The following is a 288,358-nucleotide window of genomic DNA, read 5'->3' as shown; positions in this document are numbered from 1 at the left end:
TGACACAGTGTCCATGGAGGCAAACTACATGTTGGGGAATCAGGTCTGCTATCTCAGTGCCTGATGGACGTTTGAGGAGAGCAATGAAGTGAAATGCCTTAATAAACCAGTCCATCACTCTCATGAAGACTGTGGCTTCATTGGCAAGTGGCAGACTACCCCATGATGAAATACATGGCAATGTGGGACTATGGGTGTTGAGGGACTTGTAGAGGTCTCAGAAGCCTAGAGGGCCATTGGTTGGAGGAATAGGACTGGGGTCATACAGGGCAGCCACTGATAAACTGCCGTACTTCGACAATCACGAGCCGGCATCACAGAAAATCCAGGGTCTGTCGTGCCACTAGATGAATATGGAGAGGGGTGAGGAGAGGGTCTGATGAAGTGCCGCACAGCACATGGCTGCCTGCACGTACGTGTGGTTGTCATGTGTGTTAACTGGAACAATCTCATGCTGTAGGGTCTGGCTGATCTGGTTCTCAAGGTCCCAGACGAATAGCGTGAGGATCTGGCAGGATGGAATGATAGGCAGAGGGTCGATCTCTTTCAGCTGGGTCAAACTGTCATGCTAGGATGTCTGCCTTAGCATCCTTGGAGAAGAGTTGGTAGGAAATGGTGAAGTTGAATTGCTCGAAGAAGAGGGCCCCGAGAGCCTGAGGTTGTTGAATGGATATAAGATTCTTGTGGTCAGTCTAGATCAGGAAGGGCTCAGCGTATCCCAATGTCTCCACTCCTCCAATGCCCATTTAATAGTGAAAAGCTCCCCTTCTCCCACTCCATAACAGCACTGTGTAGAGTTAAACTCGCACAAGGGTGTGTCTTCCCATCCTGTCCTCACTGGGAGAGGATGGCCCCAGTGCCCACGTCAGATGTGCCCACCTCTACCACGGAAGGTCCAGAGGGTTTCATCTGGCAGAGATTGGGAGCAGTGGCGAAGCGTCTGTTGAGTTCTTCGAAAGTGTAGTCCGCAGTAGCAGATCAGTTATCCATGAAGTTGGTGCTTTGGTGAGGGAGGTGGGAGGAGCGTCAGTTCAGCTGTATTCCTGATGAACCAGTGGTAGAAGTTGGAGAAGCCCAGAAAGTGCTGCAGCTGTTTGAGGGAGCGCAGTCAGGGCCACTCAACGACAGTGCGCACTTCCTCTAGCTCCATGATTATGCCTTTGTGTGAAAGGACGTAACCCAGGTAGGAAATGGCGCAGTGTGGAACTGGCATTTTGCCAACTTGCAGTACAGTTGATTTTTGAGGAGAAACAGCAGGACTGAACAGACATGACATGGGGGGTCTTTGATGAAGATGAGGATGTTGTCAACATAGCCAAACACTTACTTGTGTAGCTTGTCTCAGAGGATCTCATTGAAGAAGGTTTGGAAAATGGCTGGACTGTTGGAAACTCTGAAAGGCATCACCAAGTATTCGTAGTGGCCAGTGGGTGTTATTTACGACATTTTCCATTCATCCCCCTGATGGATGTGGTCCAAGTTGTATGTGCTCCATAGATCCTGTTTGGTGAAAATCTGTTTTGGTGACTGGTTTGGAAAGGTTTGGTGACTGGAATCTGCTGTCCATCAAGGGGAGAGGGTAGCAATTCTTAATGGTAATTTTGTTGAGTCTAGAGTAGTTGATGTAGGGACAGGGACCCACATCTTACTTTTTGACAAAGAAGAATCCTGCACCAGCTGGGGACTCGGATGGTTGAATGAAACTGTGCTGTAGAGCTTCAATGATGTAGTCATTCATGGTTTAGTTCTCAGGAAGGGAAAGGAAGAACAGACATCCTCAGGGAGCAGTTGTGCCCAGGAGGAGGTCAATCATGCAGTCATGTGGTCTGTGAGGCAGCAGGGTGCTGGTTTCCCTTTTACTGAAGGCAATGGCTCAGTCGTGGCCCTCACAGGGGGTTTGATAAGGTTGAGGGTTTCCTCCGTCTCCATGGATATACAGGGTAAAGTCACCTGGGGTTGTAGGCAGATGGACCCCAGGAGGGTCCCCAACTCAGCAGTGAACTGGATGGCCAGGCAACGTGAGGTTCATGAGTGGAGAGCCAGAGGTAACCCAAGATGAGAGGAGTGCTGGGTGAGTTAGTCAGAAAGAACTGGATGGACTCATGGTGCCCACCAATGCTCATGTACACAAGCTGTGTGCATGCTTTGACTATCCTAGACCACAAGGGATGTCCATCAATGGCCATGATGCAGAAGAGGTGAGAGATAGGCTCAATAGGTTGTCCAGGTTACACACACACAGAGTCTGATACAAAAAGTTGATGCTGCTTTGGGATCTACCAAAGCCTCCTGTGCACATAGAGCTTTCGGGATGTGGAGAAGTACAGGGAGAGTGAGTCAGACTATGATGCTGGGATGCAAGGCCAGGGAGAGCTTACCAGATAGGAGGCTCCTAATCGTGTCATTTTCCTGGACATTTGGGTCATTGGCTGCTCCACAGCAAGTGCACAAGTTGTGTCTCTACTGACACTCATACTCTTGGCGAATCACGTTTCCTCTCCCAGTTTAGAGCACAAAGAAATTTAAACTGCGCCAAAAGGCTGTCACCCTCTACCTCATTGGAATGTTAATTATTTTCCATGATCATACACAATCACATTTCTCTGGAAAAGGACATATGATTGTGTACGATGATGAAATATTTTTAACACGCCAAGGAGGTAGGTGGTGACAACCTTTTGTGTGCAGTTTAAGTTATTTTGAGCACTAGTAGCGAAAGGTGTGTGCTCGTGCACATGCGCACACCTTAAAGGAAACATTGGCCATCAGGCTCCTGGACTGGCTTCACTCGACGGAGCTCTGAACTGTTCTGTGTGTTATTTGTTTATATTTTTTATTGTTTGCATGATTTGTTCTTTCTTTGCACATTGGATGTTTATTGGTCTTTGTTGTTTATGATTTTTCAATGATTCTATTGTGTTTTTTTGGTGGCTGCCTCCAACAAGATAAATCTCAAGGTTGTATGTAGTATACATACTTTGATAATAAATTTATTTGTATTTTGAACTTTGAAGGAGTCCACACTGGTTCAGGAGCCAGATGGTTGAAGAGTAATAACTTGTCCTGAATCCGGTCATGTGAGACCTAAGGCTCCTGTACCTCCTTCCCGATGGCAAGACTGAAAAGATAGCATGGCCTGGATGGTCATGATAATGGATGCAGCTTTCTCGTGGAAATGCTGCTTGTAGATGTGCTCAATGGTGCGGAGGGTTTTTTCATGTGATTGACTGGGCTGTATCCACAACTTTCTGTACCTGCCTTAATTACTTCCTCTGGCAGCTTGCTCCATGTATGCACCAGCCTCTGCATGAAAAAGTTGCCCCATCATCTCTCTTTTAAACCTTTCCATTCTGAATTATTCCTTGTAGTTTTCAATTCCCTTCCCTACAAAGGTACTTATATTTTTTCAACTCTTAATAAAGTAAACTATCTTCCCACTACATAAGCTAATTACTTGGCAGATAAAATATAGTGATTAAAATCTCACCTGTGTTTGTTTATTATAGATGACTGAAGGACTTCGTTCATTCTGACAATGTAATCGGAACTGGATGAATGTGAATAGATTTGAATTGTGTACTAAATAAAAGAGCAAACTTATTTGCATGGAACGTGAATCATGCAGCATCCAAATCATAATTGTCAAGTCTATCCTTTTAGTTCTTTCCTTCCCACTGTCCAGAGACACAAACAATCTTTCCAGCTGCAGTGTGATTCACTAGCACTTTTCCATTCTTGTGCACTGCATTCAGTATTCACAATGTTAGTTCTTGTATATTGGAGAAACCAATTGCAGACTAGGTAACCACTTTACAAAGTACCTGTCTTCAGTCTGCGGGAGTGTAGTGACCCAGAGCTTTCTGTTGCCTGTAACTTTAATTCTCCACCCCACTCCCACTTTGACTGAGGATGCCCAACGCAAAGCTTGGATGACAGAACTTTACCTTACACCTGGGCCTGTGACCGCCTCCCGATCTTAGAACTGAACTCTACAACTTCAGGTAACTTGACTTCTCCATCTGTGTCCCCTGTATATCTGTGACATTGGCTCAGCTTGATTCTTTTTCTTTTCTCCTCCCTGACCTGCTGGGCATTCCTGCTCTGCATATTGCAACCCCTGGATTTGTCTGCCCATGTTTTCACTCTCGAACTGTTCCCATTCACTCTTTGACCAGATAACCTTGTTTACAGCTCACCCCCAGGTTCTCCCTGGTCTAACCCCTTCAGGAACATCCTCCCTTCCTCCTCTCCACCCCACCTCTGCAGTGTAATGAGCTACTGTTTGCTCCTTCCCAGTTCTCCTGAAACCTTAACTTACAGGACAGAGTTAGATTGATCTTAGAGTAGGTTAAAATGTTAGCACAACATCGTGGGCTGAAGGGCCTGTACTGAACTCTACTGTTCTATGTTCTCTGTTTTTCTTTCCTCAGACACAGCCTAACTTGCTAAATATTTCCAGGATTTTCTGTTTTCATTTTAAATCAAAATATTCAGCTAGAGGCAACTGCAATTTTTCTTATTAGGTTATTGAAGGAACAATACTGAAATTGCATACAATGCCAGAAAGAAGAAGAGAATTCACAGCTCTGATTGCAGATGTGATGGGACTTCACTTCAGAATACACTAATAGCTAATGAAAATCAAAAACACCACAGATGCTGGAAATACTCAAAGTAAATTTATTATCAGAGTACTTATATATCATCTTAGACAAACCTGAAACTTCTTTTCTTGCGTATAATCACAGGAAATACAAGAAACACAACAGAATCAATAGAAGAGCACACTCAACAATCAATGTACAAAAAACCCACCACAATGTGCAAATTCAAAAAGAAAGAGAAAAATAAGAAATTAAAAATAAATAAAATGATTAAATAAATGAATAAATAAGTAATTAGATAAATAAAATAGATAGATAAACAGATAGACCAAATAAATAAATAAATAAATAAATAACAAGAACATGAGACGAAGAATCCTTGAAAGTGAGTCCAGTTCAGTGGGAACAGTTCAATGATGGGACGAGTGAACTTGAGTGAAGTTCAAAAGCCTGATGGTTGAGGGGTAACAACTGTTCCTGAACCTGGTCGTACACCTTCTTCCTGATGACAGCAGCAAAAAAAGAGCATGCCCTGGATGGTGGGGGTTCCTGATGATGGATGCTGCTTTCTAGCAATGGGTCTCTGTGTAGATGTACTTAGTGGTGGAGAGGGCTTTACTCGTGAGGGATTGAGCCATATCCCCTACTTCTTGTAGACTTTTCTGTACATGGCCATTGGTGTTTCCGTACCAGGCTCTGATGCAACCAGTCAATATACTCTCCACCACACCTCTACAGAAGTTTGTCAAAGTTTTAGATGACATGCCAAATCTTTGCAAGCTTCTAAGAAAGCAGAGGTGCTGCCGTGCTTTCTTCATAATGACACTTACATGCTGGGGTCAGGACAGGTCCTCTGAAATAATAACACCAAGGAATTTAAAGTCGCTGACCCTCTCCGTCTCTGATCACCTGATGAGGATTGGCTCATGAGGTCAGGCCAGGTCTGGTGTTGGTTACAAGGCTTGTTCCCACAGCAGTCTGTTATTAAAGTCCCTCTGTCTTTTAGATGAGTTCAGGTTTTTTTTGAATCATCTGCAGCATTAGGCTAAATCACAGTTGAGTGAAAGAAAAGCAAATATTATCTAGAATGGTGGTTTTGAGTTTCTCATTGCTATCAGTGGAATCATTTTTGGATGGACTAGAGGCACCATTTAACCTCATTGTACATGTAAGTAAACGTGATGCTCAGAGGAAAGGCAGTGTACACATGTGCTAAACCAACAGACAACAATCTAGAAACAAACTGATAATCACAAGAGATTCTGCGATGTTGTAAATCCAAAGCAACACACAAACAATGCTGGAGGAACTCAACGGGTCAGGCATCATCTATGGAAATGAACGAACAGTCGACATTTCATGCCGAGACCCTTCTTCAGGACTGGAAAGGAAGGGGGAGGGCGCCAGAATAAAATGTGGGTGAGGGGAAGGATAGGTAGAAGGTGAATGGTGAAGCCAGGTGGGTAGGAAAGATAAAGAGCCAGAAAAGAAGGAATCTGACAGGAGCAGAGTGTGGACCATGGCAGAAAAGGGAAGCAGAAGGGGTACCGGGGGAGGTCATAGGCAGGTGAGGAGAAGAGATAAGAGGCCAGAATGGAGAATAGAAAAGAGAAGGGGAATGAAAAAATAAATTCGGTAGGAGAAACCGATGTTCGTGCCATCAAGTTGGAGGTTACATAAGCAGAATAGGAGGTGTTACCTGGGGATACCCATATACCTGGGGATACGAATTGACAATAAACTGGACTGGTCAAACAACACTAAGGCTGTCTACAAGAAGGGCCAGAGCCATCTCTACTTCCTGAGGAGACTGAGGTCCTTTAACATCTGCTGGACAAAGCTGAGGATGTTCTACGAGTCTGTGGTGGCCAGTGCTATCATGTTTGCTATTGTGTGCTGGGGCAGCAGGCTGAGGGTAGCAGACACCAACAGAATCAACAAACTCATTCGTAAGGCCAGTGATGTTGTGGCGGTGGAACTGGACTCTCTGACGGCGGTGTCTGAAAAGAGGATGCTGTCCAAGTTGCATGCCATCTTGGACAATGACTCCCATCCACTCCATAATGTATTGGTTAGGCATAGGAGTACGTTCAGCCAGAGACTCATTCCACCGAGATGCAACACTGAGCATCTTAGGAAGTCATTCCTACCTGTGGCCATCAAACTTTACAACTCCTCCCTCGGAGTGTCAGACACCCTGAGCCAATAGGCTGGTCCTGGACTTATTTCCACTTGGCATAGTTTACCTATTATTATTTAATTATTTATGGTTTTATATTGCTATATTTCTACACTATTCTTGGACTGTAACAAAACCCAATTTCCCTCAGGATCAATAAAGTATGTCTGTCTGTCTGTGTTGCTCCTCCACCTCGAGAATGGCCTCATGATGACAAAAGAGGAGGCCGTGGATCAACACAAAGGAACTGGAATGGGGAGAGAAATTAAAATAGTTGATCACCAGAATTGTATAAGGACTGGATGTCCATGGTAAAAATGAGACAGGAATTGAAAGTTGTTGAGGAAATCAAGAGCATGGGACATGTCATGGATATAGGTGAGAAGGGACTGAACCACGTAGGATAGAATTGAGTCAAGGTATGTGGACACAAGTTCAGTGGCACGGGAGCAGGCAGAGAAAATGGGCCTACCTGTACAGTCAGGTTGGTGGATCTTGGGTAAGTGGGTAGGAGGTAGAAAGCAGCAATGCAGGGTGAGAGAACTGATGTTGGTGGCAGTGGATAAGAGTTTTCCAGCATCGATGAGGTTAGAATGGTGTAGGAGACAATTTTCTGATGGTCCAGAATGGGGTCCTCTTCACGTGATAAGTAAGAAGATATGTCTGAGAATTGCTTCCTGGCCTCAGAAAGATAGACGTCAGTCCGCCACACTACAATAACACCCACTTTGTCTGCAGATTTGATGGTAAGGTTCAGATTTGTGCAGAGAGAGTGGAGGGCATAGTATTCTGAGGGGCAGAAGTTTGAGGAGAAACAAGTGCTGAAATTGAGCCAGTTGATATCTCATCAACAATTTGAGATAAAAAGATTCAGGACAGGCAGAGAACCAGAGCTGGGTGTCCAAAAAGAGGAAGAGGGCTGGAGACAAGAGACGGGTCATCTGTGTGAGGTGGAGAACACTTGCCAAAGAAGTGGACTTGGAGATGGAGGGGACAGAAGAAGAACTCATTGTTGTGGTGGGTGTGGAACTCACTGAGGTGAGGACGAAGGGGGAAAGGTAAGGCCATTGCTGAGGATAGAACATTCTGGTTCAAAGAGGGGAATGTCAGAGGGACTGGTGAAAACATGGCAGTGATTAGAGCTGGGATCAGAGGGGGGAGGAGAGTTGGTGGTGTCTGAGGTGGGATGAGGGTTGGGGTGTTCATGGAACGTAGGGTGGGGGGAAGATGGAGGCTCTGTGGACCCAAGAGGTGATGGAGAAGCCTCAGAGACCCAGGGTTGGAGAGTGATGGTGGAGGAAGGGGAGCCCAGTGGCAACAAGGAAGCTCTCGTCCTTGAGGTGGTGATGGCTGAGGTCTGGGCAGGCACCAGAGTCAGAGGTCACATGTTTTGTGGTCTGCTGACCTGGGGTCATTAGAACTGGAGATGGTGGCAGTAGGAACCGTGGTCTGGAGCTTCTCATAAATTCATAATGCCAAGTATTAAATAGTATCTCAATAATAGTAGATGAGGAAGTCTCACCTTAAAGGTGTGAAATTTCAATATATTCTCATATATTCCCAAGATTTTTCCTGCCTTACTCTTACTGGAACTTTATTCTATACACTGATCAACCTTAGTTTGAAGAATTTCAGATGTAAATATTCTATTAGTTCAAACTGTTGATTCTTGGTTATACATCTTCTGTTCAACTTAAAACGTTTTTAAATGTAATTTCACTTTTAATCATTGATAAAGCTTATATAGGAACATCTCTCAGATAATTCTTCTCAAAGCTTAAAATCCCAAGAGATAATTTTTACCCTCTAACTGGGACCAATTAAAATCAGCAGCCATCTTCATAAGCTTTGGCCTGATGTAGGGCAGGCAGAAGTTCAGAATATTTGTTTTCCATATTCTGTCTTGTTTCAATTGGTAATACATTGGAATAGGTACCAAAATGTAAAACTAACATAATTCTCATGTGCTGAAGGTTTTAGAAGATGAATGTGGGTCACTCCAGGTGATCATTTATGCTCTGTGATCAGCTTTCCATCTAGACCTAGAGCCCAGAGACACTTTGCAAATGTCAGGCATCCAGGTGTCAATTATACTGCATATCGGCAATGGCCTTGTGATAAGACTTGGCACTCAAAATAAGCAGTGCTATATTAGATGTCCAATGGTGAGTTTTACAGCCAGATTGGTTTGGCTGTAAATGAGCACTATAATGTCCACTAAAACACTTAGTTCTCAAGTATCAAGTATGAAATCAATAGTAAAGGAAAATTCTGCAGATGCTGTAAATCTGAAATAAAAGCAGAAAATGTGGAAATACTCGGCAGGTCAGATAGCATCTGTGGAAAGAGCAAGATCCTTTGTCATAAAATTTTGAAAGACTTGCAGTTTTTTATAAAATCTAGAAAGATTAGTAATACTGTTACAATGAACAAATCTTGTTCTTAGTTATCAATTACAAACATTTGGGTAAGTACCCACATGTATTTTTCAAGAATCATTAAGTTGGTTAAGTTTTGCTTTTCTAGCTCTCTTATACCATCTTAAGTTCCCAATATTCTCCAACTATTCAAAATAAGAGCTGCATGTTTCACAGCAATCACATTTTATTCTGGGAATGTCAACATGGAGAACCAATTTTAAATGCCTACATAATAGGGGCACGGCACAAGAAATACAATACTAATGTGGTTGGCTTTCAGTGAAGCACTTGCTACATTTAAGATCAATAAAACCTAATTACACTATTACAGGTCATTAGAAAATGCACAGATTGCATAGTTTCAGAGTTAGGGGTTAGAAGTTTGGAAGGAATTTGAGGAAGTTCAATATATTCAGTTTCACAATATTTTATAGGGGTGATTAAAATAATTTATTGTATCAAGACTGAATGACATATTACGTGAATTTAGATTGGCATGGAGTTCCTTGTCTAATCTTATTCAGTTAAAATTAAGGTATCAAAACAAGTTTATTGCATTTCTGTGCAATAAACCCAGCATAGTTTGCTTGCCTAAAGAAACTCATCTGTCAACATGAACGCATGATCCAGAAGTGGTAGTAGAAAACCATTGACCATCTGCTCACCACTCTCAACCAACCCTCCGTCTCAATGCTGCAACCCTGGTCTAGTAAAACTCCTCTAACTTTCTAGCCATCTCTGTATTTTACAGACTGAACAGAGATTGCCATCATCATCTCTTGACTCTCTTGACTGGGCAAGCTCTGACGTGGGCCACCACTAACTGGGACAATAAGACTCCCATTTGCAACAGATATGAGGATTTCACTGCTGAGATGTGCTGAGTTTTTGACAATCCAGGAAGTGGAAGGAAGACAGTGGATCCGATACTTTATCTGCGTCAAGGCTCACACTTGTTGCTGGATTACACTGTGGAATTCAGGACCCTCGGGGTGGAGTGCAGCTAGAATACGGAAACACTGCTGGCCCATTACCATCACAGCCTCTCAGAGCACTTGAAAGATGAGCTGACTACCCAGGAAATGACCAACTTCAAAAGCCTCATCACTATGGTCCTCCGTATTGACAAGCGCTTTATAAAATGACCCCCCGATTATCAGCCAGAACCCCAGTTCCACTCCCAGAACCATTTAAGGCTGCAGGACCCTCCTTAGCAATGCCTCCAGAAGCCAAGCAGCTAGGAAGAGCTCCCTTAATACCCCAAAAGCATGAATGCTGGTAGATAAACAACTTGTGCACATACTGTGGAGCAGCCAACTACACAATGCATCAAATTCCCACCAGGCAGAGACAAGTGCCCTTCTATCTGGTTAGTTTCCCTCAGCCCCTTGCTCTAGCACCATAGCCTGATTCACTCTCTCTGTCCTCCTCCACTCTCCAACTGCTCTATGTGCTCTGGAGATCCTGGTTGATTCTGACGCAGCAAGCAACGTTCTGGACTCTGTGTGTGTGTGTAAATGGGACAACTTAAGGAGCCTATCTCTCACCTCTTTTACGTCACAGCCATTGACGGACATTCATTGGTATCTGGGAAGGTCAGAGCATGCCCGTAGCCTGTACACATGAGCATTGGAGAACACCACAAATCGGTCCAATTCCTCCTGATCCAGTCACCAAACACTCCTCTCATCTTGGTTACCCCTGGCTCTTCACTTACAGCCCTCACTTTGCCTCGTCATCCAGTTGGGGACCCACTTGCCTGCATCATCAGGTGACTCCACCCCATAAATCCATGAAATAGAGGAAATCCTCAACCTCACCAAACTCCCACAAGAATACCATAATTTACCCATTTCCTTCAGTGAGAGGGAAGTCAGAACCCTGCTGCCTTGCAGAACACATGACTACATGATCAACCTCCTGGTGGGCACCACCCCCCTCCTCAAAGCTGTCCCCTGGGGGTTTTTTCACTACATTGACTATTGTGGACCCAACAAAATCACCACTAAGAACCGCTACCCTGTCCCCTTGATGGATAGTGCATTTGAAACACTCCAGATCTTCACCAAACTGGATCTATAGAGCATGTACAACCTGATCCACATACACCAGGGAGGTGAGAGGAAGAAGAAGTTTATAACACTCAATGGCCACTATCAATACTTGGTGATGCCGTTTGGACTTTCCAATAGTCCAGCTGTTTCCCAAGTCTTCATTAATGAGACATGCCATAAGGTATGTGTTCATCTACGTCAATGACATGCTCATCTTCTCCAAGGACCTCCATGATCACATCTGCCACATTCATTCAGTCCTTCAGCATCTCTTCGAAAACCAACTGTACTGCAAGTTAGAAAATGTCACTTCGACACCCAAGTCATTTCCTTTCTGGGTTACATCCTTTCACCCCAAGGCATAACCATGGACTCAGAGAAAGTGTGCACCATTATTGTACGGCTTTGACAAGTTCCCTCAAAGAGCTATGGAACTTTTTGGGCTTCTCCAACTTCTACCACCATTTCATCCAAAACTACAGCAAATCACTGCTCCTCTCACCTCCCTCACCAAGTCACCGACCTCATGGATAACCAAATCAGCTGCTGTGAACTACACTTGCAAGGAGCTCAAGAGAAACTTCACCACTGCTCCCATTCTCCACCATCTGATCCCCTCCGAATCTTCTGTGGTAGAGGGGAACACACCTGAATGGGTGCTGGGGTCATCCTCTCCCAGCAAGGACCAGACGGAAAGAGACACTCTTGTGCCTTCTTCTCATGTATATTTAACTTTACACAGAGCTGTTATGGAGTAGGAGACAGGGAACTGCTCGTTATTAAATGGGCCTTCGAGTAATAGAGATCTTGGCTGAAGGGAGGCAGCAAGCTCTTCCTGATCTGGACTGACCACCAGGACCTCATATCCATACAACAGACCTACGTCAGGCTTGCTAGGCCCTTTTCATCAAGCAATTCAACTTCACCATCTCCTACTGACCTGAATCCAAGAACATTAAGGCGGATGCCCTGTCATGACAGTTTGACCAAGCTGAAACAGAGATCAACCATCAGCCCATCATTCTATCTTCCTGGATCCAATCCCCAATTGTTTGGGACTTTGAGAACCAGATCTGCCAGGCCCACGTGACAACTGCAAGTACATGCTGGCAGCCGTGTGCTCTGAGGCTCCCCAGTAGGCACACTCCTCACCCCTCTCCGGCCATCCAGATGCATGATGGTCTCTGAATTTTCTGGGATGCTGGTTCTGGTGGCAAACCATGATTGCAGATGTTCGTCAATTCATTGCAGCCTGCCCGTAATGTGCCCAGTCCAATTCCTCCAACCAACAGCCCTCTGGATTGCTGAGGCCCCTACTAATCCCTCAATACCTGTGGTCCCACATCACCATGTATTTCATCACAGGTTTGCCACCTTCTGATGAGGCCACAGTGAGTGGAGAATTTTCTGTGATGCTTTGTTGCATCTAACCTTTCCACATGGAGGAATTATCTTCTCTGGGTCAAGCTGTCCTGCAATCTACACACCTCCTTTGCCAAAGGTTTGTCACCCTTTGAAGTGCTTCATGGCTACCAATCCCCGTTGTTTCTCATGGAGGAACCAATGGTGGAGGTCCTGTCCACCAGGGTCCTGCTTTGCCACTGCCAGAATGCTTGGAAGAGGGCACAGAGGGCTGTACTAGCTGCCAGGTACACCTACTGCTGCCAAGGCCCACCGCTAGCAGCACCCTGGCCTGGAGACCATGTCTGGCTGTCCACCTGCGATCTGCCCCTGCACACTGACTCCTGCAAACTCTCACCTCAGTTCATTAGTCCCTTCAGGATCATCCATTGCATCAATCCAGTCACTTACTCTCTTCAGCTGCCATATCCCTCAGGATCATACCTACCTTCCACATGTCCTACCTTAAATCTGTAATCCATGGACTTCTCAACACACCTGAGCCTGCACCTCCAGAACCTAGGATGGTAGAAGGTGATGCAGTGTATGCAGTTCGCCATTTGGTAGATTCATGTTGTCATGGATGGGGTGCACAGTACCTGGCTGACTGGGAAATGTATGTCCTGGAGGAGAAGTCTTGGGTACAACCCAGTTCCATCTTTTATCTGTCTCTCCACTGGACTCATCCAGATTGTCCTGGGCCGCCAGATGCCAGCCGTAGGAGTGGGGTCCTGTCAGATCTGCGTAGGCAGGCACTGCCCAGTTCACCCAGCTAACAGGAATCCCTTGCCACTCAATTCCAACTCATCTCATCACTTACTACCTATTTAAACCCAACACTTATCCGTAGACCTCGTTCACTCATCTAACCAGCCAGTCTTGATCAGTTGCTCCTCGCCTTCAGTTACATTGTGCCAGTTGTGGTTAGTATCTGTTTCTTCTTGCTTTGTGGCCCCTTGTGGCTAGTTATTTTTACAGTCTATTATTAAGGTAATCATTCATCATTGAATCATCTCTGCTGCTCTGCTTTTGGGTCAAGCCTCCTCTACATTTCCTGACAATGAGAAAACTTGTTTCATGTTTGTACCTGCTAACTAAAAATAGTTTTATAAAATGAGGCAGCAAGTCACTATTATCTGTGTAAAGAAATTCCTTATTAGTTACATATTTAGTTTGTTAATGGGTAAGGTGGCCTTCCCTCTTAGTTCTGGACTCACTCACGATTGGGACATTATTACTCCTCAGATTTTAAGGGACAATATTCTCGATTCTGGTAAATTGATGTAACTTTATTCTGCAATATCTCATTGTTTCAATTTTTTGTGGAATAGAGATTCAGATAAAATCAGATCTGGGTCTATGTAACTTTTAAATGGCCTCCCTGTTTTTGTATTTTAATTTTCATGAGGTGAATGCTGGTACTTATTCTACACAATTGTGATTTTAGCACCTTGACTTGCTACTTATAGCAAATTAAATACTTTTACTCAAAGATTATTTTGTCTTTCTTCTTGTTTAATATATTATTTTTGAGGTAATATGCAATTTACTTAGGTCTCTCTAATAAACTACCTTGTATTTCATTATATTGAATTTTGCTTGTCTCTAAACTGTTCTTTCTGTACGTCCATGTTCTCTTCCATTCCTACTTCGCACTCACCTAAATGGATGCCATCTGCAAATTTCAATACAATTCAACTTGAGCTCAATTCATTTCTGTCTGGTCTATAGTTATCACATCCACTTCTGCCCTTGTTTATTCTTCCTTGTACTTCTTCAAAATGTTCTATGCATTTGACAAATAAATTAGAAATGTTTACTCTCCAGTGGTACACTTACCAGATTTATTAAATGTTTTTAAAAAGATTAGTTCAACTGGAGCATGTTCCTCTGCACCGTATGGATTTCAAAAATATTTTTTTAATGAGAAGTCAACATCAGGGCTAAAGAGTGAGACAGAACACAGTATGAATCAAATAACTAGTTAGGTGATGGCAAGCTTATTTTTAGATCAGTATAGCTGGGAAAGTGCTCCACAGAGAAAGAGTAAATTTGTGACGAAGGACAACATGGGCAGTTTGCAGGGATGGAGAAGAATGCACAGATGGCAAATTGGGCGAGACTTGGTCTGTCACCAAAGGCTCTTACAGAGCAGAATGCACAAGATCACATAAGGGGGCACAGACTCAGCCAGTTCCATCACGGGCACAACCTTCCCTATGACTGAAGACATATAACCATATAACATATAACAATCACAGCACGGAAACAGGCCATTCCGGCCCTCCTAGTCCATGCCGAACTCTTAATCTCACCTAGTCCCACCTACCCGCACTCAGCCCATAACCCTCCACTCCTTTCCTATCCATATACCTATCCAATTTTACCTTAAATGACACAACTGAACTGGCCTCTACTACTTCTACAGGAAGCTCATTCCACACAGCTATCACTCTCTGAGTAAAGAAATACCCCCTCGTGTTTCCCTTAAACTTTTGCCCCCTAACTCTCAAATCATGTCCTCTCGTTTGAATCTCCCCTACTCTCAATGGAAACAGCCTATTCACGTCAACTCTATCTATCCCTCTCAACATTTTAAATACCTCGATCAAATCCCCCCTCAACCTTCTACGCTCCAATGAATAGAGACCTAACTTGTTCAACCTTTCTCTGTAACTTAAGTGCTGAAACCCAGGTAACATCCTAGTAAATCGTCTCTGCACTCTCTCTAATTTATTGATATCTTTCCTATAATTCGGTGACCAGAACTGTACACAATATTCCAAATTTGGCCTTACCAATGCCTTGTACAATTTTAACATTACATCCCAACTTCTGTACTCAATGCTCTGATTTATAAAGGCCAGCGTTCCAAAAGCCTTCTTCACCACCCTATCTACATGAGACTCCACCTTCAGGGAACTATGCACTTTGCCTCAAGAGGCTTTGCCTCAGGAAGACGGCATCCATCACAAAGAGTCCTTAACATCCAAGATATATCCTCTTCTCATAGCTTCCTTCCCTCTGCCATTAGATTTCTGAATAGTCCATGAACCCATGAACACTATCTTGTTATTTCCCCTTTTTGTCCTGTTTATTTATTTTGGTAATTTATGGTAATTTCATGTCTGCACCATTGCTTCAAAATAAATTCAAAGATAATAATAAATCTGATCTGATTCTGAATCTGTAGTCTTAGCAATAATAATAAATAGAATAATATTAACTAATCATAAAGTATAGAATAATAATATACACAATAATAATTTACCAATGTTCAGTAATGTGCAATACTGTGCAATAACAATGCATGAAATAATAAAACAGAGCCAAAGGGCCCTCCAAATCAAAATAAATGAGATGCAAGGAAGCTTGCAATGATGAGAGATTAACAGAATGTTTCATTCAAATAAATCTCATCTTCACCAATGAACCATCCTCAAAACAATTCTCTCTTTAATTTGAAACAAAAATATTGCTCTTCTTAAAACCTGTTCTTGTTCATTGTATACTCATCTGGTCAGAAACTTAACTACTCACTCATAAGTTTCTCCATTTCCTTCTCATTATCTCTTTTAAACTTTACATGAATACCGCAACATCTCTAATAAAAACATACAGTTCAGCTTCCAAAGACTATTATATGTTACTGCTCTTATCTCAAAACTTGGATAGTGCAATCTTTTTAGCAAAGGATTACAATACGTATCTATCATAATACTTACTTGCATTTCACATATTTAAAACTGACTGGGGATTGATTGTATTTACTATTAGAGTAATTGTGTTGTACAGTTAAAAAAAAGGGAGCTTTTTCAGCCTACCATATCCATGCCAAATATTACTTATTTGATTTTTGAAGGAAACATTTGTAACTGTTAAAAAAAAACTTAATTTTATCTATCACCTCATAATTTTTCTTTGATATTTCTATAAATGAAGATTAAAAATATAGTGACTGCATTATGTAGGGAAACAAAGTGCAAGACCTCATAAGCAGCTCTGGAATGAACGCTGAGTTAATTTGTTTTGGGTGATAGTAATGCTGACTGGGTTATCTGGGTTAACAGCTGCTCCTCTTTATATTAGTACAGTCAGACCATTAGAAGAACAAGGAACAGACCCTTCAGCCCATTGCGTCTATGCTGACCATGAATCCAATCCAAACTAGTCTGCACCTGGTCTATATCCCCGTATTCTCTACCAGTTCATGTACCTGCCTCAATGCCACTCTGACATTGCTGCTGTATCTGCTTCCACCACTATCCCTGGCAACGTGTCCAGCCACCTACCCTTTTCTGGCTAAAAAACTTGTCATGTAAATCTCCTTCCTCATGCTTACTCTTATCTTAAAATTATGCTCCCTAATATTTGACATTAATAATAATAATAATAATAATAATAATAATAATGTGCTTTACTGATCCTGAGTGGGAAATTATTTCATTACAGTGGCAACATTTAAAAACATGCTTAGCATGTCATGGTCCGGTCCGTGAAATCCTCATTCCGGTTCGTGGTCCGGTCGATGTTCCTTATTCCAGGTTTTCCGGGTTTCCCCAGTTTCTGTTGAGGCAGCTGATTCTTGTTTGGGCTGGCCTCATAAATAGCTTCAGGGTTCAGCCTTGGGCTGCTGGATTGTTCCTGTTCAAACCCTCCTGTCTGTATCCCTTCCCTTCACCTCACCTTCCTGTCTGGAGCCTCGCTCTGTTTGGAACTGTCTGTCCATGTCCATGCCTTTGCTCGGTAGGTCTGGCTGTTTTGCTGCTACCTAGTGTTGGGAACTGCCTCTCCATGTCCATGGCTTTGCTAGGAAGGTCTGGCCATTTTGCCGCTACCTAGCGTTGGGAACTGGCTTGTCGTGTTTGGTGTTCTGTGTAATGAGTCCTGGCCCTATGTCCTGTATCCAAGAGGGATCCTGGCTTGGTGTTCCATGTCCCTGTCTCTCCATAGGCTCCGTGTCCTTGTCAGGTCCATGTGCCTTGCCCGGCCCTGTGCTGGGATTCCCTTGTCCTGTGCTGAGGTTCCCTTGTCCTGCCCAGGAGTCTCTTGTCCCGTCCTGTGCCTCTCCTCGTCCTGTAGCCTTGTCTTGTCTTCACCTAGTTCTGGAGTCTGAGTCCGAGTCAAGATCCAGGTTCTGGGTCCTTGTCCAGTCTCTGGCTTGGAGTCCAAGCCCAGGCTTCGAGTTCCCAGTTCCATGTCCTGGTTCTGCTGTCCTTGTCAAGTCCCAGCTCAGGGCAGGAATCCTTGTCTCATCTGGGGCCTGTGTCATGTCCGGTGTCCTTTCTTCCCCATTTTCCTTGCTTCCTTCTCACACCTAGTCCTGTTCCTGGTACTTCAGTGTCTGTGTCTTACATTTGGGTCTGTTCTCAATGCCCCCTATTGACATAGCAATAATAATAATGATAAATACTGTACAGAATAATAATAATTTACCAATGTGCAATAATAACACACAAAATAATAAAACAAAGACTACTGTACTATGATGTGTGTTCTCCTGTCACACAGAGATGAACTGTTCTATATGCTTATTACATTTGGTAGGAAAGATGTTCTGTAATGATTTTGTGACAGTGGAGCTGAATGAACCTGTTTGAAAGGGTGGTCCACTGCTTATTCAGTAGATCATGGAGAGGTATTGCCTGATTATTCATAATGGATAACAGTTTTTTTAGTGACCTCCTTTCCACCACTGACTCAAAAGACATTTCCACCCTGACTATCTACCCTGCCAACATCTCTCATAATTTTGTATACTACTTTCAGGTATAACCCTTCAGCCTGTAATGCTCCAGGGAAAACAATCTAACTTCATACAACTTCTTAGAGCTAATCAGAATCAGGTTTACTATCACCAGCTTATGTCATGAAATGTGTTAACTTTGTGGCAGCATTAAAATGTAATACGTAATAATAGAGAGGGAAAAAAGAAAATTAAATATATATGTATAATAGTTAAATTAAATAAGTAGTACAAAAAATTAGAAAATAAAAAGTAGTGAGGTAGTGTACATGGGTTTGATGTCCATTCAGAAATTGGATGACAGAGGGGAAGTAGCTGTTCCTGAATCGTTGAGGCTTCAGGGTTCTGTACCTTCTTCCTGATTGGTAGCAATGAGAAGAGGGCATGTTCTGGGTGGTGGGGGTTCGGAATGATGGATGCCCTAATCCAGGCAACATCCTGGTGAGCCTTTTATGTTACCTCTCCAAAGCTTCTACATCTTTCCTGTAATGTGGCAACCAGAATTGCACACAATACTCTCAATGTGATCTAGGTTTGATGAACACCCACTGATGCTATGCAGATAACGAATAATCTAATATTGACCAAGACAATACCTTCACTGTTTGGGTTATTGCTATAAAAATTTCAGAAGTCATTTTGCAATATACAACTTTTATTACCTTTTTTGCTGACTTGACCAAAAACTGGAATACAATAGTAATAAATTCCTGTTGCTATTTTATAATTAATATAGTCCACAGTGTGTTCATTGACATACTGATTTGCTGGTGATCCTAATATTGTTTCCTGGTGCTTTGTAATAGAAAGAAAGTGCCAATTAACAATTGTTGTCATTCTAAGAGACCAATATACTGTGCTCAAATTATGTTGGATGCAATAACATATTCTAATCTAGTATAAAAGAGAATGTACACAGCAGGGGACTAATTGTTATCTTAAGAGGTGGGATACTGAATACAGTGGTCAAATTGTGTTGGGAACTGGAACAGATTCTAATCTGATATAAAAGAGAATTCAAGCAGCAGGGGATTAAATTCTATTACGCATTACATAGCAATTTTAACAGTGATTGTTGAGATTGCAATTAATCCTATTAATTTGTAGTTACATTTCTAAATTGCTTTTATCAAAGGATAATTCAATCTCTTCAAAAATAGTTGTACATCGGGTCCTTGACTATAGCTGTCACGGGTAGATTTTAAATTACAATTTCACCAATTTTAGCAATGATTTGGCTGTGCATTATAATTGTATATTTTGTTATGATTCTAACCGAGCTTTCCATCATGGAATCGTAGAATGGGCTAGAGCGCAGAATAAACCCCGTCAACCTCCAGTGTTGATGCTGGCTCATGACCGGAGCATCTAACTGGTCCACTACATCCACAAATGCCGCTCTCTTTACCTTTCTCCATTGCCTCACATACTTATCTAATTCCCTCTTAAAGTTCTTCAATGGAGTCTGCCTCCACAATACCTGCATTCAATGCATTCCAAGTAGTAGGCCTCCGTTAGTCTCGATAGACCATGGATTTGAGCCTTGGAAAGTTTCCAGGGCACAAGCCTGGGCAAGGTTTTTTTTCTGGAAGACCGGCAGTTGCCCAAGTCTCCCCTCTCCACACCACCAATGTTGTCCAAGGGAAGGACATTAGTACCCATCCAGCTTGGTACCAGTGTTGTCGCAGAGCAATGTGTGATTAAGTGCCTTGCTCAAGGACACACACGCAACCTCAGCCAAGGCTCGAACCAACGACCTTCAGATAACTAGACGAACACCTTAACCACTTGGCCACACGCCAACACGCATTCCAAGTATACACAACATTTTAAAAAATCTCCACATCACTCTTAATTCTCTTCCACTTTATTTTATACCTGTGATGTCTAGTTCTTGACCCCAAAGGTAACAGCTTCCCACTATTCATTCTGCCCAGATCCCTCATTATGTTGTGTATTTCTATTTGATCTTGTTATGTATTTCTATTAGCTCTCTCCTTACTTTCTCTTAAAAGGTAACAATTCTAGCTTCTAATCTAACCCTGTAACCTTTAGTTTCTCATATTTAACATACTTATTTTTTTTCTTGGCCCTCGCTAATGCCTTCATATTTTTCCCATAAGATGGTCACCAGAATTGAAGACAATACTTCATTGTACTTTATTAAAGCCAGTGCTTTATAAAGGCTCATCATGACTTTCCTACTTTATACTCTATTAATAAAACCCACACATTCCTCAGTCCATAGATCGACATCCAGAAATGATGTCATATTGCGAAATTATCAGCATTGCGTAAGTATTTGGCAGTAACGTGATCCAGCTTGTTTTTTGTGAACTAAATCCTTTCCCTTTAAAGAGCAAGATCAGGACATGAATTCAGCTCATAATGAGTTCTAGTCATTCAATATTTAAATTTAATACAACTTCAAGTCACATAGAAACTTCATTAAAAATAATCAAATAGAATAGCAATGGGTGCTGTTTCTGCAGTGGGCTCTGTTTAGATCTTCTCCTCCTGCTACTCATAGATGTGGGTACAAAGCATCATTGATCATGCTCACAAGGGAATAAAATCAGGATAAAAAGGGGCCATTGTGCTGACAGGTCCCCACCCTGGCCTTTGGCATCACTGGTGGGTTCACTTCATATGAAGGAAAATTATTGTTAGAAATTTTTAATTTTAAAGTATAGAAGTGAATTCAAATTGGTAGCTAAAATAAGAATTATGGACTTAATTTCCCTTTTCAGATTCTGATGTGTTGTCCCGCATGGACTCGACGTTATATTTCATTGATTTGAACTGCAGTAAATTTTCTATTGAATTGAAACACAGGGAGCTCGTGGACTTTCAAAGTGAATGGTGAAACTCATTAACTGACTCAGGGAGTTTCATTGTTCAACTATCTTTAGAAAATCTGAATACTTGGTGATTATACTTTCCCAGGCCCACAGTGACGAGAATTGTTGTTCTAGTAAGCGACTGGCAGGAAACTTGAAGCTGAATAGCCAAGAATCCTTGGATATTTTGAATGTTAACCAAGACAAGGCCTACAGTGCTGCCAGCTACTGTTGTTGTATTTTCCCTGTAGTTCAATCCATTTACAAAATATCTTTCTTCAAAGTCCTCATGATCTGAAGAATTTGGCTCCAGTAACACTTGGAGAAAATCTGATAGTTTTTCCATTGGTCTTGGGCCAGTCAAAAACAAGTAACATTGATGACATTCACTTATAAAGTGGGAACTTTTTAATCAGCAGCAAAAAGACCAACATGTATCGTATACCCAGCTGAAGAGAAAAAAAACAATGTCTCTTCTCAGAATAATTGGCTGCCCTCAGGACACATTAAATATAGGATAAGAAATATCCACAGGCTTTTTCAAGACAATATTTCAAACAAATAACCTACTATTTATACTATTATTAGGTTTCTCAGATTAATTTCATCTGGAGGGAGAACAATTATTGGCAGAGGTTTCTAAGAAACAATTCTGAGAAAATGCAATTACTTTCCTAATTTTCCTTGTTAGTATTCACAGAAAAATGCAGCTTCCATAACCAAACTGTATAGATCCTATTCCATAACATGTATAGATTCTTTAACCCTTAGCAATAAATCTTCCCAACTAATATTTAGTCCATTGAAAGTTGGACAAGGTACATGGTGTAACTATTAACACGTGCAATCCTAACCCTACAAAAGACATAAAATAACTAGCTGTCAGTTTATATATTTTTAGGTTACAATGATCAAAATTATTTGCGAAGAACAGCAGCTAATTCCCAATTGAAATGCTTCACAAATACCGACTTATCAAAAGTGCTTTCAATGCCAAAATCAATGTTCTCCATCTATCAATCATTCCCAATCAATTTCTCAATCCATAAAATTGTGTCCTTCCATTGTCTACAATCAATTGTACTTGTTCAGCTATAGTTCATAATCAATTTTTATTATCCTTTCCTTGTCCATTGTCAATAGTCTTTGGAACAAATCCTGCTGTCTACAAATGCAGAATTGTTGGTGTTTAGCCAGTAAACATAGGACTTGTATATTCTCGCTGTGAACTTACTGATAGACCCTGGGGTGGCTGAGAATCTGTCAGTTCTGGCAGTTATAGGTGGGCAAGAAGAGAATCGAGATCAATTCACAATACCTCTCAACCTAAGACTTCCGGATACTGGTTCAGATACTGACATTTCACATAATGTAACCATTACCTCAGAGGGAGATGGCATGATTGGTTAAAACCAAATCAATTAGGAAGAAGAGCAGAAGTAGACTTTGTGCAGAGTTTGGGGATAATTATTTCCAGCCTGGCAATAGTAGGAGAGACTACACTCTCATAGGCCTCACCATAACAGGGTATTCATGACTATCGTCTCAGCCTCCCGTGCAGCACAAGCAAAAGCTACACCATGTCTGAGTAGGACTGCAGAAACACAAGTCATACAATCTCAGCTTGCTACTGTTTCATGTTGCAGACGCGGCCAGCTACTTTGTTGACCCCAGCATTTAAAGGAGCATGCAGAGAGTTAGAGCAGTCCAGTAACCTGTTCGCATCTGCATGCTGATTGAGCGCCCGTGTCACAAAGGAAGTGTCAGCTTGAAAGGGTGTCCGTAATGAACAACAGACGAACGACCCTGGTGGCTGAATCCCACAGTGTTCACAGACCTCTGATGTCCCATTGTGCTGGCACTGTTGAAGCTGCATGGCGGTTGGCACTTATTGGTGAGCGTGCCGAAGTGTGCGTGATAAAAACAGACCGCCATTGTCTGGTTCTGAGCCATGGGCCTGAGTCCGCTGGAGGCTCTGCTGACAGGGCTTATTGAGACAGGGAAAGGAGGAGGAACGATGCATCTCTACCTGGACAAGTGTAGACTATGGGCCATTTTAACAAGCCTCCTATAATCCTTCACAGTTCTATTAGCAAAGGTTTTGTGATCAGTCATTTGTTGTATAAAGAGTTCTTTAAAAATAAGACAAGGATGGTGATTGCCCAGGAGAGACAGCATGTGGTCCATTAGTTCTGAAGGCCTACTGTCACCCAGGACGGGCAAGCAAAGCAACTGTTTGGTGCGTGCAGACTCTGACAATCCGAAGGTCTGTAATAAGTGAGTTTTCAGAGTGACATTTATCGTGTGCATATGGGTCTCCTAGTAGGCTCACCACTCTGGCTCCAGTGAAACTACTCAGCGGTGCTATGATGTAGTAAAATCTGGTATTGTCCATGGTGATTTCTCACAGTCACAAACCAGGCTACTGCCTGTGCAAACCATGTGGTACTGTGCTGCTCCCAAAACTCCGGCAGCTTGAAAGCATCTGTGCTGTTTGACGTGTTGTTGAGTTACTCTGGAATTGCCTGAGAGCACTGGGGTCACCAATGTCGGATTTTGTGAATAAAACATATGAGAGTCATTCTATGCGCTTAAAAAAAGCCACAGCCCTTCACTTCCATTTCTGAACAAAACAAAAGCAGTCACCTTACACTGACGTTATTATGTCTGATGCTGTCTCTTAAAGTGACCACAACAACTCAATGACAGTGTTTGTGAATTATGCAGAACAGTTTCTATTATGAACAATGTGTCCTCTGTCACCCATCACAGCACCCTACAAAAGTATTGCCTCTTGTAGAATGGGATCAAGATGTAAGTACTGTGTGTCCAGATATCAACAGGAAGGTACTATAGCTTTAAAAAATATTCCTAAGATCAGAGGCATTGCTAATCACAATTTGCACACAAGCTTTAAATACAACAAACTTTCTGTATAATTTTCTGAATGTTGTGCAATATTTTTCAATGCAGTTTTGTTATATTTTAAAATCAGTCCTTCTACACTGAGGTTCAAATAATTGTAAAAGTACCATGTAACATAAACCCAAAGTAAAATAAGTTGATTGTTACTCTGATAATTGAACTGAAATATTAAAGTCAAGACACTGAACCATTACAGAACACAAGCTCTGACTTAGCTGACTTCAACTGGGCTTGCTTCACAGATGATAAAATTTGCTTCAATACCTTTGGACAACAGTGCAGAAGATAAGCCAAGTATACAGCTTCTGGTTTTTTTCCCCAATGATTCTTGTGGAAACCAGGAAGCACATTTGAATTTGGTGAATCTATTTTCTAAAAGTGAATTGCTTGTCTCAATTTGCACTTGAAGAATTTTCCTACTTGTGAACTACTGAAGAATGCGAAGACCTTACAACAGCATAATCTAATGCAGTGAATAAGACATCAGATTGTGCTGTTTCACCCACACTCATTCTTATCACAAGTTATCTATTTGGTCCTATTTCCCTTTTCTTCTGCTATAAACCTGGAGTTTTTCCTTTACATACACCATTTAGCTACTTAACTAGTTACTAACGAAGTAGTTCAATCTTTGCAGAATTGTTGAGCTTGTTGTTTAAGCATAGCAGAATACTTTTGAGAAAGGAAGGAAAAAATTGGAGTGGCAGAGGGCTTTTTTTAAAGTATGTTAAGAATTATGCCCTAGGGGTTAACTGTAGTTCTAATGTAAGCAATTCCCATGCTGTCCCCATGGAGTCCTTTATCTAAATGACTGCTGGGTGCTTTATATTTTAATGATACATATAATGAACAGAAACAGCTGGCGATTTATACTTTATTTAGAGATACAGTGTGGACCAGACCTTTCTAGCTTAATGAGCTGCACCACCCAGCAATGAATCTATTTACCTCTAGCCTAATAACAGCACAATTTCCAATGACCAATTAACCTACTAACCAGTACATCATTGGACTGTGGGAGGAAGCTAGAGCACCCAAAGAAAACCCAGGCATTCTTGTGAAAAACGTACAAACTTCTTACAGAGGATGCTGGAATTGAACTCCAAACTCCAATGCCCCAAGCTGTAATAGTGTCTCACTAATCACTACACTGCAGTAGTGAGTAACTGCAAGTCAAATTAACACTTCACTGAAAGTCAGGAACGAGAAAGCTCTTCAGTGAGTTTAGAAAAATCGAGGAAATAGGGAGCAAATATGAAAATGCTAGAAGTAAGTATAATTACCTACTATAAACATAAGAGATTCTGGAAATTCAGAGCAACACACACAAAATGCTGGAGGAACTCAGCAAGTCAGACAACATCTGTGGAGAGAAATAAACAGCTGATGTTTCAAGCAAGGCCCTTCATCAGGACTGGGAGCGAAGGGGGAAGAAGCCAGGTGGGGGGAGTGGAAGGAGTGAAAACTGGGGGGGGGGGGGGGTAGGTGAACCAGCTGAGGAGGCAGGTGGTGGGGGAGGGAAGGGTGACGAAGTGAGAAGCTGGAGGTAATAGGTGGAAAAGATAATGGGTTGAAGAAGAAGGAATCTGATAGGAGAAGGGAGTGGATCATGGAAGAAAGAGAAAGAGGAGGTGATGGATAGGTGAAGAGATGGGGAATGGAAAAAAAAGAGAATGGGGAAGGGGGAGAAATTACCCAAAGTTAGAGAAATCAACATTCGGCCCATCGATTTCTCCCTACTACCCTTTCCCTGAGCTACTCCCTTCTGGTGAATCAGGGTGGGTAAACCTGGCATTAAATAGAGAAGCAAGCTGCAAATCTAACTTCAGATCTGTTAAGATCAGTTTCTGCATCACTTTCTAACACACTTCCATTCAATTTACTCTTCTCATCACTGAACAATATACTTAATTTTTGGCACTGCTTTTCTTGCCTGACAAAAACTTTAACCTCTCCAAAATTAGCACTGAACTGCACCAAACCTTGCTTGCTCACCATCAGATTTGTTCTTCCTGGTCTCAATGCCACAAATGCAACATATTTACAATTATTTACATATTTACAATATTTACAATTCACCCAGGGCATATTGAAAACCCGGACTCCAGCGCCATCACCACGGGTTCCAACGACCATGGATCCGCCCCGGCTGTCGATCTCGGCTGCCCCAGCGACCCAGGGCATATTGAAAACCCAGACTCCAGCACCATCAACACATGTTCCAACGACCATGGACAGCTTCAAACCGATTGCGCAACCACCGACTGCGACTCCAGCCTTGAACTCCAGGCCGGGTCTTCACATGCTGCGATTGTGACTCCCGTCTCCCCTTCCCCCACCACCACTCTGCAGTCCCCTCTCCCTCAGATCCCATCATCAGCTCCCGGGCCCTCAGAGGCTCCACCTTCCTCTCACCCCAACCCTCCCCTCTACACTGACACCACCAGCCTCCCTCCCCCTTCTGATCACATCTCTCATCCGTGCCGGGTCTTTACCATTCCCTCCGACCTTCAACTCTCAGAGGCAGAGCGCTCTGTCCTCATTAAGGGCCTCACCTTTGTCCCCCTTCGCCCACACCTCAGTGAGTTCCGCGTACGCAGTAGCGCTGAACTCTTCTTCCACCATCTCCGTCTCCGAGCTTACTTCTTTGGCAAGGACTCTCCTACCCCCACCGATGACCCCTTCTCCCGTCTTCAACCCTCCTCCTCTTCATGGACACCCTGCTCTGGATCTCTTTATTGCTAATTGCTGATGGGACATCAACCGTCTTGACTTCACCACACCCTGTTCCAATTCCAACCTCACTCCTTCCGAACGCTCTGCTCTCCGCTCCCTCTGCACCAATCCCAACCTCACTATAAAACCTGCTGATAAGGGGGAAGCTGTTGTTGTCTGGCGTACTGACCTCTACCTGGCCAAGGCACAGCGACAACTCTCTGATACCTCCTCTTATTTACCCTTTGATCATGACCCCACTAAGGAGCACCAGGCCATTGTCTCCTATACCATCACCAACCTTATCATCTCTGGGGATCTTCCATCCACTGCCACCAACTTCATAGTTCCCATACCCCACACTTCCCGTTTCTACCTCCTACCCAAGATCCACAAACCTGCCTGTCCAGGTAGACCTATTGTCTCAGCTTGCTCCTGCCCCACTGAACTCATTTCTGCATACCTTGACACTGTCTTATCTCTTCCCACCTATGTTCGTGACACTTCTCATACTTTGAATTTTTTCAATGATTTAAAGTTCCCTGGTCCCCACCGCCTTATTTTCACCATGGACGTCCAGTCCCTATATACCTCCATCCCCCACCAGGAAGGTCTCAAAGCTCTCCGCTTCTTTTTGGATTCCAGACCTAACCAATTCCCCTCTACCAGCACTCTCCTCCATCTAGCGGAATTAGTTCTTACTCTCAATAATTTCTCCTTTGGCTCCTCCCACTTCCTCCAAACCAAGGGTGTAGCCATGGGCACCTGTATGGGTCCCAGCTATGCCCGCCTTTTTGTTGGCTTTGTGGAACAGTCCATGTTCCAAGTCTATACCGGTATCCATCCCCCTCTTTTCCTTCGCTACATCGACGACGACATTGGTGCTGCCTCCTGCACGCATGCTGAGCTCATTGACTTCATTAACTTTGCCTCCAACTTTCACCCCGCCCTCAAATTTACCTGGTCCATTTCCGACACCTCCCTCCCCTTTCTGGATCTTTCTGTCTCCATCTCTGGAGACGGCCTATCTACTGATATCTACTATAAGCCTACAGACTCTTACAGCTACCTGGACTATTCCTCTTCCCACCCTGTCTCTTGCAAAAAGGCTATCCCCTTCTCACAATTCCTCCGTCTCCGCCGCATCTGCTCTCAGGATGAGGCTTTTCATTCCAGGACGAAGGAGATGTCTTCCTTTTTTAAACAATGGGGCTTCCCTTCATCCACCATCAACTCTGCTCTCAAATGCATCTCTCCCATTTCCCGCACATCTGCCCTCACCCCATCCACCCGCCACCCCACTCGGGATAGGGTTTCCCTTGTCCTTACCTACCACCCCACCAGCCTCCAGGTCCAACGTATAATTCTCCGTAACTTCCGCCACCTCCAACGGAATCCCACTATCAAACACATTTTTCCCTCCCCCCCCCCCCCCCCCACTTCTGCTTTTCGCAGGGATCGCTCCCTACGCGACTCCCTGGTCCACTCGTTCCCCCCCATCCCTTCCCACCAATCTCCCTCCTGGCACTTATCCTTGTAAACGGAACAAGTGGTACACCTGCCCTTACACTTCCTCCCTCACCACCATTCAGGGCCCCAGACATTCCTTCCAGGTGAGGTGACACTTCACCTGTGAGTCGGCTGGTGTGGTATATTGCGTCCGGTGCTCCTGGTGTGGCCTTTTATATATTGATGAGACCCAACGCAGACTGGGAGACCGTTTCGCTGAATACCTACGCTCGGTCCGCCAGAGAAAGCAGGATCTCCCGGTGGCCACACATTTTAATTCCACGTCCCATTCCCATTCTGATATGTCTATCCATGGCCTCCTCTATTGTCAAAATGAATCCAAACTCAGGTTGAAGGAACAACACCTTATATACCGGCTGGGTAGCCTCCAACCTGATGGCATGAACATTGACTTCTCTAACTTCCATTAATGCCCCTCCTCCCCTTCTTACCCCATCCCTGACATATTTAGTTGTTTGCCTGTTCTCCATCTCCCTCTGGTGCTTCCCCCGCCCTTCTTTCTCCCGAGGCCTCCCGTCCCATGATCCTTTCCCTTCTCCAGCTCTGTATCACTTTCGCCAATCATCTTTCCAGCTCTTAGCTTCATCCCACCCCCTCCGGTCTTCTCCTATCATTTCGCATATCCCCCTCCCCCCACTACTTTCAAATCTCTTACTATCTTTCCTTTTGGCTAGTCCTGATGAAGGATCTCGGCCCGAAACGTCGACAGTGCTTCTCCCTATAGATGCTGCCTGGCCTGCTGTGTTCCACCAGCATTTTGTGTGTGTTGTTGTTTGATATTTACAATTATTTTATCTTCTTATCTATCTCTGCAATGCATTCAATATCCTTTCAACCTCCATCACTCTGTGCCTTTCACCCAATTCCATCACTAACAGCAGATTCTCTCAAGGGTCCTGGTTATATTTACTGGTGTTATTTTCCTGAGCACTTATGCCTTTGTTTTCCAGCATAACTTTAACGGGTTTTTAAAAAGTAATTTGTGGGTGGCGGGTGGAGATGCATCCCTACCAAAGGGTGTGTAAGGTGCTCCTTCTCTCCAATAGTCTGCAGGTCAACTTGGGCAGGTGTAGCACCTGCTTAGACACACACACCCCCACCCCCACCGATCAGGATCATGTGAAGCATTCAGACCAGCTGGTGGATAGTAGTATGAGCAGATGGTGCAGATCGCAAGTCCTAGTTATGTAATCTTTGACACCAGGCAGACAATCTCTGAAGAGTACTGATAATGGCTAGGGTCACCCATCTTGAAGACACTGCCCAGAAGAAGGCAAGGGCAAACCACTTCTGTAGGAAAAATTACCACAGAACAATCATGGTCATGGATAAGAAGGAAGATCATGATCACCTGCATCATATGACATGGCACATGATGATAATGATGATGAACCATATCCCACACACACAACCAGCTGAAAATACAAATTCTGGTTCTTGTTACCAGTAAGTAACAACCTCAACAATGAACTCCTCAACAAGCTCTTCATTTGCTATTGTTCAGTGTCGGGACACTCAGGGATCCAATCGCAGACCCAGTACCGTGCACACTGATATTTATTGAGTAACAAATCCAGAGGCATGAACAAAGTTGGGGGTCAAAGTTCAGGCAGAGATCAAAACATCCAGAGAAATCCAAAAATCAGAATTGGGAAAACTCACTGGCACAATCTGTCAACAAACAGGTGAAAACACAGGACTGAAATACACTGAGCAATAAACAGAGAGGCAGATGATAGGTGGAGCACAATGAGACACAGGTGGCAGCAATACAGGTGAGGGCGGAGTACTCAGTAATACAGGGGCCGGAGTAGATCAGGGGCAGGGACAGGAGTACATGGGGCATGAAAACAGACAAGAGCACATGGCAATACAAAACCACAGAATGATGGCTAGGAGGAAAACACACAAAGAGACAGTTCAACTGGACTTACTGACATTCAGAGCAACAAGGAAAGATTATAAACAGCTAACTAATAAAAATGCCCAAAACATGTGACCACTGATGCCAGACAAACAATCTCTGAAGAGTATTGATAATGGCTGGGGTCACCCATCTTATAAAGACACTGCCCAGAAGAAGGCACTGGCAAATCACTTCTAGAGAAAAATGTGCCAAGAACAGTCATGGCCATGGAAAGATTGTGATCGCCCACATCATACGCCATGGCTCATAATGAACGAACATAAGGTAACTAATTTAATCAAACTATCACTAACTTCATTTCAATATTTGCCTGCAGTGAATGTACTATATCATCCAAGTTACTTCACAGTACAGAAATTGTCAGCATGTATTTAATAACATTTGTCATTTTGGTTTTGTAATTTATTTCTGATACCTTCATTTTCACTTTGTTATCCTGATTTCTCACCATGTTTATCTGTTGTCCGACCAGCACCAGGTGAGAAACAAATACTGGGTGTATAATCCAATGCTGCACATCCTGTAATGTTGCAGCGTGGTGAAAGGTCATGCCAACTCTGATATGCATCTGTTTATTCTGCTTCCTTTTGTCCACACAATAGGTACCATTAAGTTATTCCAACATGCTCGGAGATTGAAAGTACATCTAGTTCTCCAGAGGATATGCAAAAATATACTATATTTTGCTTCCTATAGAAGCAGTTTATACAGAGCCAAAGAGGATGTTATTCTCAGCCTGATGCTTATTTTTGGAACTTCTCTTTATGAATGAGGCAATAAAGAAAGCAATAGGAACACAACATGGGTCAAAGACCACCACATTTCATTTCAAGTTAAATATTAGGTTATTATATTAAAACATGAAGCAAAATGGATGTGAATAAATTCCTTGTAGTTAACTGCCATGAAGTATGGCTAATTTGTAAAGTACAGTAAAATTGTATTTTTTTTAGCTAATTGGTTAAATGAATGAAGATGATGCTTGTGAGGAGCATTTACCTTTGTCCTTAGAGGCTAATGCCAGTCTATAGTCACTAACTGATTCTCATTATGCTGAAACATGAAGTTGAACACATTGTTATCAATTTTATTGTGCAACCTTGTGTAAAAATACAGATAACTGGACTCTGACCCTTAATGTGTGCTTACCATTTCCTTTGTCATCTTATTCATAAAGAAGAAAGCAGGTTGCAAATGGAAACCACTTCATCTATAGATGAAGTGTTTCCCACAGGGATGAAGAACACTAATTGAAATAAAATTATCATTTAATAATTTCTAAATAAAAATAAAAGCTTTGGCTATAATAATAAAAATATATTGCATAAAATTTGTATTTTCCCTAAGACTGCTTTTCCAGATTGTGTTTATTGATATAGTTTTTGTTTTCAAAATTTAACATTGAGCTGTATCCTATTAATATTGTTAGGATGTGGTTCTTTAGGCAAACTGCCAATCTATGAATGTTTGAAGGAAATTTTGACTATTTGCAACACTGGATCGTAATATCCTGTTCCAACTTTCCATCAGTTTCCTATGTACTTTGATGCTTTTAATATGCAAAAGGATATACATTTTAATATGCGCATGACCAATTGCACAAGAATAAACATATTATTTTACTTTTTTAAAAATCCTATAGTTTTTTAAATGAAGGAAGACAATTTGGAATGGTAATTTGATGAGTTGAGTTGTTTTGGATTACCTTTCATAAAACTATTCCCAAACATCATTTTTAATTGTCTGTTGTATTCTCATTTGAGATAAGGGGAAGTTCAAATCACACCCCGTACAAAGTTCAGCTATCCCAGCTAAAGGACGTCATCGCAGGAGTTCCTCAGGACAATACCCTTGCACATTGATAACTTTTGTTACGAAGGATGAACAGCTCTGATGGGCAGAAGGGTGCAAGGTTGCCCATGTCCCCCTCTCCTGGGAGAATTACAAACCATTACTGTTGCCAGGCTGTTAATGAGAGAGAAAGAGGTGGAACAAAACATACTGGGACTGGAACATTTGCTTCAGACAAGGGCGAGATAACACCGGGGGAGAGAGACCATATTATGACTCCTGTAAGACTCACGGCTCCGGAGAGGGCTGTTTACTTGGTACTATTCTGTTCATTAAAATTCCTCAGTGGACCGTCGGAGTGGGCTGGTTTGATGGGCTAAGCCATTCAAAACTGATTGACATCTGAGACCCCGTGAGTAGGGATAAAAGTGAGGTCTGGGGAGACACCCCTCAGACGCACCAAGAGACACACTAGTGAGCACTGCTTAAGTGTTGGAACCCACGAGAAAAGTGTGGGGCATCAGAGACCGAACAAAGGATCGGTCAATTTTAACTCACAGTGTTTATAGCGAGGCCAGTGGGGGTTTGTGTGTGTGTCCACCCTTGCCTGGGTGATGAGTCCACCATAGAAGAACGGTCTAGCTAAAGGACAGAGGGGTCATACCTGAATGGCCACAACAACACCTCGACAGATCAAGAAAATAAAGGAACGTTTGAATGACTGTAGCTGTCATTGTTTGCTCGCCCTCTCTCTCTCTCTCTCTCTCTCTCTCTCTCTCTCTCTCTCTCTCTCTCTCTCTCTCTCCCTCCAATGGTTACAACAAAAGAACCAACAACTACCTCAGCCTGATGAACTGAACTGAACTTTATACTTTCCCATGATACTTCATTATCCCCTAGACAATGATACAGCTTGTTTATTATTGATTATTATTATACCCACACTTTTAGGTTTAGTATTGCTAACGTGTATTATCTGTATATTTGCATTGTTGATATTGATTTGTATATTTTACTAATAAACACTGTTTGGAAAATAATACCAGACTCCAACGGATACTTCTGTCTTTGCTGGTAAGACACCCAGTTACGGGGTATTAACAAATTGGGGGCTCATCTGGGATTTGCTACCAAATTGGGGGGTCAGTGAATCGGGCTATAAGTCCATTATTTGTTCTGGTTGCATGGGCAACCAGATGGGAAACCAGCAAAGATGGATGTAGACGAATTTATAGAAAACCCGACTTTGAAGGTGCTAGAGAGTGCCAAAAAGATGGACTTGGTGAATATTGCGAAAGGTTTAAATCTCACAGAGGTGAAGTCATCAATGAAAAAGTGGGAGATACAGAGGGCCATAGCCCAGTATTATATATCCGAGGATGTGTTCACGCTGGGGGTATTGGAACTTCTCCCTGAAAAGAAACCAGTTGTTGGGGTGGTTCAGTTAGAGTTGGAAAAATTAAGGTTGGACACGGAACAGAAGAAAAGGGAGTATGAGCTCCAGCTAAAGGAGTTAGAGGTGAAAAGGGAGCGGGAAAGAGCTGCCTGGGAGGCACAAAGGGAGAAGGAAAAGGCTGAAAGGGAAAAGGAGAGAGATAGGCAGCATGCGCTGGACATGGAGAGGTTAAAGCAACAGGGAAAAGACCGAGAGGAAGGCTCAAGAGAGGAGAAATGTAATGTTAGTAGAGAGTTTAGGTTAGTACATCCGTTCGAGGAGACAGATGTTGATAGTTACTTCTTGCATTTTGAAAAGGTGGCAGTGAATCAGAAGTGGCCCAGAGATCAGTGGGTGGCGTTGTTACAAAGTGCATTAAAAGGGAAGGCTCAACGGGCATATGCGGCATTGTCCATGGACGAGTCTGAGGACCATGAGGAAATAAAGCAGGCTATCCTTCGGGCCTATGAGTTGGTACCTGAGGCATATAGACAAAAGTTCAGAGATTTAAAGAAACTGTGGAATCAGACGTATGCAGAGTTTGCCTATGAAAAGGGTGTGCTCTTGGATCACTGGTGTGCTGCAGAAAAGGTGGAGGAGGATTTCCATTGTTTCAGAGAGTTAATTCTGATTGAGGAATTTAAAGGTTGTGTTTCGGATAATATCCGGATGTATCTGAACGAGAAGCCGAATAAGTCTATATCGGAATTTGCTAGGTTCGCAGATGAATATGCCCTAACCCACAAGTCAAGGTTTTCCTCGAATAAGAGTTATCAGAAAGGCAGTAGGGACAGTAGAGAAAGTCCACCGGCTAAGGTCGAGACTAAGCCGGGAGCTAGTGGAAAAGGTGAGGAGGAGGAAAAGCAGGCTGGCAGGAAGGTTCCTGGCTTGACCTGTTTTAATTGTGGAAAGGTTGGTCATATTGCATCTAAGTGCTTTGCTCCGAAGAAGGAGACAGGAAAAGGGAAAACGGCAGTCCCTACAGGGTGTATTGAGTCGATCAGCAAATTGACGAGGAAGGTAAAGGTAGATAGAGTACGAGAGGGGCGTGAAAATTTTATTTCAGAAGGGACGGTGTCTGTGAAAGAAGGAGAGACCCCAGTTCCAGTGAGAATCTGGAGAGATACTAGGGCTGATCAGTCATTGATCCTAAGTAAGGTGCTAGATTTTGGTCCTGAGACTGGAGAGGTAGTTTTAAGAGGTATAGGAAAAGGGACAGAAGCTGTGCCTTTGCATTGGATCATTTTAAAATGTGACCTGGTATCTGGACCAGTCAAAGTAGGGGTGCGGTCAGAATTACCGAGAGACGGTGTGGACGTCCTTCTTGGTAATGATTTAGCAGGTGGTGACGTGTGTGCAGCAGTGAAATTAACGAGCAAGCCTGTGAGTGCTGAGGACCCGCCCCTGGATCCTAAGATCTATCCCGCATGCACGATCACTCGCAGCATGTCGAGAAAGGCAGCTGAGAAAGAGGACAGTTTAAATGAGTCCAGTGTTGATTTGGCTGAGACGTTTTTACCGACCCTGTACCAAGAGGGGTTAGAGGATGGTAAAGCAGAGAATAGGGAGGTGAAAGAGAGTAAAGGAGAGGAGGTAGACCTACCCTTAGCCAGGAGGGACTTTATAGAGGCACAGAGTAAAGATGAGAAACAGATAAGGCAGTTAGAAGGTCCAGGGTTGGACATGGATGATCTGTCTGGCTTGACAGAGCAGTTTGAAGAAGTTGATAATTTTTAATGTGTTCCCGATAATGAAATAAGGGCAGTACTAGATGAAAAGGATGCCATTACCTTGAAGGAGTCTGCTGGGTTAGCAGATGAAGTTGTTTTAACCCGCAGGGTTGAGTTTACTCCGGATGGGAGTTGCCCAGAGAGTAACTGGGAGGATCAGGGGAACTTAGAATTTGAAAAAGGGACTGGTATTAAAAGCCTGGAAGAGGTAGATGTCCTGTTTGAGTGTGTGAAGGATGTGGAGTCACAGGATACTGAACCTAGTATTGAAACTCAGGAAAAGTCTGAGGTATCTGATTTAGTTGAAAAGGAATGCAGTCCTTTTAGGTCAGATGGACTTGGTTCAGTGAAGAAAGGGTTAACCTTGGTACCAGTGGAAAGTGAGAATTCTCAGTTGTTTGTGTTAGAAAGTGTGTTAAAAGTTAGTGAGGAGATGAAAGGTGGTGATGTGAATATTATTGAAGGAGAAGGGAAAGGTGTTGTTCCTAAATTGAATAAAGAAAATTTAAAGTCTGGATTGATTTTAGAAGCAGTAACCAGGCTGAAGGAACAATGGCTTGTTAACAAGGTGCCTGTGAATCAATTACAGTTTGTTTTGGAATGTAAAGGTAAACAACTCGCTGATGTTATTCAAGGATGTGATTTGGAGGGACAGAATCAAAAGTGTTGTTTTGACAAAGAGGGACAACTTGCAGATGTTAAACTGAAAACTAATAGAATGAAGGGTCCTGAAGATAAAATTAATGACTTGCTCAAAAATAAAGAATTGTGTGGAAGTTCAGAAAATGGGTTAAGTTTGGAAAACATTGGTGATAAGATAACTCCTATGAAAGGAGTATGCGAAAGCCTATTCCACACTGGTGAGCAAGCTAACCACGTGAGAGTTAAATGGAAAAGGGGCAAAGTTTGACAAATGCCACAGGATCTGGTTTTGAGGGAATTTGACAAAGCATGTGAAAGATAAAAATATCATGGAAGATTGACTGTTAAGTTTAAAAGTAAAATAAAGATTAGTATTTGCTCAAACTTCTGTAATGTACCACAGTATAATCACACATGTATTAGTTCATATTTTTTAATATACACTTAAGCTAAGATCACAACCCTTTAGTTTTTTTTGCTGACGAAAAGGAATAAAATAGGTGATTATTAAATTGGAGTCTGATGCTACAAGAGTTTGATATTCAGATACAACATATTAAAGGAAGTGACAATGTAATTGCTGACTGTTTATCTAGATGCTAAGTTGAATGTATATCTGTATTGCTTTATAGTTAAGAACACTTCTGTTTTTTTTTTTGCTAAACCCTGTAATCCTGTAAAATGCTGTACTAGTTAATTTTTCCCTTTGGTGAAAATTCCTAGAAGGATGGGGGTGTTACGAAGGATGAACAGCTCTGATGGGCAGTAGGGTGCAAGGTTGCCCATGTCCCCCTCCCCTGGGAGAATTACAAACCATTACTGTTGCCAGGCTGTTAATGAGAGAGAAAGAGGTGGAACAAAACATACTGGGACTGGAACATTTGCTTCAGACAAGGGCGAGATAACACCGGGGGAGTGAGACCATATTATGACTCCTGTAAGACTCACGGCTCCGGAGGGGGCTGTTTACTTGGTACTATTCTGTTCATTAAAATTCATCAGTGGACAGCCGGAGTGAGCTGGTTTGATGGGCCAAGCCATTCAAAACTGATTGACACCTGAGACCCCGTGAGTAGGGATAAAAGTGAGGTCTGGGGAGACACCCCTCAGACGCACCAAGAGACACACTAGTGAGCACTGCTTAAGTGTTGGAACCCACGAGAAAGTGTGGGGCATTGGAGATCGAACGAAGGATCGGTCAATTTTAACTCACAGTGTTTATAGCGAGGCCGGTGGGGGCTTGTGTGTGTGTCCACCCTTGCCTGGGTGACAAGTCCACCATAGAAGAACGGTCTAGCTAAAGGACAGAGGGGTCATACCTGAATGGCCACAACAACACCTCGACGGATCAAGAAAATAAAGGAAGGTTTGAATGACTGTAGCTGTCATTGTTTGCTCGCCCTCTCTCTCTCTCTCCCTCCAATGGTTACAACAAAAGAACCAACAACTACCTCAGCCTGTATGAACTGAACTGAACTTTATACTTTCCCATGATAATTCCTTATCCCCTAGACAATGATAGAGCTTGTTTATTATTGATTATTATTATACCCACACTTTTAGGTTTAGTATTGCTAATGTGTATTATCTGTATAATTGCATTGTTGATATTGATTTGTATATTTTACTAATAAACACTGTTTGGAAAATAGTACCAGACTCCAATGGATATTTCTGTCTTTGCTGGTAAGACACCCAGTTACGGGGTACGTAACACTTTATTTCCATCATTGGATCAGAATGGTGCGTATTTCTTGATGAATATATATTGCTCAATTTAATTTACAACTCTTCAAAATGTGTTTGAAGCAAGACCTAGCATCATTTAGGCCTAAACTGATAACTAGCAAGTAACATTCAAGCTGCAATCAGACCTACAGTAGGAGCAGAGTTAGGCCCCTCGGCCTATTAAGCCTGCTCTGCCATTCCGTCACGGCTGATTTAGGGGACTTCCGGTAAGATGGCGATTGTTTAGCTGCTCCGAACTTTTGTTCCGTTACTGTCGCTATCTTTGCACTAAATGTCTCCATTTTTTAAACCTTAGTTAGGAATTATTTCGGTATCTCTTACTTGCCTGTGAATATATCTAACTTACAATGTCTAGCAAGAGTTCTAAATCCGGGAGAAAAGAAGCTATGACCCCGTCAGACAAGACGATGGTTGCGCTTGGAAAGCTCCGAGACGAAATCTTAAAGGAATTTAAAATCGCTTTCAAACAGTTAGAAGACAAACTGGATTGGATCAACGATAAAGTGGACAAACATGCTGAACACTTATCTCGCATCGATTCGACTTCTGAAGATTTAGAAAGTCAGTGTTCAATACTTGGAGACTCTCTGTTCCAGCTTAGAGGAAAAATCTAACAAACTTCTTTCCAAAATGGTGGATCTCGAAAATCGCAGCAGACAATGCAACCTCAGAATTCTGGGATTGCCAGAGGCGACCGAAAAGGGATCAACCGTGAAGTTTTTCGCCGAGTTTCTCTGAGTTATTCGGGAAAGATTTGCTTCCGAAGTCGCCCGAGCTCGAACAGGCACACAGAGTTTACATTCCCCCCGGAATTCTGGGCTCCCGCCCGCGACCAGTAATCTTGTGTTTCCATCAATACCAGGTAAAACACAGTCTGATCGTAGAGGCGCGTCGCAGGGGGTCGTTTCCTTTCAAGGATACAACCATTCGCTTTGTGGAAGATTTTGCACCCCAGACCTTAAAGATGCGCGCTGAGTTTAAAGGCGCAATGAAAGTGCTTTTTGATCATGGTTTCAAACCTTCCCTTCGTAACCCTGCCGATCTACGAATCAAGCTTAATACCGGGAAATACAAGTGGTTCAAATCAGCGAAGGAAGCTGAAGCGTTTGTGGCAAGTCTTCCGGCTATCCAGTCATCTTCGGAATCTGATCGGTCCTCCTAAAATGGTGGATAAGTACTCCTCGTAGTAAAGTTACTTTCTCTGGACTCGGAATTCACTTGAATCATTCAGACATTATTCATTGAAACTTTAAGGGCTGTTGACAATCTCTCCCGGGATTTGGTGTGTGTGTAATCTATTTTTATTCTTGTATAACTTTACCTACAGAGTTCTACAACTAACTCTAACTTGTTTTGGAGGTTCGAAGTCTTTAGTGAAGGCCTCCCTGTTTGTCGGTTCACAGTTCAACTGCTGATTTATTTTTCCTCTGTTTTAAATATTTATTTATTTTATCTTTTTCTTTTCTTCACCCCTTTTTTCTAATCTCTGAATTTTTTTCTCCCTTCTCTGTAAATGGTTGATAAATACTCGTCTTGAATTTATAATTTTCCCCTTCCTCTTCTTTTTTCTTTTTCCTTCTTACCTTTTTTTTCCCTTTCTCTTACTTTATTCTTCTATAATTTTTCGCGGTTAGGTTAGTTTTGGTTTTCTTCCGATTTTCTCTGTATTAAGTTTTATATTTCTGCAGAAGGTATTCTAATCTGTAGTTATGTTTTCTAGTGCATAAACTAGTTATTATTTGCTGTAGTATTTATACAGAACTGTTGTTAATGACACAGATCTGGAAGTTGTATTTGGGTTAATTTTTTTGGTAGAGCTAGCTACTTGTTTTGGTAGCCGTCTAGTTTTGGGTTGTGCGGGTGCGGTGGATTTTCCAGTTCCAACATCTCTTTATTGCTTAGGACATGTTTATATTTTGACCTTACGAATCTATGTTTACATCTCTGCTCCCAGACTGCTATTGTACTGCTTGACTTTTTATATGCCTGCTGCCTTTTATGCATTAGTAATTGATAATGGCTAGTGCACTTAAATTTGTGAGCTGGAATGTAAAGGGATTGAACCACCCTGTTAAAAGGAGGAAGGTATTCTCACATATTAAACAACTCAAAGCTGACATTGCTTTCCTCCAAGAAACTCATATTCGTTGTTTTGATAACTCCCGGCTTCTGTCAAAGTGGGCGGGTCAGCATTTTCATTCATCCTTTGCCGCTAAAGCTAGGGGAGTTTCTATTCTTATTAACTCAAATATTCCTTTTGAACTCCATAATAAAATATCTGATACAAATGGCCGTTTTATTATTGTTTCTGGTAAACTATATAACACTAAAGTTGCCCCCAACTTTGATGATGTTAACTTTTTTGAACGGTTTTTTCCCTCACTACCAGACTTAAACTCATACTCTCTTATACTGGGTGGTGACTTCAACTGTTGGTTGGATCCTAAACTGGACCAATCGTCCTCTGTTACCAGATCACCTACTAAATCTGCCTTAGCTATTCAATCGTTTCTCTCTAATTTTGGTATCTCTGATATATGGTGTTTCCTCCATCCTACGGAGAGAGATTATTCTTTTTTCTCACATGTTCACCATACCTTCACTAGAATCGACTATTTCTTACTCGATAACCAACTTATCCCATTTGCCCACTCTTGTGACTATCAGGGTATACTGATTTCTGACCATGCCCCAATTACCCTCTCTCTGAACTTTCCTGGTCTCCCTCAGAGGAACAAACACTGGTGGTTCGATTCAACTTTATTATCGGATGATGATTTCGTAAAATTTATTAAGGACCAGATAACCTTTTATTTTAACACTAATACATCACCTGAAGTGCCATCCCAGATTGTCTGGGATGCCATGAAAGCATATCTGAGGGGTCAAATAATCTCTTACACAGCAAATCTCAATAGAAGATCCCGTGCAGATCGAGCAGACCTCATTAACCAGATTAAAGATTTGGATCAAATATATGCCCAAACTAAGAACCCTGAATTATACAAGAAGCACGTTGAACTCCAAACTAAATTTAACCTTCTGTCCACTCAACCTGTCGAACGCCAACTTCTCGAAAGCAAGAGCCGCTTTTACATTCATGGGGATAAGTCTGGTAAATTCCTAGCCAATCAGCTGAGGCATTCCAAAGCCAAACAACATATTACAAAGATCCGGAAGGAGAACGGAGACTTTACATCGGATCATTTAGAAATTAATGACGGCTGATTTATCCCTATCATCCCCATTCCCCTGCCTTCTTTTCTTTGTTGTTGCCTTCTGTTGGTTTTTAAAAGCTCTGCAATCCACTAATTTTCCAATATTTTTTGCTATATTATATGCCCTCTCTTTTGCGTTTATGCTGTCTTTGACTTCCCTTGTCAGTCATAATTGCCACATGCTCCCTTTAGAATACTTTTTCATCTTTGGGATGTATCTAACCTGCCCCTTCCAAATTTCTTCCAAAATTCCAACCATTGCTGTTCTACCATCATCCCTGATAGTGTCCCCTTCCAATCAACTTTGAACAGTCCCTCCTCTCCCATGCCTCTTGTAATTCTTGTAAATCAGATGTAATACTGATACATCTGACTTTATCTTCTCCCTCTCAAACTTCAGGCCAAATTATATCATATAATGATCACTGTCTCCTAATGATTCCTTTATCTTAAGCTCCTTAATCAAATCTGGTTCATTACACAACATTCAATCTAGAATTGGCTTTCCCCTAGGGGGCTCAACCACAAGCTGCTCTAAAAAGCCATCTGGTAGGTATTCTACAAATTCCCTCCCATGGGATCCAGCACCAACCTGATTTTCCCATCTCCCTGCATATTGAAATTCTCCCCTTATTACATGCCTTTTCTTTTTCCCGTTTCAATTTATCCCACATCTTAGCTACTGTTAGTAGGCTTGTACACAATATATATCTCCCATCAGGTTCTTTTTACCATTGCAGTTTTTTAACTCTTCCCACAAGGATTCTACATCTTCTGATCCTACATCACCTCTTTCCAAGGATATGATTTCATTATTTCATCTACAGAGCCACGCCAACCCTTCTGCCCAACTGCCTATCCTTTTGATACAATGTGTATCCTTGGATGTTAAGCTGCCAACTATGACCTTCTTTCAGCCACAACTCAGTGATACCTACAACGTCGTACCTACCAACCTCTAAATGCACTACAAGATCATCTTCCTTATTCTGCATACTGCATCCTGTCAAATGTAACATCTTCAGTCTTGTATTCATCACTCCTTTTGATTTTGCTCCCAAATTATACTTCAACTCATCCCTCTGACTTCAAATTTGCCCTATCATCTGCCTATTTTTTCTTAGTCTCACTACACAATGCATCGATTTATATATCAGTTGCCCCATCCTCAGGCCGATCACTCTTGCTCCCAACCCCCTGCTGTGATCACCTTCAACAAGGGAGAATTTAACCACTTACCAACATTTAATGGCATTTCCCACCAATAACCAATAATTGTGGAACAGCTTCCCATAGAAGTGGTAGAGGCAGGTTCGGTATTGTCATTTAAAGTAAAATTGGATAGGTATATGGACAGGAAAGGAACGGAGGGTTATGGGCTGAGTGCGGGTCAGTGGGACTAGGTGAGAGCAAGCGGCACGGACTAGAAGGGCCGAGATGGCCTGTTTCCATGCTGTAATTGTTATATGGTTATAACATCTGGGCTTCAACTTTCACCAGAGACTCAATTTATCCAGCCACTTAGACACTGTGGCTACAAGAGCAAGTCACACTAGAGGGTTTCCTGTGGAAAGTAACTCACTTCCAATGCCACCATCTATAAGGCACATGTGAGAATGAGCAACTGGGATTGAGTAAAAATTGCTTCACTTGCCACTGATTGCACATACCATAAATGAATTTTTAAATAAGTATTTTAATTACTTGAGAGGGACGGCATCAAAATAAGGAACCTTCTAACAAATATCTGCTTTATCTCTCAGGAAGCAAAATGAAAACAACCAAGTCAAGGAATTAGTAGTGATGCAGGCTGACAGATTTCTGGTAAATAATTATTTTCTTGACACTTTTTGGAATAATCTGTACGTAATGGTAACAGTGTTTGACATGTCATGCCAAAGGATCGTATTGTGTATGGTAATAGTTTGAGCTAATACTATAGGCTTAAGCAACAGCTTAGATACTGGTCAATATGTTGGACATTTTAATGCTGTGCCTTATTCCATTGATGCCTCCACATGGTGTGTGATTATCACAGAATATGTATGTTCAGTGAAACTGTAATTCACAAAAATACTCTACTGCAGGAGAGCAAACTGTTTGATCTCCAGCTGTTTAGGCATCATGATCTTATAATTCATTAAAATGTAATTAGCCATTCTAGTGCCTTTTTCTCAGAATAATTTGCTATGATACTTGCAACAATTGTGCTCATTGTTTTTCAAAGCAACTCACATCCCCCATTCCTTGTCTTCATCTCAGTTAGTAACTTACACTAGTGCTATCACTTACCTTATACAGTCCTTCCTATTCAGACGGCAATATTTGATTTCTCATTAAACTTTGCTGGCAAGCTCATAGTCTCCTGTTTCTGACAGCAGCTGGCTCAGATACTTGTAGGGAATCAGCTTTGCCTCGAGCACTCTGTGACTCTGCTTTCTCGCCATATGGAATCATCCATGTCTCGGGTCCTCTTTTTTTTTCTTGTTGACTGGGATTTAAATTGTTTTATTTCTTGCTGTAACTCATTAAAGCCTTCTTGTTGTCCATTTTGAAATGACATAATTCTTTATGTTCTCAAGGAAATGCTCCATGGTGTCCAGCTGGTACTCCAGACATGCAATGACCTAGTGATGTGCCAGTTGCTATGGTGATAAATTACTAAGATGGCTCCGTGCTTGCTTTACAATTCATTGCCACAGTGCTCTTGTTGCTCACAAAGATTTATCTTCTGTGACACCCATGAGACCCCAATATCTGATCTGTATTTTCCACTATACACACTGACACACATACAGTATATTGCTGGATTCATCCATACCACTCTAGTTTCTCACGGAGAATCAATGGCTCACTCAGAGTTCTCTGATACAAAATAGTAAATTATTTGAAGGTTAGTTCATCATACTATTACATTATTTACACACTCGAAGGAATACAGAACTCCCCTGCCTGACTGTGATTTATTGAAGCTTTTTTGTGTTCCCACATAATTTAGTCAAGTTTGTCTCCAGTTACAGTGGTTTGTTTTTCCCAAGAATGCTGTAACTGGAGCACACTTGCTTCTCATAAGTAAATGTTCTTGTGCTCCTGATATCTTCACCTTATTCCTGCTCTTATTTTGTGAAGTGTTTTGCCAGGGCAAATCTGAATCACAGGGAACATAGCCCTGGCATGTTGGATAATATGATAAGAGAATTTGAAATCAATTCCTTCTGATAGCGCACGCATTAAGTTGGTACGTAAATTTCTTTTCTAAAAAGTGTGCTTAAATCATTTATTTTAAATTGTTTGAAAATATCATAAACAAAAAAGATCACATAGTTACATTTATCAAATGCTGTGCAGGAAATGATACACAAAGCAGCAGAAATTTTAATCCCAAGTGCTTTTCTGCTTATTAGTTTGATCTTTGAATTTGATCAAGGCCAAAAGAAATGGTATTCTTCCCCCTGCTGCCTCTTGCTATAACGCTTTTGTTACTGTCATTATTTTTGACTTTCTCCCATAGTGATGAGATCTTGTTTGGTTTTTAATCCCTCTATTTCACTTTTGCTTGCTATTTGCTTCCCTTTGCACCTCCCCCATATTCCTTAATTAGTTTACTCAAAATTTTTGATCAGGGACTTTGGAACAAGGAGAATGGGTTGACCTGTTAAAAGGAGAGAGAATATCAGCACCAATGTACCAGGAGAAGGCTTGTCCCTGGCATGGAACGAGGAAGAACCTGCAGCACCAGAACATGGAAGAATTGAGATACAAGAGTATATTAGTGGAACTGTGATGCCTGTCACCAGTTTTGTAGGTTTGCTGGTGGGTTTCTGGGAGAGCCAGGATGTGACAGAAGTTCAACGCTTGGAATATGGCAGTACAGCCATTCTGCCCAAAAGCAGGCCCTTTGGCCCAACTCATCCATCCTAACCATGATGCCCTGCTGAACTGATTCCCATTGTTCCAGCAAAGGTTCTGGAAGTACTTGCCAACTGGCAGAACTTGTAGCAGGAAGGATACGTCAGGTGGGTAGAGCCTTTTGGTCTCTGGATGTTTTTAGAAATCACAGGCTACGGTTGGGATTCTGGCTGTGCATGGAACTCATAAAGTGATTAGCCTGAAATAAAAGCTGGACTCTAGGCCAGATTGTTTTACTTTAAATTGGGAATGTGTACATCCTGGGACTGATAGCATTAGAGGTATACATTAAAGAGATTGGTTCTGGGTATTTCAAACTGCACGAGGAACCAAGGAACGGGATTACCAGGAAGATTTACATAACAATTCAGGCTAGGAATAGAGAAGGGAACAGAGCATACCAGCAGTCTGTGCTCAAATATTAAACACAGTGAGTATTATTTTAAAGAAGCGAAGCCAAAATAATCAGGAGTGCTGGAAACCCCAAATCTTTCTTCATCTTACCTATCCCTTTAGAATTGCAGATGATTCACAAACACTCAATTATTGGGTGTTCTGAGGTGATGGATGAAGCCATTCTGTGGTCTGCAAACTCTGTCACAGGCTGAAGTGAGTGTGTGTGTGTGTGTGTGTGTGTGTGTGTGTGTGTGTGTGTGTGTGTGTGTGTGTGTGTGTGTGTGTGTGTGTGTGTGTGTGTGTGTGTGTGTGTGTGAGTGTGAGTGTGAGTGTGTGTGTGTGTGTGTGTGTGTGTGTGTGTGTGTGTGTGTGTGTGTGTGTGTGTGTGGGGGGGGGGGGGGGGTTGGGATGTCTATTCCTTCCACCCTTTATACTAGATTTCCATGTGTTAATAAATGGTCCTCAATACCAACCCAATTCTTCCTGCTGTACTGCTCTATTTTGAGAAGTTATGGACCAAGGATTCCCTTGGGTTGGTGGGGATGTTACACTTTCTTATGAGGCTCCTTAAATATCTTCTTCACACCGTGTTTGATCTTTCTGTGACACTGTGAAACAGTATCTGTGTCAGGAGTCTGGTATTGGATAGTTTATCCTCACAGCCTGTCCAACAAAGCAGACTGAGCATAATCAGAAGGTGTTACCCTGGAAGACACTGAAGTTGGTTCACTTACGCTGTTAGTGGATTTGGAGGATTTTGTGGAGAGAGCAATATGATATCGCTCCACTGCTCTGTTACCTGCTATATCATTGGCAGCAGTCGATCACAATCACAGGGAATCAAGGGTTTGTGCCTCTGGTGGACTGTGTCCCCTCCAGGGTGCAAGCCTGGGCAGGAAGTTTGAAGAACCGGCTGTTGCCCATGTACATCACTGATGTAGTCCAAGGAAAAGACGAGCACCCATATGGCTTGGCACCAGTGTCATTGCAGAGGTTGTCTGAGTGAAGTTGTAAGCAACATCAAACTGCCTTAGGGACTCTTGCTCTGATATCTTCCTCAGGGTTTACTCCTGAAGCCTTTCCCAGCTGCAGGTTTAAAATCAGAGTTTTCCTTCTCCTAGGCGGGTTACCGTCCAAGGCTGACGAGCCCCTCCTGCCCAGAGCAACTGGTTTTGAGGCACCAGTGGTCCACCTTTGCCCTTTCTCAGTCAGTAGAATCAGCTCCGCTGGGACTAGTAGCTAAGTCACACGTGAAGGCCAAGAGTTTGACTTGGTTAGAACATAGAAAGCCTACGGCACAATACAGGACCTTCGGCCCACAAAGCTGAGCCGAACATGTCCCTACCTTAGAAATTGCCTAGGGTTACCCATAGCCCTCTGTTTTTCTGAGCTCCATGTACCTATCCAGGAGTCTCTTAAACGACCCTATTGTATCCGTCTCCACCACCGTTGCTGGCAGCCCATTCCATGCACGCACCACTCTCTGTGTAAAAAAACTTACCCCTGACATCTCCTCTGTACCTACTTCCAAGCACCTTAAAGTTGTGCCCTCTCGTGCTAGCCATTTCAGCCCTGGGAAAAAGCCTCTGACACGATCAATGCCTCTCATCATCTTATACACCTCTATCAAGTCACCTCTCATCCTCCATCACTCCAAGGAGAAAAGGCCAAGTTTACTTAACCTATTCTCATAAGGCATTATCCCCAATCCAGGCAACATCCTTGTAAATCTCCTCTTCACCTCTTCTATGGTTTCCACATCCTTCCTGTAGTGAGGTGACCAGAACTGAGCACAATCCTCCAAGTGGGGTCTGACCAGGGTCCCATATAGCTGCAACAATACCTCTCAGTTCCTAAACTCAATCCCACAATTGATGAAGGCTAATGTACCGTATGCCTTCTTAACCACAGAGTCAACCTATGCAGCAGCTTTGAGTGTCCTATGGACTCGGACCCCAAGATCCCTCTGATCCTCCACACTGCCAAGAGTCTTACCATTAATACTATATTCTGCCATCATATTTGACCTATCAAAACGAGCCACCTCACACTTATCTGGGTTGAACTCCATCTGCCACTTCTCAGCCCAATTTTGCATCCTATCACTGTCCCGCTGTAACCTCTGACAGCCCTTCAAACTATCCACAACCCACCCAACTTTTGTGTCATCAGCAAGTTTACTAACCCATCCGTCCACTTTCTCATCCATGTCATTTATAAAAATCACGAAGACTAAGGGTCCCAGAACAGATCCCTGAGGCACACCACTGGTCACTGACCTCCGTGCAGAATATGACCCATCTACAACCATTCTTTGCCTTCTGTGAGCAAGCCAATTCTGGATCCACAAAGCAATGTCCCCTTGGATCCCATGCCTCCTTACTTTCTCAATAAGCCTTGTATGGGGTACCTTATCAACTGCCTTGCTGAAATCCATATACACTGCATCTATGGCTCTACCTTCATCGATGTGCTTAGTCACATCCTCAAAAAAATTCAGTCAGGATCGTAAGGCCAACCTGCCCTTGACAAAGCCATGCTGACTATTCCTCATCATATTATGCCTCTCCAAATGTTCATAAATCCTGCCTCTTAGGATCCTCTCCATCAACTTACCAACCACTGAGGTATGACTCACTGGTCTATAATTTCCTGGGCTATTTCTACTCCTTTTCTTGAGTAAAGGAACAACATCCACAACCCTCCAATCCTCCAAAACCTCTCCCATCCCCATTGATGATACAAAGATAATCACCAGAGGCTCAGCAATCTCCTCCCTCGCCTCCCACAGTAGCCTGGGGTACATCTCATCCAGTCCCGGTGACTTATCCAACTTGATGCTTTCCAAAAGCTTCAGCACATCCTCTTTCTTAATATCTACATGCTCAAGCTTTTCAATCTGCTGTAAGTCAAATACTGAAATACTGAAGCAAAGTATTCATTAAGTACCTCTGCTATTTCCTCTGGTTCATACAGACTTTCCCACTGTAACACTTGTCAGAGGCTGTTTGAGACACATGCCATTTGGAGCACTTAATAGGTAGTGGAAGCTTATTCCCTCTATCACTAGCACCCCCAGCTATGACAACCTGCTATGGATCAGGAAAAACAACCTGCGTTGCACACATCACTACTAGACATTGGCATGTGCATGGCAAAGTCCAATAAAAAGAACAAACATGAGAAAGTCTGTAGATGCTGGAATTCCAAGCAACACACACAAAATGCTGGAGGAATTCAGCAGGACAAGCAGAATCTATGGAAAAGAGTAAACAGTCGATGTTTCAGGCTGAGACCCTTCATCAGGCCTGATAAAATCAAATTAAAAGAGTTAGGTCTCAGTGGAGCGACTATTGTGTGAGTGGGCCAGTGTTAGAGTGGGGAGTTCAGGCTTTGGGGAGTATAGGAGGAGGCTGTAGGTGTATCTTTTCATTGAATTGTCTTTCTTTCTCATTGCACAGTTAGAGAAGTGGGGATGCCAACACAGGATAGTGGAATGCTCCGCTTGCAAGATGTAGGAAGGCAAGAAATCTTCCAGTGTGCCTGATGACTATACCTGGAAGAAGTGCATCCAGCTGTAGCTTCTTAAAGACTGTGTTAAGGAATTGGAGCTAGATGAACTCCAGATGATTCGGGAAGCTGAGGGGTTGATTGACAGGTGATATAGGGAGGCAGGATGCAGGTAACCATCAGGATGAGGAAAGGGGATAGGCAGCCAGTACAGAGTATCTGATGGCCGTTTCCCTCAATAACAGGCTTTGAATACTGTGGGGGTGGGGGTAATAACCTAACAGGGATAGCAACAATGGTCAGGTCTCAGGTGTTGACTCTGTGACTCAGAAGAGAAGATCGAAGAAGCGGTGGGTTGTAGTGATGGAGGATTCAATGGTTAGAGGAATGGTTCTGTGAAAGAGAACGAGATTCCTGAATGGTATGTTGCTTCGTGGGTGCCAGGGTCACAGACATCTCGGATCGAGTTCACAGTGTTCTCAGGTAGGAGGGTGTTCAGCCAGAGGTCATTGTGCACATCGAGTAGTAAGGATGGCAAGGTCCTGAAAAGTGAATTCAGGGACAAAGGTGATAAGTTAAAGGACAGGATCTCAGGATTGCTACTCGTGCAATGTGCTAGTGAGGCCAAAACACAGTATAACATGTGGCTCAAGAGATGGTGCAGGAGGGAGGATTCAAATTTTTGGATCATTGGGCTCTCTTCCAGGGAAGGTGCGACTTGTACAGGCAGGCTGGTTTGCACCTGAACTGGAGAGGGACTAATATACTTGTGGGAAGTTTTGCTAGTGCTGTATGAGGGGTTTTAAACTAGAGTTGCACTGGAACAGGAACCAGAGCACCAGAGAGGAATCGAAAGAATGAGTGTGGTAGGACTAATATTCTGAATTGTGCATACTTCAATGCAAGAAGTATTTTGGGAAAGGCAGATGAACTTAAGACATGGATCAGCATATGGAATTATGGCATTGTAGCCATTAATGAGGAAGAGCAGGACTGACAGCTTAATGTTCCAGGGTTCCAGCATTTCAGATGTGATAGAGCAGGGGAGGCCAACTACCGAGGCTCTGTGGGCAGAACAGAGGAATAAGAAAGAGATGACCATGTTAATGGGATTATATTACGGACCACCTAACAGTCCATGCAATATAGAGAGATTGCAGACTGCTGCATTAAACATAAGGCTGTGATAGTAGGTGATTTTAACATTCTACATATTGATTGGGACTCCCATACTGCAAAAGTGCTGAATACGATAGAGTTTGTCAAATGTGTTCGGGAAAGTTTCCTTATTCAATCTTAAAAGGTCAGCCAAACACCAGATGGGCACAGAAGCTCAACGATTAAATTGAGCTGATCTAATTTCTGTATGTTGTGGAGGGTGATATAGGTTGAATAGTTTCCTGGTTGTTGTGTAGCTTTGTGCCTCTCTAGCTGGAACCTGTTGAAGTAGCAGGGAGAAAGACTAATGTAAGTACTGGGATAAAGATGCAATTGTGCTTGAGACCATTCTGCAGTGAAGTTGAGTCTGTTATGGAACCATTCTCAATATAAGCAGATATTAGTAGTGAAATTCACTATCACTTTGGCTGAGTAAAAGAATGTTTGAAGATCACTTTCTCAGCTGTTCCAAAGAAAACACCTCAATCTTTCCTAATACCTACATTTATTTTTCAGTCCTGGTTACATTCTTCAAAATTTCCACTATACCCTTTTTAGTGAGGCCAGAACAATTTTAGTTCGGTATGGTTTTAAATCACTTTTTAATCATGAAACACTTTTATATGATATACTTTTGTTTTTGTTTTCAGGAATAAATTTATTTGGTACCCTGTGTTTTGTGTATTTTAATATTTGCAACAGTTTAAATGTCAGAAAAATTTTAATTTTTCCATCTAATATTCATTTTGTTTTTCCCATATTTATTTATACAATGCTGCAATTTTAATATTTCATTTGAAACATGATTATACTAGTCATTGCATCCAAGAGAACTGAATTCATCCAGAACTTCTATAAACAGCAGAGATTAATTTTTATTTAATGTATTCCAAATTTTGGACAAATCTGATATCTGAAGGTGAAAATACTTTGATGCATCAATGGTGTTTCTGCTAACATGCCACTATCTTCAGTAAGCTCAATATCTACAGATGACTTAGTTTGAGTGAGAGCAGCAGAAAAAATCTGTTGTTCATAATCAGCTAGAATTATGAAAATATTCACCGTGCTAATCGAATTCTTTGATAGAATAACCAAGGTCTAAATGAGGCAAGGATGCAGAGATTAGACATTACCAGCAGGTGGCAGCAGGAAACTAAATTTTAAAAGCTGTGAGTTAATCACAATGGTCCGGTAGATTTTCTAGCAGTAACCGGAAAAAAAATCTATCGATATTTCCAGTATTACTTTGTGAAATTGATTGTAACTTTGAGAATTCTCTACATGAACAGGAATCAAAAAGTAGTTATCAGTGATTCAGGGTATTTCTATAGACAACATTATTTCCAACCTTCTCCAAGTAATTTTCTTCAAATTCTATGATCTTATACAAGTTAAAACCATTTACAAATTAATGTCATAAAATACACCAAAGAACTTGCACTTTTTAAATTTAAGATTCAGGTGAGTTTAAATCAGGTGAGCTTATATTGGTATAAATATTGCTCAGCAAAATATTTGGCCATTAAAATAATTTAAGTAACTTTGAAAACATATAATTAATATTGAATGATATTTTCAATATTGAAAATATTTATGACATATATCAACATCTGTTTTAATCAACTAGAATGTTCCAGTCTTTATACAGTACATTTCATTTGGCATAAAAACTTAATTAAAAAATGTGCATTTTACACCGAAGTATAGTGTCCACGGGGATTGTTTAATATGATTGGCTGCTCAGCTTGATGATAGCTTGTCTGCTGGAGGCTGGGGATCCCTTTTGAATGGAAGCAGAAAGTGCTGACTGTGGTGATATCACGTGTCACATGTCAGAATGTGATTGGACAGAGTTCTGAGCATGCGCAGAAATGACAGAATGATCTAGAAGCGTGGCAGTATTAAAATATGGTTGCTGTTTGCTGTTAAATAAAAGTTCTAGTTATGTTCTTCTAGAATATGTTTCTTTATGAGTAATCCACGGTACGTATAAAGAACACAACATGGTGTCAGAAGTCGGTCTGGAAGAAAAATATATGTTTCGCTAATTGACAATAGACAATAGACAGTAGGTGCAGGAGTAGGCCATTCAGCCCTTCTAGCCAGCACCGCCATTCACTGTGATCATGGCTGATCATACACAATCAGTACCCCATTCCTGCCCTCTCCCCATATCACTTGACCCTGCTATCTATAAGAGCTCTATCTAACTCTCTCTTGAATGCATCCAGAGACTTGGCCTCCACTGCCTTCTGGGGCAGAGCATTCCACATATCCACCACTCTCTGGGTGAAAAAGTTTTTCCCGCATCTCTGTTCTAAATGGTCAACCCCTTATTCTTAAACTGTGGCCTCTAGTTCTGGATTCACCCATCAGCGGAAACATGCTTCCTGCCTCCAGCATGTCCAATCCCTTAATAATCTTATATGTTTCAATCAGATCCCCTCTCATCCTTCTAAATTCCAGTGTATACAAGCCCAGTCGCTCCAATCTTTTAACATATGACAGTCCCGCCATTCCAGGAATTAACCTTGTGAACCTATGCTGCACTCCCTCAATAGCAAGAATGTCCTTCCTCAAATTTGGAGACCAAAACTGCACACAATACTCCAGGTGGGGTCCCACCAGGGCCCTGTAGAGCTGCAGAAGGACCTCTTTACTCCTATACTCAATTCCTCTTGTTATAAAGGCCAGCATGCCATTAGCTTTCTTCACTGCCTGCTGTACCTGCATGCTTGCTTTGATTGACTGATGTACAAGAACACCTAGATCTCGTTGTACTTCCCGTTTTCCCCTAACACGGGAGAAGGGAAGATAATCAGGGAAAAAAAGCATGAACTTTTTCGTTGTTTGCTAACAGCTTTAAAATGGAAATTTTGCAACCCCCATCGACGCTTCAGCTGACTGGAAATGTAGCTGAAAACTGGAAAAGGTTTAAACAGTGTATTGAAATTTATTTATCAGCGATCAGAGCAGAAACTAAATCAGAAAAAACAAAAGCAGCGATCCTACTCCATTTAATAGGGGACAACGCAATTGAGGTATATAGCCATTTTATTTTTTGAAAATGGAGATAATTTGAATCTAAAAGCGATAATGGACAAATTTGACACATTTTGCATACTGAAGCGCAATGTGATGTATGAAAGTTATAAATTTTTCACATGTAAGCAGAAAGCTGGTCAAATGATTGATCAATTTGTTACGGAATTGAGAAACCACAGTAAAACATGCGAGTTTTCAGAGCTGATGGACTCTCTCATTAAAAACAGAATTGTTTGCAGCATTCTGGATAACGCTCTGGGAGAAAGAACCTTAAGAGAACCAGGCGTAAATTTGGAAAAAGCTTTGATTCTTTGCAAAGTTTCGGAAACCGTTAAGACGCAGACTAAAGAGCTTTTTATTGAGAACTGCAACGTACATGCTGTGAATAACTGCAAACATGTTAGAAAAAATAATAAAACAGCAATGAAACTGACAGAGCACGATGTCATCTGAAAGAAAAAAACTTTGTGATTGCTGTGGGCAGGAGCACCAACCTAAGAAGTGTCCAGCGTATGGAAAAATGTGCAATCACTGTGGTAAGAGTAATCATTTTTCACACTGTGAAAGAAAATAAAACACACAAATGCATGCTTGAAAATGAATGTGAGGAAGATTACATAGAGGTGCTTTGTGAAAACAAACAAAGTAAGAATGGCTGGACTACGCCATTGCATGTAAACCAAAACATTATTCTGTTTAAACTGGATACTGGAGCACAAGTAAATGTTTTTGCAGAATCTTAGTTTAATGCATTAAAGCCAAGACCAAAGTTACATCAGACAAATATAAAAGCGACTGGGTATTCAGGTGCAGACATTCCAGTTAAAGGAACATGTGTGGCAAAAGTATCACACAAAAATATTGAGCACACACTTTCATTTGTGGTAGAGCCAAAAAATGTACAGTCAATGCTGGGTTTATCTGCCTGTGAGAGACTGAATTTGGTGAAAAGAGTTTTATTCCTGGACAGTGACACAAGAGTCAGAATACAGTGGCTTGATGAAAGAGCAAGAGAGAATAGAATTTGATTCTAACATGTAAAATAAGCAAAAGAAGTCATAAAGAAGGATCCAGACCCACCCCTTTGTTACCAAACTTGCCGGTACAGTACAATACGGATCTGAAGCCAAAGGGTGACAAGAATCAGGATCCAATTGAAGAAGTGAAAGCACAAGTGAAGGAATTGAGAAGTTTTATCGAAATGATGAAGTCTCAGCATAAAAAAGAGATCACACAGTTAATGAATGAATTACGATTTCTTCTCAAAGACCTCAAGAAAGAGCCAACTTCAGAGTTTCAGATAACTGATACAGACCAGACAAAAAAATGAAAATAACAATGAAACACAAGAACTGTGTGAACCACTGAAGGTCTAATTGTGTTTGTAAACCCCCAGAGAGACTGATAGAGTCATGTTAAATTATGCATTTGTTTTGATTAATGTTGCTAATTGTTTTTCTTTTTAAGGAAAGGAAGATGTGGTGATATCACGTGTCAATGTCAGAACGTGATTGGACAGAGTTCTGAGCCTGCACAGAAATGACTGAATGATCTAGAAGTGTGGCAGTGTTAAAACATGGTTGCTGTTTGCCGTTAAATAAAAGTTCTAGTTATGTTCCTCCAGAATATGTTTCTTTGTGAGTAACCCATGGTATGTATAAGGAACACAACACTGATGGTACTCAGCAAGTCAGGCAGTGAAAAGAAAAAGTTAATTTTTCAACTCTAGATCTCTTTATCAGAACAGGAGAAGTGTTTGAGTTTTTAAGAGGAAATAACTAAGTGTGCCAATTTGAGTGATGCATAGTTTACATGGACTTTAGTAAGACCTTTAACAAACCTTGCAATTTGTCTGGGATCCAGGGCAGATTGACAAATTGGATCTGAAATAGGCTTTGTGGTTGAATGAGGAGGGTGATTGTTGTTTGATGCAATTGGAAGATAATGGTGTACTGTTCAGTCACTTGCTGTTTTATATGAATGATCTGGGTGCGAGCATAGGAAAAATGATTAGAGAGTTCACAGATCATATGAAAATTGGTGGAGATCTTGATACTGAGGATAGTCTTTGCCTACAAAGTTATATTGATGAACTGGTAAAATAGGCAGAGAAATAGTATATAAGATTTAATTCAGAAGCACAAGGTGATGCAGTTATTGTGGCCTAACAAGGCTGGGATATACACAATGAAAGGTGGGACCATAGGATGCACTCAGGAATAGAGGGCCTCAATGTACATGAACAAGGAATTTAAGGCAGCAGTATCTGTAAAGAAGCTGGTGAAGAGGGAACAAGCAATGTGTTGAAAGTCAACCATTCCTTTCCACTACAGATACTGCTCAACCCATTCTGTTCCTCCAGCAAACTGCTTGTTGCTCCAGATTCCAGCACCTGTAGTTTCTTACGTCTCTCTGAACACCTCTTACTTCATTCCTTCCTAATATCCAGGTATTCAAACAATCCTTTCAGTTTAATTAACCATCCAGTTACATGTCTCCCAGTTTAGCATTTGCATCTTCTGTCATCTCAATGTTTCTTCTACATCACAGATAAAGATAGAATGGGTAACCACTCTGCAGAATACCATTGGATTCTAGTGTCCTGCCATTTTAATTCTCTGTCCCATCTCCATTTCTGATCTCTCTCTCTTTAGCTTCCAACATTGTTGCAGCAAAGCCAAAGTAAACTCAAGGAACAGCAGCTCATCTACTGTCCAGAACATTGCAGCCCTTGGCATGCCAAACCTCCAAAAAATTGTGTTTAACGCCATTAAAAGCCCATTGAATTGAATGAAGTCAATTCAATTTATAAGTCTGAGAAGAAAAAACAATTACTAAAAGAGGAGAGAGGGAGGAAACTAGTTATTTATTTGTAGGACTGAACATATTACATATCAGACCTTTGAATTTAATTAAGAGAGTTCTATCATATGCAAGGATGTCCTTAAGTCATGCATTTGTAAACAAGGGTACCTATTATATCATTTTCCAATACTAAGCCTGTGCCCATATATGTCAGCCATTTCAAGTACTCAGCTAAATACTTAAATGTTTCAGACAGTGTGTTCCAGATTTCAACCACCATCTAGCTGAAAAACCTCTTCCTTAAATTCTCTCTAAGTCTCTTAACTCTTATCTTAAATCTCTATCTTCTGGTTTTTAACACTTCTAGTCCGGGTAGAGGGTTGTATCTGCCTAGTCACTTCCGGTCATAATTTTGTTTATTCTACACCATAACTAAAGGGGGCAGTTCTTCATCTGTGATGCATTTTCGCTGACACACAAGGCTCGGGGATTAGGAAGGGGTTAAGGAAATGGGGCTTTCAGGAAAAGCAGTGGGATTTGAGAAATGAATGACAAGAATAAAAAGTGACAAGATATACTGCTTCGTTCATAGTTTGTCTTTTTTAAGGTATAAATTCCATGAGGGATTTGTGAATTCTGGGAAAAGTGAATTTCCATTACCTGAATTACAGTAATGCAGGGGTAAGCCTGTAGTTCCAGATGGTGAAAAACAAGAACCATGGATATGTAAAGTAACTGAAATTCATGTACCTACATCTGGATGCACCACAATTGAGTATGGCAACTGCTCTGCATGGGACTGACAGAAAATACAGAGTTGTGGACACAGCTCAGCACATTGCAAAAAAACAACCTCCCTTCTATAGTCTTTGTTAACACTCACTGCCTCGGTAAAGCAGCCAGCATAATGAAAGACCCCACCCACCTGAGACATTCTATCTCTTCCACTCTGCAATTGGCAAAACGCTACAAAGCCTGAAAGCACATAGTGTACCACCAAACTCAAGGACAGCTTCAAGGACCGTTGAACAGACCACTTGTATGGTAAGATGGATTCCTGGCCTCACATTATGATCCTGCACTTTATCATTTACCTGCACTGTACTTCTCTGGTACCTCATATACTTCTTCTGCATTGTTGTTGTTCTACCTTATTTTAGTTCAATGCATTGTGTAAGGATTTGATTGGTATTGAACAGCATGGAGAACAGGTTTTTCACTGTGTCTTGGTAAATGTGACAATGATAAGCCGATGCCAATAAAAGTTCATGGTTCTGATATGGAGAATAATCAAAAGTATACTGTAAAGTCTTTTTATCAAAATATCTAGAGTATAAAAATGGTTAAAGTTAAACAAAGTCCTATATACTGTATGTGAACAGTTCAGAGCACAACAGGGGAGAGATATTTGGGGAACTTAGGGGAAAGTGAATGCAATGTAGATTATTGAAAGTGACACCTGCTCAAGGCTAGGGAAGAAACAAACGCTACAACAGCAAGTATATTCAAAAATAGCATTAGGCCTTGTAGGACTAAGTTTGAAGTTCAGATTATCAAAAAGTAGCAATTGCTAGATTAGTTGTTGATTTTAAATATGATACAATAATATTTTTTAAGTTAAAGAGGTACAGGCAGGTAAAATAATGCTGGATCACAGAACAGCCATGCTCTCATTGATTGGCAGAGTATGTCTGAAAGGCTAAACAACTTCTCTTTTTCCATCTTCTCAATAGCAATAACAGTATAGTTAGATACTCAATCTGTCTGAAACTTGGTGGAAATGATCATTGCTGAAGAAATGTGAAAAAGTCCCTTTTTCCAAATTAGTGGAAATGAGAAGTGGTTACACAGATAAAAATAAACTTTATTTTGATGAAAACACAATTTATATACAAAAACACTGCTGTGCTTATAAAATGTTTCATGAAGCTGATTACAATTTAATCTCTACAATTTCCCATCTACAAAGAGCATAAATTCAGGAGGTAGGATAAAGTGCTCCTGTTTCTCATTTTAACATACTTCTTTATAAGGAAAACATAGAGTTAGAAACATTTCTTTGAGAAATGTACATAATTCCAGAATAAAAGCAAATTATCAGAAACATAGAAAACCTACAGCACAATACAGGACCTTCGGCCCACAAAGTTGTGCCAAACATGTTACCTCAGAAATTACCCAGGGCTACCCATAGCCCTCCATTTTTCTAAGCTCCATGTACCTATTCAAAAGTCTCTTAAAAGACCCTATCGAATCCACCTCCACCACCATTGCCGGCAGCCCATTCCACCCACTCACCACCCTCTTTGTAAAAAAAACTTACCCGACATTTCCTCTGTACCTACTCCCCAGCACCTTAAACCTGTGTCCTCTTCTGGTAACCATTTCAGCCCTGGGAAAAAGCCTCTGACTATCCACACGATCAATGCCTCTCATCATCTTATACACCTCTATCAGGTCACCTCTCATCCTCCGTCGCTCCAAGGAGAAAAGGCTAAGACATGCTCCCCAATTCAGGCAACATCCTTGTAAATCTCCTCTGCACCCTTTCTATGGTTTCCACATCCTTCCTGTAGTGAGGCGGCCAGAACTGAGCACAGTACTCCAAGTGGGGTCTGACCAGGGTCCTAGATAGCAGCAACATTACCTCTTGTCTCTTAAACTCAATCCCACGATTGATGAAGGCTAATGCAACGTATGCCATCTTAACCACAGGGTCAACCTGCGCAGCTGATTTGAGTGTCCTATGGACTCAGACACCAAGATCCCTCTGATCCTCCACATTTCCAAGAGTCTTACCATTAATACTATATTCTGCCATCATATTTGACCTACCAAAATGAACCACTTCACACCTATCTGGGTTGAACTCCATCTGCCACTTCTCAGCCCAGTTTTGCATCCTTTCAATGTCCCGCTGTAACCCCTGACAGCCCTCCACACTATCCACAGAAATTAGAGGAATAGGGGAATTTTTTTTTTTTGACTAAATAGAATCCCCTTCTCATGGGACACAGAGGCACATTCACAAATGCTGCTTATTCCAAAAACAGCACACTTCGTTTCCCTCAGGATTTTCCTAATCAGAAGATTTCTTAAGACAGCTATTGCTTTATTTAAAAATAGCTGCTAGTGACCTAGATGAATAGTGCTATTCACTAAGCTGAGATAATGGCAGATTTGGTTAATCATTGAAAGTGAAGTATTTTAGGTCTAGAGGAATTCTGAACCATGCAAACTTGTTAGATACAAAATATTATATGGATATAAATGAAAGGTTCTTGCAAAATGTTTTGCCCACTTTCCCCTTCACCCATCCCTTCAGTTGTCATTTTATTTTTTTCTGTTCTTTGCAACCTCTTTTTCAGCCACTTCAATGGGTCATTTTTACTTCTTCAATCTCTGAACCACATCCCAATAAAGATACCGTAGTTCTCCAATATACTGTAGAACATGAAATAAAGCCACCATGCTGCATCATGTCTCTGGTTGTCAATACAAATTTTAGTGATCAACATTGTTATTTTGCTGATTCCATTTACCGTAAAGGAACTGCTGCATTTGAAATCAATTTTTAAAATCCTTGCCACAGCTGTTTGTGAAAAATATTTTTACAAAAGTATCAGATGTATGTATTTTTAGGGGTTTCAGAATTTTCTTGGAGGGAACCCAAAATGAAAAAGGGTAATTAAAGAAAGATTCAGGATCGGAGTCTTGGAAAACCAGAGTGGTTACCAAAAATTGTTAGATTGGGCAGAGAGAACAAGACAGGAGCATGAATTATATAGCTCAGGAACATGCCTTTCAGTGCTAAACATCAAGCAAGCACTTATTTACATTATAAACTATAACCTCATATTATTCTCTCCATATTCCCAAGAACTCCCACACACGTCATCCCTCATATTCTCCTATTTAAGAACAGAAAATTCGTTAGCTAGACAGTTGTGGAGGCCAAGTCATTGTGTATATTTAAAGTGCGGGTTGATAGGTGCTTGATTAAGGGCGCCACAAGTTATAGGGAGAAGGGAGAGCCAGAAGGGGCCTTGAGAAGGCCTTGGCAAACTGGATTAAAGAAACCCCCCCCCCCCCCCCAAGGCATTCTACAAGTATATGAACACCAAAGGGATAAAATGTGAAAGAATAGGACTAATCTAGTGTGACAGTGGAAAAGTGTGTATGGAACTGTACCTAATGAATACACTGCTTCAGTATTCACTACAGAAAAGGATCTTGGCGATTGTAGGGATAACTTACAGCGGATTGAAAAGCTTGAACATATAGATATTCAGAAAGAGGATGTGCTAGAAGTTTTGGATAGCATCAAGTTGGATAAGTCTCCGGGACCGGACGAGATGTACCCCAGGCTACTGTGGGAGGAGAGGGAGGAGATAGCTGAGCCTCTGGCGATGGTCTTTGCATCGAGAGTTGCGGATGTTGTTCCTTTATTCAAGAAAGAGGGTAGAGATAGCCCAGGAAATTATAGACCAGTGACTCTTACTTCTTGAAAGATCTTGAGAGATAGGATTTATGAACATTTGGAGAGGCATAATGTGATGAGGAATAGTCAGCATAGCTTTGTCAAAAGGAGGTCATGCCTTACAAGCCTGATTGAATTTTTTGAGGATGTGACTAAACACATCGATGAGGGAAGAGCAGTAGATGTAGTGTAGATGGATTTCAGCAAGGCTTTTGATAAGGTACCCCATGCAAGGCTTATTGAGAAAGTAAAGAAGAGGCATGGGATCCAAGGAAACCTTGCTTTGTGGATCCAGAATTAGCTTGCCCACTGCAGGCAAAGAGTGGTTGTAGACGAGTTATATTCTGCAGGGAGGTCGGTGACCAGTAATGTGTGTCACAGATCTGTTCTGGGACCCCTTATCTTCGTGATTTTTATAAATGACCTGGATGAGGATGTGGAGGGATGGGTTAGTAAATTTACTGACAACACAAAAGTTGGAGGTGTTGTGGATAGTGTGGAGGGCTGTCAGAGGTTACAGCAGGACAGTGATAGGATGCAAAACTAGGCTGAGAAGTGGCAGATGGAGTTCAACCCAGATACGTTTGAGGTGCTTCATTTTGGCAGGTCAAATATGATGGCAGAATATAGTATTAATGGTAAGACTCTTGGCAATGTGGAGGATCAGAGGGATTTTAGGGTCGACTCTGTGGTTAAGAAGGCATATGGTGCATTGGCTTTTATCAATCGTGGGATTGAATTTAAGAGCTGAGAGGTAATGTTGCAGCTATATAGCTGTACCCCACTCGGTTACAGTGCTCAGTTCTGGTCACCTCACTATAGAAAGGGTGCAGAGGAGATTTACAAGGATGTTGCCTGGATTGGGGAGCATGCCTTATGAGAATAGGTTGGATGAACTTGGCCTTTTCTCCTTGGAGTGACAGAGGATGAGAAGTGACCTGATAGAAGTATACAAGATGATGAGAGACATTGATCATGAGGATAGTCAGAGGCTTTTTCCCAGGGCTGAGATGGCTAACATGAGAGGGCACAGTTTTAAGGTGCTTGGGAGTAGGTACAGAGGAGATACCAGGGGTAAGTATTTTTACGCAGAGTGGCGAGTGCATGGAATGGGCTGCTGGTGACGGTGGTGGAGGCAGATATGATAGGGTCTTTTAAGAGACTCCTGGATAGGTAGATGGAGCTTAGAAAAATAGAGGGCTATGGGTAGCCCTGGGTAATTTCTAAAATACATGTTCGGCACAGCATTGTGGGTTGAAGGGCCTGTATTATTCTGTAGGTTTTCTATGTTTCTAAGGCAAGAGATGGGGTTGAGAAGGATAATAAATCAGCCAAGATGGAATATTGGAGCAAACTTGATGGGCAAAATGGCCTAATTCTGCTCCTGTCTTATGGTCCTATTTGCCTTTATGCCAGGAGCATGAATGGACAATTAACCTCTGAACTCACATCTTTGGGACATAGGAAGCAACTGGAGCACCCAAGTGAAACTGATGCAGTGATTAGAAGGATGTGCAAATTCCTCACAGAGAGCACAAGGGGTCAAATTGAATCTGTGTCAGTGAAACTGCAAGACAATAGCTCTACTAGCTTGTCTCTACTGCCCCTAAAGATTTGAGAGACACTGAAAGAAGCATAGAGGCAGAAAGTAGGTGGGAAATAATTTTCAGGACACAAAACACAAAGGAAACTGAAGGACAGTTTTACCGAGACAGATATTCTCCAGAAAATGTACAGTGAGAAGTAGAAATAATTGAGAGAGATACAGATAAAAGTGCAGAAACTATATCAATGGAATATGCAACAGCTAGACAAAGTAAGGATTTGATTCGTAAGGTACAGACAAACAGAAGAGGGCAGAGTGACAGAGGGGTGAAGCATGAGAGAATGGAGGGCAGAGGGAAAATAATTGAGAATGGCTCAGTTGGAAGTCAGCACAGATATTTGGCTCCAAGGAGGGTAATAAAAAAAAAGGATGCCCTAAACTGTCCTACTCCATGAAAATCTGTCATAAAAATCCTGGTTTGTCCTACAAAACATGCAGCAGATCTCAAAACTAGTTTTTTTTAATCTCTTTGAATTCCTCTAAATCAGAAGGATTCGGTTGAAAATTAATCTTAAATTAGAAACAGATTTTACAGCCAAGGTCTGACACAGAAAACACTTGTCTCTGTACTGGTGTATTTCCAGCTGTACAAAAAGCAGTTCAAGTTTCTATTCATAGATTTGACAATACTATTGCAATCCAAATAAATGTTGCAGTTTTAGAAGCAGTATGAAGTCTTATTGGCTGCAACCCCAGTTTTTCTTTGCCACATCTGCTGCACTATATTTGCAGAAGCAATAATCTCCTATCTAATTTATTTATCAATGGTAATCTTGGTTTATATTGCATTTTCAGTTAATTGACAGCATTTGCTAAATTTACCAACAGCATAATCACCTGAAGTGGATAGGCCATACGATCTTCATATAAAAATATTTTATATTTGATATTTTTATTTTATATTAAATATTTGATATTTTACTGACAACCCATCAAGCTCTACAGGTGACCTTGGTCAGATTTATAATTCAAATCACATCAGAGGACCACTCACAAGAAATGCTTTTGTGTTTAACTCTATAACTAGCTACTGATATTTTTGTCCTTTTCAAAACAAAAATGCGATTGTTTCTTGGCCCTGTGTCTAATCTGTTCATCTCTGCTGCTTCTGTCCATCTATCTTAAGAACTTGTTATATCCCAGAAGACAGAAAATGCTGGAAATACTCAAGAGGCCAGACAGCATCTGTGCAGAAGGAAGCAGAGTTAACTTTCAAGTGTTGTCCTTATCACTGTAAATGAACACTGCTTATCTTCTTACAAAGCATTTTCAATCCTATCTCACATCTACAGTGTTGTAACAACTCACATAATCTTAAAACTATACAAGTTTCAATCTGCGGTGAATTTTTAAAAATATTTGTATATATTAAACAAAAACCAATACCATGACCCTCCAGTCCACCGTTCCTTCTCTCTCCCCCACCCACTCTTCCCTTGCCCTTTCTCACTCATTCTCGACAATCCTTCTCCCCAATCCCGTTCTTTGCTCCCCTACCCTACCATTCCGAGCTTCCTCCCTCATTCCCACATTTTTTGCTCTCTCTCTCCATTCCCACATTCTCTGCACTCTCCCCCAATTCCCAGCTGGCTCTCTCCCATCCCCACATTCTCTGCTCTCTCCCCATTCTCCCATTTTCTGCGCTCTCCCTGCACTCCTGTTCTCTTCTCTCTCTCTCCCTCCCCACACTCCCTTTCTGTACACTCTCCCCACCCTGTGGTTCTCTGCTCTCTATCTGACCCACGCTCCCATTCTCTTCTCTCTCTGTCCCCATCCTCACGTTCTCTCCCCTCTCTGCCCCCATTCACCCGTTCTCTCCCCCACCCTCCCGTCCTCTGCCCCACCCTCCCGTCCTCTGCTCTCTCTTCGCCCCCCACCCTCCAATGCCGTATACCCTCTCTCTTTCTCCATCTTCCCGTGTTCCTTCCCTTCTGTGTCCCGTCCTTTCTCTTCCTCTACCTCTACCCTCCCATGCAATATTCACCCTCTCCTTCCCCACTTTCCCGTTATCATGCTCTGTATCCTCTCCCCCCGAAATGTCATAATCTTCCCCACACTACCAGGCCATGCTCTCCTCCCCGTACTTCCTCTTTCCCTTGATGCCTTCTTGCCCCTTGGCATAGACTTTAACCTCTTCCACCATCCCCACCTTCCTCACCCTCCCCTATGCCTCTCTCCCTCCCGCCCTCCGCCTCCCTTTTCACGGGGGAGGGCCGGGTGAAGGGTCGCGGTCAAGCCTGACGTTCCCCCGCCTCGCATCCAATCGCTGAGGGCGGTGCTTTACGCAAACTCGGTGACCGTGGCCAATGGTGCCGTGCTTTGTTGCGTGGTGTGGCTGGCGGTAATGTTGTGAGTTTGGGGTTTGGAGTGGCCGCTGGGTTGGTGTTAAACCGAGGGCGGCTTCCGTCCGTGGTCCGCTCGCCGCGCTGCTCCCTTCCGTACTGAGCGCGCCACCGGGGGCTATGGTTTTCCTCAAGCTCCGAGACCAGGTGAGCCTCACGCCGCACCGCGCACCTTGTCGCTGGTAGCAGGACTGCTGCTTGGGCCTGGGGTTCGGTGCCCGGCGCCGAGTGTAGGGGCTGGGGGTTGGCGAATGGTCGGCCCGGCCTCTCTCGGGAAATGGCTTTCCCCCAGCCTCGTCTGGTTCACTGGGATCGGGCTCGAACAACTGATGGCCCCGATATGGTGGGGATCACCTTGGCCCCCGTGTTATCAGGACCCGGGGGTGCGTGACTCTGTTCCTTACCAACCTCGTCTGAACTTCGTCGGTTAGAAGGCGGGCGATGAGTTCCGACGGATCGAAGGGTCGGAATGTGTATGGCGGGGGAATGTGCAGGTGTGTTTCTGTCGGAGGGATTATGCTTGGGTGTGTTAGTGTTGGGTGGTCACGGACACGTTGCCTGGGCTTTGGGCACTGATCCATGTCGGACTGGACATTTGCTGAACCGTGGATTTGACAGAGGTGTTTCCGCGAGAGTGGAGGTTGCAGCAGGTGGTAAATGACGAACTACACTGCCCTTTCTACACCACTTGTTTCAAATGTTGTTGGTCTGTGCCTGTCTTCATCGGTAATAGTATACAAATCTGTGGCGATCCATACCGAACTAGAGAGAAAAAAATTGAAACGTGATTCATTTAGAATGGTGTCAACAGTCATAGATTGACTGTAGTTTTATCATGCACTTGCTCTTTGAAGGAGGTATACCCAGATCTGTCAGTCTTTGCATGTCGAATCTTTTACCAGTCTTGCTCTGTAGTTGTACTGGTCTTGATCTGTTCCTTTGGCATAACTGAAGACAACAAACAAAAGAATGTGCAGTGAATGAAGTATGGGAGTAGAGGGACTTCATATTTATTGATTTCAAAAGTTGGCAGATCAGAGGGGTAAATGTTAAGATGTGAGAGATATTTGAGGTGGGAGTTCATTGTGGAATGTAATAAAGTATTTGCGTAGTATTGTCAACATTTGCGTTCACTATGTTACAGAGAGAATTTGAAGGAAATTTACGAATATGTTAGCTGGCAAAGTGTATGTGTTTGAAGTCTTGATTAATGGCAGTTGTTTTATTTGGAACTGAGGAGGGCAAGGAGAAATGCAGTTATGGTATGTAAGATTGATCCTAAGTTCCATTAGCAAAGCAGTGGATCTTTTAGATAATTAATAAAAGATTACCAGAAAATCAGGAGTTTCCAGGTCAGGGTCATGTGTGACTTGGGAGTTTGTTGGTGATGATGTTGTGTCCATGCCCATTTACCTGTACTTAGTCATTATCATAGAGAGATATGGAGCAGAAAGAGACCCTTTGACTCACTGGGTTGGTGCCAACTCTCAGACCACCCATTTCTGCTCTCCCACGTTGTCATCATCTCACCCGATTCTGCTGCTAACCTACATGTCATACCAGTGAGCAACTGACAGATGAAAAAGCCCATCTGCACTTTGTTGGGGTGTGGAAGGAAATCCACTAGGTCACATGGAGAACACGAACACACACACACACGCACGCACACAGTGCCAGAGATTGAGACTGAACGCCCGGTGTTTGGAGTTGTGAACCGGTAGCGTCATGCAACACCAGAATCTGTAGCTTTTTATGCCTTGATGATTCAGGTGCTAGTCCAGAGTCCGGGTACTTTTTAAATGACCATACAATATTATGGACATTGTCAATGACAACTGATGATGTTGATATTGCTGATTGTTCTCTCTCCTTATGTAGAATTCCAATTTTCATTTCATTTCTTTCCTCGAGAAAAAGTTCTTTCCAGGCCAAACAATCATTACCCTTTCTGCCACTTTTGTGAATATGTTGTAGTCATGCAAATTAAAGTTTATCCATTCAGGCACGAGTTACTAGAATCCTGCCAATGGCATTTCCAATTTTGTTACATTATTAAGTCAATTCTTGTCAAAGTTACTCATGGTGTTTTCTGTGATATTGACAGTTATCACTGTTCTCCTCCAGCATTGTTCAGTTGAGTATGAGTACAGTCACTCAGTTTACTTGGCACTCAATCTAGGTCAGAAAGTGGCTTCTCATCCTGATTCCTGGTCCTTGGTTCTGTACTGTTATCTCTAATGTCCCTAAGGATTTATCACTGTTGCTGATTATTTCTCATAGGCTGTCTGGCAGGCCATTTGAAGATGATCACTTTCCATTTATGTAATGATGCTGTCAAGTTCTACTTCATCCCTCTTTTAATGAAGTCCAAAATTATCAATCTTCTAGTCTAGATTCAAGCATAATTTAAGTGGAGCAGCAATTTGGTCTGTTGCTGTTGGCAGGAAGCTTTATGAAGTTCAGGGCAATTCTAGGTAGGTTCCAAACTTTGTAAAGGTTCATGGTGAAAACCTAGACCACTTCTGGTAACTTGAGAGCCATCTTTTGTGAAGGCAATTCCCCACTGCCTTCAATACCATGCCTATGCTGACTACGATACCATCCTAAACTAATCCCATCTGCTTGCTCCAGCTCCATTATCTTTCTATTTGAGTGTTTTAAAACAGTACTATTGTATGTATTTCTACCACTTCCCCTAACAATGTGTAATTAAAAAAATAACTTGCTTGAAATCTTGAAAGGATTTCCCCTCTTAAAGCTATGTCCTCTGGTGTTTGAAACTTCAACCCTGGGGGAAAAAAAGATTCTGAGAATCTATGCCTTTCATAATTTTATATACTTTTATCAGGTCATTCATCAGTCCTGCACATTAGTGGAAACAATTCAGGTTTGTCCAACCTTTCTTTATTGGTAATACTCTCAAATCCAGGCAACCCCCAGTGAAATTATTTTGTACCCTCTTTACCTCTGCATCCTTCCTGTAATTACACCATCAGAACTGGACCCAATACTCCAAATAGGGCCTTAATAAAGTTTTATAGAGGTGTAATATAACAAGTCAACTTTAATACTCAGTGCCTCAGCTGTCTTTTCCACCCTGTTCACTTGTGTTGTTACTTTTGGGGAGTTGTTAACTAGTACCCAAGGTTCCCCTGCACATCAGTGCTTGTAAAGCTCCTGCCATTTATTGTATAATTTACAGTAACCCTAAACCTTGCATTTGACTTCCTAAAATGCATCACCTTAAACTTGCCTGGATTAAACAACATCTACCATTTCTCTGCTCTTATTTTTAACTGATCTATACCCCACTGTTATATTTGGCAGCCATCCTCACCAGTTGAAGTTGAACTCCTGTAAGTTCTCAAAAAATAAGTGAACTAACTTTAGCATCTTCTTTCAGGTCAATACCTTGAGTATTGAAATCCTAGCTGCACTTAAGCAGCTACAATATGCAGACAGTGTTGTTTGCATGTCTGATAGCAAGCTCCCAGAATGGATACAATTTATTATCTGAATTACCAGGTGGACAGTGGAAGAGACTGAAGAGTGTACTCAATGTCTCAACATAACATTTCTCACAGACTCCCAGGAGCCTTGGGTCCATGACTGCTCAAAGTGAAGAAAGAGCATTCTGGATGGTATTGAGAACCTCAGGGCTCATTTGGGAGCCCACAAGGTGGCCTGAGTAAGCATTAAATTCACTGCTTATTCCATCTGTGCAATATTCATGGCAGGCGTGAACATTTTTGAGACCACGCGTCTAATGTAGCAATAATCTTTTTAAAAAATTCTCGTACCATGGTAATTGCCAATTGAAAACCACACAGTATTTACAGTTTATTATCACTGAATATCCAGAGTCCACTCACAAATGACAGGAGGAATATAAGAGCAAAGCCAATGTCAACCAGCCCAACTATTTCATTTTCAATCTTTTTATTGATTTTCAAATAAAGAATATACAAATCAGAGGAGGAGTTTAGCAAACAGATAATATAAAAGACATATAAACAGCAATAATAATAATAAGCCCAACTATTTACTGTCATATACTAATGTGTACACAAGGTCTATGAGGATTTCAAAACATGCATCCAACATCCCATGTTCTCATAGCCATCTAGCTGGCGTCAAGCTGGAATGAGATGTTTCCTGTGAACCTTTCACTCCATCACGCTGAGCACCGTCATCCCCTAGGGTTGCTTGCTCAGCCCTCTGTTGTTCATGCTGCTAACATGACTGTACTGCTGGATCCAGCTCAAACCAAATCATCATGTTCTCTGATGACACAACAGTGGTGTACCCTGGCCTCATTAGTTGCCTTAAAACCAATAAAAATATAGTAGAAATGTGTAATACAGAAAAAGTTGGAGGAACTTAGCAGGTTGGGCGGCATCTATGGAACGGAATAAACAGTAGACATTTTGGGTCAAGACTCAAAACATCAACTATTTATTTATTGCCATAGATGCTGCCTGACTTGCAGAGTTTCTCCTGCATTTTGTGTGTATTGGTCAAGATTTCCAGCTTCTGCAGAATCTTTTGTGTGGAAGTAAGTAATCCTGGATCAAAAAGGACTGACTGAGTGTTCTTCCCTCAGGATCAAATACACCACCCTGAATATCTGCAGAAGGTCAGGTCAAGTTTATTGTCATATGCACAATTATGGTGAAGTATAGGTACAGTGAAAAACTTACTTGCATCAACATCATATGAATGTGGACACAGTCAACATGCACTACATTAAGTATCTATAAATTATACAAGACTAAAGAAAATGGTGCAAATCAAGACATTAATGCAAAAAAATATACAGAGGCAAGAACTTGTTAGTGTAAGAACTTGTAGTGTAGTGTTAGATAGATAGATAGATAGATAGATACTTTATTCATCCCCATTGGGAAATTCAACATTTTTCCAATGTCCCATACACTTGTTGTAGCAAAAACTCATTACATACAATACTTAACTCAGTAATAATATGATATGCATCTAAATCACTAACTCAAAAGCATTAATAATAGCTTTAAAAAAGTTCTTAAGTCCTGGCAGTTGAATTGTAAAGCCTAATGGCATTGGGGAGTATTGACCTCTTCATCCTGTCTGAGGAGCATTGCATCGACAGTAACCTGTCGCTGAAACTGCTTCTCTGTCTCTGGATGGTGCTATGTAGAGGATGTTCAGGGTTTTCCATAATTGACCGTAGCCTACTCAGCGCCCTTCGCTCAGCTACCGATGTTAAACTCTCCAGTACTTTGCCCACGACAGAGCCCGCCTTCCTTCCTCAGTGATCTCACACGAGGAAATCTGCAGATGCTGGAAGTTCAAACAACACACACAAAAAGCTGGTGGAACACAGCAGGCCAGGCAGCATCTATAGGGAGAAGCACTGTCTACATTTCGGGCCGAAACCCTTCGTCAGGACCTTCCTCAGTGGTCTATTGTCTTTGCACCTACCTGAGAATTATTCTTATTGCATAAACAAATTAACTGCTTCTTGATCAAATCTTCTTTGCTAGAAATTTAAATAAAAACAGGAAATACAGGAAATATTAATTAGATGAAAGGTAATCAACTTGAAATGTTGCCATTCCACAGATGCTGCCTGATCTGACTATTCCTAGTGTTTTTTGTTTGTTTCCAATGAAGTATCTTAGCATATTGTGCACCATTGAAAGTGCTATATGAATGAGAGCTATTCATAGAAAAGTAAACCAGTAGTATCTTCACTTCCATGGTTAGGACTTTCCTGCCAAGCCCAGCATTTACTGTCTGTCTTTCATTGTCTATGAAAAGCAGTTAACCTCTGTGGCTCCACCCCCCCGGTGGAGTTACATTCCTTCCTCCTACCCACCGATGCTACTTGACCTACTGAGTTACTTAGCTTCTGTTTGTTGCTCAAGATTCCAGCAATTACAATCTCTTGTATCTATATTAAGTCTGTTGGATAGGGAGTTCCAGGATTCGGGTCTCGTGGCAGTGAAGAAAGAATAACATACTTGGATGTGACTAAGAGGAGAATTTTGCTCTTGTATGATTGATGCCCTTTGTGCCAGAGGACACAATTTTGTGGAATACTGTTGGAGCATTCCTGATGGGAAACATTAGAAGGGTGATGTGATGCTTGAGCAATATATAAAAATACAAAGTAAATTTGTTTTCAAACTAGGTATACGTCACTGTGTACTTCCCTGAGATTCATTTTCTTGCAGGCATTCACAGTAGGTATGAAGGAATACATTAGAATCAATGAAAAAAGGTGGACAACCAACCAATGTGCAAAAGAAGACATACTATGTAAATACAGAAAAATAAATAAATAATATTGAGAAGATGCATTTAGTGTACTTAAAAGTGAGTCCATGGGTTGTGGAATCAATTCAGTGTTGAGTCCATGGGTTGTGGAATCAATTCAGTGTTGAGGTGAATGAAGTTATCTATGCTGGTTCAGGAGCCGAATGGTTGAAGGATGATGAATGTTCCTGAACCTAGTGATGTGGGACCTATCTCAAAGGCAGCAGCGAGATGAGGGGAAGACCTGGATGATAGGGGTCCTTGATGATGGATGCTGCTTTCTTGTGGCAATGCTCCTTGTAGATTTACTTAGTGGTGGGGAGAGCTTTTCCTGGACATGGGTGTTTCCATACAAGACTGTGATGCAACTAATCCAGTGGATACTCTCCACTGTGCATCTGTTGAAGTTTGTCTAAGTTTTAGCTAACGTACAATATAAATGCTTAACTTGGTGGATGGGAAATCAATCAAGTCTGGTGCTTCTATGTTTAGATATCAAGCTAGCAAAAGCTATTCTGACATGAGCTCTGCAGATGTTGCAAATACTTCGGGGTGTCAGGCAATGAGTTGTTGCTACTTAAGCATTTTAAGACCATAAGACATGGGAGCAAATTAGGCCATTCGGCCCAATGAGTCTGCTGTATCATTCCATCTTGACAGATTTATTATTCCTCTCAACCCCATTTTCTTGCCTTTTCCCTATAACCTTTGATGCCCTTACTAATCAAGAGCCTATTAGTGTTAAATTTAAATACACCCAGTGACTTGGCCTCCACAGCCATCTATAGCAATAAATTCCATAGATTCATTGCCCTTTGGCTAAATAAATTCCTCCTAATCTCTGGTCCTAGACTCCCCCACTGCGTCCTCTCTGCATTCACTCTGTGTAGGCTCATCAAAATTAGATAGATTTCAGTGAGATCCCCCCCCCCCCCCCGATTCTTCTAAATTCCAGTGAGTACAGCCCTCAAATGCTTGTCATACATTAACCCCGTCATTCCCAGAATCATCATGAACCTCCTCTGGACTCCCTCCAATGCCAGTAAAACTTCTCTTAGATAAGGCGACAAGACTGCTCACAATACTCTAAGTGTGGGCCTCAGCATTTACATCCTTGATTTTGTATTCTATTCCTCAAAATTTTGCTGCTATTGCATTTGCTTTACTTACTAAGGACTCTGCCTGTAAGTTAACCTGTAGGGAATCCTGCATGAGGACTGCTGAGTCCCTTTTGACTTCTGATTTCTGAATTTTCTCCAATTAGAAAATAGGGTACACCTTTTTTGCTTTTCTGACCATACACTTTTTTTCTTCTATATTTGCATGCTGAGGCCTCACAAGGTTCTTGGTGCCACCACTTCCCATTTGTTGCTTGTCATCAGCTTTGCAGGACATAAAGCTTTGTTTTCATTTGTTAGTTGTGGGATTCATTTGCTTTGTGTATTGCATGCTGGGTTTGATGTTGCAGGTTTACAATGTTGGCACCTCATTTTTAGGTATGCCTGGTGCAGCTATTGGCATATACTTCTACATTAATCCCTAGGTGAACACTTCTTTGTAAGAACAATAAATATGTATAATGCAAAGCTCAAATAATTACAGATTTGGTAGTGTTTGTAAGTATCTCTTGGGATGAAACTAAAGAGTGTGCTTTTTATTGAGTGCCTTTCAGTTAATTCCTGGAATATGCATTGCTCCAAATGGTGAAAAATTTGCTTGAGTAAATCCCATCAGTTCATGAGATTTTTCAAGATGCTATAGCGCTAGTAACTTGGTTGCAAGCGAAGACTCCAGCTAGCAGTAAGTTAGTTCATAGATTTTGGTGATTGAGTTATGTCATTTACAGTATATTCTTATAAAGTTGTATTAAATATAATGGTTTTTTTTTGGAAAAGCTTTTCCTGTGATTCCCTAAGGATAATTTTATGTACGAAAATGAGTTTGGATGTACCTTAACCCATTAATTTGTAGATACTTTTATTTCCTGCTAAGTGGACAGCTCCACTTATTAGGAGGATATATAATGATCATAAATCAGAATTAATCCTTGTAGTTGGCTGCAATCAGTCTACATTTTCTGAATGGGCTTCAGCCTGCAACCTGAACCAGAGGGAGAAAGTAATGACTTGCTTGGATTCCTTTATGTTGTGTTTGTGCAGAGTGACTGGTGTTTTTCATTTAGTGGAACAGCAGCAATACTTGCATGTCACATTGAAGAAACCTGCCCACAAAGGCATTGCAACCTCAGTAATAGGTTTTCATTACTCTAAAAACATTTTCTGTGGGCTCTGAAGTATCGCTGACATTTCACTAAAATGATACATCAAGTAAATAGTGTTCCATTAGACTGAAATATTCTCAGGAAATGTACAATTATAAAGTTGCAATTTTGCAGTACAATGATGGTAAATATTATAATAGAAAAATAGGGATACGAATGGATGAGAATTGATCTTCTTGCTGTCATGGACTTCTAATAAAAATTGCTTAGTATTTGCTGTCTGTGATACATCAAGAAAAATAGCAATTCTGATGACAAAGTCACTTCCATGGCACACTGAATTAGTGCCTTCAAGAGATGGTTAATGAGAGTATTTTATCCTGGTAATAGAGATACGATTATTCCACAGTCAATTTTAGGTTAAAGTAATATTTGGCGATTCTTACAAATGTTGTCTGATAGAAATTTCCATTTATGATATAAATTTTTTTTATTTTTACTTTATTTTTTTTCCACAGTAGTGACCTCTCACATTGAAATGGATTATTTCAGCTATGATTTTTCTAGCCTTATGCCGCTGGTAATTAATTATCTGGTACATTTTTCTTTGTTTACCATTTGATCATAATGGGGCATCCAAAATGGTGCCAGGCTGTGGTCTTGGATGAGGTCAAGGGTTTAGGGACAGGGATGTGGGAGAATTAGAGATCAGGCCGGACGGAGTCAAAGCCTCCACTCTGCGCTTGAAGACCAGCAATGCAGACATTGATCATGCATGGAGGGAAGTCTGTCTGGCAGGGCAGCACAAGTGTGGGCTGGTGAACTCCCTCCACACCCGGGTCAGTGAGTTGTTGAAGAGTGGGCTCTGGAGTCAGAGGACTGTGCAGGAGGAATGAGGTTTGATGACCCTCTGGGTTTGTAAATCAGTTGGAAACATAGTTCGATGCCTGTTTTTTGGGGTCCTGTCATCAGTGAGACTGGAGTTCAAGGTGATTGGGAGGTTGAATTGGAAATCTAGAAGTGGAGGCCCCAAGTCTATAAATCTGTGATTGTACTGGGGAAGTTGATGCTCAATGTCTCTAAGTCTGAGAGCCCACTGGACGCTGGATGCTGGATGCTGAAGATGGCCTTTCCAGGGATTGGAGGATTATGCATATGCCTGGGTGAGAAGGAAGAATGAGGGTTGTTTTGTTGTTGTTCTGTTGCTTTTTGTGTTCTTTGTTCTGTTGAGGATTGTGCTGGAATGTGTGGTGACACTTGCAGATTACTCCATCACATTCTCAGATGTGTTGATTATAAACACAAATGATGTACAGCATTTCACTGTATGCTTCGATGTACACATGCTAAATAAGTTTGAATCTAGAATTTCCACTGACTTTTGCTGTATGTATTGTTACAGGAATTTCTTTTAAGGTGATTGGATTAATTATTCTCTGGTTTCTACTAATAGGAGCAATGTGTAGCAGCCAATTAACCTATCTTGCTGCAAATCTTTAAGATGTGAGAGGAAGGCATGGTGTGATGGTATTAGGTTTACTGACCACCAAATTCTAAACTCAAATAAAGATCTTAAGCCTTATGGGACATGATAATTTATGACTACTATCACTAAAAGGAGATAATATGGTATCTATCCAATCTTCAAAGACTAATTTACTTCTCTGTTTATTCTCCATGGTGAGTTTAGCTGCCAATATCTGGTCAACACCTTTGACCACAGGGCCATCAGGCAGTGGTCAACACGTAAGGTCCTGCAGGCATTGCGGGAGAAGGACGTGATGGACACAGTGGGGTGGTTCTCTGAGCAGATCGTCCAGTTCATCTGGAAAAATGCCTCATCGCCAGACCTCACTAACAGGCACCAAGACCTCGCCTGGCTGGTGGTGAGAGGGGCCCTCCCAGTCCAATCCCTCCTGTATGCCCGGAACATCGTCTCCACACCTCTCTGCCCAGGGGAGGACTGCGGTGAGGAGGAGTCAGTGACCCACCTCTTTGCACACTGTGGGTTCGCAGAGAAGGTGTGGAGGAAGATGGTAGGGACAGTGTCGAGATTCATCCCCAGCAGCTGCGTAACAGAGGACTCTCTGATCTACGGGCTATTCCCGGGACGCACACCAAAACCAACATCCGGTGCTGCTGGCAGATCATCAACTTGGTGAAAGGCACTCTTTCGTTGGCCCAAAACTTGATGGTCTTCCAGTACATGGAGATGTCCGTGGGGGAATGCTGCCGACTGGCACATACTCGGCTGCAGGAGTACGTGCTGAGGGACATGCTCAAACTTGGTGCAGCCACCGCAAGGACCCAGTGGGGAAGGACCACAGTCTAGGCTTCTTCTCCCGTGGGAGTTGAGGGGTTGGGGTGGTGGGCTGTATACCCCTGAACAAGTGTATGTAAATATGAAGTAACAGAGTGCCACCTGGGTGGCAAAAGTGTGGGAATGTAAAGACTGTAATGGAAACATTTGTAAAGGACTGAAAGTCATTGAATGGCTTATTGTATATAATATTATTTTTGAATAAAGTATATTTTGATTTTTAAAAATCTGCTATTTGAGTGATGGGTCCCCTCTCCCTACCAAGAAGAAGATGCTTCCAACTTAAAAAGTAGTTTAAAACACAGTTCATTTATTTTCAGTGATACACATTTAAATCCACACACTAAAAACACATTTAAAACTCACTGAACATTTCTGTTTTAAACATTTCCAAATTACAAATCATTTCTGAAATGCAAAGCACAAAGTATTAAGGATTTCGAAAACAGAGGTACAATTCCTATAAACTAAAAAGACATACCAAAGAATTGCAGACAAACAAATTGTCCGCCACAGATTCACCCCATGTTTCTTCCTTTTTGTTTGTTGTTCTTTATCCCATTGCTAGTAAACCCGAGTTGCTCTCTACATTTATACTCTTCCTCTTCCACTGGGTGACTTCACATGCATATGATATTTCATTAGATATCCTTTTAACACAAAGTAGTCTAAAAACAATCTTTGGAAACATAGACCTCAGGTACCTCAGCAATAAATGCTATAAAGCTAACTTCCTCAAGCACATGGATGTTGCAGTTAAATACACATCTGTTATTGATATGCTAAATGATATTATCTATCTGTTCTGCAAGCTTCCTTGAACTAAGCAACTTAAAGAATCAGTTTTGCTCTGTGATAACACAAAATTCAACAACTCATTGTCTTATACCTTTGAGCAATAAAAAATCAGGAATAGTTACCTTATACCTGCTTTCACAGATAGAGTATCTACTATCTACAGAGCTTGTTTGCGAAGCTGTTCTCTAGAGAGTGCTTTTTAACTTTAAGCTGCTTGCTGCTTGCCATTCACATTTTAAGAACTGAAGACTGACTTTTATGACTAGAAGCTGAACAAACTGTTAGTTGGAAATCTGATTCTTACAAAAGAAAGCAAGCTTAGCAAACATGAGACAAGAAGCAAGTATCCATCACAACAGCGTGTAGAGGAAGCCTATACAGCCATAGAAAAAATGTGCAAACTCATCTCAGACAACTCCGGTCAAGATGGTGCCAGTGAGCAACATTACTTTGGGTGACATCTTCCAGAGAGTCCATGAAACTCTTCTTTCACTTTTTTTACATCTTTTTATTTTGAATGTGCTTCTGGTACTGTTAGAGCCTGTGATCTGCAGTTTGAAGATCGATTGAGTGATCTGGTGCTTTACTGTCTCTGAGAACATTCCAGGAGGCGAGAGTCTTTGAGGCTTCGAAGCTTAGAGATGGGCAGCGAGCCCACAATTTACACCATTTCTTGCTGCATCGCCGATTAAAATGTCAAGGAAGATTAAAACATTGAGGCAGGCGCAGTGGAGACTGGGCTTTCAGTGCCATTTACCAGCACCTCGCTTACTGCTGCCAGAGAAGATGTCTGCATGTGATGGTCTCTTGTACTCTCTTCCTCAATTGCTGTCAGAGGATGATACCAGAGCTCTGGGCCTGTGGTTTATGGATTAGACAGCAGTTCATCTGGACTCTTTCAGTTTTATTGTTTTATATTCTGTGTTTTTGCCTCTTCTTTCATGTTGCGATTTGTTTTTTTTGTGGTTATGTATAGTTGATGTTTTTCTTTGAAAGGGTTCCATATTTTTCTTGTTTTGTGACTGTCTGGAGAAACGGAGGTGGAAAGTTTCTCCCCCTTCAACTGAAACATGTTCTGAGACCCCTTCATAAGCTCCATTGGGCTTCCTGTCGCGCCAAAAGTTTTCTAGCGCTTGCATGTAACCCACAGAGGTATCAAAGAGGTTCTGTGTCTTTATGGATCTCACTCCATTAGCTTTCAACCAATTGCTGTCTTGTTACGTCATCAGAGCACATCTACTCATCCAGCAATTGAGAGGTCTGCTCCGCCCAAGTCTCATACTCCTCTTCCCCCTCAGGGGTGGGCTTCACCCATGAAAACATTCTCAGTTCTCGATGGCTAGAACCTTGAGCCTGTGCACTGGGCCATTTATTTGCCAGAGAAGTAAGGCTGATACTAACTCAGAATTTTCACTCCTTGCCGGGGAATTCAAATCTGACCACTCCTTCCCCTTGCTCCGCAAAAGCAAGAGCAACCTGTCTTTGAAGTCTCCGCCCCCAGCTATGGGAGACACAGCTTGCGATTCGGCCCGCTCGCCTACACTCCCGTCATCCCGGAAAGTATGAACAGACCAAGGCCCCCCCCCCGGGGCCCTAATAGTACCATGCAGTTTCACTAGTTCAGCGCTAGTCTGAACTAGAACAACGTCTTTGCCCGCCATTTTATCAAACCTCCACTCCACCCCTGCGGCATCCGTAATCAGGTATTGTAGTCACTTTACCAAACAACAGTTTAACACAGACTTAAACACACAACCCACTGGATCAATGCTCAGGGCAATCACACAGCATCCAATGAAATTGATCCCAGACGATACCCCCACAATGAACACCCTGGTTTCCTTGGCTGCGCAAGTCTAGGGACGACACTCAAGTCCCACCAAACTCATGAGATTGAGACGGCTCAATCCCACCCCAAACCCCAGTTTGTGTGGACGCTGTGTAATTTGCGACCCTGTTACAAATTAGTGCCATGAAACAACAGACAGTACATTGCATACGATTAAGGGATTATATTTATGAAACTCAACTAAAGGGTTAGTAAAGAAAAACAAAAAGAGCCCATTCTAACTAAACAGTCAAATGTGCACAAGTTGGAGCTTATGTTGAGCTTCTCTGTCACTCACGCGCAGGGCCCTCAGTCAGTGTGATGCCCACAGAACCTTCCGAATGACGCTTGCAATCCATCTCGAGCAAGCGGGTCTCCCACGGACTGGTTTTGCTACAACTGGTTCTTCCCAGTGTCTCCTCTCTACATCTCCCACCAAACAGAAACCCCAAACCCAACCTTAGTGTCCCTCACCAGAGAAATCTACCCTTAATTTGACCATCCTAATTGGATGGCACACATTTCTCCTCATCTCTTTCTTCAACAATAACTTAAACAAGCTGAAAACCAGCTGCTCTTACAGAAGTGCCCAAAATGAAATACATACAGCATAACAGTAAATTTTAGGACATCACACTAATATATTCTCATGTTTTTTGTGATCTAATAGTTGTTTGCCCTTTGAGTTTGATACAATACTTCCTTGATTTGCTTTTTTCAGAGCCTTTCTTTCTCATTAGAGATTTATTAATTATCTTTTTAAAAGGTCTGTATTTGTTGACCTACCATCTTGCCCTTTTTCTATTCTCCTTTTAAGCTTTAATCAACTGTATATTCATATCTTTGTCATTGCCTTAATTTATTTTTAGACACTAGTTTCAGCCCCAGCTTTCTCCCACATACTGAATTTGAAATCGATTCTGATCATTTTCCTATGGGATCATATGCTATGAGGTCATTTATTGCACAACACCAGATCTAAAATAACCAGCTCTTCGATTGGTTCCTCAAAATATTGCTCTCATAACTGATGCCAAATGCACTCCACAAATTTGCTTTCAAGGCTTCTGTTGTTAACTGGATTTGTTTAAAATATGGGATTAAAATCACCCATGATTAACGAAGAACTTTTGTATTACTCCCACCCACTTTTCAACTCCATGTAATTCTTCATCCTGAACTTCAGAGCGAGTATTATCTTTCATTACTGTAGAAATCATTTATTAATGGAGCCACTGCACCGCCAGCCTCTGTCTGCTCATCCTTTTGAAATGTCAATTACTGTCAGTGATTCAGTTCCTAAACAGTTCTGTATTTCCCTGAGTTACAATAGTCATCATGCTGGGGGTGGAGGGAGAGAGGGGCAAGCCTTTGAGATACCAAATTTGAGAAAAATGCTAAATAAAGAGATTATTTAAAAAATATTTTTAAAAAGTTACAACTTTCTTAATCTACCATTTATCTAGAAAATCCAATAAGGTAATCATAATAAACACCAAATAATGTCTGAACTTTGGTGTTAAAATGTCATATAAATGTGGTGATAAAGGACTTGAACAAAATGCTCGTCTCTTGTCTTCCAGATTAAGCTTTCTAAGAAAACATGCTTAAAATTTCAATTTTGAAAAATAACCAACTTTTTAAATCTTCATCTGTTAGTCTTAATTTTGTCAGTTTTATAGTATTGATTTTTAGTCATAGAATGCAGAGAAACAGGCCCTTCGACCCATCTAGTCTGTTGGACCAAAGCCCTCCTTACCCCTCCCATCCATGTACCTCTCCAAACTTCTCTTAAACATTGAAATTAGAATCGCATCCACGACTTGTGCTGGCAGCTTGTTCCATACTCTCACCACCCTCTTGAGTGAAGACGTTTTCCCTCATGTTTCCCTTAAACATTTCACCTTTCACCTGTAACCCATGACCTCTAGTTCTAGTCTCACCCAACCTTAGTGGAAAAAGCCTGCTAGTGTTTACCCTATCTATACCCCTCATAATTTTGTATGCCTCTATCAAAACTCCCTCAATCTTCTACGTTCTAGGGAATAAAGATTCAGATTTGTATTGAAATCAGTTCCAAATGTGCTTTGCAATCATTGCAATATATGTACCAATAGCTGCATAATGAATGAGGAGCTGTATAAAATGTCAAGTAATATGAGATGGACATTGGCCTTTATCAACTGGCTCTGCACTAGCTCTAGCCATCTTTACGTAACAGCTGATGAAGGGCCAGGAGGCTTAGAAAATGTTTACAAGTTATGACAAATCTTTTGGCTGGTGGTATCAAGTTACTCTGCTTGGAAATTACGCTGCATGCAAGCACACACTTTAATTAAAACTTTTCAAATGTACCTGATTTACTTGCTGTTTGGATTGTTTAGAATAACAGAAAAAAGTTGAAAATATTGGGTATAACAATGACTTAAGCTAACTTAGAACCCAGTATGCAGCTGTGAAATACATGTATCTAATGGGATCAGTCTGATCATTTGATAATCGCCCGCTGAGTGCCCTTTCTGTCCTTTTTGGCTTGTTATGCCAACAGCTGCCACAGAGTACTCTCCCCAACAGTTTTCAGGATGCCCTGATTCTTGTGAAAGGAGGGACAGGTGATGCCATCAGAGAAGGAGTGTGTAGGCCAGAAGGAGGGCAGATAGAGGCCGATGATCCAAGGTCAGACTCAACCTCAGTGATCTAGCAATCTCTTCAGCCTTTTAGGTGAGGGGGTTAAAGAATTTGACTCCTAGAAATATGATCTGATCTTTTGGGAGCTAAGTTCATATCCGTCTTTATACTCAAAGCTTTAGTATCTCATTTTAAGGTTAAAACAAACAAGTTTTTGCTGAGTGATACTCTTTGAAGTTGTTTGAATTATAAATTTGTAAGATTGCTTCAGTTTGTAGCTCTGGATAGTACAATTGTAGGCTGATAGTCAAAGCAATAAATGGCAGTAAACTAAAGTTAGATTGAAACTTTGAAGTCATAAATTTTAACTTAAAAGCTATAAATTCTTCATTGCTGATAGGAGTAGCCAATAGCAATGTAAAGCTAATGTATATGAAATAAGACCATGAAGGCAGTGGTTGGTGCACCACTTTACAGCTCCAGTGATCATCTGTAGGGGTTCAATTCCTGCTGCTGACTGTAAGGAGTCTGTATGTCTCTGTGGGTCTCCTCCCACATTCCAAAGATGTGTGGGCTAGGCTTTCCATGCCCACAATTTCCTGTGTTACCACCAGGAACATGGTGACACTTGTAGGCTACACCCAGCATGTCCTCGTGACTGTGTTGGTCATTAATGTAAAAGACACATTTCAATGTATGTTTCAATGTACATGTGACAAATGAAGCTAATCTATCCATTTATCTACTTGAATTGTAAATTACTAGTGAAATAACATTTCCGAAGTGTACAAGTTGTTAGTTAACCATCCTGAATATTGAATCCTGAGTTGTGAGTTCTAGAGTAAGAAAATATGAAGTCCTGTTATGTACAAACAAGCTGGATGAACTCAGCAGGTCGGGCAGCATACGTTGACTGCTCGTTTCAATGGATGCTGCCTGACCTGCTGAGTTCATCCAGCTTGTTTGTATGTGTTGATTTGACCACAGCATCTGCAGTGTACTTTGCGTTTACTTGAAGTTCTGTTATCCCCTCCTGAAGATCTGAGAGTAACATTTGTTACCAGTATCACTAAGAACACTGGACAACACATGTTTTCAAAAGTGTTGCTTCCTCAGAATTTTTTTTTGTTTATGATAGACTGCTTGAAGATGAACACAAATATAATTTCAAACTACTTGTATCACGTAGGAATTAGGAGAAACAACAAATTAACTTTTATTGAATATCAAGTCAAGTCAACTTTTATTGTCATTTCGACCATAACTGCTGGTACAGTGCATAGTAAAAATGAGACGTTTTTCAGGACCGCAGTACAAAAAACTAGATTGAACTACGTAATAAAAAAAAACAGAGAAAGCTATACTAGACTACAGACCTACACTGGACTGCATAAAGTGCACAAAAACAGTGCAGGCATTACAATAAATAATAAACAGGACAGTAGGGCAAGGTGTCAGTCCAGGCTTCGGGTATTGAGGAGTCTGATAGCTTGGGGGAAGAAACTGTTACATAGTCTGGTCGTGAGAGCCCGAATGCTTTGGAGCCTTTTCCCAGACGGCAGGAGGGAGAAGAGATTGTATGAGGGGTGCATGGGGTCCTTCATAATGCTGTTTCCTTTGCGGATACAGCATGTAGTGTAAATGTCCGTGATGGTGGGAAGAGAGACCCCGATGATCTTCTCAGCTGACTTCACTATCTGCTGCAGGGTCTTGCGATCTGAGATGGTGCAATTTCCGAACCAGGCAGTGATGCAGTTGCTCAGGATGCTCTTGATACAGCCCCTGTAGAATGTGATGAGGATGGGGGGGGGTGGGAGATGGACTTTCCTCAGCCTTCGCAAAAAGTAGAGATGCTGCTGGGGTTTCTTTGCTATGGAGCTGGTGTTGAGGGACCAGGTGAGATTCTCCGTCAGGTGAACACCAAGAAACTTGGTGCTCTTTACAATCTTTACCGAGGAGCCGTTGATGTTCAGTGGGGAGTGGTCGCTCTGTGCCCTCCTGAAGTCAACAACTATCTCTTTTGTTTTGTTCACATTAAGAGACAGGTTGTTGGCTCTGCGCCAGTCCGTTAGCTGCTGCACCTCCTCTCTGTAAGCTGACTTATCGTTCTTGCTGATGAGACCCGCCACGGTCGTGTCATCGGTGAACTTGATGATATGGTTCGAGCTGTGTGTTGCAGCACAGTCGTGGGTCAGCAGAGTGAACAGCAGTGGACTGAGCACGCAACCCTGGGGAGCCCCTATGCTCAGTGTGATGGTGTTGGAGATGCTGCCTCCGATCCAGACTGACTGAGGTCTCCTAGACTTCCTGACTGGGAGACCTCAGTCAGTCTGGATCGGGAGCAGCATCTCCAGTTGCAGAGGGAGGTGTTCAGGCTCAATAGGCTCAGTTTTCCAATCAGTTTCTGAGGGATGATTGTGTTGAATGCTGAACTAAAGTCTATGAACAGCATCCGAACGTATGTGTCTTTTTTATCCAGGTGGGTTAGGGCCAGGTGGAGGGTGGTGGCAATGGTGTCATTTGTTGAGTGGTTAGGACGGTACGCAAACTGCAGGGGGTCCAGTGAGGGGGGCAGCAGGGTCTTGATATGCCTCATGACGAGCCTCTCGAAACACTTCATGATGATGGATGTAAGTGCAACAGGACGGTAGTCATTTAGGCAGGACACTGAAGACTTCTTTGGCACGGGGACGATGGTGGTGGCCTTGAAGCACGTTGGAATGGTGGTGCTGCTCAGGGAGATGTTGAAGATGTCAGTGAGAACATCTGCTAGCTGGTCTGCACATCCTCTGGGATGTTATCTGGTCCAGCAGCCTTCTGTGGGTTGACCCTGCACAGGGTTCTTCTCACGTCGGCCACGGAGAGACACAGCACCTGGACATTCGTAGGAGGGGTGGACTTACTCGCCGCCACGTCATTTTCTGCCTCAAACCGGGCATAGAAGTTAGTCAGCGCATTTGGGAGGGAGGCATCACCTGCACAGTCAGGTGATGTTGTCTTGTAATTGGTGATGTCCTGGATGCCCTTCCACATAGGCCGTGTGTCGCCGCTGTCCTGGAAGTAACTGTGGATTAGCTGGGCATGTGCACGCTTTGCCCCTCTGATGGCTCAGGACAGTTTGGCCCTTGCTGTTGTTAAAGCTGCCTTGTCGCCTGATCTGAAGGCGGAGTCACGGGACCTCAGCAGCACACGCACCTCTGCAGTCATCCATGGCTTCTGGTTGGCACATATAGTGATGGTCTTGGACAGAGTAACATCATCAATGCACTTGCTGATGTAGCTGGTCACTGATGCTGTGTACTCCTCTAAGTTGGTAGAGTCGCCATCGGTTGCAGCCTCCCTGAACATGTGCCAATCAGTGTTCTCAAAGCAGTCTTGAAGAGCAGAGATGGCTCCTGCTGGCCAAGTTTTCACCTGCTTCTGAACTGGTCTGGAGTGCCTGGTGAGCGGTCTGTATGCTGGGATTAGCATAACAGAGATGTGGTCTGAGTATCCGAGGTGGGGGCAGGGCTCTGCCCGGTACGCGTTGGTGATGTTTGTGTAAACCAGGTCCAATGCGTTCTCCCCCCCTCGTTGCAAAGTCCACATACTGATGGAATTTGGGGAGCACTGACTTAAGGTTCATGTGGTTAAAATCACCGGCAACAATAAACAGACCATCAGGGTCTGTGTTCTGCAGTTTGCTAATAGCCCCGTACAGTTCACAGAGCGCCTCCTTAGCATTAGCGCTGGGGGGAATGTAGACACCGAATATAATGATAGAGGTGAATATGATGTGTTTAATTGCATAATGGTGCTGATGCTTTGTGATAGTTCAACTAAGTTAAAAATATTTTGTTAATGATTATCATTTGGACTCAGTGTCGAAGGCTTCTCGCTTAAATGTCCAACAGTGATTCACCAGCATTGATGGATTCCAGACACCCTGGTATCTTCTCCATGACCGCAATGTCCTGATGAAACTTTTCACCATGCTCGTCACTAACAGCACCAAGATTTGCAGGGAAGAAGTCTAAATGGGAATGCAGAAAATGAATCTTTAGTGACATGTTGCATTTCATGGTTTTATATGCTTGAAGCACGCTTTCAACCAGCTCCATGTAGTTTGGTGCTCTATAGATGCCGAGAGAAATTTCAACAACTTCCATGTGATTTTCTCCGGTCCCACTAGAAATTCTTGAAATCGCCTGTCATTGATGACCTGTTTGATTTGTGGACCAACAAAAATGCTTTCCTTAATCTTGGCATCAGTTATTCTGGGAAGCATCTGTCTCAAATATCAAAATCCTTTGTAGAAATTTTTGTGCCTGGTGATAGCTGTTACGTTCGCCAGTAACCGGGTGACTTACCAGCAAAGATAGAGAGGTCCGCTGAAGCCTGGTGCTACTATTTTCAAACGTTTTATTTATAAAGGGGCACAAACGTATGGTTACTACAAAACATTCAGATCATATACATTGTCAAAACTCAATCTAAAGCACAGGTGTAGTAATAATCAATCAAAAATGAGCTCTATCGTTGTCTAGGGGGTACTGAGTCCAATTGGATATAAGAGTCACTCAAAGTCTGCAGGCTTCCCCGTTTCGGGAACCGCTGGCATTTTACGTGTTGGAGAGAGAGAAAAGGAACACTTGCCCGTCGTCCTTGCGAAGCAAATCCCTGCTGTTAGTTAAAGCGGGTTTTCCTTTTGGGTCCAGCCACAGACTCCCGATCCGGAATCTAATGCACGTGGCTTCCTTCAGAATGGCTTCCCGCTCCGACGGGAAGCACTATCGTGTCTTCTTCGTGTGTCTCCTTGGTGCGTCTGAGGCCCCGCCTCGGCAGCCCACCTTTTATCTGGACTGGCAGGGTTGTAGATGTCAATCAGGGTGGGGGTGAGGCAATCTTTCCCCCCATCACCCATCTCACATTGCCCTTAGGGTTTGCACGTAGTCCAGTTCCTTATTCCACAAAGGTGTCTCCCGAGACAATGGCTGTGTCCAAGACTTTTGTCTTGCTGAGCGGCCAGCCCACATTCCAAACCGTAAGGCTCTCTCTCTTTTGCGATTCTCACAAAGGAGGGGGCTGAGGTCATGACATAGCAAATTCCATCCTTGCAGTCCTGAACCCAATAATTATTACTAAAACCTGCCCTGCCATGCAGCAGCCGTGCCACCTAAGCATGCCCAAACATGCCTGGACAAGATAGGAAACTTTCCAGCTTACATTGTAGGCAACGTTTTAATTGACTTGAATTATGAATTGAAATAATAAACATAAGTTTATTTTAAAAAAGGTGTGTGATAGGGAAATTTCATGTTGATTTTCATTATCAGTAACCCAAAATTCATAAAATACACCTAAAGGTATTCAGGAAGCAAAATCTTTGTTGTCCAGTGGAATCAGTATAAGTCTCATCTATGTCATGCATACCAGCTCAGAACTTCTAATGAATAATTACTGTGACTTTAAGAATCACTGCACACAGAAGTCGAATGATCTCTATGATGGGCACTTCTAATCACAAACAAGGGAAAATCTGCAGATGCTGGAAATTCAAGCAACACACACAAAATGCTGGAGGAACTCAGCAGGCCAGGCAGCATCTAAGAAAAGAGTACAGTCGACGTTTCGGCCTGAAACATCAACTGTACTGTCTTCCTAGATGCTGCCTGGTCTGCTTAGTTCCTCCAGCATTTTGTTATGGGCATTTCTAGTTGTTTTCATTGGGCATCAAATCAGATGGAACTCTGGTACTCAGCAGCTGTGATTTCATCAAGGCTGGAATGAATGGCACTTTGCATTACAGTTTGTATTAATGAGGAAAATGCACAGATTTTTACCTTATTCAAGTAATAAAATTTTAAATAATTTCAAATTTTGAAGTCTTTCTGTCAAAGCACAATACACAATTTTTTTAAAAAAAAGCTTTTTGGGCCCCAATTGTTTGCTAGACAGTGAATAATATACTTGACTTTAAAAATACTCTGAAATAATGAATGGGCAATTTTTCAGGGTATTCAGTAACAGCATAGTCCTTAAGTTCATGTCATGTCAATTCATGTGATTTTTCTTAATTGTGCTGCTGAAGGTTGATGCTTTTACAAATCGTGAAGAATATTTATCATTCTTTGAAGAAGGAAACCTAAACTATGCAGTGATCCAGGAGGCCAGGCAGTATCTGTGGAAAAGTATAAACAGTTGACATTTTGGACAGAGACACCTCTTCAGGACTGAAACATCAACTGTTTACTCTTTTCCAGGCTGTCTGGCCTGCTGAGTTCCTCTAGCATTTTGTGTGTGTTGCTTTGGACTTCTAGCATCTGCAGATTTTCTCTTGTTGTTATTTCAATCCCCCCTTGGCCTAACAAATAAAGGGAGAGCTTCAGTCAAATATTAAACAAGTTTGTTGTATTTGATGTTTTAGCACGATTCTGGCTGTAATCTTCTACTTTGACCTGGAAATGTTTCTGTCAGTCCAAATGCTTTGATCCCTGTGGTTCTAGATTGTAAGTACCAATGCACTGACCCTTGCAGTAGCCTCCAGTCTTTCAAGTTAAATGTAGGAAAAAGGAGTACGAGTAGGACATTAAAAAATTTTGTTTAACTTTTACCTTATGGTTCAGAAATCTCTTGCTCTTTCGTTGAATGCAGTAAATGATAAGCTTCCAGAACACTATTGGTCAGATTTTTGAGAGCAGTTAAGATTCACTAGTGGCTCTGCCAGTAGCATAGCTCTGTCTTACAATGCCAGAGATCTTGTCTTAACATTGAGAGTCACAGAGAGGTACGGCAGAGAAATGCGCCTCTTCATCCACCATTTTCGTATCGACTTTTTCACCCATTAACACTAATCCCTTTTCCCCACATTGGGACCATATGCTGCTGTGCCTTGCTGATTTAAGTATTTGTCAAAATGCATTTTAAACATTAAATTTCATCAGCTTTGCTCTACGTAGAACAGCCCATGTTCCAAGCCTTCCCTGGTAATACTCTCCGACTCTTCCAGTTGATGACCGTATTGGTGCTCCTTCCTGCACCCATGCTGAGCTCGTCAATTTCATCAACTTTGTCTCCAACTTCCACACTGCCCTTAAATTCATTTGGTCCATCTCTGACACCTCCCTCCCTCCCTTTCCTCTATTTCTGTATCCATCTCTGGAGATAAAATGTCTACTGACATCCTTATAAATCTACTGATTCCCACAGCTATCTTGTCTATACCTCTTTCCACACTGTATCCTGTAAAAATGCTATTCTCTTTTCTCAGTTCCTTTGCCTCCACTACATCTGTTCCCAGGAAGTGGCTTTCCTTTCCAGGACATCAGAGGTGTCCTTTTTCAAAGAGTGGGGTTTCCCTTCCTCCACTATTGATGCTTTTTTTTACCCACATTTCTTCCATTTTCTGGATATCCGCACTCACCCCATCTTCCCACCGCTTTAACAGTGATACAGTCACTTGAGTCCTTACCTACCACCCTATCAGCCTCCATATTCAACACCTAATTCTCTACAACTTTCGCCATCTCCAAAAGGGATCCTACCAGTAAACATTTCTTTACCTCCCCCCTCCCCCACCCAACCCGCCCACTTTCTGCAGGGATCGCCATCTCCGTGATTCCCTTGTCCATTTGTCCCTCCCAGTACTTATCCCTGCAAACGGCCAAAGCACTTACCCATTCACCTTCTCCCTAAAGTCCGTTCAGAACCCCAAACAGTCCTTCCAGGTGAGGCAACACTTCACCTGCAAATCTGCTGGGGTCATCCATTGTATCTGATGCTCTCTGTCCGGCCTCCTCTTCATTGGTAAGACCAATTATAAATTGCGGGACCACTTCATTAAGCACCTCCACTCTATCTGCCAAAAGCGAATTTCCCGGTGGACAAATATTTCAAATTTGATTCGCATTCCTGTTCTGACATGTTGGTCCATGGCCTCCTCAGGGTGGAGGAGCATCACCTAATATTCCTCCAACCTGAAGGCATGAATATAGATTTCTCATTCTGGCAAAAAAAATATTTTCCCTCCCTCCCTCTCCCCTCTTCTTCTATTCCCAACTCTGGCCTTTTAACTCTTCTCACTTGTCTATCCTCTGAGGGGACCACAACCTTGTCATAGGGTTTGGAGACTTGCATGCCTCAATGACCTGGAGAGCTATTTTGGCTGGAGTCAAGGCCTTGTGCTTTGACTCTTGGTGGGGTCACCCATGCCAAACAGGTCAAATGGCAGAGGCCAGACTAAGTGGTCCACCAGTCATCCAGGTTCGGGGGTTCAGCTCAGGGCTAGCAACCCTGACTGGTCAAAAAAATTATCACAGAAACAGCAATTGCTGCCCTGAATGCCAGGAGTGTAACAGGCAGTAACAAACTAACCTGCCTATTACCTCCCCCTGATGGCCCTCCTCCTTCCCTTTCTCTTATGGTCAACTCTCTTCTATCAGATTCCTTTTTGCCAATCCTTTACCTCTCCAACCCACCTGACTTTACCTATCACCTAGCTATCCTCCTTGCCCTCCCTCATCTTTTGTTCTGGCATCTTCTCCCTTCCTTTCCAGTCCTGAAGAAAGGTCTTGGCCCAACATGTTGACTGTTCATTTCCATGGATGCTGCCTGATCTGAGTTCCACCAGCATTTTGGATGATTTGCTTTTAAACATCATAGGTGAATTGAATTTTATTACCTTCTACTGCAATGTGTTCCAGATGTCAAACTGCTTCAAAAAAAACTTATAATCCCCCCCCCCTTTAAATTTCTTGCCTCTCACCATAAAATTGTGCCACATTTTTAATCTCCCTGCACCTGGTAAAGATTTTGACTATCTGTTTTATCTGTGCCTCTGCTAACATTTGTATGTTTGGATCAACTCACCCCTCATTCTCCTCCATTTTCAGTGAAGAGAAGCCTCTCCAATCCAGGCAATGTCCTGTGAATCGCTTCTGATACAAAGTCTAAAATCTTTGCATTTCTGAAATTCCTAATTATAATTTTTGTTGTCTGTGAGTGGCCCAGCATTATTTTTACTGAATTTGCTCCTTTAGGGTAGCCAGAGAATGTTTAACAATACATTCTTCAGACCTTTGTCAATTTATTCTAATATTATTTCTCTTTCTTGGACACTGCCTTTAAATATTATATATTACAATCCCCAGTGCACCAATCTTTTTCAATCTTACCCGATGGAATAACCAGATGGAAAACTCTGCCTACCCTCACCCTCCCTGTAAACTTTACGCATATCCATTTGTGTCTCCTTTCCCTGCCTGCTAAGGTGGTCTAATCACTATCTAAAACTCCTTTCAGGCACCTCACCCATCAATATCCCCCACTCCACTTAGTCTGCACTGCACTTCAGAGCTCAGTTTAAGCTCTTCCATGCAAGGTTCTTGACATGCTGATGCTTACTGCAGATTTGGTTGTGTTAGGATTGTAAATGTTCACAATGTTTTCATGTGCTGTTGTGGCTAATTGGTTGTATGGCATTCTCAACTAACTGAGTTTATTTAAAATATCTGGATTTAATTGACATTTAAAAAAAATTCATCTACTTGATTTGTTAAATTTATAGTTTAACTTTTAATTATCTTTATTCTCTCATATATGTGAGGTTAGCCATTAGTACATTTGAGGATTCCATTAATTCTGATTCGATCACCAACTCCATTTGCAGAAATTCAGCCCCAAACCCACAGGGAACCTTCGCCGTGCTTTGCTATTGGCTGCAGATACTCAACCTTGTAGTGATCTCCAACTCTTCTATCGACAAACCATCTCCTGCTTGGGCTAAAACTTTCAAATTTTGATTTGTCAGTCCAGAGCACTTGCTGCCATTGTTCAGCACCTCAGTCCTTGTGTTTTATGTGTGTAGATGAGTTTCTTGGCTTTGTTTCCACTTTGGAGTAATGGCTTTTTGGCAGCAACTCTTCCATGAAGACTACTTCTGACAAGGTTTTCTGTACTGTAAAGGGGTGTACTTGAGTACCGCTGTTTTCTGTGAGTGCAGAGGTGATAGTAGTTGGACTTCTTCCGATTTAGGAGGGACGTCAGTTTGATATATCTCTTACCTGCTGCAGTCAGTTTTTGTGGCCAACCACTACATTTCCGGTCCTCAACCTTGCTTGTTCCTTTGTGCTGCTTCAAAACATCATGGAACTCCTGTCTGCCACAAAATTTCTGCTTGGGAGAAACCTTGCTGATGCAGGATGACCACCTTGTGTCTTGTTGCTATTCTCACTCTTGCCCTGGTACAGGAATTAATTATTGGAAGGTTAAACTGTCACATCTACCAGACCCTGAACTTTTAGTCTGGTTGTCCTTCACCCAGTTTGATTCTTTTTACACCCATTTCTATTTCAATAGACAATAGACAATAGGTGCAGAAGTAGACCATTTGGCCCTTCGAGCCTGCACCGCCATTTTGAGATCATGGCTGATCAATTACTATCAATACCCGGTTCCTGCCTTGTCCCCATATCCCTTGATTCCCCTATCCATAAGATACCTATCTAGCTCCTTCTTGAAAGCATCCAGAGAATTGGCCTCCACTACCTTCCGAGGCAGTGCATTCCAGACCCCCACAACTCTCTGGGAGAAGAAGTTTTTCCTTAACTCTGTCCTAAATGACCTACCCCTTATTCTCAAACCATGCCCTCTGGTACTGGACTCTCCCAGCATCTGGAACATATTTCCTGCCTCTATCTTGTCCAATCCCTTAATAATCTTATATGTTTCAATCAGATCCCCTCTCAATCTCCTTAATTCCAGTGTGTACAAGCCCAGTCTCTCTAACCTCTCTGCGTAAGACAGTCCAGACATCCCAGGAATTAACCTCGTGAATCTACGCTGCACTTCCTCTACAGCCAGGATGTCCTTCCTTAACCCTGGAGACCAAAACTGTACACAATACTCCAGGTGTGGTCTCACCAGGGCTCTGTACAAATGCAAGAGGATTTCCTTGCTCTTGTTCTCAATTCCCTTTGTAATAAAGGCCAACAATCCATTAGCCTTCTTCGCTGCCTGCTGCACTTGCTCATTCACCTTCAGTGACCTTACCCAACTCTACACCGTTCAGATAATAATCTGCCTTCCTGTTCTTACTCCCAAAGTGGATAACCTCACACTTATTCACATTAAACGCCATCTGCCAAGTATCTGCCCACTCACCCAGCCTATCCAAGTCACCCTGAATTCTCCTAACATCCTCATCACATGTCATACTGCCACCCAGCTTAGTATCATCAGCAAATTTGCTGATGTTATTTTCTGTGCCTTCATCCAAATCGTTAACGTAAATGGTAAACAGCTGTGGTCCCAATACCGAGCCCTGTGGCACCCCACTAGTCACCACCTGCCATTCCGAGAAACACCCATTCACCGCTACCCATTGCTTTCTATCTGCCAACCAGTTTTCTATCCATGTCAATGTCTTCCCCCGATGCCCTGAGCCTTTATTCTTCCTCTCGCTATCCTCTCTCACATTCTGGATCCCCGCCCCCTGCAAATTTAGTTTAAACCCCCCCCCCCCAAGAAGCACTAGCAAACTTCCCTGCAAGAATGTTAGTACCGCTCCAGTTCAGGTGTATTTCCACGTATAAAGACATTTGGATCCCCCTTATGCAAATTGTTGTCTTTTATATGTGCTTGCCTTTTTCTTTTTCAGTTCCTGTTGAAGTTATTCGACTGATATATCATAGACTCCTCTGTCTTTCATCCTCTGTCATCCAAGGAGCTCATACCTTCCTTTTTGTGATGTATCTGTTGTGTGCTTGTAGCATCTGCTTTTCAATGCTTGTCCTTTTTTTTGTAGCAGCACAAAGGAGCTGGAAGAAGTGGGAGGATCAGACAGTCCAGATGAAAGGTCTTGACCCAAAATGTCAGTTGTACATTTTCCTGCATACGTTGTCTGGACTGCTGAATTCCACCAGTACTTTTGTTGCTTCAGATTTCCAGAATCTGCAGCCTCTTGTGTTACCCCTTTTTTTTATTGTTACAGGTTTACCTACCAATATTTGACCCTGATTAAGAACTACTATATTGGCTTTCTTCTTTTTTGTTTTTATTATTATTCTAAACCTTATGATTACTGCTTCCCAACTGTTTTCCTATTGACATATGGTGCAGAATGGCATCTAAGAATTTCTCATTGGGGTTGAAATATAGTAATAAATGACTTCTCTTGTGTCTTTTTTCTGCTTGTTGAATACAAAATAAAAGCTATACTATGCAAAGTGCATTTAGTGTGAAGTACTTTTAAAGTGTACTTGTAGATGTAAAAAACATGACAACAAGTTTGAGTGCACTGAGGTTCGATGAGCAAGAGAGTGAGATCTGTTTTTCTCCTGTAGGATGAGCAGTTAAAACTGGTTAGAGGGCTGGTAAAATAACATGCTCTTATTTGAAAACAGAAGTGCCATGGGATTATTTATGTCCAACCCTGTAATTTTGAAAGCTAGCACCTGACAGTGCAGTCATTCCTTGGTATTGATCTGGTGTTCAGATGACTTGCTGAACTTGTGATCTTGTGACTTTGTATTAAACTATACTGAATGTTTCTAGTAATGTAATGGAATCTAAGAACTGATTGTGAAGCAACACACAGAGCAGTCAAAACAACTCTTTGCCAGAGCACGTTTCCCAGCAGCCAGTTACATATTCTTGATTTTCTTTTGAAAATTGGAATTGAGAGGAATGTCTTGTTTGGACTCATGCCAAATAATGGCTAATATTGAACTGTTTTCTACATCTATTTATACTATCATAGAAATCAATATGATGACAGATTTAGGCAGAGAAAGTTGAATTTTCTTGCTAGATTAGAGCTGGAATTAAAATATTTTTTTAAAAAGATGTTGAAGTAACAATAATAAGGTCATTAAACTTGATAGGGTGATTTGAAATTACTCTGGACATTCAATAAACTGAAACCCCAGCAAACACTAAAAAAGTAGATCATCAGTTCGGCGTACTGTCTCAACAAGATATTTTACTAAACTGATAACAGTGGGCATGTACTCAGTAGCCATTTTATTAGGTACACTTGTACACCACCTTTTTACTGCAAGTATCTAATCTGCCAATTGTGTGGCAGCCACTTGGTGCATAAAAGCATGCCGACGTGGTCAAGGGATACATTTGTTGGTCAGATCAAAATCAGAATGGGGAAGAAATGTGATCTAAGTGACCTGAATGATTGTTGGTGCCAGAATAACTATCGGTGGTTTGAATATCTCAGAAATTGCTGGACTCCTGGTATTTTCACACAACAGTCTCTAGAGTTTCAGAGAATGGTGCGAAAAACAAAAACAAGTCAGTGAGTGGCAGTTCTGTGGGTGAAAATGAATTGTTAATGAGAGGTCAAGAATGGCCAGACTGGCTCAAGCTGACCGAAAGGCGACAGTAACTCAAGTAAGCACTTATTACAACAGTGGTGTGCAGAAGAGCATCTCTAAATACACATGTCAAAAATTGAAGTGGATGGGCTACAGCAGCAGAAGACCACAAACTGGTCACTGAGTGTATACATTTAATTATATGTCCTTGGAACACACAAAATGCAAAAGTTTCATTATAAATATTAAGGAATATGCTAATAATTTTAATATTAAATTTTAAGAAGTAGTAACTTGTATTTTTAGGCAATTAAATTAATAAACTTTTAAAAAATCTCATTTATTGTCTCCAACGTTTTTTTCTTGAGCCTAAATTGGAGTCATTTTCTCAATTTGCACCCTTGACCCTATCATTTTATTGAACTGAAGCAACACACACAAAATGCTGGAGGAACTCATCAGCCAGCAGCCATGGAAATGAATAGATAGTTGACGTTTTGGGCTGAGACCCTTCTTCAAGACTGAGAAGGAAGGGGGAAGATGCCAGAATAACAAGGTGGGGGGGTTAGGAGAAAGAGGCTAGCTGGAAGGTGATAGGTGAAGCCATGTGGACAGGAAAGGTCAAGGGCTGAAGAAGTAGGAATCTGATAGAAGAGGAGAGTAGATCATAGGATAATGGGAAGGAGGAGGGGACTCAGGGGTAGCAATTGGCAGGTGAGAAGAAGTAAAAGATCAGAGTGGGGAATAAAGGAAGCGGGGTGGTATTTGTTTGCTGGAAGAAAATATCGTTATTTATGCCAATAGGTTGGCAGGTACTCTGATGGAATATAAAGTGCTGCTCCTCCACCCTAAAGTTGGTTTCATCTTGGCACAAGAGGAGGCCTAGATTGACATGTTGGAACAGGAATGAGAATCGGAATTTAAAATGTTTGGCCACCAGGAATAACTTACTGAACTTATTTGTGAGGAATTTTAGGCTTACTAATTAATTTTGCATAATTGCACACTTTGGTGTTTTCATTTTAATATTGATAGCTCATTTGAGGTAACAATGCATATTGATAGAGGAAGTATTTCAGTTTATTTTTGTAATGGGTATATCTTGTCATTTCAATAAAGTTTCAATTTTACCAGCAATCAAGCATTTATCTCTTAGATAATCTGAACTATACATTAACTGCGCAATCTTGTCCAAGGGCTGTAGAAATGTCAGTCTGTGCAGAAAAAGGCACAGTTAGGGCTTCAACTGTTTTTTTTTTTAAATTTGGTTCACTTTGGGTGTGCTTTTTCAGCTAAATAAAATATTTTTAAATGTCACTTGAGATGTTACAATGTCTATAAAACAAAACTCTATTGCAATTAGTAATAATAACAATTAGACTAGTTCACAAAAATTTAATACACAAAAATTTCATATCATTGAGTTCCTTTTGTTTTTCACCCCATTTCTGACACTGTTCTTTACACTTCTAACTTAGTTCACCACCATTTATCACTGTGTAGAACATCTCAATTTTGAGTTTTTGAAGCAAGATAAATGAACATTAAATTCTTCCTAGTTGTCATTTATCATTAGCAATGTATCATTAGTGGATAAACAACAAAAAAGATATCTAGCTATGCTCTTTAGGCTGTTTTCATTTTATTGTTGGTTAAAACTGGAAAAAGTCCCAGATTTTAGGGATCTTTATAATTAATATTACACTTGATACTGTAGTGGTAAATTCTAGCTAGAGAAAAGAGTTCTGGTGAAGCTGCAATGTTTGTCAAGGTCATGGCTTAGATTAGTTCTTTTAGATTCATTTTGGGGTCGGTGTGGGAGTTTAGAACCCTTTTAGGGTTTAGAAACGCAGATGAGGGGGAGTTTGAGGTCGGGGCAGTAAATTAAAAAGTCAGGAGCTGGTGGTCGGTGTCCATGCTGGAGCTCTGCACGGTAGAATGCCAACGATCCCTTCAATGGATTTTGGATTCGCAGGCACAGAAGATGAGGACTAGTGATTAATGTGGTCATGACCAAGGCCGGTAGGCCCCCAGGACGGACTGCTGACCCCGCTTGGTCCCAGGGACCGGAAGTCTGTGTGAGATTGGTCGAGGCCAGAGTTCAAAGTTATGTGATTACTGAGTCATGGAATTGATACCCGGAGGTCATCAAAGTCCAGGGATGAGTGAATCTGGAAGTCAAAGACTGGATATGGCAAGTCCAGAGGTAGAGTTCCAAAGGTCGAAGTTCCTGGGTCACCGTATTCAGAGGTCAGAATCTGTAAGTCCGGGCCAAGGGCTAGAGGTCGGAGGACCTGATCTGTCCTGGGGTTGGAAGCTTGTATGTGATTGTGTGGGAAAAGGGCTAGTTTTGCTGTTTTTTGTATTGAATTGAATTGACTTTATTGCATCCTTCATGAGGTGTGAAAATCTTTATGTTATGTCTCCATCTGAATGTGCAATCTGCACTTTATAGTAATTTATAATAAATATTATGCACAACAGGATAGTCAGTATAACATAGAAATACTGTTGTGTCAGCATGAATTAAGCAGTCTGATGGCCTGGTGGAAGAAACTGTCCCAGAGCCTGTTGGTCCTGGGCTTTTATGCTGTGGTACTGTTGTCCAGATGGTAGCAGCTGGAACAGTTTGTGGTTGGGGTGATTTGGGTACCCAGTGATCGTTCAGGCCCTTTTTACACACCTGTCTTTGTAAATGTCCTGAATAGTGGGAAGTTCACATCTACAGATACGCTGGGCTGTCCACACTACACTCTGCAGAGTCCTGCGATAGAGGGAAGTATTGTTCCCATACCAGGCAGTGATGCAGCCAGCCAGGATGCTCTCAATTGTGCCCCTTTAGAAAGTTCTTGAGGATTCGGGGACCAGACCAAACTTCAACAGTCTGAGGTGAAAGAGGCGCTGTTGTGGTTTTTTTTCACCACACAGCCGGTGTGTGCAGATCCCAGATCTATTGATGTCAATAGGGGCTAGCTTGTCTCCGTTTCTCTGTAGTCCACAAACAGCTCCTTTGTTGCTTGTGTTGTTTTGCTGAACAATGTGGGCATGCTATGTTGGCTCCGGAATGTGTGGTGACACTTGTGGGCTGTCCCCAACACATCCTTACTTTGAGTTGGTTGTTAACACAAAAAACACATTTCATTGTTTCGATGGACATGGGACAAATAAGTGAATTTGAATCTGAGAACAATTTTGCCACCGACCAGCAGAGGGCCTAAGGAGATAATACAAAAGTAGACTTTTATTACTTCTTTCCAGTTCTCCCCTTTGCATGCAATTGTGGTATTTTTAAAAAAATGCATTATTTGGTTTGCCAGCTGATGTACTATCTTATCAAAATACAAGCTGCTCGATGCAACAAGAAGTTGAGCAGCAGCAAGAGCGGGAGAGAAACAAGTTAATAGTTCAGGTTAATGGCTCCACTGATGTTGTTTGAAATGCTGATTGGCTCTAGCAGTTTGTATTTTGTTTTGGATTTTCAGCATTTGCAGTTTTTTTTTCCCCAAGTATTATTTGCTCTGTACTTCAAAGAGAAATCAACTTTGCAAGAGAAATTGCAATTTTCTACTCTACTGGCTTTCATTCTTGTCCAGCACTAAAATGTCCTCAGGTTTCACCTAATGTCAAAAAATGTGATTGTGAAAACATTGAATTACTCTTCAGCTCTTCTGTTCGGCCTCACTGGTCTCTGGATTCTGGCAGTTACTTCTAAAGTTGGGGATATGAGCCAAATGCAGGGAAATAGGAAAAGCTCTGTTAGGCAGCTTGGCCAGTGTGGATGAGTTGGACCTGTTTACCATGTTGTATGGTTCTTCTACCCCTCTGTGTTTTCATATTTTTCTAAATTTCTGTTCTTTGTCTCCTCGTTCTTCCCACTTAAATGTCACATCTTATCATGTGAAAATTCAGGCTTCAAATGTTTGCTGTTAACACTCTCCTTTTCTTCTTTTATACACTGTTCCCTCATGATATTATTTGACCAATCAGACCGAATTCTACTTGTCTAGCAGTCTTGAATGAATTATCATTTTGTTCATCTGAACCTTGCATAATTGAAATCTGTGGTCTGTAAACAACAATGGACTCCATCCCATTGACACTTAAGGTGAAATCCTTGTCCATCATTCCAGACATAACTGCTGGTCTACCTTAGTTGTACCTTTCATACTTTCCATATCCTTATCCAAACAACTCTTTATCAATTACTACTGCTAGATTCACTAATCTGTACTGGTTTGGTTCTTAATTTTAACTTCTTATCCTTGTGTTTAGATCCTTCATGGTCTTAACCCTTTTCTGTTTAGGTAGGCATGCTTATCTATACAAGTAATTCCAACTCTTAAAGTTACTTGGGTTTATTTTCTTCTTCAGTTACTGATGGCATAGTAAGTGACAGCAGTTTGCAAGTTTGGTCTCCTTGTTGTCATTGATATGCAGTGTTTTATCCTGATAAAATGAACGTCCTCCAGCAGTGGCGGGATCTCCCTGTGGCCACACACTTCAATTCCACAGAATCCTGATGTGGCCATTTATACATTGGGGAGACCCGCCGCAGACTGGGAGACCGTTTCACCGAACACCGGCACTCAGTCCTCCAGCAGTGGTGGGATCTCCCTGTGGCCACACACTTCAATTCCACAGACCACTCCCACTCCGACATGTCTGTCCATGGCCTCCTCTATCGTCAAGATGAGGCCACACGCAGGTCGATGGAGCAATACCTTATCTCCCGCCTAGGTAGCCTCCTTCCTGCTGGCATGAACATCCAAGTCTCTGACCTCCGTTGATACCCCTGCCCCCCACCCTTATCTTCATCCCTATCTATTATTTTAATCTGGTTCTCTTTCTCTTTTTCCCCCCTCACTATAATCTCCCCCAGCCCTACCTTTCTTTCTCTTTTATTTCCCATAATTCTCCACCTTCCCCCTAGCCCATTTCCCTCCAGCCTATCACTTCCCAGCTCTCTACTTTATCCCTCCCCCCCCACTTCTTATCCCCCTTCGACCATCCCATGTTACTTCACTCCTGATGAAGGGTTTTGGCCCGAAACGTTGTTATTACCTCCTCCCATATATGCTGTCTGGCCTGCTGAGTTCTGCCAGCATTTTGTGTCTTTTAGCACATTGTTTTTGTTGGGCCAATTGTTCACCTATTTCAGTGTCAAAAGCTAATGATATGCATTCTCTGTGTTCTTGGTATGCTTTTCTAAGAGAATCAAACTTTTAAACTGGTGTCAGGTATTTACAGTCATTCTGAGATGTATTATAAATGTTGTTAAATGTGGTTTATTAGTTTATGGATGATATCAAGATTGGTGTGGTGGACAATGAAGAAGATTCTCTAAGGTTACAACAGGATCAAGATGAATAGGGAAAGTGTGCTAAGTAGTAGCAGATGTATTTTAAATCAGAAAATGTGAGGTGAACGTGCATTTTTGTAAGTTCAAGCAGGGCAAGAGTTAAACAGTAAATACTAGGGCCCAAGATAATTTATTTTTGGAGTAGAGGAAACTGGGGTTCCTTGAAGTTGGTGATGAAGGTAGACATGGTGATAGTGAAGATGTTTGGCACATTTGCTTTCATTGGTCAGGACATTGGGGTGTTATGTATTTGTACATGCAGTTAGTGAGACTACACTTGGAGTATTGTGCAGTTGTATTTTCCCAGCTATAGAAAGGATGTCATGAAGCTGGAATGCTATAGAAAAGATTCACAAGAATATTTCTGGGATTGAGGTCTTGAGTTATAAGGAGACGCTGGATAGACTGAAGCAGAAGAAGCTAAGGGGTAACCTTTTATAAAGGCGTGGGTGCAAAACAGGCAAATTGAGCCAACTCAAATAGACATCTCAGTTGGCATGGATGAATTGGGCTAGTAGACCTGCTTCCGTGCTATATAAATGATTGTGACTGATATTATCCTGTGCTGTCTGTTTGGAGTTTGGATGTGTTTCCTGATTCTTTCTGTGTTTCCTCTGGGTATGATGCTTTTCTCTTACTCACCAAAGACATGTTAGTTGGTCACTGCAAATTGCTTCTAATGTATAGGTGCATTATAGAATATGGGGGTGGAAATAATTCGGAAAATGTGTAATTTGGGTGGTTGATGGTTGAGTTGTTCTCTGATCTTGGCAATTTACTTGCAAATGTTTCATCACCATACAAAGAGACATCATCAGTGTTGTTAAATGTGGTGTGTCCTCTGAATGCTTGACCTTTATATACTTATCAATCAGTTAATAGGTCATCATTTTGGAAACTCAGTTGTGATGTGGAGAGGACATCTCGTCGCTGGTCGGCTGCATGGTGAACTTTACATTGTGTTCTGCAATTTTGCCTGCGTTGACTCATAAGTAAGGATTGAGGTCTATATGTCTACAGAATTGTTCACAGAAAGCCATACTTCTAGGAATTTTCTTGCATGCCGTGTGTTTGCTTGCGCCATGACTTCCACTGATGCCCAGTCGAATTGGTGCCCCTCTCAATTTTCCTGGGAGAGCTGGTCATGCCACTTTTCAGCCAGTTGATGCTTGTGGATCCTCGTGGGTAGTTTTTTCCCAGTCTGACCGATGTAATATTTGTTGCAGTCCCCACACTGTACAAACTCCTTGCAGGTGGTGCCAGATTTAAACTCCAAACTCTGATGCTCCGAGCTGTAATAGCTGTCACACTAACCGCTAGGCTACTGAGGCAACCCATAAACCTTACTTTGGAATCCTTAGTCAGGAAATTGTAGTCCTCAAATTGTGGGTTCTCTGACAACAGGAAACAGTTCCCCATGTTCTTCCCTCAATGCCCTCTCAAAATCTTCAGGAGAATGAGCAATAATCACTGAAACATGCAACTGCAAAACAATTACTTCTCGTGAGACTACCTTTTTATCCCTAGTCAACAGTAATTATTTTTTAAACTGTCTCCAATCTGTTCCTCAAATAAAGAGACTATCATTATATAGCAAACACAAGGAAATCTGCAGATGCTGGAAATTCAAACAACACACACAAAATGCTGGTGGAACACAGCAGGCCAGGCAGCATCTATAGCGAGAAGCACTGTCAGGACGAAGGGTATCGGCCTGAAACGTCGACAGTGCTTCTCCCTATAGATGCTGCCTGGCCTGCTGTGTTCCACCAGCATTTTGTGTGTGTTGACTAACATTATATGTCTTGATTGAGCAAGACTTCCATCCCATTGTATTCTGCTGCTTTTACAATAAAGGTCAACATTCTATTTGTATTCCTAATTATGTGCTCATTCTGCATATTAACTTCGTGTTTCATATGCAAAAATATTCAAATCAATGTATAAAGCAGCTTTCTGTCACTTTTCCATATGAATAATATTGTACTTTTCTGGTCTTCTAATCAAAGGGAATGACCTAGCATTTTTGTGTCTTCAAAGTTTGTTTTCCCACTCTATGGGATTTCTTTGCATTGTTTATTCATCAGCTTGATAACATTATAAATTGGCACTAGGGTTTCCATTACACCAACTCCACAAAATGGTAGGAGTTGGAAAAGTGAAAGTATCATCCAGGTATTGGCATATTTTTGTGGAAGCATATACTGAGTTCAACAGGAAATTGTTGAATGCAAATTCTGGACCATTCCTTCGGTCTTCCTCTTCCTTCTTCTTGTCCTGCCACTCCCAAACATAATAGCTACTATTGACCTTTGCAATAAAATTATCAAATAAATATGGAGGCTTTACTGAGGTGTTACTGAGTGCAGCATCTTAAAGTTTCAACTGAAGATGTGTTACAGTTCACACAATTTTATTCATTTTTCTAGCAAAATCTTGTGTAATATTTAATAATTAATTTGAAATTGTCAGCTTTAAAAAAGGTTTGATATAGCACTAATTTGCTTAATCAAAAATGTGATCAATTCAGTTTAAGTAAGGAAAATGAAAAATATATGATTCTAAAAAAGGACACATTTCATGTAATTGCTGATTAAGTCTTTGAAATTGTCAATCTAACATTGTACCTTTTTTTTAAAAAAAGTTGATCTTGTTGCAGTTTCTCTGGAAACATTACCCTTAACACACAATTTATATTTTTTCTTATCAATGTAGAAGATTGGTTGACTGGCAGAAGTCAGAGTGGGAATAAAGGGGTCCTTTTCAGGGTGGCTACTGGTGACTAGTGGAACTTTGCAGTGGTCAGTGTTGGAACCACAACCTTTCACTTTATACGTGATCTGGATGAAGGAACTGATGGCATCGTGGCCAAATTTGCAGGTGATACCAAGATAGGTGGCGGGACAGGTAGTGTTGCAAAGACAGGGGGGTCTACAGGACTTGGACAGTTTGGATGAGTGGGCAAAGAAATAGGGAGAAAATTCAGAAATCAAAGGTGCAAATGGATTTGAGAGTCCTAGAGCAAGATTTCCTTGTTAGTTTGCAGGTTGAGTCAGTAGTTAGGAAGGCAAAAGCAATATGAATATTGATTTTGAGAGCCCTGGAACATAAACACACGAATTTACTGCTGAGGGTTTAAAGGGTGTTAGTCAGAACACATTTAGAATTGCTGAGGGTGATTTAAGGCAAAAGGAAAAAGTTGCTCGACCTGGAGAAGGTCTATAAGATGATCCTCTCAGGAATGAAAGAGTTAACATACACTCAGTGGCCACTTTAGTAAGTACACCTGTACACTTACTTCTTTAATACAAATATCGAATCAGCCAATCATGTAACAGCAACTCAGTGCATAAAAAACATGCAGACATGGTCAAGAGCTTCATTTGTTGTTTAGACCAAACATCAAAATGGGGAAGAAATGTGATCTAACTAACTTTGACTGTGGAATAATTGCTGGTGCCAGATGGGGTGCTTTGAATATCTCAGAAACTGCTGATCTCATGGGGATCTTCACGCACAAGAGACTTCAGAGCTTATAGAGAATGGTGCAGAAAACAAAAACAAGAATTCTAGTGAGCAGCAGTTGTGTGAAAAAAGGTTGGGAACCCTTGCTTGAGAGTTTGCAGAGAATGATGTGAAAAATAAAAAATAAAAAAAAGTGAGCGGCAGTTCTGTGGGTGAAAACACCTTGTTAGTAAAAGAGGTCAGAGGAGAATAGCCAACATGGTTCAAGCTGACAGGTGACAGTAATTCAAATAACCACGTATTACAATGGTGTGCAGAAAAACATTTCTGAACGCACAGCATGTCAAACCTTAAAGTGAATTGCCTACCATCACTGAAGACTACAAGCATACACTTAATGGCTACTTTATTCGGTACAGGAACTACCTAATTAAGTGGTCACTGAGTGTATGTGGAGAGTTTGATATAAATGGAGTTCTAAAGGATAGCTATGGATAAAAATCTTATTATCCTTTTCATAATTTGATACCTATCAAATTTAATTAGTAATTATCTTGAGGCCGAATTCACATAGGCCATATCTACTGCACTGGATCCAGATCAAAGTTTATTTTATTATCAAAGTACATACAAGTTACTGTATCTTGCTTTGAGATGCATTTTCTTGTGGCATTCACAGTAAACATTAAAAAAACACAATAGAATTAAATGTCAATTTGCACAAAAAACATAGAAACCATACAACACAATATAGGCCCTACAGCCCACAAAGCTGTGCCAAACATGTCCCTACCTTAGACCTAACTAGGCTTTACCTATAGCCCTCTATTTTACTAAGCTCCATGTAGCCATTCTAGGAGTCTCTTAAAAGACCCTATCGTTTCTGCCTCCACCGCCGCTGCTGGCAGCCCATTCCACGCGCTCACCACTCTGTGCGTAAAAAAACTTACCACTGATATCTCCTCTGTACCTACCTCCAAGCACCTTAAAACTATGCCCTCTCTTGCTAGCCATTTCAGCCCTGGGGAAAAGCCTCTGACTATCTACATGATCAATGCCTCTTATTATCTTGTTCACCTCTCATCCTCTGTCGCTCCAAGGAGAAAAGGCTGAGTTCCTCATAAGGCATGCTTCCCAATCCAGGCAGCATCCTTGTAAATCTCCTGTGCACCCTTTCTATGGTTTCCATGTCCTTCCTGTAGTGAGGCGACCAGAATTGAGCACAGAACTCCAAGTGGGGTCAGACCAGGGTCCTATATAGTTACAACATTACCTCTTGGCTCTTAAACTCAATCCTACGATTGATGAAGGCCAATGCACCATATGCCTTCTTAACCACAGAGTCAACCTGTGTAGCAGCTTTGAGTGCCCTATGGACTCGGACCCCAAGATCCCTCTGTTCCTCCACACTGCCAAGAGTCTTACCATTCTGTCATCATGGTTGACCTACCAAAATGAACCACCTCACACTTATCTGGGTTGAACTCCATCTGCCACTTCTCAGCCCAGTTTCGCATCCTGTCAGTGTCCCGTTGTAAACTCTGACAGCCCTTCAAACTATCCACAACACCCCCAACCTTTGTGTCATCAGCAAGTTTACTAACCCATCCCTCCACTTTCTCATCCATGTCATTTATAAAAATCACAAAGAGTAAGGGTCACAGAACAGATCTCTGAGGCACACCACTGGTCACTGGCCTCCATGCAGAATATGACCCATCTACAACTACTCTTTGCCTTCTGTGGGTAAGCCAGTTCTGGATCCACAAAGCAATGTCCCTTTGGATCCCATGCCTCATTACTTTCTCAATAAGCCTTGCATGGGGTACCTTAACAAATACCTTGCTGAAATCCATATACACTACATCTACGGCTCTACCTTCATCAATGTGTTTAGTCACATCCTCAAAAAATTCAGTCAGGCTCGTAAGGCACAACCTGCCTTTGACAAAGCCATGCTGACTGTTCCTAATCATATTATGCCTCTCCAAATGTTCATAAATCCTGCCTCTCAGGATCTTCTTCATAACTTACCAACCACTGAAGTAAGACTCACTGGCCTATTATTTCCTGGTCTATCCCTACTCCCTTTTTTGAATAAGGGAACATCCACATGCCTCCAATCCTCTGGAACCTCTCGCGTCCTCATTGATGATGCAAAGAATATTGCCAGAGGCTCAGGACTTCCCACAGTAGTCTGGGGTATATCCTGTCCAGTCCTGGTGACTTATCCAACTTGATGCTTTCCAAAGGCTCCAGCATATCCTCATCCTCTTTCTTAATATCTACATGCTCAAGCTTTTCAGTCCACTGCAAGTCATCCCTACAATCGCCAAGATCCTGTTCCATAGTGACCATTGCGTTTGTTATCTCTTCAGCAATCTCTCTCAGGACTCTGGGATATAGCCCATCTGGCCCAGGTGACTTATCCACCTTAAGACCTTTGAGATTGCTTAGCACTTTTTCCTTTGTAATAGTAATGGCACTCACTCCTGCTCCCTGACTCACAGACCTCTGGGACACTGCTAATGTCTTCCACAGTGAAGACTGATGCAAGGTACCCATTAAGTTCATCTGCCATTTCTTTGTCCCGTATTACTACCTCACCAGTATCATTTTCCAGTGGTCCAATATCAGCTCTCACCTCCCTTTCTACTCTTTTGTATAACTGAGAAAACTTTTAGTATCCTGCATTATATTATTGGCTAGTTTGCTCTCATATTTCATCTTTGCCCTTGTAGCTTCTTTTCAGTTGGGGATTAAATAGTTGGATTAAATTAAAAAAAAACAAAACCAAAAGGTAATAATCTCTGGATTGTTACCTGAGGCACATGCAAATTGGTACTGAGTCAATAAAATTAGAAAGTTAAATGTGTTGCTCAAAGATTGGTATGGGAGAAGTGGGGTTGAATTTGTGAGTCATTGGTACCAGTAATGGGGAAGGAGGGAGCTGTTCTGATTTAACAGGCTCCACATGAACCATGCTGGAGCCAGCGTCTTGGCAAATCACATAACGTAAACTAAATAGTAGGAGATTGGGTTCAACAGATTGAAAACATATGGATAAAGTAAAAAAGGAATGGAATGCAGGAGAGGTTACTGAAGTCTCTAGAATATAAAAAAGAAAGTTTAGGAAAGGTGAACAATTTAGCTTCAGGCAACATAGAGACAAATTTGAGAAGAAGGTTGCTGAGTACATGACTGAAGGTGCTGCATTTGAATGCATGTAACATGCAAACCAGGAAAGGTGAGTTTAAAGTGCAGTTAGAAATTCGCAGATGTGGCATTGCGGACATCAGAGTGGTGACTGAAAGAAGGTCACAGCTAAGACCTAAACATCCAAGGATACTCATTATATCAAAAGGACAGGCTGGTGGGCAGAGGAGGTGAGGTGGCTCTGTTGGTAAAAATATCAAATCAAATCTTTAGCAAGAAGTGACATTGGATTAGAAAACAGATAATCCCTATAGGTTTAAGAAACAACTAAGGTAAAAAGACCCTATAGGAGTTATGGTTGCTAGCATGTGCAGTACAAACTAACTGCGGTAAAAAAGGCATATTAGAAAGACACTGTTAAAGAGGTCATGGGATGGGGGGGGAGGGTGTTCAATATGCAGCTAGACTTGGCGCTGGAAGAAATTTCTGGAAGCCATTATAGATGGTGTTTTAGAGCAGCTTGTGGTCAAGCTCGTTATGAAAAGGCTGATTCTGGATTTGCTAATGGAGGTTAAGGTAAGGAACCCTTAGGAGGCAGTGATCATTATAGGGTAGAATTGACTTTGCAGTTTGAGATGGAGAAGCTCAAATGAGAAGAATCTGTATTACAGTTGAGTAAAGGTAACTACTGAGGCATGTGAAAGGCACTGGACAAAGTTGATTGGAAGGTGATTCTAGCAGGGATGATGGTAGAGCAGCAATGCCAGGAGTTTCCGGGAATAATTTTGGAAGATGTAGGGTAATTTCTTCTCAAACAAAAAGTATTCTAAAGGGAGAATGAGTCAGCCATGGCTAACAAAGGAAGTCAAAGACAGCATAAAAGCAAAAGAGAGGACATACAATATTGCCAAACTAGTGTGAGCGAGAGGATTGGGAAGCTTTTAAAAACAAATGGAAGTTAACTAAAAAGAAATCAAGGGAGAAAAAATGAACTATGAAGGTAAGTTAACTAATACTATAGAAGAGGATATCGAAGTATTTTTCAGATATATAAAGAGTAAAAGAGTGGAGGCTGGACTGCTGGAAAATCTTGCTGGGGTGGTAGTAATTGGGGGGGGGGGGGAAGAAATGTCAACTGAATAAGTATTTTATGTCAGTCCTTACTGACCCCAGGGGTCTGAGAGAGGTACCTAAAGGGGTTGCAGAAATATTGGTAGTGCTCTTTCAAGAAACATTAGACACTGGACTGATTCCAGAGGACTGGGAAAATCACTAACGTCTCTCCACTCTTTAAGAAGGAAGGGAAGCAAAAGACAGGAAATTATAGGCTGGTTAGCTTGACTTTAATGGTTAGGAAGATGTTGGAGTCCATTTTTAAGGATGAGGTTTCATAGTACTTTGAAGTACATGATAAAATAGGCCCAATTCAGCATAGTTTCCTTTAGAGGAATTCTTGCCTGATTAATCTTTTGGAATTATTTGAAAAAATAACAGGATAGACAAAAGAGAGTCAGTATATGTTGATTACTTGGATTTTTAGAAGGCCATTGACAAGGCATGGATAAAAGATTGGTGACTGGCAGGAGGCAAAGAGTGAGATAAAGGGGTCCTTTTCTAGTTGGCTGTGAGTGACTAGTGATGTTCTGCAGGGTTTGCTATTGGGTCTGCTGCCTTTTATTGTTGGAAAAGCTCAGCATGTCAAGTAGCATCTGCAGAGGCAAAGGAAAGATTTGACTTTTATTCAGGGTTGAGTCTTATATCAGGATTGACGGTGTTGAGGGAAAATGGCCAGTGTATTGAAGTGAGAGAGGAATGATACAGGCATTGATAGCCCATTGGTAGAACCAAATGAGGTAGGGGTTGGGAGATGATGGACAGATGTATGCGAGGTGTGGGGGGATTAATTTTGAGACAGACTGGTACGTGATAGGTTGAAATACAAGAGAAGTGGCGGGGGGGAATGGGCAGACAGAGCCAGTTGGGGAGGGGCTGATATAGATAGACACAAAGTCTAGTTACAGAGATAGAATGCCCTTGGCCCTTGCTTTTCTCCCTGCAATCCTTTGAATCCAATTTATTATCCTTGTTCAGTTCAAGTAGCTCCAATAGGATCCCACCACTCTACCCTATTTCTGCTTTCCATGGGGCAACTCTTTCCATGACCCCCTGGTCAATTTATCCCTTCCCACACACCTTTCCTCATTATCTAGCACTTTCCCCTTCAACAATAGGAGCTACAATATTTGTCCCTACACCTCTCATCTTTTCCCCCTCACCCTACCTCACCTAGTCTGAGCAGTCGTGATGTCACACATGCCTTCCCCAATCTGGTCTCTTGGATTTGGTGCCTCCACATTGCTGAGACAGTGTAGATTCAATTATCATTTTTCTGAGCATCTTATCTGCAACAGTGATCTTGAGTTTTCAGTTGCATCTCATTTTCATTCTTCTTTCTATTCCTACACCAACCTGTCTGCCCTCAAGTTTACCTGGAGCAACAGCTAGGTCAAATACAAACTGGAAGAAAGCATCTTCTATTTTGCTGGTGTAGCCAACAGTCTAATAGTAGGAACATTGAATTTTTAAACTTTCCCCTTGTGCTCCTTTCCCCTTCTACCACCAGCCCATCTCTATCTCTCTCCTTATCTCTCTCTCTACCCCTCTCTCTACCTCTCTCCCTCCACTGCGTGATCCCTCCGCCCCTCCCTCCCTCTCTACCTCTGCCTCTCCATCTCTCCCTCTCTCCATCTTGCCTCCTCATTAGCTAGAACTTTACCCACCTGCAATCATAATCTGGGTTTCTTCTCCTTTGGTTTACCTTTCAAACCCTCTCTCCTACCTGGCTTCATTTGCCCATCATCACTCTTTTTTCTTTGTTCCAGTGACCAGCACCTGCAGTCTCTTTTGTCTTCAAGTTACTGTTGGTGTGTTTGTGCTGCCTTGAGGAGGTGACCACCAATAATACACACTGCCATTTTAATCATAAATAGTCTATTAAATTACTAAGTCATTGAAACATTCTACGGTGACTCAGAAATACTTTTAATTGTCCAGTTGTATATATGAAAATAGAGAGATTTTCCAGCCTGTTAGCCTTGTGAACTCTTGCCAGGAGTAAGTTGGGAGCAGTTGCTAATTTTTGATGCAGCTATGAATGTAGTACTCCACCCAGGAAAAATGTGGCAGCCTATGAATCAGTTAATGTTGTGTTCTGAATAAAATGTTGTGTCATCAGCAGAACCAAATTTCATGTACTCTCTCTCTTGATGGATATGTTTGCTTTAATAGGCAGATAGTGTTTAACAATTTTTCTCTGCAAAAATTCTATTTGCTCTCTTCTAACTTTGAAACTGTATACTACACTTTTTGCAGACTTTGAGAATCCCCCCCCCCCCCCCCCCCAGTGTTCCACACAATCCTAATCACATGCTCCGTATGGCAACACTTTGACCACTTTGCTCTGCAATGGACTTTTTTGTTCTTCTGATTGTTGTGAAAATTGTCTGATTTATATTTTTCATGGGAGTGCTGTGTATGTGATGTTATGTGCTCATGATGCTGCTGCAAGTTAAGTTTTTTGCTGCATCTTTGCACACCTACGTGTACTTGTGTACACGACGGTAAACTCAACTGTGACATTTTCTACCGTCATACTGCTTTTCAGTTCTCCCTTGCCTCGTGTGACTTTCAGTTTAGCATTTATTTTTAGGCGTTATGATGACTTGAAAGGTACTGATTTATCTTTCTAGCACTATTAAAAAGTCATACTCTTTCTATTTATTCTCCATTTTACAGACTTTTGTGCTTTCACATTTTTGATTTCTATTTACATCAGAATGTGGGAAATTAGCAAATTTACGATCTTTCTCCATTTAGTTAATCACTGTCAATTAACGTTCTCTGTTTGATCCATTCTTGCATATTTAATTCTGTCATTTTGTTATACAGAAAGGCTATATTGAAAACTGCATGATATGGTACATCTGTATCATATGGTACATTGGTTCATTGTGCCTATGATGTTAATTGTTGTGCAAAGAAATGACATTTGACCAGCACTTCAAAAATCGTAAATTATAACTTGCTGTTCATTGTACTGCACAGGAGCTTGTACAAATTGGTGGTCACAATAATATTAATTGTTTAGTTAGGCTCCAAGTATCAAGGAAATAATTACTTAGTGGGCAGTGTTCTCATTTGGCCATCCCTGTGAGATAACTGCATTCTTCCTGCTGTGTCATAAAAATGCTATTTAAGTAACAAACATGTTTTTACTGAATTGTTTCAATTTGGATTCTGGTGGGTTCTTTATGCCAAACCATCCAGAGAGAATGGGGAAAAGAAATAATGGATATATGTTTATATTTGATTAAATGTTGATGTGTCAGAAGACAGTATGATACCATTGCTAAGAATAGACAGTAACACACACAAAATGCTGGTGGAACACAGCAGGCCAGGCAGCATCTAAGCTGCCTGGCCTGCTGTGTTCCACCAGCATTTTGTGTGTGTTGTTTGAATTTCCAGAATCTGCAGATTTCCTCGTGTTTGCTCTAAGAATAGACAGATTGTTTTTGTGAGTAAAGATTGGAATCCTGATCATCTAGATGAGCAGAAAACGATTAGTAATTTAGAAAGGCTGATTTTAAATAATTAGACTTGATGAAAGTTGTAATTGATAATTCATACTACTTTTTAAATATGGCAAAGGTGATAAATGGGGGAATTGTAATGGATAACCTGTATGTGGTCTTTGAGAAAGTCCATGACAAATTATCTCGCATGAGATTGTTGGAGAGTATTAATGGTTATAGCATTAGTTCTTACTTAGATTAGGATTTCTTTTCAGATAATCTGTTCATTGGCAGTGATCTGTAGCAGAGAGGTATCGATGTTTATAAAAAATCTAAAATCAAAAGACATGATAAATGATTTTAAAGATTAAATAAAGATAATTGATAATGTAGTGGAAGGGCAAAAGAAAGCCAGTGGAACTAGCCGTGGATGGAAATTAATGGAGATTTGTAGCAAAAGGGATTTGAGTTATTTACCATAAAATGTAATAGTGAATCTAAATAAAACTACATTATGACCACTGCTGTATGCAAGGTTGACTCACTCCAATTTGTGCTAAGAATGACTACCCGTGACAAGGTTTTGTCATAGTGTTATACCACAGAGAGATGTGCCCTTCTCTTTGTCCTGTGTATGCCAATCATTAACTGTCCTTCTTCACCAGCACTGTTGGGCATTGGTGATCAAGTGATAATCTGCATCTTAGATGCTGTGGAAGTCACTGGCAGTGCATACTAAATTCCATCAACTCTTTGAGTGATTTTCTTTTTTCCTCTTCAAAACTCTTGCTCCTTACCTCGAACCTGTGCCTCTGGCTACAGATATCTTTGAGATGGATATAAGTTTGCTGCTCTCCACCTTATCTGTCTGTCCACCTATTTCTGTGTTGTACTTGCTGTAAAATAACATTCTAAAGTTTTACAAAAACACAATTTAATAAATGTGGGGGCTGGACCAACAAGGAAAACATTAAGATGCAGGGAGGCATTTGCAGAGGACACACAATTGCATTGAAAGGCAAGCTGTAAGGAGAATACAGACAGTTTACAGAAAGATATTGATAGTTTAGATGAGTAAGCAAAAAGCTGCTGAATTGAATATAGGATGAGAAAATGTGAAGTTGGTGATTTTGGAAAAAAGGAAAGAATGGTATTTATAATGGGGAACAAAAATACATAAAACTATAGCACAAAGCAATTTAGGATTCTTGTACTGAAACAAAAGCTGTCACACTAGTGCAGCAGGTAATGAAGAGAACTAATGGAATATTGATCCTCGTTTCAAGGGAGTTGGAGTATAAAAGTAGGGAGTTTTACTGCAACTATACAAGACATTAGTGAGGCCATGTCTGGGGAGGCCAACAATTTTTGTACTCCTATTTAAAGAAGGGTATTGTTTTTATTGCATAAAATTTAAAACAAACTGCAGATATTAGAAATCAAAAAATGCTGGAAAAAATCAGCAGGTCAAGCAGTATCTACTTGAAGAGGAACAGGATGGAGCAGAGGCCGAGCACCTCTGCTCCATCTGCCTAAAGCAGGACTTCCTGGTGGCCAAGCATTTTAATTCTGATTTCCATTCCTGTTCCATCATGTTAAATTGTTCAAATGTTCAAATTGTTCCATCAATTTCCTCCTTGTGTTCCAAGATGACGCCACCCTCAGGTTGGAGGAGCAACACTTTGTATTCCATCTGGGTAGTCTCTAACATGGTGGCATGAATATCATTTCCCCTTCCAAAATAAAGCTCTCCCACTTCCTTCTTCATCTATTCCCCATTCTTGCCTCTCACCTCACCTGCTTATCACCTCTCCCCGGGTGCACTCCTCCTTCCCTTTCTCTTGTGGCACACTCTCCTCGCCGATCAGATTTCCTTTTTCTCTAGTCTTTATCTTTCCAACCCACCTGGCTTCACCTATCACTTTCTAGCTATCCTCTATCCTCCTGCCACTTCCCCCACCTTTTTTATTCTGCCATCTTCCCTCTTTTTTTTTTCAGTCCTGAAGCAATGTCTCTGCCCGAAACTTTGACTGTTAGTTTGTTTTTATAGATGCTGCCAGACCTGTTGAGTTCCCTCAGTGTTTTGTATATGTTGCTTTGGGTTTCCAGCATCTGCAGACTTGCTTATGTTTATGATTAACAGTTGATGTTTCAGCTCTGACCCCCAGATTGAGAAAGAGAGAAAATAAATTGCTCCAAGCAACACTGAAGCTGGGGGAGGGTAATGGGTAGAATAAAGGCACTTTCTCTGACTCGATGAAATAATGTGGCTGTTAAGGCATTGTTAGGTTCTTTTCTCTGTGTAATATGTTGCAAATACAGTGGTCTGGGTAATTACTATACAGTGTAGCTTACTGGTACATGTCCAGCAGGCCAGAATAGAGGAAAAGAAAGGGAAGGATGAGGCCAAGTCCTAATGCAAATAGAAAGAGCTAGTTACCTAAATTTGGGTCAGGCTTCACAACATTAGCAGCACATTACCTTAACAAGAGATAAAACGATTAAACAAGAGATTAAATTCAAAACGGAGATAGACATTTTCCTGGATAAAAATGGCATTAGGGGATGCGGTGAGTGAGCAGGTAAGTGGACATGAGGCTAGGTTTAGATCAGCCATGTGATCTCCTGGACCAGTTTTCGATTGCCTGGATGGGTCGGAGAGGAATTTTCCAGATTTTTTCTCCTCAATTGGCAACTCGGTTTTTTTTCCCCGGGTGATCACATGGGTTTGGGCGGGATGAATAATAAAATAAAATGGGCGGCATGGTGCCCTGTTGGTTGGCACTGTTGCCTTGTGGGATTCGGTGAAAACTAGAGTTAAGATTGGATCAGCCATGATCTTGTTGAATGGCGGAGCAGGCTTGAGGGGCCGATTGGCCTACTCCTGCTCCTATCTCTTAAGTTCTTATGTAAGAGAGACCTTAGCCATTAAGTTATTTAACTCTTTTTAACAAATTCCCCTTATCCTACCTGTTGCCCCCTTCCCGTTTCTCTTCTCTCAGTTTGACAAGGGGGCTCTGACCTAAGATGTTAACATTACCCCTTTTCATAGATGCTGCTTTATCTGCTGAGATTTTCAGCATTTTCCGGTTTTATTTTCGTTGGAGGGTGGTTCAGGGATTGTTTGTGAGAATGATACTGGGTGTAGAGGGATTGTCTGTAAAAGAAAAGTTGGAACTCTACTGTTTAGAAGAATGAGCAGTATGTTTATTGAAACCTAAGTGTCTCATGGGGTGGATAGGGTAAAGGCTAAGAGGATGTTTCATTACATGAAAAATTACAAAACTAGAGGGGTGATCTCAGAGTAAGGGAGTACTAGTTTAAGATGAAGATGAAGAATTCTGTCATAGCGAGTTGTGGGGATAGAGTCTTCAGGCATGTTTAAAGCCAACATAGATTTCTAATCAGTACAGAAATAGTTAAAGCAGAGGTTTATAGGTTCTTGATTCGCAAAGGGGTCAATGGTTATGGGAAGAAGACAGGACAATGGAGTAGAGGGAAAATAAATCAGCCATAACATGAGGAAATCTGCAGATGCTGGAAATTCAAGCAACACACACAAAATGCTGGTGGAACACAGCAGGCCAGGCAGCATCCATAGGAAGAAGTACAGTCGAGATTTCTTACTACCTCTTTTTTCCGTTAGTCCTGATGAAGAGTCTCGACTATAAATCAGCCATGACTGAATGGTGGCGCAGACTCAATCGGCTGAATAGCCTAATTCTTCTCCAGTATTATGGAAGCAAATCTTGTGAGGAAGGTACAGGAAAATGAACTTGATGAATAACAGAAATTTTATGGCCCTGTTGGATATCAGACCTGCCTGCTCTCTTCTTCTTATGACCTCTATGGATTAGTGACTGCTGTTTGAGAAGGAGGATGGAAGTAAGCTGTAAAGGGCATGGATTCTATGTAGTTTTGGCTGATTGTCCATTTCATATTGTCCATTCACCTTCTATGATTTCTTTTTCTGGGAATTGTTTGTCTTTCCTCCTATCTGAACAAGATAAGTTTGGTCTTGTTTTCAAACATTGATGTATGGTGAATGGCGGTGTGGCCTCCATCAGTTGTGGTCAACCATGGGTACTGCGCCTCTAGCAGTCACTGGTTTGTCAAGCAGCGTCGACTGTGTCTATTGAGGCCGATCCTAAGAACAGCAGGCTTTGCCACAGTTGCTGCATGTGTAGGGCATCGTGGAATTGGTGTCCGCTGTCCACTGTGCTCTCCGTTTAGATCTCCGCTCCTCAGACTGACTCAGGATCACTCCTTCGCCTTACTCTAGGTGTTGCTGAAGAGTACCTTGCCATTTGTTGCAGTCATCTGCTGTATCCTCGCAGCACTCTGTGTTGATTTTTAAGGCTTTCATGTCACGCTTGCAGAGGTCCTTGAAGTGAAGCTGGGGTCTACCAACGTTCCTCTTGCCTGTTGCTAGTTCTCCATAGAGGATGTCCTTTGGCAGTCTACCATCCTTCATACGACGAATGTGGCCCAGCCAGCACAGTCTGTATTGTCTTAAAAGCGTGAACATTGTGGGAAGTCCAGCGTGGGAGAGGACCTCGGAGTTTGTGACTTTGTCTCTCCAGGTGATGCCGAAGATGTGGCGAAGGCTGTGCAGGTGAAAACTATTGAGTTTCCTTTCCTGCTTGGAGTAGATGGTCCAAGTCTCACTACCATAAAGGAGGGCATTGATAACACATGCATTGTACATAGCAGTCTTGGTCTTTGTAGTGAGTTTTGGATTCTCCTAGGCCTGCGAGGAGAGTCAAGCAAGGATCGATGCTGCTTTGCTGATATGCCTATTGATTTCAGCATTGAGGGAGAGAGTGTTGCTAATGGTTGACCCCAAGTATGTGAACTCGTGGACCACTTCTGGATTGTAATTGTCGATGGTAATGTCTGGTGTCTCCACTATGTTCTGGGCAAGGACATTTGTTTTCTTTAGGGTGATGGTAAGCCCGAAGTCCTAAAATGCCTTAGAGAAGCGGTCCATGAGAGTTTGTAGTTGCTGTTTAGTGTGCGAGGTTATAGCAGTGTTATTGGCAAAGAGCTTGTCACGTATTAAGATCTTTTGCACCTTAGTTCTTGCTCTCAGATGCACAGGGTTGAACAGCTGCCCATCAGACCTGGTGTGCCTGGAGTTGTCGAATAATGTTGGGGCCAACAGGCATCCTTGTTTGACTCCACTACGAATAGCGAAGGGTTCTGATGAGCTGCCATCGTGCTGAACAGTAGCCCTCATGTTGTCGTGGAATGATTTGATGATACTTTGGAGTTTCGGGGCACAGCTGATCTTGAGAATCTGAAAGAGCCCATCCCTGCTGACAAGGTCGAATGCCTTGGTCAAGTCGATGAAAGCGACATAGGGGTTTCTGTTATTCCCTGCATTTCTCCTGGCATTGACAGTGAGAAAATCATGTCGACAGTTGATCTCCTTGCGCGAAAACCACTTTGGGACTCCGGGTAAACCTGTTCTGCCAGAGTTTGTAGATGTGCCAGAGTTACACGAGCAAAGAATTTTCTGACAATACTCAGGAGGGAGATACCCCTGTAGTTGTTGCAGTCGCTCCTCTCATGCTTGTTCTTGTACAAAATGATGATTTTGGAGTCGTGCATATCCTGTGGTACGGCTGCTTCCTTCCAGCACCGATGGAGGACCTTGTGTAAAGGTTGGAGGAGTGAGCTCTTGCAGTGTTTGATCAGATCTGGAAGAATCCCATCATTGCCAGGAGTTTTTCCATGAATGGCTGAGCTAACAACAACATCTTAGGCAACTTAGAAGGTTGGCGTCATTCAGTGTCTGTAGTGAGATGCTGAAGATGTTCTATAGGTCAGTTGTGGAGAGCGCCCTCTTCTTCGTGGTGGCGTGTTGGGGAGGAAGCATTAAGAAGAGGGACGCCTCACGTCTTAATAAGCTGGTAAGGAAGGCGGGCTCTGTCGTGGGCAAAGTACTGGAGAGTTTAACATCGGTAGCTGAGCGAAGGGCGCTGAGTAGGCTACGGTCAATTATGGAAAACTCTGAACATCCTCTACGTAGCACCATCCAGAGACAGAGAAGCAGTTTCAGCGACAGGTTACTATCGATGCAATGCTCCTCAGACAGGATGAAGAGGTCAATACTCCCCAATGCCATTAGGCTTTACAATTCAACCGCCAGGACTTAAGAACTTTTTAAAAGCTATTATTAATGCTTTTTGAGATAGTGATTTAGATGCATATCATATTTTTTACTGAGTTAAGTATTGTATGTAATTAGTTTTGCTACAACAAGTGTATGGGACATTGGAAAAAAAGTTGAATTTCCCCATGGGGATGAATAAAGTATCTATCTATCTATTTTTCCTCGAGTAGAACTCTAGTAGTGTTCTATCCAGCGTTCCATCTGCTTTCTTTTATTGGTGATTATTTCACTGCTGGATGACTTCAGGGGTGCTGTCTTGCTCTGTGATGGGCCAAGAGCCTTTTTGATACCATCATACATTGTTCTGATGTTGCCTATCACAGCTGCTGTCCAAATGTCCTCACTGAGCTGGAGCCAGTACTCATTTGCACACTGCCTTGCAGTCTGTTGCAGTTTGCTTATAGCAGCTCGAAGTGCCTGGAGTGTTTGGTCGTACGGTGAGTGCTTGTACTTTGTGAGAGCTGTACGCTTGGCTTCGATGACAGGAGTCATGATGTTGGACTTTGCCTCAAATCAGTCACTACTCTTTGTGGTCTTTCTTCCAAAGATAGAGAGTGCTGATTCGTGGATGGTGTTGAAAAGGTATGACCATTGTTCTGTTGCAGTATCTCCTTGTAAGGAGGTAGTCATAGCACTCAGTATTGATTTGGCAAACTGGTCAACCTTTTCTGACTGTTTCATCTCTGTTGTGTTGATGCGAGGTTTTCCAGTTTGTTTGGAGTGGTGGATTTTCTTTGGACATAGTTTGATCTTGCAGCATACTAAAGCATAATCCGTATCGCAGTCTGCACTGTGGTGTGAGCGGGTAATTAGTACAGAGTTGATGAAAGAGCGCCTGGTGATGATCATGTCTAGTTGGTGCCAGTGTTTAGGCCGTGGATGTCGCCATGAGACCTTGTACTGTGACTTCGTCTGAAACTCAGAGTTAGTTACACACAGGCCGTGATAGGAGCAGAACTCCAAGAGACGTTGTCCATTGACATTTATTTTGGCAATTCCAAAGTGGCCAAGACAAGACGGCCAGGAATCATTATTGGCTCCCACTCTGGCGTTGAAGTCACCAAGGAGAACTAGGTGCTTATCACTAGGAATATTCCTGACAACAGCTTCTAATTTGTCATAGAACATGTCTTTTGCCTCAGAGGTGGAGTTCAAGGTAGAGGCACACACACTGATGAGAGATACTGGTGTGTTGGCAGAGGGTCATAAGTCGTTCTGATCCATTTTCTGGTGGCTCCACCATTTGCAACAAGGAGTTCCTAACGGCAAAACCCACTCCATGCTCGTGGGGCTGGTCTTGGTTCTTTCCCTGCCAGAAAAATGTGTAGTCCCTTTCCTTCAGCGTACCTGAATCTGCTAAATGTGTTTCTTGGTGGGTAGCTATTTCTACCTTGAGCCTTAGTAGCTCATTGTTAATGACCACTGTTTTTCGTGCATCTTCAATATCCTTGTGGTTTTGGTCAAGTCCAGTCATTGTGCGGACATTCCAACATCTCAACTTGAGGGGTGTTGTGAATGGAGGAATTATTGGAATAATGTTCATTTAAGACTTGCAACTGCCCATCTAAGACTTTGCAACACTTTCTATTAAATGAAAACTGTCAGATCATTCCAATGGTCTAATATGATACTTGTCAAAGATTTTAGGAAAAGTGTATGCAGACTGTTCTGGATTTGGAAAGTATTAAATACTGAGTGTTTGAGGGGATGGTCAAGACAGAAACCCCTATTGATTGCGCTGATGACTCCACTTAGATTTTTCATTCTCTGTGTCCCCCCTCCACTTGAAATACTGTTTCAAGCTACTTTTAATTATAAACCCAGTCAAAAAGGAGTAATTGAATTCCATTATGTTTTGATATTTACATTAGAGTTGTTCTCAGTGTACTCTACCTGATTAGGCTGGCTCTGATTAATGGTCAGAGTGCAGTGTTGAGTTATGAGGTTGCTCAATTCAGTTACACATTTACAGAACACATCCAATTAAATATGCTAAATCTGCAAGTTAACTTTACACATACAAGCTTGAGTATAATCCTTCAGCCAATAGTCACAATTCTGCACAAAATAATTAGTGTTACACAGTTAAAATCACAAGGCTTAAACAAGGCTTTTCTTTTCTCCTTGGAGCAACAGAGGATGAGAGGTGACTTTATAGAGGTGTACAAGATAATGAGAGGCATTGATCGTGTGGATAGTCAGAGGCTTTTTCCCCAGGGCTGAAATGGCTAGCATGAGAGGTGGTTAAGGTGCTTGAAAGTAGGTACAGAGAAGATGTCAGGGGTAAGTTTTTTATGCAGAGAGTGGTGAGTGTGTGGAATGGGCTGCTGGCAACGGTGGTGGAGGCGGAAATGATAGGGTCTTTTAAGAGACTCCAGGGTGGATATATGGAGCTTAGAAAAATAGAGGGCTGTGGGTAAGCCTAGGTAGTTCTAAGATAGGGTCATGTTTGGCACAGCTTTGTGGGCTGAAGGGCCTCTGTTATGCTGTAGGTTTTCTGTGTTCCTATGTTTTATTTAAATAATGTCGATTTAATGCATTGTTAAATGTTTTGTTTTACTATTTATGATCCAGCACCATGTTTTATTTCATATCTTTATACATTTTCATGTCTAATGCCTATTAAATCTGTGAAGACAATACTGTTTTTATCCCAATCCCATTCCAAACGTTGAAGCAAATATTCTGCAAGTTTTCGGAAAGGTGGCAACAGCCTGAGGGCAATATTGTTTATTGGTTCTTCTCAAGCCTGCAGTATCAATAATTTCTGCAGGCAGCTTTCATACCCTTTCATACGTTGGAGTTGATTTATGCTAACCGGTAGCTGTGAGCGTCATGACATAGTTCAGTGAAGGTAATATTTATTGTTAGCCCTTTGCTTCACAAAAAGGAACTTGTGATTTTCTTTATGCCTTGTATAGTTACTTGGATACAGTCCATTCTGATACTGGATGAGATGTGTATAATTATACTAGTTTTAATCATACTTGTTTTGCAGTTAAGTTTGCTTAGTTCATTTGGTACAAATTACTTCTATGCAAAGTAAAGAAACTTGGATTTCCTTTTGTTGGTGAATGAACATCAAGTCTTGTAATTTACCTCAATTTCAAGCCAGTTGTTTCATGTAGAGCCTTGCAGTTTTCCCTTTCATAATCCTATTCCCACCCATGGAATTTCTTATTCAGAGTGTTAGCCTGACTCTTTTTTTATTTTTGATCTGTCTGCATGGAATAAGTATGGAACCCTCATGGTTATAGTGAAATAGCAACCAAAGACCCATGAGGACAAATTATGAAAGTGACATCCATTAAGATGGTAATTAGTGGGCTGACATTTGTAAATGGAAAAGCAGTCAGACTATTTTTTTACATTGCTCCTCTATGAGATGCGCATTGTTTCCAGTGCAGTTCACAGTTAAGTATTATTGATAGTAAGGGATGAGTCATTATTGCTTTTCAGATCTTGTCTACAGCGCAGGAACAAAACAGGGAAAAGGCACAGGAAGCACAAAAGTTATTAAAGTTTTGGTATTATCATCTAGTGAAGCACATTTTACTTTTGTTCAAATTTCCGGAATATCTAACTTTAGCAAAGTAGTACAGTTTACTCCTAAACCTAAAGGAAAACATGTTGTTTTTGATCATTTAAATGTCATTTCTGCCAAAAATATTTTTTTAAATTCCTGCAAGGTGATAGTACCTTACATTACTTTTTTTTCCAAGTGAAATCCAAGAGCTGATTGGATAATTCTTGTCATGCTGTAATGATTCTATTAAGCTACTCAATATTTGTCAACAAAACCTTTATCTTTGAAAACCAGTAGTCACTTTTATCAAAATAAATTACTTAAAAAAAAGCTATCTTTTTTCAGCAGCAACCACAGCCTGGCCCTAAAGCCGGTATTTTGAAGGTTAATGTGCGTAGCTGAGGAAATCTTCAATGTAAACTTGCTGAGTTTGCCAAGACTGTTGTCTTGGGAAACTTTGAATAAAATGTGTCTTCCCTGGGGACTGATCAACAGACACATCAGATTTGCATTGCTTTTTTAGACTTAGAGAAACATGCTTTGAGAACTGGCAATACAGTTTAAATATCATGATGCTACAGCTTTTGGAGACATTTAGTCTTTATGCTGATTTTCATCTAGTTGTGAATAATATGCCTACTTCCTGCAACAATAACTGCAAAACAAGTGAAAAGTGACTGAAATTACTTCTACTCTACTTATTCTTGAATATCTGTTTTCCATTATTAGCACAACATTGTAAAATCATTAACTCTATAACTCTTTTTAAACTGAACAATCTTAACCACAGCCTGTTGTTCCCGTTAAATTGCCATGGTTATTAATGTTTTGGGTTTAGATTTTAAAAGATTTTGGTTCTGAAATTCCTATCCCATATGTTGTGGAAGCTCCCAAAATATGTTCCATAATTCACAGAAATTATTTTAAAATTTTTCCAAGTCTCATCTTCCCATATCTCAATTCTTAGTTAATAAATCTAGATGGAAGTTGTGCATTTTTTGAAAGTAAGATTAAAGCCAAATGACTAGATGCATTAAATATTTAAAAGTCATATTTATAAGAAGTCTGTCTTCCAGGGATAAGCTCCAGGTAAAACTGAAGTGCAGAGCTTCAAGGGTATCTCTCCTTGCCATTTTCCTGGCTAATGAACCAGAGCATTCAAAATCTGCTGAAGTTCAAATCTGTGGTGTTCAAGACTGGTGATCCAGAACCCTATTAAAAAGTCCAGGTATGATCTACAGAAGGCCATTATGAAAGAGAGAGAGAAGGCAATTCTATTTGAAGTTGTACACAAATTCACATGCACTATAGCTATGGCAGGGTGAAACCAAACAGCAAAAATGGCAGTGATGCCTTTACTCAATGCCTTTCATGCTTCCTTTGAAAGGTAAAATAGAACTATGCCTATACGAATCTTCACAGCTTCTGGCAACCTTATAAACTCTGTCCCAGAGGTTGATTTCAGAATGTCCTTCAGGAAGATGAACCTTAACAAGGCCTCAGACCCTGATGGTGCACTGAAAATCTGTGCCACCTGACTAGCTGGAGTGCTCAAGGACATCTTCAATCAGTCACTGCTGCAGTTGGAAGTTTTCAGCTGCTTCAAAAGGGCATCAGTCACACTGGTGCCTAAAAAGAGCAGAGTGTACTGCCTCAATGAATACTGCTTAGGAGCTACTACTGTAATGAAGTGTGTTGAGAGGTTAGTCAGAGCTAGAAATACAGTGACATGCAAAAGTTTGAGCACCCCGGTCAAAATTTCTCTTACTGTGAATAGCTAAGCGAGTAAAAGATGATTCTTTAATGTTTTAAGCAAGATTACTTTTTTATTTCCATCTTTTACAGTTTCAAAATAACAAAAAAGGAAAAGGGCCCGAAGCAAAAGTTTGGGCACCCTTCATGGTCAGTACTTAGTAATACCCCCTTTGGCAAGTTTCGCAGCTTGTAAATGCTTTCTGTAGCCAGCTAAGAGTCTTTCAATTCTTGTTTGGGGGATTTTCGCCCATTCTTCCTTGCAAAAGGCTTCTAGTTCTGTGAGATTCTTGGGCCGTCTTGTATGCACTGCTCTTCTGAGCTCTATCCACAGATTTTGGATGGTGTTTAGGTTGGGGGTCTGTGAGGGCCATGGCAGAACCTTTAGTTTGCGCATCTTGAGGTAGTCCATTGTGGATTTTGAGGTGTGTTTAGGATCATTATCCTGTTGTAGAAGCTATCCTCTTTTCATCTTCACCTTTTTTACAGACGGTGTGATGTTTGCTTCCAGAATTTGCTGGAATTTAATTGAATTCATTCTTCCCTCTACCAGTGAAATGTTCCCCATGCCACTGGCTGCAACACAAGCCCAAAGCATGATCGATCCACCCCCATGCTTAACATTTGGAAAGGTGTTCTTTTCTTGAAATTATGCACCCTTTTTCGCCAAACATACCTTTGCTCATTGCGGCCAAAAAGTTCTATTTTAACTTTATCAGTCCACAGGACTTGTTTCCAAAATGTATCAGGCTTGTTTAGATGTTCCTTTGCAAACTTCTGACGCTGAATTTTGTGGTGAGGACGCAAGAAAGGTTTTCTTCAGATGACTCTTCCATGAAGGTCATATTTATGAAGGTATCACTGCACAGTAGAACAGTGCACCACTACTCCAGAGTCTGCTAAATCTTCCTGAGGTCTTTTGCAGTCAAACGGGTGTTTTGATTTGCCTTTCAAACAATCCTACGAGCAGTTCTCTCGGAAAGTTTTCTTGGTCTTCCAGACCTCAACTTGACCTCCACCGTTCCTGTTAACTGCCAGTTCTTAATTCCATTACAACCTGAGGAAACGGCTACCTGAAAACGCTTTGCTATCTTTTTATAGCCTTCTGCTTTGTGGGCATCATTTATTTTAATTTTCAGAGTGTTAGGCAGCTGCTTAGAGGAGCCCATGGCTGCTGATTGTTGGGACAAGGTTTGAGGAGTCAGGGTATTTATAAAGCTTTGAAACTTGCATCACCTGGCCTTTCCTAATGACGATTGTGAACAAGCCATAGCCCTAACAATCTAATTAAGATCTGAGACCTTGGTAAAAGTTAATCTGAGCTCAAATCTCTTGGGGTGCCCAAACTTTTGCATGGTGCTCCTTTTTTTCATTCTAAAATAGTACAAAACAAAAATAATACATTAATCTTGCTTAAAATATTGAAAAGAATGTTTAATCTTTAACTTTATGACTTTTGGAGATCAGTTAATCTTCTACTCACTTAACTAACTATTCACAGTAACAGAAATTTTGACCAGGGGTGCCCAAACATTTGGATGCCACTGTAACTCACACCTGAGCAACGGTCTGGACCTGCAGCAATTTGCCTACTGCCACAACAGATCTACAGTGGACATAATCTCTCTGACTCTCTATCCTGCTTTGAAGTACCTAGGCAACAGCAAAACACTTATCATGCTGTTGTTTATTGATTGCACTTTGATGTTCAACACTCATCCCCCCCCCACTCTCAGTACTAATCAACAAGCTTCAAAACCTTGACCTCTGTACCTCCCTTTGTAACTGGATCCTCGACTTCCTTATTGGGACACCACAATCAGTGTGGATCAGTGTCAACACAATTCTATAGAAGTTTGTCAAAGTTTTAGATGTCAGGCTGAATCTATGCAAACTCCTAAGGAAGTAGAAGCGCTGCCCGGGCATTCTTCCCAATTGCAATTACGTGCCGGGCCCAGGACAGGCCCTCTGAATTAAGAACAAAGTTGCTGACCATCTCCAGCTCTGACCCTCCAATGAGGGCTGGCTCATGGGCATCTGGTTTCCACTTTCTGAAGTTAATAATCAGCTCCTTGGACTTGCTGACATTGAGTAAGAGGCTGTTATGGCACCACTCAGCCAAATTTTCAGTCTCCCTTCTATATGCCGATTTGTCACCAACTTTAATTTGATCTACTTAGTGGTGTCATCAGCAAACTTGAATATGGTATTGGCGCTGTGCTTACCAACACAGTCATAAGTGTAAAATAAATAGAGCAGGGTGCTAAGTACACAGCCTTGTGGTGCACCTGTACTGATGGAGATCGTGGAGGAGACGTTGTGCCAATCGGAACCGATTGGGTTCTGCAAGTGAGGAAATTGAGGAGATATTGATGCCAGGGTTTTGAAGTCCAGATGTAAATTTTGGAGGTATCTCCAAGTACGCTTGCAGATGGTGTGAAAATTTTTGATGGTAAGGAGGATACTCTTAGGCTGCAGATGACGCTGATATGCTGTTAAGTGGGCAAAACAATAACAGGTGGAAGTCAGTTCTTTGGTGCGAGGTGATGTATTTTAACATTGCGCTTGGTCACTGCTGTCACAACAGTTCACATTTCCATTTCGTATCAACGGAAGTTTTAAAGATGGGCATACTCCCAAAATTTGTAAAAATAATTATGCTTTTGAATTACATTTTCTCTGGCGTAATTTCATCACTGTCCTGAGTCCATTAAAAACTATTGCGATAAACTAAAGAAAGAAGTTAACAGGCCTGTGGCATCCAGATCTGAGAAAGAAGTTGATCTTGTTTATCTATGTGGAACCATTCCTGCTGGGACAAACAGCTGACATCATGTAAGTGGTAAAGGCAGATGCATTAGAGACTTTTAAGAGATTTTTATAGGCACATGAATATGAAGAAAATGAAAAGAAATGGACATTATGCAGGCAGAGGGAATTAGTTTAGAACATAGAATAGTACAGCACAGTACGTGTCCTTCGGCCCACAATGTTGTGCCGACCCTTAAACCCTGCCTCCCATATAACCCCCCACCTTAAATTCCTCCATATACCTGTCTAGTATTCTCTTAAATTTCACTAGTGTATCTGCCTCCACCGCTGACTCAGGCAGTGTATTCCACGCACCAACCATTCTCTGAGTAAAAAGCCTTCCTCTAATATCCCCCTTGAACTTTCCACCCCTTACCTTAAAGCCATGTCCTCTTGTATTGAGCAGTGGTGCCCTGGGGAAGAGGCGCTGGCTGTCCACTCTATATATTCCTCTTAATATCTTGCATACCTCTATCATGTCTCCTCTCATCCTCCTCTCCAAAGAGTAAAGCCCTAGCTCCCTTAGTCTCTGATCATAGTGCAGACTCTCTAAACCAGGCAGCATTCTGGTAAGTCTCCTCTGTACCCTTTCCAATGCTTCCAGATTCTTCCTATAGCAAGGCGACCAGAACTGGACACAGTGCTCCAAGAGTGGCCTAACCAGAGTTTTATAGAGCTGCATTATTACCTCACTGCTCTTAAACTCTATCCCTCAACTCATGAAAGCTAACACCCCATAAGCTTTCTTAACTAACCTATCTACCTGTGAGGCAACTTTCAGGGATCTGTGGACATGTACCCCCAGATCCCTCTGCTCCTCCATACTACCAAGTATCCTGCCATTTACTTTGTACTCTGCATTGCAGTTTGTCCTTCCAAAATGTACCACCTCACACTTCTCTGGGTTGAACTCCATCTGCCACTTCTCAGCCCACTTCTGCATCCTATCAATGTCTCTCTGCAATCTTTGACAATCCTCTAAACTATCCACAACACCACCAACCTTTGTGTTGTCAGCAAACTTGCCAACCCACCCTTATACCCCCACATCCAGGTTGTTAATAAAAATCACAAAAAGTAGATGTCCCAGAACCGACCCTTGTGGGACACCACTAGTCACAACCCTCCAATCCGAATGTACTCCCTCCACCACGACATTCTGCTTTCTGCAGGCAAGCCAATTCTGAATCCACTTGGCCAAACTTCCCTGGATCCCATGACTTTTGACTTTCTGAATAAGCCTATCATGTGGAACCTTGTCAAATGCCTTACTAAAATCCATGTAGATCACATCTACTGCATTACCATCATCTATCTGCCTCACCTCCTCAAAGAACTCTATCAGGCTTGTTAGACACGATCTGCCCTTCACAAAGCCATGCTGACTGTCCCTGATCAGACCATGATTCTCTAAATGCCCATAGGTCCTATCTCTTAGAATCTTTTCCAACAGCTTTCCCACCACAGAATTAAGGCTCACTGGTTTATAATTACCTGGACTATCCCTACTACCTCCAGTACCATTCCAGTGGACAACGAAGATATAAAGCTAGCCATTGCTAGTTTATTTGGTTCAGCAGAACATTGTGGACCGAAGGCCTCTTCCTGTACTGTTCTGAATTCTGCAACCCCTTTTAAATTTTTAGACAAAATATGGTACCTTCATCCCATAGTTGTACTAAATTAGAACCTTTTTAGATTCATAGAGTTGTACAGTACAGAAACATGCTTTTCAACCCAACTTGTCCATACCAATCAAGATGCCCATCGAAGCTAGTCCAATTTGCCTATGTTTGGTCTAAATATTATATATACTGACATGAATCTTTCCTATCCATGTACCTGCCCAACTATTTTTTTTTAAACATTGTTATTGGACCTGCTTCTACCATTTCCTCTGGCAGTTCATTCAGAGGCAGTTCGCAATTTTCATGAAGTTATAAAAAGGTTGCGCAGGTTGACTTTGTGGTTAAGAAGGCATATGGTGTATTGGTCTTCATTAATTGTGGAATTGAATTTAGGAGCCGAGAGGTAATGTTGCAGCTATATAGGACCCTGGTCAGACCCCACTTGGAGTACTGTGCTCAGTTCTGGTCGCCTCACCATGTGGAAAGGATGTGGAAATCATTGAAATGGTGTAAAGGATATTTACAAGGATGTTGCCTGGATTGGGGATCATGCCTTATGAAAACACATTGCGTGAACTCAGCCTTTTCTCCTTGGAGCGACGGAGGATGAGGGGTGACCTGATAGAGGTGTATGAGATGATGAGAGGCATTGATCGTGTGGATAGTCAGAGGCCTTTTCCAAGGGCTGAAGTGGTTGCCACAAGAGGACATAGGTTTAAGGTGCTGGGGAGTAGGTACAGAGGAGATGTCAGGGGTAAGTGTTTTAATCAGAGAGTGGTGAGTGTGTGGAATGGGCTGCCGGCAACGATGGTGGAGGCAGATACGATAGGGTCTTTTAAGAGACTTTTGGATAGGTACGTGGAGCTTAGAAAAATAGAGGGCTATAGGTAAGCCTAGTAATTTCTAAGGTAGGGATAAGTTTGGCACAATTTTGTGGGCTGAAGGGCCTGTATTGTGCTGTAGGTTTTCTATGTTTTATATAAAAAGGTTATAACTCTGTTATAAAAAAGGTCCTTTTAAAATCTCTCCTTTCTCATGTTAAACCTGTGCCCTCTAGTTTTTTAATTTCATTTCCATGAGAAAAAGGAGTATCCTGTAATCTTGCTATTTATGGCTTAGGTTATGAGTGATGGGAGCATAATTGAAATTATTGAAACATATTGAAACTATTGAAAGAATGAGATATTACCAAGTGAATCAAATATAGAAATGCCAGCACAGTGAAAATAAAGCAGTCAATGAATACGTGCTTGCAAGTTATAGGATATTCTCTATTTTTTGGATTATATTAAATGAAGACTACTCTGAACCAGCTATCAAGAGTTATGGATCTTGCTTGAAGACTGCTGAAATATAAAATGCTGAATATTTGCAGGAAGTGAAACTTTGACCAGCTTTTTTTTGCAGCAGACATAGCTTTAAGAGCATACTGGGAGGTTTGTTCTGGCATTCACACAGTGGGATATGTTAACTGTTTCAAATTAAGCTTCTAGTTAGTCAGATTCCTTCATGATTGTGCTTCCATGCTGATACAAAAAAAGCTTATTTTGAACATGGAACAAAAAAAACATAGTACTTAAATTGTGGGGGCCACCCTGCAGCTGTATTAGTCAGCAGCGCTAATGAACTACTGTAGTTTTCCCGTACAGCTTTGAATGAAACTGTTAACTTGTAGCCTTTCTGCAATAAAGCTGCTTCAGCGTCAGACTAATCATTATTCACGGCTCTGGCATGCACAGTTGAAGTTGCAAGGGCATACAGAAGGAAGTATGCTAGAAGAAACCACCAGAATTCTGCTACTGTTCCATTTAACATTAGTGAACGTAGGACTGAAATGTTGGTTACGCTATGGTTGTCCACTGACTACTTTTTAACGGCATTGACATGAAGAAGCAAGAATCGGCCTTTAAGGACAGAATTGATCAGTACTGGATTATAAACTTGAATTGACAGACTTATGGAATAAGCTTGTCTTGAAGCACATAGGAAAATAGACGGCAGTGGTATTTTTTTCTTCATTGTAATCGTGGTTTTAAAGATTTACAGCTTTATTTTCATCCTGTGATCCAAAGAAAGCAGTTAAGTGCCTTTTGAAATCTATGTTCATGATTTTTTTCCCTACTTACTTTTTATGCATTGAAGGACGGTAGCTTGCATATTTTCAGCTCATTGAATTTCCCTTTGGAGTTCCTGCAGTGCCGAGCTGCAGGATAAAACTGACTGCTCAGCATAGCTCCATTGCTGGCAGAGTTGTCATAATATTCTGTTTCTGGGTCGTGCTTGTACGCACCATCTCTGACTTTCTTCTTTTTCTTTCTCTATCACTTGCATTTTTAAAATTTGCTTGCATTTGTGTGCTCCCTCGCTCTCTGCATCTTCTTCTTCTGTTTTTCTTTTCTCTCTGTCTCATACCAACATATATATACGTTTTCTCATTGCTTGTACAGGTGTGACATTAGCCTGCAGCAGCTTCTAGGCACTGCTTTAGCCAGCAAAATCAATAATAATTTGGGCCTGCAATTTGTGACAGGTACTGATTTTCTCTGTTTTTAAACTACATGAATTGCCTGCTTTTGTATTTAAGGAATGATGTTATGTCACCCATAACAACGACAATACTACATTAAGAATACGCTCTCAAATAAGGAACTACTTCGGTAATTCTGGTATTGGTGTTGGCTTGTGGACTGTATTAACACCGGAACTACTTCTGCAAACAGTATGTGAATGGGACTGCCATATAATCTCCAGCATAGAGAATTGCATTGAATAACAAAGTAGAATCAGTGTGCTGTCTGCAAACAAAATTTATAATATTAGGGCGTAAACAGGATATCAGATGAGCCGTGTGTGCATAGTTGTTCTGGAGGAGGTGGACGATGATTTTCCCATTGTTGCTTCTAAAAAACTTCAGGAAAAGTACAAGGATGTGTCACTACCCATGTCAAAGTCATTTTCACTTGAAGATGAAAGGGTGAGAAAAATTTAGCTTGTTCTAACCTATGTGCATAATTCCTGCATCAATTTCAGTAGAATATGCATGTCCAAGTTTAATCTGATATCTTGATGTACTTCTTAAGGAATTATTCAGAAGTGTAAACATTTATATCTTTAAAAGTTTGGATAGATCAGCTGGATCTATTTCTAATTGATAGTGCATACTCTAGAAAAACTTTGCATTGTATATTACATATCATTACCATTTCTATTCAACAGCCATCTTATTCATGTATGTCGTTTATTTCTGATCACTTAATGATGTCACAAGCAGTTGATGATTTATTTTTGTATGTGTACAATTTATAAAAGTTTCTTTCAATATTGCAGCCACCACTGGTTCAAGCTATTTTCAATGGAGATCCAGATGAAGTTCGCAGCTTAATTTTCAAAAAAGAGGATGTCAATGTGCAGGTAAGAGATGATCAGCTTCAAGTACTGTTTTGGTGATAAATATTATATGTAAAACATACATAGACACACAATTCCGGTTAATTGGGCCATCAGTTAAATAGGGCACTTGCTTATTTGGGACAACTCTTTTTTTAAAAAAAAAACTAATTGAGAAAATAGCCAGCATTCCTTCCATTTATTTGGGACACTATGCCACTTAATAAGGACAGGAGACTTGCCAAACATTTTAACTAGCATCAGTCTCATGCACTTGTGTGGCCGTTAGACACTACACCAGGCTTAGAGTGAACAGTTTTTAAATAGATACTTTATTGATCACAAAGGAAATTAGTGTCACTGTAGCCCAATAAGTGCACAGATATGCAAATATTAGAAGAGAAGTAAGATAGAATAAAAATAAGTTGCCTTGTAAATCTTGTACATCTTATTTTTAAGTCAAAGATTACAAGATCTCTTCCCTGGCTACAGGTTGACTTATTATAGAGCCTGATGGCCAAGGGTAAGAATGACCTCATATAGTACTCTTTGGAGCAGCGCAGTTGTCTGTCTTACATAGCATTTATTGCATGTTTGTACTTAAAATATATAGTTGGTGAGAAATAGCAGGAAGACAATTCAAAGCTGTTTTGCTCACTGTGGTTTGAGTGAGAAATGCCAGAAAAGGCCATGAGTGAAAATGAAAAGATTTCACTACTTCAACAAGTTAGGAGCTACAAAGAATTTGAAGAAATCAACAATCATCTTAAATGTTACAATGAAAATGAATATTTGGAAGATGCAGTGAAGAAAGCATTGTACGAAGGCTGTCCATTATCTGCACTAGGTGTCTGCCGTGATTTTGTTCACTTACTGTCAATCAGAAGAACATTGTACAATCTTTGAATTCCTCCATCAATAGCTATTAAGAACCCATACACAGTTTTATAGTACTGTAGTGTACTTATTTCTTCTATGTTTAATATAAATACATAATTTGTTGCTCAGTAAAACAGTAGTTTGTCTATTTTATACTTTATACCTTTTTAATTATTTCTATGAAACCTCAACCATTTGGTGTGGCTGCTTAATTAGGCCAAAATGTAACTGGAATCCACTGCATGTTGAAATTCTCACTTTCTCCATTATTTCAGTATATGCAGTTTGCCTAATCCAGAAGGTTGTTACTGAATGTTGTTGATTCCTTAGGCAATTTGTGATCTTGATCAAATGTGGCGAGGCACGTTATCTTCCTCCCTCAGTTCAGCCTGTCTCTTGCCAGATAAAGGAAACTTGGATGTTGGTTACGTAAGGTTGCTCTTGAGGACCTTGGTATTGCTTGATAAAGGATTCCTGAGCTCCTAATTATTAAGGTTTACTACAATAAACCCAGTAAATGAAAACACGGTCATGATGTCTTAAATTACCTATTTAGTGCCATTTGAATTCTGATTTTTATCATAGAAGGCCATAGCATTAAGAGATTTTATGCCATATTGTGTATTGTGTTATGTTTTGAAAAATGCATTGAGAAATTCAAAATAATTCAACCTGGGGCCATTTGAGAAGCAAACATACCTTGTTCAATCTCTGTTGCTGAACTTTGTGTTGAGACTAGTTGCTTGATTTTTGTTAGGTTCCTGTTATTTGACTTGGAGTGTGTGAAGGAACCTTTTTTATATGAATGTTTACTAAAAATTAGATGTTTATTGCATTGGTTGCATCTACTTGCTCAGCCATGAAGATGATTATGACTCAGGATTGTTCTACATGCTTGGTTGTAACTAATGTTTTGTGTTTTGGCAATAGTATCTTTTATTACAAGTAATGGCATATTATATTTAAAATCTATACTATTTTAGCGTAATTGTGCTTTAAACAATTATTCTAATTCTTTGTTTTCATGTGCAGATCAGCATAAAGCAAAATAGTATAGAAAGGTTGGTGAGACAAAACCCCTCTTAAATCCTTATGATCCATATGCCAGAGTTTTGAAAAGGGTTGCTGTTAGAGATGGGTGAACCCTCTGGTTATCATCATGGAAAATTCTATAGATTTGGAATTGTCCCTGTGGAATAACGTAGCAAATGTGACCCCACAATTTAAGAAAGGAAGGAGAGAAAAACAGAACTACAGTTAAGGCAGCTTTTAACATTTTAGGTTGAAGATTCTTTACAAGATCTATTCAATGTTCAAAAAGTTCACAGTAAAATTATTATTAAAGTACATGTATGTTAACAAATACTATCTTGAGATTAATTTTCTTGCAGGCATTTACGGGAACAAGAAATACAACCTAAATTTATGAAAAACTATACATAAACAGACAAAAACTGACAATATGCAAAAGAAGGCAAACTGTACAAATAAAATATAATATTGAAAACATGAATTTTAGAATCCTTGAAAGTGAGCCTGTAGGTCATAGTTGTAGTGAGTGAAATTATCCATGCTGCTTTGGAAGCCTGATAGTTGCAGAGTAATAACTCTTCCTGAATCTGGTGGTGTGGGATCAAAGACTTCTGTACCTCCTGTCTGATGGTAGTAACAAGAAGAAAGTGTGACTTGGATGGTGGGGGTCTTTGTTGAATACTGCTATCTTGTGACAGTACCCCATGGAAATGTACTAGTGGTGGGGAGGGCTTTGCATATGATGCAGTGTACTGTATCCACAGTTTTGTGTAGTTTCTAGACTTTGGTGTTTCTATGCCAAGTCATGATGCAACCAGTTAAAATACTCTCCACTGAGCATCTATAGAAGTTTGTCAAGGTCGAATCTCCGTAAACTTAATCAGTAAAGGTTCTGTCGTGCCTACTTTGTGATAACATTGTTGATCTCAGGACAGATCTTCCGATATCATAACTATGGAATTTAAAGCTATTGACCTTTTCAATCTCTGATCTTGCAAAGAGGACTAGCTCATGGACCTCCAGCTGTGGATGAGGTGTTGCTAATCCATGCTAACTGAGGTCTGCAAGTGAGGAAATTGATGGTCCAGTTGAACAGGGAAGTACCAAAGCCCAGGTCTTGGAGCTTAATAATGAGGTTCAAGGGGATGATGGTGTTAAATGCTCAGCTGTTGTCAGTGAAGAGCATCCTAATGTATGCTTCTTCATTGTTCAGGTGTTCCAGAGCTCAGTGAAGGGCCAATGCAATGGCATATGCTGTTGACCTATTAGCCTAATGTCATTAGTTGACAAAATGCTGGAATCTATAAGAAATGATCTAATAACAAAATACAAGGGTTGAGCAGAATCAACACAGATTTCTGAAGGCAATATTATTTTTGATTAATCTATTAAATTCTTTGAAGATTTTTTTGATAAATGTTAGGGATCATGTTAGGGATTATATCAAGTCAAGTCAAGTCACTTTTTATCATCACTTCAACCTTAACTGCTGGTACAGTACATAGTAAAATGAGACAATGTTTTTTCAGGACCATGGTGTTACATGATACAGTACAAAAACTAGACTGAACTACGTAAAAAACAATACAGAAAAAAATTACACTGGACTACCCAGGACCTACCCGGGACTGCATAAAGTGCACTAAACAGTGCAGGCATTACAATAAATAATAAACAAGACAATGCTGACATGAATTGAGAATTGGTAATGGACAGAAAGCAAAAATGGATTTCTCAGATTGCCAGGCTGTGACTGATGGGACACCACAGGGTTTAGTGCTTGGGCCGCAGCTATCCATGATCTCGATGAAGACTAGACATCATATTTCTGAGTTTGATGTTGATGAAAAACTGGATGGGATTATGCATGAGAAGGGGGACATAAAGAGTCTTCAAAGGGATATAAATAAGCTGAGTAAGTGGAGGAAACACAGCAGAGAAAATATTATGAAGGAAGGGAGGGAAATATAAATAAAAACGTGAATTTATCCAGCTTTGTGTCCTTTTGATATTGGTGCTATTAATGTGCAAAGTTATCTAGTTGTCCTTGTACTTAAATTAATGGAAGTCAACATGTAGGTGCTGCAGGTAATTAGAAAGGAAGTTAAGATTGTGTACAGCAATGAAATGTCTTTTGTACAAAGAACGGTGGTGTGAGCCTGAAGTATTGTGTACAGTATAGGTTTCTTTACTTTAATAAAGGATATACTTGCCAGAGAACAGAGTATAGTGAGGATCTAATAGACTGCCTTACAAAGATGCAAGGTTTTCTGTATGAGGGTTTGCTACTTGGAAGTGTTCAAGGTGTTATTATATGAGGTCCTAAATGTGGCTTTTAATCTTTTGTTGTTAATCCTATGTGCCTGTGCATGTTACTCCCAGCTCCGTAATGTCACCTGCCTCATCTCATTTGTGGTTGTAGTCTTCTCCCTTGCCATTGTTACTTTTGATTTTTGGCAACTCTCTTATCTCTGAGCGCTTATGCCATGGTTTGACGTTGCTACAGAGACAAAGCATAAATGTCCTAACCGACCTATGAGTAAGAAAGAGGTAACTAAGGTGAATGTGGGGCCTTTAGAGATCAATACTGGTGAATTAACTATGGCAAACAAAGAAATTGCAGACATGTCAGAGACTTTTTACATCATTCTTTACTGTGGAAGGCATTGTTAATATCACTAGATATCAGATTGGTTGATTAAAAATAGCATGGTAAAACTTAACAATCTAAATTACAAGGAGTAAATAAGGGAAGCTCAGAGCAGAAGGAAATAGTCACCAGTACAATAGATTGCATGCTAGGTTTTATGAAGGAAGTGGCTATAGTTAAAAATTTCATAACTCAGTATACTCTGGATTCCTTTTTGAAAGAAAGATGCAGGGAACTAGCAGTCTATCTGATTTAACAGCTATTATTGACAGGATGCTAGAGTCATTAATCATTTAGGAAAGTTGATCATTTATGTGTATTCCTCATCGCACATGCGCAGCTCCTCCATGGAGAGAGTTAGCAGTATCAAGTTTCTGGGAGTGCACTTAACGGATGATCTCACCTGGTCCCTCAACATCATCTTTTCAGTCAAGAAAGCACAGCAGTGTCTCCACTTTGAGAAAATTGAGGTGAGCAAACAAACCTACCCTCCTCATTTAACCAATTTTTACAGGAGCACCATCGACCATGTCCTGATCAACTGCATCACCATCTGGTACAGGAATTGCAAGACATTTGACCACAAGACCTTCCAAAGGATTGAGAGGACTGGGGACTGTTGAGATTGTCAGGGTCTCTCTTCCACCTGTCAGACATATTTATCAGGAGCACTGCGCACGCAGGGCCTTTAGCATTGTCACTGATCCCTCCCATCTGTACAACAGTCTCTTTGACTTCCTACCAACAGGCAGACGGTACCTAAGCATTAAGACAGATGTTAGGATGAGAAACAGTTTCTTCCCCAAGCTGTAAGACTACTGAACTTCCTGCCCCAACCAGGTTTCATCACATATGAAGTGCCAGTAGCATTATACCGTTTACTTGCATCATGTATGTATCTTTATTATTTGTTAATTTATTTGTGGTAATATTACTTTGTGTGTGAATTATTTGTACTGTGTTGTGCACCTTGGTCTGGATGAACGTTCTTTTCTTTGGTGTATGGTGTACATGACTACAGTTGAATAACAATAAACTGAACTTGGATAGAATTAAATTTAGTAAACATAGTTTACGGAAAGTTAAATCATATATGACAGTTTGCTAGAGTTCAACCAGACACATGAATACAGCCAAATGAAACAACATTTCCTCTGGGGCAACGTTCAAAACGCAATACTAACAGTCGCACATGCCACATATAACATATATAATTACGATAACAGAAAAACATAGTTACAAAAAAAATGTAGCCCATATCCCTGAGTGTCATGGCCTGTAGATTGATGGTGCATGGATGTTGTTCTGGAGCCGCGTTTCTGCAAGAAAAAGCTTGTTGCAGTTCCTCATCTCATGCAAGTGCAGCCACAGAATTCTTTGAGGATGTAATAGAGAGTTGAAAGAGGAGAATCTGGAGATGTGGTGTGTCTAGATTTCTAGTGGTGAAATTGTATTAGCATGGGTTGAAAACTATCACATAGAAAACTGTTAGATTAAATGAGCCCTTTTCAGACTGGAAGGAGGCAACTGATGGAGTACCACATGGATTAGTTCTTGGCTGCATCTGTGCACAATTTACATTAATGACCTGGAGGAAGGAAAGACATGTAAAATTTCCAAGTTTGATGGTATGAAAATAGGTGGAAGGCATGTAGTGTTAAGGATACTGTGATTCCACTTTGGGATATAGGTGGTTTGAGTGAGTGATTAAATGACTCGCAGATGAGTTTAATATGGGAAATGCAAAGTCATGCATTACAATATGAGAAATCAGAAGGCATATTATTCTTTAAGTAGTGAGAAACTGCAACTGAAGTACAGGTGATTCTAGGTCCAGCAAATAGTGAGAAGGCAAACACTATTTTGCTCTTCACTGCAAAGGAATTGGAGTTTAAAATAGCAAGATTTTGTGGAATTGTGCAAAATGTAGATAAATCCTCATGTGAAATACGTTGGTTTTGGTCCGCTTACCTAATAAAACACATAACAATATTGGAAGCATTACAGAGACAATTCCTGAGATGAGAGGGTTGTTTTGCCAACAGAGACCAAGTAGTATGGGTTTGTATTCCTAGCAGTGTAGAAGAATGACAGATGATCTTATTGAATGTTAGATTGTTTTCACCAATGGGAGAGTCTCAAGTTCAAGTTGCTTTTTATTGTTGTTTCGACCATAACTGCTTGTACAGTACACAGTAAAAACGAGACAACGTTTTTTCAGGACCATGGTGCTACATGAACAATACAAAACCTACACTGAACTACGTAAACCAACACAAAAACTACACTAGACTACAGACCTACCCAGGACTGCATAAAGTACACAGAACAGTGCAAGCATTACAATAAATAATAAACAAGACAATAGGCACAGCAGAGGTCAGTAGGTTGGTAGTCCGATGGCTTGGGGGAAAATCTGTTACATAAAGAATCAGCTGAATGGCAGCGCCCGGGATTCTATCTGTTTCTGTACTCCCACCGAGAAGAGAAGCTGAGGACAACATAGATCAGCCATGATCATATTAAATGGTGGGACAGGCTTGAATAGCCTGGTGGCTTACTTCTGCTATTTCCTTGTATTCTAGTGGTGTGAAGTCATGTACTGCGGAAATTATGTCATCTTGTGCTTGGGACATTAAATCATTACATTCTGAGATTGATTCAAAAGACAGACACAAGTGATTGTGGATGCTGGAATTTGGAGGAAAAGTTAAGCTGCTGAAAGAATTTAATGGTCAAGCATCATCATCAAGGGAATGGCTGATGTGTCAGGTTGAGACCCTGCTTCAAGACCCTATCGAAGGAAGGTAGCCATTTTCTCAATTTGAGAAGTAGAGAGATGGAAGTTGGTAGGTAATAGGTAGAACCAGATGGAGGAGGAGGGGAGGAAACTTGGCAGAGGTAGTTCACATGGAGGAGGAAGTTGGGTCTAGATTATAGTGGGGCAGTGTAGAAGGGTTGAAAAGGTAAACAAAAGGAAAGAATTTCTGGGTGGACTGGTGGGAGTGGGAAAGGAACATGGGGTGTGGGTTATCTGAAGTGGGAAAATTTAATAGTCATATCATTGGGATAGAGAAATATGAAGGGTGTTTGCATTTGGCCTCATATTGGCAGTGGAGGCAGGTTGGTGTAGGAATGGGAAGGGAAGTTGAAGTCTTGTACAACTGGTTTGAAATCATTAGTTTCCTTTCCCACAGTGACCTATCTGTACTCAGCCTTCTCCACTGCTATGGTGAGGCCAAATCCAAACTAGAAAAACTCAGCTTCATGTTCCACGTAGGTTGCCTTCAACCCAGTGTTATGAGCAGACTTTGGCTTCATTATCAATACATCCTGAGTTCAAAGTAAAAACTGGGGCTTCCTCACAAAGTCCCAGCTGACATCCAGGGTTATTTACTGAACAAGAGATGCTACATTGAAACATGGAAAATAGATGCAGTTATAGGCCATTCGGCCCTTTGAGCCTGCACCGCCATTCAGTATGATCATGGCTGATCATCCAACTCAGAACCCTGTACCTGCTTTCTCTCCATACCCCCTGATCCCTTTAGCCACAAGGGCCATATCTAACTCCCTCTTAAATATAGCCAATGAACTGGCCTCAACTGTTTCCTTTGGCAGAGAACTCCACAGATTCACCACTCTCTGTGTGAAGAAGTTTTTCCTCATCTCTGTCCTTTATCCTTAAACTGTGACCCCTCGTTCTGGACTCCCCCAACATCGGAAACAATCTTCCTGCATCTAGCCTGTCCAATCCCTTTAGAATTTTATACTTTTCAATAAGATCCCCCCTCAATCTTCTAAATTCCAGCGAGTATAAGCCTAGTCGATCCAGTTTTTCTTCATATGAAAGTCCTGCCATCCCAGGAATCAATCTGGTGAACCTTCTTTGTACTCCCTCTATGGCAAGAATGTCTTTCCTCAGATTAGGGGACCAAAACTGCACACAATACTCCAGCTGTGGTCTCACCAAGGCCTTATACAACTGCAGTAGAACCTCCCTGCTCCTGTACTCAAATCCTCTTGCTATGAATGCCAACATACCATTTGCCTTTTTCACCACCTGCTGTACCTGCATGCCCACTTTCAATGACTGGTGTACAATGACACCCAGATCTCGTTGCACCTCCCCTTTTCCTAATTGGCCACCATTCAGATAATAATCTGTTTTCCTGTTCTTGCAACCAAAGTGGATAACCTCACATTTATCCACATTAAATTGCATCTGCCATGAATTTGCCCACTCACCTAACCTATCCAAGTCATCCTGCATCCTCTTAGCATCCTCCTCGAAGCTGGGTGGCGGTGTTAGCTGTCATCTGCAAATGTGGAGATGCTGCATTTAATTCCCTCATCTAAATCATTAATATATATTGTAAACAACTGAGGTCCCAGCACTGAGCCTTGCAGTACCCCACTAGTCACCGCCTGCCAATCTGAAAAGGTCCCATTTATTCCCATTCTTTGCTTCCTGTTTGCCAACCAATTCTCTATCCACATCAATACCATACCCCCAATACCATGTGCTTTAAGTTTGCACACTAATCTCCTGTGTGGGACCTTGTCAAAAGCCTTTTGAAAATCCAAACATACCACATCCACTGATTCTCCCCTCAAAAAATTCTATAAGATTCGTCAGACATGATTTTCCTTTCACAAATCCATGCTGACTTTGTCTGATGATTTCACCTCTTTCCAAATGTGCTGTTATCTCATCTTTGATAACCGACTCTAGCATTTTCCCCACCACCGATGTCAGGCTAACCAGTCTATAATTCCCTGGTTTCTCTCTCCCTCCTTTTTTAAAAAGTGGGGTTACATTAGCCACCCTCCAATTCTCAGGAACCAATCCAGAATCTAAAGAGTTTTGAAAAATTATTACTAATGCATCCACTATTTCTTCGGCTACTTCCTTAAGCACTCTGGGATGCAGACCATCTGGCCCTTGGGATTTATCTGCCTTTAATCCCTTCAATTTACCTAACATCACTTCCCTACTAACATTTATTTCCCTCAGTTCCTCCATCTCACTAGACCCTCGGTCCCCTACTATTTCTGGAAGATTATTTATGTCCTCCTCAGTGAAGACAGAACCAAAGTAGTTATTCAATTGGTCTGTCATTCTGTCAATCACATTCTGTATTGTATAGTCCTTTACAATGTGGACAAAATATCAATTTTATTTAAATTGTTCTTTAATATTTCCAGTATGTTTTATGATCTCAAGTATTCAGATTTATCTTTTGTAAGTGTAAATTGTTTACGAAATGAAAGCTGCTATAGCTGATAACCAGATCAAATAATTTGCAAGTTTGTTCTATTTTTTCTCATTTCAATCTGAACAGACCGCTTTAACTGTACAGTTTCCAAAACTGTTTGCCAGTAAGGGAGACATTCCTTTCAAACATCAATGCCCATTGGATTCCCCACACATATTATGACTCTGAGTCATGCTGAAAGTTCATGCTTGCATTAATTTGCATTCATGTGCTGATTTTCACCGTTTAACTTACCGCACACATTTTTACATTTTGATATTTCCTGTTATTACAGAAATGTTCAACAGATGCCATTGTGTTTGTGAATTACAACTTCTCTTTGCAATTTTTTTTGTAATTTATGTAGAAAAAGGAGGAGACCATTTCATCTTTCAATATATTCTGATCGCCAATTCTGAGGGCTCCTTTGTGACCTAAAATCTACCCTTTTGCCATATTTCCCCATGTTTCCTCAGACTTGATTAAATAAAAAAAATACTGGATTGAAAATTAGCATCAGTTTTTGTTTGGAGTAGATTTCCTTATTTCAATCCTGGACCACGCCTTGGAACTTTCTAAATTACAAGAAAGTAATCCTAGTTTCTATTATTTCTCTTGTGACAATCATGATCTGATGGAGAGATTTTATAAAGTACATGAGTTATTGAATTTGACAACTGATATGAAATGGAAAAAGAAATATTAACCAACATAGAATATAAAAATTGACCAGTAGGTTGAAAAGTTATGGACTGAGCCTGCAATGCTGTGCTCATTGCAGTCGTGGGCATACAAGATTTATTTGGAAGCAAAAGCATTTAAAACAAAAATGATCATAAGTGCATCTGGGCTTCTTACTTTCATGTTTAATATACTAGAAGGTCAATAGCATAAAGAAGAGAGCTCACAGTTTAAGTTTTTCCTATGAATCACAGCCATACTTAAAATAGTTCTTACATTACTCAATGGAATTTAACATATTCTTCCTTTTGAACAGTAATGTATACCCTTCCTGTTCTCCTTTTACCTGAAAATTTCAAAATATTAAGCTTTATATTGAGCACTGTCATTATGGACTGACTTTTATTCATAATGGTTGCATTGATTAACAAATGAAGTCTGATCATTTTGTCTCGTGCTAATTCCCTGCAATATCTGAATCTCTTTTCCTTTGCTGGATAGGTTGAATTCTTCTACCTGTTGAAAACTGTATTGTCATTTAAGACCCCTTAGTCCTTCAGCTCTTTATGCAAGTTTGATTATTAACCTGTCAGCATTTATTCTTTTGGCAGATTAAGCTCTGATGTCTCATTCTAGATTTGGTTCTTTGCTTCCCATTGTGTTAGAATGGGAAATCAGTTGTGACATAAAAACAAATTTCTGAAAATATAGTGGAGTCCAGTTAATTGGGACACATTGGGACCAGAGCAACACACATAAAATGCTGGAAGAACTCAGCAGGCCAGGCAGCATCTATGGAAAAAAGCACAGTTGACATTTCAGGCAGGAGCCTCGACTGTGCTTTTTTCCCTAGATACTGGCTGGCCTGCTGAATTCCTCCAGTATTTTGTGTGTGTTGCTCAGATTTCCAGCATCTGCAAATTTTCTCTAGTTAGTGACATTCAGACCAGTACATTTTGGCCCAATTAAGTGACTGCCCCAATTAGCTGAAATTTCATGGAAATAGAAGTATATTTAAAAAAACAAACAAACTGCTGTTTAATTGAGTAATAAGTTATGTATGTAAATGAAATACAGAACTAATTACAACACTACTAATACCTCGACAGTACTATAAAACTGTATTGGTGGAGGAATTCATCTGTGTTTTTATGATTGACTGTAAATTAACAGATCAGTGCAGGTACCTAGTGCAGGTAATGGACTGCCTTCATAAAATACTTCAGATTATAACATCTTCCAAGTCTTCAGTTTCATTGTAACATTCAAGATGCTTGTTGATACCTTCAAATTCTTCTCTATTCCTAACTTGTTGAAGTAGTGATGTGGTTCAAGTGTTGGAGTAGTAATGAAGCATCATCTACCTTTTTCCGCGCTTTCAAATATAACAGGTTCAGTCCTGTATTCATCACCCTTTTCGATTTTGTCCCCATGTTACACTTCAACTCAATCCACTGACTTAGATTTTGCCCTGTCATCTTGTTGTTTGTCCTTATAGTCTCACTACACACTGCATGTACTTGTATATCAGCTGCCCCATCCTCAGTCCTATTACTCCAGTTCCCATCCTCCTGCTAACTTTAAGTGGACACTGAATCTAGAGGTCCATAGCCAATTCTTATCAGCTGATTGGAGTTGGAGAGGGTCAGTCACTTAAAAGTAATTGGCATTGTCATTTCCAACGATCTGTCCTGGGACCAGCACCTAAGCCATTACAAAGAAAACATAGCAGCATCTCTACTTTCTTGGGGGTTTCTGCAGGTCTGGCATGTCATCTGAAACTTTGACAGACTTCTATAGATGCACAGTGGAGTGTATCCTGATCAGTTATATCATGGCCTAGTATGGAAACACCAATGCCCATGAACAGAAAAGTCTCCAAAAAGTATGGATACGGCCCAGTTTATCACAGGAAAAGCCCTCCTCGTCATTGAGCACATTTACAAAGAATGCTGCCCAACAATTCATCATCAATCATCAAGGGCCCCACCAACCACGCTATGCTTTCGTCTTGCTGCTGCCTTCGGGAAGCCTTGGGTCCCACACCACCAGCTCAAGAACAGTTATTACGCATCAACCATGAAGCTCCTGAACAGCATGGATAATTTCACTCACCTCAACACTGAACTGATTCCACAACCTATAGACTTAATTTCAATGACTCTGCAACTCATATTCTGAATATTTTTATTGCTTACTTATTTGTTATATATGTTTTGCATTTGTGCAATTTGTCTTTTGGACATTATTTGTCCATCTTTGTATGTAGTTTTTCACTGATTCCATTATATTTCTTTGTATCTATTGAAAATGAATCTGAGGGTAGTACATGGTGACATGTATGTACTTTGATAAGAAGTTTACTTTGAACTTTGAGCATGTATAACTGAATTCACAGCAGTGGTAGCAGCATAATACTGGACTGGATATGCTTATTCACTGATATATATCTCCATTGATAGACTACTGTAGTAGTCTATCAACGGTATGCCTTCTGCAACTGCTTGGGCCCCCTTTTATGAAATTCCATTTTGCTATCCTGAACCTTGCATTGTTCTCCAATGTTACTTCTCCTTAAGGACCATGATGGAACAACTTCTGCTCCCCCCCATTATCTTTGCAGCTTGACTTGATTCACACTGTATTCTACCCAGGGGCATGATAATATGTCACTCAATTTGCATACACCTAGTATCACAAGGTAACAATGTCTTGATAGTCAAATAATTTATATGAATAATGTTGATTGAAGTGCAAATAATGGCCAGGATACTAACACCTGTTCATTTTCCTTCAGATTGATGCATTGCATCTATCTCCACATATACCTGTATATTTGTATAATAAAACTGAAGCCATGTAGACAATTTGTTCTTTAATTTGATTGAATATGCATCTTGCGAACTTTAATCTTTGTGTGATGTATAGATCCGGTTGTGATATGGTTTGAAGATGTAAAAGCTATTGGCATATTTCACCACTGAGCTAATTGTGCTCTAGATAATCAATGTGGCATTGAATACTGAACAGATATGTTGCCTGTTTTGATCTGCTTTCTGAAAGGTGATAATTTTCTGAGTATCAACGAAGTGATACTCAAGTGAATGTGAATTTAATTTCTGCAATTATTTTAGAATACTTTCATGCAATTACCTACCCTTAATGAGTTTAAGGAAAAATGTGTATTTTTAATTTTTTTTGTTCTTATTATTCTGAGTTAAATCAGTACTAATTGAATTATATAATAGTAACACTCCAACAATTGAATCAAAAAAACCTTGCACTTATGGGCATGCTATGTTGGTACTGGAATGTGTGGTGAATCTGTGGGCTGCCCCAGTACACCCTCAGGTGGGCTTGTGTTAATTCAAAGGTCTTGTTTCACGGTATGTTTCATGGTGCTCAATAAACTTGGATCTTGATTTTGATCTTGATCTTGAATCTTGTCAGATTGAAGTGAAAGCATAGAGAAAATACATGCCATTATAAGAAATATTTAAAAATATTTAAAATTAATAAAGGTTTGAGCTTCATAGCTTCAATGTATTTTTGAATTACAATCACATTTCTAGTCAGGCAGCACTTTGGCTTACTGCCTGTATGCCAGCCATTGTACTATAACAATCCCACTTACCCACATTTGATCTATAGCCTTCTATGCCTTAATGATTCACAGGCTTTGCCTGATGCTTCTTAAATGCTCAGAATCAGGTTTATTATCACTAACAAATCTCATGAAATTTGTTGCTTTGCAGTGCAAGATGTAAAAATTTCTGTAAGTTACAAATTAAATAGTGGCAAAGATGCATCATGAGTGGAGAGCCAGTGAGATTGTGTTTGCTCTAGACCTGTTATGGTAGGCAAATTGCAATAAGCCCAAAGTTCTGCTCAGACAGGAGTTAATTCTAGCCATAACCAACCTCTCAAAGCACTTTATCACAGTAGACGTGATGGCTACCAGGCCACCAAAAGCAGCGCATTCCAGGTTCCAACTACTCTCTGGACGAAAAAGACACAGGTCAGATCCCCTCTGAGTCTCTGACCTCGCCTTATACCTGTGTGCTCTTGTGTGCTCCTGAGCAGCTGCGTCACTGCCTGGCTTGGAAATTGCACCATCTCAGATCGCAAGACCCTGCAGCGGGTAGTGAGGTCAGCTGAGAAGATCTTCAGGGTCTCTCTTCCTGCCATTATGGACATTTACACTACACGCTGCATCCGCAAAGCAAACAGCATTATGAAGGACCCCACGCACCCCTCATACAAACTCTTCTCCCTCCTGCCATCTGGGAAAAGGCACCGAAGCATTCGGGCTCTCACGACCAGGCTATGTAACAGTTTCTTCCCCCAGGCTATGTAACAGTTTCTTCCCCCAAGCTATCAAACTCCTCAATACCCAGAGCCTGGACTGACACCTTACTGCCATATTGTCCTGTTTATTATTTATTGTAATGCCTGCACTGTTTTGTGCACTTTATGCAGTCCTGGGTAGGTCAGTAGTCTAGTGTAGTTTTTTTTTCTGTGTTTTTTTACGTGGTTCAGTTTAGTTTTTGTACTGTGTCATGTAACACCATGGTCCTGAAAAAACATTGTCTCATTTTTACTATGTACTGTACCAGCCGTTATGGTCAAAATGACAATAAAAGTGACTTGACTTTAGACATTCACATCAAGGGAGGTAATCTTCTCACTAATTACCCTCTTTATTCCTCACATAATTTGATAAACCTCAAACTAATCACCCTTTTCATCCCCCCAATCCAATCTCCCATTATGATGTATAATAATTGTAATTTCAACTTGAATTTTATTTTTAGTCAATTATCAAAAGGGGAGGTTTAGCCATATGGATTTTGGATTCTCATATTGTGCTTTCTACAGACGGTTCTTAGCCATTACTGGAGAGGGATTGTTGATATATAAGGATGTAAAAAATAAGGTTGCTAACACCACAGTAAACATTGGGATACACTAAGGGAAGGACTCATAGGGAGGTGTCTGCATCTTCAGTAACCATTCCAGCCCTCTGGGAATATTTGGATGTCATTGGCAAGTGAACAGTGTTTGCAGCTGATTGCAAAATCTTAGGCCCTTGTGTGTCAGGTGACTCTGACATAGAACTTGATATGCAAGACAGGTGCTCCTATTGGGAAAATGATATAGGAAAATAACTGTGTAGTTCTAGTAATTTAAAGGACATACAAATTTCCCATTTAAATATAGATTATTCCCTCAAATATGGAACTGCAACAATCTGCCCTTATTTGCTTGTGTCTTGCAACATCAATACCGGGCAGCCAATTACTCATTATAAATGTCATACATGGAATACCCTAGCAGAGAATGATGCAATCAGAATGCACATGGCAATTCAAATGGCAGCAGTTGTAACAAATGATCAAGTAATCAGTTCTAATACGAGGAAATCTGCAGATGCTGGAAATCTAAACAACACACACAAAATGCTGGTGGAACACAGCAGGCCAGGCAGCATCTATAAGGAGAAGCACTGTCGACGTTTTGGCTGAGACCCTTCGTCAGGACTAACAGTTCTACTCTTTTTGTCTGAAGATTAAAAATCAGGCAAATTGGGAATAAGGGGAGGTGACTGGGTTCATCATTCTCCCTTTGCTCTCTCCCTTTTATTTTCATTTTCTCTTGCTCTCCATTTGTTCTTTCATTCTGTCTTTTCTCACTCATTCAGGTTTCTAATATACAATGAATTCCCATTAATTAGGACATATCGAGACCAGTTCTTATGACCCAATTAAGCAGCCGCCTCAATTTGCTGAAATTTCATGGAACTAGTTTTAAAATAGTATAAAATGGACAAACTACCTTTTAACTAAGTAACAAATTACTTATTTAAACAAAATACAGAACAAATTAGAAGGCTACCAATTCTACTACAATACTATAGAACTATTTTACTTTCAAATAATTATCGAAGGAGGAATTCATCCAGTGTATTTTGCTGTGTTCTTTTGATTGACTAAATGTACAAAATCAAACACTAAGAGTAATTTTTTTCAGCCAGTGTCAGATCTTCTTGTTGAATCTTGGTAAGGGTCTGAATTTTTTTTTAGAAAAAAAATTTGTTAGAAATCACTGCTTTTTGAGTCGGCGTCCTTTGACCGAAATGGGTAGCATAACACAAGCACAACAACTGGAACTATTTAAAAACTGTTCGGTCTAAACACGGTGTAGACTCGATAGAGTGGATGTGGAGAGAATGTTTTCTATGGTGGGAGAGCCTAAGACCAGAGAATATAGCCACAGAATAGGGGGACATCCATTTAGAATGGAGATGAGGAGGAATTTCTTTAGCCAGAGAGTGGTGAATCTGTGGAGTTCATTGCCACAGGCAGTTGTGGAGGCCAAGTTATTAGGTATATTTAAGACAGAGGTTGATAGATGCTTGAATAGTCAGGGCATGAAGGAATGTGGGGTAAGGCAGGAGATTGGGGCTGAGAGGGAAATGGATTAGACATGAAATGTGGTGCAGACTTGATGGGCAAAATGGCTTAATTCTGCTGCTATATCTTATGGTAGTGTCTAATGGTCGTGCAAGTGCACATGACTAACACTCATTAGAAACTGTTCGGCAATAGTCTCCTGTCCCAATTAAGTGCCATCATGTCCCAAATAAACATGAAATCTGGCTATTTTCATGATTTTTTTTCTTTAACCAATGACCAAATTAATAGCAGTCCACTGTATTAATATAGGATAGGAATCCTATAATTCGCAAACGTTCATTAAATGAATAAAACATGCAGAGCACTCTTTTATGGAGCATTAGTCACACCTTAGTAAACAGCTCATTGAATATAATGGATGAATAAACTAGAAAATGATGAGGTATAACAATATGACTTGCTCTGAATGATTAAAATAGGAAACAATGAACAAGATGATTCCGTAAAAGGGACATTAAACAAAAATTGAGCATTGTAGCAAATTTGGTAACCTTTTTTTTTCAAATGTTTTTAAGACCATAAGATATAGGAGCAGAATTAGGCCATTTGGCCCATCAACTCTGCTCCACCATTTTGTCATGGCTGATCCATTTTTCCTCTCAATCCAAAAAAAAATTGTTTTCAATATACATTGCTAATCATATTGGGTCACCCAAGATGTGTTTAGGGACCATTTAGCACAGAAAACCGTAAAAAGTAATGCTGCTTGGCTTCAGTATGCATCTCAAGTTTTCAAGTTGTATGTCCCTTCCACCAGCCAGCAAAAGCTGTTCATTCGATTGAGGTGCATGGCTGCACATTGTGTAGCATTGTATCAGAGTACAAAAGCCTCTGTGTTCAAAAGTCACCAAAAAAAACCCATTGTCTATCAGGGTTTCATCCACTTTTCTGCAGAATTAAGTAACATACATCATTAGCTCATGCAAAGCAAGGTATCAGTTCTTAAAGTCTACATTTTGCCTTAAGATTGGCTGTTCTTATCCGTGAAATAAAATTGAGGTTATTTTTTGTTCCAGTTCTTTCAATCATCAAATTGTCTTCGTCAATAAGTTAATTTCCTTCATCCCTGACTTCTCGAATAGTACTTCTATTGGACTTCTAAGCTCCATCAAAAAATTTAGCATTTCATTCCAAACACGTTCTTGCCCATAAGCTCCCTGTTTTCCAGCATCCATTGTCTCTCCATATCCCAACGTGTTGATGTTTTATAAACAGTTATCTCCTTGACTTTGATTTTCGCTTCATCCTCCCAGTCTTTGTCACAACTTGTGTAATCTACCCGTCCTATTTATAGGCTGTTAAATGTTTAGACATCCTTTTAGTTTTTCATAATCTAATCCCGTAACATAATCCCTGGCATAGGTTTCAGCCATACCAGGATGTTATAGACTCATATGGCACAGAAACAAGTTCTTTCACTCCACCTCAACCATAGAAACTATTCATCCAATCTACATTGGTCTCATTTGTCTGCATTAGGCCTACATCCTTATGTATTTCCTAAGTCCCTATTCAAATACCTTTTAAATATAATTGTATCCGCCTCTACACCTCTAAGGCAGCTTGTTGCAGATGACCTACGCTCTGTCAAATATATTCAGGACCTGATCTTGTATCACCCAATCCACTATTTCAAAAAGCTTCCTCAAATTATTTTCCCCATCATTGAAAATTACATCCTGACAGATGTTTGAAGATTGTTTCTCTGAAGGAGAATTTTGTCCTTTAAATGGAAAGTAATAGTGTTCAAAGGTTCATTTATTATCAAAGTATACAGCTCTGAAATTTTTCTGTCTCACATTTTTGAATGTCTGAGAGAAAATGCTACACCAAAACAGGTGCAATATGAAATTACTCTGTTAATTTTTTAAGTCCTTCTGCACAGAGTTTATGAATCATCTTTCTTGGATATTCAGTTATTTTCTGTCTGTGATTCATTGTGGTTTTCCTGTTTGCTTTTGTTTGTCTTTGACGTCACGACATGACTCAGTTCATAATCCACAAAAATCTTTGTAGATATTGGTTCATGATGAGTGTGGACTTCTTATGCCTGCCGTTTTTCCCTTCCCCACCCTATCTCATATGGAATTATATCAGAAAGTCACAAGCAATTTGTCATTACTGTATACCAATTGCTAACATAGCAGAAAGATGCTGTACATGAGGAAATCTGCAGATACTGGAAATTCAAGCAACACACATAAAATGCTGGTGAAACTCAGCAAGCCAGGCAGCATCTATAGGAAGAAGCACTGTCGATGTTTCGGGCTGAGACCCTTCGTCAAGACGAACTGAAAGATAGTAAGAGATTTGAAAGTAGGAGAGGGAGGGGGAAATCTGAAAAGATAGGAGAAGATAGGAGGGGTTGGGGTGAAGCCAAGAGCTGGAAAGGTGATTGGCAAAAGGGATACAGAGCTGGAGAAGGGAAAGGATCATGGGATGGGGGGCCTAGGGAGAAAGAAAAGGGGAGGGGAGCACCAGAGGGAGATGCAGAACTGGCAAAGAGAGAAAAAAAAGGAGGGGAAAATAAATAAATCAGGGATGGGTAAGAAGGGAAGGAGGGGCATTAATGGAAGTTAGAGAAATCAATGTTCATGCCATCAGGTTGGAGGCTACCCAGGCAGAATATAAGGTGTTTGTTGTTTCTCCAACCTGAGTGTGGCTTCGTCTTGACAGTAGAGGAGGCCATGGATAGACATATCAGAATGGGAATGGGGCGTGGAATTAATTGGTGAGACCCGCCAGAGACTGGGAGACCGTTTCGCTGAACACCTATGCTCTGTCCGCCAGAGAAGGCAAGTTCTCCCAGTGGCCACATATTTTATGGTTGTCCATTATGGGTTGCTGAATAGCAGGACATGAAGCATGAATAGAAATGAGAAAAGTTTTCTCCCTCCTCCTGCATTGGATTTTGATTTTAAATATATGTGAATACTTTTTTAAAAAAAAGTAGATGGGCAGGTTACGATTGCAGTTGCACTCATGCTGTCATATAAACTCAATTGCAGTGTTTCCTTGAGATCTGCTGATATACTGACCATCCATGTTTCTGCTACTGATTGGAATTTTCAGTTTACATGATTTGCCAACTTGCTGTAGCATACAAAAAAAAACTACAAGCCGGTGAATGCATTAAAGGCAAGTATAAACCATTTGGCCCTTTCAGCCTGCACTCATCCCCATGTTCCTGTTATCCCTTTGAGAATCAGGAATTTACATCCTCCTTAAAGACTACTTCCACTGCATTTTAAGGATAACACTCAACCATCTGAGATAAAATATTTAATCAAATCTTTGCCTAAGTAGGTTGTTCTATTTTTAAAAAGCAGTCCTAAGTCTAGATTCTCCCATAAGGAAAGAAACATCCCCTCCATGGCCACCTAATGAAGATCCTTTGAGGTCTTGTATGTTTCAATCAAGTCCTATCTTATTCAAATTTTTTAGTATTTCATACTTTACAATTTTCTCTTTTTGGGGGCTCTACTGTGAAAAAGAGGCATGTGATTCATAAATAATTCTCAGTTAAATTGGTCAAAATTCCCAGCTGTAATTCTCATTTATATATTTATATAATTTGTGCGTTTGTTTAGTTGCAATAAAAAAATTGTCCTGACAAAGTGTCTCGGCCCGAAACGTCGACAGCGCTTCTCCCTATAGATGCTGCCTGGCTTGCTGCGTTCCACCAGCATTTTGTGTGTGTTGCTTGAATTTCCAGCATCTGCAGATTTCCTCGTGTTTGCCACAAAAAAATTGTGAACCCTTTGCAATTATCTGGTTTTCTGTATCAGTTACTCATAAAATGTGGTTTGATCTTCATCTGTCACAATGATAGACAAACACAAATTGTCTCAACTAATAACCAATAAACAATTACACTACTTCTTGCCAATACAGAGTACACCATTTAAACAATCACAGCCTAGGTTCAAAAAAGTATGCCAACCTCTGGGGTAATGCCTTCTATAAAAGTTATTTAGTATCAGGTGTTCAAATCAATTAGATGAGATTGGAAGTGTGGGTGGTAGAGGTGCCCTGCCCTATTAAAAAAAAGACAAAGTCAGGTTATTGACAGAGCATACTCTTCTCAAGAAAGATCTGCTTATGTACTTCATGCTTTGATCAAACAACTTTCAAAGGATCTTAGAAGAAGAATTGTAGAAATGCATGAAGCTGGAAAAGACTACAAAAGCATTTCTAAAGACCTAAGTGTTCATCAGTCTACGTAGAGAAATTGTCTACAAATGGAGGAAATTCAGTAATGTTGCTACTTTCCAGAGGATTGATTGTTCCTGCAAAGATCACACTAAGAGCACAATGTGCAATGCTGAAGGAGGTGAGAAAGAATTTGGGTAACACCAAAAGATCTGCAGAAATCTCAAGAGCCTGCAAATGTCTCTGTTTATGTGTTCACTATAAGAAAAACACTGAACAAGAACGGTGTTAATGGAAGGACACCACTGCTCTCCAAAAAAAATTGCTGCACATCTAAAGTTTGCAAAAGACCACTGGATGTTCCACAATGCTTCTGGGACAATGTTCTGTGGACAAGTGAGATAAAAGTTGGACTTTTTGGCATAAATGCACACTGCTATGTTTGGAGAGAAAAGGGTACTACATACTAACACCAAAACCTCACCCAACTGTGAAGCATGGTGGATGGAGCATCATGGTTTGGGGCTGCTTTACTGCCGCAGGGTTTGGATAGCTTGTAATCATTGATGGAACAATGAGTTTTAAATTATTTCAAGACATTTTACAGGAGAATGTTAGGGTGGCAGTCCATCACTCGAAGCTTAATAGAAGTTGGATGCTGCAACAAGACAATGATCCTAGGCACAAGCAAATCAACAACAGAATGGTTAAAAAAGAAGAAAGTATGTGTTTTTGAATGGCCAAGTTAGAGTCCAGACTTTACCCCAATTGTGATGCTGTAGCGTGGGCTGAAGAAGATTGTTCAAACAATTTTGTTTGGAGGAATGGTCTAAAGTTCCTCTTTTCCTTTGTGCAAGTCTAATCAGCAGCTACAGGAGATGTTTGGTGGAGGTTATTGCTGCTGAAGGAGGCTCTACAAGGGTTCACATACTTTTTCCAGTCTGGACTGTGACTGATTGAACAATGTGTTCAATAAAGACATGAAAAGTACAATTGTTTGTGTGTTATTCCTTTAGGCAGAATGTGTTTGTGACTTAGATGAAAATCAGACCACATTTTATGACTAATTAATGCAGAAAATCAGGTAATTACAAAAGGTTCACAAACATTTTCTTGCAACTGTACTTGTGCTGAGTCCTTATTTGAAAACTCAGAGTTACAAGGGAATCTTTTTATTTTCCCTCTCCCCACACCCCCGTGTGCTTTAGCAAAGTGCCTAACGTTAACTGATTGCTGTGAACTGTGGTTGGTGGGTGAGTGCCAATGGAAAATTTCTAACAGAACCAGCTAAGAATAAGTGTTTCAATAGAATAAGGAAAAGAGAACAGTTTCCACTGGCAGGAGGGACAGTAACCACAGGAGAAAGATTTTAAGGCATTTGGCAGAAACATCAGGGAAAGATTGGACATTTCTATAAGCAGGAAGTACTGATTTGGAATGCACTTCCTTTAAAGCCATAGGTGCTTATTCAGATTAGATATATGCTTTAAATGTTATAGAAACATAGAAACTTAGAAAATAGGTGCAGGAATAGGCCATTTGGCCTTTCGAGCCTGCAGCGCCATTCAGTATGATCATGGCTGATCATCGAACGCAGAACCCTGTACCTGCTTTCTCTCCATACCCCCTGATCCCTTTTGCCCCAAGGGCCATATCTAACTCCCTCTTAAATATAGCCAATGAACTGGCCTCAACTGTTTCCTGTGGCAGAGAATTCCACAGATTCACCACTCTCTGTGTGAAGAAGTTTTTCCTCATCTCGGTCCTAAAAGGCTTCCCCTTTATCCTTAAACTGTGACCCTTCGTTCTGGACTTCCCCAACATCGGGAATAATCTTCCTGCATCTAGCCTGTCCAATCCCTTTAGAATTTTATATGTTTCAATAAGATCCCCCCTCAATCTTCTAAATTCCAGCGAGTATAAGCCTAGTCGATCCAGTCTTTCTTCATATGAAAGTCCTGCCATCCCAGGAATCAATCTGGTGAACCTTCTTTGTACTCCCTCTATGGCAAGAATGTCTTTCCTCAGATTAGGGGACCAAAACTGCACATAGTACTCCAGGTGTGGTCTCACCAAGGCCTTGTACAACTGCAGTAGAACCTCCCTGCTCCTGTACTCAAATCCTCTTGCTATGAATGCCAACATACCATTTGCCTTTTTCACCGCCTGCTGTACCTGCATGCCCACTTTCAATGACTGGTGTACAATGACACCCAGGTCTCGTTGCACCTCCCCTTTTCCTAATCGGCCACCATTCAGATAATAATCTGTTTTCCTGTTCTTGCCACCAAAGTGGATAACCTCACATTTATCCACATTAAATTGCATCTGCCATGTATTTGCCCACTCACCTAACCTATCCAAGTCACCCTGCATCCTCTTCGCATCCTCCTCACAGCTAACACTGCCGCCCAGCTTCCTGTCATCCACAAACTTGGAGTTGCTGCATTTAATTCCCTCATCTAAATCATTAATATATATTGTAAACAACTGGGGTCCCAGCACTGAGCCTTGCGGTACCCCACTAGGCACTGCCTTTCATTCTGAATAGGTCCCGTTTATTCCCACTCTTTAATTCCTGTCTGCCAACCAATTCTCTATCCACATCAATACCATACCCCCAATACTGTGTGCTTTAAGTTTGCACACTAATCTCCTGTGTGGGACCTTGTCAAAAGCCTTTTGAAAATCCAAATATACCACATCCACTGGTTCTCCCCTATCCACTCTACTAGTTACATCCTCAAAGAATTCTATAAGATTCGTCAGACATGATTTTCCTTTCACAAATCCATGCTGACTTTGTCCGATGATTTCAGCGGACATTATCATTTGCCAGTGTTGGGAGAAAAGGGCAAGAAATAGAAAATTACTGTATTGTTTTCTTTGAGTTACTGGTGGATGTAATGGACTTTAGCACTGTAAGAGTCTGTGAAATTGTGCTTTAGACTTTGGAATGGAATACTTTTTAGCTGCAACCTTGGAGGGTGTGTCTTAAATGATAAGTGTATAGCAAAATTCTTTAGTAATGTCTCTGAGATACAAATGCTATTTTTAATATAATTTTTCCTCTTGTTTTAGGATGCAGAGAAGCGAACTCCTTTGCATGCTGCTGCTTATCTAGGAGATGCTGAAATTGTTGAACTACTTATTTTATCAGGTACTTTTGTATTTTTCCACTTATTCCATTGTTTTGATAAGATATTTTATAGATGTTACTGTAGGAGCATGAAGAAACAATGTTTAGGATTTAAACTTTGAAAGGCTTCAGCTCTAAGGAATAATTTCACTTGTTAAGAAAGGTAGCCCACTGAGTTTACTTATCTTCATCTTTAGAGCTCCACATCTAAGAAGTAATTTGTGTATTTCATGCCAATTTAGCACATCCTTCCAAAATTCTCAAGTAGGCTGAGAAACTTTCTTTGAAAATTACTGATGGAAGATGTTAAAAACGAGAAAATCTGCAGATGCTGGAAATCCGAGCAACGCACACAGAATGCCGGAGGATCTCAGCAAGACAGGCAGCGTCTACGGAAGAAAGTACAGTTGACATTTCAGGCACAAAACGTCGACTGTACTTTTTTTCCATAGATGCTGCCTGGCCTGCTGAATTCCTCCAGCATTTTGTGAGGGAAGGTGTTAGTTGAGGCTGAAGATGAGTATGTGGCATGGTTCTCAAGTTCTTACGAGGATGAAAAATAGTTCTCAGAATACTCGAATGGAATCCTTGTTCAACAAGTTTCTGCCAAGATTACTAAGGTGACGAGATATGTAGGTAGTGTGTCCTGCTGCAGCCTCTGTCTATTCACGTCAAACTCATACTTAAAGTGCAAGCAGTAAGTACTTGGGTAAACAGTAAGAAGTTAAAGCAAGCAAATCTATTCAGCTGTATAGAGAGCAAGGAATGCTACAGGCCTGATAGGTAAAACAAATGAACTCAGTATTGTTAGGCATGTGGGACTGGGATATTAGGAAGGCACCTCTTTTTGCTTGTTTGATTAGGGAGAACATCATGGTAGTTACTGAGAGTGAAATCTAGAAGGATCATCCACTAAGGTTGAATTGTTCCAACCCCAACAGTCATAAGAACATAAGAAATAGGAGCAGGAGTAGGCCATCCAGCAAATCGAGCCTGCCCTGCCATTTCCCCATAACCCTTAATTCCTTTACTATGTAAAAACCTATCTGTTTCTGAAATATATTTAGTGAAGAAGCCTCAATTGCTTCCCTGGGCAGAGAATTCCACAGATTCACCACTCTCTGGGAAAAACAGTTTCTCCTCATCTCCATCCTAAATCTTCTCCCCTGAATCTTGAGGCAATGTCCCCTAGTTCTAGTCTCACCTACCAATGGAAACAACTTTCCTACTTCTATCTTATCTATCCCTTTCAAAATTTTGTGTGTTTCTATAAGATCCCCTCTCATTCTTCTGAACTCCAGAGAGTATAGTCCCAGGTGACTCAATCTCTCCTCATAGGTTAACCCTTTCATCCCTGGATCCAACCTCCTCTGCACTGCCTCCAAAGCCAGTATATCCTTCCTCAAGTATGGAGACCAGAACTGCACACAGTACTCCAGGTACGGCCTCACCAGTACCCTGTGTAGTTGCAGCATGACCTCCCTGCTCTTGAATTCAAACACTCTAGAAATTAAGGCCAACATTCCGTTTGCCTTCTTAATAACCTGTTGTACCTACAAGCCAACTTTTTGCAATTCATGAGCAAGACTCCCAAGTCCCTCTGCACAACAGCATGTTGCAATCTTTCACCATTTAAATAATAATCTGCTCTTCCATTATTCCTTCCAAAGTGGATCTTGCATTTACCAACATTGTATTCCACCTGCCCGACCTTGGCCCATTCTCTTAACCTATCTATATCTCTCTACAGACTCTCCACATCCTCTGTACAATTTGCTTTTCCACTCAGTTTAGTGTCATCAGCAAATTTTGCTATGCTACACTCAGTCCCCTCTGCCAAATCATCAATGTAAATGGTAAACAGCTGCGGGCCCAACACCGACCCCTGAGGCACCCCACTCACCACTGACTGCCAACCAGAGAAACACCAATTTATACCAACTCACTGCCTTCTATCGGTTAACCAATCCACTATCCATGCCAATACACTTCCTCCGACTCCATGCATCCATATCTTATTTATAAGTCTCTTGTGTGGCACTTTATCGAACACTTTCTGGAAATCCAAGTATATGACACCCACCTGTTCCCCTCTATCCATTGTACACATTATGTCTTCAAAGAACTCCAGTAAGTTTGTCAAACAGGACCTGCCTTTTCTGAATCCAAGCTGCGTTTGTCTAATGGAACCACTCCTTTCTAAATGTTTAGCTATTTCATCCTTAGTGACAGCTTCAGGCATTTTCCCGACTACAGACTTTAAGCTAACTGGCCTAGAATTGCCTGTCTTTTGCCTACATCCTTTTTTGAAAAGTGGCATGACATTTGCTGTCTTCCAATCCGCCGCGGCCTGCCCAGAGTCTAGAGAATTTTAATAAATGATTACCAACGCGTCTACTATAACCTCTGTCAATTCCTTCAGCACCCTGCGATACATCCCATCAGGACCAGGGGACTTATCTACCTTCAGGCCCTCTAGTTTGCTCATCACTATTTCTTTAGTGACAGTGATTTTATCAAGGTCCTCACCTCCCATTTCGTCCATAACATCCTTCTTTGGCATATTAGATGTGTCTTCCACCGTGAAGACTGACACAAAGTAGTCGTTCAATGCCTCAGCCATTTCCTTATCACTCAATATCAATTTCCCCTTCTCGTCTTCCAAGGGACCTACGTTGACCTTAGCCACCCTCTTCCACTTTATATATTTATAAAACTTTTGCTATCTGTTTTTATATTTTGTGCTAATTTACTTTTGTACTCTATCTCCTCTTTCCTTATTTCTTATTTAGTTGTTCTCTGTTGCTTTTTGAAGTTTTCCCAATCCTCCAGTCTCCCACTACTCTTTGTGACTTTGTACACATGAGCTTTTAATTTGATACTATCTTTTATTTCCTTAGTTATCCAAGGCTGGCTCTCCCCTCACTTATTGTCCTTACTTTTGTTGAGCACTGTGGAAAAATCTCTTTGAAAGTATTCCACTGTTCCTCAACTGTCCTACCAAATAGCCTGTGATCCCAATCCACATTAGCCAACTCCTCCCTCATCCTGTTGTAGTCTCCCTTGTTCAAACATAATACACTAGTTTTAGTTCTAACTATTTCATCCTGCATCTGAATGTGAAATTCAATCATACTGTGATCACTCTTTCCAAGAGAATCCCTGACTACAAGATCGTTAATCATACCTGTCTCATCACACAGGACTAGATCTAAGATAGCATTTTCCCTTGTAGGTTCACGAACATGCTGCTCAAGAAAGTCACCACGGATGCATTCTATGAAGTCCTCCTCATGACTTCCTTGACCAACCTGATTCACCCAATCTATGTGAAAGTTAAATCCCCCTTGACAACTGCCGTTCTGTTCTTACAAGCCTCAGTAATTTCTTGGTTAATCGCCTCTGCCACTGCAATATTTTTATTAGGTGGCCTATAGACAACTCCCACCAGTGATTTTTTTCCATTACTATTCTCAGTCTCTACCCAGATGGACTCAACATTCTGCTCTGTAGATCTTATATAATCTCTCACAATCACTGTGATCTTATCTCTAATCAAGAGTGCCACCCCACCTCTATTGCCTTCCTGCCTATCTTTCCTGATTTTACCTGATACCCTTGGATATTTAATTCCCAGTCATCTCCACCTTGCAACCAGGTTTCTGTAATGGGCACTAAATCATTTGCCTTGGTACTGACCATCTGCCACAAGTTCACTAACCTTGTTTCTAATACTACGGGCATTTTGATGAAGTGTCCTTGTGCTCATTGTCCTTTTAGAATCTAGTGACCTATGCAATTTTTGCTTTTTGCTTTTATGCATTCTACTCTTACTCTTTTCTTCACTAACTCTAGCTTTGGTCTCTGCATCACTTCCCTCTTTTCTGTGTGGGTTCCAATCCCCCTGCCATATTAGTTTAAAGCCTTCCCAACAGCACTAGCAAACAATCTCCCTAGGATATTGATCCCGGCCCTGCCCAGATGTAGACCGTCCAGATGGTACTGGTCCCACCTCCCCCAGAAGCGGTTCCAATGCCCCAAGAAACTGAAATCCTCCCTCCTGCACCACCGCTCAAGTCACATATTCATTCTAGCTGTCCTGCTATTCCAGCTCCGACTGGCACATGGCACTGGTAATAATCCTGAGATTATTACCTTTGAGGTCCTACTCTTTAATTTATCTCCTAGCTCCCTAAATTCAGCTTGTAGGACCTCATCCAGCTTTCCTCCTATATCGTTAGTACCTTGCATGCACCACGGTGGCTGGCTACTCACCCTCCTCTTTCAGAATGCCATGCAACCTCTCTGAGACATCTCTGACCCTTGCACCTGGGAGGCAACACACCATACGGGAGTCCCGTTTGTGGCCACAGTAGCTCCTTTCTAATCCCCTTACCATGGAATCCCCTACCACAACAGCTCTGCCACTCCTTTTCTTGCCCTCAAATGTAGCAGAGCCACTCACGGTGCCATGATCCTGGCTACTGCTGCCTTCACCTGATGAGCCATCTCCCCCAACAGACTCCAAAGCTGTATATCTGTTTTGGAAGGAGATGACCACAGAAGACTCCTGTACTACGTTCCTGCTACTACTCTTCCTGTTGGTCACCCATTCCCTATCTTTCCTTAGATCCTCTAACTGCAGTGTGACCAACTCCAAAGTAAGTCCATGTCAGCAGGAATTAGAGGAGCAAATATGAAAAGAGATTGCAAATAGTTATTGGAGCAATAGGGCTGTAGTTGGTCATTTGAACTTGCCCGGTATTGACTGGGACAAACATAGTGTTAATGGATTGACCAGGGCAGAATATTTTAAGGAAGTCTGGGAAAGATTATTCAAGAAGCATGTAATTGTTGTACTAGAAAGGGGGGGGGGTGCAACATTCAACCTCCTTTTGGTGGAGCACTTTGCACTATAATTCTAATAGTTTTAAAAAGTTATTTGGGAAAAAAGATAGGATTGTAAAGTTAAAATTGTAAATTGGCTCAAGGCTAATTTCAGTGGCATTAGACAGGAGCTTGCAAATATTGATTGTGAAAGGCTTTTTAGCATAAAGGGATATCTGGCAAGTAGGAGGCTTGTAAAGTCCATGAGTATTCAGGGCTAGCATGTTCCATTTAGAGTAAAGGGTCAAGTTGACAGGAATAGGGACCTTTGGTTGATTACCCTTGGAAGCTAGGAAATTGAGGAGGGAAAATAGTGATGTCATGAAACATACGGACATTACAAGAGAGGAGGTGCTGGAGCTCTTAAAGTACTTAAGGTGATAAATCCCCAGGGTCTGATCATATGTATTCAAGACATTGTGGGGCCTTGACAGTGATATTTATATCATTGTTAGGTATGACTAAGGTCCCAGCAAATCAGAGGGTGGTTAATGCCTTTATTCAAAGGGCTGTAAGGGCATCCCAGCAAATTACAGGTCAGTAAGCCTAACATTAGTGGTGAAAGACAAAGATTATGAGTAGTAAAAATGACTTTGTGCATGAGAAATTATGTCTAACATATTTGAGCACATTTTTTTGAAGAGATGACTTAGAAAATCGACATGGGTGGAGTGGTAGATGTTGTCTACTTCTATGCCTTTTGGTAAGATTTTTCATGGTAGGCTGATCCAGAAGGATAGATCAGATGGGATCCAGGATGAACTAGCAAATTAGATACAAAAATGACTTCATGGTCAGAATCAGTGATAGTGAGGAATGCTTTCCATATCAGAGTCCTGTGACCAACAGTGTGCCGCAGAGATCTGTGCTGGACTTGCTTTTCAATGGCTCAATAGTTCCATTTAATATCAGAGAATGTATACAGTATACAACCTGAAATTCTTACTCTTCACAGACATCCATGAAACAAAAGGAAAACCCAAAGAATGAATAACAGAAAAGCATTAGTACCCCAAGTCCCCATGGAACAGAGAATTTTAGGCAAACTTTGAAAGTGGCTTCACAGGTAGATAGTGCGAAGAGGTGCTTGGCATGCCTGTTGTCATTCATCAGGGCATTGAGTACAGGAGTTGGCACATCATTTTGTAACTGTACAAGATGTTGGTGAGTCCACACTTGGAGTACTGTGGGTAATTCTGTTAGAATTATACATTTTCCAACTCTGTCTCCTGTAAAAATGCTACTCCCTTTTCTCAGTTCCTTCATCTCTGCTGTATCTGTTGCAGGATGTGGCGTTCCTTTCCAGGACATCAGAGATGTCCTTCTTCAAAGAATGGGATTTCCTTTTCTTCACCATTGATGCTGCTCTCACCTGCATCTCCTCCATTTCATAAACATCCATGCTCACCCCATCTTCCTGCGCCTTAAACAGTGATAGAGTTCCTCTTGTCCTTTCCTACATCCCATGAGCTTCAGCATCCAACACATTATCCTCCACGACTTCCACCATCTCCGAAGGGATCCTACCACCAAACATATCTTTACCATCCCCTTGCCTTCTAGGCTTTCTGCAGGGATAGCTCCCTCCATGATTCCCTTGTTCATTTGTCCATCCTCACTAATCTTCCTCCCGACACTTATCCCTGCAAGCGGCCAAAGTGCTACACCTGTACATTCACTACTCCCTTGCCTCCATTCAGGGCCCTAAACAGTTTTTCCAGGTGAAGCAACAATTGCCCTGCGAATCTGCTATGTTGATCTATTGTGTCCACTGCTCCCAATGCAGCCTCCTCTACATTGGTGAGCCCCGTTGTAAATTGAAGTCCACTTCTTCAAGCACCTCTGCTCCATCCGCTAAAAGTGGGACTTCCTAATGGCCAAACATTTTAATTCTAATTCCCATTCCTGTTGTGACATGTCGGTCCATGGCCTCCTTTTGTGCCACTCAGAGTGGAGGAGCGCCATCTTACATTCCATCTGGGTAGCCTCCAACCTGATAGCATAAATATCTATTTCTCCTTCTAGTCAAAAAAATCCCTCCCCCTCCCCTCTTCTATTCCCCATTCTGGCTGCTTACCTCTTCTCATCTGTATATCAATTCCCGCAGGGTCCTTTTCTCCTTCCCTTTCTCCTATAGCCCACTCCCCTTGCCTTTCAGATTCCTTTCTCTTCAGCCCTTTACCTTTCCTAACCACCTGGCTTCAACTATCACCTTCTAGCTACCCTCCTTCCCTGCTCCCACCTTTTTATTCTGGTGCCTGAAATTCTGGTACCATGGTCCTGAAAAACGTCTCATTTTTACTGTGTACTGTACCAGCAGTTATGGTTGAAGTGACAATAAAAAGTGACTTAACTTGGCCTTCCCCCTTTTTGGGTCCTGAAGAAAGGTCTTGGCACGAAACATCAACTGTCTATTTTTTACAATGGCTGCTGCATGACCTGCTAAATCCCTCCAGCATTTTGTGTGTGTTGCTTTACATGAAGGATGTCTTTAGCTGAGAAGGATGCAGAAACTGTTTTCAAGGATGTGAGGATTTGAGTTATAAGGGGAAATTGGATAGGCTATGGCTTTCTTCCTTAGAGTGTTGGACGCTGAGAGGCAATTTTATAGCGGTATATAAAATCATGATGGGCATAGATAAGTTTAATGATGACAGTCTTTTTCCATGAGTAGTAAAGTCTAAAACTTGAGGTGAGAAGGAAAGATTTAAAGATGACTAGTGGCAATTTCTTCACATTCAGAGTGGTAGGTATGTGGAATGCGCTGCCAGAAGAAGTGGTAGAGATGGGTACAATTTACACTGGGCAAGTACACATGGATGGGAAATGTTTGGAAGGATATAGACCAAATGCAAGCCAGTGGACTGACTCAGGCAGGCTGTTGGGTCACATTGGTGAGCTCAGCCTGTTACTCTGCTCATGGTTCTATGATGATGTACTCTTTATTGTATTCTTTTTAATCTAGCTGTCTGTTTAAAAAGGGGATGAGTTTTGTAACTTTGGATAACACAAGCAGCAACTGCTCTGGTACCCTGCTCAGCCCTGAATCATGAGCCATATGTATTTTTTTTAAGGAGTAGTGAACAAAGAAATCATCTTGTATTTCAGGCTGCCAGCAAGCAAAATGCATCTAGGTAGTTTGTAAAATGCTGCCACATTGTTCGCTTTTGTTTAGCCAAAGAGTACATTTTGCTATTGGTGCTTAGCCAAGTAGATCATGGTACTTTCAGAGCTGATTCAGTGAGTACTTTAGTACTCAAGGATACATCCTCAGTACTTGCAGCCTCATCCTCTTTTCCTATTAGCTGTGTAGTTGCTCACTGATTTTCACAAATGTATGTATGCCGCAGGACTGTCTGATTTTAATTTAATCATTTTCTGTGGAATTGTTCATCTCTTAATTTTTGCATGATAATTTTGGTATTTAGCATGCATGTACTTCCATGTTATGAATTTGCCAGTTTGACACATTTTTGGTATACTGGGCACTCCTCCCATCATGCACTTTTTTTACTCAATGTTGGCTTGGTATTACTGGAAAGGTGAGAATTTTGTCAGGCCTCTAGATTACAGATTTTGATGGAATACATTTCTGCTGTATTGGCCTTTTCCAAATCATGGATTTGAATTACCAGGCCTGTTCAGGATCTCTTTTGATGTCCCTGTGAGGATGGGTTTTGACTTTACAGAGACCATGCAATCGTTGTCACTTCTACCTGTAGATACAAATAGATACAAATGCTGAGTGTAGATTGGTAGTGGTTGGTTCACTTACCATCTACCATAGGCTCAGAGTCTATCCCCTTCAGGTTGATCTTTTGTGTGTCTCCCAGTTTAAAACTAACTTCCAGAAGTTATTGAGGAAAAGCAATATTTTCTAGCATGTGATGTGCTCTTGATGTGCTGGAATCTAGTGATAGCTTTTCTTCTCTGAAAGGCAGGAGTAACCCACAGAATCTGGTACCTTTAAAAACTTGCTTTCTTTTAAATTTCAAATGATAGTAATAATTTTTAAATTCCTGGGTGGCAACGTGGGATTTGAACACAATCCCTAGATTATTATTCTTATTCCATTTACTGCATTGTTGTAACTTCATCATGGATCAACTACATGCCTCAAACATAACAAGCCTTGCAGTTATTTGGAATTGCTGGGAAGTTCTGTGCAGGCCATTGTTAGTTATTACTTGCATACTTTTGTGTTTTTAGGAGCTAGAGTGAATGCCAAAGACAACAAGTGGTTGACTCCCTTACATCGTGCTGTTGCCTCGTGCAGTGAGGTAAGTGCACATGGCATGATGTGTCTTGTGACAATTAAAGATAGTCTTGAAGCATATGTACTTTTGGAACATTTGATACTAGCATATAGCAACCCAAATTTACTCAGTATAAATATACTTAAGTTGTAAGTTGTAAGAGCACAAGAAAATAGGAGCACGAATAGGCCACTTGCCCCCCTCACTACTGCCCCACCATTTAGGAGGATTGTGGCTGATCTATACTGGCCTTGGTCCTTTTCTGTGCCAGTTCCCTATAACCTTTAATTCCTCAATCTTTTAAATATTTATTTATCTCCATGCTTGGGTGGAGAATTCCAGAGATTCAGTCCCCCCGAGAGAATCTTTTATGTCCCTCAGTTTTAAATGACCAGTCCCATGTTCCCTTATTCATGACTCTCTCACTAGTGGAAACTCTGAACATCTGCCCTGTTAAGCTCCCTTAGGATCTTATATGTTTGAATAAGGTCACCTGTCATTCTTCTAAACTCCAAGGAATACTAATCCAAACCGTCTTGCCTCTCTTGATAGGACAGTCCTCTCTTCCTGGGAATTAGGCTGGTGAACCTCCTTTGGATTGTCACCAATGCTACTATATCCTTTGTTAGATAAGGGGACTAAAACCTGGTGCAGAACTCCAGCTGTGACCTCACCAATGCTTGTACAATGTAATGAAACCCTCTTATTCTTAAACTGTTTATAATAAACACCAACATGCTATTTATTTCCTTAACTACTTGTTTGACATGTCTCAAAATTTTCTTTTAATTCATACTCTTAGAGCACTTTAAAATTCACTTATTTGCTGTCTCTCTGCCTTTTGATTCCTCTTAATGTACATTAAAATCCATTTGCCAGCGTTATCCCCCAATATCTCAATTTACCTATGTCCTGTTGCAGAATCAGTGTCCTCACCATAGCATGCTCTTCTACCTATTTTTGTATTGCCAACAAACTTGGAAACCTCACAGTTCACTCCTTCTTCCAAGTTATCAATGTGAATAATAAACATTTGAAAAGGATACATTGTTCCAGTTCATTTTCTATGCAGCAGCCAGTTTTTGGTCTATTTTAGCACACTTCCTCCAATATTTTAGACTCTTAATTTATACAGCAGCCTCTGTATGTCTTCCTGTCAAATGCCTTTTGGAAATCTAGATATCTAAACAATACCGTATCATCAGTTTCCCCTCTATCAACCCTCTCTTCATGTCCTGAAAGAAGTCAACTGAACTTGTCAAGCATGATTTATTTTCATTAAACCATGTTGACTCGACTTGATTATATTCAGCTTTCCTAAATTATTAATTATTTACACTTTGGTTGTTGACTCTAATATCTTGCTAACAATACATATTAAGTAAACTAGCTGGCCTATAGCTTCCTGCCTTCTGTCTTTTTCCCTTTTTGAAGGAATGAGTTGAATTTTTTTTTCCAGTTTTCCACTCACTGAAATTAGCAAATTACAAAAAATTTCAGTCAATGGGTCCACTGTCTCTGCAGCCATTTCCTTTAAGACCATTGGGTACAAGCCAGTGAATCCTGATGATTTGTCTGCATTTAGCCCAGTAGCTCTTTTCATTGGGATTTTTACAAGTTCCTATCTGCTATTTGAAATTAGCTTGCCTGTTATCTTGGGGATACTTACAGTCCCCACGATGAAGATGATGTAAGCAATTGATTGAACATGTCTGTCATATCTTTTTTCTTATTAATAATTCATCAGCAGAAAGTAAACCATGACTGTTTGTTTTGATATCACATGCAAGCTTTCTCTCAAAATTATTTTTCTCTCTCCTTACGAGTTTTTTAGTATTTTGCTCCTCAATCCTACAACGGTCCCAGTCCTCTGGCCTATCATCAGCCATTGCCACTTTGCGCATTCATTCATTGTATTTTTTTTTGCTGTTTTCTACTTTGAGTAATATTTAATTGAAGGTTAACTCAGTGGTTTTGAATTGTTCTTCGCAGAGTTGTAAGCGTAAATATTTCGTGAAAAAGATTGCTCCCTCATTAATAGGGCACAGTTTTATATGTTATGCAAATCAGAGTTCGTTATCTAGTCTGGCCAGCTCTTGAGTTAGGTACAAGTTTTCTACCAATGAATGCACTGTTAACGAGAAGCTATTAAGAGTTATTGCAGCTGAATGGTAGCTGTGTCTTGATTTTACTTTTTGCTTTCGTTTGTATGGATTCTCTTTTTTAAAACATCTAATCTGTTTTTCACATTAGACATCCTTAAAACTTATTTATTTTGAACTCGTAGTCCCAAATTGCTTCCAGTCTAAATTAAATAATAATTAATTTCCCCAACTAACAGCATTGAAGATATAATAGTATGTATTTGGAATGGTTACTTGCATTTGTTACCTTTCCTGGAACTGCTTAATTAATACAGGCCAGTTGGCAAACTCTTTTAAAGGTCAGATGACGTTTGCAAAATGGGTTAAGGCTGATTATTTATACAGTCCAATTTGTTGGATGCTAATTACTGAGACAATTAACCATTGTTTGACAAGAATTTGATGATGATTTTATGTAATTTGAAATATAAAATGTCTAAATGTTATGCTTTTGGTAGTAAATCCATTAAGTAGAAGCTGTTGATATTACAAAATGTACTTTAAAATGAAAGCAAATTGCCATTGTCCAATCCTTATGCACAAGGAGGTCGACAAGATAAACGTGTATTTTGTAGTTTATATTCAAAATCTTGTAGACCAAAATGCAGAAATACAAAAGCAGTTTTCTGTCATTTGTATTTTTGTTTCAGAATTAATTTAGTTCTCTGCATTAAGTGAAAGGATTGTTTTTATCAAACTGACTGTTGGAGTAACTGTGGTACCTAGGTTGCACTATTCAAAGTAAATTTATTATCAAAGTACACCCATCTGTCACAATATACAACCCTGTTTTATTTTCTTGTGGGCATACTCAATAATTCCAATAACCATGATAGAATCAATGAAAGACTGCACCAACCAGGCATTAAACCAGTGTGCAAAAGGTAATAAACTGTAAATACAAAGTGAAAGAAAAACATAAATAAATAAATAAACAATAAATATCGAGAACATGAAGAGTCCTTGAAAGTAAATCCATTGGTTGTGGGGACATTTCAGTGATGGGCCAAGTGAAATTATCCCCTTTGGTTTAAGAGCCTGATGGTTGAAGAGTAATAACTCTTCAAAGGTTTCAAAGGTACATTTAGTGTCAGAGAAATGTATACAATATACATCCTGAAATGCTTTTCTCCCTGAACCTACTGGTGTTAATCCTGAGTCTCCTGTACCCCACCTTCCTGATGGCAGTAGAGCATTGTCTGGGTGATGGGGGTCCTTGATAATAGATGCTGCTTGCCTGTGATGACATTCCATGTAGATGTGCTCAATGGTTGGGGACGGGCTTTACCCATGATGGACAGAGCGGAATGTACTACTTTTTGTAGGATTTTCCATTCAAAGGCATTGGTGTTCCCATACCAGACTGGGAGGCAGCCAGACAATACAGATTTCCCCTGCTATCCGAAGGTGGAGCGTTCCTTTGAAACAGTTTGTAAGCCAAAATGTTGTAAAGTGAAGAAGCAATTACCATTAATTTATATGGGAAAAATATTTGAGCATTCCCAGACCCAAAAAATAACCTACCAAATCATAGCAAATAACACATAAAACCTAAAATAACACAAACATATAGTAAAAGCAGGAATGATATGATAAATATACAGCCTATATAAAATAGAAATATTGTATATACAGTGTAGTCTCACTTATCAAAATCGGGAAAACAGCGAGCCAAAATCGATGTGGAGGAAAAAAATCGGTACGTACACACATGCGCACACGACTGCCCGCACAAGGCTTCACGGTCATCATAGTCTTTCTCGAGATAAACACACGTATAAAGTGGGCGTCTTTTTTCGTAAAAGCGAAAATCCTCTTTGGTTAGCGACAACAGGTACTAATGTAGGCCTTTTGTAACAGCGAGCTGTCGTAAAGTGAACGTTTGAAAAACGGGGGCCACCTGTATACTCTCCACCATATATCAATTGAAGTTTGTCAAAGATTTAGATGTCATGCCAAATCTTCACAAACTCCTAAGGAAGTATAGGCACTGCCATGTTTTCTTCAAAGTTGCACTTAACGTGCTGAACCCAGGACAGGTCTTCTGGGATGATAGTAATGGTAGAGACATTCTCCACCTCTGGTCCCCTGATAAGGACTGGCTCATGAACCTCTGGTTTCCTCCTCCTGAAGTCAATAACTGGTTCCTTGATCTTGCTGACATTGAGTTAGAGGTTGTTGTTGTGGCACCACTCAACCAGATTTTCAGTCTCCCTCCTATATGCTAATTGGTCACCACCTTTGATTCAGCCTATAACTGTGGTGTCGTCAGCAAACTTGAATATAGCATTTGAGCTGTACTTCCACACAGTCATAATGTCAAGCAAGTAAAGCAGCAGGCTGAGCACAAGCACGAGAAAATCTCAGGTGCTGGAAATCCAAAACAGCACAAACAAAATGCTGGAGGAACTCAGCAGGTCAGGCAGCATCTATGGAATAGAGTTGAGGTTTCGGACTGAGACCCTTCTTCAGGACAGAGAGGGAAGGGAGGGAGATGCCCAAATGAAAAGGTGGGGGGAAGAAAGAAAGAGGCTAGATGGGAGGTGATGAGTGAAGCCAGGTGGGTGGGAAAGATCAAGGGCTAGAGAAGAAAGAATCTGATAAGAGAGGGGAGGAGACCCTGGGGGAAATGATAGGCAGGTGAGAAGTACTAAAAGGTGAGAATGGGGAATAGAGGAAGTGGGGACGGGGTGGAGAATTTTGTTGACTGGTAGGAGATATCGATATTCATACCGACAGGTTGGATGATACCCAGATGGTATATAAGGAGTTACTCCTCCACCCTGAAGGTGGCCTCATCTTTGCATGAGGAGGCCATGGATCAACATGTTGGATTGGGAATAAGAATTAAAATGTTTGGCCATGTGGAAGTCCCACTTGTAGTAGAAGTGGTTGACGAAATGGTCTCCCAATTTAGAAGGCTAACCACACAGCCTTGTGGTGCTCCTGTGATGTTGGAGATTGAGGAGGAGATGTCAATCCATCTGACTGGGGTCTGCAAGTGGAAGTGGCTAGCTTAGTTTTTCCTTGATCTTTTGAAATAGGAATTTATTTGAAGTGAATTTCTGTTGGAAAAGAAATGCTCATGATCTCCATTTCCCACACAGACTTTGTTTTCTAACTTTTAATAATATGCTTTCATACTTTTATTTCTTACTTTCTTTTGAGTGGTGGCTTTTCTTATTGTGTATTACATACTTATACACAGTGCCTATAAGAATTATTAACCCCCCCCCGAAAGGTTTCATGTTTTTTTGATTTACAACATTGAATCACAGTGGATTTAATTGGATTTTTTGACACTGATCAACAGAAAAGACTCTTTCATGTCAACATGAAAATACATTTCTACAAATTAGTCTAAATATATTGCAATTATTAAAGTCGGTATTTAGTAGATGCACCTTTGACAGCAATTGCAGCCTTGAGCCTGTATGGATAATTCTCTATCAGCTTTACATGTCTAGATACTGGAATTTTTCCCCATTTTTCTTTACAAAACTGCTCAAACTCTGTCAGATTACATGGAGATCATTAGTGAACAGCCCTTTTCAAGTCCAACCACAAATTCTCAATTGGATTGAGGTCTGGACTCTGACTTGGCCTCTCCAGGACATTAACTTAATTTTTAAGCCACTCCTGTGTAGCTTTCGCTTTATGCTTGTGGCCATTGTCTTGTTGGGAAACAAATCTTTCCCTAGTCGCAGTTCTCTTGCAGACTTTCCTCCAGGATTTCCCTGTATTTTGTTGCATTCATTTTAACCTTTTCCTTCACTAGCCTTCCAGGGCCTGTTGCAGTGAAGCATACCCACAGCATGATGCAGCCACCACCATATTTCACAGTAGGGTTGGTGTGTTTTAGTTGATGTGCAGTGTTTGGCTTATGTCAAACATAGCGTTTAGTCTGTTGGCCAAAAAGCTCAATTTTGGTTTCATCAGACCATAGAACCTTCTTCCAGCTGACTTCAGAGTCTCCCACATGTCTTCTGGCAAACTCTATATGAGACTTCATGTGCACTTTTCTCAACAGTGGCTTTCTCTTTGCCACTCTCCCATAACGCTGCAACTCGTGAAGCACCCAGGCAACAGTTGTTGCATGTGCAATCTCTCCCATCTCAGCCACTGAACATTGTAACTCCTCCAGAGTTGTCATTGGCCTCCCTTACTATTTCCCTTCTTGCACGGTCACTCAGTCTTTGAGGACAGCTTGCTCTAGGCAGATTTACAGTTGTGCCATATTTCCATTTCTTGATGACTGACTTAACTGTACTCTAAGGGATGACCAGTGACTTGGAAGTTTTCTGTATCCATCTTCTGACTGTGCTTTTCAATAACCTTTTCACAGAGTTGCTTGGAGTGTTCTTTTGTCTTCATGGTGTAGTTTTTGCCAGATACAGACTCACCAGCAGTTGGACCTTTCAGATACAGGTGTATTTTCACTACAATCAATTGAAACACCTTGACTGAACACAGCTGATATCCATTTAACTAATTATGTGACTTCTAAAAGCAATTGGCTGCATGGTGATGATTTGGTGTGTCATATTAAAGGGAGTGAATACTTAAGCACTCAATTACTTTGTGTTTTATATTTGTAATTAGTTTAGATCACTTTATAGAGATCTGATTTCACTTGACATGAAAGAGTCTTTTCTGTTGCTCAATGTCAGAAAAGCCAATTAAATGCACTGTGATTCAGTATTGTATAGTTGCTTATCTATATATTTCTCACTTTATGTTTTGCTTTTTCCTGTATACTCAAACATATTTCTAAAATCTGTGTGGAGGGATACAATGATCTCTCTTTGTTCACTTATCTAAACTATATTGGTTCCATGACTTTTATCTTTGTTTCCTGATCTTGATTTGCCACGTCATCTTGAACTGATTATTCCAATCCTGTAATGTTATTTTTTTTATTTTCGGCTTTATAATTCTGCGTGGGTTGAAATCAACCAACAAAATATGTTCTGCTTAAAAATCTGAGCCTCTTTCATGAGAAGTTTCAACATGGAAAGGAGGCTTTGCAGATTATTGAGGTTTTTGTCAATTTTGTGGTAGGAGAATCTCATTTCCCAGACCTTTCCTTTCAATTGAAGAAAAAACAAATCTTTTCATGAATTGAAAGTGTTTTTTGTTATCTTTCAAATGTTTTTCTTGTATGAAAAAGTTGATTCTACTATAATGCTTCCTTTCTAAATTATTAGGAGTTAATTTATTTCATTTAATAGGTCAAGGCTTCTCTTTTGTAATTGACAAACATTACAGGAAATTTATATTGTTATTCTGGGACAACAATGTTTACAGGCAAAACAGTAAAAAATATACTCACTGGGGCACTTCATTAGATACATCTGTTTATATGCTCATTTATGAAGCTTTCTAATCAGCTAATCATGTGGTGGCAACTCAATGTATAAAAACATGCAGACATGGTCAAAAGAGTCAGTTATTGTTTAGACCAAACATAAAAGTGGGGAAGAAATGTGATCTAGTCATTTTGACCGTGGAATGATTGTTAGTACCAAAGATGGTGGTTTCAGTATCTCAGAAATTGCGGATCTTTTGGGATTTTCATGCACATCAGTCTCTGGAATTTACAGAGAATGGTGCGAAAAGAAAAAAAAAATCTAGAGCAGCAGTTCTGTGGGCAAAAATGCCTTGTTATAAAGAGAGGTTGGAGGAGAATGGCTAGACTGGCTGATGCTGACAGGGAGGTGACAGTAACTCGGGTAACCACGTATTACAATAATGTTGAGCAACAGAGCATCTATAAATACATGACACGTTGAACCTTGAAGTGGATGGGCTACAGCAGCAGAAGACCATGAACATCGTCTCAGTGGCCACTTTATTAGATATAGTTGGTGCCAAACAAAGTGGTCACTGATTGTATTTTGTTGCTTCACTGGAGCTCTGTCAAATAAATAAAATTAATACACAAGGGCTTATTAGGGCAGGTGATCAATAGTTTAGACCACTTCCATGTAGATGTTTTTTGAAATTCCTGAAGGACAGTCTGGGTTGAGAGGTGGCAGATGGAGTTCCACCCAGATAAATGTGAGGTGGTTCATTCTGGTAGGTCAAATAGGATGGCAGAATATAGCATTAATGGTAAGACTCTTGGCAATGTGGAGGATCAGAGGGATCTTGGGGTCCAAGGCCATAAGACATTCAAAGCAGCTGCGCAGCTAGACTCTGTGGTTATGAAGGCATATGGTGCATTGGCCTTCATCAACTGTGGGATTAAATTTAAGAGCCGAGAGGTAATGTTACACCTATATAGGACCCTGGTCAGACTTCACTTGGAGTACTGTGCTCAGTTCTTGTCACCTTCCTACAGGAAGGATGTGTGGAAACTTATAGGAAGGGTGCAGAGGAGATTTACAAGGATGTTGCCTGGATTGGGGAGCATGCCTTACGAGAATAGGTTGAGTGAACTCTGCCTTTTCTCCTTGGAACATTGGGGGATGAAAGGTGACCTGATAGAGGTGTATAAGATGATGAGAAGCATTGATTGTGTGGATAGTCAGAGGCTTTTTTCCAGGGCTGAAATGGCCAATATGAGAGGGCACAATTTTAAGGTGCTTGGAAGTAGGTACAGAGGAGATGTCAGGAGTAAGTTTTTTATGCAGAGAGTGATGATTGTGTGGAATAGGCTGCCTGTGAAGGTGGTGGGGGTGGATACGATGGGTCTTTTAAGAAACTCCTGGATGGGTACATGGAGCTTAGAAAAAATAGAGGGATGTGGGTAATACTAGGTAATTTCTAAATAAGTACATGTTCAGCACAGCATTGTGGGCCGAAGGGCCTGTTTTGTGCTGTAGGTTTTCTATGTTTCCAAGAGCGTGGTTACTAACGGTATAGGGAATCAGTTCAGGAATGAATCCAGTATAGCAGGCCAACACATTTCCTGGAGAGAAAATGAGGCTTAGTAAGTTGATTAAAGTGAAGAGGGCAAGACACTGAAGAATAAATTTTGGAATAATTACAATGTTAAAATTGAGTTATTATTGTGGTTCTCCAACTATAGATGGTAGGTGTACAGGACTGATATTTGGGTCATGGTAGCAGAAGTTTGGACAATCTAAAGTTTATTGAATATGAACTGAGAAAGATCAGTAAGGGTTCATTGTTCACATAAATAATAGTGTGTGTAATAAAAATTTGAATAAATATTTTGGGAGGAGATGAGGTGAGGCATTTCCTGGAAAGTAAGGAAATGTCATGGAAATAGATCAGAGTCTGAAACTTTACCTGGAATCAAATATGACACTGAGTTTGTCATCAAATTTTCTATCATCTGCAAACATAGCAATCATACCTGCATTTAAATGTTGAATGACTGACAGGTGACATGAAAGGAGGTAGTATAGATGTAGTAAAGAAGCCATTACTAGTAATTCTGACTAGATGGATTAAACTGGATGTATGCTAGTCTATATGGAAGTATCCAGAAATGCATTTATTAACATTTTATGTGAAAAATAAATTCTATACTTCCTTTTATCTAGTATGAAATATACACTGAGTGGCCACTTTATTAGATACACCTGTGAGCTAAGTAAATTTTAACTGTGGAATGATTTTTGGTGCTAGACGGAATGGTTTGAGTATCTCAGAATTGGCTGATCTGGGATTTTCACGTTCAGCAGTCTCTAGCGCTTACAGAGAATGGTGCAAGAAACAAAAAAACATTGAATGAGTGGCTTTTGTGTGAGCAAAAACACATTGTTAATAAGAGAGGTCATTGGAGAATGGCGAGACTAGTTAAAGCTGATAGGAATGTGACAGTAACCCAAATAACCATACATGACAACACCAGTTTGCAGAGGACCATCTCTGAATATACAAACCTCGAAAGGGATGGGCTACCGCAGCAGAAAACCACATTGGGCTCCACTCATGCACCTAATAAATGGCCACCGAGTGTATTTAAACCAATGACCTATTAGGTACTGTTTTTGAGGAGATTTTCCCTTCTTAATTATTATTGAGTTACTTTAATTTTATAGAATATTTTTCAGTTTTAGAAATACTTAGAATTATTGTATCTGATCTTGTTGGAATATTAATTTTGAAACTGATTCCTGGATGGTTAAGTCTGTTTATGCAAAATACTAAAGAACAGTCAGAGGGTTGTTCAACAGGGAAACAAACTCTTTGACCCAATTTGTACATTCTAACTAAGAAGTCTTCCTAAGCTAATTACTGTTTGCTTCCATTTGGACCACATCCCTTCCAAATCTTTCCAATCCCTGAACCTGTCCAAATATTTTTAACTAGTATAATTGTACCCACCTCTACCACTTTCTCTGGCAGCTCCTTCCATACACCCACCACCCTCCTATGTATAAAATACTCGCTTCTCAGACCTCTTTACTCACGGTTAACCTATACCCTTTTGTCTTAAATTCCCCTATCCTAGATAAAAGACTGATTGCACGCGTTGTCCATGCCCCTAGTGACTTTTATAAACTTCCTATAAGATCACCTCTCAGTCTCCTTTGCACTAGGGAAAACAGTCCAGCAACTCCTGTTTCTTATAATTCAAACCCTCCAATCCCAGCACCATCCTTCTGGATCTTTTCTTGTCCTCTGTCAGGTAATCACATCCATCCGATTGAATAGTGATTTGAGCTGCACCCAGTATTCTAGGTGTTGTCTCACCAATGTCCTATAGAGTTGTAACATGTTACCAGCTCTTGTGTCCAGTAGCTCATCTGATGAAGTTGAGCATGCCATACACCTTCACTTTGTCTATGTTGCTAGTTTGAATACTGGGGGCAGTAACACTTTGTGTACTGAAAACAATAACACTTATGTTCAAATAAGTACGTAAAATTCAGTCCATTTGCCAGTGCATATTCTATTGGTTCATTTAACTTAATTTGTATTATAATCTTTTTAACCGTTTAATTCAATGTAGGATGCAGTTCAGGTGCTTTTGAAACATTCTGCTGATGTAAATGCTCGTGACAAAAACTGGCAGACTCCATTACATATTGCTGCTGCAAACAAAGCTGTGAAGTGTGCAGAAGCACTGGTTCCTCTTCTAAGTAACGTAAATGTCTCCGACCGAGCTGGGAGGACTGCTTTACATCATGCTGCCTTCAGTGGACATGTAGAGGTATTGTATTAACACTATATGAAAATTATCTAACATGCATAATTTGAATTCCAGAAGTTCTAAAAATTACTTTCTTTGTACAGACTGAACAGTTATGAAACTTTTTAAAAGTTTTATACACTGATGTATGACTTGCATGCAAATTCATGTTTACATTTGACTTTGTAAAGTATATTTTTGGGGTCATCTTGTTCATACAAAATCCATAACAGAATAGTACGAAATTTTCAAGCTGCCTGGCTGAGGGAGAAGCTGAAGAACCAAATGTTTATAAAGATAAATGGCAATTCTATGTGCTGGTTCTATAAGCGTAGCGGCAGATTTCATATATACTTTTAAAACTATTAATAGTTTAGGAAACTTTATAATTTCAATTAAACTATCGGATTGCAATTTTTGTGCTTCACATTTTGAATGTACAACCACTATATCAGTATTGTGATCTTTGAGCCTGGTTGTACATTCTAAAATGTACTGCCAGTGTATGTTTAATTCTAACTTCTCAAAACTGAATTATCACCAAGATGAATCCAGTAGTATGCCTTATCATTGAAGAATCCTCTTTAATAAATTGCATAAAACATTTCAGGCCCAATGTGCTTTTGGTTACTTTGTGCACCAACACAATTGTTTTTCCTAACTACAAACATTTTGGAAGAATCATCAGGATTCTCATTTGCAAAAGACATATTTAAACTTGAAAAATGTGTACATTGTCAGCATAAGCTGAATTTTAACAAAAGCAATTTTTTTTTTAGATGGTTAGCTTACTTCTATCGAGAGGTGCCAACATCAATGCCTTTGATAAGAAGGACCGACGTGCTATTCACTGGGCTGCGTACATGGGTATGTTGTTACAATGATCTTCATGTTCAATCTGTTAAATTTTCACAATTGGCCACTCCTTGAAATTTTAAATTTGATTGTTTCTTATGGAAAAATAGAGATGAATATTTAGTTTTATGGGAATGTGTGGGGTTTGAAAAATATGCAGCCAGACATGTAGTGGAATAGGGTGTTTGAAAGGGCCCACATTTGTTAGGAGTGTGTGCTTAAACAAGCTAGCAGTAAAGCTGGCACTTCTGAATACATTCTGTATGAAATGCAGTTTGTGGAGTCCAAATTCTATGTAAAGCTTTTATTTTATTTTTACATTTTATATATTTTTTTAAAAACTATGTTATAATGTCTTATCAACTTTGGAGATCTCCCATCCACAGTCACCAACCTTGTAGTTCCCTTACCCCACACTACTTGTTTCTATCTCCTACCCAAGATCCACAAACATGACTGTCCAGGTAGACCCATTGTGTCTGCCTGCTCCTGCCCCATTGAACTTGTGTCTGCATATCTTGACTCCATTTCATCCCCCTTGGTTCACTTCCTCCCCACCTGCATCTACAGCACTTCATATGCTCTCAATCTCCTCAACAACTTTAAATTATTTGGGCCTGATTACCTCATTTTCGCCATTGATGTCCGGTCCCTTTATGCTTGTATCCCACATCAAGAATACCTTAAAGCTCTCTGCATCTTTCTTGACAAGACTTGAATAGTTCTTCTCTACCATCATCCTCTATCTGGTCAAACTGGTCTTCACCCTCAACAATTGCTCTTTCAGCTCCTCCCACCTTCTCCAAACTTGCCATGGGCTCCAGCAACACCTGCCTTTTTGTTCACTATGTGGAACAGTCCATGTTCTAAGCCTTCCCTGGTAATGCTCCCTAAGTCTTTCTTTGCCTCATTGATAACTGCATTGTTGCTGCGTCATGCTCCCAAAGCTGAGCTCTTCAATTTCATCAACTTTACTTCCAACTTCTACCCTACCCTTAAATTCCCTTGGTCCATTTCTGACATCTCTCTTCCCTTTCTTAATCTCTCTGTCTCCATCAGTGGAGACAAATTGTCTGCCAAAGTCTTTTGTAAACCCACCGATTCCCACAGCTAGCTTGACTACCTCTTCCTACCCTGTTTCCTGTGGAAAAAAAAAATACTATTCCCTTTTCTCAGTCCTTTCATATCAGCTGCATGTATTCTCAGGACGAGGGTGTCCTTTTCAGGACATCATCAGTGACCTCCTCCTTCAACCAATGGGATTTTTCTTCATCCACCATTGATAATGCCCTCACCCTCATCTCCTCCATTTCCCGCACATCTGCACTCACCCCATCTTCCCACCACCGTAAAAGGGCAGATTTCCTCTTGTCGTCTCCTACCACCCCATGAGCCTCTGCAACATCCGCAGTCTTCAACAGGACCCTACCACTGAACACATCCCCCCCATCCATCTCCACAGAGATCACGCCTTCTGTGAATCCCTTGGCCATTTGTTCCTCTTTACTAATCACCCATCAGGCTCTTATTCCTGCAAGTGGCAGAAGATCTACATTTCCCATTCATCTCCTCCCTCACCCCCATTCAAATCCCCAAATAGTCCTTCCAGATGATGCACCACTTCACCTGTGAATCTGTTGAGGTTGTCTGCTATATCTGGTGCTCCTGATGTGGCCTCCTCTGCTGCATTGGTGAGACCTGATGTAGACTGAAGGAACTACTTTGTCAAGGACATCAGCTCCAACCGCAAAAAGTGGAATTTCCCTGTGGCCAACCATTTCAATTCCTATCCCATTCTCATTCTGAGTTGTCAGTCCTTGGCCTTCCTCTCTGGCACGATAAAGCCATTCTCAAATTGGAGGAGCAACACCTCATATTCTGTCTAGGTAACCTCTAGCCTGATGGCATGAACATTGATTTCTCCAACTTCCAGTAATTTTTCCCCTCCCCTCCCTCCTCTTCATTTTCTCACTCTAGCCTCTTACCTTGTCTGCTGTCCTATCAGATTCCTTCTCCAGCCCTTTGCCTTTTCCATTTATCACCTCCCAGTTTCCTACCTCACCCCCATCTCCCTCCCACCACCCACCAGACTTCACCTGTCACCTTCCAGCTTGTCCTCATCCTCCTTTCCCCTTCCCCCACTTTTTTTTTATTCTGACATCTTCCCCCTTCCTTTCCAGTCCTGATGGGCTGGGAATTACAACTATTTATTCTTTTCATAGATGCTGCCTGACCTGCTGAGTTCCTCATGCATTTTGTGTGTGTTGCTCTCGTGTAATAATGTTGTCCTTTTGTTTCACTTTAAATTTAAATACATAAAAGGTATGGAAGCAGCCAATTCTGCTAGATGGACCATGCTGCATTCTATGTTATTCATGAACTCTCAACCACCCTGCAGTTCCATCCTGTTTCATCTTGCTTTTTCAAAGCATTCTCTCCTCCATTATGGATGTATCTGGTTCTTCCAAAGGGCATCACTGCTGTTTATCTTAACAGTTCCTATTTAGAGAATTCCAGATGGTAAAACACTTCAGGGTACAGAGATTTTTCTAAAATCTCTTATTAGATTTATAGATGGCAAAGGTGTTACAATAGAACCTTCCCTAAAGCTTTGGAATTTTCGAAAACTAAAACCGATATCTCCACTTTATCAAACTAAACACTTCTAATATGTTACGAATGTGCCACAACTCTGAGGGGCCGAAGGGTACAAAGTAGCCCCCACCTTTTTGAGAATCGCAAGATCGCTATTAATTCAGGTCTGGGGACCCAGGAAATGAGAGAGAATCCTCAAGGGTTTGGAATGTAGTCCTGCCCTCAGCGAGACAAAGCCACGGATACCGGCCATTGTCTCTTGGAGATGGAATTGTGTATTGAGTACTGTACTATTCATTGAAGCCCTCAGGGAATGACCAGAGTGGGCTGATTGAAGGATTGCATCATCCCAACCTGATTGACATCTGAGACCCCATGAGTAAGGATAAAAGAGGGTCTGGGGAACAACCCCTTTAGACGCACCAGGAGAAACGCTAGAAATCCCGTGACAGCGTTTAATAGCGACAGCCGGTGGGGGGCCCGCGTGCGTCCTTTTCCAGTTGCCTCGGAATTGGCGGGCCTTACCACGGAAGAACGGCTTTAGCTAAAAGGAGTGTTACGTACCCCGTAACTGGGTCACTTACCAGCAAAGATAGAGAGGTCCTTTGAAGTCTGATGGTACTATTTTTAAAAGTATTTATTGATAAAGGGGCACAAAAATAAGATTAATGCAAACATACAGATAACATACGTCGTCAATACTAAATCTAAAAGCGCGGGTATAATAATAATCAATAAGAAATAGCTCTATCGTTGTCTAGGGGATAATGTATTGTCCGATGGAAATATAACAGTTACTGTTAGTTCGTTCAAGCTGCAGCGTTTTGGGTTTAAGAGAGAGACGGTTTAAACTTGCCCAGGTCTTTTATGATGCCAATCCTTTGAGTCAGGGGAGTTGGTTTCCCCGTTGTTAGCTAAAAGCTGTTTTCCGTGGTACCAGCCACCAGACCCAGGCAACGGAACTGAACGCACGTTGCCTCCTTCAAATGGCTTCCCGCTATTACGGGATCGCTAGCGTTTCTTCTGGTGCGTCTGAGGGGCTTTTCCCACAGACCCTCTTTTATCCTGACTCACAGGGTCGCAGATGTCAATCAGGTTGGGGGTGATGCAATCCCTCCCTCAACCAGCCCACTTTGCCTGAGGGCGTTCACGTAGCATAGTCTCCAATCCACAAATTCGCCTTCCGGAGACAATGGCCATGTCCCGTGGCTTTATATCGCCGGGGGTACGAGACATTCCGCACGTCTCTCTCTCTCATTTCCTGGGTCCCCTGACCCAACCCAATAGTGAACTTGCAATTCTCACAAAGGAGGGGGCTGCAGGCATAACAGGAGAAACCCAACACCAACGGAACTCTGGAAGGATCGACATCATAAAAAGGAAAAGCTGGCAAGTTTCAAAAATCCCTCTCGTGACTCCAACCAAAGGCTGCCGCCTGCATGAACTTGAGTGACTTTTATATTTCCATCGGACAATACATTACCCCCTAGACAACGATAGAGCTTATTTCTTATTGATTACTATTATACCCGCACTTTTAGAGTTAGTATTGACAACGTATATTATCTGTATGTTTGCATTGATATTGTTTTTGTGTATTTTTACCAATAAATACTGTTAAAAATAGTACCATCAGACTTCAACGGACCTCTCTATCTTTGCTGGTAAGTGACCCAGTTACGGGGTTAGTAAAAAATATATTGAAATCCACTGAGAGAATTGTCAGACCACTGGTAACCGTTTATTCAGTACTATTTTCCTACCTGAAATTGCTGGAATTGAAAGAGATATCCAAAATATTGAAATCAGGACTGATGCAGGGTTTCAACTCGAAACACCAACAATTCCTTTTTGGTACAGTTGCTGCTGAACTCGCTGAGTTTTTCCAGCAGATTGTTTGTTACCACTGCATGTTAGTTAACTGAATTCTGAACCTAATATGTCATTTCAGTTTAGTTAGTTCTGTTTTGATGTCAGGATAGTCAGCTTTGGTCCATGCCATAAAAAAGGCTGGGAATCAATCCTCTTGAGGATTCTGACAGTTCAATAATTTGGGGTTTCAGCACAACACTTGTATCCCCATTGGCTTCTACCATTTCCTATTTTTTTTTAATGTTCAACCAAGCCAAAATGTGGTATTAGAGTGATGATTTGTTCTTGTCTATGATAAATGCCTTGAAAAGCATTATAGTTACTGAGGCTGAGTACAACCCTTTTCAAAATGTGTTTTCTTATTGACATGGTTCCAACAAAATTCCATTGTAAAATAGCTATTGGAATGCATTCTATAAGCTTCAGTAGCATAGTTATGTCAGAATACGTTCTGTCAATGTAGTCTGTCAATATTGTCAGTGACTGCATGTCATTCTTTTTATAGGTCACATTGAAGTGATTAAGTTGTTGGTAGCACATGGAGCTGAAGTAGCATGCAAGGATAAGAAAGCGTATACTCCACTTCATGCTGCAGCTTCCAGTGGGATGCTCAGTGTAGTCAAGTACCTGCTGGACCTTGGAGTTGATGTAAGTCGATGAGTTTCTGTGCATTTTGTTAAATGTGAGAATAATTCAATGACAGTTACATTTTCTGTAGTTTACTTATAGGTAAGAGTTCATTATAATGGACAAATTTTACCATATTTTGACCAAATATCCAAAATTTCTTACTCATGAGACATTGTTTTTTAAAAAAAACTCATGATGTTACATGCTAACATCATTAGTTTGTTCTTTTTGGGTGTTTTAAATAAAAGTTACAATATATTCTGCCAAGTAGTATCTAATTTCTTGTCATGAAATGTGATATCGCCTATATCTTATTATATCCTATATTGAAGTTCACCTTGACATTTTGAGTAAAATAGAAATTCTAATTCTCTATTTTTTGTAAAAGGCATGTAAATTTCTACAGCATTCTCTTCTCCTGCGTGAGAAATGCTGATAGATTCGAGTTGGGGCCATCAAAAAATCTTGTAATCTTAGAAGTAGAAAATAGTAGGAATACTTAGCAAATTTATAAAGCATCTATAAAACTAGTATTGTTGAGTTTTCTCTAGGGAGGTGCTGCCAAGTCCAAGTCATTGTAATATTTTATCTTTGTTGATATAGTTGCTAACTTAATTTGAACCATCTGCTTTTAAGAGACTGCTGTTGCATTTTTTTCCTATTTACCTTGAGGATAATTTTACTTGTTTAGCTTCTCTGAAAATTGTAGTTTCTGACAAATTAGTATTTTGCTCTTATTAATTGATTACATTAGCACCATCTTGTATCCAATTAATTTCATATTTATAGTGAATAATTTAGTTCAAAATCGTTGAAGTCAATATTAATGCAAAAACAGTTAAATGAGCCAAATTTAATAAGTTATCATTTCATTCCTCAGTGCATTGTTAAACAACTTTTGGCTAATGACAAAGAATGTTGACATTTTTAAAACTTGGGTTTGTTTCTTGTTTTGAACTGTGGAATTCTTTAGTTTTATGAGCAATGCAAGGTTTTTTTGTATGAAGTGTTGTGACCATTTACTGTTACATACTTCAACAGATTAATGAACCAAATGCATATGGAAATACCCCTCTTCATGTGGCTTGTTATAATGGTCAGGATGTAGTTGTGAATGAGCTCATTGACTGTGGAGCAAACGTCAACCAAGTGAATGAGAAGGGCTTCACCCCATTGCATTTTGCTGCTGCTTCAACACATGGTGCATTATGTTTAGAACTGTTGGTCAGTAATGGGGCAGAGGTGAATATTAAGGTAAGGAATATTACAGATCTATTGTGAGTGAATGGAAATAAAATCCTCATGCTTGCTTTGCTGAAAACTGGGCGGAATTAGAAGATGCGAAGATTTTATTTTTGGTGTCAGTAACTTCTTGAGAAATGTATATTTTTCATTATAATTTTTATTTATTAATGTTTTCTCTTGCAGATTGGATGTCTTGATTGAATTGTTAGCTTTCAAAAACCAGAGTAAACTCATGTAAAAGTTAGCTCCAAGCTATAGATTTTGGTTCTGGTTCAGATTTTGACAGAAGGAAATCAGTTTTCCCTCCTGAAACCTTATTTCACGATGTTTTGTTAAGCAGAGATCTTGCCTAACATAATGTAAATTGTGCAGTAGGTCATCTTAAGATTTAATATTCCCTGAACTACTTTTTTTCTCTAAGCCTATGCCTATATCGCTTTTCCTCTTCAATGTTTTAAAATCCAACTCAACTCTGTTGTCTTCCTCTCTAAATTTCTCCATGTTGTCATTATAACCAGCATTTGCTGAATATCCTTCCTTCATTCTGATTGATCTTGACATTATAGTTGCATCTTTACTTCCTGAAACCTTGCCTTTACTCAAATTGAACCTAATCCATTTGATCCTTTAAAACTGATGTGCAGCCCATCATTCTGTTGTCCCTTTCAAAGCTAATCTACATGCATCACAACCATAGCTGTGTCAAAACCAAAGCTCAGTGTAGCTCCTCCTAAATGCTGTGTTACCAGCCAGGACAGGGGTGAATTTTCTATATTTTTCTATTGAGAAACCCTCAGTGCCTCACAACTTTTTTTGTTCTCCCCCACATCTCTGTACTAAAGAAGAGCTTCAGTTTCTGGCTTCTTTTATGATTGTTCAAGGGTCATGCCCTGAGTAATTTCAGAGTGAACAGTTCCATTGAAATCTGATATAAAGTCTGAGGAAGTAGTACATTGTAAAAGGGAGCAGCTGGAATCTGCTGCTGCTTTGAATCTACTCCATCATTTGATGTGATAATCATTTAATCTAGACTTGGTAAAAAAGGGATTGAGCAAGGATAGTTGGCATGACTTGATGTCTGACAAATATAAGTGAATTTTTTTAAAGGTGTAAATGATGGGGGCAGCGTGGTTGATGTGGTTTATATGGACTTCAGTAAGGCTTTTGACAAGATCCCAAATGGATGCAAAGTTCACATGGTATAAGAGAGAGATTAATAGTGGAGAATTGCTTTTGTGATCGGAAACCTGTGACCATAAGTAAACCCCAGAGATCAGTCCCTCCGTTAACAGCTTGCATCCAGTTGCCACTTTATTCACATCTGTACACCTGCTTTTTAATACAACTATCTAATCAGTCAATCATGGGCAACAACTCAATACGTAACAGCATGCAGACATGGTTAAGAAGTTTAGTTGTTGTTCAGATCAAATATCAGAATGTGGAAGCAATATGATCTGAGTAATTTTGACTATGGAATGTTTGTTGGTGCCAGGGTGGTTTGAATATGTCAGAAACTGCTGATCTCCTGAGATTTTTATGCAGAACAGTCTCTAGAGCAAGGGTTCCTAACCTGGGGTCCATGGATCCCTTGCTTGGTGGTATTGGTCCATGGCATTAAAATGGTTGGGCACCCCTGCTGTGGAGTTCACAGAGAATGGTGTAAAAAAAAAAGTGAGCAGCAGTCCTGTGGGCAAAAATGCCTTGTTAGTGTGAGAGGTCATAGGAGAATAGCCAGTTACTGATAGCAAAGGTTTACATACATTTTCCAGCAAATACATGTAATATTAGATCATTTTTCTTAATAAATAAATGAACAAATATGATGTTTTCTGAGCCATTTATTTAATTTGGTTCTCTTTATCTCATTTTAAGACTTGTGTGAGATGTGTTCACATTTTAGATCCAGTGTTATTTCCAGTGCTGAGGAAGGATCTCGGCCTGAAACATTAACTGTTTATTCCTCTCATAGATGCAGACTGACCTGCTGGGTTCCTCCAGCATTTTGTGTCTGTTGCTTTGGAATTCCAGCATCTGTAGAATCTCTTGTGTTTATGAAGTATTGGCTAGACCAAAGTTGGAATATTATGGTGTTTCAGTCCTGTATTATTGGATCAGAATGATTGCACTAGAATGGGTGTAAATTCACCAGGATGTTTCTAGCTATAGGTGGTTTCAGTTAAGATGAGAAATTGGGTAGTTTGTTTACATTGGAGTAGAGGAGGGTGAGGATAGACCTGATGGAGGAATACAAAACTATGAAAGACAAAAAAAATTATATAGTTAGAAGCTTTTCCCCATGGCAGAACTTGTAGGTTTAAATAGAGGAGTATGAGTTTTACAGGGAATCAGAGGAAATTTTCCCCCCCACGTAGTAGGTGGTTGAGATCTGGAATGTGCTGCTAAGAAGAAGGTGCTCTTACAATCTTTTAAGAAGCATATGAATCACTAAGACAGAGAAGGCTATGGATCAAGAGCTTATAAATGGGGTTAGTGTAGATAGGTTGATAGAAATGGTCAGCATAGACATAATGGGCAAAAGGTCCTCTTTATGATTCTATGGATATCTGTGATACTCCGCAGTAGGGTCTTTAAGATGAGCACTTTTTGAAATTCTTGTATTTATAATGACGCGATTTATAATTTACACCTCTGTTTAAAAAGGGAGGGAGAGAGGCAAAAAAGGAAATACCTGCATTCATTATTGCCTGCTCAGATTTTGCTCAAGTTCTATCTACAAGTTTGCAGATGAAACAACCGCAGATAATGATGTGTCAGAGTACAAGGAAATCGAGAACTTAGCTATATCATGTCATAATAACAGTCTTTCCCTCAATGTCAGCAAAGCAAAAGAGTTGGTAGTGGACTTAAAGAAGAGGGGTGGCGCACATTTTTCTATCTACTTCAGAGAGGGTTGAGAGCTTCAGGTTCCTAGGAGTTAACTTCATCAGCAACCTGCTGTGGTCCAATCACATAGATGCCAGACCAAGAAAACTTGCCAACACGTCTTATCTTCTCAGGAGGCTAAGGAAATTTTTCATGTCCCCATCAACCCTTATGAAATTTTATCAATGCACTATAGAAGCATTACAGCTTGGTATGGTAATTACTCTGGCTGAGATCAGAAGAAACTGCAGACACTTGAGATCATAGCTGAACATATCATAGAAACCAGCCTGTCCACTATGAACTGTGTGCACTTCTCACTGCCTCGGTAAAACACAGTCAAGCACTTTACCCATACGGGAAACACTGTTTCCGAGTACGATAAGGTTAACTGTTGACCTCATACCTAATTATGACCTTGCACCTTATTGTCTGTCTGCACTGCACTTTCTCTGCACCTTTTATACTTTATTATGCATTCTGTTATCATTTTACCTTGCACTACCTTTATACACTGTTATAAACTGATCTGTACGCATAACATGCAAGACAGCTTTACACTGTACTTCAGTATTTGTGACAATAATAACCAATACCCGTCCCAAATCATGGCGGGGGTATGTAAATTCCTCACGGTACCCAAGGTCAAACTTGTGAACCTATAGTTCTGAGGCAGCATTACTAATTTTTTTGCCACCATGCTGCCCTCATGACTTTTAAACTTCCTTGACAATGAAATCAACCTTTTGTCATAACTTACATCATGAAGATTTAGTGAGATCTCTTACTCCAGAGAATGTAGGGACTCTGATTAATCCTTCCCTATGTCAGCAGTCAAGCTCTCAGTGATCAAACTAGTGATTTATCATTATATTACAACTAATGTGGATTTATTCTTCCTGATAAAGGATACCATTCCAGGCATGGTCTAAGCTTCTTGCAACAAAAGCCACTTTGCAATGCCTTCATATTGCAAAGGATCCATGTTCAAGGATTCATAAATGGCTCAGTACATGCCCTCCTTTTGATTTGCACGCCCTCTTCTTCTGTCTCCTCACTCTTAGGGGATCAGAACCTGCAATCCCAGACTTCAACAAAGTAGTAATGTAGCTCCTGGCTTTGTTAAGAGTGTCAAGGTAGAGGGAATAGTGAGAGTGATCCAAGCCTTGATTCATACAGTGGAGGAGTGCTCTTGTGGGGTCCTGAGCTTGGAGTTGGACAACAAAGGTGGAAAGAGTGTTCTCCAAAAGTCTGACTATAGGAGGGGTTTGTGGAATCTGAGCTCTGAAGTGGGGCTGAGGGCTGGAAGAGGCAAGAGCAGAAGCTATTGCTAAATGATTTTTGAAAGTTTTGGTTTTACCTTAGCATGCACACTTAATACTTAATAAATCTCTCTGGAAAGTCTATATCTATATGTTATAAGTACAGCATAAACAATTGTTACCATAGTTTTAGTTGTATGTTTCATTTGTAGTCTGGACTTCCTGTGGTGCAAAATTCTGAAGTGTAGGCATTACTTCAGCAATAAAGATGTACCTATCTGTATTTTGTCTTTTTATATCTCAATTCTTTCAACTGTTTTATCTTTTAGTGCAGTATTAATTTTATCAAATCTGTATGTCTACTGTTTTGTTCTGGTTTTACATGAGTGACAGCATACAATCTGGAATATGCCAGCAAATGGATTGTGAAAATGGATTCCAAATAAAACTGTAAATACAACAGGAATACAGGCCTAAAAGGAAAGAATGAGGGCATGGATTGATTAGAGAGCTGCAACAAAGCTTGCCTAATGGCCTCCCTCAATGTAGTGTCATTCTGCTGAAGTTAGGAGCAATCCAATTTCAGTCTATGATATTGAAATTTCACTTTATGCATATAAAAATTAACCAGAACAAATTACAATTACGCTGCTTATTGTCTAATCCAGTTTTTATGTGTATAAGAAGAAAATGGAGCTTGTGTTCACACATTACTTAATACTACCGATCTTATTTTCATTAACAAGTGACCTTGGCGCATGTTTTCGGATTCCTTTTAAAAGTAAATGTAAACAATAAGTATTATGTTTCCTGTGAATGGTAAGCTCCAGATTTTCATACCAAATTGGACACCATTTTAATTCCATTTTAGCTAATCAAAGTTAAATCTCATAATTCAAAGTGAGTTATTTTTATTATGATTGCTGGCTCCTTGGATGCAATTAATTTTGGCTGGCTGATTTATGGTTATATGGATTATCTTTATTTATTTTATTTATTGCAATACCTCACGGAACTGGCCCTTTGGGCCCTTTGAGCTGCACCACCCTGCAACCCTCAGTTTAACCCTAGCCTAATCATAGGACAACTTATAATGACCAATTAACCTATCAACTGGTACATCTTTGGAATACGGGAGGAAGCAGGAGCACTCAGAGGAAACACATGCGGTCACGGGGAGAACATACAAACTCCTTACAATGGCTGGGAATGAACCCAGGTCACTTCTGCTGTAAAGTGTTGTGCTAGCCAGTATACTACCATGCCACCCCTATTCCTGAATAAGCGCTGCTGTCAAGTTCACTGCAAATCAAAATTCAAAGTAAATTTATTTTCAAAATACATCTATGTTACCATGTGGAATGACATATGTGATATGCGAAAGTTTAAAGCATAATATAATTTGGATTTTTAGTTACTAGCAGTGGTAAATGAAATTTACATATTTGGGATGGTGATGAAACAGAGCCATTTTATGTTAAAATACAGTTTTGTCGCTATAATTACAGTATATGATTTATATCTGTTTTAGAGTAAAGATGGGAAGACTCCATTGCACATGACAGCAATTCATGGGAGATTCTCAAGGTCACAGACAATAATCCAAAACGGTAACTGACATTTTGTTAAAATTGTTACTAAACTTTTTAAGAACGTAGCTGTGAATGCCATATTCATTTTGTATCATTTGTATCTTAGTTTTGAGTAGCTTTTACTGTTTGACTGATAAAATGAGGGAATTTAGTTTTTTGAATCACTGGGATATTTTGGAATCTTATGGTTATAAAACTGTAACTACTCCAATCACCAATGCAGAAAGTGATAATAAAATTGCATTTAAAATATTGTATTTGACAAACCTGACTGTATGGATAATTATACTTTAACCATGCACTACAAATTGTAAGTAAAATGTAATATACCGATCGTGAATTCCCTTATTTACTGACTCCAATTGATCAATTATAGCTAACTAGTTAAAAGCAACAGTATAAAGTAAATGACTGATGATAGAATGAACACTTGCAGCTAGAAAGTGGAAAAAAACTGGGAAAATGGGAGAATATGCAACCTTATGAAACTGCTTTGCCATTCATTTGAGATCACTGGCTGACTTCATCTTTGATCTTGATACTTTTATTTCTAGTACCTTTGATCTTGGTGTTCAAAAATCTGACGATCTTGAATATGCTCAATGACTGCATTCACACCTATCTTGGGCAGAAAACTCCAAAATTTTACAACCCTTAGATAGAAGAATTTTCTTTTTTAAGTGGTCACTCCCTTTTCCTAAAATATAGATTGGTTTTGAATTTTCCTACCGGGGAATAATAGCATCTAGCCTCTTAAGCTCCTATAAGTCTAAAGTTGCAATTATGTTACATCTCATCTTTCTCAGCTCCAGACGGTTTAAGTCCATGTTACTTAATTTTTTGTTATAATGCAATCTATCATTGCAGAAAAATATGCAATGGGCCTTTGCTATACTGTCTTCAAAGTAAATATTTCCTTCCTTTCCCTCTGAAATCAAAATTTGCACATTGTACATTGGGTGTAGTTATGCCCAGTGTTCTTTACTCTTGTATTCCACCTTACTCTTGCATTCCATTGCTCTTGTAATAGCAGCCAGTATTTCATTTGCCTTCTCAATTACTGCTGTATGTACTTATATGTTAACATTCTCCAATTATCTTTTACCGTTCCTTTAGCTTGGCTGTGTCTATAATGGAGTGTCTATAATCAGAAGTCAGAGCTCTTATGATGAGGAATATAATATTTAGAGGGGATTTGAGGAAATTTTTCATTCAGGAAGTTAATGAAATTTGGAACACTGCCTGAAAAGGTGTCGAAGGCAGATATTCTCATGATATTTAATAAAGTTGAAAGTAAGTTTATTTTCAAGGTAGATGTATGCCACCACATACAACCCTGAGATTTGTTTACTCACGTGTTTAGAAGAGTAGTTGAAGTACCAAAGCATGGTAGGCAATGGGCCAAATGGGCTGAAAAATTTGATGAGTATAGTTGGGACCTAATGGCTAGCACAGACATGTGAGGCTGACGGTGTGTTTCCATACTATGTTACTTTGACACTTAGCAGACAACTCTTTTTTACAGCAATTTTCCATCAGTGTTGTCAGCAAACTTAGATGGTATTTTTTCATTTAAGTTGTGGTGAAATATGGTGCTTGTGGCAGTAAGGTTGTTCATCTTAAATATGTGACCAAAGAGGCAGTAGAATCTTTCCAAAGTGAGAAAGAAAGCTCATTTAACTGAATAAAATAGTCATTCACAAGTAAAAATAATGCTTAATGATTCTTATAGGACTCGTTAGTTTGGATGCAGCGGTCACAAATTTAGAAAAAAGAGTAGGCCATTTCAAACCAAGTGGAAGAAAATTATCTTCATTGGACAATAGTGAATTTTGGATTTCCTTCTTTCAGCAAGTTATGAAAGTTCAATGACTAAGTTTGTTCAGAATGGTGAGCAATAAATTTCAGTATGTTAAGGAAATTAGAGATAGAAGGACAGTGCAGGAAAATAGAATACAGGAGAAAGATTGACCATTATCTAAAAAGGCTATTTCTGCACATTGTTTTAATGCTTTTTTGTTCTAACATACAGTGCTTTGACAGGAGTTTGCACAAAGGAATTACAGCTGCCTCACATGTTCTGAAAGTCTTTTTCAACTTCCCATGTAACATTTTAATTTATCGTCTCATTGTAAAACTCTCAATATTTACATTATCATAGAAACACAGAGAATCAGAGCAGGCATAAGCCATTTGGCCCTTCAAGCCCACTCTGCCACTTAATGCAATCGTGGCTAATCTTCCATTTACAAACATACCTGTTCTCCCTATACCCAAGATGCCTAATGCGCCTAGAAATCTTTCTACCCACTTCTTAAATACCTTCCACAGGTTCACACCCCCCCCCCCCCCCCCCAAGTGGGGAAAAAGTTTCTCTTCTGGTCCTAGCTTGAGATATTAACTCAACCCTTCCACCACAATTCTTCTCAAGCCACCGGAGACATTCTAACTGCATCAATACTGTCAGGCCCTGTCAGAATTCCGTTTCATTCTTATAAACACTTCAGTGCAATCTAACCTACAATCCCAACTACTACTCCCATCCCAAGAATTAATTTAATGAATCTTTGCTGGTTTTTTCTGTAGGAAGAATATGCTTTGTAATGTAAGGAGAACAAGCCTGTACATGATACACCAGTTGTAATCCCTCCAAAGCCATCTATAATGTAGCATGACAGAGACATGCTATCTCTAACAACAGAGGTAGCTGTACAAAAAATATGTATGAGGATATCCAGGTTCCTTTTATATATTGATGTTCCCCAGTCTATCACCATTTAAATAATAATATGCCTTTCTGTGGTTCCCTATCAAAATGAATAACTTCATATTTATCCTTATGATGATCAGAATACTTAATAATTTTGAGGACCTTTTTCATGCCACCCAACAACCTTTCTGCCCTCAAGGGGATGCAGAAATCCATTTCTCGAGCAGCAATTTAGTCATGATTATTCCTAATGAGATATAGGTGAATTAAAGATGCACCTTTTAGACATTTGTCCTTTCACAACTGGATGCTTCCAAGTTCAAGTTCACTAGTTATGAAACTCTTTAGGTGGTCCATTATATTAAATCTTGCTTTTATGTTTTTTGTCTAGGTGAAAGACAAAGGACTCTAATATTTTTGACATCTTCAGCATCATGCAGCAGTTTTTTGATTAGTATAAGTAATACACATATTAATAGGGTATTTGAAGATCTGTTATTTTGCTGTGTTAAAGATACAGAATTTCATATATAGTAGTTTTAACCAAAATATTTGCATTTATCATATTTGAAATATAACCATTTATTTGCCATTGAGACCCTATTAGATCATAATTTTTTTAAAAATTTATTTTGTTTTAGCAATATAGTGGGGAGTGGGCCCCTCCATGCCATGTTGCCCCAGTAACCTCAACTAAACCTAACCTAATCACAGGGCAATTTGCAATCACCATTTAACCTACTCAGTATGTCTTTGAACTGTGGGAGGAATCTGGACCGCTAGGGAAAACCCACACATTCCACGGGGAGGACATACAGAGTCTCCTTGCAGAACAGTGCCATAATTGAACTTGAAACTCCAGAATGCCCTGCTGTGTAATAACGTCATGCTAACCACTACACTACCAATAATAGTATGCCTATATTTATAGTGGTGTTATTATACCACTATGAATGCTATAATACTGATAAATAAACATGCTTCTTTGATCTCAGCAGAACGTTACATGTTCCTTGATGTAGATTATGTTATTCACAATATATTAAGGATTCTTTACACTGCCCATTCAACTTAACCATGTTTCAAAGTTGCATTTGTCCTGAAAGTTGAGGAGTTTGGTATTCTTGGAAGCGATTTCTACTCGAAATGTAAAAGAGATGTTAAAGTTCAACAGCATTGATTGGGACCCTTTCGTCTGTTTGAGTGTTTCCTGATCATTACTGGTTTTGTCCCCAACCTCTTGCTGTTGGGGAAGGCTGACCATGAAGGTTTAAAAGTGTGAAGTCTGAATCTGATTTCTAGTTTTTGACTGGTAGTCAAGCAAGAATTCTGATGTCTTTGGATCAAAGTAATTTCTTGAGCAAAAATGGCCTTGAATAATGTACCTAGAAGCTGAAGGTTGAGAAAGTAGAACAAGCTCAAGGGAAATAAAAATTCTGACATATTGTCAACAGTTAGTTAGAAGACATACATTTAAGAAAATCTTTTATGTGTAATTTGTTAAATATATATACTGCTTTTCTTCTGTAGGTGCAGAGATAGATTGTGAAGATAAAAATGGTAATACCCCATTGCATATAGCTGCTCGATATGGACATGAGCTGCTTATAAACACATTAATCACCAGTGGCGCTGACACTGCAAAGTGAGTAACAGCTATTGACAGAAGTGAATACTTTCCTGTGATATTAGGCTGTGTTACAAAACAATTTGATTCCAATAATCATGTTTGATAAACTGTTGTGTATTCCAAATTGATGTTTCAATGTGTGTTTATGTAAGGAATGCTAGATGGTGAATAAGATTAAGGACCCTTCCTCTTCTCATGCTCCCATTCTCACATTTACTTTATTTCTCATCCAGTTGAGTCATTCATCCCTGAGTCATGTTTGGAGAAGTTTTAGTTATTCAGCCCACAACTGCAGTTGCTAAGGTCAACTAACACAACCAAAAAAGAGGATTTCCCCATTGAAGATGTTGGAATCGTGTCTTCTTTGGAACATTCTTTCAGAAATGTACTTCAATGAATCTACTTTGTAGCATGAGATTCAAAGTCTTAAAAGTATTCCAGTTGCTGCTTTATGAATCTTGTTACATTGATAATCTTGAAAATAGGTGCCCAAAATGTTACTCTATCTTTCTTTCATGCTTATAATTATTACATTGCAATTTATTTTCATGTTTTTACATTTCCACCAGATAGGAATTCTGATAAAAATTATTTTCGCTTAACTTTTTTTAAATGTCCAGAAAACATAAAAAGAAAGTAAAAAATTGAAAACAAGGACGTCGAGAATTAACAGAGATAGTGAGTAATTTGTACACAATGTTAGACTATAGAAAAACTTTTTTTAGAAGAACCTAGGAAAGAGAGCCAGGGAAAAGGGGAATGAATCCCAGCACTATAGTAACAGTACAGACCATCAAAGCATCCGTGTCTTAATCCAAACAGATCTTAGACTCTTGGCTTGTTATCCTGTTGCCATCAGCAAGTTTTGCAGTTATGATAGTACTCCTCTTTGTATTTTATCTTTAGCATGATTTGCTCTTTCCACATATCAGTTCCCATTTTTATTATTGACCTTCCATTTATTAGCTACCTTTCAGTTCACCTCTTTTACTTGTTATTAATTTTGTGTTGTTACTTTTTGAAGGGCTTTCGTATGGAGGTTTACCTTCCTGTTTTTGGCTGTGTTTTTCAGTAGCCATAGATCATTCATCTGCTAGTTCATAAACGTCTCTATATTGAGTTTTGGATGTAGTACTAAATAATTTAGGCTATGTTGATTATGACTCATCCCCCCCCCCCCCCCCCAAAATGCAAGTGTAAAGGTTTGCTAAATGTGCTGTCTTAGTTTAGCAGAGCATTAATGTTGAGAATGAATTATCTCAGTTCATATTTTGAAGCTGGTTGCTCCATCTTCCAATTTCCAATGAGATTTACAAGATGTTTTCTGCTTGGCATTGCTGCATGTCACACCTCCAATGGTGTCCTTATTTCAGCTGCAGGGTCATTGATTGATGTTTTGCTCCCTTAACCCTGGTCCCTGCCACCCCCTGCACCTGTCAGTGGGGTTAATCGGTCGCCCAATTTCTGTCCTTCCTCTTCAGCCACAGCCAAAAGCTGCCCATTTCTGCTTCTTCAGCCAACCCTCTGGTAGCCTTCCTGAGTTTCACTTCAGTCACTGCGATATCATGGAGTAACCTTGTCTTTGATGCACCAGCAAAGACCCGGGATCCTACCTCCACAGGGTACATGGTGGTCCTCTAACTAGTTTACTTACACTCACCTGCCAGGTCTGAGTACTTCAGCCTCTTCTGCTCATTCCTACCATGGAATGGTTAACTCAATGCGGAGGACTGTTGGTGGCCATGGACCGCAGTACATTGTCTGGGTGGAGAGATGTGGTGGTGATTTCCATGGGAACTGTAGCTGTCTGCCAAGATCTGCCCTCATGTTCCAGTCAATGCCAGTGCAGAGGAATCCTGAAGGAATTCTTGGGCAGGTGCATTCAGCATTCTTACCAGCCTTAACAAATGGGATGAGTTGTCCTGCTGGGGAAAGGCTGCTTCTCGCATCCTGCTTGTCGGTCCTTATGATCTCCGCCAGCTTCTTTAGGACCTGGTTGTACAGCCATCTGCAGTGCCCTTGGGACAATGCAGTCTTGCATCCTGTCAGGATGTATTGGTGTTATCACACAGTGGGCAGCTATCCTCGCTGTTGAACCACTGGTGAAGATTTCAGGGCCAGGGCAAGGTATGATAGGTTGCCCTGATGAGGAATCTGAGTTTGGCTTGTGGGACCTTCCGTAAGAGAGACCAGCTGAATGACTGGTTGGTGCCCTCCCATGTTGTCCTTTTTCTCTGGCAGCCCTGCGCCACTGCCTTCACCGTGTAGCACTCCTGCTGTCTTTGTCACCTCTACTCTTTTTTGAGGGCTTGAACCAGAATCGTGCTGCCTTCCCCCAGCCAAGTCCCGCATGTCCAGCCTGGATTCTGTTGACAGTCTGGCTGCTGCAGCCTGCTGATGGGCTGGTCTACTTCAGCTTGAGCCAGTATGGATTGAGGCATTGGCACTCTTCACTAGGTGTAATCCCTGAGCTCAGCGACGTCAAGTTTTCTCCTGCTTGTATGCCAGGCTGATGAATCTCAGTGGCAACTGCAGTTTGTTCTTCCTGAAGAGGCCAGTTTCCAAGAAACACCAAGGCAGCTCCAATCATTTCTGGATGTATAAGTTTGACTATCCCATCCTTCCTACTGGCTGTTAATGAAGGAATTTTACAAATTTTCAGAGACCACATCACCCTTTGGTACAGTGTGTACTTGTAGCACCACACTTTATACTTTCCGGGTTGTTGGCTCTGTTGATTCTGACCAGGCCCTCTGCAATCTGTTTCTGTGCTACTTTTTCCATCTGCCTGTCAGAGAGCTCTGCGGTGTACTGCCTCCCAAGGTTTCAAATGAGCTGCCTGGCTGACAATGGAATTTCCTCGTCCCCTACAACAAAGGTGATGTTGTCGCTTCTGACCCCTTTTCGGAAGGATAGGCTTTGTGTCTTGGGGGGGCTTGATCTTCCTCCTTTCTTAGTTCACTAGCTTGTCCAACCTCCAGTGGCCTTCTTGTGTGAAGAATGCTTGTGACATTATCCATGTAGCTTCTCAGTGGAGAAAGCCTCTGTCCTGACTAGCTGTATCCCACAACCACCTGCCTTGCACCAATAAGGATGATCTCGAAGACTGCCCCAAACAGGGTGGGAGAGATGGAACACCTCTTTGTGATGTCTGTTTTGAGCTGCTACCACCCGATTGTAAGGTCTGAAAGAGAATCCCGTCAGGAAGTCATTGAAGTACAGGTAGTCCCCAAGTTACGAACGTCCGACTTACGGACAACTCGTACTTACGAACCGAGGAAGGAGAACGCCGTCCACCGTTTTAAGTCAGATCGTGACGCCATCAGTCATTTTAAGTCGGATCGCGATGCTGTCCACCATTTTAAGTTGTTGCAATTGACACTGTGTTGAGTGTTTAACTTTGTATTTGGCTTAAATTTTTCTTAGTAAGATTCACCCTGACCCTGCCCCCCACCCAGTTCCATTTGGCTGGTGGAGCAGTGAGATCAGTGCCAGGCTCGAGAACGGTTTACGAGTTCGACCCAGTGACAGACTGCTCCCGTGCCGGGTTGATGTCGAGCTCGCAACTCAACCTCGTAAAAAAAAAACGCTGCCACCTCCAGTTTAAATTCCCACGTGGAATATTGTGGAAGATCCAATACCCAAACCCAGCACAGCCCCCACTTGTCCCATTCAGCCTGTCTCAGTGTGGTGGTCCTTAGGGCCCAGCGGACCTCGGGAGCCGGCGGAGCTCGGGACCCGCCACCCGCAGTGTTTCTGTTCCATTGACGGGAAGCGATCGCGATTGAAAATAAAGTGGAAATAATAAAGCGTTTGGAAAGAGGTGAAACGTCATCGGTCAATGGAAAAGCATTAGGCTACAGTCGGTCAATGATCGGAACAATTTTAAAAGATAACGGATAAAGTGAGAATAATGCAGCATGTGAAAGGCCCTACCCCGATGAAAGCTGCGATTATTACTAAGCAACACAGTGGTTTAATTATTGGAATACATACGTTTCTTAAGTGTTTTATATGCATAGAAAGGTAAAATATATACTATATACTAAGACAAACGTTTGACTAACTGATGCTAAATAATACCGGATGTACTTGTTCCGACTTACGTACAAATCCGACTTAAAGACGGACTCAGGAATGGAACTCGTACGTAACCCGGGGACTGCCTGTAATCAGAAACTAGGCCTCTAATCAGGAATGTAAACAAACTCCATCACAAAGTTGCTGAGCTGGTGAGGTATAGATCCATAGGCATTCGCAAGATCCAGCCACAAAACATGTAGGTAACCTTTCTCACATTTGGCTCATTGGATCTGATCCCATATCAATGATGCGTGCTGCACACATTTAGGAAGCCTGGTACTCCTGCCTTCTGGCAGCTGTTGTCATTGTACCTATTGCCCATGAAGTAGCTGGTCATCCTCTTAGTCGCTTGGAGAAGATTTTTCCCTTGGCGTTCAGCAATGCAATGCTCCTGAACTGGTTGATGGAACTGCAGTTCTGCTTTTTGGGGCTGAACACTGCCACAGCTCTTTGCCACTCTGATGGGATGTGTTGGTTTTTCCAGGCTGTTCCACACACTATCTCTCCTTTTTTCTCCTGCACTTACAAATGCGCTCTTTCCTTTGCAGTCTGGTCAGTTTCTGCTTCACTTCATTCCACAACAGCTTCTAGCCCACCTTCTCTTCCTAAATTGCCTTCTTCCAGTGTTTCTGCTGCTGGTGCCGCCTTCGTACTAGCTGCTGTATGTCCTCCTCCCTTCCCTTTTTTCTTAGAGCAGTGGCTCACTTGACATCAACTTCACCAAATCTACCTCTACACGCCTCTAGAGGAAGTCTCTGTATGAGTTAAGCCTGTCTTCCACTTGGCTGCTTAGCACTTGTTCTAGGATCTGGCCTCTACCACTCGTCCATTTTGTTTGCTTTTGGTCGCTTGATCTTGTTCCTGCTTCCTGGTTTCTTCCTCTTAGCTTTGCAGCGTGACTCCACAGATGGGGAGATGTCAGCTGTGTTTGTGTGTTCCCACACAGGAGGGTTGCCCTCCATTGATGGGCCTTCCTCCCCTACCAAAAAGCACCTCAAGCAATGTTGGGACCAGCTCTGTGATTTTCTACCTGGCTTTGGGTCCCTCTTATCTGATCTGCCAAAGCTGTGCAAGGTTGCTGTTGGCCTTTCTTGCTGTACTTCATTCTGCCCGATGGATTTGTAGCCCCCTATGTGTTATCAGGTTCTGCCATCCACACCTGCGCTTCTGAAGGATCGTTATTTAACTATAGTTCAGAAGTGTCTTGTTCCCATACAATCAGGACTCCACATTGTGTCAAAAATATTGAGAGAAAATTCAGTATCAAGATGTATATTCTATTAAAAAAACTTATTCTGAATAATGATGAAAGATATTTTGTATGAATTTATTCTTCTCCTGAAATATATAAATTTAGAAAATGGTGTACAGAAATAATTAATCTTAACAGTGACAATTTAAGTATGTATTAACATAATTAGATTGCAGCATACACACATTCTGGTGAAATTTGTGGCAGCAGTACATTGCAATGCATAATAAAACTATAAATTACATTAAGAAATTTATATAAAAAGTTAACTAGCTAGTGCAAAAAGAAAGCAAAAGAAGAAAAAATATGTAGTGAGGTAGTGTACCTGGGTTTATTGCCCACTCAGAAATCTGATGGCAGAGGGGAAGAAGCAGTTCCTGAACCATTGAGTATGTGTCTTCAGGCTGCAGACCTTCTTGATGGTAGCAATGAGAAGAGGGCATGTCCTTGGTGATGAGGGTTCTTAATGATGGATGCCACCTTTTTGAGGTATTACCTTTTGAAGGTATCCTCAGTGCTGGGAAGGTTAGTGCTCACAGTGGAGCTGGCTGTGTTTACAACTTCTTGCTGCTTTTTCCAATCCTGAGTGGCGGCCCCACCAGTTAGAGTGCTCTCCACGGTACATCCCTTTTCTTCATTTTCCCAGTTCTTCGATGTCTTCTCAATAGCTTATCAACTAGTTTTGCATATTGTATTCCAGAAACAGGGTAACTGCTGCTTCTAATATGCTCTGTTTCCAAGAATTTGTATTCTATTTTTAACTAATAAGTTTGTAAATATGGTGGTCTTCCAAGCCACTGCCATCAACTGCACTATAGTATTGGCCATAGGCAACGCGACCCTGAGGACTGGGGGCCTGTTCTTCCCAGCAGCAGCAGCAACGAAGAAGGTCTTCCTGGAGATTTCCAGATGTTCCTCTGTGCTCCCACGTCCATTTTTCATCCGATTATGATTGTGCACGGCACCCCGCTTCGCAAATAACAGATAATCAGCTCCGGAGTGGCTGCTGCAAGCTGCGTCACGCCACCATTTTGGATAAATTAATTTATTAATTAACGATTTTTACTTTTGTAAACCTATATTACTTAAGATGAAGAAATATTTAGAGGGACTCACAATGGCTTGCAAAGCAACTGATAAATTTCCTGTTATCTCATCTGGGGATCACTAATGGAGCAGAGTGAAGATCTGTAAACAAGAACTACAAACCAATTAATAATAGATTTGATTTTAATGACAGCCTTTAATATTTGATTGTGAAAGAATTTAATTGAGAAAAGGAAATGTTTATGCCCTTAATAATCTAATGATTTCAATTTCTGTTTCTTCCACTCCAGTCGGGGTATCCATGGAATGTTTCCTCTTCATTTAGCCGCCTTAAGTGGTTTTTCTGATTGCTGTCGCAAACTTTTGTCCTCAGGTATTTGCAATAAACTTTTTTCTTGGTTGCAGTTTCAAGTTTAGACCCCAATCATATCAATTTTAGCTCCACTCCCAAATTAAAACTACTACCCTTGACCATCCATTAAAAATTGCTCTTCATTTTTATTCTCTTTCGCAACTGCATGTCAGGTGATCACTGGATTACCAGTATGGATGGGATTATCAGTTGATTATTTTGAACATAAATTATACAAAGTTACTATTTTATCTTCTAAATTTTATACAAAATAAACAAGTATTTTTCATTTCTTATATTATTACTATATTGATTTAAAAGAGAAATTGATAGCAATTCAACATTAAAATTTTTGCTGGTAATTTGTTTGGAAAGGTGAATATTGCTATAAAATTTCAAAGAGCTAATTTACTTTGCAGGCTTTGATATAGACACACCAGATGAATTTGGCAGGACCTGTCTTCATGCTGCTGCTGCTGGAGGGTGAGTAATGACCTTGTGCTTTTTTTTAGCAAGTAGCGCTGAGCCATAGAGCAGCACTAATTGTATCCCTGTGTCTTTTGGAGCTGCAGTTATTATCTAGTCAATGACATACAAATCACATTTGTTGTGCAGAAGCTGGATTGATTACTAATGTGAAATCACTGCCATTAAACATGATGTTGTTTGAGACCCTTTTAGGAAAATTTGTATTTTGGTATTATTTTATTTAATCTTAGAGTCTTGCTTCCATTTTGTTAATACTAACTCTTCTAATAGGACCTCACATATGCATAAAATGTCCTTATTAAACGTGTGATTAAACATCAGAATTTGTTCATTTGATTTATTATGGATAGCGTTTAGATTAACATTCTGTGGCTGTAATACTTCACAAAGTTCTCATGAATTCTGCGCTTGCAACACTGTGTGTCAGACAGAGTGGTCAGCAGCACTAGGGCTCCACAGGGGACTGTCCTGTCTCCCTTTCTCTTCACCATCTACACCTCAGACTTCAACTACTGCACAGAGTCTTGCCATCTTCAGAAGTTTTCTGATGACTCTGCCATAGTTGGATGCATCAGCAAGGGAGGCTGAGTACAGGTCTACGGTGGGAAACTTTGTCACATGGTGCGAGCAGAATCATCTGCAGCTTAATGTGAAAAAGACTAAGGAGCTGGTGGTGGACCTGAGGAGGGCTAAGGCACCGGTGACCCCGTTTCCATCCAAGGGGTCAGTGTAGACAAAGTGGAGGATTACAAATACCTGGGGATACGAATTGACAATAAACTGGACTGGTCAAAAAACACTGAGGATGTCTACAAGAAGGGTCAGAGCCGTCTCTATTTCCTGAGGAGACTGAGGTCCTTTAACATCTGCCGGACAATGACGAGGATGTTCTACGAGTCTGTGGTGGCCAGTACTACCATGTTTGCTGTTGTGTGCTGGGGCAGCAGGCTGAGGGTAGCAGACACCAACAGAATCAACAAACTCATTCCTAAGGCCAGTGATGTTGTGGGGGTGGAACTGGACTCCCTGACGGTGGTGTCTGAAAAGAGGATGCTGTCCAAGTTGCATGCCATCTTGGACAATGTCTCCCATCCACTCTATAATGTACTGGTTAGGCACAGGAGTACATTCAGCCAGAGACTCATTCCACCGAGATGCAACACTGAGCATCATAGGAAGTCATTCCTGCCTGTGGCCATCAAACTTTACAACTCCTCCCTCGGAGTGTCAGACACCCTGAGCCAATAGGTTGGTCCTGAACTAATTTCCACTTGGCATAATTTACTTATTATTATTTAATTATTTATGGTTTTATATTGCTATATTTCTACACTATTCTTGGTTGGTGCGACTGTAACGAAACCCAATTTCCCTCGGGATCAATAAAGTATGTCTGTCTGTCTGTCTCGTGTTTTCAAATTACTAGTGTTTTGGTGATATTTAGATTAAACGTAAAGTATCTGGTAACATGTTATGGTTATTGTGAAGATGTTTAGAATAATCTCCAAGAAGTTAGCATGTTGTTGAATAAAACAAGAATGTCCCAGGTTATTCCTCCTTGATTTCTGGCCTGTGGTGCCCAGTTGATTTTAGCTGGAAGAAAATTACTGTGTTACATTTGTCATGAGCTCAATAGGAAATTATACCAGATTGAAATTGTTGATTCCTTGGTTGTGGATATACCATTCCCGGGCTTATCCGGGAGTAATGACTTTTAGAGAGTGCTAAGTGGAACATAGGTGACATGTACAAAGAAATTATGCAACACACGAGTCAATCAACACCACTACTTGATGCCAGTCTTGATCTTCTGTGTGACCAAACACCACCTACCTCGTAAGTGGCATACACATGTGACCTCAGTCTTTCCATCATAAGAAATAACAAAAATCCCGTGAGAATTGTATTAGTACTAGCAGCTTCGATTGCCTAGTATTAATAATCAGTACCAAGGCCTGGAGATCCCACCTTCACTCAGCCAATTGGACTTCTAGTTCTTTCATTCTTGATCAGTATCTGTAGAACCATCCTGATGAACACAGTTGAAGTTTATTAAGATAACTTTTTAAAGGGATAAGATTAGCTTTATTTGTCCCACGTTCATCGAAACATACACTGAAAAGGGTTGTTTGTGTTGAGGATGTGCTGGGGAAAGCTGCAAGTGTCACCATGCATCTAGTGCCTGCATAACATGCCCACAATTACTAACCCTAACCCCATACGCGTTGCATAATTTCCCTGTATATGTCACCCACCTTGAACAGGTACAGATTTTGAAATACTTCGTGTAGAATGAAGGAAACAAATGCATTCCTCAGCAGGCATTTAAGATACTGCCTGGCCTGCTGGGTTCCTCCAGCATTTTGAGTGCATTGCCTGGAATGTCGTGTACAGTTTTGGCCTTGCCTAGAAAAGGATATTCTTGCTGTAGAGGGGATGTAGTGCAGGATCACCTGGTTAATTTCTGGTATTGGCACGTCTGACACATGAGAAGAGTAAGTGTTAAGGAAAATGCAAGGGGAATGTTTCCTGAGCTAAGGAATATGAAGTCAAGGCTTAAATGAAAATCAAGTGTTTGCAGAAGCTCTAAGTCTGAAGTAAAAACTGAAAATGCTAGAAATCAGATATTAGGAATAAATTGAGAAATGCAATTACTCAGATGGTATTGAATCTTTGGAATTCTCTACCTTTGGAGGCTGTGGAGGTTCAGTCATTGATTTACATTCAATGTTTTACATTCCTGGATTGATAATTTCTGAATATTATTGGTGCCAAAGGATTTGGAGATAGGACTGGATAATGACATTTCAGCTCGTTCCCTGAACCACTACATCTCATGATCATCACGTAATATCTAATCTGAATGAGGAGAAATTCTCTGCAGCTGACTATCAGGACAATGCAAGTGATTGCTTTCAGTTTTGTCAGAACCTTAGCTCCATGGCCATCCTAGAAATGTGTCTAAAGCTGGGTCACATAGTCTGAGATCTGGATGTTGTGTTTGTCATAAAATAAAGATCATTTCTAGTGTACAGTTGGCCTTTTTCAATTTTTAAAATCAACCACCTTTTCCTCTGCTTTTAATTCAGCTGATTGCAGTTGAAACATTCCATCATGTCAATATTTCCTCTAAACTTGATTAAGTCATTGTTCTCCAGCAGTCCTTAAATCTTCTTCTCATGAATGTACTTATCTATTTCTTGCTATCCACATCTTGCACTATTTCATTGACCATCAAGTTTTGTAACTTCTTCCAGCTCTGAGCTTTCTAGTTCTCTGGGTTATTCCAGTTCCACCTTCCTGTACTCTTAATTGCTTCCCCTTTGGTAGTTATATTTTAAATTGGCTTAGCCACAAGAACTGGATTTGTCTCCTTGAGACCATGTGCTCTCTTTCTTTTGCCTTAAAAGTGCTGTTCTGGTGGCTCTATGTCATTTTTTTACATTGCTATTGACCCTATTGAGTTTCTTGCAACACACTTTTTATCTTGTTGAGACCCATGGGTTTTGCTGCATGCAGTGAAGTCAAATTGTCAATCAATTTGGCAGAAAGCTACTTTGTATTTTGGATGAAGCCAAAGTAGATTATCTACTCAGTACTCCTGATTTTAAATGCTTCAATCTTGTACCTTGCACATGTGCCTGAGTCTTCCATCTTTGAGGAATCCAATATTCATGAAACCGCCATTTCCTGTAACCAAGTTGTCCATCGTCATATGTAATAGAATTTGTAAGGACTGCAGGAATCTTATCATTGCTCATGGGATCATTTACATCTGCTGTCTTTTCTGTTTGTTTCATTTATTAATTTGGAGTTTGCTGACACTGGTGAGGCCAGCATTTACTGTGAACACCTAACTGCTGTTGAGAAGGTGGTGGAGAGCCACCACTTTGAATGGCTACTGTTATGTACCCCGTAACTGGGTCACTTACCAGCGAAGATAGAGAGGTCCGTTGAAGCCTGATGGTACTATTTTTAAAAGTCTTTATTTATAAAGGGGCACAAAAATAAGATTAATACAAACATTCAGATAATATATGTCGTCAATACTCAATCTAAAAGCGCGGGTATAATCATAATCATCAATAAGAAATAACTCTATCGTTTGTCTAGGGGTTACTGTATTGTCCGATGAAGAAATAAAAGTCAATTGTCATTAAAGATGCAGCTCTTTTGGGTTGTAGAGAGAGACAAGTCTTAAACTTGCCCGTGTCTTTTATGAGGCCGATCCGTTGAGTCGGGGGAGTTGGTTCCCCGTTATTAGTTCAAAAATCGTTGTCAGTGGTACCAGCCACCGGCCCCCAGGCAAGGGAACCGAATGCACGTGGCTTCCTTCAAATGGCTTCCCGCTATTACGGGATCGCTAGCGTTTCTTCTGGTGCGTCTGAGGGGCCATCTCTACAGCCCCTCTTTTATCTTGACTCGCAGGGTAGTAGATGTCAATCAGGTTGGGGGTGATGCAATCTCTCTCTCAACCAGCCCACTTTGCCCGAGGGCTTGCACGTAGCATAGTCCCCAATCCACAAATGTGTCTCCAAGAGACAATGGCCAATGTCGCGTTATTTTGCATCGCCGGGGAACGAGGCATTCGGCACGTCTCTCTCCCATTTCCTGGGTCCACTGACCCAACCCACTAGTGCCCTTGCGATTCTCACAAAGGAGGGGGCTGCGGGCATAACACTACAAGCTTTCTTGGCAAGGTACTTCTGAAATGTTGGTGGGTTAGGATGTTCCAGAGAATTAGGCCCAGAATAGTGATATTTTTCCAAGTCAGGAAGGAAACATATCTGTAGTAGTATTCCCATGCACTTTTTCCCCTTGTCTTTGGTGATGGATGTTGCAAGTTTTGGAGGGACTGCTTGAGCGTCCGAAGGGAAGTAACTGTAGTGCAGTTACTGTGCACTGCAGGTGCAGGATGTAATGTTTAGGATGGTGGGTGGGCACTAGCCAGGTAGAAGGCATTGTCATAGATGGTACAAATCTGCTTGAATGTTACACTCATACCATCACAATCCTGGCTTATACGTGTGGATAGCGGAAATGAAACCCAGATGAAGAGTTTCAACTCAAAATGTCAACTGTGAATTTTTCTTCAGATGCTACCTGACCTGCTGAGTTTCTGTAGCATCTTGTGTGTTGCAGTGGAAATGTTTCGTTAGTAGATGAGTTGCTCTCCACAGGATACCCCGCCTCCAGCCTGCACATACAGCACCATTAATTATGTGCTGGACCAATTGAGTTTCTATTAATAGTGACTGGAAGGGTAATAATGGAGGACTCAGCCAAGGCAATATTGTTGAATTAAGGTGAAATTCAGAGAATCTCACAGTTTTATTCTATTCCCATAATCAGTCTATGCCTGAATGTTTTCTAAGTTTTGACTGCATACCGGCATGCATTCCTGAGAGTTTTTAGCAAAACTAAACAAATATCTATATTTTAGTCATATATAGTACTGTTGAAAAATCTTGGGCTCGTGTATATAGTAAGGGTACTAAGACTTTTGCACAGTACTGATAGTAGAAAACATAGAAAAACATATGGCACAATACAGGCCCTTCGGCCCACAAAGTTGTGCCGAACATGTCCCTTAGAAATTACTAAGCTTACTCATAGCCCTCTATTTTTCTAAGCTCCAAGTGCCTATCCAAATGTCTCTTAAAAGACCCTATCGTATCCGCCTCCACCACCGTTGCCAGCAGCCCATTCCACCCACTCACCACTCTCTGTGGAAAAGAACTTACCCCTGACATCTCTTCTGTACCTACTCCCCAGCTCCTTAAATCTGTGTCCTCTTGTGGCAACCATTTCACCCCGGGAAAAAGCCTCTTGACTATCCACACGATCAATGCCTCTCATCATCTCCAACACCTCTATCAAGTCACCTCTCATCCTCCGTCGCTCCAAGAAGAAAAGGCCGAGTTCACTCAACCTATTCGCATAAGGTATGTGCCCCAAACCAGGCAACATCCTTGTAAATCTCCTCTGCACCCTTTCTATGGTTTCCACGACCTTCCTGTAGTGAGGCGACCAGAACTGAGCACAGTTCTCCAAGTGGGATCTGACCAGGGTCCTATCTAGCTGCAACATTACCTCTCGGCTCTCAAACTCAATCCCAATACACCATATGCCTTCTTAACTAGAGAGTCAACCTGCGCAGCTGCTTTGAGCATCCTATGAACTCGGGCCTCAAGATCCTTCTGATCCCCCACACTGCCAGGAGTCTTACCATTAATACTATATTCTGCCATCATATTTGACCTACTAAAATGAGCCACACTTATCTGGGTTGAACTCCATCTGCCACTTCACAGCCCAGTTTTGCATCCTGTCAATGTCCTGCTGCAATCTCTGACAGCCCTCCACACTATCCATAATTTTATGTATTGCCTGTTCTGCTGGAAGGAAAAAAGTCATGACATATGTGAGAGATGATAAACCTGTTTCTGATATGGGTGCACTCTCTTGTGCACTGAGAGAGAGAAGGGGGTAGGGCCTGGGTAATCATGGCTAGGAAAGGAGGAAGGGCAATGAAGCAGGCTGGTTGGTCTGTCATATATGCACTGAAAGAGAAGTACTCATTCAAACCCTTCCCATTTTTTTTTACTCTTGCATCCTTGTCAATTACAACTTCAGCAACTCTAGTTCTGTCATCCATCCACACTGAGTGCAATCTAGAGGCACCAATTAAACTATTCAGATTATTAATGTGTGGTAAGTAACTGAACAGCTAAAGGGGGATCAGAGGGAAATGTGCATGCTCCACACAGGAGCTGTGAAGCAGCAACAGTGGTTGCTGAGACACTTCTAACCTTGTGGAAGGAAGTGGCATGTGGCCAAGTGGTTAAGGTGTCAGTCTAGCAATCTGAAGGTCGTGAGTTCGAGCCCCAGCCTAGGCAGCGTGTTGTGTTCTTGAGCACTTAACGACACATTGCACAAGGCCATCACAACACTTAAGTTCTGCAGTCAACAAGAATCTAGATAGATTAAAGATGGCAGCTTTCTTCCACTGAAGGGCATGAATTAATTAAATAACTATTTTGCTTAAGTTGCAGTTCATTCATCTGAATTTGAATTACACATCTTCCATTGATTTGTATTTATATCTCTAGTTTAATCATCTGTACCTCAGCTGCTTCACCACACTATCATGTTTAGCCTGCATATAAACTCCATGTTGGACCTTCATTAGAGAGATTGCTCCTTTATTATTCTACATATCATGTATTTAATTGTGTAATTTGTGCATTCTTAGTCATTCAACTAATAAAGATTACAAGTTAGGAAGAAATTAATTGACTAAAACAATTTCCATAGGTGTTTACCCTCCATTTTTTCATCAGATCAATCACTATGCCCATCAAAATGGACAGCAAGGTATTGATACTGCTCTAAAAGCTCACTGGAATTTCGGTCATTCTTACTATTGTGTGGAACCCAATGCTGCTTACTGTGTACTAACCAATAAAGATTTAACTTAGTCTTTGCCGTCATACTGTGATTTACAATCCATGTTTCCTGTGAGTAAACTCTAATAATAACTTTTGGAATTATTTTATAGCCTTGTAATAGCTGGTGTCATGGCACTAGTGTCCTCTAGGCCAAAGTATACAATTCTAGAGTAGTTGTATATCATCTGTGCTATTTCTGTTTGGAAATGGTCCTTTTTTTGTTAATCGAAGTATTGAAGGTATCATACTTGACCAACATCAATTTAAGGTGCCAATTTTTAGCTCAGACTCTACCTCCCAAGTTATTTTAAAGAATTTGGATTTCATTTTATAGTACCTGGATGACAGAGTAACGTACTAAGTTTAAGTGTTACAATGCCAGTGGTTTCTCAAAAACCATTGATGTTATTTTTCTTTCTACACGCAGTTGCAGTTGTATAGTTATATTATCAGAGTTGACAAAATGCTGTCAGTATCTTTGACTTTCAGTTTCAATTTGTACTTTATAGCTTTGTTATGTATTTTCTTTTTTATAGAAACCTTGAATGCTTAAATTTGTTGCTTAATAGTGGAGCTGATTTCAACAAAAAAGATAAATTTGGCAGGTAAGAACAGAAGCATTTCTTGAATAATTCATTGAGTAAGTAAATGTTGTAAGCATTCTCAGTCTTAATGAACACAGTGTTGCAATCTCAGTGGCTCTCCACACGGCTTTAGACCACCTGGACAGCACAAACACCTACGTCAGGATGCTGTTCATTGACTATAGCTCAGTATTTACACCATCATTCCCACAACCCTGTTTGAGAAGTTGCAGAACCTGGGCCTCTGTACCTCCCCCTGCAATTGGATCCTCAGCTTCCTAACCGGAAGACCACAGTCTGTGTGGATTGGTGATGACATATCCTCCTCGCTGACGAACAACACCGGCACACCTCAGGTATTGTTCTAGGGCCCACTGCTCTACTCACCATATACACATGACATAGCTCAAATATCATCTATAAATTTGCTGATGATACAACCATTGTTGGTAGAATCTCAGGTGGTGACAAGAGGCTGTACACACGAGTGAGATATGCCAGCTAGTGGAGTGGTGCCACAGGAACAACCTGGCATTCAACGTCAGTAAGACAAAAGAGCTGATTGTGGACTTCAGGAAGGGTAAGATGAAGGAACGCATACGATAGAGGGCTCAGAAGTGGAGAGAGTGAGCAGTTTTAAGTTCCTGGGTGTCAAGATCTCTGAGAATCTAACCTGGTCCCAACATATCGATGTAGTTATAAAGAAGGCAAGACAGTGGTTATACTTCTTTTGGAATTTGAAGAGATTTGGCATGTCAGCAAATACACTCAAAAACTTCTATAGTTGTACCGTAGAGAGCATTCTGACAGGCTGCTTTGTGTCTGGTATGGGGGGTGGGGGGGGGTGGTGTTGCTACTATACAGTACCAAAAGAAGCTGCAAAGAATCTAGTCAGCTCCATCTTGAGTATTAGCAAACAAAGTACCCAGGACATCTTCAGAGAGCAGTGTCTCAGAAAGGCAGCGTCTATTATTAAGGACCTCCAGCACCCAGGGCCATGCCCTTTTCTCACTATTACCATCAGGTAGGAGGTACAGAAGCCTGAAGGCACACACTCAGCGATTCAGGAACAGCTTCTTCCCCTCTGCCATCTGATTCCTAAATGGACATTGAATCCATGGACACTACCTCACCTTTTTTAATATACAGTATTTCTGTTTTTGCACTTTATTTTAATCTATTCAATATACGTATACTGTATTTGATTTACTTGTTTATTTATTATTAATATGTTTAGAAACATAGACAACCTACAGCAGAATACAGGCGCTTCGGCCTACAATGCTGTGCTGAACATGTACTTACTTTAGAAATTACCTAGCGTTACCCATAACCCTCTATTTTTCTAAGCTTCATGTACCTATCCAGGAGTCTTAAAAGACCCTGTCATATCCACCTCCTCCACCGTTGCTGGCAGCCCATTCCATGCACTCACCACTCTCTACGTAAAAACGACTTACCCCTGACATCTCCTCTGTACCTACTTCCAAGCAACTTAAAACTGTGTCCTCTCGTGTAAGCCATTTCATCCTTGGGAAAAAGCCTCTGACTATTCACACTATCAATGCCTGTCACCATCTTATACACCTCTATCAGGACACCTCTCATCCTCCACTACTCCAAGGAGAGAAAGCTGAGTTCACTCAACCTATTCTCATAAGGCATGCTCCCCAATCAGAGCAACATTCTTGTAAATCTCCTCTGCACCCTTTCTATGGCTTCCACGTCCTTCCTGTAGTGAGGAGACCAGAACTGAGCACAGTATTCCAAGTGGGGTCTGACCAGGGTCCCATATAGTAGTAACATTACCTCTCGGCTCTTAAACTCAATCCCACAGTTGATGAAGACCAATGGACTGAATGCCTTCTTAACCACAGACTCAAGCTGCACAGCAGCTTTGCGTGTCCTATGGACTCAGATACCAAGATCCCTCTGATCCTCCACACTGCCAAGATTCTTACCATTAAGACTATATTCTGCCATCATATTTGACCTACCAAAATGAGCCACCTCACACTTATCTGGGTTGAACTCCATCTGCCCATTCTCAGCCCAGTTTTGCATCCTATCAATGTCCCGCTGTAACTTCTGACAGCCCTCCACACTATCCACAACACCCCCAACCTTTATGTCATCAGCAAATTTACTAACCCATCCCTCCACTTCTTTATCCAGGTCATTTATAAAAATCAGAAAGAGAAGGGGTCCCAGAACAGATCCCTGAGGCACACCACTGTCATCGACCTCCTTGCAGAATATGACCCATCTACAACCATTCTTTGCTTTATGTGGGCAAGCCAATTCTTGATCCACAAAGCAAGGTCCCCTTGGATCCCATGCCTCCTTACTTTCTCAATAAGCCTTGCATGGGGTACCTTATCAAATGCTTTGCTGAAATCCATATACACAACATGTACTGCTCTTCCTTCATTAATGTGTTTAGTCACATCCTCAAAAAATTCAATCAAGTTTGTAAGGCCTGACCTGCTTTTGACAAAGCCATGCTGACTATTCCTAATCATATTATTCCTCTCCAAATGTTCATAAATCCTGCCTCTCAGGATCTTCTCCATCAACTTCCTAACCACAGAAGTAAGACTCACTGGTGTATAATTTCCTGGGCTATCTCTATGCCCTTTCTTGAATAAGGAAACAGCATCTGCAACCCTCCAATCCCCATTGATGATGCAAAGGTCATCGCTGGAGTCTCAGCAATCTCCTTCCTCACCCCCCACAGTAGCCTGGGGTACATCTCATCTGGTCTCGGTGACTTATCCAACTTGATGCTTCCTAAAAGCTTCAGCACATCCTCTTTCTTGATGTCTATATGCTCAAGCTTTTCAATCTACTGTAAGTCATCTTTACAATTGCCAAGATCCTTTGCTGTAGTGAATACTAAAGCAAAGTATTCATTAAGTGCCTCTGCTATCTCCTTCAGCTTCATACACACTTTTCCACTGTCACACTTGATTGATCCTATTCTCTCACATCTTATCCTCTTGCTCTTCACATACTTGTTGAATGCCTTGGTGTTTTCTTTAATCCTGCTCACCAAGGCCTTCTCATGGGCCCTTCTGGCTCTCCTATCATTACCTAGTTTTTTGAACCTTTCATAAGCTTTACTTCTTGATTAGATTTTCAACAGCCTTTGTTCACCACGGTTCCTGTACCCTACCATCTTTTCCCTGTCTCATTGGAACATATCTATGCAGAACACCACACAAATATCCCCTGAACATTTGCCACGTTTCTGCCGTACATTTCTCTGAGAACATCTTTTCCCAATTAATGCTTCCAATTTCCTGCCTGATTGCTTCATATTTCCCCTTACTCCAGTTAAATGCTTTCCTAACTTACCTGTTCCGATTCCTCTCCAATACTTAAAGGAGATAGAATTGTGATCACTATCTCCAAAATGCTCTCCCACTGAGAGACCTGACACCTGACCAGGTTCATTTCTCAATACCAGATCAAGTACAGCCTCTCCTCTTGTAGACTTATCTGTCTACATATTGTGTCAGGAAACCTTCCTGAACACACTTAACAAACTCCACCCCATCTACACCCCTCGCTCTAGGGAAATGCCAATCAATATTTGGGAAATTAAAATCTCCCACCACAACAAACCTGCTATTATTACACATTTCCAGAATCTGTCTCCCTATCTGCTCCTTGATGTCCCTGTTACTATTGGGTGGTCTATAAAAAACACCCAGTAGTGTTATTGACCCCTTCTTGTTTCTAACTTCCACTCACAGAGACTCAGTAGACAATCCCTCCATGACTTCCTCCTTTTCTGCAGCCATGGCACTATCTCTGATCAGCTGTGCCACGCTCCCGCCTGTTTTGCCTTCCTCCCTGTCCTTTCTGAAACATCTAAAGTCTGGCATTCTAAGTAACCATTCCTGCCCCTGAGCTATCCAAGTCTCTGTAATGGCCACAACATCATAGCTGCAACTACTGATCCATGCTCAAAGCTCATCCGCTTTGTTCACGATGCTTCTTGCATTAAAATAGACACATCTCAAACCATCAGTCTGAGGCATCTCTTCTCTATCACCTACCTATCCTCCCTCTCGCACTGTCTCCGTTTTCTGTATATGTGAGCCAACCGCCCCTTCTTCCATCATTTCAGTTCAGTTCCCTGCCCCCAGCAATTCTATTTTAAACCCTCCCCAATAGCCTTAGCTACCTCCCTGTCAGGATATTGGACTCCCTCAGATTCAAGTGCAATTTTATTTTTTTTCGTCTTGTCTAAGATGTGTATTGCATTGAGCTACTGCTAAGTTAACAAGATTCACATCACATACCGGTGATAATAAACCTGATTCTGATATATAGTACATATATGTCACAATATACAACCTGGAGGTTCATTTTCTAGCAAGTATCCTCAATAAACCAACTTGGGCATTGAACCAGAGTGCAAAAGACAATAAACTACAAATCCAAAAAGAAAGATAAATAAATAAACAATAAATATCAAGAACTTGAGATGCAGAGTCCTTGAAAGTGAGTCCATAGGTTGTGTAGATGTGCTCAATAGTGGGGAGGGCTTTACCCATGATAGATTGGGTTATATCCACTACTTTTTGTTGGACTTTCTGTTCAAGGGCAGCCAGTCAATATGCTCTCCACTACACATAGAGAAGTTTGTTGACATTTGCAACTTAAAACTTTGCAACTGCTAAGGAAGTAGAGACTCTGCCATGCTTTTTTCTTAACTTTATTTGCGTGCTGGGCCAAGGACAGGTCCTCCAAAATGATAACACAGTGCAATTTAAAGTTGCTGACCCTCTCCACCTCTGATCGTGCTATGAGCACTGGCTCCAGAGCCTCTGGTTTCTTCCTCTTGAAGTCAAATAATCAGTGCCTTTGTTTAGCTGACATTGAGTAAAAGGTTGTTGTTATGGCACCACTCAGCTAGATTTTCAGTCTCCCTCCTATATGTTGATTCGTCACCACCTATGATTTGGCCTACAGTAGTGGTGTCATCAGCAAACTTGAATAAGGCATTGGAGCTGTGTTAGCAACACAGTCGTAAGTGTAAAGTGAGTAGAGCAGGGAGCTAGGCACACTTCCATCAGATTTATGATTGCAAAATATAAACACCCTGCCACATTGAGCTTTGTTATTTTCATTGATATAAAGATAAGGTTATTCATGATTTCAGCCAAGATGCCATCTTGGTGCATTTAAATCATATCCTTGTTTATTGAGAATCCTACTTCTATAATTTATATGTACACATTTTTACCATAAACATATATGTTACACAAATGAGGAAGAAAATAATAGTACCTGACTTCCTCTTTATTATGAATGTGGTTGTACACTTATTTTAAAATTTCCTCATTTAACTTGGTTCTGGTGTTTGTGCAGCAAACTTCTGTTGTTTCCAGCTTAAGCCTTTTTTAAAGAAATATTTTTTGCTGTCATCTAACTCAATTATTGCTCCTTGTAATTAGGTCTGATTTATACATATACACAGGTTTCCCCATGAAACTAACCACCTGTGACCCAGAAGTATTGACTCTAGATTTATTCCGTCATTGGTAATACCATGTGCTGAACGTAGCATTTTTCATCCTTCCTCTACTGCAGTGCATTGACAAGGATGATATCTGGGTCATTTTTGCACTTGTCCTCATCACCACAGGACTTCCGACAGATGTTCTTCCAGTTATTTCCCTTTCCCTAATGTGCTGTTTAAACGTATCTTGTAATTGTGCTGCTCACACATTTTTAGTTCTGCTGATACATAATGGTATAAATATGCAGTTTTAATTCTGGCCTATTCGTTTGGAGAAAAATAATTGGAAAATACATCTTGAGGCAATTTGTTTTTCAAGAAAGAATCCTGATTTGGAAGCTAAGTTCATATTAATTTATTAAGTTTTAATCACTTATTTGATATATTAAGTTTACTTCCTCACATTCTTTATAGCTGCTTTTATGATGACCAATGACCAATGTGGAAGTGTTAAGAATTAAGGTCTGGAAGTCATCTGATATTATTGTAGTTAGAGAAAGAGGTTGCTGAGGAGTGAACCTGAGAAGCATTTTACAGCTAATAGTCTCAATTACCTGTTACAGTCTCAATCCTGGCCCTGGCTGCATCAATTTCACCATGGATGTCCAGTCCATACATATTTCTATCCCCCCATCAAGAAGGCCTTAAAGCTTTCCTTTTCTTTCTCAATAAAAGAACCAACCAGTTCCCCTCCACTACCATCCTCCTCACTAGTCCTCACCCTCAACAATTTTTCTTTGGCTCCAACTATGTCTGCCTGTTCATTGGCTATGCAGAACAGTCCATGTTTCAAGCCTTCACCAGTAATGCTCCCCACCTCTCCTTCCGGTACGTTGACAACTGCATTGGTGCAGCTTCGTGCACCTGTACAGAGCTCATTAGTTTCATCAACTTAGCCTCTAACTTTCACCCTACCCTTAAATTCACCTGGTCCATTTCTAACACCTCCCTCCCCTTTCTCAATTTTTCTGTCTCCATCACTAGAGACAAGCTGTCGACCAACATCTTTTATGAACCTACCTATTCTCACATACACTACCTATCTTGACTATACCTCTTCCTACCCTGTCTCACATAAAAATGCAGTTCCCCTTTCTCAGTTCCTTTGTCTTTGCTGCAGCTGTTCCTAGGATGCAACTGTCCTTTCCAGGATATCAAAGATTCCCATCTCCTTCAAAGAGTGTACCTTCACTACCTCCACTATTAATGCTGCACTCTCCCACATCTCCACCATTTCCCGGACATCCGAGCTCACCCCATCTTCCTGCCGCCCTAACAGTGATTGAGTTCCTCACGTCCTTACCTACATCCCATGAACCTCCACATCCAACACATCAATCTCCGCAACTTCTGCCATCTCCAAAGGGATCCTACCACCAAACACATCTTTACCTTCCCCCCTCCCCACCGCCTGCACTCCCTCAACTTTCCCTCCATCATTCCCTTGTTCATTCATCCCTCCCCACTAATCTCCCTCCTGGCACTTATCCCTGCAAGCGACCAGAGTGCTAAACCTACCCATTCACCTCTTCCCTCATCTCCGTTCAGGGCCCCAAACAGTTGCCAGGTGAGCCAACAATTGTCCTGCGAATCTGCTGGGGTTGTTTGTTGTGTCCGGTGTTCCAATGCGGCCTCCTCCGCATTGATGACACTTGTAAATTTGGGAACTGCTTCATTGACTGGCTGCACGTATTCTGCCAAAGGAGGAACTTCCCAAAGGCCAAATATTTTAATTCCAATTCCCATTTCTGTCCTCATGTGTTAGTCCCTCGGGATGGAGGAGCAATACCTTATGGTCTGTCTGGGTAGCCTCCAACCTGATGGCATGAATATTGATTTCTCCTTATGGTTATATAAAAAATCCCTCCCCCGACCCCCCTTCTATTACCCACTCTGGCCTCTTACCTCTTCTCACCTGCCTATCACCTCCCCCTGGATTCCCCCCTCCTATTCTTACTCCAATGATCCAGTCTCCTCTCCTATCAGATTTTTCCTCTTCAGCTTTCCCACCCGCTTGACTTCGCCCATCACCTTCGAGCTACGCTGCCTCCCTCCCCCTACCTTTTTCTTGCCTTGCGTCTTCCCCTTTCCAGTCCTGAAGAAGGGTCTCGGCCCAAAGCGTCGACTATTTATTAGTTTCCATAGATTCTGCCTGTCCTGCCGAGTTCCTCCATCATTTTGTGTGTGTTCATAAAAATTTAGAGCTAGGAAATTGTATATATCTCTGTTCACAATTTGCAATTGTGAAGGATAACCATCCTTCTGTTAAGAAATGTATGGCCTGGCATGCCACTAGATCACAAATCCTCAGTTGAAGCTTGGCAAAAATGAATGTTCTTGATTGCTATTACACTTACCAGTGAAGGTGCTAACATGTAATTAAGTGATGATGGAATTTACATCAGCTACCATACTCTGATGATGCTAGTATGCAATACTGAGGCTAGATGGCTAGCAGAATCTGTACAATGTAATCCTACAGGAACTACTCACTTGAGAGGACCAGGCAGTTAGAGAGACTTCATTCATGGAGTGTTTTGAGAACGATCGAGACCAAAGAGCATGATATTCCTTGGAGGATGTTTATTCAGCTCGCCTTATATTTTTCAGGGCACCACTGCATTATGCTGCTGCCAACTGCAACTATCAATGCTTGTTTGCTCTTGTGGGATCTGGAGCCAGTGTAAATGATCTTGATGAAAGAGGTTGTACACCACTTCACTATGCAGCAGCATCAGACACAGATGGAAAGTAAGTCATTTTGAATCATTTGGGAAAGTTTGGTAGATTAATGGTGTGGCTTGTTATAGATTGATCTTAATTTAAATGCCGTGGTATCTAAAGAAAAGCATTCTAAAAAAAATGCTGCAGTCTAAAGAATTATAGCATTTTGCAGCATGTCGTTCAGGCAGTTTCAAGTACAGTGATAGCAAGAATGTGCTCAGTTGTGATTTTCATTTCCTTTTCTACAGTGTTATAAAGGTTGGTTACTTCATGGGGGTATTTTCCTCTTTGGAACCATCCTTCCTTCATTTCATTGCTAACTTTGTGAAGAATCCACCCACTTCCTCTTTTTCACTTACCTTTTTCGTAGAGTCACATTGCAGCAAAACAGCCATTCTACCCAACTGGTCCATGTCAATCAAGATGCCCTTCCAAGATCATGCCATTTACCAGTATTTGGCCCATAAGTGTTCCAAACTATTCCTATACATGTACTTCTCCAACTGTCTTTTAACCAACTTTTTATTGTACTTTTCTCAACCACTGTTACTGGAAACTTATTCCACCCTCTGTGTAATGGAAGTTTCCTCTCAAGTTCCCATTAAAACTTTCACCTTTTGTCATAAACCTATGCCCACTAGTTCACTAATCATGGAACGAAGACTGAGTGCATTCACCCTATCTATGTCCCTCATGATTTTATATAATGCTCCAAGGAATGTCAGTCCTAGCTTGTCCAATCTCCCCCTATAACCCAGTCACTTGAGTCGCCACCTTGTAAATCTTCTCTGCACTCTTTCCATTTTTATAACATCTTTCTCATTGTAGGGTTACAAAAGCTGAACATAATACTCAAGGGTGACCTCATCAGTGTCTCGTACAACCCCATCGTGACCTTCCAATGCCCTGAAGATCAGCATATCAAAAGCCTTCTTCTGTACCCTGTGTAACTACACTTTAAGAGAACCATAGGTTTGAATTCCAAGGTCCCTCTCTGGTCTACAACGCTCTACAGCAGTCTGCAATTCACTATGAAAGTCCTACAATAATTTGTCTTCCCAACATACAACACCTCGTACTTACAGTATCTCCATTTGCCCTTCCTCATTCCACTTACAGATTTGATTGAGATTACCCTGTAACCAACCTCCTTCATTGTCCACTATCTCACCTATTTTAGTGGTATCTACAGACTTACTTAGTGCTTGTAATTTTTTATCCACATCATTGATATTGATGACAAACAACAATGGGTCTAACACTGCCCACTGAGGCAAAATACTAGCTATACACCTCCAGCCTGATAAACAGCTTTCCTCCTTCACCCTCTGCATCCTACTGTCAAGCCAATTACGTATCCAGTTAACCCACTCTCCCTGGATTCCATACATAGTTTCCAAGTGCTGATAATGCCATCTGCTGCCATACAAATGCATGGAAAATGTATTTTTACTGAATTTGTTAACATCTTTGAACCTGGCTAAAATATTGCTTGTACACTTGTATTTAATTATCACCTTGTAACTTTATAATGCGAAATATAATGCAAGCAGCTCTGATGGAAATCGTCAGATTTTTCCGTTTTAGACTGCTACAGCTGAAATCCACCAGCTATAGCCATGGACAATATAGTAAGTAACATTGTTTTAAGGTGTATAAAAAAAATTATCACTGCTCAAAGTCAAGGAATTTCAGTCAGCAACCTCTAGTTGCAAGTGTGGTTCTCCTTTAAGATATCAGGAGAGTGGATGCCATGCTGGATTAAAAGATCTTTTAAGGAGGATAGGGTTCTGACTTCCACGACTGACTATTCCACTGGCAAACATACGTACATTCTCTGATAAATAAAACTGAAAATCTCAGAGCAGGATTGTTGTACCAGAGAGATGCTAGGGATTGCTGTGTTTTTTGTTTTACGAAAACTTGGATATCCCCGGCCATTCCAGATGCAATGATACAGCTCGCTGGCTTCACAATTCATCGCCAAGATAGTACTGCTGAATCTTTCAAAGACAGCAACAATCTGGCACTCAACGTAAGTAAGACAAAGGAGCTCTTTGTGGACTTCAAGAAAGGCAAGACGAAGGGTCACATACCAATCCTCTTAGAGGGATCAGAAGTGGAGAGAGTGAGCAGCTTCAAGTTCCTGGGTGTCACCTGGTCTAAGGATCTAACCTGGTCCCAACTTATTGATGTATTTATAAAGAAGGCAAGACAGCGGCTATGCTTCATTGGGAGTTTGAAGAGATTTGGCATGTCAACAAATATTCTCAAAAACTTATACAGTTGTGCTGTGGAGAGCATGCTGACAGGCTGCATCACTGTCTGGTATGGAGGGGCTACTGCACAGGACCGAAAGAAGCTGCAGAAGGATGTAGATCTAGTTGGCTCTGTCTTGGGCACTAGCCTACAAAGTGCCCAGGACATCTTCAGAGAGTGGTTTTCTCAGAAAGGCAGCGTCCATTATTAAGGACCTCCAGCACCCAGGGCATGCCCTTTTTTCACTGTTACCATCAGGTAAGAGGTACAGAAGCCTGAAAGCACACACTCAGCGATTCAGAAACAGCTTCTTCCCCTCCGCCATTCGATTCCTAAATGGACATTGAAGCTTTGGACACTACCTCACTTTTTAAAAAAAATATACAGTATTTCTGTTTTTGCACGTTTTTTTAATCTATTCATTATACGTAATTGATTTACTTGTTTATTTATTTATGTTTCCTCTGCTGGATTATGTATTGCATTGAACTGCTGCTGCTAAGTTAACAAATTTCACATCACATGCTGGTGACATAAACCTGATTATGAGGAGGTGGAGTATTCTTCAGGATTAACTCCATGTGGTGTACTAAAATTGCTGTTCTGTCCCAGTCCTGCTCATCCGACCTGGAACGTCTCACGACGAAATGTTGTCGATTTTGTCTGCCATGGGAGTTTTCAGCCATCATTTTGGTAGCGATTTACGTTCTATCTTAGGCTCTAGATGAACTAAGCGACGTAATCGACAGAGATGAAACAGCGCACCCTGAGGTATTTTATCCAAACCAGCTTGGAAAGGTCTAAATGATTATTATCAACATATCACTTGTGGAAACAGAGGAGCCAACACATGGAACCACTGTTACACTACTATCAAGAACACTCAACATGCCATCCCATGCTCACGCTTTGGAAAGTCTGATCACTTGGCTGTACCTCTACTCCTTGAGTATAAGCAAAGACTGAAGACCACAGCACCTGTAGTATGAACAAAGGAGGTGCAGGAGCTACTTACAGGACTGCTTTGTGTCAGTGGACTGGACTGTATTCAGGTATTCATCTTAGAATCCGAATGAGTATGCCACAGTTATCTCTGACTTCATTAAAAGCTGTGTGGTTTAGTGTGTGCCTACAAAAATACACTGTACAAATCAAAAGACATGGATGAACCAGGAAACTCATACTCTGCTGAAGGCTAGATCTGTGGAATTTAAGTCTGGTAATCCAGGACTATACAAGTAGGCCAGGTACAACACGGAGGACTATATCAAGAGCAAAGGAACAATTCCAATCGAGATTAGAGGCAGAATCGGATGCACATCAACTCTGGCAGGATTTGCAGGCTATTACTTCCTACTGAATGGCAGTGATGCTTTACTCCCAGATGAGATCAGTATCTTTTATGTATGCTTTCAAAGGGAAAATAAAACTCCAGCTATGAAGATCCCTGCAGCACCCGGTGACCCTGAGATCTCTGTCTCGGAGGCTGACGTCAGACCTACTGCAATTTGCCTGTTCCCACACTAGGTCTACAGTGGATGCGATCTCTTTGGCTCTTCATGCAGCCTTGGATCATCTGGACAATAGTAAAACTTATGTCAGGCTGGTGTTATTGACCACAGCTCAACATTTAACACAATCATTGTTATCGGTCTGATAAATAACAAGCAGGATAGACAAAAGAAAATCAGTTGATGGTGTGTATTTGGATTTTCAGAAGGCCTTTGAACAAGATGCCACACGTGAGGCTGCTTAACAAGCTATGAGCCCATGGTATTACAGGGAAGATTCTAGCATGGATAAAGCAGTGACTGACTGGCAAGAGGCAAAGAGTGGGAATAAAGGGAGCCTTTTCTGGTTGGTTGCCAGCCAGTGACCAGTGGTGTTCCACATGGGTCTGTGTTGTAACAGATTCTTTTTATATTACATGTCAATTATTTGGATGATGGAATTGATGGTTTTGTTGCGAGGTTTGCAGACGATATGAAGGTAAGTGGAGGGCAGGTAGTTTTGAGGAAGTAGAAAGGCTACAGAAGGACATACAGTTTAAGAGCATAGACTAAGAAGTAGAAGGTGGAATACAGTGTCGGGAAGTATATGGTCATGTACTTTGGTAGAAGAATTGAAAAGGTTGACTATTTTGCAAATGGAGAAAAAATACAATAAACTCAGGCACAAAGGGACTTGGGGGTGAAAGGATGTAATGTTTAGACTTTATAACACCATGTAACACTATGGTCCTGAAAAAACTTTGTCTCATTTTTACTATGTACTGTACCAGCAGTTATGATCAAAATGACAATAAAAAGTGACTTGACTTGACTTGAAATAAAGCACTGGTGAGGCCTTACTTGGAGTATTTAGGCCCCTTATCTTAGTAAGCATGTGCTGAAACTGGTGAGGGTGCAAAAGTGGTTCACAAAAATGATTCCAGGAATAAATGGCTTGTTATATGAAAGGCGTTTGATGGCTCTGGGCTTGATGGAGTGGATGTGGAGAGGATGTTTCCAATGGTAGGAGAGTCTTAGACCAGAGGACACAGCCTCAGAATAAATGGGTGTCCTTTTCAAATGGAGATGAGGAGGAATTTCTTCATCCAGAGAGTGGTGAATCTGGAATTCTTTACCACAGGCAGCTTTGGAGGCCAAGTCTTTATGTACATTTAATGCAGAGGTTGATAGATTCTTGATTGGTAAGGATATGAAGAGAAGACAGGAGATTGGGGCTGAAAAGACAATTGGAACAGCCATGCTGAAATGGCGGAGCAGACTCAATAGGCCAAATAACCCAAAGCTGCTCCTATATCTTACGGTTTTATGGTCTTACAACAAAAAAGCCTCCAAACCCTGGGTCTCTAACTCAGTCAGTAACAGGATCCTTGTTTCCTCACACCACAGTCTGTACAGATTTGGAAATAACATCTCCACCATGCCGATAATCAGTATTGGTGCACCTCAAAGATGTGTACTTTCCTCATTGCTCTACTCTTTCTACACCCATTGTGGCACAACTGTTGGCAGAATTACAGATGATGATGAGAAGTGTATGGGAGTGAGTTATATCAGCTAGTTGAGAGGTGTTGCAGCAACAACCTTGCACTCAACATCAGTAAAGCCAAAGAATTGATTGTGGACTTCAGAAAGGGTAACATGAGGAAACATATATCAGTCCTCAGAGAAATCAGAAGTGTAATGGTGAGCAGTTTAGTGTTTCTGACTGTCAACATCTCTGAGGGTCTATCCTGGGCCCAGCATATCGACGCAGTTATGAAGAAGGCATGACGGTAGCTATATTTCATTGGGAGTTTGAAGAGATTTGGTATGTCACCAAAGATATTTGCAAATTTTTACATGTGTACCGTGGAGAGCACTCTAACTGGCTGCATTGCTGTCTGGTTTGGGTTGGTTGGTCACTGCATAAGATCGAAATAAGCTGTTGTAAATTGTGTTGTGAACTTGGTCAGCTACATCATAAACACTAGCCTCTTCAGCATCCACGACATCTTCAAGAAGCAATGCCTCAAAAAGGTGGTCTCCATCATTAAGGACCCCCTCACCTAGGAAATGCCCTCTTCTCATTACTACCATCAGGAAGATCGTACAGGAGCCTGAAGGCACACACTCAATGATTCAGGAACAGCATCTTCCTTTCTGCCATCAGGTATCTGAATGGACATTGAACCCATGAACACTACCTCATACTTTTTCAGCTTTTTGCATTACTTGTTTACTGTCTACCAGTGATATTAAACCTGATTCTGATTATTTTCAGTTTTTCTTAATGGATGCAGGCAAGGCAGTGATTCCCTTATAATTTTAAGCTTTCTGATGTTTTATGTTTGTAATATGATTTAGTACTTAAATAAAAAGCCTGCCTTATCAACTGTGAGTAAATACAGTAACATTTCATTTTCTGCCTTGGTACATTGGGGTACTTTTACTATTATATCATGGACTGAAAGGACACAAATTATTCTCGTTAATTGTTCGTTAATAAATCAAATACAGAATGCTAGCTGTCACGTGCATATTAATGTTCAATCTGACAAATGTAGCTAAAGTCTAATAGGTTTATTTATATTTGTTGGAATATAGGGCTATTTGTGCTTTTCCATATTAATGCTGACTAAATCAAATGTTTCTTAATGCATTGAGGTGTTAAATCAGTAGCAGAAATCATTAGCCTCACAGGTTTGTATTAGTTTGCCAGGAAGTTTATACACTGTTTCAAAACAATATAATCTTTCAATGTTTACATACATTTGTAAACAACACATTTACTTTCTACCCATATTCTTAATATGGAGTTTAAAATATTGTATTTGTCCGCACCCCAGCTCATCATATGCTGAGTAAAGCAAAAATTCTCTCGCATTTATATTTTGGGGAATACGCATTTCATAACTTCAATACCTACAATCAAAAAATGGCACAATAGCTATCTTTGACATCATGCCTATGAAAGTTAGTAATTCTGATACAAAGAGTGCTACTGTTCACCCTGATCAGCACTGTAGCCAGAGAATAAACAATTAATTCCATTACTTTCCACCTATTATGCAGACTTTCCAGGAATAAAAGAAGGAATTTAAATCAAGTCATTTCTGTACTAGGCTTGAATTTATTTAATAATATTGAAGTTTGGTTTTCTGTGATTTACTAGTTGACTAGGTTATACTACTTTATATATTTACTTTCTAAGCATAATTTTTGAGTAGATGGAGGAAAGATGTAGATAATATAATTTTATTATGCTCACATAACCTTTCCTGTTTTTGAACTTCCTCGCTCTCATTGTAAAGATTTTCTTGTCTGCTTCTTTGATTTTCATTTATGTATGCAGGCATGCTTCTTAATTGAAGAATTTTTCAAAATTATATGTACTAATTGTATCTACATTATGACAATAGTGAATTGATTATTTACATTTTGCTTCTGTTGAAAGTGATTTTGTTTTTAATATTTTAAATCAGTTTCAGTTTATCATGTTATTTGGTTATAAGAATAAAAAAAAGATGTAAGCCATAGAACTCGTCAAGCTTACTCTGCATTTCCTTAAAATCATTGCTAATCTTTAACCTCCTGCATTTTCCACACAAATTCCCATTCATTGATCCCTTTGTATTTAAAAATCTATTGATCTCTACCTTAATTACATTTAGTGACCTTGCCTCCGTTGCTTTCTTGAGTAGAGAATTCTAAAAATTCCAAGTCTCTGGGTGATGTAATTTTCTCCTCACCTTTGTCCTGAGTGGCCATAATTTGAGACTATGATGCTTGGTTCTTCGTAATGCTGTCAAGGGAAATGGAACTCCCTCTACCAGTTTAGTCAATTGTATGTGTGTAGATGAGATTACAGCACTTCAGTTTGGAAATAGCTAACATTTTCTTGCCTGGCCCGGTGCTGTTTTTTGTAACTCACAAACTTAAGAACTAATTGAAAGGAAAACAAGAGAGCTGGGAAATAAGTTGTGTTCTTCATTTTTACTTAAGGAGAGGCACACAAGTATTGCATGGTAGTGTCATGATGTATGCAATTCATGTGTTTTATACATAAAGCCATAATGAATTATTTAAACAACAAAGAAACAATCAAACAGTGTATTTACAATATTACTCAAATACCACTATAATATTAAATGCACAACACTCCTCCCTGCTTAGCTATTAACTCCAACTCGATGTAGAATGCATCTCAACTACATGCACAATATACTATATCATACAACTACTGTACGGATAGCCACAGCATAGTAAATTTTTTAATTGTCCCATTTAAGCTTAAAGATTTAATCGTTGTGAAGGATTTCTTATTCTTGTGGGATAATATCTTTCTTGAGAAGGGGAGTCACTCTGCTTGGCAGGTGAGACTTGTGAAAACAATCTCAGGTTCTGGGGCCTTCTCTGTGGTAGTTGTGGGATTTGACTCTGAAGCTGCAGGAAGTGGTTCTAACAGCTCTGAACCTTCTTCTCCTTTTCTTGGCTTTTCTCTCTGGATCTACTTTGATCCTCTTTGTTTTCCTTTATGTAACGACTAGGATGTGCATCTTGATCTTGGGAGGTTGCATTTAGTTCACTGGATTGTTCTCTTATTTATCCTTCTATTGCTCCCTTTATGATCTGATATCTCCTCTTGGTTTTCTCATCCATAAAGTCGTCTGATGAATCGTCTATTTTCATATCTTCATTGACTCCTACCTTTGGCCTTCCATTCATCCAGCTGGGCTTTGGCCTTCACATCTACTTTTACAAACAGCTTTTTGCTTCTACTTGAAGTTCATGCAATAGCCTTAACACATGCAGAGTAGATTCTGGTTCTTTATACTCACACAGCTGAGTGCTTGCAACTTTTCTGAAGCTCCTCGAACTCTCTTCCAAGCCACATTTCACAAGTAACTGCCTGATGAACATATCAGAAGCTCTCTAGATATGTTGTCAGACCTCTGCTTTCATCACTTTCATGATTCCTCTCAGCAGCATGCTCCCTCTTTAGTCCAATATACTTTACAAACAGATGTATAGAAGTTAGCACCAACATCTGTTGCTCTCTGGGTGATGGTTCATGGTGTACATCATGAAGACAGTTGTGGCATCAACCAGTCCCTTTCACAATTTGGTTTCAGTTAACTCTCTTGCAGCGGATGCCATATGTAACTGGTGAATGGATCTCCAATGAAATTGTAGTTCCCCCACATTCCCCCACAATGCTCACCCTCCTCTTTTTTTTAACATACAAGCTCAATGGGGTTTAGTGGTTTTTGTATTGCACTATCATGAATGCCATTCCCACAGGAGTTGTCTTTTCTCTAGTATAAGTTCTTAGTTGGATATCTGCCAGCTTGAATTCAGTATCTTTGAAATGCCATTCAAACTGATTTTGTGGATTGACTGAAACAGCTGAACCAGTGTCCAATTCCATTGTAATTAATTTGTTGTTCATTTGTGGTGTATTGCTTGTTTATTGTTAGTGTTCACATTGTAAATCTCAAGGCTAGCCAGTCGATGTCTCTCATCATTATCAGATTTTTCATCAACGGTTTGCAGATTAGTGCTCTTTTTGAAACTACAACTTGACATTTAATTTTTTCACTTTGTGCCATCCATTTATTTTTGTCTACCTTACATGCTCTTAGTATGTGTCCTTCTTTGTTGCATTTTATGCAAGTTTTGCCTTTAAATCTGCATTGGTCTGCTGAATGTGAGCCCCTACCACAACGGTGACACAAGTTGTTTGGCCAGGCTGATTTCTGTTTAGACATTGCAGTTCTGTTCACTCTCACTTTCATTCCTGACTGCAACTCAATTGTGTCTCTGTGTGCTGTTTCCATTGATATAGCCATTTCAACTGCCTTTTTAAATGTAACATGTGCTTCAGTTAAGAGTAGTTTTTGAATGCTTTCTTGTAATATCCCACAAACTAAAAATCTCCAAGTGAATCATTAAGTTAATTTACCAAACTGGCAATGCTCAATCTCTTCGATCAGCCATGTATGTTGAATAGGAAGCCCCCCTACCCCACCTTTTGATTCCATTTATGAAACCTAAAACATGGTGCAATCAACAGTTGTTTTGGTTCTAAATGTTCCTGCATTACTTTGTCGATATCAGCAAAGCTCATTTCTGTTGGTTTACTTGGAGCAGTCAGACTCCTATTCAAACTGTGTGCCTTTTAATCCGATGCACTCAGCAAAATTGACAGTTTCTTCTCATTGGCTACTTAACTCAATTATTTCTCTTTCTCCTGTCTGAAGAACATGCGCAGTGACTCTTTTTTTAACTCGTGTTTTAAGAATATAAGAAATAGGAGCAGGAGTAGGCCATCTGGCCTGTTGAACCTGCTCTGCCATTCAATAAGATCATGGCTGCTCTGGGCATAGACTCATCTCCACATACCTGCCTTTTCCCCATAACCCTTAATTCCCAACTATCCAAAAATTGATCCAACCTTGTCTTAAATATATTTACTGAGGTACCCTCCACTACTTCATTGGGCAGAGAATTCCACAGATTCACCACTCCTGGGAAAAGCAGTCCCTCCTCATCTCTGTCCTAAATCTACTCCCCTGAATCTTGAGGCCATGTCCCCTACTTCTAGTCTCACTTACCAATGCAAACAACTTTAATGCCTCAATCTTAGTTATCCCTTTCATAATTTTATATGCTTCTATAAGATTTCCTCTCATTCTTCTGAAATCCAGTGAGTACAGTCACAAGCGACTCAATCTCTCTTCATAGTCTAACCCCCTAATCTCTGGAATCAACCTGGTGAACCTCCTCTGCACTGCCTCCAAAGCCATTATATCCTTCTTCAAATAAGGAGACCAGAACTGCACATAGTACTCCAGGTGTGGCCTCATCAGTACCCTATACGGTTGCTGCATAACCTCCCTGCTCTTAAATACAGTCCCTTTAGCAATGAAGGCCAACATTCTGTTTGCCTTCCTGAAAGCCTGCTGCACCTGCAAATCAACCTTTTGTGATTCATGCACAAGCACTCCCAAGTCCCTCTGCACAGCAGCATGCTGCAATTATTTATCATTTAAATAATGATCTGCTCTTTCATTTTTTCCTTCCAAAGTGGATGATCTTGCATTTATCAGCATTGTACTCTATCTGCCAGACCCTTGCCCACTCACTTAACCTATCTATATCTTTCTGCAGACTCTTTGTATCTTCTGCACAATTTGCTTTTCCACTCAATTTAGTGTCATCAGCAAATTGAGAAGTCCCCTCTTCCAGAATATATATCGTGAACAATTGCGGACCTAGCACTGATCCCTGCGGCACACCGCTCACCACTGATTGCCAATCAGAGTGACATTCGTGTATCACACTCACTGCTTTCTATTAGTTAACCTATCCTCTATCCGTACTAATACAGCACCCACAACTCTGTGAATCCTTATCTTATGGATAAGTCTTTTATGTGGCACCTTATCAAACGCCTTCTGGAAATCCAAGAAAATAATGTCCATCTGTTCCCCTCTATCTACTGCACTTGTTAAATCCTCAAAGAACTCCAGTAAGTTTGTCAAACAGGGCGTGTCTTTGCTGGATCCATGCTATGTCTGCCTGATACTCACTATTTCTTCCTTAATGATAGCTTCAAGCATTTTCCCAACTACAGATGTTAAACTAACTGGCCCATTGTTACCTGTCTTTTGCCTACATCCTTTTTTGAACAGTGACGTGACATTCGCTGTCTTCCAATCTGCTGGGATCTGCACAAAGTTCAGAGAACTTTGGTAAATCATCACCAAAGCCTTTACTATAACTTCTGCTATTTCTTTCAGTACCCTGGGATGCGTACCATCCGGACCAGGGGACTTCTTTATCTTCAGGCCCACAGTTCTGCTGAAGGGTCTCAGCATGAAATGTCAACTGTACTCTTTTCCAAAGATGTTGCCTGGCCTACTGAGTTCCTCCAGCATTTTGTGTGTGTTGATTGCATTCTTTGATGGGAATGAGGGTGAGAGGTGGTACTTTGAACATTTATTGTGGCTTAGTAAAGGAAGTTCTTCCAAAGATTCTTGGCAGTATTTGTAAAAAAAAAATTATTGTGCATCATCATTTTCCAAGAAAACAAGATTTTAATACTAGAGAAGAAAATTACTTTTATTACTTGTCAGTGACTAGTACTTCCTAGTAATTATTATATGTGTTTAGCAGCAAGTTCTGCTGCAACTCAAATCTCCTTGTTACTTCCTTTTTTGTCAGCAGGCTGCCCTTCTGACCACAGAGAGTCATTAAATCCCCATATTGGTGCAGCTTTATAAATTTTTAGAATTTAAACTGATCTTTTAAAGAGGAAAGAGATGTTCAAATCCATTGTAATGTCCCATGCCTCTTAACTATGTCTGAATAAGCAATTGAAAATGTTCAAGTATTGGAAGAGAAAATGTATTTGCATATAAGATTTTTACTGTCACCATTGGGATTTTTGATGTAACTGAATATTTCGTTTTAAACAGAAAATGCCAGAAACACTCAGCAAGTTCAAAACGAAGACCCCTGTCTTCCCATATATGCAACATAACCTGCTGAGTATTTCTGCCATTTTCTGCTGTATTTAGTTTTGATTTTCAGCATCTACAGTTTTTTTTTACTTTTCAGCGTTGTTCTTAGATTTTATTTTCAAAGTAATTATTCCCAAACAGATTAAGTTCATGGGTTTCTGATAGCAATTCCTACAAGCTTTTTTTTTTAAAAAACTGTTGTTTTCCTTATATTTTGTGCTCTGGCTTTTGAGGTGCACTGCATAATCCATATTGGAAATTTCCAGCTGTTACTGACAGTCACTTTGCATAAAGGAAAGGGTGTATGTTTAATATTCTGCTTATCTTGGACTTGTGTTTCATGAGTCCAATGAATGAGTTCAATGTCCATTTGTTGAACAAATAAAGATAACTGGTGTAATGCTGAATTTAAAATTATGGCACCATCCTGTGGAAACTAAAAGGGATTGCAAATGATAAGTCAGAGAATTTGATGTTTTACACTCACATACCATAATAACTTGGAAATATGTTGCCATTTCTGTTACATTTGGGACAATGTATTTTAAATTTCAACATAACAGCATTGTTCGGATTCTCTTCTCTGTACAACAGTTCAGTTTCTCTGCTCACCAACATCTATTTGAAAGAATCCAAAATGGATGATTGCCTTCCCAGCAATGACTCCCTGTTATAAATACATATTAAAAAAACAAATTTTGCAAAGTGAGAATGGTTTAACATTTTCATTCAACATAATTATATAAGGAATAATAAACACTGAATATTTACTAAAGTTCAATCTTTTTCATAAACTAGGGGCAGGAGGCTCCTTGTCGCTGTTTTGCTTTTCAATAAGATGATCTGATCATGGGCTCAAATTTCTTGTCTTTAAAGTTGTATCGGCCTCTACTGTAGTCTTTAACAAAAGGTTTGTCTCAAATTTGTTTGTATTTATGAGTCTGTCTCCTCAGCTACCTGAGGTTAATAATTCCAGATTTACAACTCTGGGAGAAGAAATTCCAACATGCCATTGGCTTAAATGGGCCACTCCTTTTACTAAAACTGTCCCCGTTCTACATTTCCCCATGAGTAGAAGCATCCCCTCAGCATGTAACTTACAAAGACTCCATCAGAATTCCTTGCATTTAAAAAAGATCACTTCTCATTTTTCCATGCTCCAGTGACAAATGCATAACTTGTTCATTCTGTCCTCATATGGCAGTCCCTTCATCTCAAAGGGGGACTGCCAAAAGGAGCAGTAATCCTGATGATTGGTAAAATTTCATAGCTGAACAAAGAAAGACTAAAGCTTTGAATAATGAATGGGAAAGAAAACACCACTTAAACATGAGAAAAAATTAGTATAAGTAAATGCCAATTGCTTACACACTGCTACAGGAGAAATTGTATTCAGAAATGAAATAAGTAGAGAAAATAAGCTCATAATTTGTGTCTGTCATGGAAAACCTTCCAGAAATGGAGAATAGCCGGTTAAGTGGATGTAAAACTGAAAGAAGTAAACATAAGTTCGTAAAAAAAAAAAAAAAATTGTTTGAACCAAAAACTGATAATCTCATGGTCTAAAACATCAAAAGTAGAAGTATGCAAAATGTCTCTTAGCTTTGCTTTATTTAGCCTCTTCTGCCTATTCTACCCTTCAACATAATTCTGTTTAAAATCCACACTACCATCCAGTTTAGTGTTGTCAGCAGACTTGCTTTCCTCATCCAAATCATTGATATAGATTGTGAATACTTGAGGTCCATCTCTAATTCTTGTGACAACCCATTTGTCACTGCTGCATTGTCTTAAAATTGCTGATTGATTGCTGGCCTCTAGTCCATTTCAGCATTTTAATTTCAATCAGAAGTGTTCTGATTTGGTTTTTAATGATAACTTATGTAGTGCCATGTTGAAAGTCTTTTGAAAATCCAAATATGGTTACAACAGAACTTAGATCAACTGGGAAAGTGGGACTTTAACTTGGACAAACTACCAGGTGATACATATTGGGAATTGTACTCAGGACTGTGGCCTTGGGGAGTGCTATTGAACAGAGAGACCTTGGGATGCAAGTACATAGTTCCCTGAAAAAGAGAAAAAAATTAGCTTCATTTGTCACATGTACATTGAAACATACCATAAAATACATTGTTTGCGCCAACGACCAACACAGCCTAAGGATGTGCTGGGAGCAACCTGCTAGTACTGCCAGGCTCTGGTGCCAACACAGCTTACTAACCCTAACACTAATGTCTTTTGGAATGTGGGGGAAAAAACCGGAACACCCAGTAGAAACCCACGTGGTCTGGAGGAGAACGTACAAGTTCCTTAACAGTCACCGGCGGGAATTGCACCTATGTCACTGGCACTGTAAAGCAATACACCAGCCACTGTGCTGTCTTGCTGTAAAGTGGAACACAGCCAGACTGGGTGGTTTGCGAGGTGTATTCACACTTGCCTTCATTGGCCAAGGCATTGGGTATGAGAGTTGGAAAAGCACACTACAGTTGTTTGTACAAAACATTGATTAGGCCACACTTTGAGTATTGTGCACTGTTCTGGTCACAACAATATTGCAAGGACATAATTAATATAGATAGGTGCAGGAAAGTTTAACAAGCGTGTAACTTAGATTAGAGGGCCTGAGTTATGAAGAGGGTTTGAATAGGCTAGGTCTGTTTTCTCTGGAGTGAAGGAAGCTAAGGTTATGAGAGGCATGGATAGAGTAAATAGCCAGAGACTGTTTCCCATGGTAAGGGTGTTGATAGTTATAGGTCTGGGGTGAAAGGGAGGACATTGAAGATGCCCACTCAAGGGTTTCAGGAACAGCTTCTTCCCCTCCATCAACAGATCTCTGAATGGACAATGCAACCATGAACACTACCTCACTAGTTGTTTCCTCTCTTTTGAGCTATTTATTTAATTTTTATATATGGTTATTGTAATTTATAGATTTATTATTATGTCTTGTGATGTACTGTTGCTGCAAAGCAACAGATTTTACAACATATGCCAGAGATATTAAACCTGCTCCTGATTCTGATATTTGAGGGGTAAATTTTTCAAACCAAGAATAGCTGAATTACCAAAGTAGATGGTGGAAGCAGGAACATTTACAAAACATATTGACAAGTATTTGAATGAGCAAGGACATGGAATTAATGTGGGTACTATGATGAGCATTGATGCATTAGGCTAGAAGGCTACTTTCTCTGCTGTACAATTCTATGACACCGCATATACTGGTTTTCCCTTGTCTATTTCCCTAGTTACAACCTCAGAAAAGACTCTGTAGTAAACTTATTAAACGTGATATCCCTTTCAGAAGGCCATGTTGACTCTTCCCAATCCTGTTGTTATTTTCTATATGCAATGCTGCCATTTCCTTAATTATAGATTCTGGCGTTTTCCCCTACTACTGATGGTAGTCTAATTGGAATGTAGTGTATTCATTTTTCTCTCTCCATCCTTTTAAACAGTTGGATTACATATTCAGCATTTTAAATTCTGTATGGGAGCAGATGATCTGGAATAGATGCAGGTAGAAGGAAATAAATATAAGTGCCATTTGGAAGTTATATGCTGCAACAAATGCATTTCTCTTGTTGACCATTTCTGTCACTTCATCAGAAAAGCTAATTTCCATTAAAAATCCATGCTGACTTTCTGTACCCAATCCAGTAAAGTAATCTGAAAGTCTTTCCATAGATGCTTCTTTACCTTGAGTAAACTTTTATCACTTTCCCTCAACTTCCTTGTGTCATTCCGTCTCTCTTAGCGTATGTTGTTTTGTGTTGTTTTCACCACACTTCCAGTTTCTGCAGCTTAAAGTATATTTGATTTCCAAAATGATTTTGTTGTAAAGTCTACGACATGTAACTGTTTTTCTTTCTCAATATATACTTGCAGGGCTTCAGGAATTTCAATAAAGGAAGCTGTTGTTGTCTTGCTAATGCTTACTACTGCTCTCTTGAAGGCTGTAGCACTGTTTGTCTTCATGTACTTTAAGTAGTAGATTTTCAAACTGATGTGTGGGACTAGTGGGGAGGAAATGTACTTGATCTTGTTTCACCAATCTACTATTTGCAAATACAACTGTACACAATGGTATTTATAGGTGTGACAACTGCACAGTCATGGAGGATACATACATCTTCATACTATGAATATTCTCAATCATGTTCTTTGATTCTCTTGCAGTGCTAAATTGGAATCAATTTAAAGCATTCTTTAGAGCTAATAGTAGTCTTTCTCTTTTAAATCAATAAGTAGATTTCTGTGAATGATCAAGTAATCCTGATCAGATTCATCAGTAACCTTTGAATTCGAAAAGGTCTGATGAAATTAGAAGAAAGCCTTGTAATATACGAGAGGTGATTTATCGTGGTGTTAGTCTGTAGATACTTCTCAGACGTGTGACCAGTCCATTTTCACTAATTTATTGACGTTGCATTTGAACAAAATTATTTCCTTAGGTGCAGTTAATGCATTTGGATTTGCCATCTGTGTCTCATCTGAGCAGTTATCTGCAATAAGTGGGCTTAGTCGTCATTGTCAGGAGATTTGCAGAAGAAATTGGAATCAAGCCTGATGCAAATTTCTATTAATGGTCCCAAAATGGCTGTTAGGACTGGTAACTGCCGATTATCACTTCTAAAGTCAAAAAGGTTCTCACTGAACCATTAGTGTAGTAACATGTATTTGATAAGGCATTCTGGATTGAGGGAAGGATGTTTGAGTGTGCATATTTCTGTCCAATATGGCACAAGATGTTCAGTGAAAAACAAATTGTATCTCAATTATAGCAGATTTTCACAATAAATAAGTGGAGTTGAATTATTAATAGAAAGAGTTGGCAGAACAATTACATAAGCTTGCCATACACTTCAGAAAAGTGTTATTTTCTCACATTTAAATTTACTAATGTTCAGTTCACTGTTATATCCACAAGTACAAGTATGCATAGATACAATGAAAACTCTTGCAGCAGCAGCATAGGTACATAGCACTATAAGCAGCATTCATAGTAAAAATATAAATTAAGCATATTATATACAGTTTTTACAAGAACAGTTTTTTTTAAAATGTATTTTACTCCAAAGTGATCAAAATGATCATAATTTTGCTAAAGTGTACTGCTTGGGTCTTGTGTTCAAGAACTGAATATAATGCTTGATGAAAAATTATCACTGAATCATTACCTGTTTCTCTCTAGAAATATTGCTTAAGTATATTAAGCTTTTTTTTAGAACTGATTTCCTGTCTCCTTGGTTTTCAAATAAAATTATATTTGTGTTTGTACATTTTCAAGTTTGGTATTCATTCAAAATGATTTCAAATTGCTATTCAATTCAAACAACTTGTTAACTATCTGCAGGTGCCTGGAATACCTACTTAGAAATGATGCCAATCCGGGAATTCGAGATAAACAGGGATATAATGCTGTGCATTATGCTGCTGCCTATGGACATCGTTTATGTCTTGAACTCGTAAGTATATTTAATTTTATTCTTTAAGGTGACCTCATAGAAGTTTATGGAATCGTGAGGGGTGTTAGTAAGGTGGACAGTCATAGTCTTTTCCCCATGGTTGTAGAGTTCAAAACTGAAGGGCGAGGAATTAAGGAGAGATTAAAAGAGGAACTGAGAAATATTTTCTTTAAACAGTGTGTAGTGAGTACCTGGAATGAGCTGCATGTGGAAATGGTTGAGGTGGGTACAGTTACATAATTTAAGAGGCATTTGGATAGGTTTATGAAATGGAAGGGCTTGAATGGTTATTGGCTGAACTTGTGCAGCTGGAAGTAGCATAGAGTGGTCAGCATGGACCAGTTTGGCCAAAGGGCCTGTTTTCATGCTGTATTGACTGTCTTGTCAAATATTTCAATATGTATAATAGAAATAATAATAACAATTTTGAAGTCCAAGTAATAGATTGAGTTCCCTAGAATCAGGAGTTGCAGCACAGGGAAGACTCTACAGCTGAGGTTTAACGAGGATCATTTCTCTATTATATAGAGACCCTTCATTGTTGTATATACCTCTGTCAGATCCCCTTTCAATCTCGTTTCTGAATAATTCAGCTCTAGCCTGTACAGTCTATTTACCTAACTAAAGTCTTTAATCTCTGAAGTCATTCTAAAACATTTCTTGTGCAATTTTTTAAGACCTTTGAAGGTTTTTTCAACATATACTTGGAAATTGGACTTTGGTTTAAACGTTCATCCAGTAATATGCAATATTGCTGAGGGTAAAAATCATTCTAGACTGTGCTTTTGAATCTCTAATTGTGCATGAAACTAGCCTTGTTACTCAATAATAGGAGAGACCAGAATGTAAAGCTAAATCTTGCAACATAGGGGACAGCAGAGCTTCACTTCCAGATGAGCTCAAAGCCTTCTATGCTCGCTTTGATCACTAGAACAGGGAGGAATCATCACCCACCCCCATATCTCCTGATGATCCTTTAGTCTCAATATCTGAAGATGATGTGTGGGCTGTCTTCAAGAGAATGAATCCAAGGAAAGCATCCAGTCCAGACAGAGTACCTGGCCGAGTATAGAAAACCTGTGTCAACCAACTGGTTGATGAATTCATGAACATCTTTAACCTCTCACTCCAGCAGTGTCTGGTATCCATGTGCTTCAAGTAGGCTTCAATCAGACTGGTGCCCAAGAAGAGCGTGGTAACCTGTCTAAATGACTGTTGGTCAATGGCACTTACATCCACTGTAATGAAGTGTTTTGAGAGGCTGGTGTTGAAGCATATCAGCTCCTGGCTGAATGGTGACTTGGATCCATTCCAATTTACTACTGAGGCAACAGGTCTACAGTAAATGCAGTGTCATTGGCTCTTCACACAACTCAAACATCTGGACAGCAAAGATGTATATATCAGAATGCTCTTAATCAATTACAGCTCAGTATTTAACACAATCATCCCCTCAAAACTAATCAGTAAACTCCAAGACATGGACCTCAGTGCCCCCTTGTGTAATTGGATCGTGGATTTCCTCACTTATAGACCTCAGTCAGATTGGCAAAAGCATCTCCTCCACATTCTCCATCAACAAAGGAGCGCTGCAGGGATTTGTACTTAGCCCCCTGCTCTACTCACTTTACACCTGTGACTGTGTGGCTAAGTAGAGCTCCAACACCATAAACAAGCTTGTTGATGACACCATTATTGTGGGCAGTAGTAAAGGTGGTGTTGAATCAGCATACAGGAGGGAGATTGAAAATTTGGCTGAGTGTGTAATAACAGCAATCTCTCACTGAATGTCAATAAGGCCAAGGAACTGATTGCAGACTTCAGGAGAGGGAAACCAGAGGTCCATGAGTAATCATCGGGGGACCAGTGATGGAGAGGGTCAGTAACTTTAAATTCCTGGGTGTCACTATCTCAGAAGATCTGTCCTGGATCCATCATTTAAATATTACGAAGACAGCACAACATTACTTCTGTTTCCTCAGCAGTCTGTAGAGGTTAGGCATGTCATTGAAAACCTTGACAAACTTCTGTAGATGTATGGTGTAAAGTGTGCTGATTGGCTGCATTATGGCCTGTATGGAAACACCTATGCCTTTCAGTGGAAAGTCCAACAAAAGGTAGTGGAATCAGCCCAGTACATCAAAAGTAAAACCCTCCCAACCACTGAGCACATCTACATGAAACGTTACCATAGAAAAGCAGCATCCATCATCAACCATCCTCACCACCTAGGCCATGCTTTTTTCTCACTGCTGCAATCAGGTAGAAGGTACAGGATCCTTGGGACTCACACCACCAGGTTCAAAAAGAATTACTACCCCTCAACCATCAGGTTCTTGAACAAAAGGGGATAGCTTACATTCATTTAAGGACTTTGTTATATTGTTATTTCCTGCTCGTTATTTATTGCTAGTTAATTATATCTGCATTTGTACAGTTTGTTTACAGTTAACAGTTTCTGATGTTTACAGTTTACAGTCACTGTTCTATAGTTTTGCCAGGTATGCCTACAGAAAAAGAAACTCAGTGTTGTATGTGGTGACATGTATGTACTCTGGTAATAAAATGTCTTATTAATAATTGAGGAGCTAACAGACTGGTAATGTTTTCAGTCAATTACATTGGACCAGATTTTGCAGTAGAATTAAATGTTAAGTTATCAGAAGCTTGTGATTTCTATATTAACAGCATATGTAAAATTGATTCCTGGTGAACAGAAAGTACAGTACAGAAACAAGGCCTAGAGCCCACCACATCTGCACCGACCATGATGCCAACTAAGTTATTTCTGTCTGTGCATTATCTTTATTCTTCTATTCACTGATTGTCTGTATTCTGCCTAAGTGCCTTTTAAATGTTACTTCCACTACCTAGCAGCATGTTCCAGGAACTTATCACTCTATGTAAAAAGAAACTTGCCTCGCATATTTCTTTTAAGCCTTTCCCTCTCACCATAAACCAATGTCCTCTAGTATTTGACATTTCCACCCTGGGGAAAAGGACACTGACCATCTACCATTTCTGTGTACTTCTTCATATTACCAGGTCACCTCTTCGACCTTTCATGCTCCAAAACAAACAATCTTAAGTTTGTTCAACCACTGCTTTTTGCTTATAGCAAGTACACTCCAATCCAGGCAACATCCTGGAGAATCTCTTCTGTACCCTGTTAACAACCAGACCAGCAGACAATACTCCAAACGTGGTTTAACCAAAGTTTTATATAGCAGCAAAATGAGTTGCCAGCCTTTTTTTCGTGTCCCAACGGATAAAGGCAGGCTTGCTCTGTGATTCTTTGGCATCCTAAATGTGTTGCCATTTTCAAATAGCTATAGACTTGCACCCCAAGGTCCCTATATACATATATCAATAGCCCTAAGGGTCTCTTACATTTGACTTTGCAAAATGAACCACTTCACAATTGTCTGGATTAAACTCCAACTGACATTTCTCTGCCCGTATTTCCATGACAATCTTCTTTATTATCCATAACTCCATCAATTTTTGTCTGCAGTCTGACCAATCAGACCACTTACATTTTCAAACACATTGAACAACAGAGCTCCCAATATTGATCCTTGTGGAACACCACTGGTCTCAGACTTCCAATCAGAAAAATGCCCCTCCACCCTATCTTGTTTCTACAATGAGAAAGCCAATTCTGTATCCAGCTTACTAGTTTTGCAGTTTTCTCCATGTGTGCAAGGAAAATCATTTTAATTTATACAGATTTTTAAAAGGATTTTTAATTGATAAAATTTCATCAGAATACTCTGAAAAGCCTATTGTTTATTGGTATGGTCCAAGTATTTTAAATGAAAATCAAAAAAACATCAGATTTTAAAATCTAAAATAAAATAAAAATAGCTACCGGTAGTTATGTGACTCGAAAATGTTTTGTGTGTATTTGTTGTAATTTCCATACAGTTTTTAAAGAATAAGGAATTTAAAGATTGTAATGTGGAATATAGGAATATAGTTTGAGGGTAGGTGTTTATAGTGTGATATTTGAACTATGCAATTATATATTTCTGTTTCTTTTTAAAATCTTCCAGATTGCAAATGAAACTCCGCTAGATGTGGTATGTTATCCATTTTGCACTTTATATTGTATCAGTATCAATATAGCTTTTAAATATGGCCTTGGACAACTTAATGTACAAGTCTTAGTGAACATACACATAACAAATCTTTGCTAAACAAAAGGTTCTATTTAATTTGTCCCTTAACAAATGTTTTGTTTGATACAATGCATTTGGTGCCTGACTTTCAAGCAGAAGTCCACATAATCCTCCTTCCCCACCCCACCCTCCCCCCTTAGGGAGGGAGAACTAAAAATTGGAGAACAGACCTTTAAGGTGAAGGATAAAAGGGGCCTAAGGGGCATCCACACAGAGCGTGGTGCATACATGGAATGAGCTGCCAGAAAAAAATGGCTTGAGGCAGATACAATAACAACATTTAAATAATTCATTTAAATAACATGAATTATGAGGGATATGGGCCAAACATGGGCAAATGGCACTAGCTTGGTGGGCACCATGGTTGGTGTGGATGATTTGGGTTGAGGAATCTGTTTCCATGCTGTATTACTCTGACTTCATGCAAGATGTTAACATTTAAAATTTCCTTTTGATTGGGTTAATAAGAATGAAATCTGTGAAATGAAGTTATTTAAAATGGTGGCGGAGGAGGAAAAGCCTGCTTTCTGCCTTCTGCCAACTGCTATGGATAGTGAGAAAAGTGTGCAGCTAGTCACTTTCCTCCCTGTACGACTGCAATAAATCAAAAGTATGCTCCACTTTTTTTGACAAAGTAAAACTTGCAGAGAGATCTATTTATTTAATGAGATGCAGCATGGAATAGGCCCTTCAAGTCACACTGCCAGCAATCCCCGTACTTAATCCTAGCCTAATGACAGGACTGTTCAATCCATGAAAAGGTTGGCTTTTGCATGAAATTGCAGCCTTAAGATCTGCTATCCATGGAACGTCTGTTTCCTTGTCCCTTGCAGACAATACAGGTATATGAGTACCAAGGTCCAAAGTAGGGCAATCTTGCTGCATTGAAGCTTGTAACAGGTTTCTCATCCCTTGAATAAAAATGCCTGAGAATCTTCAAAAGACCACCAACTTGGTGAACAGTTGTTTTGGAGAATAGACACCTTCCTTGATGAATAGTTTCAGCTCCTTTGTAAAATATTGTGCTATCAGATCACAAGACTTTATGCAGATTTGCATGCCACTTGAAGCATTCAGCCTATACTTCCAAAGTTCCAATACCCCCTAGTGTTCTTTCAAGACTTGTCATAACAATCTCACTTTTTCTTGATAATGGAATTCTGAAACCTATGACGTAGCTAAGATCTACTAACCATATCTTGATTCTTTATTCTCTCAATTATTTTATCTGTACCATTTGTTATACATTTGCAAACGTAACATTCTGCTGCAACCAATCGATAATGTATTTCCAATAGCTAATTACTATATGTCAGTAGTTAATTATATCAGTTCCTTGAGTGGACACCTAACTTTACTGATATAGCTGCATTGACTGACATTTATCTTGCTATTTAATAATAGTATCAAAATAATCTTTCTCTCTGACTCTTAATGTTAAGGATTGTTCTTTATAGTGAAAATGATTGGTATGTTTAGAACAGAATACCCATAGAGTCAATTGCATTTATATGGCACTAGACCTTGTGTCAACTGCATTAATGCTATGATTTTCTAAAGTATCTTATCTGATTTATCAGTTGATGGAAACTTCAGGTACAGACATGCTAAATGATTCTGATAACAGAGCGCCCATCAGTCCTTTGCATTTGGCTGTAAGTAGCAACTATTTATGTATGTATGTGGACTGTAAAATATAAGCTGAATTAACTTTTCTCTGACTACTGATGCTCTCATGGTACAAAGCTAGTATGCTGCACCAAATCTTAGCTTATAATATTACTTTCAGTATGCAGCTTCCCACCTTGAGATTTGATTACTTTCATACATCTTGGACTTCCATTAAATTGAATGTAGAAAATGCTGTAATTGCGTATGTTATTTGCTATTATGAAACGATTGTAAAATCACCTTTCATATCTCATAGTAAAATTAAGATAGATTTAATACTGAGTAGGAATATAGAATGTTATTAAGCTATTTTGTTAATTAAAGAGACTATATTGTTACAACTGCAAAACACCAATGCATTTGTAGGTATTTTTAATCATTGCTTTATGACATAATGTTTTCAGGTACATGTTTGATAATGAAAACCTTTTCATTTGTTGAATTTTAAAGTGCATGCTTTTGTACGGTTTACAGGCTTACCATGGCCACCACCAAGCTTTGGAGGTACTAGTACAGTCCCTCTTAGATCTGGATGTGAGAAATAATAATGGACGCACACCATTGGACCTAGCAGCTTTCAAAGGACACGTGGAGTGTGTGGATGTTTTAATCAATCAGGGAGCGTCCATTCTTGTGAAAGATTATGTGACGAAAAGAACTCCAATTCATGCTGCAGGTTTGTATTGTATTTAATGATAGATTGATTGCACTCCTTTAAAATACATGTCCTGGATTTTAAATCATAAAATATCAGTGCAAAATCTATATTGGAGGCATAATGTTGCATACTAAGGTGGACAGGAAAGATGGATTTGTATCTTGTAAAATATATTTTGTCTAGATCTGGTACAATCATGTTTCTGGGAGAATCAGTAAAAGGGAATGGGAGAAGCCTTTCACTAGTTTACCAGAGGAAATAAATGATCAAGAAATTTCTTACGCATCCTCATTGACAAGATATCGAGGAAACCAGAGCACCTCACAGGGAGAATATGCAAGCTTCATGCAGACAGCACTCAGCAGTAGCTCTATAGCGCCAACCCTTCGTTAATTTGCCTAAGTTAATGAATCTGACTATCTAACCTTGATACCCAATTGTATTATGTTTATCAAGTCAACAATCATCAGCATTAATCAGAAACTCAAGTGAACCATCTGTCTTGCCATGAGCAAGTCAGGGTTAAAGTATCCTGTGACACTACCAAGTCTCTCTGGCATACACAGGGCACAAGCTAGGAATGCAGTAGAATGCTTTGCATTTGCCTTAATGCACAACAACTTTCAAGAAGCTCAGTTAAACGTTGTGCGGCTTGTTGTCATCGATTAAGACATTGACAGTTCAGGTCACAGGCTGGAGAAGGTGCAGAAAAGATTCAGGATGTTGCTGGGATTAGGCAGCCTGAGTTAAAAAGAGATGTTGGATTGGGTGGAAATGCCTTTCTTTGGAACAATGGAGGCTGAGTCATGACCTGACAGAAGTTTATAGAATCATGAGGGATATGGTCACAGTCTTTTTTTAGGGTAAGGGAATCTAAAACTAGGGAGGGGGCATTGGTGAGAGGAGAAGAATTTAAAGTGAACTTGAGAGGGGCAGGTTTTAGTTTTAGCAATGTGGTGTGTAGTTGGAATGAGCTGCCAGAGGAAGGGGTAGAGATGAGTCCAATTTTGGCATTACTGTAGATATATGGATAGGAAAGATTTAAAGGGATATTGGCAAGGATGGTTAATATCAGGATTCCAATATTTGCTATTTCATTAACAGAGGGCCATATTGCAAATGAGACAGTATTTTGTGCACTTAGTATTCTGTTGATTTTTAAAATTTACTTATTTTACAGCAACAAATGGCCACTCAGAGTGCCTACGGCTACTAATAGGTAATACAGACCTGTATACAGCAGTGGATATTCAAGATGGAAATGGGCAGTGAGTAATATATTTTTGCTGGATTTCATGTTCTAAAAAAGAGCACATTTTATATCCAAGTAAAACATTTTATTGAAATAAATTGTAGGCGAAATATTGATGCATTTTACTCGAAATTTTTTTGGGAGAAAGTAAAGGAGGAAATTTATATGCCTAATATAAAATGCTTTCTCTTCATCATTACTAATTGTATTTATCTATTGCTCATGTTTGCTATGACCAACTACTCTAGTGGCTGGACAAAATGACAAAATTTGCCATATAGTTCAGTATGTTATCAATATTAGACCATAAGGCATAGGAACAGAATTAGGTCATTTAGCCAATCGAGTCTGCTCCGAATATTGATTACTGAGCAACCATATCTGTCAGACCTCCATTGATCAGGGTCAACTGTGGATATGGCATTCTAGTTGTCTACAGATACGCAAGCCAGGGCAGTACGATATGGAGAGCAAGCTGTTTCCCTTGTAGCAGATTCTCCCGACCATGGAGCTGATGCATCCCAATGAATGGCAGAGACCAATACAGCATGGCACTAGTGGCATCGCAAGAGTTGCCAGTCAGTGTTAAACTCCATGTAAGACTACTTAGGGACTCCAGCTCTGGATTTTTCCTCGGGGTTTACTCCCAAAGCCTTCCCTATGAGTGGGTTTGGTCACAATGCAGCAGAGATTTGACATCAGAGTTTTCCTTCTCTAGGATGATCTGCCAACCACAGCTGATGAGCCCCATCTGCCCAAAATGACTTGTTTTAAGGTGCTAGTAACCTGACTTTGCCCCTTCTCCTGTCAGTAGAAATTGTTCCACTGGGCTTAGTAGCTAAACCACACTTGAAGGTCACACTTGGATGTCAGAGGATATTTGAGATGCATGCCTTTGGGAACTTTTAATAGGTAGTGGGAGCTTATCCCCACCACTCCCCCTGGCTATGACAACCCTGAAGAACCAGCTATATCTGATCAGAATAATAAATTGCATCTGAGCCATGAGGTAGTTTGAGATCTGATGGGTTGGTATAGAGAGTGCTGCGACTCTAGTGAAAGAAAGTCAAACTTCATTGAGCGCTGTTGGAGGTGCAGATACTTGATATTGGGGAGGAGCATTTTATATTCAATATGTCTTCAGTGTTGTTTAACTGTTTTGGCTCATGCATAAAGAATGGCCATTTGGACAAAGTGCTGAGCTCGCCTGGTATTGTGAGCGCTGTTTTGCCATAAATTCACAAGTTGTGGAGGAATAATGAGAATTAAAAGAATATTATGAAAGAAAGAAATGTAAAAAGAAAAGCAGATGCTGTAGAATGCAGATGAATAATATACAATAGGTCTTTATTAATATATTGTATTGAATAAGTAAGAAATCTGTTCTTAGTTTTGAAAAGCTTAATCAAGCACATGCACAAGAAGTATATTCACCAACCAACAGTATCGATTTGACATGTGGAAATCCTTATATTTTTATATAAAATACAAAATTACATTTTAAAGTGTTGCTAATCTGTGTGAAGTGTGACTATCCAATAGATTTGAAAATTGTTTCAATTGCAGATGACTAGAGTAGTTGAAAGTGACATTGGGAACAATACAATGTGGTTACTATTTTTGAATTTAATTTTGGGATTGTGTTTTTTATGGGCAAATTGCAGTATTTATTACCAATTGCTAATTGCTCTAAGAAGGTAATGTGAGTAACCTTATTCCATCGTCCAAGTCCTTCCGGTGAAGGGACAGCACCTTCCAAATTCTGTAGGACAGCAAGTTCAAAGATGTAAACCTAGTGACGTTGGAAGTCAAAGTTAGGTGATTAGATTTGGTCGCACTTTTGTGTTGTGAATATTACCCCTCAAATGTCTGAAAGTGTTGTTGCATGACACTTGAGATATTTCATTTGCTGAGCCATTACAAATGGATTTAAGCATTGTTAAGTTGTTAATAAGCATCCTTCCTCCTGATCTTATGATCCAAAGAAGGTCATTGATAAATCAAGCCATCACAGGTTGTGAGGTGAACAAATATAATACTCCAGGATATATTCAGAAGAGGGACAAAGTGGAAAGCAGTGAATTAGCGATGATAAAAGAATGGGATAAACACAATAGAGAAAAAATATTATTCCAAAAATCATCCATCTTACTTTGTTTTTCTTGCGTTCAGAATAATATATCTCTGGTTTAATTACATTTATCTTCTCATGGATGATAATGATTTTTTCCTTCATCATGATGAAAATGTGATTTTCTTTTGTTCTAGAACGCCTTTGATGCTCTCAGTTTTGAATGGACATACAGATTGTGTATACTCACTTCTTAATAAGGGAGCAAATGTAGATGCCAAAGACAAATGGGGCCGAACTGCCTTGCATAGAGGGGTGAGACTTTGTCATGTTTCTGCTCTAATTTTTATGAGCAAATTAATCCAAGGTCCTAACGCACTAGATCCTTTCTTAATCTAAGATCATCTGTGAAGATACTATTTATGCTAAATAGAATATGTAGGTAACAATGTAACACAGATTGTAAGCTCTCACTGGATTTTAGATGTTGACAGGAATAGACAAATTAAACTTAGACAACTATACATAATAAGTAGTTCCAATGTAACAGCAGACAGCTTTTAATAAATTGTTTATGATTATTTACATTATGGAAAGTTTAGAAACAAGAATCGTCCTTTTGAAGAAAACCTTTTTTTAAGAGAAGTTGGATGTTTTCTTTCACTTGCATTTTTGGATAATAAACCAAAAGCCTACTGGAGGCTGGCATGATTTTGAGTTGGGCAAATATTAGACCAAATTTTTCAGTGCTTCTATAGAGTAGAACAGATGGTCAGAATTTTATATTTAAAGAGCATAAGGAACATTTGAAGTATAAACACAAGAGGCTTAGGAGATTTACTACAGCTAATGAGTTTCATATTGCAGTGAATTTATTTACAACATACGAGTACATTGCGAGACTAGTACTTATCTTTGAATGCAGTACAGTTTTATGTGTAACATATTGTTACAATTTAAAAAAAATATTTTGTAGGCAGTTACTGGCCACGAAGAGTGCGTCGAAACGTTACTTCAACACAGTGCTAACTTCTTAATTCGGGACTGCAAGGGCCGGACATCTCTGCACTTGGCAGCAGCCTGTGGACATGTTGGAGTACTTGGAGCCCTCCTTCAAGCTGCATCTTCAATGGATATTGTTCCTACAGTTTCAGACAATCATGGTTACACACCTCTGCACTGGGCTTGTTATAATGGTACATAACTTGAACTCGTATCTATGATTGCAAAATAAAATCATGTTGGTAAACAAATCACATTCAAAACTAACAAAAAAAGTTAAATCTATTGCATTAAACATTTCTGTTCACTCAGTCGGTAGTTCTGGAATTAAATTGAACTAATAGTTTTATGATTACAGTTTGTTCTTTTGCTAATTAGAAATGCGATAAAGAAGCTCTTAATGTTCTTTGAGACAGTCCATTCAATATTATTTATTTATATCCTGAATACAGGTCCCATATTTTTAAATAGTTTGGTTAGGACACTTTCGAATAAACCTGTCTTTCCTCTGATAAACAGTAAACAGCTTTCTTCTGATTACCTTCTCACTATTTACAATGAATAATTGTTGAATTTTGCCAGTTGTATATAGTCATAGTATTTGTGATCTGCATACTATTGAACACAAAAATAAAACAAACTGCTGGAAGTATTCAGCTTAACAGACATCATCTGTGGAAAAATTTAGCAATCACATCAAAGATCCTTCAGAACTGGAAATGGATGAAAAATATACCAATTTCCCTTTGTAGAGAGTTGGGCGTGAGGTGGAATATAGGATAAAGGGGAGATCTGTGATCAAATGACACCTGAGTCTCCATGGGGAAAGTAAGAATTCCTCCATTCTAATGGGTAATGGGCATGGCAGGGGTTGGGGGGGGGGGATAAGGTAGGGGCAACGGTTGGGAGAGTACTTATAGATCAGAATTGAATTACAGCTTGTAGTAGAGAAGAGAGAATAGCTGAGGCAATATCGTCAATAATTAACAGCAGGGTGGAAAATGACAGATGAAGTAATTAACTTTTAAATTCTATTTGCATGAAACTACCAATGTTTTCACTGACTTTGTCACACTTTGACATGATCCATCTCTCTTTCCTAAACTTTTTTTCCTCTGTCTCCATCCTCACCAGAGCAAAGCTAGCTGTTGCAATCCTACTGACTCGCATGTACAGTACGTCTTGACTCTACTTCCTCCTACCCTGTCATCTATGAGGATTGCAATCCATTCTCTGGCACCCTTAGTCTCTGATGTGTTTGTTCTGATAATGTTTCCATTAGGTTTCTCTGGAATGTCTTTCATCTTGAGTCTTGGCTTTTCAGCTATCACAGTTGACAGAGCCTGTGATAGCATCTCTTCTACCTTTGTTCTTGTCCCTTGGAGCAAGCACAAAGTTTGTCTCAACCTTATTTTCTACCCATCAGCCTTCGCATTTCATGAATCATACTTCACGATTTCCATGAGCTCCAACAAGGTTCTTCCTTTACGTACCATTGCATCCTTTTGAAGGGTCTGTTGCCCTTGTGACTCCGTGGTCTGCTCTGTTCCCATTGACCATCATACAGCACTTGTCCTTTTACTACTTCCTACCAGCCAGGAATCCAAAGTAGTCTTTGCAGGTAATGCAGTGATTCACTCGCACTTCTTTTGATCTAGTGTTCCGCATTCGGTGTTCTCAATCTACTCTCCCTACATTGGAGAAACCAGATGCAGGTTGCGTGATCGCTTTCAGACGGTCTGCTTTCCACTTTCTTGGTGACTCTGAACTTTCTTTTTGTCCTCCGCTTTAATTTCTGTATCCTACTCCCAATCTGACCTATCTGTGAGTTCCTGCCATGTTATAATGAGACAAACAGCACCTCATCTTTCCGAGCACATTGCAGCCTTCCAGTCTTTCTCATTTATATGTTATAATACCTATTTTGTATTATTTAGTGACAGTGATATGCCTTTACATTGTGTCTTTATTACTCTGTCCTGCAAGCAATGCGTAATTATTTCCAAAAGCCTAATATCTCAGTCTATCTCTGTAATGTAAGTATTTGATCTAAGCGCATCAAGCTATGTATGTTTGTCTGAGCTTTTTTATCAAAATGATTTTTATCACTTTCAGCAGAAGTAAGACTAAGTTAGGTAGATTTTGTATAATTTAGCAAATAGCAGAATAGCTTGTATTAACTTGTAAGTTACCTCAAATCGGCTTTTGTTTTTTATGGATTTTTACTTCTGGTGTGTTTTCATGTACACTAATTTTAAAAGTTCAAACTGATAATAGATATTATTATTATTATCCTCAGGTCATGATACCTGTGTTGAACTTCTGCTGGAACAGGAGGTTTTTCAGAAACTGGAAGGCAATTCTTTTAGTCCATTGCACTGTGCTGTGTAGGTATATTTTCAACAACACAAAAATCTCTGTTTACAAGTACCAGTAAAAGGAGCTTTTAAATACAGCTTTTGTTTCCTTTCAGAATAAATGACAATGAAGGTTCGGCTGAAATGTTAATAGATGTCTTAGGTGCTAGCATTGTAAACTCTACAGATGGAAAAGGAAGGTAAATAGATGATACTTCTTTTCTCACTTAATTTACATAGTGTCATTGGAAATTATAAGTAATGTTATAGTGAAAAATAGTATTTATCGCAATGAATTCTTCCGTCTATCATGTAGACTAGTACATCATCCACTAATTAGGACAAAATATTCCTGTTTTTAATCTTTGGTTAAATTTCAATGTTTGACAAAATCTTCAATCAAATATATCAACTTTCCATTTCTGTAGTGCAGTTACTATCAACACTGACATCCATGCACTCAAAGCTGGGTATTCCTGCACATGCTGTTACTATTCTTGGTTCTTACTTCCCCTATTTACACAAGCACAGCACTATCATATTCCATCACTTTTGTATAAACATTTTGAAAGCTGCAAAAAAAACTACGTAAACAGACAAAAACTGTCAAACAACCAACGTGCAAAAGAAGATAAACTGCAAATGAAAATAATACTGAGAACATGAGTTGTAATGGATCCTTAGAAATAGATCATAGAATCAGTTCAGAGTAGTGGTGACTGAAGTTATCAATGCCTGTTCAGAAGCTTGATTGTTGCAGGGTAATAACTGTTCTGAAACTGGTAGTGTGAGTCCCAAGGTTTCTCTGCCTTCTGCCCACTAACCATAGTGAGAAGAGGACATGACCTGAATGGTGGGGATCTTTGATAATATACGCTACTTTCTTGTGCTAGCCATGGTAGAAATGACTTTGCCTGTGATGGATTGTATATATCATCCACTTTTGCAGTCTTTTCCATTCCTAGACTTTGGTGTTTCCATACTAGGCTGTGATGCAACCAGTTAGGATACTCTTCACTGTGCGTCTATAGAAGTTTGTAAAAGCTTGTCAAACTTCTAAGAAAGTGGTGGTGCTACCATGTCTTCTTTGTGGCAACATTTACGTGTGGGACAGATGTTCTGATATGTTAACATCCAAGAATTTTTAAAGCTACTGACCCAGCCTCACCCTTCATTCCTCAGAAAGACATTGTCAAGCGGGAAAGGGTGCAGAAGAAATTTACATGCGTGCTGCTTGGACCGGATGGCCTGAGTGACAGGGAGCAGTTGGTCACACTGGATCTTTATTTATCAGAGAATTGGTGGGGGGAAGGAGGCCTCATAGTAGTGTATAAAATCATAGGAATATAGATGAGGTAGACAGTCGTAGCCTTTTCCCCAGGGTTAAGGAGTCCAAAAATCGAAGGCTCAGATATAAGATAAAGGGGCGGGATTTTAAAGAGGAGATGAGAGTTAATTTTTTTGCACCAAAGATAGTGAGTACCTGGAATGAGATTCCCAAAGAAATGGCAGGTACAACTGCCACATTTTATGATGCATTTGGATACAGTAAGTATATAGAGCAGAAGGGCTTGGAGGGTTAATGGCTGAATACAGGCAAGTGCAACTAGCAGAGAAGATGCTGTGGTCAGCACAGACAGTTGGGATGAAGCGCCTGTTTCCATGCTCTATTACTCTATGACTATTAAGATCAAATGACATTTACAAAGATTTCTTCTTTATTTTGCCAGTGTTATTCCTTCAGTACTACCAAAGCAAGGCTAAATAGCAATTTATCCTACTGGCATCCTCTATATGCAGTGTTCACTTACCTGTAGTAATAACAAGATATCACCCCTGAGGGATGTCATAAAGAACTAATTACATTTAATCTTTTATTGCACTTCTCTGACACAATAATCCAGTGGAATTAAAATGGGAGGATGTGAGACAATCTGTGATCGTATATCTAATACCTGGAATAAAGTAATTTTTAAAGGTACTTAATCTATCCTTCTGTAAAATTGAAGGAAGTAGTAAGCACCATTAAACAACTGTAACTTAATGTATTTGCCACAGATCCCCACTTCATGCTGCGGCTTTCACAGATCACGTTGAATGTTTACAGCTTCTTCTCAGCCATAATGCCCAAGTAAATACTGCAGATTCAACTGGAAAAACGCCAATAATGATGGCTGCAGAGAATGGACAGACTAATGCAGTTGGTAAGCATATTGTTTATCCTTTACTGAATTTACTGAGACAATGGAACACTAAAGTCAATGCTGACCTGCAAGATTGTGAGTAGTTTATACATTTAATTATCTGAAATCATCAAAATTATTTTCGTACATGGTATGCTGTTTGCTTTAGAATTGGGAATTTTTTTGCACATTATTGATCTTACATTCAGCCTTAAATACAAAATGCAGTTTTCCGATACCGTATTATATAGTGCAATAAGAGAGGGGTAGAATACTGAGGTAATGTTTATGGGTTCACTGTCCATTCAGAAATCTAATGTTCCTGAAGCATTACATTGAGTGTGTACTTCAGACTCCTGTACTTCCTCCTTGATGGTAGCATTGAGAAAAGGGTATGTTCTAGGTCCTTAAATGATGGATGCCATACTTTTTGAGGCATCACCTTTTGAAAGTGTCCTGGATGCTGGGGAGGCTAGTGCCCATGATGGAACTGGCAGAGTTTACAACTTTCTGCAGCTTTTTCCAATCCTGTGCAGTGGCCTCTCCACACCAGATGGTGCTGCAACCAGTTGGAATACTCTCCACAGTACATCGGTAGAAATTCGTGAGTATCTTGGTGATGTACCAAGTCACATCAAACCCCTACTGTATAGCCATTGCCATGCCTTCTTTGTAATTGCTTCAATATGTTGGGCCCAGGATAGATCCACAGAGATGTTGACACCTAGAAGCTAGAAACTGCTCACACTTTCCACTTCTGATCCCTCGAGGACTGGTGTGTGTTCCCCCGACTTCCCTGAAGACCATAATCAGTGCCTTGGTCTTACTGCCTGGTGCAAGGTTGTTGCTACAATACTACTCAACTAGCTGATCTACTCATTCCCATTATGTCCTTTTGTCACCATCTGAAGTTCTGCCAACAATAATTGTGTTTTCGACAAATTTATAGATGGCGTTTGAGCTGTGCCTAGCCCAGAATTGTGGGTGTAGAGAGAGTAGAGCAGTGGGCAAAGAAGCATTCCTAAGGTGCGCCAGTGTTGATTGTCACTGAGGAGGAGATGTTGTTTGACATCCACACTGACTGCAGTCTCCCAGTGAGGAAGTCAAGGGTCCAGTTACATGGGGGGGTGGGGTACAAAGGCCCAGGTTTTGGGGCTTGTTGAACTCGGGTATGATTGTGTTTAATAAATAATTAGTTTAATAAATCAAACTTCCATATTAATGAAGTGTTATTTTAATGCAGTCCATGTGCTGAAATTAAACATGCCAATGCACAAATCTGTTTTATTTAGAGGTATTAGTTAGCAGTGCAAAAGCCAATCTTACGCTGCAGGATGTGAGCAAGAATACAGCTCTCCATTTGGCCTGTAGTAAGGTAAGTGTCAAACTTAAACCTTGTAAAACTGAAAATTTATAAATTTCTAACATTGAATATTGGTAGATGTTTAGCAATTCTTTTAATGAAACAATGTTTCCTGTTTGCAACTCCACAATCTTTGTAATATTGGCATTTTGATCTTCTAACTCTGTCTCCTTGCCCTAAAAGTTGTCGCCTTGTATCTTTTACATCTGTTTATTCTTTCCCTTATATCTGTTGCTGAAAGGCAGAGACCATAGATAGAATTAACTATACACTGCTGAGCAGTGGCTTGCTGGTGATTCCCGCATGTTCAGTTTCTCAAATAGAATCAATTTGACTTCAAATTCAAGGACTATTGAACATTGGTTTGATAGCCTGCTACAGCCCATGATCTAATTGAATTGACTCATATACCATCCACCACCATCATAGCTCACATAGAAGCAGAAATAATGTCAGCCCACATATTGACACAATCAATATTTTAACTAATATTTGAAATCCTAGTTGTAATTTGATACTAGGGACATGAGCAGAACTTCTTAGTAGTATAGATTTCCAGAGAGCAGGTTAAGTTTTAACATTTGGCATTGTGCGTGGCTATATTTTGTATCACTCTTCAATTGGACATTGACAAAAATATAAAATGTTCCTGTTTATGCAGAAGGAACAAGATTTTTGCATATTGATAACCTTTTGTACACTGAAAGATGTGAGCAAAATCTGCTTTCAAAGAACATGTTTTTTCAGCCTTCCATTCTGTATCTCCTATGAGATAACAGCATTTGTTAGCATTTAGAAGTTGATCCCTCACCGTTCGCTGTTTCGTGTTGGATTAGACATAGTTCATCATTCTTTTTTTAAAATTGGAAACTGAAGCAATTAAGCAAAGAATGAATAATACAGTGTAGAACCAATAACTAGAAATAATGAAGGCTGACATGGAAAAGCCATTCAGCTCTTTATGCCTTTTATAGTTGAAAACAGCTGCCCAACCTAATCTCACCTTTCCCCACATTTGATTCATAGCCATTGTTCTTCAGATATGCACTTCTACACAGACAATTTAATAGAGTACAGATTTGCTTGTAAGATTTACAGTGTTAAAATCAAAATTTCATTTTAGGGTCATGAAAATAGTGCCTTGTTAATACTAGAGAAGATTGTTGACAGAAGCCTCATAAATGCAACAAATACATCATTACAAACGTAAGTATTCTGGATAACTTTTAAAGAAAAATTAAATATTTCACTTCTGCATTGATGTATGTTGAGATACTGTTTTGTCTTTATGCTCTCAATAAATATTTATAATCTATTGATGTTGGTATTAGCCAATGACGGATGTCAGGTGGCAGTTATGTTTTTTTAGACAGGAAAACGAGCAGATTTGCCAGTTTTAAAAAATACTTCCATTAATAAGTTGGTTTCATAGAATTGTTGAATGCCTAGTGCCTCACATAACTTAATGGCAAATTTTAACTGAATGAAGTCACTACAAAGTAACTTCCGAAATGTATGGAAGACAAGCACTATGCAGGTTTTGTATCTACACCATTACATGTTTTGAAAACTACAGTTCTTTAGATCAATATCAATAAAATCTGGTGAAAGGTAAGTGAAAAAAGCAATTAAGTTAAAAGAATGAAATGCTCATTCAAACTTTCTTTAGGTTTCATCAGAATCATAATTTCTACATTGACCCATTCTTGGAAGGATGTAGCTATGGTTAGTAAACCTAAAAATAATCAAAACAACACAACAGTTCTAAAGCCAGAAAATCTTACCCAATTAGAGCTGCATCTTACTGTTCTTTTTTCTTCCAGTAGCAATTCAGAAAAGAGGTTTGGTTCAAGCTAATGAAAGGTCGTTGATCTAAAAGTCTTTTTCTCTCTCCTTAAGAGGATGCTGACGGCAGTAATCCCTCATCATGTAATTCACATGCACCACATATTGGAAGCTGCAATTTGAATTAGGCATTCTTTGTCATCTGCCGCAGGCACAACAGGCCAAATGGCTGCCTCCTATATTTTAAATATTCTATATGCTGTCTGACCTGCTAAGTTTGTTTTCCAGCGGTTTCTGTGTTTACACATTAAAGAATAAACACAGGATGTTTAGATGGAATAGTCAAACAGCATTCCAAAAATTGATGAATTCCCGTGTTAAGAGTCTGGAAGGGCAATCAAAAGGTTAGGTGTTTTTCCTTATTTAAATATTTGAAAGATAAAGGAACTGAAAGCTGTAAGGACAGATTTGTCATATCACAGGCACATCAGTGGAGGGATTGTGTAAAATGTCAATCAATCTGTTTGGTCTTGAAGTACAGTAAGCTGTATCGTGAACTGTCTATAGCAAACTTTGTATATAATTTGGGGCCTTGAATGATGAAAATAAAGGGGAAATATGTACCCTAAGTTGTTAACTATTTCCAGCACTCCCATTTGCTTCTGAATTACATAGATTGCTTTGTTTAAAAAAAATCTTTATTATATCATGATATAAAATGGTAGATCTTAAAACTTTGAATTAAAAAAACATTAAAAATACCCGATGATGTCAGATAATAAATGTCATCAGAACATTTTAAAATCTGAAAACATTTTATCCAGTCACATGCAGATATACAGTAATGGCTGGTCGCCCATATATGAGATTTTCCATGAATCCAAAACTGATAGAAGTATTGCCAATGAAAGTGGAAAGAGAAACAGTCAATGACTGAGTTTGTGACCCTTCATCTGAACCGCCAGTATTGGAAAGAGGTCGCAGACCCAAGACATTGACAGTTTCTCTTTCCACAAATACTGTCTGACCTGCTGAGTTTTTATGTAAGATTTCCAGCATTTGCAATCTCTTTTCTTTCATTGTTAGTGAAACTATTGTCTTGCATTGTTCTACATAAAGATTTAATTGCGCAGATATGTAATGGCCTCTGGGATTACCTTAGTATCGCTGGGACCAAGAGGCCAGAATTATTGAGGTCCATCTAGAATTGCTTTTTGACTCAGTTTATAGATAGACCCAGGAAGGAAGAAGATTTGGAGAGGGTTCAGAGGCGGTTCGCAAAGATGATTTTGGAAATGAAAGAGAGGAACGTTTGAAGGCTCTGGGTCTGTGCTTGTATTGAAAGGCCTAGATAGAGTAGATGTGGAAAGGATGTTTCCTATAGTGAGTTAGTCTAGGACAAGAGGGCACAGCCTCAGGATAGAGGGGCATCCATTTAAAACAGGGATGCAGAGAAATTTCTTTAGCCAAAGGGTGGTGAATTTGTTACCATAGGCAGCTGTGGAGGTCAGGTCATTGGGTGTATTTAAGGCAGAGATTGGTAGGTTCTTGATTGGACATGGCATCGGTGGTTATGGGGAGAAGGCAAGGGAATGGGGTTGAGGAGGGGTAAAAAGGACCAGCCATGATTGAATGATAGAGCAGACTTGATGGGCCAAATGGCCTAATTCTGCTCCTATGTCTTATGGATGTTGGCTAATGTAGTTTCAAGTGGAGGTGTGTCGTGGTAACATTTTGCAGATGGTGAGCATAGCTCTATGTTTTTAAATGTTAGTAGAAAAAGATAGGGATGGGCCAGTAATTAAGGTCATAAATTGAGGATAGGCTGTTTTGTTAATATAATGGAGGACCAAGCAAAGGCAGATTGGGACAATCTACTTGCAGGTAAGTCTACATCTACACCCTGGGAAGCATTTACAAGAGAAATAACAAGAGTTTAAGGCCAACATGTCTTCTAAAGAGTCAAAGCCAAGTTTTATAAGTGTAGGGAACCTTGGATCTTGAGGAACATTGAGGATTGCATAAAGAGGGGAAAAAAAAGAAGCTTGACATTTATACGAAACTATTGAGAGGGGAAGCCTGTCAGAAGTGTAAAAACTCTAGGGAGATGCTTTAAAGCAAAATTAGAAATGATAATATGTCACAAGAAATAGATAAATAAAAGAGAGGCATTGATCATGTGGATAGTCAGAGGCTTTTTCCCAGGGCTGGAATGGCTAGCACGAGAGGGCACAGTTTTAAGGTGCTTGGAAGTAGGCACAGAGGAGATGTCAGGGGTAAACTTTTTACGCAGAGAGTGGCGAGTGTGTGGAATGGGCTTTTGGCGACGGTGGTGGAGGCGGATACGATAGGGTCTTTTAGGAGACGCCTGGACAGGTACATGGAGCTCAGAAAAATAGAGGGCTATGGGTAACCCTAAGTAATTTCTAAAGTAATGACATGTGCAGCACAGCTTTGTGGGCCAAAGGGCCTGTATTGTGCTGTAGGTTTTCTGTGTTTCTATAAACCTGAAGTTATTCTCTCGATATGTTAAGGGGAAAAGAATGGAAAAAGTTTGGCCTATTAGGAAGAACAGGTTGGGCCCCTAAATGAACACCTTTATCAGCACTCACAAAAGAAACAGACTCTGTAGTTGGATAAGGAGTAGGTGAAAGACTGGGGAAGGACTCCATAAATAAAGAGATGGCTTGATACAAGTTTAAGGATATCCAAATGGGATTTATCCAACACTGATGCATGAGACAAGGAAAGAGACTGTTGGGCTGTAGCTGAGAATTTTAAATCATTGCTCCACAAGACTGGAGGACAGCAAACACAGACCCCCTTTTCAAGCAGCAAAAATCCTCATAGTTACAGACCATGAGCCTAACATCAGTAGTAGTGAAGATGCTGGAAAAAAATCTGAGGAAGAGAATTAATGATCACTTGGAAAGGCAAGGACTGATCACAGAACCAACATGGCTTTATTTATTTGTTTAGAGATACAGCACGGAACAGGCCCTCCTATTTAACCCTAGACTAATCACAAGACAATTTACAATGACCAATTAACCTAACTAGCAGTACACCTTTGGACTGGGAGGAAACCACAGAGAAAACCCACATGGCCATGGGAAGAGCATACAAACTCCTTACAGACAGTGTTGGAAATGAACATCAAACTCTACCACCCAGAGTTGTAATAGCTTCGCACTAACCACTATGTTTCTGTGGTGTCCCTTGTTAGTGATAATAAACCTAATACTGATTCTGATGGAAGTGTGTTGATCTGTGACTAAGATGGCACCAGCATACATCGGTGACTTTGTGCGGGCTGCAAGAAATTGTACCAAGTTTCTGCTTAAATATGCTCCTTTTGAACTACTTTTACTGTAATCTGCAGCATGTAAATTTCCTCTTAATAACGGACTACGAAATTACATCAGTGATCTTCAGATCTCATGGTGGACAGTTAAGTGTGAAGCAGAGGTCATGTCTCCAATGGAACAGTTAGGCGTGGCACCTTTAAGGGTCAACGCCATGGCTGAAAACGTGGCTGGAGAGGCAGAATTCAAACTAGGCTGAAGCATAGAGAGAAGAGGCCTACTATACCTAGTATCTTGTTGCCGAATGTGCAGTACTGGAAAACAAGACTGATGATTCCCAGGGCAAAGCTGCAGTATCAGAGGCAGATCTCAATTGTTTGTCGCATTGAAACTTGGTTAAATGTAATATACTGGAATGCAGTGGCACAACTGGACGGTTTTGTGATTTTCAGAATGGATCAAATCGCGAACACTGGTAAGGAAAAAAGTGGTGGCGTGTGCTTTTTAGTCAATTCTCATTGGCGCACGGACATTGAGGTTCTGTCAGCTTCTTGTTACCCTGACTTAGAACAGCTAATGATTAAATATAGACCATTCTATTTGCCTCGGGAGTTTTCATCTGTGATCCTGACCGCCGTTTATGTACCACCACAGGTCTTGATTATATAAGCAAGCACTTGCAAAACTGCACAATGTTGTCTGCAGGCAAGAAACAGCCCATCCCGACACATTTCAAATTATAGTCAGTGACTTTAATCAGGTTTGTTTGAAGAAAGCACTGCCCAATTTTCACCAACATGTAACCTGTTGCACCAGAGGTCCCAATACACTAGACCAGGGGTGGGCAAACTTTTTGACTTGTGGGCCACAAAGGGTTCTAAAATTTGACAGGGGGGCCGGACCAGGAGCAGATGGACAGAGTGTTTTGGTAATACACCTCATAAGAGAAAATAAAATATCATGGGATATGTAGAAAACATGTGCTTTAATTTCAATTGAAAATGAACAAATGCATTACAACAAAATATCTGTCTTTGAAGTCCCATGGTATTTAGCTATTTATTGAAATGACTTTTAAAACACTGAAAATTAAATGAATAAAATACAGCTTTTTTTAATAGTAACAGTTATTATTTTAAAGCACTGAAAATTCTGTTATCCTTCAAGATATTATCATCATCACTCTCCTCCTGACTGTCTTTATTTCAAAAACGGTAGGAGATGCAGGTCTACTTGTCCTGCTCCTTCTTATTCCATTGTCCCCTGTGCCAAAACTCAACAACGACCAGCACAAGGACAGAACAGTGACAGCGCGCCAGTATGCGGAGCGCGTTATTTGATCTGGAGCGCATTTTTTATTTTGAGAACGTATGTGCACCTGCGCACTACTCATGTCCATCACTTAACAGAAATGAAATGACATGTAACATGTAAGGCTTATTGAAAAAAAATATTTTCAAATGCATTTTTTACATAACACAACGAAGAAACTTATTTTTAATTTCAGTGGGAACAGTGTTGTTGGTCTCCCTTTTTAGCCAGCACATCAAAGTCTGGATTTAGTTTTGTTGTAGCGATTCTCAGGATGGATCTGAGGTGTTGGTCAGTTAACTTGGATCTGTGGCTGGCTTTGTTGATGTTCATGACGCTGAACGCCTGTTCACACAAATAGGTCGAGCCGAACAACGCCAGCATCTTCTGTGCCATCCTCCGGAGGTTTGGAAACACCTCTTTACCAAGTGAAGCATAAAAGTCATTCAGTTTAAGAGAGTTGAACTTCTCTTTTAAGACGGGGTCAGACTGAAGGTCGATCAGTTCCAGCTGTAGCTCCTCTGGTGCTGTTTCAGGATCTTGTGACAGGGGACAGGCCACCAACTGAAGTGACTTGTCAATTTTTTCAAAATCAAAAGCGACGGCAGAATTCTCTGTGCAGCGCATCCAGTGACTCGCTGTATTTTTTCACATTTGCGCTGGCCTCTTCCAGCGTGGCTAGTGTGGGAAAATGAGTGAATAACTTATTCAAAATTTGCCTGGAGAAAAAAGCCAGCTTGGATTTAAAGGCTTTCACGTTTGTGTACATGTCATGCACAAACTGATCCTTCCCCTGTAGCTTCACGTTCAGTTCATTCATGTGTGAAAATATATCCACAGCAAACGCAAAGTCACAAAGCCAGCTCTTGTTGCTCAGCTCAGGAAATTTGCCGGCCTTCCTCAGTAACTCCAAAAATGCACCGATCTCCTCTTTGAGCTCCCATACTCGTTGAAACACTTTGCCCAAACTTAACCAGCGGACACGGGAGTGATAAAGTAGGTCCTGGTGATCCGCATCAGTTTCCTCCAGGAACGTGATGAACTGACGGTGCTGAAGTCCCCTTGCACGTATAAAGTTGACAAGTTTTACGACAGGATTCACAACATGATTCAGCTGTAATACCAATTTACATAGAGATTCCTGGTGGATGATGCAGTGAAGGAAAATAACATCCTGGTCAGGATTTTCATCTTTCACTTTATTCTGTATTCTCCTCAGCAGGCCGACATTTTTCCCTGTTAAATTAGGAGATCCATCTGTGGTGACGTTGATAAGTTTACTCCAAGGGAGCTTCATATTTTCGATGACAGCAGACACCCGGTCATACAAGTCCTCTCCCCGTCTTTTTCCTTTCAGAGACTCCATTGTCAAAAACTCCTCCGTTATTTCAAAAGTATTGTTAATTCCTCGGATAAAAATGAGGAGCTGAGCAGTGTCTTTTACATCGTTGCTTTCATCCAGTGCTAATGAATATAATGTGAACGACTCTGCCTTTTTATTTAAGTCGCTGGTTATATCTTCATCTATCAGTTCCACACGGCGAGTCACTGTCCTGCATGATAAACTGATTTTTTCAAATTTGTCTTTGCTCTCCAGACACAATACACCTGCTGTTTCCACCATACATTCTTTTAAAAACTCGCCTTCAGACAGAGGCTTGCTGGCCTTTGCTAATTTGAATGACAGCATAAAACTTGCCTTGGTACTTGACTCATGAATGGCAGTTTGACGGTGGAAAAAATTTCGTTGAGCCTGTAAATTAGCTGCCAACCTCTGAACATTAGCTTCCTGTTCTTTCGTTGACTGGTTGCTAGCATAGTTGGCATGTTTTGTGGCAAAGTGACGGCTGATATTATATTCTTTAAAAACCGCCACAGTCTCTTGGCATATCAGGCATACAGCAGTTGATCGGTGTTCGGTAAAAAGATATTTAGTTGTCCACTCCTTATTAAACACCCGACATTCTCTATCCACTTTTCTTTTCTTAGCTCCACTCATCTTTACAGAAAGGGTGAGAGGTCAAAGAGTAAAGCGCAAATGTGGAATAATATGCTGCACCTCAACAAAGGTCAATGTATATAGAGTGCGTCATCTATTGGGAAAACGCCAGAATTGCGGGGAAAAAACGTTAACAAGGTTTATTAATATAATTTCATCAAGTTCTGCGGGCCGGATTAAAAAGCTTAACGGGCCGCATATGGCCCCCGGGCTGTAGTTTGCCCATGCCTGCACTAGACACTGCTACACGATGATAAGGAATGCCTATCATTCCTTCCCGAGACCACATTTTGGCAAGTCGGATTATTTGGCTGTACTCCTACTACCTGCATACAGACAGAGCCTAAAGTGCAAGACTCCAGAGATCAAGACAACTAAGAGTTGGTCGCAGGAGGCAGAGAATCAATTACAGGATTGCCTTGAGTGAGTGGACTGGGCTGTTTTCAAGAACTCATTTGAGGACCTGAATGACTACACCAGGGTCATTACAGGCTTTATTAAACTAGTTGTGGATGAGTGTGTCCCTACAAAATCGTCCAGGGTTTTCTCCAATCAGAAGCCCTGGATGAACAATGAAATCCAAAATCTGCAGAGAGTCAGATCAGAGGTATTCAAGTCTGGAGATCAAGAACACTACAAGAGATGCAGATATGATCTCCAGAAAGACATCTCTCGGGCAAGATTGAGATTTAGGACTAGACTGGAATCAGTGAGGGATGGTCAACAGCTATGGCAAGGTTTGAATGCCACCAACTCCTACAAAGTTAAATCTTGCGACATTGAGGACAGAGGAGCTTCGCTTCCAGATGAGCTCAATGCCTTCTTTGCTTGCTTTGATCACCAGAGCAGCGAGAAACTGTCGTGCACCCCTATGTCTCCCAATGATCCTTTGGTCTCAGTATCTGAAGATGACTTGCAGGCTGCCTTCAAGAGAGTGAATCCAAGGTAAGTATCTGGTCCAGACACAGTACCTGGCTGAATACTGAAGACCTGTGATGACTAACTGGCTGGTATGTTCACGGATATCTTCATTTGCTTGTTCTGGCCATGCGTAGTACCTACCTGCTTCAGACAGGCCTCAATTATAACCGATGCCCAAGAAGAGCATAGCAACCTGTCTAAATGATTACCATCCAGTGGCACTTACATCCACTGTGATGAAGTGTTTTGAGAGGCTGGTGTTAGTGCACATCAGCTCCTGCCTGAGTGGCCACTTGGATCTGCTCCAATTCGCCTACAAAGCAACAGGTCTACAGCAGGTGCTATCTCGTTGGCTCTTCATACAACCCTGGAACATCTGGACAGCAAAGATGCATACATCAGGATGTTCCCTCAATTACAGCTCAGCATTTAACACCATCGTCCCCTCAAAACTGATCAGTAAACTCCCAAGACCTGGGCCTCAATACCCCCTTGGGCCCTGGATTTCCTCACTTGTAGACCCCAGTCAGTTTGGATTGGCAAAAACATCTCTATGGTCTCAGTCAGCACAGGTGCACCACAGGGATTTGTACTTAGCCCCAGCTCTACTTGCTTTATAGCCTTGACTATATGGCTAAGTGCAGCACCAAAACCATATACAAGTTTGATGATGACACCACTGTTGTGGGCTGTATCAAAGGGGGTGATGAATCAGCATACAGGAGCAAGACTGAAAACTTGGCTGAGTGGTGTAACAACAACAACCTCTCACTCAATGTCAATAAGACCAAGGAATTGATTGTGGACTTCAGAGAAGGAAAACAGATGTCAATGAGCCAGTAATCTTCAGAGGATCAAAGATGAAGAGGGTCATTAACTTTAACTTACTGGGTGTCACTATCTCAGAGGACCTGTCCTGGACCCATCATATAAATATTATTGCAAAGAAAGCCTGATACCACCTCTACTTCCTCAGGAGTCTGCAGAGATTCAGCATGTCAGTAAAAACCTTTGCAAACATCTATAGATGTGTGGTGGAAAGTGTGCTGACTGGCTGCATTATGGCCTGGTAGGGGAACACCAATGCCTTTGAGTGGAAAATCCTACCAAAGGTTGTGGATTCAGCCCTCTATATCATGGATAAAACCCTCCCAGCCATTGAATACATCTACATGAAACATTGCTGTAGGAAAGGCTGCAGAAACTCACCACCCAGTCCATGCTCTTTTCTCATTGCTAACATCAGGTAGAAGATACAGGTGCCTCAGGACTCGCATCACCAGGTTCAAGAACAATTACAACCTTAGGCTCTTGAACAAAAGGGGTAACTACACTCATTTAAGAACTCTTTTATCTTTTATTTCATGCTTGTTATTTATTGCTGTTTATTTAAATCTGCTTTTGCACAGTTTGTTGTCCATTGATCCTGTTTACAGTTACTGTTCTATAGATTTGCAAAATGTGCATGCTGAAGAAGAATCTTAGGGTTGTATGTGGTGACATGTATGTACTCTGATAATAAAGTTTGCTTTGAACTTTGAGGACAAAATAGCCAATATGATTTACTTGGTTTCACTGTAGCCTTTGATAAGAATCCACATGGAGACAAGCTCAAGAAATTGGTTTGGCAATAAAAAGACAGAATAGAGAGTTGTTTTTGTGATTGGATGTCTGTGTCCCATGAAGTTTGTTGTTGGGACCCTTGTTGTTTGTAATGCACTTGTAAATGACTTGGATGTCAAAGTCATGATCAGTAAGTTCGTGGATGACATGAAGATTGGTGGAGTTGTTAATAGTGTGAAAGATTGTCTTAGGCTGCAGAGTGATATTTATGTTTTAGTGAAATAGATTTAATATAACATTTGGAGTTTAACGTGGATACATGTGAGGTGTTACATTTTCTGAGTATTAATGAGGCCAGAACATACACCATGAATAGTAGGAACTTTGGAAATACAGAGGATTCCAGTGAATTGGGACACATTGGGGCCAGTATATCTTGGTCCAATTAAGCGGTTGCTCCCAATTTTCCACCGTTTCGTCAAAATAGTTAAAAGGGTATAAAAAGACAAATTGCCATTTAACTGAGTAACAAGTTATGTATTTTAAAAAAATACAGAACAAATTAGTACAGTACCATAAAACTGTATTAGTCCCTAATAGATATCATCAGAGGAATTCATCCAGTATATGCAGTTGTTTTCTTTTGATTAACTATAAATGAACAAAATCAGCAGATACCTGGTGCAGATAATGACTTTCTTCATACAATGTTTTCAATGTTTGCATCCTCCAAATCTTCATTTTCAAGGTAACATTCATGATTGTCAATACTGTACCTTCAAATTCTTCATATTTCCTAACTTGTTGAAGTAATAAAATCCATTTCATTTTCATTTCCTGATGTTTTTGGAATCTCCAAGCATGAATGCTCAAAACCAAAGTGTGCAAAACAGTTCTGAATTGTTGTTGTACTAACTTCTCCCTAACTATTAGTGACAAAAATCACTAATTTTTAAACACAAGCACCACTGATGCTATTTAAAAACGGTTCAATCTAGGCACAGTGTAGTGTTTAACAGCACGCAAGTGCACACAACTGATGCAAGTTAAAAACTGTTTGGCAAAAGTCCCAATTAAGTAATAATTTAGCAGGATATACTCTGGGATGGAACAGTTCAGTTATGAGGAGAGATGGAGGAACAAGGTCTTTTCTCCCTAGAGCAGAGGAGGTTAAGACAGGATGTATGAGGTATATAAAACTGAGGGGTATAGATAGACTAAACTGCAGTAAACTTTTCCCCATATCAGAGGTACATAAAATCAGAGGGTGTATGTTTAAGCTAGGGGTGTGGGTGAATAAGAGATTATGAAGGAGACCTCTCTTACTCAGACAGTGGTAAGAGCTGGAATGCTCTGCCTGAGAGAACAGTTAAAGCTGAGTCACTGACAGCATGAAAGAAGTATCACGATGAACACTTGAATCCATTGAGTATAGAGGGCTGTGAACCAAGTACTTGGTAATAGGCTTAATTTAAAAGGATGACCACTGGCCAGTATGGATGAGTTGGGCTGAATAGCCTGTTTCTATGCTGTAAGATTCTCTAGAAAAATTGCGAATTTTCTGTTTCTGCAGACCATTACACGTTGCGGCACGCAATGGACTTACTGTGGTTGTGCAAGAGCTTCTAAGCAAAGGGGCCAGTGTACTAGCTGTAGATGAGAATGGTAAGTTTCGAGTCATTTTAAATTCATCGTGCTGATATTCAAATGACAAGTAAGTAAGTATAATGGACTTTGGCAGCTAACTGCTCACATCAATGAGTAATGCTGGAGTAATGTGGATGAATTTGTAATTGTGTGTTCCATTATTCTAATTTGGTTTTAGTCCATCAACCTTATAGTTGGTCAGGTTTGTTCATTCCCAACCTAGAATGTGTCCAGTAACTTCCTTGCCCTTAATGGCAGTATTTAGCACACGGTACAATTTAAAATTGAGGTAATACAATAAATGTATTAAGTAAAACCTTTGTATTGAGAGCATACTGAACTGCAAAAATCTTCAAATCTTCTATTCCTTCTTTCCAAGGAGGCAAGGAGGTAATTTCTTGAAGCACAGACTACTTCTCTCTAATGCTAAAATCAACTTAAAATGATCTTAACTGTACATTTTTTTCCTCTTATGATTAGAGCCTGCACTCTTGAAATTGCATCTTTCATCTGTTTTAATCGTATTGATTGTCAAAAATCATTCTTAACAATTTGCACAATGCTACATAATTGTTCTAATGTTTTCATCAAATTTCTTAATTGTTTTGCTACATTTACTCTAACCTTTAATGAATTCTAATGAAATTTCTTACTATTTGCAAATGTTAACTTAAATAAAAATGAAGACTGTTCAGAATTTGAAATGGATTGAATTATTGTAATAAATGGAGAGAGAAAAACTTATAATCTTACTTTTAAAATGTTCTATTTTAGGTTACACACCTGCATTGGCCTGTGCTCCAAATAAAGATGTGGCAGACTGTTTAGCCCTCATTCTGGCCACCATGATGCCTGTTTCATCCAGCAGCACTTTACCTACTCTAAGTTTTAATACCATTAATCACTACAGCAATCCATCAAAGACAGTGTCCTTTGATTCTCTACCGATAATGAGAAGCGACCATAGTTCTTTCTGCAGTTTGAACAGTATAGGCAGAGAAGATGGTTATCCTTATGCTGAAGATGATGAACTAAATGATTCTGATTCAGAGACCTACTGAATGCACTAACTTCAGTTTTCACAATGAAAACCCTTGCATCATGCCCATAAATAGATGGGTGTTTTTAATATGAGCGCCTTCTAAACTTTGTCAGCCAAGTGGGAAAAGTACATTATAGGTTTAAAGAAGAATTTATCAGAAGGCTCAGAAGACTGCAGGTCCATGGAACAACAAAATGCAAGCAGCTCGAAGTTTGTAGACAATATAAGAAACTACAGGCTCTTGTGATAAATGCCAATTTTATGTTATTTTAATGCTTTCTATTTCTAGTGCCAGGATCCATTTCAACTGTCTACACTGGTTAATGGTTTGAAGAAGAAGAAGATTATATAAGTTGGGTGGAATAGCACTATCTAAATTAAATGGGGAAGGGCAATCAGATATTCCTGAATCCAGGGCATTACTCCATTTAGTGAAGAAAATGGCATTTTAAAAAAACTGGTCTACATCACATAACTCAGTTGCATGGTGATTTGCCAAAGGGACCAAATAAACTGATTTTTAAAAAAAAATTATGTAAAAGATTTTAAAGACTTGGCTGTATCTGAAGATGTCTCAAGCTACAACTTTTTGAACTTTGCTTTGACAGTATTAAAGTGAAACTATTCAGGATTTTGATGTACATTTGTAGATCAATTCTGGATCTACTGGTTTTGCATGTCGATGCTAGAGGCGTTGTATAGGGAGGGAAGGGAAAGGAATAGAATATTGAAAAAGCCAACACATGTCTTTTTCCCTACTGTCCTAGTTTGACTGAAGACCAATGAATGTGGTGCAGCCAGAGTGTTGGATAAATTAATGTACAAATCTGCTAGGTTGTTGTGAAAGGCTATCCATTATATTTCATTTCTCAAATCTTAATTTTACAGGTGTATTTTGAAGTATAATTGGTATTTTAAAATTCAGATTTAATTGATTCTGGAGGTAAAATATACCGCAAAATGTTGGAGTCTTGGAAAGGAAGATTGCCTGGACTTACAGAGTAGATATCTTCATTTCTAACTGCTTTTCACCTTTTAGATAATAAACTATTTTGCAGTTATTTAAGTCATGTTTATACAACTGTGTGTTTGGTTTCCAATTACTTCAGTGCCTTCATTATTGTCTGTTTTTATTCTATTGTCTGTGTTCAGGGAGGGGTATGAATGAAAACAGACCTTTTTCTCTGTTAAGACGTTTCTTCTTCTCAACACCCCATGTGAAATAGGCAATGTTTAGCTACCTGTTGTTGATTAGCTTCTACTTGGGAAGAATTAATCCAGAATGTAATGACTGGCATTGAAGCAGGCACCATTTTCATTCTGTTTGCACTGCTATATCATGATAGTACTGGTTTTACTTCCCTTCAGTTCAGATGAAAAAGGCTGTATGTGAAGGACATTTCCCAGTTATCTGCCCAAATGGATAGTTGTTTCTTCAGTATAAAAAAAAACCGCTTGGTACAAATTAGATTAATTAAAATAGTGCTCCTGAAGTTTATCGTATTTAGTTTGTTTCATTCCAAACAGCAGGCCTGGAGAGCACTATTAATGACTGGATTCAGTTCAATTTAATCTTTTTAAATCACTACATTCTTAAAAGTTTACTGTTGCATTTCATTCAATCCTTTACTGGTTGTCAACTACTGTATGAACTTTACTTGTTATTCCACTTTTTTAGTTGGCCTGACTTTTCAGCAGTTTTGGGTAATAACCCTTAAAAAATCTTCCATCAAACCATGGTATTTTAATAACTGGAATCCTATAAAGTATAAACTAATTGCTGAAAATGACAAAGCGTGAAACGGGACAAAATTTATGATTTAATGTACCTTCTAGTTTGTTTTATTTCTTTGAAGTTAAGAATATAGCATGTATATAGATATTGGGACTGCTTGGTTACCTACCTGCATTCTTTAAATACATTGCTGAGATTATTGTATATTTTATGGATAATAAAACAGACGTGAGTTGTATGTAATTAAGTATGTGGTTTAGTGTATATTTTACAAGTATTTTGCAACTGCACTATAATTCTAAAATTCTCAATGTTTCAATTTCTAAGTTGACAATGTAGGTTGCTATTCTACACAATTTTTTGTATAGATACACAATTTAAAGTGCATCATCATGCACTAACTTGAGCAAAACAATACAACTTCCCATACATTTAAAGCATATATAGGTCTTTCCATATTAAGATGCCCTGTATAATGGAAGACTTGTTACTGCAAAGTCTGTCCTGAGCTACCTTTCCCACTTTTTACTGAAAAAAATTGTTGAGCCGTGGCTTTTTTTTTTTCACTTTGTTAACTGAAATGTAATTTATTATGATTTTTAAGAAAACCTTCCCTTTGTACTCCATTACAGATCTCCTTTTAGATATTTTAACTAGATGAGAGACATGAATTTCAGCTGATAACTAATACTGGTTTTTCTCTATTATTGGTTCACCCAGTGAGCTGTTTCCTGAGTCAACAAGAAACAACCTGTTCAGAACTTTGTTTGATACGTGCTGGCTTTTCTCTAATGCTTCTCAGGCATCTTCTGCATTAGTTTTCATTACATTTATTTCAGAATCCCCATCTACACATAAAAATTATTGCATTATTCATTCACTTCTTTACCTTCATGCCATCTATAGATCTGATATAATTCTTTTAAAAGCTGCTTAAGATACTTGTGTATTAATATGTTATAAATATTTTAAACAAGTTGTATTTGTGATGACATTGGTTCGGACAAATTAAGGACACGGGCATAACAATCCAAAAATTATTGATTTATTTTGGTAAATTGGGTTATCAACCAGTGGTATATTTATTAACTGTGCTATTTTTATTGATGGGTCTCTTGTATATGTTATGGCTTTTCTCTAGTAACTTTAGGTTGTCATTAAAGGAAAAGATACATAGAGAATCTATATAAATGACCTTTCTAATATATCATTCTGTTTTAGTCCACCTAAACATTCCTTATTTCTTAACGGTCTCTCCATTTGTAACATTTCTGCTCGAGTTAGAAGGGTGTGAATTTGTTATGTAATTAAGCACACTGTACTATTGGGGGACATCCGCTTACAAATTTGTCATCTTTTGGGTGAGAACTTCATCAAATATCAAGTAAACATTAAAGATTCAAAAATATTATCAATCTTTCTCCAGCTGCCCTTCAATAATCTTATTTCCTCTTTGCTCTCTTCGTGGGAAGTTTCCATGCAAATTGACTGCAGCCTTCTTCTCTCAGTAGTCCCTCAAGATTCAAGAATGTGTCTTCAGCCCAATTCCAAGTAAGCTAGTGAGACCAATGTGGAATCTATTTAAGGACATATTACGAAACCAATATTTAATCAAGTCTTACATCCGGCTTTCCATGAAGTATAAAAGCCTTAGTTGCAAGGTCAACACATGATTAAAGGGCTCAGACAGCTTTGTGCAACTAGGCATAATTGTTTGTGTATTCACTCTCTTTCCAAAGGGCTGCTTTTGATCTTTCCAACACTTGGATTTTAAAATATATTCTTCAGTTCATTTTCCTCAACTCAAAACTAGAGATTAATTAAAAAGATAAAAGCGACAAGTTATGGTCAAACTAGCTTTTAGACTAATTAATGATCATGAAGTATTAAAATCTACTGCTTCACTTGCCTAAGTCATCAATTATTGATACCCCTTCCTAAAGAAGGTAGCAGATTTTATAGTTAGAATATTTCCCCAATTTATGAACTGACATTTCAACTGAATTGGAAAGGTAAGTCATCAGTTACATCTTCCTATCTAAATTGTTTGTACTGATTAACTTTTAATTCTGTCAGCAGTTCAGTCCTTTTCAAACACAACTGAACTTCCATCAATAAGTTTTTGACTGTCCTAGCTTTTTGGCAAAGTTTTAAATTTCCCAATAACTTCTGTGTGGAATAGTGCTACACATTAAATACAACTCATTCTAATCTCAAGCTTGCATTCCACACAAATGTAGCTTCCCTCTTTCTTCGATACATTTAATCATCTCCATTAAATCACCTTTAATCTATTTAAGGGAATACAAACCAGTCCATGCAAACTCGCTCCTTGAATCCTTTAATATTTGACTATGGAGAATTATTTTAAGTGAAATTCTGAAGTTCAACAGCCTCAACTAAACACAGTTCCATTCAGCCACAAAATAGACTGAAAATTCACAATAAAACAGATAGCATGATATTAAATGCTGGCTAGCCATCAGCAGTTAGGGGAACATGTTTCCACTAATGAAAAAAGAATTAGTTTAGCACGAACTCAGGATGTCCTGTGATTGTTTCCTTTCAGTCTGATTCTAATAAATCGTACTGCTGATGGGCTCACAGTCAAGAAAAGACCACTTCTTTTTTTCATAGTGGAAACAACCTCACAATGTTGCTGTTAATCCACTGATTCTATCCATCTTTGTTCTCTCAAACAATCCTCTATGACCCAAGCTATTTTTTCATATTGTGCTTTTAATTTTGGAAAGGCAGTACAGAGAGCGTGGTGACCATACTGAATCTGAAGCAAAATGGAGAGCATAGACCAGTGACATTAGTTAACAGTTGGAATTTCATTTGACAAGGGCACAATTAGCTCATTCAAGTCAGGCAGAGGAGTGAAGTGGTACCACATTATCATTTATTCAACAGCAAATGGAAAATGAGTCATCAGTTTAGAACCAATGTAGCTGGGTATTTTATACAACAACACCTGCATTCTGTGGAAATTCTATAGCATTTTCTCATGAGACAAACGTTATCAAAGAAAATAAACACGATGCACTTAACAATAGTCGGGCCGCAAAAATAAAGAATCTAAGGAAATCATTGAAAACAATACAAAAGAATTAGATTAGTTTGCATTTGAAGAGGCAAGGGTTGTTCAGAGATAGCAACAGGACTTTAGAGGAAGTCCAGTCTGACTACTTTCAGTGATTTTTTTGTTAGGAAATGCAAAAGTGCATCAATGAATGTAGTGCATTTGATGTATTCCACTGTACATTGACTTAAAACCTTTGGTAAGATCCCAAATGGGTATTGGTTACAAAAGGTAAGGCCATAAAACAGCAGAATTAGGCCATTCAGCACACCGAGCCTGCTCTGCCATTCCATTAAGGCTGATTTATTATCCACCTCAACACCATTTTATCTCCCTGTAACCTTTGACTAAAAGGAGCCTATCGACCTCTGCTTTAAATATATGAGAATCAGATTTAATTTCACCGTCATATATTGTGAAATTTATTGTCATCGTGGCAGCAGTACAATGCAAAATGTAATAAGAAAAAAAGTGAATTACGGTAAGTGTATATATTAAGTAGTTAAATAAGTAGTACAAAAATAGAAGTAATTGAGGTACGGTTCATGGGTTCAATGTCCATTCAGAAATTGAATGGCAGAGGAGAGAAGCTGAATCGTTGAGTGTGCCTTCATCAATCGTGGAATTGAATTTAGAAGCCAAGAGACCCTGATCAGATCCCACTTGGAGTCTGGTCACCTCACTATAGGAAGGATGTGGAAACTATAAAAAGGGTGCAGAGGAGATTTACAAGAATGTTGCCTGCATTGGGGAGCATGCCTTATGAGAATAGGTTGAGTAAACCTGGCCTTTTCTCCTTGGAGAGGTGGAGGATGAGAGGTGATCTGATAGAGTTGTATAAGGTGATGAGAGGCATTGATCGTGTGGATAGTCAGAGACTTTTTTCAAGGGCTGAAATGGCTAACACGAGAGAGCACAGTTTTAAGGTGATTGGCAGTAGGTACAGAGGAGATGTTGGGTACGTTTTTTACGCAGGAAGTGATTAGTGCGTGGAATAGGCTGCAAGCAATGGTGGTGGAGGCAGATATGATGGCATCTTTTAAGAAACTCCTCGATAGGTACATGGAGCTTAAAAAAATAGAGGGCTATGGGTAGCCCTAGGTAATTTCTAAAGTAAGTGCTGAAGGGCCTGTATTGTGCTGTAGATTTTCTATGTTTCTATGCCTCTTAAGAACCCTTAGCATCCACAGCACTTTTGCCAATAGGATCTGAAATTGGTTTGGTAATGAGAGGTAGAGAGCAATGATTGTGGGTTGTCTTTGCAGCTAGAAGCTTGCCTCTAATGCCAGGCAGCAGGGATGCATTGATTGTTATTTACTGTCTGGGTATGAATATAAGAGATATGATTAGTAAGTTTATAGATGACTTTAGTGTGCTTGTCCATGGATCTTTGAAGGCAGCAGCAAAGATAGACAAGGCATACAAAAAGGAATATAGAATACATGAAGTCATAGAGAAGTACAGCACAGAACAGGCCCTTTGGCCCATGCCAAAGCCATTTAAGCTGCCTACTCTCATTGACCTGCACCAGGACCATAGCCCTCCATATCCCTGCTATTCATGTACCTATCCAAATTTCTCTTAAACTTTGAAATTGAGCTCAGATGGATCACTTCTGCTGGCAACTCATTCCACGCTCTCTCAACCCTCTGAGTGAAGAAGTTTCCCCCTCACGTTCCCTTTAAACTTCTCACCTTTCACCCTCCGGCCATGGCCTCTATTTGTACTCCCACTCAACCTCAGTGGAAAAAGCCTGCTTGCATTTACCCTATCTATACCCCTCATAATTCTGTATACCTCTATCAAATCTCCTCTCAATCTTCTACATTCTAAAGAATAATCCTAACCTATTCAACTTCAGGCAGGTGGGACTCGTCAACCTTGGACGGCAGCCCGCCTAAGAGAAGGAAAACTCAGATTTTAAACCTCTGCTGCCTTCCAGCCATACCCACCCATGGGAAAGGCTTTGGGAGTAAACCCCGAGGAAGAAATCCGGAGCCGGGGTCCCCAAGGCAGTTTGATGTTGTTTATAACTTCACTGTGGCAACCTCTGCAACAACACTGGTGCCAAACGGCATCAGCACTTGCCCTTCCCACATCAGTGACGTGGAGAAGGGAGCCTGTTGCATGGGCAACAGCCACTTCTTCCAATCTTCCTTCCAGGAGAGGACACAGTCCACCAGAGTTGCAAAACCCATGATTCAGTGGGATTGATGGCTACCTACTACTAACCTATTCTATCTTTCCTTATAACTCAGGACCGCCAGACCCAGCAACATCTTTGTAAACTTACCCCGCACTCTCTCAACCTTGTTTATATCTTTCCTCTCAGTAGGTGACTCAAAACTAGGCTCACCAATGTCTTATACAACTTCAACCTAATATCCCATCTTCTGTACTCAATACATCGATTTATGAAGGCCAATGTGCCAAAAGCTTTCTTAACGACCCTACTACTTATGATGCCACTTTCAACAAATTATGTAGCTATATCTACAGATCCCTTTGTTTGACCACATTCTTTAGTGCCCTACCATTCATTGTGTAAGACCTACCTGACTGGTCCTATTGAAGTACAAAACCTCGCATTTGTCTGCTATAAATTCCATCTGCCATTTTTCAGCCCATTTTTCCAGCTGATGCAAATCCCTCTGCAAGCCATGTTAGCCTTCCTCACTGTCCACTACGCCCACAATCTTGGTGTCATCCGCAAATTTGCCGATCCAGTTAACCATATTGTCATCCAGATAATTGATATACAAACCCCATTTCCAGAAAAGTTGGGATATTTTCCAAGATGCAATAAAAACAAAAATCTGTGATATGTTAATTCACGTGAACCTTTATTTAACTGACAAAAGTACAAAGAAAAGATTCTCAATAGTTTTACTGACCAACTTAATTGTATTTTGTAAATATACACAAATGTAGAATTTGATGGCTGCAACACACTCAACAAAAGTTGGGACAGAGGCATGTTTACCATTGTGTTACATCACCTTTCCTTTTAATAACACTTTTTAATCGTTTTGGAACTGAGGATACTAATTGTAGTAGATTTGCAATTGGAAATTTTGTCCATTCTTGCTTGATATAAGAGTTCAGCTGCTCAACAGTCCGTGGTCTCTGTTGTCTGATTCTCCTCTTCATGATGTGCCATACATTTTCAATAGGAGATAGATCTGGACTGGCAGCAGGCCAGTCAAGCACACATACTCTGTGTCTACAAAGCCACGCTGTTGTAACCCGTGCAGAATGTGGTCTGGCATTGTCCTGCTGAAATAAGCATGGACATCCCAGGAAGAGACGTTGCCTTGATGGCAACAACTGTAGATGTTGAAAGACCTAAATTCTCTGCAGTACAAAAATTTTGAATTTGATGGCTGCAACACACTCAACAAAAGTTGGGATAGAGCTAAAATAAGATTGAAAAGTGCACAAAATATTCAAGTAACACCGGTTTGGAAGACTCCACATTAAACAGGCTAATTGGTAGCAGGTGAGGTATCATGACTGGGTATAAAAGTAGCGTCCATCAAAGTCTCAGTCTTTACAAGCAAGGATGGGTCATGGCTCACTTCTTTGTGCCAAAATTCGGGAGAGAATTGTTAGTCAATTCAAAAGGAACATTTCCCAATGCAAGATTGCAGAGAATTCAGACACATCTCAGTGCGTAAAGGGCAAGGTCGGAAACCACTGTTGAATGCGCGTGATCTTCGAGCCCTCAGGTGGCACTGCCTAAGAAACCATCATGCTACTGTGACAATTATAGCCACCTGGGCTCGGGAGTACTTCGGAAAACCATTGTCACTTAACACAGTCTGTCGCTGCATCCAGAAATGCAACTTGAAACTGTATTACGCAAGGAGGAAGCCATACATCAACTCTATGTAGAAACGCCAGTGAGTTCTCTGGGTCCGAGCTCATCTCAGATGGACCAAAAGACTGTGGAACCGTGTGCTGTGGTCAGATATCTGAGTCCACATTTCAGCTAGTTTTTGGAAAAAATGGGCATCGAGTTCTCCATGCCAAAGATGAAAAAGACCATCCTGATCGTTATCAGCAAAAGGTGCAAAAGCCAGCATCTGTGATGGTATGGGGGTGCATTAGTGCCCACGGCATGGGTGAGTTGCATGTATGTGAAGGTACCATTGACTCTGAGGCATATATTAGGATTTTAGAGAGAGATATGTTGCCATCAAGGCAACGCCTCTTCCCGGGATGTCCATGCTTATTTCAGCAGGACAATGCCAGACCACATTCTGCACGGGCTACAACGGCGTGGCTTTGTAGACACAGAGTGTGTGTGGTTGACTGGCCTGCTGCCAGTCCAGATCTATCTCCTATTGAAAATGTATAGCGCATCATGAAGAGGAGAATCAGACAACAGAGACCACGGACTGTTGAGCAGCTGAACTCTTATATCAAGCAAGAATGGACAAAATTTCCAATTGCAAATCTACTACAATTAGTATCCTCAGTTCCAAAACGATTAAAAAGTGCTATTAAAAGGAAAGGTGATGTAACACAATGGTAAACAGCCTCTGTCCCAAATTTTGTTGAGTGTGTTGCAGTCATCAAATTCTAAATTTGTGTATATTTACAAAATACAATTAAGTTGGTCAGTAAAACTATTGAAAATCTTTTCTTTGTACTTTTGTCGGTTAAATAAAGGTTCACGTGAATTAACATATCACAAATTTTTGTTTTTATTTCATTTTGGAAAATATCTCAACTTTTCTGGAAATGGGGTTTGTAGATGGCAAACAATGAAGAACCCAGCGCCGATCCCTACAACCCTCCACTCATCACAGGCCTCCAGTTAGGGAGACAACCCTCTACCACTCTCTGTTTACTCCCACAAAGCCAATGTTTATGTCAGTACCTCCAGTTGAACTCTGTCTTTTTGTATCATCCTGTGTTTTTTGTATTGCCATGTGCTCCTGTCCCCGCTCCTGCTCTACTCCGGCCCCCGTATTACTGAGTACTCTGCCTCTCACCTGTTTCCCATTATTACCTGTATTGCTGCCACCTGTGTCTCATTGTGCTCCACCTATCATCTGCCTCTCTGTGTATTGCTCAGTGTATTTCAGTCCTATGTTTTCACCTGTTTGTTGCCAGATGGTGCCAGTGAATTTTCCTGAGCCTTTCCAGTATTTGTATCTGTATGTACTCTCTGTCTGACTATTGACTCTGCCTTTTTCCCAATTCTGGTTTTTGGATTTCTCTGGATTTTTTAAAATCTCCGCCTGAACTTTGATGCCGACTTTGTTGCCCCTCTGGATTTGCTGCTCAATAAATATCACAGTGCGCACAGTACTTGGTCTGTGATTGTGTCCCTGCTTCAGCATCCTGACAGTCTAATCCAATTTACAAACGTTTGTACTACCTGATCCTGAATGCTGAGCAACTGAACCTTCTTGACCAGCCTACATGCGGGACCTTGTCAAATGCCTTGCTAAAGTCCACATAGAGAACACCCACTGTCTTGCCTTCATCCATTTTCCTGGTAACTTCCTCGAAAAAAAATCTATAAGATTGGTTAGACGTGACCTACTGCACATGAAGCCCTGCTGACTATCCTCAATCAGTCCATGTCTATCAAAATACTTAAATATCCAGTCCCTTTGAATACCTTCCAATAACTTTCCCACAACTGATGTCAGGCTCACCGGCCTATAATTTTCAGTTTTTAAAAAGGCTTCACCTTTTTATGAAGGTAGGTTGAGCAAGTACATAGGATTGTCAGGGGTAGGTGTTTATTACACCAAGTTAGAGTGGTGGGTGTATGCAGTCGGGGTGATGATAGAGGCAGTTACATTAGGGGCATTTAAGAGACTCTTGGGCACAAGGATAAAAGGAAAATGAATGACTATGTGGGAAGGAGGGTTAGTTTGATCTTAGAGTAGGTTATAAGATCAGCATAATATCTTGGGCCAAAGGGCTTGTACTGTGCTGCACTGTTCTATGCTTTTGATAAAGTTCCTTTACGATCACAAACAAAAAGTTCCAAGTATTTCTGCTTTACTGCTACATCTACATATAAGTGTCTTCATCATAGCTAACAGTGGACGTCATGGAGGGATTGTCTACAGAATCTCTGTGGGTGGAGGTTGGGAACAGGAAGGGGTCAATAACTTTACTGGATGTTTTTTATTGGCCGCCCGATAGTAACAGGGATATCGAGGAGCAGATAGGGAAACAGATCCTGGAAAAGTGTAATTATAGAGTTGTCGTGATGGGAGATTTTAATTTCCCAAATCTTGATTGGCATCTCTCTAGAGCAAGGGGTTTAGATGGGGTGAAGTTTGTTAGGTGTGTTCAGGAAGGTTTCTTGACACAATATGTAGATAAGTCTACAAGAGGAGAGGCTGTACTTGATTTGGTATTGGGAAATGAACCTGGTCAGGTGTCAGATCTCTCAGTGGGAGAGCATTTTGGAGATAGTGATCATAATTCTATCTCCTTTACAATAGCAATGGAAAGAGAAAAGCAAGTAAGAAAAGCATTTAATTGGAGTAAGGGGAATTATGAGGCTATCAGGCAGGAAACTGGAAGCTTAAATTGGAAACAGATGTTCTCAGGGAATAGTATGGAAGAAATGTGGCAAATGTTCAGGGGATATTTGTGTGGAGTTCTGCATAGGTACTTTCCAATGAGACAGGGAAATTATGGTAGGGTACAGGGACCGTGGTGTACAAAGGCTGTAATAAATCTAGTCAAGAAGAAAAGAAAAGCTTACATAAGGTTCAGAGAGCTAGGTAATCGTAAAGATCTAAAACATTATAAGGCTAACAGGAAGGAGCTTAAGAAGAAAATTAGGAGATCCAGAAGGGGGCATGAGAAGGCCTCGGTGGGCAGGATTAAGGAAAACTCTAAGGCATTCTACAAGTATGTGAAGAGCAAGAGGATAAGACGTGAAAGAATAGGACCTATCAAGTGTGACAGTGGGAATTCTTTACTTCAGTACTCACTATGGAAAAAGATCTTGGTGATTGTAGTAATGACTTGCAGCAGACTGAAAAGCTTGAGCTTGTAGATATTAAGAAAGAGGATGTGCTGGAGCTTTTGGAAAGCATCAAGTTGGATAGGTCGCTGGGACCGGATGAGATGTACCTCAGGCTACTGTGGGAGGCAAGGGAGGAGATTGCTGAGCCTCTGGCGATGATCTTTGCAACATCAATGGGGATGGGAGAGGTTCCGGAGGATTAGAGGGTTGCGTATGTTGTTCCTTTATTCAAGAAAGGGAGTAGAGATAGCCCAGGAAATTACAGACCAGTGAGTCTTACCACAGTGGTTGGTAAGTTGATGGAAAAGATCCTGAGAGGCAGGATTTATGAACATTTGGAGAGGTATAATATGATTAGGAATAGACAGCATGGCTTTGTCAAGGGCAGGTTGTGCCTTATGAGCCTAATTGAATTTTTTGAGGATGTGACTAAACACATTGAAGAAGGAAGAGCAGTAAATGTAGTGTATATGGATTTCAGCAAGGCATTTGATAAGGTACCCCATGCAAGGCTTATTAAGAAAGGAGGCGTGGGATCCAAGGGGACATTGCATTGTGGATCCAGAACTGGCTTGCCCACAGAAGGCTAAGCGTGGTTGTAGACGGGTCATATTCTGCATGGAAGTCGGTCACCAGTGGAGTGCCTCAGGGCTCTGTTCTGGGACCGTTACTCTTCTTGATTTTTATAAATGACCTGGATGAGGAAGTGGAGGGATGGGTTAGTAAGTTTTCTGATGACACAAAGGTTAGAGGTGTTGTGGATAGTGTGGAAGACTGTCAGAGGTTATAGCGGGACATTGATAGGATGCAAAACTGAGCTGAGAAGTGGCAGATTGAGTTCAGCCCAGATAAGTGTGAGGTGGTTCATTTTGGTAGGTCAAATATGATGGTAGAATATAGTATTAATGGTAAGACTCTTGGCAGTGTAGAGGATCAGAAGGATCTTGAGGTCCGAGTCCATAGGACGCTCAAAGCAGCTGCACTGGTTGACTCTGTGGTTAAGAAGGCATACGGTGTATTGGCCTTCATGAATCGTGGAATTGAATTTAGGAGCCAAGAGGTAATGTTGCAGCTATATAGGACCCTGGTCAGACCCCACTTGGAGTACTGTGCTCATTTCTGGTCACCTCACTACAGGAAGGATGTAGAAGCCATAGAAAGGGTGCAGAGGAGAGTTACAAGGATGTTGCCTGTATTGGGGAGCATGCCTTATGAGAATAGGTTGATTGAACTTGGCCTTTTCTCTTTGGAGCGACAAAGGATGACAGGTGACCTGATAAAGTGTACAAGATGATGAGAGGCATTGATCGTGTGGATAGTCAGAGGCTTTTTCCCAGGGCTGAAATGGTTGCCACAAGAGGACACAGGTTTAAGATGCTGGGGAGTAGGTACAGAGGAGATGTCAGGGGTAAGTGTTTTAATCAGAGAGTAGTGAGTGCGTGGAATGGGCTACCAGCGACGGCGGTGGAGACAGATACGAGAGGGTCTTTTAACAGACTCCTAGATAGGTACATGGAAGCTTAGAGAAATAGAGGGCTATAGGTAAACCTAGTGATTTCTAAGGTAGGAACATGTTCGGTACAACTTTGTGGGCCGAAGGGCCTGTATTGTGCTGTAGGTTTTCTATGTTTCTATATCAAATAAAATGCAGCCAGAGCCAGCGGGCATAGGCTTCATAGAAGAAAAATTTAAAGAGCTGAGGGACAGATAGTGGTGGGCATATGGAATGAGCTGCTTGAGGAAGTGGTTTTGGACATTCTAAAGTTCCAAAGATGCTGAAAAGTCCTAGACTTTTTTTCTTATATTTCATTTTCCTATTGTTCCTGGACCAGTTGTTTTTAAAACTATGTCCATTTCTATCTCTTGCTTCAGATTTTTAAATATAACTTTGAGAATCAGGTCTTTTCAAGAACTTCATCAATTATGTCTTAAAAGTACTTACATAAGCTCACAGCTTTCAGGCAGTCCATTTCATACCCTAATATCCTCCAAATGAATGCCTCTGCTCTCCAGATGTTTTGGCAGTTGTATTAACTTTAGGACTTCCCAATACCAATGCATCTGCTGTTAATGGATGTTTTGTACAGTGGGGAAGCACGGTCATCTGCCACCTCCTGTAAGGCATGCAGAGGAGGTCTGGGTATCGATGCCAGTAAGAGTTGGTGTGTGAAGGCCTTAGTATTGACAGCCCCCTGCTCACTGCAGAGAGTTTTTAACAGTGAAGTGCAGGCCCTTCTACTTACCAAGGGAGTTCACTGCTGTTGCTGTTTACATCCTTCCCTGTGCTAATGCTGGGGAAGCACAGCAGGAGCTCATAGTTGCTCTTTCCTGTGCCATCACAGAACTCGCAAGACACATTTGTGACACCAGGGACACGCGGCGTGTGTGGCAAGGTATACAGCGCAAAAAAAGATTACAAGTTACCTTGTGTTTCAACGACAGCGATGCCCCCTTCCTGATAGGCTGTATGCCTTCTATGCATGATTTGATGCAATGTGACATCATCTCCCCCAAGGAACAGGCACCTTATTTGCCACAGGGTAAACACATGCAAAGCTGCGAGCTGGTTAGGTGCTGAGGGATTGTGGAACCCAGCTAACCGAGGTCTTAATGGATATCTATAATATCTCTCTGCAACAGTCCACTGTCTCTGCAGGCTTCAAGGCAGCTGCCAAAGAGAGCGATGGTAAATGGCCTGAGCGATTGCTCAGTGGCACTGACCTCAACAATCACTAAGTTCTTTGAGCAGCTGGTGATGGATTGTATAAAATCCCACCTTCCACACAGTTCCTTGGTGTGCATGTAATGGATGATCTAACCACCACTCATTAGTCAGGAAAGCACAACAGCAACCCAGCACCTAGATTGAGATTGAGGTGTGCAAGGCTCCTGGCCTCCATTCTAATGTTTGCAGCAGCATCATTGAGAGTGTTGTGTCTGGCTGCAGTGTCGTGTGGTACAGAAGCTGCAGGCATTGGACTACAAGACCCTGCAGAGGACAGTAAAATCCGACGGAAGGATCACTGGGGCCTCCGTCCCACTTGTGACATTTACCAGGAGAGTTGTATGCAAAGGGCCCAAAGACCACCCATCTCGCAATCTCTTTGACCCACTACCGTCAGGAAGGAGGTACAGAAGCATCAGGACTAGGATTGACAGACTGGATAACAGCTTCCTCCCTCAGGCTGTGAGACTAATGAATACCCTGCCACCACTGAGATCTTATCACAAGGTCTGATTACTATTTAGCTGAGCTGTGCATTACATGCACTTTGAATTGTATTATAACAACTTATCTGTACTAATATTTTGTACTATATGCTGTGTGTGAGCTGGGTTCATTTCCCACCGCTGGCTGTAAGGAGATTGTACATTCTCCCTGTGACCACATGGGTTTCCTCTGGGTGCTCCAGTTTCCACAATCTAAAGCTGTATCAACTGGGAGCTTAATTGGTCATTGTAAATTGCCCCATGATTAGGCTAGGACTAAGTCAGGGGATTGCTGGGCAGCACGGCTTGAAGGGATGGAAAGGCGTAATCCTCACTGTAACACAAGAAATCAATCAATAACAGTATTCCAATTTTTCTGCATAATTTGATCACTCAAAGCCTGCGTTGTTGATAGGATTGAATTGGAGGCCCAAACTTTTATATCCAGCAAGTGCATAGCTTCATTGAAAGCCAGAGAAGACACAAGAGACAGGAGAGCATAAACACCAGAAATTCCGCAAATGCTGGAAATCCAAAACTATACATACAAAATGCTGGAGGGGATCTGCAGGTCAGGCAGCATCTATGGAAATGAATAAATAGTTGATATTTCAGGCTGAGACCCTTTTTCAGGACTGGAAAGGAAGGGGGAAGATGATGAAAGATGCTGGAATTTGGAGCAACAAATAACTTGCTGAAGGAACTCAGTAGGTTGAGCAGCGTCTATGGAAGGAAAGGAACTGTCAATGTTTCCGGTCGAAACCCTGCAACAGGGCTGAGAGTGGAGAGGCAAGATGGTTGGGCAGGGAAGACAGGAGAATACACACAAGTCCTCATTGAGGGTTGCGCAGTAGAAAGGGTGAGTAACTTCAAGCTTCTGGGCATCAACATCTCTGAGGATCTATCTTGACCCAAAATAATGGTGAAGGTATATCAGTGTGTGGAAGAAAAATAAGCTTGAGAATAAAGGGTTAACAAAATCATGAGAATAGCAGGGTGAGAAGCAGATGGGGTCTGTCTATTCACACTAATTAGCAATGTCCTGTTACAAATGAAGAACTGATAGTGCACCGATGTAGTAAGTCCTGTTGCTGATGAAGCACTGATAATGGATGGATGTATGCAAGGAGGAACCCTTAGTCCTCAAGTCTACATGACTAATGACTTTGTTTCTTATAATCAATGGGGAGGAACCATTGGCTTTCAAGACTACATGACTAAAGGCTTGGTTGCTTCTAATTAATAGGGAGCCGATTGTGTATGTGGGGACCCTTTGTCTAATTTTGTGTAAGGTATGGAAGCATCCAGAACCTTGTCAATAAGGTCTAAGCAGGAACTCTTGACTCCTGAAAACTGGTGGACTGCATGCATTTTGAGCTATAAAAGACCATGCTTGAGCTCGCTTTAGCAGAGGCTCTTAGTGAGCTCTCAGTGATCACGTAATAAAGTAATTAAACTAAATACCAGTGTCTGTGTCTTTGCTTAAGTCAAATTTGTAATAATAAATTTCTCTGACCCAGTGGTTATATTTCATTGTGAGTATGAGGAGAATTGGTATGTCACCAAGAACTCAAGCAAATTTCTAAAAATGTACTACGGAGGGCATTCAAAAGGATTCAATGGTTCTTTTATTATTAAAATATACAACTCCGAAATTCTTCTTCAGGTAGCCACAAAACTAAGGGAAAAAAAGAGAATGGCAACATGACCAACTCCCAAATTCCCCGTCCTGCACAAAAAACAAGAAAAATCGGGCAAAAATCACAGTATATAGAAAACTGTAAGACTGGAAAAAAAAGTTTATTGCCCACAGTCCAAATCCATAGCAATATAGAAAATGCAGAAAACCTCAATAACATTGTCTAGGCACAGCAACAGGCCACAGCCTCTCCGCTCCAGGAGCAGAGCGATCCCACCAGCGACCAAAAGGCAGGCAGCCAGCACTCACCTTCCACAATTGCCTCTATATTTTTAATCTCCCTCGTTGCTTTAATCAGTAAAATGGAGTCAAACATCGGCATGAGGCTGTGCTTGCTGCCTCCCGGAATCCTCTAGGAGACAGCAAAGCACTGGATCACCCAAACTGTCTCCAACAGCTCCAGAAACACTTGCATGATGAAAACAGATGTAAGAGACATAAAGGAAGAGAAATAAATGGTTTTGTGGTCTATCCAGAAGATGTTGACCGTGGGAGCACTGCAGGCTGGCATTCTGACTGGTTGCATCGGCGTCTGGTCTGGACACCAGTGAACAGGATTAGAAAAAGTTGCAGAGGGTTGTAAACTCAAGCCAGCTCCATCAAGGGCACGAGCCTTCCCACCATTGAGGACATCTTCAAAAGGTGATACCTCAAGAAGGCAGAATCCTTCATCAAGGACCCTCACCATCCAGAACATGCACTCTTCTCATTACGAACATCAGGAAGGAGAGACAGGAGCAGGAAGACACACACACACAACAGTTTAGGAATAGTTTCTTCCCCTCCACAATTAGATTTCTGAACAATCCATTAACCCATAAAAACTACCTCACAATTTGGCGCTCTTTTTTGCGCTGCTTTTTTATTTTATTTCTAGTTGGAAATTGTAGTAGTATTTTTTATTATTAAGTATTGCACTGTAGCACTGCCACTGAACAACAAATTTCACAAGTCAGTAATCATAAAACTGATTCTGAGAATAAAGACGAGAAGGGTGAAGCAGGAACCCAGGCTGATTGGAGGACTTCACTAGTAAGACTTTTTAAACAGAATTAGTTAACTGGCAGGTAAGGATAGAGTTCAATAGCATTCTGCACTCTGGACTACTGCAGAAGACCGCTCAACTTTACAGATAGCTGTCTGCAACAGGACTCTTGCTGACTGGTGGAAGAGTTAATGGTGAAATCAGCAAAGTCTAAAGGTTGTCCCAACCACACCCAGGATTGGCTTCCTTGATGGCCATGTGTTCAGAATGTTTTTGTCTTACATCTTCAAGTGGGCCCTTCTCGGAGATGAGAGCTAACATGTTTTCAGTCTGTAACTGGCCAAAATCCAGAATTCTACCCAAGTGTGTAAATCATTAGTTTGTCAATATTGATCCTTAATTTAAGAATTGTCACAATCAGAAAATCATCTGAAATTTTATCCCATTAATCTTTTTTGTACCACCTTCCATATAGTGCTGCAGTTACAAGGCCCTCTGACATCCCCTGCTTAGTCATGTAAAAATTATTGTTAACCCACTCCAAGGTATCTGCACGATAAAGTTTCACCTCAGTAGCCAGTATCTCTGTATAGATGTGGTGAGTACTGAAATTTCCCCACAACTGGAAGTCAATAATATCAGAGGCAGTGGTAACACTTTGTCCACAGGTGTCAATGCTGGAGCCTGCACACTTCACCAAAGCGCACACTTGCAAGTAGTATGTGCCGTGTACTGTGTGAAGCCCATCAAAGGCTCCAAATGCATACAGATCACTGGCGTGGCTACGTCGGTAAACCAGATGGCAACAGAGCGTATTGGAACAGACTTGCAAATTACCTCCCAAGTCTGTCACAGGAACAAAGGTATAATTGTCGTACATCATTAGACTATAAAAGATATCACCAAGACCATCTGCTGCACGTAAGAATTGCTGACTTTGGTCCATCTGTACTCTCCATCCTTGCAGCTGAGGAGCAGAAGGTTCAATGTGAATGTGCCTTTCAGGAAATTCCAATTTTCCCTGAAATGTCTCCAGCTCCAGACTGTGGACATTGTAACGTGTAATTATCGGAACCTCTGCCACTAAGAGCTTTCCTTCACGGGTCTCCATATTGTAGTAATAGTGGGAAGCAAAAGGACTGTAAATCCCACTTCCTGTCATTTTGGATTCGGGGTGATGCTGATTAGCTGCAAGGAGATTGATACCAAATGCAGTTGCAAAAGCTTGCTGGAATTCAACTGCTGATAACAGTGGAAGCTGGTTTATCCATGCAGTGGGGAATATGATTTGTTTTACACCATAATTATCAATTAAGCTCACTGCTGGCTCATAAAATAAGATATCAAAACATGTAAAAATTCCAAATTTTCCAGCAAAAGGAGTATTAAAGATGACGTGCTCCACTACCCTGGGTGTGTTGAAAGCTTCTTCATAGTAAAGGTTCTGTTTATGATATTTGGCAATTAAAGAACCTTCAGCATCAAAAATTACATCTGTGTTAAACTGGTATCTTCCATCTGAGGGACACCAAGGATCACTGCGCTCACAGGACTGCCTTTCCCCCATGTTTGCTATCAAGTACATTTTTCCATACCTTGCCATACAGCTCAGTTGATAAAGAACCTGCAAAAAAAAAGGAAATATTAGCATATATTTTTTGTGATGGATATGCATTTTGTTGGGGAGAAACAAAGATCAAAGATTCATTGTACATTATTCTTTCCAAAGTCTCATTTCTCCAAAAGTACAGTTATTGTAGTGGTCCTCTTAGTTTATAAAAGTGAGTGATATTGCTCAGAAATCAGATACATAAGTGTTTCAATGGGAAAGATGCATGCTTCCCAGTTTGAAGTGATAACTATTGATGCTCAAAGCAAGATTTTTCAAGTTGGTGATGTACTATGAAATAGTGGCAGAAAAATTCATTCAGGACCCAATTCCATTTAATATTATTTCTAGATTACTGATATACAATCTGCCTATAATCTAAAGTTCTGTGATTCGACTGTGGTGAGAACAGTTGCCTGCAAACAATTGTTCCAGCGTGTGCAAACCGTTCCACAACAAGCAGAAGAAAATAGAATGCTGAATGTAAACATTTTGATATTAACAATGTACTTCAGATGAAAGCGTTGATGGTTGAGATTGCTAGCAATAACACACACTTGCACCAAATACAGTACGTGCACCATCTTTACTAAGATGAAAAATGTAGTATTATACTAGTCTTGCCAAATTATGCTGGTGAAATCTGTAATCGGTTTTCAAGGCTGGTGAACTGTATTGAGTGCATTCTGGTGCATAGATTTCTACTGTAAAGCAACACGATCAGAAACGTCATATTACTAGTTATTACTATATTATTAATTACTAGTTATTACTATACTATATTACTGGTTATTACTAGTAAGGCACCACTGCAACACTTATAATGGATTATTCCTCAAACTCCAGCTCCCAGTGGGCAGTAATCCTTGCAAGGAATAATGACTGGAGAACTGAGACTGGCACATGTACCACCAGTTCCTATTCAAACAAGCACTTTAGTGTGAGCAGAGAATAACTTCTGAGGTTAGCACATTGGATTTTCTTTTCAAGGAAAAATGGATAAATCTTTGGAGTAAGACCTCAGAATATATCTTGCAGTCTTCACTGTGGTCTCCTCTTCATTGGAGAAAGCAAGCACAGTAGTGTTTGGTAGTGCACCTGTATTCAGTCCACAGAGTTAACACTCAGCTTCCCACTCCTACTCCAATCTATGTTGCCCAGTGTAAGCTTGAGGACCATAAGATATAGGAGCATAATTGGGCTATTTGGCCTATCGAGTCTGTTCTGCCATTTCATCACGGCTGATCCATTCCCTCTCAGCCCCCAATCTCCTGCCTTCTCCCCATATCCCTTCACAGCACTTTACCTTTTCCTTGGGCTTGTTGCAGCCTTCTGGACCACAACTTCAGTTAAGTTGATTACTCTCTAAGTTACACATATTTGATATTGGCTCAGCTTGTTTTCTCCATTTTAATTTTCCTCAGGGACTGGAGGACATGCCTAACCTGACCTGCCAGGCATGTCTCCTTGCTCTGCTTTTATAATTCCAATGTTACTTTGTCTATGTTCTCCCTCTTTAACTGCTCCCATTCAGTTATTGAGTAGATAATCTTGATTGCAGTTCATTCCTATTGTCACAAGATTCTCTCGCCTCCTTCCCAGTTCTATGAAACATTCACGTGAAGGACAAAAGAGAAGCCTGATAAGCTGCAGGCTGGATAGGGGTGAGGTGCAGGTGGTGGGGCTGTCTCATAGGGGATAAGGTTATCCGGTCAATGAATGAATTGGTGCAATCAGTGCAATCTCTTTTCTAGCATTTTTCATGATTATTTAATATTTCAAGCAATTCCTTCCAGAAAGAGCCAGTTGAGTTTTATTTCTCCATTTCTCAGGAAGATGCTGGCAAGGTCAGTATTTATTGCCTACACCAAATTTCCCACAAGATAATGGTGACAAACTTGAATTGCCACAGATCTTCTGGTTAGGGCAATCCCATAATCCTGCTCTGTAGGGAGTTCTAAGACTTGTATCCAGTGATGACGAAGGAGAGGTAATATATGACTTGGGAGGGAGCCAACCTACAGATAGTGAAGATCCCATGATGTATTCATTGCCTTTAACCTTGCTGGTGGCAGAGTTCTTGGGTTCAATGACAGCTCTCAAAATATCTGAAAGAATAATTGTGGTGCATTTAGTTAACAAGAATAAGAAATAGGAGCAGAGTAAGCCGTCTGAAACTGCCCTGTCATTCACCAAGATCATTTCTGACCTGCTCTTTCAACTTCATTTTCCTGCACTACTCCTTGTCCCTTGGGGCGAGGAAAGCACAGTAGTGCAGCAGTTATGTAATATTTTATAATGATAGCGACCAGGGGTCAATTCCCACTGCCATCTTTAGGGAGTTTGTACATTTTCCCCCTAACTGTGACTGTTTTCTCCAAGGATTACTTAGTAGTGGGCATGATACGTTAGGATCAAAAGCATGGGGATTCTTGCCAGTTGCCCCAGTGCATTTTCAAACTGTGTAGGTCGTTGATGCTAACGATGCATTTCACTGTATGTTTCAATGTTTCTCTGTATATGTGACAAATAAAGCTAATCTTTATCTGTTTAACATTCAGAAAATTGTCAATCTCTGATTTGAATAGGTACCTTTAATGTCTATTGAAAAAGATATTGTTTTTCTTTCACATTAACTGAAAAGAATTACTTAACGTTTCCACACTATATTGCTAATGGCGTGTTCTTACCCACTCGTTTCACTTGTTTAATGTCCCTTGAAGCCTCTTTGCATCCTCCTCCCTACTCACAATCTCATCTCTTTACATTACCATCAGCCAGCTTTGAAACATTTGGCATTCTGTCATATCAGCCAATCTGTTGATATTATGAGGCATAAAGTGGTGGTGGAGGGGGTCCAGAAGGGAGTGCTTGATAGATTACCAGTCAAGTGGACTGCTTTATCCTGAATGCTGTCAAGTTTCTTAAGCATCGTTGGAGTCATTTTCCTTGTGGATGGTGAAGAGGCCATCCTGGCGGCAGGATGTGAATTCCTTGCTGCAGGATACTCAGTGGTGACAGCATTCAAGTTGCCACTCCAGTTGATATTCTGGTCAACAGCGACCTCCCAGAGTTAATGGCAGGGCACCAGGTAATGGTGTTACTATTGAATATTATAGATAATGAGTAAGTTGTCTTCTATTGGAGACAATCATTACCTGGCATTATGGTGTCAATATTATTTGCCACTTGTCAGGCAATGCCTGACTGGTGACTGGTGACTTACTGCTTCATCTGCTGAAGAGTTGCAATTGGAATTAAATATTATGCATTCATCAGAAAACATCCCCAGTTTCAACTTTATTAAGGAAGAAAGGACAGTAGTGCATGTCACTACCCTGAAAGATTCCTGCTGTGATGTCAACAACCATCAACATCTTGGAAAAATAGACTGATATGATTTAGGAAGGTTGTTGGAGATCCTTGAGGGGACGCAGAAAATATTTACTGCAGTGGTTCCAGAATGAAGGATTTTCTACAGCCTGAGAAAGAGACAAGTTTGTTAGAGACGCACAAAATCATGAATAGAGTGAAACCGTTCCTCTCAGCAGGTTGTTCAAGGATCTGGGGACACAGATTTAAAAGTTTGCACAAGATGTACAAAACTGAGTGTAGTTATGGTTTGAGTTTGTTGTTTGTAACAGTGCAAGAAACTGAATTAATCAGCACTTCCAAAAGCAACTGAATGGGCAGCTGAGAGAACAGGTTACAGGATTGAGTGAAAGGACCAGAGACAGACTGATGAATCAATCTGTTCAGAGTCAATGAAGAGAATGGCCTTCTTCTGTGCTGTAGAAATCCTCTGTTTCTATGAATTTTGGAAACTTGAGATGCATTGATAAAATCTACAGATATTAGGAATCTAAAATATAAACATGTATTGTGCAAAGTGAACAACATATAGGGCCAGACTTCAAGTGCAGAAGCTGAGTTAACATTTTTAAGAGTTGCGCCTTCACTGGGTTTGGTTGCAAAAACTTTTTAAGATGACAGATCCACAAACCTATTGGTCATTCTTAAGTCTTCAGGGTAACATTTACAAAACTCAACTCAGTGTAAGCTTTAATTTCCGAGCACATAGAGTGAGTTTCTCTGAAATTTTAAATGAAAAGTTACTCAATGTGCCAATTACATTTCCAATTTACTCTTTAGTCAGGGCAGCTTCAATTCCAAAAGGTGATTTGGTAAGGCCAACCATCAAACTCAAAGTATGTTACTACTTAATTAATACAATATATGCAAAACATACAATGCAGGATTATAAACATTAGCACCCTCTTTCTGCAAGACATTCTGAATAAGCTTGTGTTAGTTTTCCTTAAATGTTTATAAATAAGATTACGAGATACAAAACTGGATACTTCATATGGCTCCTACCTCTGTATTATTAATTGCTTTTGGACGTAGACAGGGATTCCACTTAACAACTGTAGGATCTGGAATAGGCTCCAAATATGGAAAAATCCAATCTCTGGTGTAATTAAAGCCATAGAGGCCATTCTCGGGAAAGACTATTATCTTAGCTCCCTAAAACATATCAAAAATAATAATTTGGTTAGCATAACCATTATAAACAAAATTCTACATTTAAATAGTACAACTAATGGGATAAACTGTTCCAAACATTAATGTATAAGCAAAATGGTGCTAATGCTATATTTACTTAAATAAGATCATATGACCATTAGATACAGGAGGAGAACTAGGCCACTCAGCCCAATAAATCTGCTCTGCCATTCCATTAAGGCCGTTTTATTTTCATAAAAACATGGAGAGCCTGAATGGTGGGACCTTTGATGATGGACGCTGCTTTCCTGCAATTTCACTCCATGCAGAATCAGAACAGAATCAGGTTTAATATCACCGACATATGTTGTGAAATCTGTTAACTTAGCGGCTGCACTACAATGCAATACATGACAATATAGAAAAAATGAATTACAGTAAGTATATTAAAATAGTTGAATTAAAAATAGTAACAAAGACAGAAGTAATAACAAAAAAGTGAGGTAGTGCTCATGGGTTCAATGTCCATTTAGAAATCAGACGGTAGAGGGGAAGCTGTTCCTAAATTGCTGAATGTGCGCGCATTCAGGCTTCTGTACCTCCTACTTGACATTGAGAAGAGAGCATGCCCTGGGTGATGGTGGGGGGTGGTTCTTAATAATGGATGTCATCTTTCTGAGGCACTGCTCCTTGAAAATGCCTTGGGTACTATGGAGGCAAGTACCTAAGATGGAGCAAACACAAGGAAATCTGCAGATGCTGGAAATTCAAACAACAACACACAAAATGCTGGTGGAACACAGCAGGCCAGGCCAGACCAGAGGGGGTGGGATGAAGCTAAGAGCTGGAAAGGTGATTGGCGAAAGTGATACAGAGCTGGAGAAGGGAAAGGATCATGGGACGGGAGGCCTCAGGAGAAAGAAGGGGGGAGGGAATCACCAGAGGGAGATGGAGAACAGGCAAACAACTAAATATGTCAGGGATGGGGTAAGAAGGGGAGGAGGGGCATTAACGGAAGTTAGAGAAGTCAATGTTCATGCCATCAGGTTGGAGGCTACCTAGCCGATATATAAGGTGTTGTTCCTCCAACCTGAGTTTAGATTCATTTTGACAATAGAGGAAGCCATGGATAGACATATCTGAATGGGAATGGGACGTGGAATTAAAGTGTGTGACCACTGGGAGATCCTGCGTTTTCTGGCGGACCGAGCGTAGGTGTTCAGCGAAACGGTCTCCCAGTCTGCGTCGGGTCTCGCCAATATATAAAAGGCCACACCGGGAGCACCAGACGCAGTATACCACACCAGCTGACTCACAGGTGAAGTGTCGCCTCACCTGGAAGGACTGTCTGGGGCCCTGAATGGTGGTGAGGGAGGAAGTGTAAGGGCAGGTGTAGCACTTGTTCCGTTTACAAGGATAAGTGCCAGGAGGGAAATCGGTGGGAAGGGATTGGGGGGGACGAGTGGACAAGGGAGTCGCATAGGGAGCGATCCCTGCGAAAAGCAGAAAGAGGGGGGAGGGAAAAATGTATCAAAAAAAAGTGAAAGAGAGAAAGAGTGCCCCCCCTTACCCCATCTATTATTTCAGTCCCCCTGCCCCCCCTTACCCCCATCC

The 288,358-nt window shown here is 40.5% G+C and overlaps 2 protein-coding genes across 5 annotated transcripts in view; one reads left to right on the top strand and one right to left on the bottom strand.

The window, feature by feature from the left end:
* Positions 1-64,127: 64,127 nt before the first annotated feature.
* On the top strand, positions 64,128-264,888 carry ankrd28b (ankyrin repeat domain 28b). Of its 3 annotated transcripts, XM_073054411.1 has the most exons (29): positions 127,613-128,083; positions 128,590-128,979; positions 129,333-129,416; positions 153,602-153,680; positions 162,756-162,826; positions 173,876-174,076; positions 174,835-174,922; positions 179,883-180,025; positions 181,049-181,261; positions 186,932-187,010; positions 191,233-191,347; positions 198,005-198,087; positions 198,486-198,549; positions 206,543-206,611; positions 214,734-214,874; positions 232,484-232,595; positions 236,651-236,677; positions 238,357-238,431; positions 238,922-239,123; positions 240,286-240,373; positions 242,626-242,743; positions 243,405-243,624; positions 245,730-245,817; positions 245,904-245,987; positions 247,846-247,991; positions 249,263-249,345; positions 250,457-250,539; positions 261,791-261,882; positions 262,639-264,888. In XM_073054411.1, the coding sequence occupies exons 2-29, from the start codon at positions 128,845-128,847 to the stop codon at positions 262,923-262,925; spliced, it is 3,270 nt and encodes a 1,089-aa protein (XP_072910512.1). In that variant the 5' UTR covers positions 127,613-128,083; positions 128,590-128,844; the 3' UTR covers positions 262,926-264,888. The 3 variants fall into 3 exon arrangements, with proteins under 3 accessions (XP_072910514.1, XP_072910513.1, XP_072910512.1); XM_073054413.1 differs by lacking the exons at positions 127,613-128,083; positions 128,590-128,979 and adding an exon at positions 64,128-64,307; XM_073054412.1 differs by lacking the exons at positions 127,613-128,083; positions 128,590-128,979 and adding an exon at positions 64,128-64,307 and having other exon boundaries at positions 129,315-129,416.
* A 14,666-nt stretch (positions 264,889-279,554) lies between these two features.
* btd (biotinidase) overlaps positions 279,555-288,358 on the bottom strand; it is a 10,037-nt gene continuing 1,233 nt past the window's right edge. Inside the window, exons 2-3 of one of the 2 annotated variants that reach the window (XM_073054409.1) lie at positions 286,616-286,765; positions 279,555-282,253 (exon numbers count right to left, since the gene is read on the bottom strand). In XM_073054409.1, coding sequence (XP_072910510.1) covers positions 281,075-282,253; positions 286,616-286,765 — 1,329 coding nt within the window. In that variant the 3' untranslated portion in view covers positions 279,555-281,074. The remainder of the gene's footprint in view (positions 282,254-286,615; positions 286,766-288,358) is intronic. The other variant, XM_073054410.1, reaches the window with a different exon arrangement.

Source organism: Hemitrygon akajei, chromosome 8, assembly GCF_048418815.1.
Source record: "Hemitrygon akajei chromosome 8, sHemAka1.3, whole genome shotgun sequence".
Lineage (NCBI taxonomy): Eukaryota > Metazoa > Chordata > Chondrichthyes > Myliobatiformes > Dasyatidae > Hemitrygon > Hemitrygon akajei.
This window is presented reverse-complemented; position numbering and strand designations above follow the sequence as displayed.

Bases quoted from the DNA above. Each gene is read 5' to 3' on its own strand.
- ankrd28b (XM_073054411.1), top strand. From the start codon at position 128,845: ATGAGCCGTGTGTGCATAGTTGTTCTGGAGGAGGTGGACGATGATTTT. The intron at 232,596-236,650 runs GTAAGTATATTT...AAAATCTTCCAG, and splicing joins ATCGTTTATGTCTTGAACTC to ATTGCAAATGAAACTCCGCT. The intron at 245,818-245,903 runs GTAGGTATATTT...GTTTCCTTTCAG, and splicing joins AGTCCATTGCACTGTGCTGT to AATAAATGACAATGAAGGTT.